Source organism: Haemorhous mexicanus, chromosome 4 (genome assembly GCF_027477595.1).
Source record: "Haemorhous mexicanus isolate bHaeMex1 chromosome 4, bHaeMex1.pri, whole genome shotgun sequence".
Taxonomy (NCBI): domain Eukaryota; kingdom Metazoa; phylum Chordata; class Aves; order Passeriformes; family Fringillidae; genus Haemorhous; species Haemorhous mexicanus.
In genome coordinates this window covers 65,569,497-65,811,908 of record NC_082344.1, presented here as the reverse complement: position 1 = coordinate 65,811,908, position 242,412 = coordinate 65,569,497, and the positions used below count along the sequence as shown (strand labels likewise).

The 242,412-nt window shown below is 39.0% G+C and overlaps 3 protein-coding genes across 7 annotated transcripts; 1 reads left to right on the top strand and 2 right to left on the bottom strand.

The window, feature by feature from the left end:
• Positions 1-410: 410 nt before the first annotated feature.
• On the bottom strand, positions 411-9,502 carry LOC132326679 (uncharacterized). Of its 2 annotated transcripts, XM_059845212.1 has the most exons (6): positions 9,342-9,502; positions 7,072-7,401; positions 5,572-5,682; positions 4,596-4,735; positions 2,419-2,479; positions 411-1,803 (listed from the first exon to the last, which is right to left on the bottom strand). In XM_059845212.1, the coding sequence occupies exons 1-6, from the start codon at positions 9,394-9,396 to the stop codon at positions 1,784-1,786; spliced, it is 717 nt and encodes a 238-aa protein (XP_059701195.1). In that variant the 5' UTR covers positions 9,397-9,502; the 3' UTR covers positions 411-1,783. The 2 variants fall into 2 exon arrangements, with proteins under 2 accessions (XP_059701195.1, XP_059701194.1); XM_059845211.1 differs by lacking the exon at positions 2,419-2,479.
• A 4,801-nt stretch (positions 9,503-14,303) lies between these two features.
• On the bottom strand, positions 14,304-41,121 carry MAN2B2 (mannosidase alpha class 2B member 2). The gene is made up of 19 exons (XM_059845210.1): positions 40,950-41,121; positions 38,612-38,758; positions 34,735-34,840; positions 32,184-32,356; positions 30,783-30,898; positions 29,638-29,815; positions 28,210-28,408; positions 25,129-25,319; positions 24,216-24,402; positions 23,236-23,369; positions 21,936-22,192; positions 20,208-20,399; positions 18,195-18,447; positions 17,979-18,089; positions 17,672-17,864; positions 16,856-17,011; positions 16,380-16,492; positions 15,407-15,524; positions 14,304-14,536 (listed from the first exon to the last, which is right to left on the bottom strand). The coding sequence occupies exons 1-19, from the start codon at positions 41,085-41,087 to the stop codon at positions 14,442-14,444; spliced, it is 3,057 nt and encodes a 1,018-aa protein (XP_059701193.1). The 5' UTR covers positions 41,088-41,121; the 3' UTR covers positions 14,304-14,441.
• Positions 41,122-102,349: 61,228 nt separating this feature from the next.
• On the top strand, positions 102,350-238,818 carry PPP2R2C (protein phosphatase 2 regulatory subunit Bgamma). 4 transcript variants are annotated; one of them, XM_059845206.1, is made up of 9 exons: positions 102,350-102,883; positions 184,022-184,119; positions 184,712-184,877; positions 189,105-189,217; positions 191,445-191,622; positions 208,855-209,019; positions 221,079-221,248; positions 225,862-225,953; positions 235,985-238,818. In XM_059845206.1, exons 1-9 carry the CDS (start codon positions 102,814-102,816, stop codon positions 236,274-236,276), a joined length of 1,344 nt encoding a protein of 447 aa, XP_059701189.1. In that variant the 5' UTR covers positions 102,350-102,813; the 3' UTR covers positions 236,277-238,818. The 4 variants fall into 4 exon arrangements, with proteins under 4 accessions (XP_059701189.1, XP_059701190.1, XP_059701191.1 ...); XM_059845207.1 differs by lacking the exon at positions 102,350-102,883 and adding an exon at positions 142,617-142,758; XM_059845208.1 differs by lacking the exon at positions 102,350-102,883 and adding an exon at positions 152,183-152,330.
• Positions 238,819-242,412: the final 3,594 nt, after the last annotated feature.

The window sequence follows — 242,412 nt, the reverse complement described above, 5'->3', positions numbered from 1 at the left end:
GTGATTAAACAGAGAAGTAAGCAGCAGTATGTAGAAAGACCAAAATTTACTGCACACACTTACAGCTCTGGTGCATAACTGAGAGCTTCCTTGAACAGGGACTTGGGCTGAAGGTCACCATTTTACAGATCATGACTTTCTTTTGTGGCAAACAAAGTTACAGGGTTTGGAGGAATCCAGGGCAGCCCCATCTCCGATCCTTAAAGGAATATGGCACATGACAGAGCTTCACCATGCAGTAAAGGAAATGGATCTGTAATAGTGAGTTTCAGGACAAATCCCACCAGGATTTTAAAATACCTGAACTTTAAGAAGAGAAAAAGAATATTATTTTGCTTTATTCAATTTACACATAAATGCCATGAGATGTAACAGTTTCTCTCCTACAAGACATAATCACAGAGCACTGATTTCAGTCTGGTTCAGACAGCAGCATATTTATTGCAGTAGGGAATTCAGGGCAGGTTACAGAGCAACCCAGGAAAGGGGATCCACAGCACAGAGTGAGACCCAGCTGAGTTACAGTGATTTGAGAGGTAGCTTTGTGAACTGCAGCCCCTGCAGCACAGACTGAGCCACACCACGAGCTGTGCTGTATGGCCACAAAGATTTCATTAACAGCATTTAGTAGGAAGCCAGTCACACATTTAGACTACATAAGCAGTTTTTAAGGGCTCTGGGAAAGCTAGATTGTGTCTATTGCACTGCCCAGGTAGGAGCTGGACAAAAATCTCGAGCAGTGAAGTTTTTTCTACCTGCACTGATGGCAAGATGTTCTAACCTCCAGCAAAGCTCTGAAAAAAACATTCACAGAAGATGACATAATCCTGGTACATAAACACATTCACATTTCAGATATCCACTCAGCCTTCAGCAGCCCTTGGACAACTGCCATTAGCTTTGCTGCCAATACTTTCCCCCTGTATTCTGACCTTGGAAGTCAGGTTCTCCTTAACTTTTTCAACTTTGGTTTTTCTTCAGTAATTTTTAAACAAGTCTTAAAGCTGGTAAAAGTGGAACAAGAATTACCACCCCTATCTCCTCCAAGCCACCCTCCTCAACCAGTTAGACAATAATTATATATATATATATATATATATATAAAAATTTAAAGTTAGTATGTCATTGTGTGTAGGAGACTTTGTTCTCTGGAAGACTTTTCCTAGTTTGTGAATGAATACTAACAATCCCTTTATATATAACAGGAATGTGATCCTTTCTGGCATACCTCTCTGTCTATAATGTGGTCAGAACTGATGACAGTTTCAGAGCTCAGACTCCAGGCATTTTTGTCTCTATCCTCTCCCATTGATACCTGGGCTTCCTGAAAAAATGCTTGTGTTGGAGAACGTTGCTCAGTCCAGAAGTTTTTTTCAAAGTATGGTAAACAGAGCATTCCTGGACACCAGAGGAAGAGCTGAAGACAGTCTTCTAAATGGCATATCCTTCAAATTCAGAGACTCCTTAGACTGTTTTAGTAGTGGCAAAACATTCAAAAACTGCTTAGAGCCAACTGTTTTTCTTCTGTATTGTCCCACTGGCAAGCTTATGACAGGAAACACATAATCCATCTTGCAGCAGCAAATTATCATATTTTTCAGTTTCACAGTTATTTAGCCATATTTTGTTTAGTTCTGAATGTCAAGGTAGATGGCAGATCCTTGTCTCATTCTAGACTTTTCACCTAGTTTGTGGGATTTGCTTATCTTCTCCATTAGATACAACAGTCGCAGTGGATTTGTCATCTTTTCCTCCTGATTCATTGCAAAAAATTTCAAGTGATTCATAAAGCAAAGACACAGCCTTAAAAGCAAAGAAAATGTCAGTCAAGACTTTTATCCATAAAGTAGATGTAAAATGAACTTTTACCCATGACACAGCACAGCCCCAGGAAACACAAAGAAACAGAGGCCACGAAGTTATAATTACAGAGGAAATGAATGTTTCAGTATTAATGTTGAAAGGCAAAGCTTTCCTATGTTCAGATTCAATTCTCTTAGCTAATTAGGCAGCAGGCACAAAATACTTTTTTAGAGTACTAAAGATGTCAAGTTTCAGGGTAGATCAGATTCTATGAAATCTGAAAAGGAAAACATTATTACCCCCTTAATCTTTTAACTCTGATATTTCCAAAAACCTTCATCATACCCTTCCCTCTGGATGGATGCTCTTTTGATGCAGTAAACTAGCCCACTGCTGTTGTATTCAGATGCTGTTCTGGACAGTGCAAAAGTCATCCTATTCCTAAACCTACACAGGGTTAAGTCCTTTAGCAAAAGATGAGAATTAATGATCTGCCTGAAATGTACACAAAGACCTATTCCCACAGACACAGAAAATCAAAATCTCAAGCTGAGATGGCATAAATGAGTAAATGAGTGGAAGTCATGAAGAAGTGTTTTTTGTCTTCACACTTACATGCTGCTATGGGGGTTTGCTGTCTGTGTTCTGATGAACCATACTCAGCACAGAGGGGCACCTGCCAGACAAAGTCAAACAGGAGGCATGGTAGGAATGGCCAACCAACCTGGAGCACAATTCTGTGCCTTTTGAACAGCCAGAACTCCCCAGTCAAGAGTGAGCATTATACATGCTACCATGAGCTGGAAGTTTGTATTAATGCTACGGAAGTGCTTAGATTTTGGCTGGAACCTGCAGAACTAGATGAAAAAAATCATCAACTGCACTGAGAACTCCCTCAAAGACCAAATTGCCCTGCAGCTGGCAGAACTGTCTGGAAAACACTCCTTGAGCATCTCAGCTGAGGAAACATGGGATGATTCTCCAGAGACAGAGACCAGTGCTACAGGAGCCAGCTTTGCCATGAGGATGTTCACTCCCAGGTTAATTTACCTTGGGTACTTGCACCTATGTGTTGTCACCTGACCTAATTGCTCGGTGTTGCTGTGACATATAATATAGGTGAGAATAAAATCCATGGCTTGATTCAATTTCTGTGTTACAGGATTGCCTTTTCAACACCAAGAATTGTAAAAAAAGCATGAGACTCTAAGTAGTCTTGCAGAGGCAGATAGAACCTTCATGTTCACTGTTCTAGAAATGATGCCCAAACTGACTCAGAAATTCACCAAATTTCCAAACTTAAAAAGAAAAGTGTAAGTTATGTTTAAAACCAGTGTGAGACTAGTTTTTCCCAAGTAAGTAAAGACTTTTCCACATTCAAGAAAAAAAAAAAATTAAGCTGATAATATTCTGCAATACAATTGAAAGGCAGATACCATAATATTTGCTCATCACTACTGGCTTAATTTGTTTGAACTATGGTGTCCATACACATGGTATGTACTGGCTTTACTAACCTACTGGGCCTCTTGAATGATTTATAACACCCAATTGTGCTTGAACATTTAAAAAGATGACACTATGAAAGCACTCTTTCTGCTTTCACTAAAACAGCAAAAAGGTCTGTTACATGAAGGAAAATACTGAACCTAGGCCATGACACATCACTGTGGCTGGTAGCTGCTAAATTATAAAGCAGCTGCAAAAGAACATAATTGCATTCACACAACCTCTGGAGTAGTCTTATCCACACAAATCCTGAGCAGTATCTGGCTACTAATGAACTTTTCACTCAGCACCCCCTAGGATGCTTGTTTTCCCATTCTCAACCTCGTTTTCCTACATCTTCATTAAATATTAACAAGCAGAAGAGTAATCCCTTCATAGCTAGTAATTAGCATAATTTATTACTATGACCAGACCATATCATGACTTGTATTCTTGTCATTTTCTACTATGATATCTCCAGTAAAAGCAAGTCTCAGCTTCAGTGGCAATCTACTTACAGAAAATGAATTTTCCCAGGTATTTTCTTTCTGTTGGAGCAATGACTATTGCTCAATAAAAGATGGATATTACTGTTTCACTACCTGCATGCTGATATTTTCTCTTGCCATGACCACACCACCTGTGTGACCAAATGAAGGCTGCAGCCAGGTTCTCTTCTGGGAGAACCTGAGAATCTGTAAGCCCAGTAACTGCAGTTAGGAGCATGGGCTTGAACATTTTTCATCTCTTTTGTGTGACTTGCCCAAGTCTCTCCAGCTGATTGCAATAAAAACTGTGCCTGCCTATGCAAGGGTTAAATTAGGGCTTATTTCCCTTGCCTAATTTATGTTTCATTGTAATTAAAAGATGAATAATTGCACGGGGAAAGGAGCCTGCCAGGAATCTGCTACCTGCTCTCAGCAAGTGTTGCCTGCTCTAATGACCCTATGAGCTGAAGCTGGTCCAAGGCCCTTGAGCTTGGTACACAACTACTCATAAAAGGACTTTCTTGCCACTTTTTTACTTCTTTTCTTTCCTTTCTCTTTATTGATCTTCTCTGCTTTTTGTTGCTCTCTTTTCCAGACAATCTTAGAGTTTTATTAACTATATTAACAGATTTCAATACTTTCTTACTACATAAATTTCCCCTTCTTATTTCTGAGTGTGGTTTTTTTTTTTGCTTTAAACCTTTTTCATGTGTAGGAAGATGCTGTCCTAGGAACAGCAGGTTCTTGTGTGCTTTCTCCCCAGTGCCTCATTCTGAAAACCCTCTCATAGCATGAGTCTTTTTATGAACCTCTTACCCATTCAGCAGAATTAGATGATGAGTTTTCCTCAGCTGCTTCTCTGGTGGATTCATTTCTCCCATGAAGCTCTTCCTCCTCGAGTCTCTGCTCCTGCTCCTGCTCTTGCCTTGCTGTCAGCACAGGAAGCTGTGCAGCACCTTATAAAACCCAAGCTCCAGTCAGTGCTTGCTTACTGTCCACGTCCAGAGTCACACCTGTACCCTGCCAGAGCTCCATAAGCTCCAAAATGGAGAGTGCAGAGCTCTTGTACAGCTAGTCTGGATGACAGGCACTGGAGTGGTATTCAAGCTGAAAACAGCCCAAACAGTTACCTAAGAGGCTGCCTTAGATTATCTCACTGATCTGAGCCCTCTGCTCACAGCTGTCCTACATTTATATTTGGCCTGCAACCTTGTCATTCACCATTATCTTCCTATGACTTCTCCCATCCTCAAAGTTCTAGATTTTTAAAAAGACCCCCAAACCCAACAATAACAAAAACCCCAAATGAGCAAACAAAACTGCCCTCCAAAACCCCTACCAACCCAAGTGAATAATTAATTAGAAAGAAATCACACCCTGAAAAAACCAGAACTATGTGCTCAAGGCTGGGTCTTTCACCTGTCACTTCCAGTTGTCACTACCAGGAGTAAGAGACTGTGATGCAGAGCTAAGTTCTGGCTCCTCAGTTTTTCAGTCAGAAATCAGCAAGAAATTATCAGAACTGATATCCTTGAATACCCTAGACAGGTCAAGACCTTCAGTGTAAGTGATGACTGCCCTTAAAAGGTAAATGATGAAAGCAAGTGGCTGCAAGAACACTCACCTGAGCTACAAGCTGTGCCTCTGATCCCTCCAGTCAGCTCGAGGTGCCTCAGCAGACCAGGACCAGGGGAGCAAAGTCACACACTGAAATACCTCTTCAGTGCACCTCTCCAGCCATCTCAAACCAAACCCACAACTTATATGTGCTAATGGAAATATTGTAACTCACCAGATAGGGTGGAGTGCTTTTTCTTTTTGTAGCAAAGACACAAGCTTCCCACTGCCGCTAAAAATGGAAGGATGGCCCATGCTTCCAAATATCTCCTTTCCAGAGAGTGAGCTGTTGCAATTACAAATTTTAAATATTGTGATGTACTGGTCAAAGAGAAAATAAAAGATCAACATCACAGCAAAAGAAAAAGCAGGTAAAATTAAAAATTATTTCAAGAGTAAATCAGGTGTAAGGTCACTTTCCCATCCGTAAGGGATGTATGCCTGATGAACAATAATATCAGTACCTCCCACAGTTCCTGCAGATTCACATTCCCCCTCCCCACAGTATTTAACACAAGTCTTTTCTGCTTGTACTTGACCAAGCAGGAGATCTGGTTCCCTAACTCATTTTAGGACATTAAAACACTGTTAAAGAATTAAGATTATGTAGATTAACTTCCCACCATTTTGAACACTACTTCATTGATTCTCTAGCACTGATATTTTCTAAATCTTTGATAATTTTTGTGTTTCTCTTTGAACCAGCTGACCCATGGTATAAAATACTGTACAAAACTGGAGTGTACTGCAGGATTGGAAAGGCTTCCTGTGACTTGAGCAGTCAGCAAGTGAGTGATGTTTGGTAATGCTAAAGGTCTCATCATAGCTAGTCCCCTTGTCTTTCTCTGCATTTGAGAGATATAAAGAGAGTTGAAGATCAGCATCTTCCAGAACTGGTGCATAATGTCTTCAGCTAGCTGTATAACAGAAGTGAGGTAAACTGTCTTCTGGGTGTCTGGCATTATATTAATAATATAAGGACAAAAATTTCACTCCTATTGCTGAAAATTTTAGTTGTGTGTGAATACTGATTGCATTCATGCTTTTCAATGCTTAACTCAGAATTGGGACCTTAAACTGCTCCCCTGTAAAAGTTAACATATGGCTTTGGTAAACAGGGAGACACATCACATATAAAACAATTAGTCACAAGAATTTTATGGACACAAATCCATATAGGGCCTATACTGCTCCATCATCCATATTGTTTTATTTCTCACTTTTCATTAAGGGCTTGTAATAAAAAATTAAAATGGTTAGTAAAGGTTACAGATTACTGAGCAGAGTAACCATGTGATCACTGCAGCCCCTGTAACCACACACAGCAGATTCACTCAGGGTCTCACACCTATCCTCTTCCTCTGAGGGGGAACTCTGGCTGGGTCTTGTGTGAAACACACAGCTCATGGACAGCATTTTTGTAAACCTCAGGTAATAATTCCTATTAGCAAATCCTTACGGAGGGAAACAAATACTGCACAGGAGATATAAAGGCAGAGAGTTTAAGTCAATTGTCATTAAAAGTTGTTCAGGCACTCTTTGTGTTTATCTCTTTCACCCAGAGATCCAAAGTGTTGAGGAAAGAAGGTGGGAGGGGCAGGAAATGCACAGCATAGCTCAAATGGAAGAATCTCTCTGATGAAAGATGTGGCACACACATGCCTTGCCAGCCTACCTTTCTCTTCAACAATCACTGTTGTCCCATTTCCACGCAGCTTCTTAAAGAAAGGTATTTCAATAATTATCTCACAGTAGTAAAATCCAGTGTCATTTACATTAGCAGATTTGATGACAAGCACATCCTTGTTTTCACAGGTGATGTTGGGTGAATAGAGAACTTTTGATGATATACTTTTAGTGATATTCACTTTATTAACAAAATACCAGCATGCTCTATATCTCTTAACAGCTTTTTCCCAAATGCAGGTGATTTCAGTGGAGTCTCCAGCTGATAGATTAATATTTGTTGGTGTTTGGATGACTCTTAAATTATTGAGGTCTGTAGCTATGGAGAAATACACACAGATTTAAAAGGTAAAATAGCAAAGAGATGTCATTAAAGCTGTATTTACAAGAAATACCTTAAATATTAAAAAAGTGTTTAAATATTAAAATAAACATTTAAAATAACAATTAATACTGTAAAATCATTATGACATTAATTTCAAGCTTACTACTCACTTCTCCCTTGAATGACAGCAATTGTTTTCTGGCTAAAGTAAATTTTTAACCTGATTTTTAACCTGATAAAGTCCTTCAGCATTGTTTGTGTGCAATAAATGAATATTTTCTGCATGCTTGCTTATAAACATATTTTTATTTTCAAGAAAAAGCTTTATAAAAAGAGATTAAGTCTGAAGCATATTAAACACTCTCTGCCAGATAAAGAAGAAACAAAAGGAGTAATTCAGAATGATTCATTAGTCAATAGTGAAAAACTCATCAAGGTTAAAGAAAAAGACATTGCAATTTTTGTCCCTACATAGGAGATCTTGTTCAGCACTGCTTCTAATGAATGACAAGTGTACAGCATTTTAGAGGTATTTTTTTTCATTTGGTTTCAACTTCTTCTTAAGTATTTGCTGACAAGCTATTTATAACATCAAATTCACCTCCTTCATTTAATAAGATCCCTGGTCTCTGTCTGGCTTCTAAGAAAAGGCTGACTTGGACAGTATCAGTAGAAATCAGACTTTTTGTTCCTTCCTGCTTTCAATACATTTTTCTCTCACTATCAGCATGCAAAGTGAGTGATACATGAGACATTGTGCAATATATGTACAAAATATTTTCTTCTAAAGTGAAGGCACTGTGTGGGTATCAGATAACTCTTCTTACATTCTGATGGCATCGATGCTCATTACAAAAGTGCTAATACTATAAAATCTATTCCCATGACTGCTGAGACAATTATTTTCATATGCTGTATGAAGAATTATAATTCCTTTTTCCTATCCTTTACAACATTAAAGTGAAGAACTAATAATAAGAGTAAATGGCATGATTTTCTTCTAAATTTTATCCAATTTATCACTCAGGCACATTTCATAGCAAGACATAACTAATTAGAAAATTTTTTTCCTATCTCTAAAATGGCATCTGATCAGTTTTAACAAAAAGATACAAATAATTTTTTCTACTTTTTCAATAGAGAAAGTCACACATTCATCACAAGTAAAGGAGTCAGGCACCACCATCTTTACAATGTAATACTTAAAAACTTGTAGAGAACAATATGGAAAGTATAGGGGTAATACAAGCAGCAGAAAAAAAGGGAAATAATTGATGTAGTGTGTAAATGACAACCTAGAAGCCGTTCAAGTTAAAGAAGTAATCACTGATTTCAGTTTTACTGTTCATTCAGTTTGTTGTTTAAAACACAGTTGTGCTATTGACAGTGCTATATTTCCATCTTTGATGTTTTTCTGAAAAATATCACAGAAAAAAATTATTTTGCTAATTTTTTACCTCCTATGGAATCCCTTCAGAATTATCCACTGTGATTTGTATTGAACAAGAATTATAAATCCTTATCTGCTTTGTATTTCAGTACCTACATGATCTAGAAAAATCCTCCTCCAAATTTGAAAATTCTACATTCAGGATTTGTCATAACAAATATTCAAGTTAGATATCCTAAAAAGATGGTGCATACACTAACCTAACATCATTTTGGGTCTTAAAGTGTTCAGTTTGTTCCTCTATGCTTCCCCTGCAACAATTTCTTTGTGAAAATGCTTTTTGATTTCTCATGCTTTTTAATCTTGCTTTCAGCATTATGAAAAAACTGTTAATATTTTCCTTCTCTCACATGTGTATTTGAGGCGGATATACCATAAATTTTATTTTAAATCCAGCTCAAGGATTACAGGCTACTAACTAAAAACAAAACAACTACAATAAAAGAAAAAAAAAACCAAACCAAAACAAAAAACCAACACTTACCCAAGCAGCCAAAACACACTGTCAACAGAAGTTTCATTGAAATTATGATCATCATGCAGAATTATTAGCATTTGCATCAGGCTGCCTTGGTTGAAGATCAGCAGAACACCAAATGAAAGCATGTCAAATACGCAGCTTAACTTCCTCTCCCCTCATGTGGTGACGTTGTTACAACCTAAATGCAACCCAATTTTTCCCTACACTCTGTGAAGCTGCTGTTTCACAACTCAGCCACCCTATTCAAAATTAAATAATTTCTTCTTTAACATTTAAACTGTTTTGTAACTGGTTGCTGTTCAATCTAGATTAGTCTCTCTTCTGGTATGACATAAAGACCTGGGTTTCCATGTGTGGTTTCATGACAGCATTTGCCATTGTCCTAAAATCCTTCATTTCAAAGCACTTTACAAAGGTGAGGTTTCTTCAGCTGCTGTGCATGGGTTTGTCAGCAGCCTCTTCCAGCAGACCAGATGATCTCACCCAGAGCCAGAGACAATGATTGCTCATGGGCTGCACTGAAGTCAAGCATTCCTCCTATCTTTCTTTACCATACATTTCATCGCCTCCTTGCTGAAATGTTGCCTGAATTCTTCCCTCCTGTGAGAAGTACTTTTGTACTTTTGCCTTAACAGCAGCAGAGCTCTCCTGGCAGGAGCAGCAGAGGAAGGCTGAGCTCCATGATCCCCCTGGAAGTGGCCCCAGCATCCTGCAGCACCAGGGGACCTTGAGCTGTGCATGCGATGCATCAACCATCACCTCTGTGGGTGCAGCTGCATCAATGCAATACCGGTGCCATGTACATTAACTAAAGCTCATTTCAGGAAGATTATAAGCATGGGTAAAAGAAAACTATCTACACTTACCTCATCAAGGTAAGGGTAAAACTTATTTGCCATCAACTATTAAAAAATTTTCTGCAAATGCAGGTAACTGAATGCTGCCAGCACTGATTTTTGGCTCCAACACAGAAACAATTACATGGCCTGGCCAGAGACATTTCCTGGAAGACAAAACACTGCATTTGTTTCTTAACTTATCTATCTTATTCAATGTTTCAAATGCAATTACCAGGCCAGAAAAAAACTGTCCTGCAAACATGTTCAGTTGGATAATGTCAAAATTGCAACGACAGGGAAAAAAACCAAAAAGATAAAAAAGTAAATCAAATAGAACGTGCTGAGAATATAAATCAGTTACATTAAAAACTTGATTAAGAATCTGTCAGTCACTAATTTCCTAGAACTAATGTGAGGTTTTAGTAGCACTGGGCAGGTGCCCGGAAACAACAAAACAACATTTTGTAATGATGACACAGTCACATTTAGAGCCTGAGGCACTGTTCCTTTCCAGTTATCAGTAACAAAAGCACAGTGCACCAGCTCAGCTACTTCTCTGTATCTTCCTTACAGATATAATTCCAGTGATCTTTAGATTGCCATGCAAAATTAAGAGGAAGAAGATAGCAAAGATAAATATCACAAAGTGCTACAGACTAGCCCCATTTCTGATGGTATCCAGCTGACCTGTTTATCATCTTTTAGAACTACTGAGGACATAAATACCTTTAAATTCAAATGAATAAAGGGATTTATTAAAGCAAATAATTTATATTTAAGGATATTATTTCATGCTTTGGTCGTACTGATCAAAGACATAGATTGCACAAAAAATTTCCATACACAAAGATGCATGTGTAAATCCAAAGGAAAAAGTATTTTATTTTGTATTTACATAACTGCATTTGTGAATTTAGTGCTGAGTTGTGCAGCTGGCAGCTCCAACATGCAGAATAATTTATCTAAAAACTAGGTGAAGCTTTTTCCATAGTGCTGATAGCAGCTTGTATTTACTCTAAGAGATACTTTGGTTCTAGTCCAAAGCATCCACTGTCAGAGATGAAATGAACTAGCACACAAAAAAAGAGTTGGCTGAAAGGTTTATTTTTAGCCCTGGTAACTGCTCTGTACCATTTTACAACAGAACCTCACAAACTCTCATGACAGCACTACTGAGTGGGTGGAAAAATATGGTGTCAACATTTCTTAAGGGACCTTTGCTGCCAGGAAAAGTGTATCACACAAAATAACTGTGTGGGTCAGGAAAGCATCTATAACAGAAAGAAAAGAAATAATAATGGGATCTTTCTGCAACTCAATCATATTTAACCTTGGAAACTGCCTTGATGAATTTGGATTCTCTAAATGTGTAAACTCACCTGTGTGCTGGAGATGACTGAAGAGCAGCTGCTCAGTGCAGAGTCAGTCTCCCCCAAACACTTTCCACAAATCTCTCTTCCCAAAACTTTTCTCTGTCACTTTCAAGGAGCACCACTTGAGACATACTGAAAATTACCTGAAACTTTTAAACAAAGAGGATCTAAACCCTCTTCCTTCTCCTTACCTATACGTCAGACTTTTTTGAGAGCTTGCCATGCAAGTATTAATGAGACAGCAGCTTTTTTGAGGGGTAACTGTCAGCTGGGAAAATTTATTAATACATAGCAAGAGTGAGGAGAATGTGTGTGGAACTGAAACTAACACCAAGGCTTCCCATAGCCCAAACATGCTGCACACGCGTGGCTTTGTCCTCTGGTGAGAACATTACATCAACCCTCTTTCTTTTGCAAGTCCTGTCTAATCTATGGTTTGAAATAGTATTTGAGTGGCTTGATTTCCATCAATTTCTTATGTAGCAATGCAGTACTCCTCCTCACTAGATTCATATATGTGAGGGAAGAAAAAGGATCATTAGTAAAAAGGCCACTCTACTGAGATTTGAATGCCTGCAGGCTTCCATTTGCTTAGGCTGAGACTTCTCAGGAAAAAGAATGTACAAAATATGGAATGACAATCTTCTAGCAGGAACGCCATGCTTTTTACAGACCACAGTCTGGGATGCCTCTGGTGCAATACAGGATTTGACTCTGGCAAATTATTCCCAGATGGCCAATTGCATTGAAATAACTCCAGATAAAATACTCCTTTTTATGTTGTTTTTCTTCCTTTAAATCAGAAAGCTTCCACTAATCAAAACAGAAATTCCCTCAAAGAGATGAATCAGCTGGTAATGAGGTATTCCTGCTTCTGTGATCCTGTGTAAGGTTTTTGTAGGCCAGGCCTAGTTCAATCTGCCACCTGGGAAAGCAGCACCCAGAGGCAGCAGCTGTAGGATCCTTTGCTGCTTGGCCAGGACTGACCATGCAATTGCTCATTAAAGGAACGCCAATTTTTTAAAATTTATCAACACAACTTGCTGTTACCATCACTTGTATTAGCAAACACCATTTCAGTCATATCTCTGTGTAATCATATCTCTGTGTAACCCATGGATTATATTCCACAGCAAAACCAAGCAGGGAATGAAGGAAGGTGTAGAATCAGTGAAAATGACCTAGCTGAACACATTTCATTTCCCAAATACATACACAAAACACAATGAAAGCCAGTACTGCCATCATGCTTTACTGCATCACAGTAACTGTTTTTATGTGCTTCCCCTCCTGACGTTGCAGGAAAATGGCTTCCACTGCAGTAGGATGGGTTTGATTGGCACATCACTAAATATTTACAGCCATGGATGAAAAATTACCATCAGAAAATACAAAACAACCTTTCTTCATCCAGTAACTGAACGTGACTGTTTCTGAAGTGATGTCAATGAGATACAAAACAGGCTGTCTGCACAGAAAAGTTGACCACCAGTGCAGGTCTTCAGCAAAACTATCTCCCAATAGTATTCTGGAAGGGCCTTTTTCACTCCTTTTACTTTGCTCTTGAACAGTGTCTCCATGAGGAGAAAATTATTGCTGAACAGCCAAAGTAAATTAGAACAATTACTACAGTAAAATGCCATTTTCACGTGATTCTAGATCTGGGACTGTTAAGTGGCTGAAAATGCACCAATTCTCTTTTCAACCTCTTTATTTCCTCTTTCAGTTTATGTTTCACTCATCAGAAATACAGCTTTGTACAGTGTTGCACCAAGCATAATTCATCAGTACTGCAGTGAAGTGACTGTCTTGATTCTCATCTCAGCTGTGGGCCTTTTTCTGGTGGATAAGCAAAATAAGTAAAGATGCCGAATGGCATGAGAACAGAGTAAGATTCTTCACATCTACAGCTAAGAACCAAAATATAAAAAATGCAGATTACCAGCTCTTGCAAAGTTAGTCACTATCCAAGTTTCCTTCTGCTGCTCAATCAGATCTGCTTTGAATTTGCCCTCATTGCCAGTTTAAGCTCTTCACTCTGAAGTTAATTTTGACTTGCTGCTATTGGAACATTTCCTGCTACCACTGTGCCCATTCTCTGAGCCTGAGAAGTAAGAAAGTTGACAACATCACAAAAACAGTGCTCCTCCTTCAGGTTACAAGATGAGTCAGTTACTGGCCACGGGACAGGACACACCTTCTGCTGTCAAACTGGCTTCAGTTTACCCTGACCACAAGGCAAACATCCAGGACCAGGATTCTGTCAGGCAAAGTTCATCAGTTCTGAACCTTAAAGAGACACAATTTGAATGAACTTGGGGCTAAGGAATACAAATAATACATTCCATTTCAGTTTACAGCAAAGCAGAAACCTTCCAGTTTTTGCCCAGAAGGCAAAGCAGCTGAAACACAGCAGGCATTTCTCCTTGCATGTAGGAACAGACCAGCCCTTGACCAATGACTATTCTGTGATTTGGAACTCATCTTCTCTAACAATAAAAACCTTAAGAGAAGACTCTTGGCAGCACTATTAATTAGAAAGGCAATTCAAGACTGTAGGATTAATATGATTTTGTTAGTGCTCCACAGTGAAGCAACATAGAAGCAACCACTTCAAAACCATCAATAGCAAGCAAAATGATGTTCAATAGGCTCACTCTGTAACACAGGTCTTTTTTGCATTGAACAAGTTTCAGAAAAGAAATGTTGTAAATAATTAACCAACAAAAACACCCACAGCTGAGGCCAACAACTCAATTTAATTAAAAGTTTATTCCAAAATTATTTTTTCTTTCATTAACAGCAATAGGATGTCCTTCAAGATTATCACTTTTATCTTGAAACAAAACTTCAAAGATATTACACGTTCACCTGAAATACATCATCAAACATTATTGAACCTGAAAGTATACAAAGAAGGTCCTTATTTCCATTGGGTGAACAGTTACTATAAAGTCTTCTGAGGTCTCTGTGCTGTTGAAGAACCCTGTAAAACACAAAAGCATTGGTAATTTATTAAAGCAGCTTTACTCGAATGGCCATGTTTTAACTCATCCCTCCGCTAAAAGCTAGTGTTGGAGCAGATTCTCCTCCCTAAAACTCAAACTAGTACAGAGCCTAAGATGTACCCATTCATAATATTAAAATATACAACAATTTATCTTCTTTTCACACACTGACTCACACAGAAAATGTGAAATGACTCTTCCAGTCATGCACCTTTTCTTCATCATGAATAAAGAGCAAGCAAGCTCAGAGCTGCAGGTCAAATAGAGCTCTAAACTCTCATCCAGCCCATTCCAAAACCTCTGCAAGCTTTTTACAAGGCACAACATGTAAGCAATAACAAGTAATAACATTGTCCAAGCAACTAGCTGGAATGAGAAATAAAATGAGGTCACCCACAGCATTGGATCTGAGTGTCAGCCCTAACTTGAATCATATCCATAGAGTCCTTTAAGCTGATTACAGCAGAGATTTTTAACTGCAGCTGTGTGTTTTCTGCAGCACATGCTTCAACTCAGATAAACACAATTCATCAGCATCTGACAAAATCAATCTGTGTCACAAGTGTGAATTCATAAAGTAGCCATTTCTATCTGGGCAAAGAAAACTCCAGAAAGATTCCAAGCTCTTTAACACTTCTAGGCAAAACAAGCTATCAGATAAATACAACAGTCTGGTACTTGCAGGGAGTCTTAGCTAAATGTTCCTACCTGCAGGCTGTGACAGATACCAGGTCTGTCAAACAAAACAATAATGCATTTCTAATCTTGCCATTTTTAAAACTATTTTTAACTAGACTAATCATCAAGCTTCAACAGTCAATGGACACCAACCACCTTATTCCACCTACTTTTGCCTGGATTCTGAGCAGTCTTCCATTTCCACCGCTCCAAAGTGTTGACATCCCAGGTGCCTGTGAGGGATCGCTCCTCCACTGCCATCACTGATCCCAGCCCCTTCAGCAAAGACTGAGTAAAGAGAACACCAGCAATCAAAGGAGGGCTCACAGACAAGAGTATCATCTCACCAGCCTAGTACACAGTAAGACCAGAGAGAATTTTCAACTCTAGCACTGAACTGTTAATTGGAGCAGAGACACTTTGAAAATCTGCAAGGTCATGCAGCACAAGGGCAAATACAGATTCACCAGGCTTCACACTAAGAAGCTGAGGTGCTGAAAGCTTCCTCTGCATTGCAGTACAGAATCTATTAAAAGGGCTGAAACTCACACTCCCCTTTTTACTGAAACAGAGAATCCTACACATTGTTCCCCATGTTTCTGTCGTGACAATCAAAATAATAAACCCCTGCCATGGAGTACAAGGTATATATCTCCATAGGAAAGATCAAATAACCATGAAACTGAAAAAAGTGAGTACATGATGGAAGTGACAAAGTTTGAACGACTCACAGAAATAAATTGTAGAGAAAAAAAAGTTTTCCTTAAACCCTGTCCAAGATTCAATAATTATAGCTACAATTTTCAATAACTAGAGAAACACCAAAACAGAATCCTATCTCTGCACTGGTTAAGGTACTGCAGGAAGTCTTACACTACCAACATCTCAGCAGAACCAGCCCTACCCATATTTAGCAGGTCTTCATGCTGTGCCTGTGGTAACTCCATCTGAAGTGATGGCTTCTGTGTTGCAAAGCCAAGTAAGAAAAAAAAGGCTCACTTCCCTCTGAGGTAAAATTCTACTAATACATTTATATCCATCTTTTGTGTACTTTATAGTACACAGAATGTGGCACTCCGGAACCATTTCTCTCTGGAATAAAAACACCTCACATGGTATTCAGTCTTGAAGGGTTAGATTTACCTTTAGATCTACCACCACAGGCTGAGACAGCACAGGATCCTCTCCAACTTCATACAAGTGTCTAATTCTTAGCAGGACACGACTGAAATCTGCATCACCTTGCTTCTGATCACCTACAAAAGAAACCAAATTGCATATATTTTCTTACTTTAAATTTAAACCCAAGCTTTAAACTTTTTTTTTAAACTTTAAACTCCCATCATTCGAACTTATTTCCTATTTTTTTAAAGTTAGCAAGAGGACCAGTACCAGGAAATGCCCAGCTCCCACTTTGACAGGAATGTCACTAACAGGCATGACAAACTAATGCAGAAGTATTTTACTACTTGAACAGAGAAATAACACAGCACAATTAACTGCCTTGATTGAGGAATTTAATGCTTTGAATAAACAAAAATACTAGAAACAGAAGAGAGAAAAAAAGAAAACCAGCATATTTAAGGGTAAGATCCAGCCACCTTTTGGAAGGCACCTACCCATGTGGATGCTGCGGACCTGCTCTGCATGGTTAGAGCTGTACCTCCAGCCTGGAATGCTCAGAGTCTGGAGATGAAGATTAGGTGGCACAGTTACAGGCAAATCATGGACTGAATTCTGCTGAAGTTGTCTGGGCAGCTTTGGTTTATCTCCTCCTTGATGCAAAATAAACCAAAACAAACATTAAACATCCATCACACACACAAGCCTGGCTAGGGTACTGTGGAAGGATAAAGGGCTTTTTGCTTATTCTGCCAAGGCAGAGGCAAAGTAGATGATATGCCTTCTTCTCCAAGGCCTTCCAAGATACTAAGCAGAAAGCAGCATGATTTTAACTGCTAGAAAAGTGTATCAGAGCTTTCCATAAAACAAATTTCACTTCAGTTTGAAATTGCTATTTCAATACCAGGCTTCAGTTTTAGTTGATAAGGCAAACAAATATTTTTAAAAGAGTAACTCAAAAATGGTCATTAAGGACTCAGCATCCAGGAAGCTGATATATGGTGCACTGCCTACTTTCCACTAATTCCCTGTGTGAACATTTTTTTCTCATTAGATGCTTTAAAATTTATTCTCCTCTCAAAGTAGAGATAATTATATAACAAGTGAAACATTACATATACTTGGACAACATCCATGTTTGAAATTAATGCAAAGTAATCAGCAGGCTCTAAATCTGTCTCCTAACTCACTATATGCTAACTTTGCCTCGCAGGAGGCTTGCAGTCTGCATTTAAAAACTCAACAGCATAAATCAAAGCAATATAAACAAACCCTTGAGATGCTAAAGGTAGCGTAGGGGACTGAATGATTACCTGATAATGCTCCAAACATCACTACTGGCCTATGCTCTAATGCCAGTCCACTTGTCCGATACAAAGTGTTGGTGAGAGCCTTGCTTCCTAAAAGAAGCCAAATTACAGGGCGAACCACTGAAGAGTCATTCAAAGTGAGATTGTTACTCAGGTCCCACTGAAGGTTGTTCCACAGTCTCCTGTGTAGCATCACCTGTATTGGGAAGGTAAATGGCACAACAGGAATCAGCCATTAGGCTTTACTTACATTATCAGCAGCCATGAAATTATGCCCACCTAGAAAAAGAAATAAAAATTCATACTTTACCTCAACTTGTCCATTCCCTTGACTTGACACACCATGAGCTCTTTCTGCAAGCAGCATCAGCCTTGTGGTATCATCTTCTATGTAGGCACTCTGGACCATAGGGAAATAGTTCTGTAACCACACAGCAAACCATGCAGAGATAATATTAACACAGGAAACAGTAACAGAGAGCAAAGAAATGACACAGCTGGCTTTGCATTACACATTTGTGCCTACCCGAGCCACTGTGTTATTCACATAGGCCTTGAATGGTCTTTTCTGCATCTGATACCCATTGTTGTCAGTGTAGAGAAGTTGTCTGGTGTTCAAACTTGTGCTTGTTCTCAGGATTGCTTCACGATTTAATTCCAGAGGCCCAACACTGTATTCTTGCTCTATCCTATGGCAAAGCAGCTTCCCATCGTAGCCTTCTGGTACTGAATACAGCCTGGTGTACACTGCATAAACATAGTCCTCAGAGGTAATGTTGCTAAAAAAATGAGAGGAAGGATGCAGAGTTTATAAGGTGAAGCGCTTGACTGGCTGTGACTAAACTTGCAAGGCACTCATGTCATCCTACACAAACAACTTTCTTGCCCATTTACTATTTATTTCATGTGAAATTATTTTTAATTTCAATTCTATTTTTAAATATACAGATATTCAACCAGAGTAAGTGATATCCTGTAAGTTTCCTTCACATTACAAGTGTAAGGAGGATTCCTCATTTGATTGCAAAGGCTGTTTTTCTCAAAATTAACAACAAATTTTAAAATTATTATGACTCCCTAAGCAACATATTTACATTGTACAGAATACATGCATTTTTTCAATCTGGGTGACATCAGCTTTGATGCAAGAATTCCATACTACTTTCCAAAGGTCCTTAACTACAATCCTTGAGCAATGCCATGTAAAGCAAATGACTTCAACCAAACGACCAGATTTAAAAGGGGCTGAAGGGTTTATAGACTGATATAATTTTACCACAGAGAACAGTTAGTTCATCAGGGGTCAGAGTGACCTTATAAAGGATTATTTTATCCTTTCTCCAATTTGCTTTCAAGATAGATATTCACAATTATGAAAATGTATCATTATTTCCAATTTCCATCCATGTAAGATATTAGCTGCAATATTCACTGAGTTGTACAGAACCAGTTTCGCAACAGAAGTTGCAGTAAAAAATGTACCACAAAGGACCACCCTACACAATCTTCACATACCTCCCTCCCTCCTGCAGCAGTATGTGCTTCAGAAGTGGGCCCATGTGAACCTCATGTGAAGTTCAACAAGTGAACAAACCCACATGAAGTTCAACAAGACCAAGTGCAAGGCTCTGCACCTGTGTCAGGGCAATCCCAGCACAAACACAGGCTGGGCAGAGAAAGGCTGGAGAGCAGCCCTGAAGAGAAGGAATTGGGGGTGTTGGCTATTAAGAAACTCAACATGAGCTGGCAAATGAGTGCTCACAGCCCAGAAACCCAAACTACTCCTGGGCTGCCTTCAAAGCAGCACAGCCAGCAGGTCAAGGGGGGCATTCTGTCCCTCTGCTTCCCCTTCATGTGACCCCACCCAGAGAATTGCATCCAGCTCTGGGGCCCTCAATGTGGGAAATACAAGGATCTGATGGAATGAGTCTGGAGGAGGGCTACAAAGATGATCAGCAGGCTGGAGCATCTCTCCTATGAAGACAGTTTAACATTGTTCAGCCTGGAGGAGAGAAGGCTCTGGAGAGACCTGAGGGCAGCTTCCCAATACCTGAAGGGGACCTACAGGGGAGCTGGAGAGGCACTTCTGACAAGGGCATCTAGTGATAGGACAAGGTGAAATGGCTTTAAACTTAAAAAGAGTAGGTTTAGATAAGATGTTGGAAAGAAATTCCTTGCTCTGATGTAGTGAGACACTGTCACAGAGAAACTGTGGATGCTCTCTCCCTGGAGGTGCTGCAGGGTCTGGCTCTGGCTCTCAAGGTTCAATGGGGCTTTGAGCAACCTGGTCCAGTGGAAGGTGTCCACTGGACAGAGGGTTTGGAACTGGATCTTTACAGTCCTTCTAACACCAACAATTCTGTGATTCTGTGATTTACAGGAGGTGCTTCCTCAGCAGCACATTCAGCAGATGTATGATAGTTCTTTTGTCTAAGCCCTGAACAGTACAAATACACAGAGCTCACTCTTTAGGAGTAACTGTACAGAAGTAACCTCATACACATCCAAACATTCCAGTGAAGCTGCAATGGTGCTGTACCTGTAGAAATACTGCCTTATCTCTGTCATCAAGCTCCCAGACATCACTTCCAACCCCACTGCTTTTGATACTGGAACAGCTGAAGTATTTGGAGCAAATAAGTAATTATCTGAAATGGGTCCTTTCTTCGTGTCTCCATTTACGTGGTACTCGAGGAACTCCTGGGTGAACTGGACAGTCTGGTTAGTCTCCCTGAGAATCCACAGAAAAGTGAAAATGATATAACTTACAAACACATTTTGTACATGATAAATGCAAAGCTGAACAGCAACAGGAACGAGGCAGGAAACGTAAGGACAAAAAAACTTTCTTCACAGTAGATTGATTTTGAGAGACTGAAGAAATGAGGACAGCAAAGAACTAAAGTGCTTCCCATTAAGATATATGTCAGTTTGTAAGCAAATGGAGTTTCTGTGTAATTTTCTGGTTTTGTAGAAGAGAAACATCTTAAGATTAAACACCATCTATATTATCTCACTGTTTTGATGCCAGAGTTGCTCCAGGATTAAAACTACCCCTTTCACAAGAATGAGGAACACTGCACTGCTCCAATGAATAATTAGGTTCATTGAACTTTGTAGCTAGGTAAAATCAGCATGATGCAAGTTTCCATGTCTACCACTGGCAACAATAAAATCAACAGGATAGTAACATTTACAATCACTCACTACCTACTGTATCTCCTCCTCTCTCCACTAAAGCTTACAGTTTTCATGACTTATTATCACAATTTTTAGAAAGTCATATGAAGGCAATTTAGGATGCTGCTCTCAGCTACCTGCTCTGCGTTTGGCAACTTGCTGTGAAAACAAGAAAAAATAATTTCATCTAGCATATAAATTTATACTGCTAAACATTTTATCTCATGTTAATACAGCAACCCCCAATTTGTATTAACTGAGGAGAATATCCAGGTGTTTTCTACTACTTCTCTTATGAGGCACTTTAAGTGCAGGGGCAGGATCTAGAACTTCTAACTGTTGCAGTTGAATTTAAAGGGCTTCCCAATTGAAGATCCCAATTTTTTCAACCTTTCCTCCCATTCTGACCTGTGAGGCCTCATTCTTTCCCATTATCCCAGTGCAAACTTTCTGAAACTCAAGCATTTTGAGCTTTTCTGAACTGCCTTTAGAAAAGCTCAAAATGATTGAGTGAGTATCTCATTTCCCCTACATGCTGAATTCCAGCTCTTGCTGCCTGCCGGAACTGGATGGAGAAAACTGGAATATGAATTTATTTTTTTCTTCTTCCACACTATATTTCTCATAGAATCTGAAGACATGTCATAGACATGAATATCAGACACAGAATCTCAAAGACATCTGGAGTTACGAACTGAAGGCACTCTGAGAAAATATCCCAGGGCTCTTAATTAAGGTCCAGCTACACTTCTAATACTATACTGCACATTCATTACCCTATTTTGTTCTAAAGTATACTGAAACTCTGCTGATATACTAGTTACTACTGTTATATGTCATCTCAGACCAACTGCAAAGTTAAACAGGGCAACATCACAGAACTAGTATGGAATCATGCCTGTGCTAGTGTTGGAGTGTCCTGTAAAAAGAGGGCATGTGAAGCAGGGGTGAAAAAGAATTTTAAAGACTGTAAAGAACATTTTGTTGAGTCTTGGAATTAAGACACACAACACAAATCCTTGGACTTATTTTTATGAATTGCTTTAAAAAAATCTGAAATGCTATTGAAAGAAGCAGGCAATCTCACCTGTCTGTAATGCTGTGCATCAGGTTTGTGTTTTGGTTGAACACGATCTGGTAGCAGCTGTTAACCACAGGAAACAACTGCTGGCTTTGCTGCCCTGCACGAGTCAGGTCTCTCCGCTGGTACTTGACTGAGCTGCCAATAAAGGCAGACTGTTCACCACCCAAGGGTTTAATACTGTATTTTCTGTAGCTCAGGCCACTTATTGCAACTAGAATATACAGATCATAGGTAGACTGGGATTCCACGGAGCTTTGAACCTGTATATTAGCATACACAAAAATGCTTTGTTACAGAAAATTAATTAGCAAGGCAATTACCTTCGTGTGCTGTAAGCCCTAAATTATAAAAATTAGCTTCTACTTTAATAAGTTTTTAAACATGCCACTCTTATAATTCTAAATTATAATGTAGATCCATGCTGCTTTTAATTGGGAGCCTGGTGAACTCGGATGAAGCTGAGCCTTTCTAGTGAAGCATGACCACGTGCCAACCAAAGAGACTGATGGTTTCCAGATAAAGGCAGTGTGGTCTTATGCCATCACATGTACAGGAGGAAGGGACAGCTGCTGTGCCTCACTACCTGACTGCAATGTGCCTTCATGCATGGTCACAGTGGTAAGCCACAGGTCACAGAAACTGTGCAACTGGCAGAATCTGCTGAGCTATCTGGCATCTCAGGGACAGAGGGGAGCATCTGGAATTGTGTCAGGCCTCTTCAGGCCTTGTGCAGGAAGCATTCCTGGAGATTTATCAAGCCACTGATGGTGATGCACTCTGCACAGCAGATGCTCCTGAGACAGGCTAGTGGTAGCTCTCACTTGAGGCCACTTTCTTCCCTCCCCTGGAACAGCTGGCTGTGTCTTGGAGATTGGCTGTGACAGAATGAGCCATCAAATGGCAGCTGACTGACACCAGTTTCTAAGACCTACATTTCTTAATTCTCTTCCTCTCCCTCCCCAAGGCAATCTGTCAATTGTACAAACAGGGCTGTCAATTGTAAGGCAGTGCTTCAACATAAAAGAATTTATTTGAAACAGTATTTTTTCACAGAAATAAAAATAAGGTAAGAAGCACCACACCAGGTCACACACAGCAGACATGCAAAGGACAAAGCAAACACACCACAAGAGCAGCAAGTCCTTTTGGAGAGTACATCAAGTCTCTCTGTTGAGACAACAGACAAGCAAAAACAACCCTTGAAGGACAAGTAGGAAAATCCAACTTCAACAGGAAGTAGAATCCAGTTAATGAAAACTGACAAGTGAGAAAAAAGTAAGAGAAAGAAACAAAGTTGAAGTACCTGCGCTGGCACAGAACGTCCCAGCTCATCATACACACTCATTGCCTCACTGCTGACAGAAACTGTGACAAAGGTAGTGATGTTCCATGCCAGTGGGTTATAGACAACCACATACAGGTCAACATCTGCAGCACCTTTGTGCAAACAAACAAAACTTGCAGTTACTATATTATGTATTTTTAAAATGTGGTATTAAAATGTATTTAAGAAATCTGCCTAGGTACAATTATCTTACAAAATTTTAACATAAAACCCCACAGTAAAACTTCATGATTGGAAAAAGGAAAACCTTTTACAGTCCTTCATTAAAACCTCTTCTGCTTTATTCTTCTATTCTCTGCCCAATCAAAAAAGACCACGTATTCAGAAAATGACACCTGAGTTGAATGTAAATGCATTTAGTGAAGATAAGCTGCTTACAACTCATTGTCATGCAGTATTAAGTTTATCAGAGTTATACAGAAGATCAAACGAGAAGCCTCATTTAAAACAGCCCTGTAAAAATCCAAATGGGTCTGTTGCACAGCCCACGGCACTGCTTACATCTGACAGTTTAAAAAGTTTCCAAAGTCAAGATAAAAGGGAGTGTGAAGTCTTTAGAACAGACTTCTTAAAAATCCTTTAACATTTTTTTACACAAGCTGGCAGTACATTATAGCAAGAACATTTCTGGACTCTGACTGTGCTCCTTAACTTACAATGCTCTGTTGCAGAGTACAGTCAATTTAGTGAGTACTCTGATCAGCACCTCTTCCTTGTATTACACTGAAGTCTGAAACTGAGAGCCAAGTCTAATATATGCACTGAGGTAGAGTTCTGTCTAACATCAGCTGAGAAATCCTGGGTCTTAGAAGGCAAACATGATTTTCTAGCCATGATTCACAGAACTCAGATGTACATAATATGCTGATTGTTTTGGAGGAAAACATGATAGCTTTCATAAGATAGCTTGAAAATTGGAAAAGCTGTGCAAAAAGTACCTGGTTTTCCTGAGTCTTTAGTGTAAACAGAAGAATAGACCTCTCCACTCTTCTTTGCATTGTTGATATCAAAGATTATGGAAGCCATTAGCTTCTTTACGTTGAGCATTCCATACATCAGGTTATTCATGTACATGTCCTTCACCTTGGGAGACTCTGTGCCTGTTATACCATCGTGGTGCTGGACCTTGCATTTAAAGTAATTTGAAAGGTGCAACAGGATGACAATTTCAGGTTTGCATTTGTGTTAACATGATAGTCAACTAAACTTCTTACACACAACTTAAAACAATAAGAGATGACAGCTATATTCAGAGGGAAAAACCAAACAAGTTCCCAAAACCAAGAATGCAGCAAATAAACTGTAACAAGACAGGTTTTTCATTTCATACTTAGATCTGGTCATTACTGTACCAGACAAAATAATTATTGACAGCAAAACCACTGAGGACTGCAAATGGTTAATGACACAAGGCTAATCACTTAGCTACTGAACTTTGAAAAAACAAATTTGTCCTTCCTGTTCTAAATTGCAGAAGTAGAGATCATCAACAGTTTTCAATTAGTTCCATTTTTCTTTGGTTTTCATTTCCTTTTAAGAACAATTTTGTAAATAACAAAACTAACATTAAGAAAAGGAATTTCATATGCAAAGTTTGAAACCACATACTCTTTCACTGGTTGAAGAAAACATTTGCCAGTAACCATGGTGCATGATTAAGGGGCTGAAGTTATGTTTCAGGACAGTTTTTTGAAAAATTGCTTGATTTTTACTTAATACTTGCAAAAGGGGGGAAGTTATTTCCAAAAATATAAAAGCAACTTTGGGACACTCTAGGTGAAATGATTATGCAAACTTTTCTTTTGGAAAATAAACATTTTCATTTAAAGTAGAAAATAAATCAATCTTTACCTCTGAAACTGCCCATCTAAGACTCTGAAGTTGCTCTAAGGCTTTATACTTGCAAATAGAACCTTCTGGGTGTTTCTGGACATACTGAGTGAAAAAGGATTCTCCAGCATAAAGCAGGGAACTTGCTCTCCTTGCAATTCCTTTTAACGTGCTCCGAGAAGTATAAAACCCAGTCCATGCTTGGAATGGCTCTGTTTAGAGTGGAACAGACCCAATACACATCAAAACCACTTCATTTATCCTACTACTGTTCAGCTTCTTACACAGCAGCCATCAGGTAGAAAGGTCATAAAGCCTACAAAGAAACTCAGCCAGGAACATGCATTTTGAAAATCTATCATCTCTCCTACAGGCCTAGTAACATGCAAGTTTGGTAGAAAGCCAGGAGCAACCAAGTTAACCTGTGTTTATGGAAATTTCTTCCTTGTGGATCTGCACAAAAATTTTCAAAGTTTCACTGAAGCATGTGTTATTATTAGTTGTTGATAAAATTTAATCTTTGGTAATTGCTTGACACACACACTCTAAATTTCAACCTTTCAGTCAAAGGGATTTAGCTTAAATTATGTTTCTTCAAACTGGAGTAGAAATACTGAGCAACCTGGTCTAGTGGAAGGTGACCCTTCAGAGGGTTTGGAACTGTGCTGTGGATGTGATGACTCCAAACTACTGCAGCACGTCAAACTACATTAAAAGATGCCCTCAAGTGGTTACTGGAAAGTATTTCAACATTCTGTTTGTGTTAAAGTTTCAGTAGCCCACAGACTGAAATAGGAAAACAAGTATTTGTTTTTAAAACCTTCAAAACTCTCCTTAGGGGTGGGAGTGTGGTTTTTTGGAGGCAATTTCTTTTAAAATACACTAGTGATATATAGGTTTTCCAAAAATAAGTGTTTTCCAAAGAGCATACATGCAAATGTAATAATCTGCTATCAGCCCAAGATCAAAGGCAAATTAGATTGCCTACTAGAAAATAGGATCTTTTGCTCAAAAAACTTATTTTTGGACTGAAAGGTGCCAGAAGATTCAACAAAATTACTTAAATTTTAGCTTTAAACATTACAAGCAGAAGAAGCACGCATACGTATCAGCACAGTACAATGAATGCAGAGCAGAAGGAAATACTTATCTGGGACATAAAACTTGAGTTTCCATATATCATAAGTAACACTAAGCCCAATATGTGACTCACAAAAAAAGGGCATAGCAAGAATAAGAGAGGATTAATCATCAAGAAGCAAAACAGCATGTGGGAGAAAGTGCACTCAAATCTATACTGCAATTGCCAGGCACAGAAAGTCATTTGGGGAAAAAACTACATCTCTGTGTGGGCACCCAGCTGGAACACTGAAGGTGCTGCCATTATGCAAGCTAATAGCAATTGAATCCTGCAGGTAAATTATGCCAAAAGATAAAGGAAAGAGCCCAGATGTGAAAGGATATTAGCAGTAAGAACTGGCAATGCTTTTATCAGTAAGTTGTTAGGTATGATCCCTAGAGGGAGGTGAGAGAGTCAGGGATCAGTCCATGCCATGATTCACAGGAAGCAATGGTTATTTTTATTCATTGAAAAGTTAACAGACACATTGCAGAACAGTCTGAAATATACGTACACAGCCAAAAATGTGATGATTGTAGCAATGGTAGCTACAATTATACAGGAAGGTGTTTTAATGAAATCAAGGGGATTTTAATAATAAACCAGGCAATAAAATAAATTGATGACTTTAGAAATTGAGAAATTGGCTGTGTCTTCTCTCTGCATACTTTGATAGGAGGTCTAAAAGGGTAAATTTATTGGGGAAAAGAATAAAAGGGATGTTGGGTATAGCATGATTTTTTTTTGTATTCTTCTAGTACTTTACAGCTCTGCTTGAAAAGCTAAGTTAGAGCAGCATGTAAGCAACAAGGAGCAGCAAAGAAATTTTGTAACACTGTATTACAAAATTTCAGAAATACTGACCGCATTTTTATTTGTTTAGACTTCAGTTGTAAGAGAATTCTTTCCCACCCCAGAATTTCAAACTGTTTTCTTTAATGAAAAAGGCAAGACTTTCTCCTACAGGAGACTTTAGGGGTTCATCTACATTCGTATTTTGTTTGGATCAGGTCATCCTTACCTAGTATGATTTGCTTTATAGAAAATATTGGATTTGGAGCTCACAAACTGGATTCCTGATGGATGCAACAAGCATTAATGGGCATTCAAGTCTACATGACTCTAGTAGAAACAGGCAATTCCCCAGGCAGGGAATAATGTGCTCTGACTCCATGATTAAGAAGGCTGAACAATTGCTTTATTAAGCTATACTATATTACACTAATACAATACTAAATCACATACTAAAAAGATATAAAGAATATTAAAGAATACTATACTAGAAGAGATACTTAAGAAAAACCTGTGACTGTCTGAGACAGCCAGGACACAGCTTTGACCCAACTGGCCAAGGAATCAAAACAACCTTCACTGGTGTCCAATAACCAAATCACTTTGGGTAAACAATCTCCATAACACATTCCACATGTGCCAAACAAAAGGAGCAGTGAATAGAGATAAGAATTGTTTTCTCTTCTTCTCTGAACTTCTCACTACCTTTCCCAGGAAAAATCTTTGGAGAACTTGTGCCTGCTGCTCTCTGTGAAGAGAGCTGAGGCCACATATGACTAGATTATAAATTTCCTGCAATTACTTAGAGTGTGGACACCAAATTCTTAACACTGACTGTTTCACTGTGGGAACCTCTGTCCCACTGTAGTAACACAGAACTACCCCAAGAGCTTTCAGATTGCCTTGGTCCCTTGGTTACCTGTAACTTCCCCAGACATTTCACAGATCACATCACATTTCCCACCTCTGGTCTAAGCTAAGCATAATCCAGTTCTTTTAAACAGTAAAAATGGGACATTGTTCTGTTTGGCCACATACTCATCTTTTTCACACAACTAAGTTGGGATCAACTAGTCTGTTGATAGAGTGAACAAATCTTATCAGAAGGCATTTTTCTTCTTTATTGCTCATTTTCCCGTATTAAAATTTTACATTTGAGGCAGACATTAGGCAGCTGTGAACTTCATTACCTGTTGAATATGGAAGAAAGTCCTGAGAGTCCCGAGTTTCCCATGTAAGATTCCTGCTATAGACTGCTTGGAAGTAATCACTGACAGTGGCATACTGGACAGTCACTCCAAACTCAGCAGAATGCTTGTTAATATAATCCACCAACAGGTCCATGTTAGAGTACTGAACAGAGGCATTAAAGAACTGTTTGTCACAGCCCTGAAATTCCAAACACAGAACAGCCAAATCACTTTGGGTCACATAATTAAGGAGGGTAATTTTTAACACTAGTCTGTGTTCCAGGGGTATTTATTTTGATTTTGATTGCCCATAAAACTGATATTAGTTACAAAACTATCAAGACTGGGCAGGGTTACATGCACAGATTGTCTGTAATAATGAAAAAATCATGAAAAAGCATAGAGTTTTAGAACCATATATTATTTCTACATCTTTACATAGCATTATCACAAGCACAGAAACCCATAAGTTTTCTTACATTACTGCAAAACTGTGGGTTTGGATCTAGATGTTAGGGGTTTATTTGTACTGTTAAAAACTTCTGATTCCAGCACAATTTTCACTACAGCACAACTACAGAGTGTTATATTCTACTTCTTACTCTCTACAAAAATAATAAATTAAATATAAGCAACAGTGTCATAAACACAAGAGAAAAACAAATCAGTGACTCATCAGTCAGAAAAAGTTTTTCTTTGTAACAACAGATATTGTGGTGAAATAGTCCATAAAGAACACACATAATCCTTTAATATTGTCATTATGAGACATGCAGCATCCATCAAAATCAGAAACCAGACGGTACATTCAGTTTAGGCAAAGTTATTCTTTCCTAAGGACTTGAAAACAGCAAGAGCACATCAGTGCTATATGTACGTGTAGGATGTGATTAACACAGCATATTGGTGAAGAAAGCGTTTGGATGACCAAGCTGGGATATGCTTGCTTAAGGCTCTAGCTAAAATACAAAGAATCTAAAAGAAAATGATTAGATATCTGTTAGGAAAGACCATGTCTACCCAAGTGTCACACACTTTCCTCTAATGCTACAGTTTTGTTAACACAGAGTTATGTTGGGCTAAGTAGCTAAAAAAGGAAGATCATTTAAATAGACAAAGCAAGGGGTAAAAAAGGGAAGCAATACTGTAAGATATAGTTATGCAAGAGGTTATTTTTACAGTTTTGTCACTTTTTTTCTATCTTGAGTAGGGTGGAAGACTTGATAGACAACTAACAGGCAGGCTATAAAGGAAATTTTATATATCATTACTAGTCAGTCATTTAGACCACAATTATTAGAAAAACACTTCATGTCACATGGTTTGTTACCAGCATTTCTACAGTACCTGCTGCTGCAGCAAGAACCATCCACTTAGACTCTGGTGTGTACCTGTTTCTTCTAAAGCAAACACTGACCAGGCACTTACCCATGGCCACAAGACTTCCCCTGTCCGGAACCAGGCTGCTCTCTCCTTGATGTTTGCCACCATGGTTTGTGCATACAGGTGGAGGTTAGCATCTGTAACAGGGAGGCTCATGTCTGGATAAACACCATCTTTTGGTGGATCTGGGAAAGTTGCAAATCCATTCCAAAAAAATCCTGACCTAAGTAGAAGCAGAAAGCAGTAAGTTGTAAACAGGATTTACTCAACTGCGAAAAACACATCAAAAGGTGCTGGTATAAAATGGGAATAAGAGGCAAAAAAATTCAGTTTATATTCATTGCTACTATTTAGGTTTAAGTATTTATTTGGGAGTGGAGGTAGGGGGAAGAGTCTCCTGTTTTCTTTCAACACTGTGCAACTTATGAAGTCCCTGCTGTTTGCTGGCAGAGAACAAAGAAACCAAAGGACAAACCAGCAAGCTTTGTAACAATGAGGATGTTCCCCCAAGTAGACTTGATTCTCAAAGAGTATTTTACTGGATAAGCCAGTAAGCAAAACAAATTTTTCAAAACTTCTCAAACTTCTTCCCCAGAATAATGGCAATTTTTTGTTGCTCTTGTTTGTACAGGGATGATAGAGACAATCTCAGCTCAAGATAATGCTGAAAATCTCCCATACAAAATCAATTAGCTTCCTGGAGCTTTCAAATCTTTACTTCCAGGCAGAGGAAAAAAAACAACTCAGTCCTGCTTTGGACATTTTCTATTTACAGTAATTAATTTGTTTCACATTTTTATTCTATTTTTTTAAATAAGAACTGACATTGTAAGTAAGTCACTGTATTATAAGTAGATGAAAGCCATACCTATGTTTCAAGCCTCCTGGTGTAAGAAAACAAATCTGTCAATATTTAGAAGTATTTTTAATGCCTGTCAGTACCAAGTGTCACTTTTGAGAATTCAACTGTTAGATAGTGAGCAATCTTCATTTATTATGGTGGAAAGCTGGGAATGCTTAATGATCCTTACTCAGATCTACAGAGTCTGACAAAGGCTCTGTCTGTGTCAGGAGAGGAGAAAGCAGTAGGATACTTTTGAAAGAAAACAGTCAAAGAAAATGCTTAAACCCCAATAACACAAACTCTCCAAAGTGAACAACATTTCTGCATATTTGGGAAATCTTTGGACCTGTTTGAAAAAGGTAATTGTGATGGAGTACAGTAGCTGTACTGATCCATAACATGGGTGAAGATCTCCTGTCTTGCAGATAAGGAAGGAGAGCCCTGCCATACAAACTGAAGCTTCTGGAAAACAAACAAAAAAAAAAAAAGACAAGAAACCATTACCCTTGATGACATTCACCAAAATACATCATTAACAACTTAAAACTTCAGAGTTCCCATCTTCTCTTCCACCCCTTCTAATACTTTTAAGTGCTTTTTCTGAAGATCCAATGCCAATGGAATCCCAGGCAAGGTCACATACTATATACAGGAGGCCACATCAGTGCCCCTTTCCATTAGAATTGATGCAGAATGAGAGCAGGCAGCACAGTGCCAGCACACTAAAATCCAGAGATAAGCCTGGCTTATCACAGCCATTATACCTCAGCTGTTTCAATGGAAGCTGAACCTCTATAAGCTAGAAAAGATGCAGATGTAGTCTCACTGCACTGTAGTCAGTGGGAATCAATGTTTAACTGATGTTAATGTTTAAATTCTACTCAACTAGAATTTTGCTGTTTTGGAAGCCTTCATACTCTTAAAGGCCAGAAAAAAAAAATAGCTGGGCAAAGATTATCAAAAGGTCATAAAAGATTTTAACAGAAAGAAAGAACTGCAAACCATTGCAAACACAAGGTGGTAGGTCCAGGCTTCACTAAATTCAACATGAATTCTGTTTTCTTCAGAAACACATGAGTTTTACCCAAGATTCATAAAATCTGCCTAGTGCCCAGAACACAGTGGTGAAAGCCCCTTGAGTAGTTCCATATTTCCTCATAATGTAGTTGAGTAAAACTGATGACAGATCCGGGTCCAACACAGTGATATGAAAAGCATTTATTGTGTATGGGACACTGTGCAAGAGAAGGCAGAACAAGAAAGAAAAGCTGAATTCAGCAAAATCATGACTAGCTGCCATTTTAACTGACCTAGTATCATTAATTTTACAGGCACAAATAAATGTCCCAAGCCTGACAACACAGTGCCCAAAGGTTACAAAAAAAACTGCTCACATAAAACCCAACAGATACAAGATTCTCTCAGGGAAAGCTGGAACTCCCAGATGTCTCTACTTGAAACACTCCTAATTCAGTGTCCTTTTAGACTTGCCTATTTGCCTACATTTTGTGTCTTCTTCAGGCTAGACTACATTTTATCACTGACCAGAAGTCATGAAGACATTAACTGACCGTGTAACACAGATTTAATATGTTTCACCATCCCCACATGCATTCAGCATGTCCCATTTAAACAAGAAATACCTACATTTTCTTGCCCAGACGACAGAGATTCTTATCTTAATGTCATAGTTTAGATTAGTGTAAGCAGAGGCCAGCAATGGTTTCATTCCTAAGGGTATTTTTACCTTGTTTTTCTGCATGTCAGCCTTCAGATCGTAGTCAATACGAGAAATAAGATGAGCATTGAAACCAGCCAGAGCAAAAAGAGTTGGTGTTGTAGCTGAAGCTCCAAAAGGATCAACATGCCAAGAAAACTGAGGCCTGAAGCCAAAAGTTTCATACAAAAACCCATGACCTTCTGCAAAGCAAAATTTGTTTAGGTTAGGAACACTTCTAAAAGTTAATTTCCTAAGTTTAATAGGGATATTGTGATACAGGTAAACACTTAAAGGATAGCTTCTTGTTGCTGTTTCCCAAAGCATTCAAAGTTTTGGGAATTTAATCATTCACACCAAAAAGTTTCATACTGAAAATGCTATTGTTATGCTAAGTATAAATTATTAACATTATAAAAGATTACAACAAAAAGGAATTATGATTAGAGACAGGTCTTGGAAAAAGTACATAGCTAGAGATTAGGTTAAGGCTACTAGCCAGGTTGGAGTCTGCATGAAAACAACAACCTGGGGCATAGTTTAAGTTTGCTTAAAAACCATAAAACCCATTCTCAGAAAATTTTAGTCTCGTAATAACGACAAAGGGACAGAAAAGCAAACCATCCCCTAAAAAACAGCATGAATGTGATTATCAGTCATGTGAAAAGAAAAAAGCCAAAGGTTAATAGTGAACTTGATACTTGATGTTATTTACCACTACTGTTACTAACGTAGCTACCAATGTTACTAATACAGAGATGAGTTTTGAAGAAAGAAAGCCCCGAACTAGGAAAGCCCAGACAACAGCATGAACCCACAAAAATCATTTGAATCAAAGCAAAACTACCAGGAAAGCAGTAGATTTTATTTGGAACTCAGGTATATTGCACTTGGATATTCATCATTAAAAAAAAAAAAAAAAAAAAAAGAAAAAAAGAAAAAGAAATTGCAGATCATTATTTATGGTTACAGAATTATGCTCAGAACTATCAGAAAGTACAATCATATCTTTCCTGGAATAAATCTCTCTCAAATTTTTATATCACATTTGAATAAGTGAGGCTGCAAGGCCTCTTTTCCCTTCATCTTTCCCATGGTTAATGTCTTTCCTAGCTAAAATATTTTCAATCTGTTTCAGTATTCTGATAGAGACACATTTGAAACAGGATTTTCTAGGCTCCTCCAAAACACTGGAATTCTGGATAGACAAGAGAAGACATGAAATCTAGACCACAAATGACTGCACTGGCTTTGTCTTCTCAACTTGAACTCCACATAATCAATTTTCTTTGTAAGTACTCAAACTAAACAGAGGGATCAGGACAAACAAAAGAGAATTTTAAAATACATTAATACTTCTGTTCCTGGTTAATAAATTACCAGAATTGAAATTTCTTTTTTTAAAATAAAGATTATGTTTACACAGAATGAAATGTTAAATTAGAAAGAATGTCTTTTTTAGCTAACTACAATGTACAGAAAAGCTGTGTTTGTATTTAACAAAAGGACTCTTCAATCATTTTAGTATTTTATTTGAGAAGTCCTAGGTTCAGTGCTCTAAGCCCATAAGGCAACTTTTAAACACAGGAGTCAGATGAGACAAAAAAAGTTCGTATCTCTCCTTCTCCTCCTCTTGGCCAAAGCGTACCGAGGTACAGAAGCAGCTGCTTATCCTGAGCTCCTGATAAACACAGACAAGCAAGGAACAAGGCCAGTGGTGCTGTGCAGTCAGATGCAGAAAATAACAGAAGTGTTTTCTGTCCCTTTGCTCTCCCATGTAGAAATACCATAGCCCTGGCACAGTTTCCATCAGCCATGGCAGCTGGTGCTAACACGGCCCCTCCCTGCTACACCCTCCTGGCATAAGGCAGACATCTCTAGCACAGAGGTGGCATCAGTTATCCTGTTTCTCTTTGCACTGACCAATGCAAACAAACCCATGAACTACAAGACTCTTTCAACCCTCAGCTGGACAGGTGTAACATACAAATGTTAAATGCAAAAGTTAGAAGATTAAAATGGCAAATAGTGCATCTCTTGGAAATATGCACGTCTTTCTAACTGAAAATTATGATGAAGAAACCGTCCCAAATGGGGGTTTCTTCATCAAGGAAGTCTTTCAACTAATTTTAGTTGACCTCAGTCATATTCCCCATGCCCCATTCTGCAGAAAATCTTGCCTAAAAAATACAACTTCCCTGCACTCTGAATTGCTACCAGGTATTTTCTTGAGGAGTGTTTCATACCCTCAATTTCACCATAACTATCTTCTCAGGAACTTTGCTCTCAAACACACACACAGACAAAAGGCCTCTGCTCCAAACAAGTTTCTACCTGACAAACCAGCTTTTGGTAACCTTTGTGCCTGCTGCAAAACCGTCATGTCAAAACTAATGGGTTTTTGTTTAAGCAACAATCTTTATATGAATAACACTTTGGCTAGTAAAAAATAAGAAATGCTTTAATTAGTTCTTAAGAAGTCAGAAATTAATAGCAGTTTTGGAGTGGAAAAAATGAAAACCAAACAAAGCCTCCAAGGTCATTACAATGAAAAATAAAAGTTAAATGCAAAAATGCATACCCGTCAACTGTAAAATCTGATCATCAATTAGTGTCACAGCTTCATCATGCATCACTTGCCCTCCAATGACAAATTCCAGTCGTCCCTCCTGAAGCAACTGATGGACCTGTGATATTGAAATTAAGACACAGAACACAAGCATCATTTCAGTTTTATCCAAAAAGGCTGCAAATTCATTTGCTAGCACATTACCTAGACACAACATTTGTCAAGAAGGCATCTAGGAGAAAAAGTGAGATAAAAGTGAGATACAGGGCTGTCTGCACTGAGGCTATCTAAAGGAGAGTAACAGAGAAAAAAAGGATTTCAATGTGCTGCATCGTGCACTGATTAATCCAGGTAACAGGAACAAAGGATGCCAGGTAGACATTGACCTTTTGGTGTTTTTCAGTAGTGCTGTTACTGTGCCTTTTTATACTGCCTGAACACCAGACACTGCACTGGCAGCAGCAGCCTGTAATCCTGCCTCAAGGCAGCCAGAGCTGGAGGATTAAAACAGAAGACACTAACGCTTCTCCCAAAATCTTCCTTCTGCTGCATCCAGCTTGGCTTAGGGAATGCACTTGGTGGCTGGATGAGGGAGCAAGATGCAATTCCTTGCAAGCAGCAGTGGAGCCCCAGGCAAGCAGTAATACTCAAGGTTTTCACTGGAAACTAGATCTCTGGGATCCAGGAGAGAGAGAGCCAGTGCCATCACACCATGGCCACAAACATCTCACTCCCCATGCATCTATCTTGCCTTTGGGGCACAGACAGGTTGCTCAACTTGTGACTGACAGAATGCCTTATTAAGAAATAGTTATCCCACAGGTTTGCCTGCCTGAATAACCCACTGACAACCTCAATTTACAACCTGCTCAACTTTTGGTGGTGGCTTTTTTTTTTTTGGGGGGGGGGGTTGGGTTGTTTTTTTCTTGGTGGGAGAGGGGGGAGTTTAATTTTAGCTCCTAGAAACAACAGATATGCTGAAAAGATATGCCTTCAGCAAATGCTGGATGAAGAGGGGGGTGATATTTGGAGGGAGGAAGGAATAGTCTATGTCCCTTTCTAAAAGCGTTAGAGGAGTCTTCTGGCTTTACTTTAGTTACTTTAGAAATTCAGAGATATCTCAAACTTCCAATAAGTAAAGTTTATGCAAATACGTATTTTAATCCTCAACATTTTTTATTTTAATCTGTCATGTAGGATGCCATTTTTAGAGCTATTATGTTTATTTTCCCAGGAACCTTCAGTGTCTACTCAGATAGGATGCCAGATTGTCAATTTTGATTATAATCATTTCTCTCCTTCACAATGTTGTGAAAACGCTTCAGGGCTCAGCATTCCTAAATTAGTTCCAGCTGACTGTGGTGACTGATTAGCATGCTGGGAGACCAGATAACTGATATCTGGTGTCAGCACAGAACTGGCCCTGACCTACATGAAAAGAATCTGTAATTAATATTCCCCATTTGGATGGATGTTCAAAATATACCTCTAATCCAAACTTGGGGTCACAGAAATGCTTTTTTAATGTAAGTTTTGTGGAACCACTGAGAGGAAACACAAGAAAAATAATTCAAGTAATTTAAGTAACATCCAAACTTCCATCTCCCAAAAATAGAAAAGAGAAGAGTATCTGTAAAGACAAGCATTTTTTCTGATCAGAAGTGGGCAAAGGAAGGAGGAATGGAGGAAGCAGATGCAGCAGTACTCTAAGCAGCAGGATGCTATGCTGTTAGAACATATCTGTGATCCTTGGGACCACACTACCATCAACTCACACCTACAAATCAGACAATGGCTACACATCTTTTTTTCCCCTAGTTAAAGCACCCAGACACCAACCCACAGTAAGGAGGTAGGAATGGTTAACACAAGAAAATTCAGTGTAAATAACATGGGCTAAGAACTGCAAGGTTCCCATCTAGCTGAATACTGCTGCAGTACACTTCACTCTACCATATTCTCTTGTCTGAATTGAAAAACCAGTTTCTGTACCCAGATGTGGAAGAGGTTTTACAACAACTCCTGAGAACCAGAGAGAAGTTTGATAAGAGGATCCATGTTTACCCCTGAAAGAATTTTCTACCAAGGTCATTGACCTTCTAGAAACCAAGAAAGAAAGAAGGATAAATAAGAGAAAACTGCAACTGTTCCAATAAGCACCTTATTTGTCTTTTGTGACCAATGAGTAAAGTGTAAACTTAAGAGTTTTGTAAGAATGTATAAAAAGCATGCATGCTGTAATAAAAACAGGTTTGAAGCCTTCTGAAAATGGAGCGTGTTGCTTTGTACTGTGACCATCTCAACTACGACACCCAGGCTATACCTTTTACTAGTCTTTAATGCTATAGTTCCAATACAAAGCTTCAAAACAACACTAGAATTAAATCCTAGACACTTCAAAACAAACTAGAATTACATCTTGTATTCCAAGTAAACCACTAAAAAAAAAAAAGGAAAATTAAAACCAGAGTGCCTATACCACAGAAAATCATTAATGCTAGAGTTCAAGTGGAAAAAGCAGGGCAGTAACCAGAGTGACCTAATTTCAGGGACCAATATTTGCAACTTACTAATGTTAAAAACAGATTTATCTGCAAATTAGAGTTTCAAAGTTAGACACACAGGTTTAAGAGCAATTTAGTTTTAAAATTTTTTATTTTGAGAGGTGAAACTATAAAGTAACTAGAAAACTGACTACACAATGAGTAAAAGCAACAATTACAAATAATTAGGCAAAGAAACTAAAGCCTGAATCATAGGTACTAAATTTTGCACTACCAAGGTCAAACGGTCATTACTCCTCTGGATTCCACCTAACAGCAGGAATAGATTTTAGAAACATGGGCCTTGCCTTTACATTTGGCTTATAGCAGCAGAACATACTTGAAATAAGATCAACTCACCTTTGAAAGTTGGAGGACTTTCTCGTCCTTCTACAAAGCAGTTCCTATGCTGTTTTCTTCCTCACTTACAGCACAGCTTTCTAATTAAACAAATCTACAAGATAATTGTCCTACAACAGGCGAATAAAGGGAGAGTTTACAAACACTGTAAACTGCCTAAACTCAACAAAATCTCTCCTGCAAAGATCAGCTGTGTACAGGCTGTTATTTGAATACAGAACATAACAGAAGTTTCAGAATAGTGAAGAACTATGTGAAGAAAACAAGACAAGAGGTGTGGTTTTTTGCACAATGCTTCAAACATCCAGAACTTCAAACAAACTGAGATGTAAAGAACTGTTGTTAGGATCCTGGTAACAAAACAGACCATGGAGTTCTAAGTGCCCATGGGAAGTTGCACCTGAACACCCTTTGGTTTTAGGATGCAAAATAAACAACTAGCTGCTAGCCTATCAGTTTTGGATTCAGCATGTTTGTTTCATGTCAGAGGAAAGAAGTGACAAATAAAACTCCACAATGACGTTACTAGAAAAAAAATCACTGCCATTAAATGTACAGTCACTGCTTTGCTGTACTATCTGTGCTTACAACTGGCAGGTTTTTGAGCAGTACTTAACTGGAAAGAACAAAAAGTTCCTTCTTGTGAGCAGTGATAGGTGTCAGATGTTTTAATGGATATTGGTGCGGCCTGTTCCAGGTTCACCCACATCTCAAAGAAGCATGGCCCCACATAAGTAAGTTGCCATTAAACAAGAACTGTAAAGTGTAAAAAATCTTCAGTGCAAAGGTTACTACCTCCTACTGCTCTAATCTATAGCTGGGCTTTAACCTCTTGCAACTGCCTTTAAAGTCCTTCAAGTACTGGATTCAGAGGCAGCTTACATCAGACCTGCGTAAAAAGCAAATGGCGAAGTACTTTGCCCCATTTATCCCCTGAAAAGAGTGAATTCTTTGTTAGCAGGAAGCAAGGCTCCAGTGCAATTTACCTGCTGCTTCTGTGTATCTGTGGCTACCATATCCCACCAGAGTCGAAAGAACTCCTGCTCCACTGCAATGAATTTGCGCTGTTTTCCTCTCATCAGCTCTTCTATAACGGTAGTGTAGACATTTGCTGCGTAAGCATGCATACTTTCCTGAAGGAAAAAAAAAAGTAAATAAGCTCTGTTTTACCTAGATTAAAAGGGCTGTTTTAAACACTCATTGGCCTTGAAAAGAGGGGTACCAAAAACCTCACATTTGTTGCACGCTTCCTTAGTAGCCTCAGAAAGATCAAGCGCTGTTTCTGTCTACACATGGCCTCTGGCCCTTCTGCTTCAGAAAACATCCTCCTGACTGGGGACCCGACTAGACCAAGGTGTGGCTTCTCCCAAGACCAGCACCAATATCAGCTTTCTTTTAGACACACTAGGAATGGCTTACTCTGTTCTTACGTGTTCACCTTAAATCACTGATGCCATGACTGATAATATTTTGCACCACCATAAAGACCCCTCTCCCACACTTCATTCTCCCATTTCAGCTCTTGTTTTGATGGTCTGAATTACCAGAATTGCTTCTTCAGAGTGAGTGTGACTCTATGCTGTGCACTACCAGCACAATGCAGTGATGCATCTACTGTAAATTATACTATTATGAAAAATAACTCTATTTTGCTTGATGTTTTAGGATAGTGTAAAACCACACCGGTAAAAGAATCTTAGAATGAGTTCAACTGTTGACACAGAAAGTGTGAGATTTTGTACATCTACCCTTGTAGATGCATAAAAACACCTCTTGTTCCTAAAAACACCCCTATTCCAGAATGAGGCCTATGGACCTTTATTGCAATGCAAATATGATAGCTGTACCCATCAAATAACCTACCACAGTGTTATATCCTATGATATGGTATCAAATTAACAACACCTTGTTCATTTTGAAGTTTTGCACACAAAGAGATACTTTTTGTGCACTTACCTCGACCAGAACAACTTTTGTTGACCAGATCGTCTTCCACCTTTTACTTAATTTTAAAGGGATAAAGAATGTCTAAAGAAAGCCAAGGATTTCCTGAGATGTCTTTCCTTGTAACAAAGTTATCTGCATGTTATTGGACAGTTAACACTTACCTACTTAAACTACTGGTACCTAAGAACACGCAGCACAAAATGTACATCCTAAAGGGGTTGACACATAGATCTCTCCCCAGTGAAAAACTAATGCACATGATATGTAAAACATGAAAGCAGAGTTTCAATTTAGGTAAATTTCCTACATGAAAATTACCATTTGAAACAAGGAGATGAGGTAATCCAAATCAGAAATTAACTTATCCTAGCCCCTTGCTTTCTACAACAGAAACACACCTTTGTAAAAATGCTCATGCCACTAGAAAAAGGAAAACATTTGAGTGTAGGAGGAATGGCTTAAAATACTGTTTGGTTTATCTAAAGAATTTCTTCCTCAATTACTGTCCCATTGGTTCATAAGGGTTTTTTGAAATCAAGATTATTAGATACTTAAAACACTGCAAAATTTTAACGAAGGATTTGAAGTTTTAGTTTTGTGCTCTCTTATGCAATTTCTGAGTATGAGTTTGAAGTATTAAAGGAGAAATTCATTAATCTTTCCTAAAAAGGGAAAACAAAATACATGCACAGCAGAGATGGTGGGTGAGCCACTAGCTCTTTTTTATTAGTTAGGCCTAATGCCATTTCACTCTAGTGAGTGAAGTACCGACAGCATCTTTCACACATAAATGAAAATAATTCATAGTAACGAAGGAGAATTCAGTATTAGGATTTCGACTCAGAAAGATAAAAGGTATGAGGCCCCACCTGATTTATTTTGCTCTGAAAAACTAGCAAAAATTAGTTCAGAGGCGCTAGGCTCCAAGCCCACCCCAGCCATCGAGGACATGGGATCCTGCTCTCCTCTCTGAAGAAATGACAGAAGGTTTTCCTGGGGTTTTGGCTTTGTAACAAGATAAACTTAAAGACCATGAAAATCTGCCTTCAAAAGAAAAAAAACCCAAAAAAGCCCATCAAGAGCATCCTGCTGAAGACAGGCACACACAAACCCACAGCCCAAGGGCACGGCTCCTAGGCTAACCATGCATCCAAAGGAGGATCCCGAAACACCAGGGGACAGCGGACGCACCAGGCCGGACTCGGGGCAGGAGCTGCACCGGCCAAGGATCTGCTCGTTCCTCCGCAGGTGGCGCGCCCCGGGAGCCGGCAGAGCCGGCGGCGCGCCCGGCCCCGTTAGGCGGCTCCGGGCAGCCCTGCCTGCGGCTCAGCCCCGGCCGCAGCGAACCCACCCCACCCGTGCGGCACCCCCGCCGACCTGCACCGTGTACACCCAGCCGACGTCCATGTGGCTGTGGGCGACCACGAAGGCCCGCAGCTCGCCGGCGGCCCGCGGGAGGAGGGCGAGGAGCGGGAGCAGCGGCAGGAGCAGGAGCAGGATGCGCGGGGCAGCCATGGCTGCTGCTGCTGCGGCGCTCCCGCCGCACTTCCGCGTCCCGCGGCACCGCCTCCCCGAGCAGAATGGAATAAATAAATAAATAAAACGAGGGGCAGGAGTCTCCTCTCGAGCGGGAGAGGCCCGAGGGGTGACTCCGCCTCAGCCCCGAGCGGCGCTGCGGGGGCCGGAGATCGCCGTAGCCGGGGGCGAGGGGCGGAAAGCGCAGCCCCCTGAGCGGCTCTGGCCGGGAATTCCGGAGCTGGATTTTGGGTAACACTGGGCTGCTCAGGGAGAGGCTGAGTTCTGCACCTTGGACACCTAAAACCTCGGTTTTAGGAAATTCCTTTGAATTAAGCGCGAGTACTTTATTTGACGGTATACTAGTTCATTATGGATTATTGTCTGCACATCTGAAGTTTTGAAATTGAAGGATTAAATTTTATGTGGTTGACCTTCTGATCCCATTGAAATTGGTTTTGTCACTTGTTTTATCGCTGCTAGGAACAGGTGGACTCTGTGCTGGAAAGGTAAACACTTCTGTTTAAACTGCATAAAGTCCTAATGAAAAAGAAAGAAAATTCAACCCCAAGCTAAAAAATATTGTCATATAATATAGTCCAGTCTTCTCAGAAGTTTTTTGTAACCAGTTGCGCCACTTTCTGCCTATTTCTATCTCTGTGATATAGAAAGCCAAAACAGAAAAACTTTCTTTTAAAACTTTGATTCTTTAAAAAACATACACTCTAGCATAGGTCAGCGACTTTCCTTAAGTTTCAGTTTGACTAAATCATATGCTTTTAACAAAATACAATTCTGAAATGACGCAAAATGTATCAAAGTCCTCGCTCATTTCCAACAGTGCAAAAGTAAAGAATATCACATGAAGGAGGGTAACTGCTTGCACCTTCAAGTTTGGTATGGATTTAGCATTACTACATCCCAAACCCTTAAAGCAGTCATCCCTCTGTGATTGAAGGAAACAATCACAAGTAGCCTAGTACTGTCCATCTGCAGATTGTCATAAAAGTAAAAGTTTTATTCATTCTGGACTAGCTGGCTCCTGGGTGTAAATTAAACCCCCACAGTATTCAAGACACCTATAAAAAAGGATCACACAATTTGTATTGATCTCCTCATTTAGAAAGAAAGAAACATGTACTGCTTTACATACCAAACTCAGTGATTTTTTAACATAAAAAGTTTGTAAATTACTGAAGTCTGGAATGAAAAATAAATCAGTAAATAAATGTAAATTAATAAAAATAAATGTAAATCAGTAGTAATGAGTTGAACACAATAAAATAGCCACATTTCATGAAACTTAAATCTAATATGAATAGATTCTCCCAGAACAGGGCCTTTGTTTGCTAATTAATATGGTTTAGAGTTTTATGCAAAAAGAAGGGGCTAACACTGGAATGCTAAGATTAGTTTTATTTTTGATAATACATTGTCATGAAGAGCAATCAAGGTCTATAGGTAATTTTTAGGGAAAGATAGTGCACTATAAGCAGCCGGATGAAGCTTTACTTTAATACAGCTCTATAATACATTTTTCCCCCTCAAATCATCAGCATAAACCTCTTCAGTTTCAAGAATGCTAGTGCACATCCAGCAAGCACATGGCTTGGGGATATATATACACACACTGTCTAAACAAACTGGTGCTTTTACTTCAGAAGGCATTATTATTTTTGTAATTTAGGTGAAGTTCCCAGGAAAGCTTAAGTGTTTTGCTTTGTTTCTAAAAGTAACTGGGAATATTTGCTGAATGTTACTCCCATTTTAAACCTATTTCCTTCAGAAAATGTAATTGCCCTCCTTATTCTTTCACAAGGCCACAGTGCGCCACTGTCTTGGACGCAGTGGAGAAGAATGTAAATATTTAAACAGAATACTTTTATTAGGAAAAAGTGCATCAAACTGCCCACAGTTTACACACCTGAAGGTATCAGGAGGGTCTCTGCTTGCTGCAAGAAAGGGTATAGAATTTGCAGGGAGCCCCTGACGAGGGGGAGAGAAAACGATGAGGAGGACTCTGTCTTATCAGAAGGCTAATTAATTACTTTATTATACTATATTATTCTATACTATATTACATTACATCTAAACTGACTCTGTCAGGCATTCAACTCTGCACACAACACTCTGAATCTCGTGATTGTCACCCAACAGTCCCGACACACAGACACACATGGCCCTGACAGGCCAAGGAAACAAAACATCATCACTTTGGGCAAACAATCTCCATATTGCATTCTACCTTTGCACAAACACGGGCACAGCAAATGATAAGAATATTCTTGGGAAGAATTGTGCCTTGCTTTTCTCTGTGAAGAGAAATGTGGGGTTACAGAGGGGTGAAAGAAGGTATGTCAGATGGAATCTATGCCAAAAACATTTCTTTCCTGCCACTTACATACTGTTTCACAAACAGCAAAAAGGTAGATGGAGGAGCCAGTGTAATCGTGCCATGACAGCTGCCTATGTTGATGCTTTATCCTCTTGTTGGCTCCTAATCTCATAGTATGGCTTGATTATAGTCTTCCTCTCTTCTTTCTTAAGCTTTTCTCATTTGCCTATATGAAGTGTGGCTGCTCTTTTTGACACAAACTGTGCCTGCCATACGTGGGCCTCTGACACTGTTACCTTGATAAGACAAAAGCCGTAGGCAGGATGCTGCCAACTACAAGCTAAGCAGTCACAATTGTCTTAAATTAGGTATCAAGAAAGTCACCTGGTGAACAGAACAATTAATGTACCTTTACATTTCCCTCCTGACATGTTTTTGGGGTGGAAGGCTCTAAGAATAAAGGCATTTATTAACATATATTTGCTCTAGCTAACTGTTTCATTGTTTTATAAATTGCCATTTTCCACTGAAGGCAAAGGTCACTGCACAGAGCCCTTTAGACCTACTTGGTAACAGGTTTGCTTTCTTACTAACCTCTCAGGGATGCTGTAAAGACAGCCTGCGTATCCACAGGGGCTTGTGGACCAGATAAAAACCACTCTCCAGCCTTGCAGTACATACATAACCTGACAGTTTATGTGGCATTTGTAAGCTTAATCAGTAAGATAGCCCAAATGGCGACGAGAACTGAGATGAATATTTTGGGACGAACGCAGCCGTGGTGGCACAAGGGCCACTGGCAGTGGGTGCCTGCTGTGCGGTGTCACCCCCGCAGGGATGCGCGTCCAGGCTTCGGGGGCAGCCGGGATGCGCACCCATGCTCGCCGGGCTGCCCGGACTGCAGACGTGGGTGGCACCTGACGGGGAGAGCACACGGAAACGGGACGGGCAGCAGGGAGGGCTCTCCTGGCCGGGGCAAGGCCAGGCTGGGGCACCGCATCTCGCCAAAGCCGCCGTGGCCGGGCTCGCCTGGAACCGCGCTGCCGCCCGGCGCTGCCGGGGCTCCCTCTCACCTGCCGGGCCGCGGCGGGGCCGGCGCTGCCGGGGCTCCCTCGCACCTGCCGGGCCGCGGCGGGGCCGGCGCTGCCGGGGCTCCCTCGCACCTGCCGGGCCGCGGCGGGGCTGGCGCTGCGGGGCGCGGCGGGTCCTGGCGAGGCGGCGCCGCCTCCGCCGGGAGCTCCGGGCGGAGCCTTCCCTCCTTCCCGTCCTCCCTCCCCCGGCTCCCCGAGCACCCCGAGGCAGCGGCGGCTGCCTGCGCCCGCTCCGCTGGGAGAAGGAGGAGGCGCCCCGAGCCACGGGCGCTGGGAGCAAAGCAAAGAACAGTTCAGAGCAGTGGGCGCATTCCGGAGGGCAACACCCATGTCCCACAAACAGGGTATCTGGAACCGCTCTCCTTCCCCCGGCACTCGTTGTCCCCTCTCATCCCTCCGTTCCCTTCTCAGCCCCTCCATTTCTCCTCCCCGCTCTCTGCTTCTCCCGCTCGCCGCCACTTTCCCTTGTCCCTTCCTCAGCGCCGTGCCCCCGCTGGCCCCGTGCCCGACTGACTGTGCCTTTCCTCCTGCCCAGCCGGCGGCCCCCCGGGCGAGAGCGCGGCTGACTGGTGCCTCTACCAGCTCAATGGAGCGGCCGAGTTCGAGGTCTCTGAAGGTGAGTAAGGGGTGCTGAGGCCCGCTGTCCCGGCCGGCAGCGTGTGGAGAAACGGGGCTCGCTGGACGGAGAGAGACCGTGGCAGCCGCCCCAGCGTGTGCCCAAGGGCAGGTGTGCGGGTGGGCTGGCAAAGGGATATCTGCCGGTGGTTTGCATGTTCCAGGCCTTGTGAAAGTGTCTTGGCTGGTTTTGTTTTGGCTTTTTGGGGTGGGAAAAGTTTGTTTTGCGTGTAGCAGTTTAGGTGGCATGAGTCCTTTTGACCTTGGTGTCAGTGGGTGTTGGTGCAAGGTGGGCTGGAAAGTTTTCTGGCCTTTTTTCACTCCTTAACATTGAAGAAAGAAGTCACCTGGAAAGTTTTATTTATTAATGTTCTGTGATCAGAAGAACAGTCTTCGGGTGTCAGGGCAGGAAAGTCTCTCATACCAACCATACTAAACAGTGTTTTGAACATGCAGAGGATCTAAACTTGGGAGTGAACCTGTGTTCTCCAGGATGCCAGATGTGTAGTGTGCTGTGCCCATGAGCATCTTCCAGGATCTGTTGTCTATGAGTTAAGTGGAACTAAGACCTCATCTCGATATTTTTGGTCTGCTGGGGTTATGGATTTCTAAGAAGAGTGTATTTACTCTTTGTAAACGTTTAAAATGCATCAGAAGTTGAGCTAGACTGAAAATATTTGCAATACTGGGGAAGGTGGCACACTGTAGTAGATTGGCTTCAGATTCAACATTAAGGCAAACTTGACAACAGGGGAGCACTGGAATATAGGAATTAGGTAGATAATGAAATCCTACTCATTTGAAATATTTAATGTTTGTTTCACAAACATTAATTGAAGAGATAAAGCTACAGATCTTACCTTGGGGCAGGGAGAAGGATTAGCTGTTTGGTGTTTCTTCAGCTATTATCCGTGATCCTTTGAGATTTGAAGTTTTGTATTGTGTGTTTTCCTGTTTGGAGAAATTATTTAAACCCCAGTCTAGTAATAATAAGCTATAGCTTGACCAAAGTTTTGGACTTAAGTTCTTCTTTCCATTTATTCCATGGTGGTTTATATTTCAAGGTGTACTTAAGAGTGTGTGTAATTATACACAATTGCATACTAAAGCATTTATCAAAAGATGTTGTGATTTTTTTTTGCCTACATGATTTTTTTTTGGTGAAACTGCATACCAAACCAGATGTGATGACGATAGATGGGGGTGGAAATTATATCCGTGTGAGGGAGTGTAATGAGTGAGTGACAGGATTTCTTAGGCATCACAGAATGCTGAAAATGAGCTTTAGGTTGGCATTTACTTTCATTTAAAGATTTGAATGAGTAGAACATGCTTCTTAACCTCATTTGTCTGGGTAAATACCAGTGTTTCAGCACTGCTTTGAGATGATAATGTTTTTTCTCAACAGGTGTTTTATTTCTTTGATTTATTGGGTCATCTCTTTTCACAGGGCATATTTTTTAAATTACTTTGCTAACCCTGACTTCAGTTCTCTAATGCTGCCAATTTTTGGGTTCCCAATTTTATTCCCCAGCTTAAATAGGAATCTTACATGTTTCCTCTTTATTCAACATGGAAATATGTGAAATTCTGAGAACAGGAAAAAAGCTGAAGCAATGTAATTTGATCAGAAAAACTGTAGAATCAAAGTCATCTGCAGGTAGTAAACCCTGTTTATGTTAATATATTATATATAACTATGACATGTATTTTCCAGAGTACATGCTGGCTATTAATGCCACTTATATCTGGGAACACCTAGAGCAATATAATCAGCACACTTTGCAAAGCTCAAAGAAAAGTCTATGGTGGCAGGTGACTTGACCTCTTTTGCTTGACAGTGGTTTTTGATAAAGTCCAGACCTTTTCCTTTGCTGAAGTATGCCTCTAAAATAAATTACACAGAGCTAGACAGAATCTTTAGTTTAAAATTGATTGTTCCTATGACTTCCATCACAGATTTTCTTTTCTCTCTTTATCCCAGTTGTTTTTACTCTTCAGAAAGGCCAGAACTTGTAATTGCAGCTGCATTGTTTAGCTGCATGTCCACCTAGCTGATGGACAGAAGGACAATGCTCTAGGAAGTTTATCTATATTCAATATCATAGTGTGATTTATATATCTAGATAGATATCTAAACATTTGCATATTAATGTTATAAGTTCAGCTGGTCTTCTGGGCATCTCTTCCTGCTTTTGCTATTGAATGCTTGCATTGACCTTGTAGTACTCTCTCAGACTTCAGAGTTGTGTTCTGCAACATTTCTGTCTTAAGCCTAGGGAAAAAAAAATTCCAAAAATAGATGTGTTAGATGAAAAACATTCATTTACATAAAAGAAAAGAAAAATTACATATTTCAAATGCAAGGAAAATAGACCATAGTAAGTGAAATATCACAATCAAAGCCAAGATAATCATGTTTGATTTAGTCTTGCTGCCTTGAAACAAAATCCTGTTTCAAATATTGCTACTTCTATAATTAACGTCTAAGTGCAAAATATATTTTATTCATGCTAAACATCTCAAAGCACTTTGCTCACAGTAAGTGCAGCCTCACAAAAGCTGTATGAAGAACAATATTAGTGTATCCATTTACAGGCTTCAAGAATGAAATATGGAAGTTTAGGATGTTATTTTTTTTTAGAAGCTGAATGTTAACTATTAAGCAGATAACAACATGGGACTTCTGAAAAGTCAAAACTTTTGTTCTGTACCCAATGATCTACTGGACTGTTAACAGGATTGCTTAGTCTAGAGCCTTTGCTTTAAGTTCCAAATCACAATAACTTCTTGCAAACTGTGTAAGTTAAAGCATGTTTGAAATATTTTAGGCTGTGAATTCTAAGCAGGCATTTTGTTATTCTAGATATGAATGATAATGTGTTTAATGAAAAGATTCAGTCAAAAATAATATTTTTAGTTTTCACTCTTAAAGTTACCTCATTAAAGACTTGAGATTGGTTTACAGTGTAAATTTTCTTTTCATCTATTTCATAACTTTGTGCTCCTGAGAGGTTGAAAGCTCTTTTAGCATGTGTTAGCCTTGTGAATTTCAATGTGAACCTTCCTGTTACTTACCTTATGCTGCTGTAACGTTCTCTTTCCTTTATGAGTAATTTGCAGTGAGATTTATTGATAAGATGGGTAATAAGAGTGTTTTGTTGTGAAAGTACAATTGAACAGTGTGCCATTTTAAGAAACTAGAAGACTTTTGAACTGATTAATATGAGTTTAATCACTGTTAGGTTTCTCTCCAATATCTTTTTGTTTACTGTAGTTTTCAATCAAAACCAGTAAGTCTGGATTTGGTTCAATACTGTCTTTTCCATTAATTCACCAATAGAAATAGAAAGCAATGTGATTGCACAAGCTTACAACTGAAGTAATGTGCTTGTGAGTCATGTGTTCATCAGCAAGGTCTAATTAAATAGGAAGTCTCATCTGTAGATGCTTTCATGTCCCAGTCCTTTTGTGGCAGATCCAAATAAGTTATTTTCCTTAGTCTTTTACAAAAAGGCATGGTAGCAGTCCTTTTCCTAGTACTTCACAGATTGCCAAGATTTCTTTCAAAGCATCTTCACCATGAATGGATGTTATATTTCCATCTTAGTTGGATGGTGTGCTTTACAGAACTGGGCTTCCAACTGTCCAGTTTGGAGATCACAGAATCACAGAATGTGCCAAGCTGGAAGGAAGGGACCCACAAGGATCACTGAGTCCAACTCCTGCCCCTGCACAGCAGCATCCTCAAGAATCACAGTGTGTGCTTGAGAGCATTGTCCAAACAATTCCTGAACTCCGTCAGGCTTGGAGCACTGCCCTGGAGAGCCTGTTCAAGTGCCCAGTCACCATCTGGATGAAGAACCTTTTCCTAATATCCAACTTAAACCTCCCCTGATACGACTTCAGGCCATTCCCTGAGGTCCTGTCAGTGTTACCAGAGAGAAGAGATCAGTGTCTCCCCCTCCTCTTCCCCTCATGAGGAAGCTGTAACTGCAGTGAGGTCTCCCCTCAGTCTCCTCTTTCCCAGGCTGACCAGACCAAGTGACCTCAGCCACTCCTCACAGAGCTTCCCCTGAAGGCTCTTCACCATCTTCACTGCCCTCCTTTGGGAGAGTTCTAATAGCTTTATATCTTTCTTACATTGCAGTGCCCCAAACTGCCCTCAGGACTCGAGGTGAGACCTCCCCAGTGCAGAGCAGAGTGGGACAGTCCCCTCCCTTTCCTGGCTGACAATGCTGTGCCTGATGTCCCCAGGACAGGGCTGGCCCTCCTGGCTGCCAGGGCACTGCTGATATCCAGCTTTCTGTTGGCCAGGACCCCCAGGTCCCTTTCCATGGTGCTGCTCTACAACATCTCCTTCCCCGGTGTGTCTGTGCATTCAGGGTTGCCCCGTCCCAGGTGCAGAATCTGGCACTTCCCCATGTTCCCTTCGTATGGTTGGTGATTGCCCAGCCCTCTCATTTGCTGAGCTCCATCTGCAGGGCCTCCCTGCCTCTGAGGGAGTCAGCAGCTCTTCCCAGTTTTGTATCATCTGCAAACTTGCTCAGTATTGCTTCAGTCCTGCATCCACATCATTTAAGAAGATGTTGAGGAGCACAGGGACAAGGATGAAGCCCTGTGGAGCCCCCCTAGTGACAGGTCCCTGGTCTGATGTCCCCCCATCATGCTCCATCCATGATCCAGTCGCTCAGCCATCCCATGATGTGTTTGTTGATCCAGCTGTGTACTGGGCATTTTGTCTAGAAGGATCCTGTGAGAGAAAGTATTGAAAGCTTTACTGAAATCCAAAAAGAAGACATCAGCTGGCTTCCCTTGATCAAGCAAGGGAACAGATCAACTTTATCATAAAAGGAAGTCAGGTTTGCTAAGCTGGACTTTCCTCTCATGAAACCCTGCTGGCTGTGACTGATGACTGTGAGATGTAGTGAGCTGAACTGTGATTTTTCTTTGTTTTTATTCAAAGGAAATCAAAATGCTTGGAAGAGATTGATACTCCCCTTACCTCGCCTCAGTGCACATTTACAGAATCACAGTATCAATTAGGTTGGGAAAGACCTCTGAAATTGAGTCCAACCTATGACCAAACACTCCTGTGTCACCTGGGACATGGCACGAAGTGCCACATCCAGTCTTAAACAGCTTAGGATGCTGCCAGTGTGCATAGAGGGCTGTGTGTACCCTGATAGCCCCTCTGGTGCCATATATGTGGATGATACAGTTATTCCAGTCCTACCTCACACACTCCTGTTTATACATTCAGCAGTCCCTGTATTTCATCCCTCCTTTATTTTGCACTGACTTATATTGATATTTGGTTGGTTAACTATCACTGGTGTTGGAGAGCTGTTGCACCACAGGGAAAGGGCTTCTGTTTGAAGTGGTATCATCATAATTTATTCCCATTATAACATTGAATGTGGTTCTGTAAGACCAGACCTGGTAAATGACTCATTACAAGAAAATGTGGGTATTTGATTATACTTCTAGTTGTTGCTGCACAATCTGACACTGAGTTTCAGTATGAAAAATTCAACATGATAGGCAAATAGGAAGGGTTAGGATATGTTGAAAATGTATTTATGATAGCTTTACTCCTAGTGATACTTTTCTACAGTAGTCCATTTGTGATATTTTTATATGTGGTTAATACCTGGCATGGGTTTTGTAAAAATAATGAATTCATATATTTCTGTAGACAATTATAAAAAAGACTGACAATAAAATACTGGAAAGTACATGTATTTGTTTTTAAAAGGAAAAGGTGAGTGACTTACTGACATTTTTTATTTGTTGTTTCCTATTTTGGTGTTTTTATTAAGAGCTGGTTTGAATTTATGGAATAAATTAATTTTTTAAAGTACATTAAGATGATTTAATTACAATGATTCATAAAATCCGTGCCCACATAGTGCTTCCATTGGAACTTAATATGAGTGTTAGAGTGTGTTTTCTCCTAAGAGTCATTAAATGTCATTTTACCATAAAACAAATACTTGTTAATTATTTTATTTTGCAAATATCTGACTGAAGACATTAGTTCCTTTTCAGTAACCTGAAAAGTGGTATTGCTGTTTGGATTAAGCTTGAAAAACCAGCTAGGCTGTTTTTAACCAGGTTTTTAGATTTTCCTTTCTCAAGGACTTTACACACTACTCTAACATTCTGTACTTCTTTAATTCTCTGGATCTTAAATACCATAAGTTGAAGCCTTCATCCTCTCAGTTTCCAGAATGTGGTCTTCAGCCAGTTTCCTTTTTGCTTTCTAGTCATAGAGTGGCAGACTCATTTAGGTTAAAAATGACCTGTAAGATGATTTGAGTCCAGCCTTTGACCAAACATAACCTTGTTAGCTAAACCATAGCACTAAATTCCACATCCAGTCCTTTCTTGAATACTGGCAGTGATGGTGATGCCACCACTTCTCTGGGCAACCCATACCAATGCTTAACCACTCCTTCAGTGAAGCAATTCTTCTTATGTCCAGTCTGGACCTGATGTTGTTGAGTTAGGGATGGAAGGAAAGACTCTAGTCTTCAGATGGATCAGAAGGCTAACTTTAATGAAAGTAGCAGGTCTTTTATAATGTGACTCGCTAAGGTGATACTTGATTGGTCTCAAAGTGGAAATATTTCACACTGTTGGTGACTGTGAATAGTACACTGTGAAGAACTATAACTATAAGCAATGGTTACAGAAAGAGAGATAATAACTGTTTGAATTTTTTCTTCTAAGATTCCCAGGCTCAGCCTGGGAGAAATTATCTCTGTTCTTTCTTCAACTGAACAGCCAATCTCCACATGGACCTCCCCTGGTGTGTCTTGAGGCCATTTCCTCTTGTTCTGTCCCTTGTTACCTAGGGGAAGAGACTGACCCCACCTGGCTATAACCTCCTTTCAGGTAGTTTTTTCCTGTTCTCCAGACTAAACACACTCAGCTCACTCAGCCACTCCTCCTAAGATTTACTCTCCAGATGCTTCAGCAGCTCTGTTTCCCTTCTCTGGACTCCCTTCAGCACCTCAGTGTCTTCTTGCAGTGGGGGGCCCAGAGCAGGAGACAGAGCTGGAGGTGTGACCTCACCAGTGCAGGGGAGCAATCTGAGTACAGGGGGTCAGTCACTGCTCTGGTCCTGTTGGCTGGAGGTTTTGTTGATCATCTTCCTGATTTCACCAAGAATCAAGAGCTTTTTATCCTTTAATGGTCGCTGTACCCAAGATGGCCTCTGACCACCACATCTCTCACCAAACCTTCTCTGCTTATAAGCAGCAGGTCTAGTGGGGCACTGCTTTCCAGTCTGCCCCTTAGCATACTCACTTGGATTTTCTGGGTTCTCTTGGTTTTACTTTTCCTTTGTTCTCCGTAACTCTCCCCTCCACAAAGGGAATTGTGTGTGGTTTCAGTCTGCTGACTGTTGTGCAGTGTGACAATGATGTCTCTCCTTTGTGTCATTGGAAGTCTGCCATTTGCAGCAGGTGCCTGCATAGCAAATCTGAGCTTTTTTCCCTCTCTCTCACTCTTTCCAGGTCCATAAGGCTTTCCATTTTATATGATCTCTTCAGTTCCATCCAAGTTACTCCTGGCAATTTTAGTTTTATCCATGCTTGAGTGACAAAAATTTCCTTGGTATTTCAGTTTGCCATATACTTTATGAGGCACACAGTGTGCCTCATATATCTCATGAAAGATGAAATCACACTGTTGTGGGCCTGATGATGCAATTATTAGCAGGTCAAAAATCATGGTCCAGATTTAACAGGGGCATCTTTTATGCACCCTCTTCCTCATCAAACACTCAATAATTTAATTCAGGTAATGATTTTGTTATCAATAATTACACTGATGAAGTAAACAGGGATTTCATTTGGGCTGTAAATTTTCCATTTAGAGTAATTTTTTATATTTAAGTCAAACATTGCCATTCAGCTTGAATAGCAATGAACAATTTAGAGAGTATAGAATTGCCTGTGGTTCCAGCTGAGAGACATAAAAATCACCAGGTCTTCACAAAGCCTTCTCTTCAATTATAGGTCAAGTCAGAAATCCAGGGTACCTTTATGAAGATGAATTTTATATAGGGGCAGAATGTGCCAATTTTCTGATTTTTCCAATTCCAGTTTAGAAATGTTTGCAGAAATTGCCCAAGTTGTCTTGCAGACTGTCTGAAGAGCTGATGCATAGGTAAGTTTTTTCTACTGTACAAGGATTTTTTTATGTATGAACCTGTTGGAGCTGAAAGAAATTCCAAGATCATATTCTTCTTTTTCAACACAGAAGCTGAACTTCTGCAAATATGGATTCAGAAGTCATACTGCAGGCCACAGAGTTTGAGCTGTAATATTCTCATTGATCAGTTCTTTTCTGTAAAATGAATTTTTTAGTAAAATTCCAAGAGATTGAAAGCAGAAGTCAAAATAGTTTTTTTCCTTGCATGTTTTCATTGTCCGATGAGAAAATTCCAAAAGTATTTCAAGCTTTTCAGGTATTTTCAACTACCTTTTCCTCACAGTATGCTACTTGAATATAAATTAATTCAAAATAATGGGCAATAGCCCAGAAGTCTTTGTGTGATTGCCTAATGGTACATAACAAAACCCAGCAGCAGTGAAAAGATGTTATTTACTAGTCAGATTCTAGATGTTGCCATCTCAGCTGAATTGTCAGGGTTTGGTGATCCAGAAGAGGGAGCTGCCACATAAATTTCTAGCAGTTTTGAACTTAGCAAAGTCTCTTTTAACCCCTCACCATGGAATTTTCTTTTTCTTTTTTAATTTTGAGACTGACTCCAGGGGTTTCATGTGATGCTTTTTTGGTCACTCAGTTCGTAGTTTGCAGATTTCTAAAGACAGCGTTAGAGACTTACTGCTTTAATTTCCTTCAGTTTTCAGTATCAGTTCAGTGTATGTTTTTAAACATTCTGCTTGAACACCATGCTAAAATCTTTGGTTGACATGATGAATACAGTCCCTTTTACTTAATCTGCAAAGTCTTTTTAAACATAGATGTTTCTGACTAGCCCACCATGGATATTTAAGAGATGTTTTCTGTATCATGCAGGAAGGACTTTGTGGTGGCTGGCCTTCCTCGTGTGAGACAGAGGTGGCTTCTGAGTCATTGTAGTATTTTTTTCTGTGTAAGGAGTGGCTCTTCTGTCACAGTAAGAGCATACAGCTGGTATTTTGAAAATAGCAATATATATGTCAAATAGCAAAACCAATGTGCACACTTCAGTGTGCTTCTAATGTGCTTTCTCTTTCTTTTTTTCTTTAGCACTGCGGAGCACTTTTAGTGATTCCACCTATAAATTGTGGGCTATAAAACTGAAGAACAATGAGGTACTGGGAGAAGGCATTAAAACATGTACTTGTACTTATGGACAGGAAGGAGACCAGACTTCCTGAGCATCCTGACCATCTTTTCAAGTGCATGATTTAACCAAGGTTCTGATATTGGTGGGTGGAACCCTGGATTGTTACTTGCTGTAAGGATAGATCTTATCAAAGCTTTTGTATCTTCAGATTCATTGTTAGTCATTTAGTGTTAAAAACTGCTGCAGTGATGTGACTTTGTTTCATGAGGTAACTGGAGTATTGAGAAACAGGTGAGACTATTTTTTCAACTGCCTAATATATTCCTTAGGTCTTTTTTCATGAAAAGCTTTAGAGGATACTCAGGAAGCTTGTATTTATTTCTCCTGAAAAAGTGTTGATGATATGTTTGTGGGTCATCACGTTTTATATTTTGTGCAAATTTTGAGGTGCTGGAACATGTTCAGAGAAGGGAAATTAAGCTGATGAAGGGTGTGGAGCACAAGGCTTGTGGAGGGTTGCTGAGGGAACAGGGGGGTTGTTTAGCCTGGGGAAGAGGAGGCTCTTTATAACTGCCTGAGAGGAGATTGCAGAGGGGTGGGGATTGGTCTCTTCTGCCAGGTAACAAGTAATAGAACAAGCAAAATGGCCTCAGGTTGCACCAGAGGAGGTTTAGATTGGATTTTATGAAAATTTTTTTCTACTGAAAGGGTGTGCAGGCATTGGAACAGGCTGCCAGGGAAGTGGTGGAGTCACCATTGCTGAAGATATCTAGATGTGCCACTTCAGGATGTGCTTTAGTGGAGAACTTGGCAGTGTGGTGTTAGTAGTGGGAATGGATGATTGTTGAGGTGTCTTCCAACCTAAGTGATCCTGTGATGCCTTTCTGGAGATGAGTATAGGACAGTAAAAGACCTTGTGGTTCCAGTGAAGAGTGAGAGTGGAGCATTTCATTTGTTATCCACCTTGAATATTCCTGCATGTGGTTGACTTCATATTTCCAATAGTAAATCTATAACTATGAATGCTTTCATAGAAATTACCACTGGTTTCCATTCATACCTCTATGTGCTATCATCATGTGGCCTTCATATTACAAATGCCAGCTGCTCTGTTAGACAATTTAGACATTACATTGTGAAGTGCACAATATCAGAATGTGCCAACATGAAAAACTCTGTGGCTTATTTTTAGTTATTTTAAAAATTTTTTTGAAATTTCTGTATTTTTTACATGCTCACAGTTGTACATACATACACTTTTTTCTTATATCTATGCAAGGTTAATATAAAAATCAAAAGAAAATTCTATAATATCAGTGTAGATGTGTTTGACTTTTCCTCCAGGAGGCTTTAGAATAGTACATAAATAAATAGTGGGTTTTTATATACATAATATTTTGCATATGGCTATTACAGTTGAAATATATAATATTTAAAAATATTTGTATGTTCAAAAAACCGATGGCCTTTTTGTAAGTTGCTAAGTCTTCCATCAAATACAGTTTCTTTTCAGAATGCACACATTCCTCAGATGTTCTGGTTATGTTTATTTGTAAGCACAGTTTATAGTGGCTCATGTCACAGTGAATAGAGTTGACAGTTGGGCTGATTGCAGGAATATGCAAAATGTTAACCTCATAAATCTTTCTCCACTTATTATATTGTGTAATTTTTGCAAAATATGCAGAAGTATGGTGCAAGAGACAGTTCCATTATTTTAGCTGGGACCATTTTGGTATTGCAGTTAATGCTGATGTATTTAATTCAAAGACAATTATGTCTAGACACTAACAGGGGCTGTTGATTTGACATTCTATTCATAGAGAGGGCATGTGTCATTCAAAAGTGAGTTCTAAAACTCTTCAGCATGGCTGCATTGTTAGTGATGGGCCTTTCCACTTCACATATAACTACTATAACTAATTACTATATTTAGTGATCTTGAGATCCTGAAATGAAAATAACCCACAGTTTCTTTGGGAGATACAAATTATATTAATATTCCTTCTCTTTATACCCAGAATAAACTTCTGTGTTATGACTAGACTCAAAGATGCAAAGTAGAAGTGTTATCCTTGCAAGACTTGATGGTTTCTTGTTAAATCTGACTTACTGAGTAATCTTTGTGATCTGAAATTTTTAATACAGACTAGTTTTTGCCAATATATGGTTTTGTTTGTCAGGAAACTCTTATTTTTTAAGTTTCTCTGGTAAGTTCTTGTGTTAACATTGTAAACTCTGCTTTGAAATTGATTGTTTATTGTGGAAATACCCTGTGCTTCAGATTTCATTTATTCACAAGAAGCACTACATTGGTGTCCTTTGTAATGGTATACAAAGTAGATGTAATAAATTTAAAGCAAGAAAAATTCTTATTTTTCATGCACTACATTTTAAAATTGTGGGTTTTTTTTCCCTTGAGGTTTTTCATGCAGTTTTTTTTCCCCCTTAATCTTGACAGGCAGTTACTTTCAGTGTGTGGTGATTCCTGTGTTCTAAACCAGGGCATCACAGCCATATTTCAGTTTGATTGCTTTTTCTGGATTGATTTTTTTTCTCCCCAAGAATACTTGCCCTAGTGGAATGTCCACCTTTCCTAAGTGAAAGCTAGAGAGACCTTGAGAGTCTGCTGAGTACATTGGGAGTGTAGCTGTGCATTGGTGTTTCTTCAGGAAAGGGACACCATGCCTCAGAATCTGTGATTTTATGTTGCTTTTTGATTTCTGTCTCTCCTTATGCTCCTCCACATTAATCAAAAATCTTCCTTAAAGCATGATACTTGTATTGACTTATGGAAGTAGTAACTGTGCATTGAAATTTATTTCAATTTAAGAATATTGCAATGTTAACTTGGTACTTCTGATTTCTGGTCTGATGATTTCAGAGGCATAATTGTTCAATGATAATTCCAAAAATTCACAGAGCTTTGTTGAAGGACTTGACTTCTCTTTTCTTGATGATGTCAAATCATAGAATGTATCCCTGGGGAAATGGTAAATAGAATATTTTGTGTCAGGAAAACAGACCTCAAAGTTTAAGCTTCTTGATTCTACTATGAGACAAATCACCTCTGCTAGAGAGCATCTCTAGAAGCAGTAAGATCTGTCTCTCTGTTTCCCCCCCTATGCTGAGGTGAGTCTCTAGAGCAGCTTGTGACCTTTATTACACATCAAGTGTTAGCCTTGTGTAGTTGTTGCTTGCAAGTTCAGAAAGTACCCAGGGCAATGCCTGTGCTGGCTGGGGCTGGGCAATGCTGACCTGGGCAATAGTGACCCCCCTTGCACTTGCTGAGATCACTTACAAAGCTCCAAAGCACCTGACAACTGTCTCTCTCTCTTTCTCTCTTTCTCTTGCTCTCTCTCTCTATATATATATCCTCTCATCAAATGGTTGAAAGAAAGTGTGTATTCAAACCCCATGGTTAAAAAGCTGAACAATTGAAGGAGGATTGCAAACCCCAAACTTTCAGTGACATCATCCCATATCACTGTTTCTATAGGTACCCTGCCACGTTTGACTGCCAGGTCTTATGTGTCTCTGTTTTACTTTTTGTGTATGCAGTGAGTGATTGGAGCTCTGTGCTTCTCCAGACACAGAGCTGTGTTATTTCTTTGGTAAGAATACTGAAGTATTTAACCATTCACTTAGATTCCTTTTCCACCAGCAAATGCTTACCCATGTAAATGTAACATTTCAGTTCAGATGAGAGCACAAGTCAAGAAATTCAAAGATATAGTTCCCACAGCAACCATAATTCAACCTCGTTACTGTGAAAGCACAAAAGCTCACACCAAATACCATGCAGAATACTGCATGTATGCAAGTTTATGAAACACAGTTGCTAGGAGAGCCATAAATTTTAATTTCTAGAGGTATTTACGTTCCCATTTTATATCTCTTAGAATTAAAATCTGTATTTTTTGAAACAGTGCAGAAATGATGAAATGGAATAGAGGCCATTTGGATTAGTGTATCTTTTTCCTTTCTTGTAATGTAGAATTGATTATATTACTATCTCTTTCTTTCTGTTGACATTTATTTTTAAGGGGGTAATATTGAATGTGAAACATAATCTGGTCTATTTCCTTTTCTAACTCTATTTTTTCTCTTTGTTTACCCCTATTACTAAACCTGCAGCTAATGGGGTCTACTTGTTTGCCTACCAAGGATAAATAAATCAGATATTTATCTGCATGTAGCCATGCATCTTGCTAGTCAACTTCATTTGTCACTTAAGGCTCCATTATAAAATATCCCAAAGCATATGGAATATATTTATTTTCAATATCTTATAGGGTACTTTTGGTTTCTTTGTTTGCCAGCTAAGTCTGCTGATTTGGTCATCTTAGACATGTTTAGTTATTATCACGGTTAGTGAAGAGGTGGAAGTGTCCTTGTTCTGAATTTATACTTTTTATCTAGAAAATGTAAATATTTCAATTGTAGTACTTAATGAGCACAGCAAATGTTTGTAAATAATATCTACAGGATTTCCAGAAGCTGGTTGGCTGAAATATCTATATGGACTTTCTTAACCTTTCAGATATGGCCAGTGGAGAGAGAAACCATGATGTCTGAATATTGATATATTAAGTCCCATTCCCATGGGTGATTATTATATCTGTAAGCTGGATTGAGTATTCATGATTATTTAAAAAAAAATTCCCTTTGACTGTGGCATATGCTAATACCTTATAATTTATTTGGAATAAAATCACTGTATCTCACCAGTCATTTAAAATAAAAGAAAAAAAGGGAAATGAGACAAGATAAAGAAGGTTCATAGTAAGAGTTTCTCTTCAGTAAACTACAAAAAAATTAATTTAGACTTCATCTAGTTTCTACCAGACTGATTTTTCTCAGCCCTCCGTCACATCTTAGCCTGCTATATGAGCCTTTTTATGGACAGTCTGGGCAGAGCTGAAAGACTGATAGGATGTGAAAATGTTCTCCTTGGGAAATCTTTGGATCCTGCCCTTCCCAGATTGTTAGGCAATCTGCTCTAGGAAACCTGTTGTGACAGTGCCTGTTATCTCTGTTCAGCAGAGTCCTATAGGGACCATGCCTGCCTACCTCAAAGCCAGGGTTAGGGGAATTCACTCTGCAGCCCAGTGCCTTCCCAGAGCTTTATTGTTCTGTTTCATTCTGTTCAAAAGCTAGTTAGGAGCTGCACATTGTACTGTCTAAAATAGTTTGTGTATATGAAATGCAGATTTTCTTGGGTAAGAATTTATAACCTGAAATTTGAACTCCATCTGAAAATGAAAACATTCACAGTAGCTCAACAATTTCTTACTAGGTAAACACATGAAGATTAATTAAATTCTGGCTGCCATCTGATCAGGAGTTGGTCTAGTCTTTCCACAGTGACTTCACTGTGTCTGAACTCTATAAAATGAGGAAGGGGACTGGAAATTGTGAACCATGGCAATTCTTCAAGGAACAGGTAGTGTCCTGGTGTTTGAGTGGAGTCCTGGATAAAACTTGATTCATAAGGCTCTATGTCCTGCTGAAACAAGAAGATGAATACTCTGGATATAGGTTTTGGGTAAGAACTGTGTTGTGATCATAAGCTTCCATCAACATCTTTACAACATTTCTTTTTCCAATGTGTATAGCTAATATTTTGGGGCTGAATAGTTACAAGGATGGTTTTGTTTTCTTCCTTCTGTCCTCTTACATGTTGTAGTTGTGGTTTTAGTATTTGAAGTGAATAAATAATGGCAATCTTCAGTGGAAACTAAGAGCTGCAGAGGGATGATTCGAGATAACTGAAAAACAGCAAAATGTTCCACTTGAAATTGATCTATTTGTAGTAAATAGAAATACATAAATAGACACAGGGTCTATAAAACACCAGGTTTACATTTGTGTTCATTACAAGCTGATCAATAACTGTTGCTGGATGACCTGATGGAGTTATTTTTTACAATTAATTACTGTGCATACAGGCCCAGGAAGAGAAGTGTACAGTCAATACTGCCAGGGATTGCTGGCAATCACGATGAGCTCGGTTTTTTTTGAGGTGATGGGGGTCCTGTGGGACAAAAATGCCTATAAGGGAAACTGCTTTCTGTGTGGTGGCAAAAGTGCCTGGTTTTGGGAACACGGTCATAGTTTCAACACTTGCTGCCATCAGAGGAGAAAGCTGGTGTAACTCTACTGATGCATGTGTTCTTCCTCCTGCATATCACTTCCTCTGTGTGCACGTGTCCCCAGAGACACGGATTTCCTAATGGAACACAGGGCTTTGATGGAAGTGCATGGCCATGTCACCTCACAGTTCTCAAAGGAGAATAAAATTTCCTTGGTGGGATTAAAACCATCTGCTTGCATCATGGGCTGATAGGTATGAGACAGGATTTGATGTAAAGTATGTTAGTCACTCTTAGTAGATGGAGGGTTGGTATGTAGAATATACTGTCCCATATGTTAAAGATTTTTGTCCTTTCTCTTCATTTGAAAATATGTATCCTTGTCAATAACAATGAGCTGGAAAGAGAGAGGTAATTTTTAAAATTTTTCAGTTTAATTTTTAAAGAGTTTTCAGTATTTTCCATTTATCTGTAAACATTTCTTTTGACATCCTGTCAAAATTACCACAAAGATGTTTGAATTATATTTTATACCTCTGATAGAAGTTGACCGTTCTCTGTTATTGAAGGTAATACAGCTCCTTTTGCAGGATTATATTTCCAGTTTCCAACTTTGACAAACTCCTAACCATTGAGCCTAACAATTTTTTCCCCCATTGATTGGCTTCAGGCTGATTTTTCACAGAAAAATCTAGTTAAAACTGCCAACTTAGCTTTGACCCTAAGCGTCACAAGAAAATTCCTGGTCTCCTTTTGCCCATTAGAAAAAGAAAGGATTCCATCAACCTCTCCTTGAAAAAGCTCTAGTACTTGTGTGCTTTGAAGGAGGAACTTCAAATCGACAAGGTGAATATAATCAATTTGACTATATTGAAGAGTGTCTGACTGTCCCTGTAAATACCCCCTCTTCTTTGACCAATTTATAAACCTCTGAAAAATGATTGTTTAAATAATCTCATGGAAGTGTTGGTAGAAATGAGTAGATACAATTCCCCCCCTCCCCCTTTTCTGTCAGCTCAGCATACAGGGAATGTACCCTGATGCAGAGCTGAATTGACCTTTGTGTAACTGCACTTCTGGTCTGATTGAAATCAGAGATGTTTTTTGGTGTTGATGCCTTACAATTTTCTGTTCTCTTCTTTGAATTGCATTCTCTCTGTCTGCTGGAAAGGGGCTGAGTAGAGGAAGAATCACTGTTTGATTTGACATAGAGCAGGTACTGACCATCAAGAGTACCTTGGAAGAGGATGCTGGGGTTGAAGGAACTGGCACAGGGACTGGCACTGTGGAGCTCAGGTGTAAAGGAAATCAGAACTCTGAGTGTGCGGAGGACGCTGGTAGTACTTGCTAATCACAGTTACATGCTGAAGCTGCCTGAACAGAGACTGGGTATGAGGTGAAAACATGGGAAAAGGCATTATGAGGAGGGGAGGAGAGACGTGAAGATGGGCCTAGACAGTAACACAGCTTACTTGAGAACTGCTCCACTTCTGGTGCTAGAAGGCTGCCTGGCATCATTGCTGGCATTGGGAGTGAAGCTATACTCCACCAAGGGCGTTCTGGTGTGTACTTTTGGACCAGCTCTTCATTAAAAGCACAGGCTGGTAAGTTTCTATAGCAAATACTGACCTACTTGGTTCAAGAAACAGGGAATTTCCCTGTTTCTTGAACCTTATGATTGCAAAGTTACAGGAAATCTGTGAAGGTCTTAAGTTTCCTGTCATGTAATGGAATATGTTTCCTTTTTTTAAGAACTTGGAAATTTTTTTGCCTTTGAAAACCTTCTCAGAAACACTACAGAATTGCCATATCAAGTGTGCAATTGCCTGTGGAGCCTAATTTAAATGCCTGACATGTATGCATTGTAGTATAATAATTATATTATGATGCTGGTTTAATTTTCACCCGGTTGAGCAGATGAATCAGAGTAGTGAAATGCAGAATACTGTTCTATGAGCCGTGTCTGATCTATTGCAAAAATTGGAAGACATGTTGTTAGCATTCTGGAGAGCTGGAATCTCTTTCCCTGTGTGAGGTTTCTGTGCAAGGTAAAAAAGCAGTGCACTTTGTCATGGGCTGTCCCTAGTTGTGTGGTTTCAGTTTTTAGGTATCTAGGTTGGGATGCTGAATTGCTGGGTAGGCATTCTTGCACTTGGTCAGTGGAAATCCTGTACAGAAAGCTATAAACTATAGAAAATATAAAGATTTGGTCCACAGAGTGACTAGTATGAAGAAAACAAGACAACTACAGGTATGACATTAAGTGAGTTATATCCTTTTACAGTGTTGAATAAAGTAAGGTTAAAATTTTGATGATCCCAGCATGTAGCAGTCATCAAGTTGCATACTGCAATTTTTAATTTCTGGTTATTTGCATTTGCACTGCTGGCAAATAACTTTTAAAGGATTGTGTGTATGAGGGAGAAGGAGAAACTTCACATAACTACAGAAATAAAAAATAATTTTGGATTAAAATGCCTTGCTTACAGAAATATTTAGCAGGAAAAGAGTACATTAAGGAAATAAGTTGAAGTAATTACAGTATCTTCTCATAGTCTCTTGCTAATTAAAAAATACAATGTTTTAGCATCTTAACTTTTTTTCTCATTCCCTTTAGCTGCTTCAAGGGTATGTACAAATGCAGAAAAACAACTGTGTGTGAACACAGAAAATGAAAATGAAAGGGACTGGAGGTTTTGGATAAATACTTACAAGTTGCTAGACAAAAGCAAAATAAAGGGATATAATTTTCACAGATTTCACATGTAATTATGTTATGTCATAATTTTATAGGGTATTAGCCTTAAAGCAGTAGTTGTGAAAAATAAAGTCAAATTCAGAAACCATATTTCATTAGTAAACAATATTTGATAATAATAATATCTATAAAACAATAATTATACATAGTATTTAAAATTTAAAAAAACCAAAATTTGTGAAAGTTTAGCTGCAGTGACAGTCTTGTGGCATTGGAGTTCTAACTAGCTGCAAAATGAAAATCATGTGAGCAAGGAATCTGTGGATTTGGTGAGAAATAAAACTTACTACTGGGTTCAGGATGTTGTCATACTTCCTTTGTATTCTTACCATTAAGTATCATTTTGCAGTAATGATGCTTAATACATCCAGGAATGCAAGTGAAGGATCTGAAAACTAAGATGCAACATATCAGGTTGACTAATAGATTACGAAGTGGTATAAACAATTTTAACTAAACTTAAATTTGTGTTGCTTTCCTATTGTGGTTTTTCAGTCGGTTAATTTGCAGAATCAGAAAATCTCAAGTGTCTCTACCATTGTTACAAAGTCACAAGGTTTTACTGTAATTGTCTGCAGGTGATAATAATTAATATTTTAAAATGCAGTTACTTTGCTCTTTTTAAGAGGAGAAAATCATTAAAAAATGAATTCTATCCTAATGGGACTCAATTTAGAACCTACTGAATGCTACAGTAAAACTTTCATTGACTTCAGGAGGAGCAGAAATATGACTTTTCATATCAATTTTTGCTGATGAAGTGATAGCAGTTTTTCTACAGGGATCAGTTGTAAAGTATTGCTTGAAACCATGAAGTTGTAGCTGCTGGCTTTGTTCCCCTCTTGCAGGTGGGATTTGGGGATATAGAACATAGATACTTCTCCTTTCTGAAAATCCTGAAATGTCTGCTAAATCACAGCTTTTCAAATCCTCCCAGAGGAGATTTGCTCAGGATTTTTTTTTAATATATCCAGTAGATGACAAGTAATAAAAGCAGAAGGGTTATTTGTTGTATTTTTATGGCTGAGTCTGTCATGTCACATTTGCAGAGCTGTCAGTGGCCGGTCAGCTCCGCCTGCAGTCCCAGAGGTCAGCGGTGGAAGGAAGCGCTCTTCGTGCTGCAAGGGTGGGGAGGGGGCTGAGGTTGTGTTATGGTGATTTACGTTATTCAAACGGGAATTCTGATTGCTGCAGCTCAGATGACTTGTAACGTGCCAGGCATATCATGTATTTAATTATGGGATGTGCTGATGGGGAAGGGGCTGGGGTGGCTGGAGTGTGACACGGCGCGAGCGGCTCCGAGTGCGGGACAAACTGCCGTGTTGTGCTGGCCCCCTGGGCCCTTTGCCACCCCATTCTGGTGCAGTTCCTCGCCTTGTGTGAGATTGTTTTTCTCAGATCAGGTCCAGTAATTTGGCTTTTAGCAGAGTAACAATATGTCATGTATAGAAGGAAAACCTAACTGGTAGGTGGCCAGTATGGGGTAAGATTCAAGTTGTGCCCTTGAAATACTGGGAAAATACAGCAACAGATGTGCAGGATTTAAACTGGTTATTATTCCAGTTCTGTAGATACAAACAGATAATTAAAATGTCATTTTTACAAGGTATTAATCAGAAAAAGTTTGATCTTCTACAAATACCTTTTGATACAGCATTTGTTTTTTTCACATATGCTGTTGGATTTTTGAATTCTTGAAAGCATTTCTCTTCTGAATTATGTAACTATTTTTCTAGAATCTTACCTTTTTTTCTATTTCTCCATCTTCTTCATTCTTTATTTAAGATGGTTAGAGCTGTGCCTGTAGCCACTTCTTTTTTCTATGTTGTCATATATAGTGTGTTATATTTTCTTAAATGCCTCATTCTGCTCAACAATCAACATGGTTTCCTTTCTTTATTCCAAGAGCCATGGAAGTACATTTTCAGTGGTAGAAGTCTGACAGAGGTGGAAACTGTTGACCCAAGGCTTCAATTATTACACATTTTAACTTACCATAAAAATATTTAAACTTTCCTTGAAGACAGGACTTCTTGGCAGGAAGATAGGGTGATTAAAAACATATATAAAAAATGCAGGTTGCACCCACAGAAATTCATCCAGCTGTGTGAAGTGCTATCAGTCTTTGGATCTAGTCAGAGGCAGGGTTTTGTTCTTGTCAGTCAATGACAGCTGTGGCCAGGTGAGATGGGCTCTGTGCACATGGGTCTGCAGAGATGTGCAGCAGCTGGGCTAACTCACCACCCAGTCACCTCCAGCTCTTCAGTGTGATTCAAGTTCCTGATGGAATCATGTGCAGCAAAATCTAGACTAAATGTAACTTTAATGTGCACTATTCTGACATTATTTAAAATTTCCCTTTGAGCATGATACCATGTAAATATTCTAGTGTATATAGACATATACAAATAAAGTGTGTGAATATATTAGATTTTATGCCAAAACTCAAGGCTTAAGTCTATCCAACATTTCTGAGTACACTGGATTTCAAGGGCAATTATCTGCATTCACTGTCATGGTGTTCTAAATATCAGGAGAACCTTTAGTAGCTTCAAACCAGTAACTGATTTTAAAAAGAAATAACACAGCCCTTATTTTACAGCTTTTTTATGTGTACTGTACACCTCTGCAACTGTACAGTGTTTTGTTTGTTTAAAGAAGTGGCATTTGTCTTCAGCTTTTCTTGGTTTTACACAGAATAAAAGAAAGCGTTCCCCTTTTATGCTGGTAAGAAGAAGAAGGTGAACTCTTTATTCTTTAGGGAAAACTCTAGCTATGTCTAGCTTGAGGAGTCTTTTAGGTCTGCTTATTTGTTGTGCTCGCCGTGCCTTGCCTTGGCACTGAAATGTCTGACAGAATATCAGAGATCAGGCAGATGAAGATGTTGACAAAAACCCCAGCCCTTTGTGGATGTGTACATTTTTCCCATGTGAAAAACAAAGCAGTTCCTCTCTCAGGGCTAACAGTCTTTATAGCAATATTGTAACACTGTCTGTAGGCATTACCCAAGTCTTACACTAATTTGTGACATGCTTTTTTGTTGCTTTTTATAATTCCTTTTATACAGCATAATAATCTTCTGAATATATATTTAATTGTACAGTCTTTTACTTTTTTCTCCTAGTTCTGTCTCTTGTAGCAGGACTAGACATGCAGTACTTTACTGCATTGATTGCAGTTTTTCCATGGGGATACTCATGGGGAAAATGTAGAAAAATGCTATAGCTATAGATCAAATGTAGAGTATGAGAGGAATTGAAACGTATTTTACAGTTTTGATTTTGTGTAATTTAGATTTCATATATATAACTTAGGAAATCACTTGTTAGTCTACCTAGGGGAGATACATGTAAAATCACAGCTGGAAACATTGTACTGAGAGTAATTACAAATTTTCACTACTTGAAAATTAATGTTTTTTGTAAGACAAGCTGAAAAAACAACACAAAATGATAGTAACTCACTGTTGCAGGGAGATATTCAGTAACTTCCAGGAAAATCAAAAAACCTACATGCTGTTGCCATTCTGTGCTAGAGAAAACACTTATTTAGGAAATACCAGTTTCTCTGATACTTCTGCATGAAGTCTTGCTGACATTTTTAGGGTATGTGCAGTGGCTGGGTGACCATTGATAAATTAGAGACTATAGCCGGATTTTTTGGTGGAAGCTGGTGTGCAATTGTTCTATTTGATCTTTATTATTAAGTCAATACTAAGATAGTTTAAAAATAGTTAATATTAGCAATATTTATTGATTTTGTTTTGTTTATGAAAGGTGTTGGCAGATGTTGTCACTTGTTGCTTTGATGTCACAGCATCAAGCACTCAGAGAGACATGGATGATCAAAAAAAGGAGGTGATTTCAGCAATTTAGTCTGGCCTGCTTCGTAACATAAACTGTGGATTTCCTCACAGTGATTCCAGCATTGAATGAATAGTTTTTGACAGAACAAGCAAATACTTCTCTTTTTATGAAAACAGTTTTTAGGCACCCCAGTCTTTTATTCTTTCTACTTTCAGTAATAGGGATCTTAATTTTATGAGGGAGCCTCTGTGGGGAACAGCAGTCCTCCTGTAAGTTTTAAATTTTATAACTAAGGACCTTGAGGAGTAAACTGTGGTTGGCTTTATTAATAATTTGATGGGTAAAAATTTAAAGGATTTGGCTAATTTACTTTCAGTACCCAAATGTAAAGACGTAATTTTTGGTGTATTAAGATGCTTTTATCCTTTGTTTTTATTCCATGCACATCTGTTCAGTACAAGTGCACATCCTGGATGGCTGAGCCTGATTTAACACATGTTGTTAAATTTTACTTGAATTATCAATTTTCATTCATAAAAGGAGAAATTGTGTTTCATAAATCAAGAATACCACAGAATTTAAAATTCTTAAAAATTTCTTCTGAAAAAAGGAAGGAGTTCCTAAACATTTTTTCTGCTGTAATGCCAGCTGGTACAGTGTGGAAATAGTGATGGACAGTCCCCATATGCCACACTCTGTTTCTATTTATGGCACACCACATCCTTGTGGACGCAGCCTGGCTGCATTATGATTGCCTGCTCTTCTTCATCCCATTGCTCTTTTCTAATGTGCTTGAAAAGTTAAAAATGTAACCCATACAACTGTGTTGTGGTCATGAAGTTCATTTGAAATATTGTTTTAGTAAAACCTCATAAAAATGGTTTTTAGTTCCATAGGGGTTGAGTTGAAATTTGGGACACATGTACAACATAGGTTCATGCTGAAGACTTTGGGAAAATTATTTTTGAATCATGTGATTTTTGAATATGTTTGAGGCCAATTTGTAAAATAACCTTGGCTGTAGATCATACATATTTATTTGGAAAATCTGTCAGATATCAGTCAATAGAGCATGGAACTACAAATTATCATTTTCCCAAAAAAACCCAAACAACCCTGGTGGCTCGGCCAGGTATCTCTGATTATCAGCTGAAACCATCATGTCTTTGCTAGGAAGGTCATAAAAGTCCTTTTCTCAGAGGCTGTTGCCCATAGCCTGAGTGCTTCCACAAATGAGTGCTGATTTACTTATTTCTTTTCCTTACCAAATGATCATTAAATCAATGAGATATTTAATTACTGTGCACTGAAGCCCTTTGCCCTTGCCTTAAAATAACTTACTGAGGTATGGGGGGAATTTTATTGCATGGAAAATGCCTTTACCAGTCTCATTTCTATTACAGAAGCTTTTCACTTCAGGTTCCAATTCCATGCATAATAGTATAAAAATTTTAGAAATACCACATGAATGAAACATCTGCCAGGTTTTATCAAAATTTGGTCTAGCTGATATTAAAGCCACAGTGGGCCAGTAGGGTATTTAGAGAGAACTGTGCTGTTTTCCTCCTTCAATGCATTAGGTATTAATCATCAGATTCCTAAATGGGTTTTTTTGATTAACTGTTTAAAGGATGTGTGCTTAGAGAAGACCAGGCTTCCTGTTGTGTTTCTGTAACTGTTTGCTAGTTTGTATTTAGAGCTTACAGTTCTGTATTTGAATTTTAGAATCTGAGAATCAAGTTTTCTTAAAGTAGTGTTGGCTGTATTTTTCCTGGCCTAATGTATCAGTGCTGTGATAACTGAATCATGTGCTTAAATTAGCTGTTCTAAAACAAGGGAAAAAAAGCCATGTACAATCTGACAGGGCTTTTATTGCTATTCCTCAAGCGTGATAAAAGGAGAAATTATACTAACTTGTTTTTTATAGCTCAGTCTAGCTACTTTATGTTTCTACTCAGAAAGCAATGAATAAATCATAAGTATTACATATGTGTTAATCTAACCAGATCCTCAAGGAAGAACGAGTAGAGCAGGTGTTATTTTTACAGCTGTATCTCATAATTTGAATTCTTTCCATTTAGCTAAGTATCCAAATGCTGTCTTTTTAAATATAGTGCAGAATTGAGACTTGTGATAAGTGTATTGATACAATACATCAAACCTCTGGTTTAGCTATTAAACTAGTTTAAAATTAACTTGTACCATGATCCTTTTGGAGAAAGCATGTCTTAAAATGTTCTGCAATGCCTAGTTAAATTGTCAAGTTGAAGCTGTGAGTTATTCTCTCAGAACAAGTATAAATGTTAAGATCTGGTTTATGTAGAGATCTCCTATGTAAGGGTGTGGCTTCCCTCAATTCTCAAGACCTTTGTTCACTGAGTTGAATCTTCAGTTATTTAAGAATTGACCTCATAGATATTAAGGGAAGTCTCAGTTATTCTCCACTAATTCATGGACAAATTTAGATATATAGAGGACTTGTTGTTTTGCATTAGGAAATGTTTGTGTTGGTCATTTCTTTCACATAAAAAGCAAAGATTTTGGTGTTTTGGCTAGCTTTTTTTGTTTCAGGATTTAGATGGTGAGCTATTTATGAAGGAAAATGAAATCTGTGTTTGCCACATATGGTAAGTAAATTTATTGGTTTATTCAGATGATTTATGTTTAAAATATTGTTACTAATTTTTTGGTTGATATTTCATTTATCACAAGTGAAAGTTGTTCTAAATTCCACATGAAAAAACACTTTCTAGCTGTGTCTGTCCTCTTACAGATACTGCTGGTTTTTTATTAGTACATTCAAGGTTTAAAGGAACTATCAGTAATTCTTCATGGTGGAGATAAAATGCTCCTGTGTATTTGAACAAGAAATAATGGGTTTTGAAGCAATTATGGCAAACTAAAAATTATTTAATTAATTCAAGAGAAGGAAACAATCCATTATCACAGTGATGAAGTGGCCTAACAGAGAGACACTAGAGAGATTTCTGTTTCAGTTTGGTAGCTGGTGGCATTATGGTTATAATTCTATTAATAGTCAAAAAAAGGCTGGTAGCTGTAAATAAAATCTGATTTGGTAGCAAATATTTTACTGAAGTACAAATACTCTTTTTAGTGTGTTGATTTGGTATTCCTCTGTTCAATTGTATATGTCATTTAAATATAATCAGTAATTCTTCATTCTGCAGGAACACTGTGTAATCAAAAGGAAATACTGTCCTGATTGCTTTTGAAAGATGAGCATTTAGAACTGGGAAGGAGGAAAAAGGCCCTAACATTTCCTGTGGCTTCTAATATTAAACAAGTAGCACGAGAATTTGTTGATGAGTGATGCCCTATGTAAGAAAGGGAGGAGATGAAGCTGATTTCAGAGGGTTGGCACTGCACTCTGAATATCTTTAGAAGATGCTGGGCCCATGAGTTGGTAGCCCCAGGAAGAACTGCAGTGCTGACCAGGTTCTGTCTGTGACTCTTGCAGTGTAACACCATAAAACCAGCTTTGTTGGGGGCAAGTGCTCTGCTCTTTCTGTTCCAGTGGGCTGGGGGAAGCTGGCACTGTCAGCTGTGCTGTCAGTGAGGGGAATGATCCCACTGTGATCTTCCCTGTGCCTTTCTGTGTCAGACTGTGCACACAACAAAGTCCCCTCATATCCTGGCCTTCTCTGAGTGTTTGTTAAGGACAGACGTTCACATTGCTGGAAGTCCTGGATATTTTAAAATTCATTGTGGAAAAATCATGTTAATCTTGCATGGCTTTGTGTAGTTCTGCTTCAGTTCATGAGAGTGGTGACATTTTCTGTGCCCCTCAGTGACCCTGGAGCTCTTGTGTGCTTCTTGGATGTTCACTTTGATTGAGCCACTGTACTGAGAGCCTTGTGGCTTTTAAGCACCAGAACATGTGAAGGATAATTCAGTGGATGAGAAAAACAAAGCTTGTGGAAAATACACTGTTAGTTGTTTGTCCCTGTGTCTGAGTTGGTCCCTGATTAGATCTCTGGGGTTATGAAGCCTTCTTCCACAAAGAGGCTCTGAACTGAGCTACCATCTAAGAAGGGTTTTGTATCAGTTCTGGCCTCTGTCATGTGAATCAGTCCTTGCAGCTTTTACTCAGGTGCTCTGAAGGTGTGTGGCTGTACTGGGGAGCTGGATTAGAGACAGAGAACAAGACTCCTCTATTGTCATTTTGCCTCTGATTTATATCTGTGCTTTGGTCATAACTATATTTTGCTGCAGCCATTCTTAAAAACTGTATCTTCAGTGATTTTTGCACTTTTATAATTTCATGGGGAATTAGAGTGTAATGAGATGTAATTTTTTTTAAGCCCTTGAAAGACCTATCTCTTTTTGACCCCAAAGTTTAAAAAAGTAAAAAAAAAAAAAAAAAAAAAAAATCCCCCATTAACAATGGTATCCCTTTGAGTACTAAATCATGAGATGCTACTGTTCTCTTGGTGTGATTGTAGGATGTGATTTTCATTATTCCACAACATCAGTTTACAGAGTTTGCTGTACCACTGTGTTCAGTGTTACATGGTAAAGTCCAGAGGAGCTGGGACCTTAATGGTCTGCCTGATAAATGCTGAGATTCACACAGGTTCACTAGCACGAGGTTTTGTAACCAAGACTTGGTTTGTGGGTCATGGAGGGTTGATTTCTTCTTCTTTTTACTCTGAGGGGAAAAAGGTCAATTTTTAGCCAGTTTGAATGTAAGTTTCTGTAGGACTGTTTCTCACAGCTGCCTCAGAGTTCATATAATGTTCACAGAAGCAGAAACCTCACTTTTATTTGGATACTGAGTAATTTTGGCTAGTGAAAACATCTGTGTTTATCTGATTTATTCACAGATATAGTTATGTATTTCTGCTTTTATGTATTTATTTAGTCCAATGTGAGATTCTGAATATATATACTTATTTAAGAAGCTGAAAATATAGCAATGGCTATTACAGTGTTAAAACTTTATCCAGCTTAGTAACTTAAAGAAATACAAAGTAATGGAAACTATCAAATAGAACTCTAAATGCAAGTGGAAATATATGTTCCATCTCCAAACTAGTTTCTTCTTCATAAAATGTTATTCTGAACTATAGCAGATACGTATTTTGCCTTGAAAGTAAATAAAAAATATTAAAGAATCATTTAGGTAAGAAAAGAGCCTTAAGAACACAGAGTCCAAATATTAACACTGCCAAGTCCACCACTAAACCATGTCCCAAGCACTACATCTACTCATCTTTTAAATACCTCCAGGGATGGTGACTCTACCAGCCTACTCCAGCCCTTTACAACCCTTTTTGGTGAAGAAATTCTTCCCAATATACTCCTGTATTACTTCTTTTCTTGCTCCTGTGTTCCCCAATTTATAAAAGAGGTGCAGGAATTTTTGCATGATTTTGACTGTTTAATTGAGAGTTTATAATTTCTCTATATAGATTTAAATGATTATCAGGAGAATAACAGATCAATTCCATGCTCAATAGACAAGGCTTATGATTTCATTAATATTTATAGGTTAATACCGTGCTCACTAAGAAATGCCTTCATAATTGGACTGTAGGAAGATTAAGATTTAAGCATGAAAGGTTAATTTTAGAAAGTAACTGTCAAGCTAAAGGAACAGTGTTGTCAGCTGTGGTGCTCACCATTCTGTTCAGGATTGTGTGGCACAAGTGTTGCAGGACTATTTTGGAGGAAGGGATGAGGCCTTTTCCAGGGTTCAGTTTAGGTGAGAACAGAGACAAGTGAGTATATTGTACATAAGTTCTTATACATGATATCTTGGAAACCATGAGGAGTTAAAAAGATAATTTTAGGTAATCTTCTCATGTTTTCTGTAGCATGAGAATGCTTTATGATTTCTCACTTAAAAAGAGAAAAAGAGGAAAAATTATTATTATTATTGCCTCTAAACACAATAAAAGTACCTTTTGTTCTTAAAACATTTTTACTTGTTTTTCCTTACATAAAGAATACTAACAGTCACAGACAGCTGCCTAAGTGCTAAAACCACATTTCTTCTGAAACACTGCTTACCCAGGGGAGAGAGTCAGAGAGCAAACATCACCTGACATGACAAAGGATCTAGAAACACAATATAGAGATGTGTTTCAAATGCTTTGGTGGGGAGAGTAGAAGATGACCTCTAGGGATTAAGGGAACAGTGCTTTCCACCTTGTTTCCCCAGTTCTCTCTAGCTTGCTTGCTTGTCCTTCACAGCACTGACGTAGGGCAGTAGGAGTACAACAGGATAAAATTATCAGCACTTATGAGCTGTTAAAATCTAGTGGAAACATGTCTCTTCAGTTTTGTCTTGATTGATGAGATAGTCTGTGTTTCTCTGGTTGTAATTTGCAGAGAATAACAAACTCAAAACTGTTTCAGAATGACCTGTTCACACTGAATAGGCAGCTGTAATTGGAACAAGTTAATTACATTTCAAATTCCCCAAGAATATTTCTTTAAAGAATATATGTAGCTTCAAGTATGGAGAGCCATTATAAGACAAACAGGGAATGCACAGTGATTGCAAGATAAATCCTTTAGTATACCTAAGTTCTGCAGTGTTTTTGGTTATTAGACTTTATGGTTTAGTCCCAGGAATGGTAGTTTGAAGGGATGTTCGCATTACATGGTCCAGACTCCCACATCTAGTGTGCTGCTGTGTGCACAGCAGTTCTTAAGCTGTTCTTAAGCTTTTTATGTAAAGATGTGGACTAAAAAAGACATTGAGTCTTTCTCTCATTGTCTGTCACTGTGTTCTCTCCCTCCTCTGTCACCCACACGTTTTCTGAAGTTTCTTTTACAGCTGTCACACTCGTGGCTTCCCTACATTCCTGAAATGTCCCTTCCTTGACCTGTCTTCAGGTGAGCTCTGGTCTCCCTTGTTTTCTGCCCAGGTTTCTGAACAGTGCTTTTGTACTCTTTCTTATTTGCCTGTCCTTTTCATCTTCCTCTTTCTTTTTAAATTGTAGCTTTTTGAATTTTTACCCAGCTGTTCCTTGAATAAACCTCAATCTGCAATTCTAAAATCCCTCCTCTCCCTCCTGCTTAACTTCCCAGCCTTTTTCCATGTCCTCAAGCCAGTCATCTTGAGGTCATTGCAGCCCAGGCTGCTGGACAAGGATCACCAGCCAGTTCATCCCTGTTTGAGAGTGGCAGCTTACACAGCATTGCTGCTACTGAGCTCCTTCAGAGTTTGGGTTGGGGAATTGTCACCAATGCAGGGCCACAGCCTGCACTGCCAGTGTGGTGCTGTGCTGTCCTCTCAGCACATGTCCACGTGGTTCCAACCCCTCCCCTTACTTGGTCAGGACGTCTGTAGGACATCCTTACCCACAGCAGTGAAAGATGTTTCTCTCTTGCTCATGGCCTTGGTCTCTATTTCCAAGGGAAAAAAAACCCAAACAAACAACCCCAAAGCAGCGGATTTAGTGAGCCTGTGTGCAAATATGTTCTCTCTGGTCCAGGTTAGGTGTGTTCTGCCTCTCCCCAACAGTGTCCCTGTTCTCAGACAAGATGTGTGGTGATTTAGGAAACCAAGTCCTTGCTGGTGACACCCCCTCTGAACACTGCAGATGACTCATGAATGTATTTGCTGCTACTTGTGTCCCTTCTTGGTAAGGATTTGTTAGATGTAAAACATGGGGACATGAAAAAAATGGGGACATCTCAGGTTTGGCTGCATAGGGCAGGACTGCAACCTGCAGGGAGAGCTGAGTCCTGCAGGAGAAGAGACCCATTTTAGTCTGTTTTGGCTTTGTTTTCCTTTTCCATCGTTGTGCTGTTTTGAGCGGACTGCTCTGTACTGCTTGCAGTATCTAAACTCGATTGTTTGCAGAGCACTGAGTTGTGAGTAGAATATTCCTTCAATCTGGTCTGCATGGCAGAGATCAGTTTCTCTGTATACATCTCATCTTCTCTCTGATTTCCTTCTTGGAGTTTGGCCTGTGCTTATGGTCAGTTTTGCTGTTATGATTATCACCTGGCTGTGCTTTCCAGGAATTTCCTAGTTTTCTCACAGGTCTGCTGGCAGGCTGGAGCTGCCAGGCTGTAGCATAGAGTCTGCATGTTTCCCTGTCAGAACTGGAAAAACTGACTTCCATTTAAGAGCTTTGCTCAGCAATAGTGACTGAGCTTGACTGGACTATCATTCTCATGAGTTTAGAGGATAAATTTATGGAGAATTTACAAAGCTGCTTTTGTGTGGTGCCTAGCACACAAGGCTCTGGTCTGTCACATGAATCTCTAGGCACTGATAAGGTACCAGTGCTAAAAGTCACAGTTATACAGGTTAAATTTCTGGTGTTTCAGCTTTTCTTCACTCATTGGAATTCTCAATGGTGGCCTAGAGGCCTCTTGAAGCCTTTCAGAACCTCCCCTGGGTAAGACTGTGGAGGGTTTAGAATTCAAGGATGGCTTTTGGTTGAGATCTAAAGATGTTTCCCTGATTATGAATTGAAAGTTCAGCCTGCTTCTTTAAATATTTTATAACAACACACAACCCTGTAAACTTATTTGATTTTTTGGCAATATGTAAATTCAGCCTGCACTCTTACAAAGATTAAAAAACCTGCATAAATAGGATGATGTTCAAATTATCCTTATCTGCCTGAAACCTTTTCCCTCACAGATGGGAAAAGATCATAAATTCTTTTGTTGAAGTTGCTTGCATGATTTTTTATTGTCTGTATGAAAGGCTTTTTGGAACTACTTGCAAGGCAATAAATTAAATGGTAATATTTACAGACCTAGCAGCCAACAGTATCATAGCCTTGAGGATGAACATAGCAAAATTATATTTTAAGTAAATGCATTTTTATTTATTTCTATGAAAATAAAAGTGGTTTATACAATTTATGGATGAAAGAAGTTGGCATAGAACTTTAAAAGTGTGAGATGATATTTTAGCAGATATATTTGGTTTCAAGAAATAGCCTGACTGAATAAGACAAGGTTGGCCACAGCTCCTTAAAATGATCAAAAAACCCCCCCAATAAAATATTTAAATCAGTGTGGATGAGCAATAATTTTAGTTTTGTAAAATAAAAAAACTAAATGTGATGATAGGGCATAAAATATGAAAAATGAGGGACTCTATCAAGTAGCTTCAGTGGGACTGGGTGCCTAAGCTGACACAGAGATGAGTCTGAACATAGCTTATCTATGACAGTGTTAATGGCAAAACAATAACAAAAGTATTTTGGAATTGGAAAGTAAAGGATGGATGGTTTGTTTCTTCGAGTAACTGGGGATAGAAAAGCAATTTCTTAGCAAGATTAAGTGTAAGAGCCATGCAGGGGCCCTGGAAGCTGAAGGGACACATTAACCTGCCACCCTGCCCAGTTTAGATTACTTGGCCAGGAATTGTGTGGTGTGTTCAGGAGGTCAGGCCCAGTCACCTGGGGCTTGGAATCTCAAAATCTCTGAAACTCAGGGTCTGTATCTTTCTTCCATGGATCTTTACAGAATCAGAAAAATAACAGCCATGGTTAGCCACGTTTTCCAGGCTCTTGTGCCCTTTCAGGAAGCTTCCCCTTTCAGGAAGCACTTTCCAGATATTAGATACATTTAGCCCAGCTAGCTTTCAGAGTCCTTTTGCCCAAGATTTTTAAAGTTGTAATTAGATTTCTTTTTCTTTTTTTTTTTCTTTCTTTCTATTTTTTTCTTTTTCTGAGGGCTTAGGTTTGAGTCCCTGGAAAAAAATCAAAACAAAATATGAGTGTTGCTGTGAATGAGCTGCAATGCCTGGCTGAAAACACTGAATTCAGAGCTCAGGCAAATGCTGACTAGCTTCTGTATTGCTTATTAGAAAGCTTGATGTTTTCAGAAGCTTAAAACCACAAAACTAAGATGGGTAAGCCAGTATTACATAGAAAGCTCTAATTAAAAGGAAATATTGGTTGTTTATAGATTTTTTTTTTACTTCATAAGGGGTCATGCAAGGTGTGTTTTCTGGGGGCATAATAGACCACTCTGTCTTTCAGCAGTAAAGTTTTTGCCAATTACCCTATCTGTAACCTTCCTTTTATTATGGAAAATTAATTAGAAGGTTCTGGAGGAAATGGGGACTAACTGGGGTCTTTATTTTTTATGGCCTATTTAGCTTTGAAAGCACAAATTAAAGTATTTTTCTAATATTTATAATGAAATCTGCCCTCTCATTCTCCGGATTTGGTGATTACAAAACAAAAGGCCAGACTGCAGGGCTTCAGCCTGTATAATGAAGCAAACAGCAGCTATGTCTCAACTGAAAAGGAGCATGAAGAATTTAACCAAGGCAACTTGAGACCTAATGAGTCACAAAAAGTCTTTCTAAAATAAAAATGTTGGTGTGCAACATCTTTGAAAGCTGGGAGCAATATAAAATGGTGAGAGCTAATATTACAGGATCTGGCTTCACCTCTAGTGTTGAGTGGAGATATAATCAGAACAACAAAATAATCTAATGTAATTCAGGTTAATCTTGCAAGGAATACAGCTTTTAAATATTCTGAAGTTATTTTAAGTGACTGAAATTGCATCAATTTTCATCCTTTTAGTTCAGATGTAGTCAGCTCTCTTCAAAGAAGTTTAAAAAAGCCTTAGCAACACCGTTTCAGTCTTACTCCCCTGTGCAGGTAGGAAGTCAGTCTGTCTGTTTTCATCTGACATGGCACCTCCCTCACAGCCGGAGTCCTTGCTGTGGGGTGGGGTAGCACAGATTGATAACCACAGACCAGATGGAGCATAGGATGCCTGGGCAGTTATTTTATGAGACAATCAGAAATTATGACTTTATAATCTTCCCTCTTGCTGTTTTGGAGAGAAGCCATGCTCACTGCTGTTGCTGCAGGCATTAGCACAGTAACTGGTGCTGTCAGCTGTGAGGAGTGGTGCTGGGGTAGGTACTGAGATTGCTAAAGACAAGCCTGAACCTGGAGAGCTGAGCTTACTGATTGGAAATAAATGTTGATTATTCAGCCTGTGCATGGACATACAAATTTCTCGAAAGGTGCTTGGAGGCTGAGGAGAATGGAACCCTACTCTAAATACATTCAGCAACACTGGCAGACAAACTGAAACAGGAGAGGAGGCCTGTGTGTTTCATGTGCTTTTGTTCTTTGCAGAGGTCATGGACAGGGAGCATTAAAGGAAATGAGGGGTTTTCTGCAGAAACATTTTTTTGTTATTGTTACTCATTTTTAAATGAACTTACTCTGCTTCAGTTTCAGCCTTTGGGAGTCAAATGAAGAAGTGAATAATTTTTTTCCAATGGTGACATTTTACACTTGTAGAACCAAGCTGCAGTGTTTGCCCTGGATCAAATTTATATTATTTCTTTTCTTTATCTGTGTGAGCTTTTATTTTAAAGGATTTTTTAGTAAGTTGCATCTGTGGAATTGTAATTCATGTCCTTTACATCTCCATCATCTTTTTTTTCCCCTGAGTCTGTCTTTCTTCAGCCATTTCTCTCCTTCCTCTTGCAGCTCCCCACAGCTCTTCCTGCTGAAAAGATCAGTACCAAAATGGTTAAAGTCAATAGTAAATGTCTGCACAGTGCATGGTACAGAGCAGAGATTTTGGAAAGTATTTGTTAATGAACTTCAGTTTTAATAAATGGTTAAAATAAAAAAGTCCCTGAAAGTTGTATCTGTATATAAACAACAATAGTGGGGTAAGTTTTGCAGATACCATAAAAAAATAAAAAAAGTAAGGCAAAGGTGGTAGTCTGCTGTCCTGCGTAACAAAACAGAGCTTTGTGATTTTGTTTCCCCTCTGTAATGGCAGAAGAGATTTTCATCTCCAGTTACAGAGTTGAATATCTCCCTGCCTTGTTCACTGCTAATTTTACCACTACTTTTCTGTGCTGGATAGGAGTTCACCTTAGATAACAGACTCCAGATAAAGCTTTTTGAAGGAGTTTGCCATTCTACTTACCTCAACCTATGGGTTATAGTGGGGGAAATAATTCTGGAAAATGACTTATCTGAGAATGGGTTACATTTAACAGGCTGCCCAGAGCAGCTGTGAGTGAAAACAGTACAGGTTCCCTTAGGAGATACGACTAGATGTATGGCTATGTCTCTGGAGGCTTGTACAGCTTAATAACTAGTCACTCTGCTTCCCCTTTCAGTCTCTGGCTTTTCTGCTGTGGATGGGTTGAGAGATACCCACTCTTCAGATGGCTTGTGTGTGATGTACAAGCTGGATCAGTCAGCAGCTGGTCTGACCTTGTGAATTTTCCAGATTGCATAACAGTTGTCATCTCTCAAATACTGTTGGTGCTCAACAGTCAGATCTAGTTCTGGATGTGAGCACCTCCATATTTCTTTATAATTCTTGTGCTACTTTTGTTTTAATTTTTCATTTCTATTCCTTCCTCCTTTTTTTAAAGCTTTACAATTAATTCAAAATAAAGTGTGCTGCAAGTAAGTTTCAAAGTAGAGATTCTCCTTTATCAAGTTTTTCTGTTTTAAAGTTTTACAGGCCTATATTTTCAGACTTTAGTTTGATGGTTGTTTTCTGAAACTATGCAGGATTTGGTTTCAAATGGCACAGCAGGTAATTTCTCTGTTGGAAGAAGAGGTCTCATGTTGGCCTTTTCTGTGTGCTAAAACACAAGAATTGAAAACATATTTATATTTCTCCATTGTGTTAGGAGAAAGTTGCTTAATAACATGGTATACCTTCAAAGATTAATAACCAGCAAATTTTCTGTATTGTTTTGATACATTGCATTGATCAAAATCCAAGATTAGCATCCAGTGTGGCATTCTTCCAGGATACTGAGCCTATTCATTTGAATTCTTGGGTCCATCTTTTAAAATCTTTTTTATATGTCTCTTATAATGACTTTTGAATATGACTGTTTTTGGTAAATGCTAATGCTAATGTTATTTATGCTTCAGAAAATGTAAGTTTAAATATCAATCTGAGCAAGCCTTTGGGCAGTGCCATGGCAAAATGAGAAAAATAATAATAATCAAATAAGCAAAAAGACCAACCAGAGATTAGGGATGAGTTTAAAAGCAGTGAGGATTTTTTGTTTTTTAATTAAAAGCAAATTCTACATGGATTTGCCTGGAATGTAAAGTTCCTTTAATATCTAGAGACTACTTATTCACTGATTTACTGATAACTGATTCAGTCTTATTTAAAACAGGATATTTTTGACTAACAGTAAGTAGTAGTGTTGATTCCATTCTTTATTACAGTTTTGTTGTCACTGGGGAACCAAACCTGCTTTCTATTAGGTACAGCATTTTCCTTAATGGGCCTGTACTCACAAGATCCTTGCAACTACTGAAAACTTAGTTTTCTTGCCATCTATGTATAAGGAAAGGTATTAAATTCTTGGTTTTAACTTATTGCCCATTTTATGTACAATAAAATGGGTTCTGAGTTTGAGAGGGTCTTAGGGCAGGAGTTCAAAGCCAAACAATGCAGAATTTTACAGTGCCCTCTACTAAAACATAATGGGGGGTTTTCCTCATACAATTAATTCATTAACCTAGTATAGACAATGAAGGTCTTATGTTTATTTTTAACTAAGCTATTACCAACGTGTGTTTATGCTTTGACCTTCTGTGAAAGGAAGGAAGGTGTTGGAAGGGGTATGATCTTGCCTCCTAGGTCATGCTGAGCTAGGAATGCAGATGGAGCTGTGGTAAAGAGTCATTACTAGTAAATAAAGGGACCAGGATTTTTGCTTCTGCTCTAAAGCCTAGAAATTTAAAAATTTGCATCTTAATGGCTAAATTTTTTTCCTCTCCAGAGCAAAGTTGCATGATACATCTGAACTACCCGCTGGTATGGTCCTTGGCCTGTGCTGTCCTCAATCCATTCCCAGACACTCCAGGAGAGCACTAGCTGACAAGACAAAAGCTGTTCAGGGAGGTGTTGTAACAGCTTAATGGGACATCAGCTGCATGCCAGCACCCAGCCCCGTGCTCTGTCTCTAGCTTAGCAGTGTAGACAAAGCCACAGTGTCTCCATGGTGCCAGCTTGGCTTGACCCCACACTTTGCTCACTTGATGTGATAATTCAGCTCCTGCACTTCCTTTTGAAGTAGTTCCCTTCAAGAGAAAGCCCAGGCACAAGAGGTGGAGTGTATTCAGGATCTGCTCTGGGCAGTGTAGATGTGAACTGTGCCAGCCTTGGCTGTGCTTGAGCTCTGCCCCAGCAGTGCTTGCCTCTTTGTCTGCCTTAACCTGGCCTACTTCTATGCATGTGCCTCTGGCAGCATGATCTGATTCTGGGGTTGTGCAGCACAGCTTTCTCATAATTTTAAGCACTTTGAACTGAAAAAACCCCAAACCAAACCCAGCAGAACAGTCATTGCATCTTGAGGCACCATATATAGCCCAGAAGAGTTACAAGCCAGATGCTGTGCAATGTGGATTTGAAATGATCTGATTTGTGCTTGTTCACAATGAATGGGAACCAGTCAGCTTTAACTGGAGTAGGACACTAGACTGTCTCCATTTCTGGTCCACAGGCAGGCTAGAAGGATGCTGCTACTCATAGCATGGCTCTGTATGAGGCAAACTGTTCTTGTTAGTAGCCAGCCGCTGTTCCAATGCTGCCATTTCTTACCAAAAGTTGCAACATGCTAATGTTTAGATTTAAAAGCCCCTAACTGATCTTGTATTTAAAAAGCACTGTGTTACATTCTGATATACTCCAATTAGAAAGCATTTCATTTCAAAAAATACAACCCCAGATTTTCTATTTTCTGAATAAAATAAATGGAAGTTGGGCTATAATTGCTCATGCAGGAGTGTCCCTACACACTATTAAAAATGCCCTGACACACAGCACTTTGTGGAACATTCCTGCCACGGGGACATCCACAGTTTTCTTATGCTCAAGAACAATTGGATACATTCATCGAAGAAAGATCTGGGAGAGACTGGCAGAAATCCAAAAGCTGTATTCTGAGGTAGTCCCTGACCTACAAATTGCTGGAGCCCAGGAAAGGCTTTTCTATGCTGTCCCTGTTCTTTATATTCCTCCTGAGACTGCTGTTCCTGTCAGGATACTGAAATAGAGGGATCTTTGAGCATGTGCTGCTGATTTGATCCTCTTATTTTCAGTTCTCAATAATACTTGCTTTTGCAACTGTTGAATATTCACTCTTCTTCATGCTCAAATATACTCATTTTTGTAAACGGAACAACAGCTGTTTAAAAAAGAAACTGCTGTAAATGAAAAGTAGTTTCTGAATCTGCATCTTGTTGACATTGTCTTTTACAGAGCTGGAAACTTTGTCATACCAAGCAGTATTATGTAAGAGAATGATGGTGCATAAATGTTGCTGCTAAGCATACAAATATTGTACCCTTGTCCCTTAGGGCTGCTCTTCTGAAAGACACAAACAAAAGATGACTGTGGAATGAGAATGTAACCTACACAGTGCATATTAATAACTGGCACATATGGGTTGTGTTCAAGTGGTGGTATTGGTGTTTTCTTCTTTTTGCATGTTTTTTATATAAAACTATAAGGTAAGGAGGTTTTATAATGTTAATTTATATGTTTGATATATTGACTCTTTAAAATAGAGGGTTTGTGTCCAGAGCTGAGTAAGTGAGGAAGGAGGTGGGAGGGGAAATGGGCCAGCACAATAAGCCAGAGGAATTTCCATTAGGAACAGAAAGGACATCCCATGGCTTTCATCACCCCTGTGCTAACTTTCCACATGATACCAGTTGTAGCACCAGGAATTCTGACTGCTAACTGCAATTGTTGATTTTTGATTTTTTTTTTCCGACCATCAGTTGTGACCACAAGAAAACAGAGAATTGTGGCAAAACTTTGCTCTTTGACTTGTGCTGCATCATAAATAGGATGAAAAACATTTTGAACCTTGTATTGAGCATGTTGTAGCTTCAGAAGGAGGTTTCATTTGAGTTACACTTGTGGATTTAAATATAAACTGCTTTGTCAGCCCCCTTACCTTTCTGTTACTGAAATTTTATGAACAGAAGTTACTGATTTTCTGAAATTATTGAAATTATTTTATGCTTAAAATTCCAAGGCTTGCTGGCATACCACCTTATGCTTTGGTAATACTATGGTGATGTGAATTACTGGTTTTGTATTTTTGAAACTTTGCTGAACACCTTTTCCTTTCTTTGTATAGTGGTTATTTGCTTAATGCACAATTGTTTTTGCTAAACTCATCATTTCATACTGCCTATTGATTTTGAAGTGATGCTTCTGCTCTTTTCCCCCCAGTTTTTTGACCTAATTGAATCTCCTGAGTATTGCTATGGTAATAACTTCCATTTTCTTTATCTGCTGTGTGTATTAATTTTAGTCTGTACTGATTTTAGCTATAACGAACAGAACTAGAACAGAAGCACTGACCTATTTGTATTGTGTTAGATAATAGACATTTTCAGTAGAAAGCAAGGTGCATCTTCAAAATGGGTCATGTCCTGTAGTCCCGAGTAAAGTTTATGTAAAGTTCAGTGTATTTGTAAAAATAAGAAACAAAGGTCTTACCTCATGATATGAAAGGTGCATTTCTCACTATAATTGCACTGTCAATTTAAAAATTACATAAAAGTATTTTTAGTCATGACAGTTAAATGAGGGTCTGTTCTTTCTGCTCTCTCCCTATGACAGCATTTCCAAGTAATAGTGCTACAGCTGTTATTTAATTGAAGTGACATGAAAGCCATCTCCCAAATCTGTGCATGTAGTAAATACTCAGATTTTCTACAGTATGTCCAGTTATGTAATGTGCAATTTTATAGACCTAGCTTAAATGCTGCTTTAGGATAACTCTCCATAGAGTATTTAATATTGATGGTGCTGTTCTAAGGAATTCTCCATAATCTCCATAATCTTCCAAAAGATTTGAAACAAGTGTTTTACAGATACAATAGTGTGTTCTAAATATACTAAGTTAATGAAAGATGCTGTATAAATAGTATTAGTAAGGTCAGTGTCCTGTCTGTCCTTGCAAAATTAATTTATGTTTTATCTTTATTTAATAATAAATTCTGCATATTTGCCCTTAAAAATATCTTCATGCAAAGTGTGTTGCTGAGATTAATAACTGCAGAGGCTGCTCCCAGGGCTATGAGTCCTTAGACTTACCTAGAGGGAATGACTTTCTTAAACTATGGTGTTTGCTTTAAGAAGGGAAAATAACTTTTTGTTCTTCTGTTTATCTGTTAAAATTTTATAGCTGTGTAACCATGTCATGGTTTGCTCTGGCTTCTTTTTCATTCTTGAAGTTCCTGGGGGAAGCTCTAAATCCCTGTTCAAATTTGTTATTGAGTTAGTTATAAAATCTAAATTTATCTTCATCTTTGCAATGAACACTAGAATACCTAAGTTCTCTTACTAAGAAAGAGGTTTCCATTGTTCATTCTAAATTGTCTCTGGAAACTACTAGATACATTCAATTGTTTCTTCTGCAACTTTTAACAAGCCTTAAACTCTATTTTAATTTTTAATTTTGTCATTATGATACACACATATTTAAATTTTCATAAATTTATATTAATTATATTATCTATATTCTTCAATATAGATATTTCTCTAATCACTAGTATCTGGAAATGCATTGGGAAGCTGGGAAGACTTAATTTGAGAGAATCCGTTCATATGGTAAAGCTCAGCTGTTTTTTTAGATAGCTTAATGTCTCCATGGCAAATATATAAAGATACATGAGACCATTTATTGCATGTCTTTGTTGCCTATTTTTAGTATTATTTTTTAAGACTTGTATCTGTAAGTCTCTGTAGAAATACAGTGCAGCTCTACTACAATTTATTTTCTGTCTTCTCTCATAAGTTGCAATTCAGTGCCTGAAGGAATCAAAGAATCACAGGATTCACTAAGTTTGAAAATACACTTGAGATCATCAAGTCCACCCTGTGACCTAACTCCACCTTGTCACGTAGGCTATGGCACTAAGTGCCACATCCAGTCCTTTCTTCAACAAAAAAGATCTTGGAAAAAGTTCTTTCATTTATCTGCCAGGTATTCTCCTTTAGCTTGTGTAGCATGGTCGAATTGTGCACAGTTTGTCTTTCAGGGTTTACTGCAGTTTTTGTTTGCTGTTTTTTACAGGGAGTAAAATTGCAAATTTGACACTTTATGATGTATAAGAATTTTCAAAATGACACTGTCAAAATAAGAAGTTATGCAACTTTTGTGGTTTGATTCTGTCTTTTGTTCTCTTTGACTGGGCACGGGCTCAGTAAAACACTTGAATTTTAGAAATGTGGGGTGAGTGCCAAGTGTGCCAAATTGGATGCTCATTTGTACAAGAACAAAGCAAGAAGGGCCCCAGTCTTGCACAATCCATGCAAAAGTTCCTATAAAATCAGCCTGCTTCCAGAGGGAGTCCTTTGTGAAATCTGTGAAGGTCCTTGGGAAATTAGTAAGGGATCAGTCCATGGTGTGGGGCCTTGATTTGTTTGTGATCATGCTGCTTTGTTGTGATCAAGAAAGGATAAAAGCCTGGATAAAAAATCTGGTGTAAAAAGTAGGACAAAGCACTCATCAGCTTTGTATAATTACAGTTGCTTTCTTATAGTGCAGTTTAAAAATACATTTGTATTTAGAATATTTAATTCTTACCAAAAATTAAAATAAAATTTTTAAAAATTCTTTTTTTACAAACCAAATAATTAGGGCTATTTCCCATACACAAGAGTCTTTAGAACAATCTCAGTTCTCCTTCTAATTAGCTGTATGTTCGATTACAGTTTGAATGTTTACATTTAAATGTAGTTCATAATTACATTTGTAACTTTTAAACTGTTTGATCTGAAGACATTTATGAAGAGTCTGCAGAACTTGACAGAAGCAACACAGAGATCAGTGGCAGCACTTTGGGTGAAGAAATGACCAAATCAATCAACTTATCCTAGGGACCCTTGGCTTTTGAGGAAGTTGTCTTAGAGCTGTTGCTTCCATGTGTTTCACACCAGTGAAGGGTTTCATGCTGTTTTTCCTTATCAGTTGTGAAGTGGTTAAATAGTGTGCCCTGAATGAAAACCTAATTTGCACATTATTTTCAGTTGAGCAGTATTTCCCCTTTCTGTTCTGTAGATGGGCTCTTGAAAGCTGTTTCCTTAGATAAGGCTCCCACCTCAACAAAAGAAAATCCTACAAAGAAGAAAATTGATTGGCCTGTCCCTGGTGCTCTCTTTGGCAGGTGTCAGTGAGAAGCTGCTGGATAGGGAAAGGAGTAGAGAAAATACAAGATCTTATGAGAAATAAGGTAATATGAGAAAACGATAAATAGCTTACAGAGATGTAGCTATTTCAGAATGTTTTAATATGTAGCAATATAAAACTTTGAACACCTACATGCCAGGCAACAGAAAAGTGTGCCAAAAGGCACTGGCTATTCTGTGTACCAGTCGTTACCTGCAAAATCCACTGCATGAAGATTAGGGGTTGCAGGTGCAGCTTTGGATCCTCATGCATAGCTTTCAGTGAGGTAAAAAAAAAACCCCTGGAAATAATTGTAAATGCACTTTGCCATTAAAAGGCAGATTGATTGCATTAATATTCTATATTATAACAAAGCGGGGCAGTTGGCTGCTAATTTTGAATAAAGACATAGCATGTTTTTAACCTTTTAGTCTTCAGGTTTGAGTGTTTATTTTAGGGATTAAGCTGGAAGTGGCTTGGAAGCAAGCCAAGTGTCAGTGGTGTTACTCTTATAGACTATCACAGCATCCAGTCCAAAGAACAGATCTGTCTTCTTGCACTTCTAAAACAAATCCAAGCGGTTTCTGAGGTTTTGTCAGTCTGCCTTGTCCATTGCAGTATTCCTTTTTTTTCTTCATCAAGCAACCAGTTTCTCATGTGAAACTCTTGACTTACAGATGGTCATATGAAACTGGTTAGCTTTAGTTTTGGTATTTTTGTGATTTTTCTCACATTAGCAGCAAATGCTTTATGTCTTGTAAGTTGTATTTGTGAGAAGACACTATTCCCTTATCCTGGGAACAATAATAGTGTTATTTCCTTATCTTGGGAATAACACTATTCCCTTATCCTGGGAATAATAATACCTTTCACATCCTGAGGTGTGAGGCCGGTGAAAGGTACAATTTAGTATGAGAGAAAAAAAATCTTGTGATTCTTGTAATGGAATGCACTAATCCATAATATATAAGTATTGTTGGAGAATGAAAATACAGAATCAAAGCCAGAGCAAAATTCAGTACTGATGTTTCTTAATTCCGAGAAATGGTAGTATTCTAAAACAGTAATATTTATAGAGGGGGTACTAGATGACCTTTAAAGATTGTTTTCAACCCAACCTTAAATAATACTCATTGAGTTTGGGGTTTTTTTGAAATATAATTTTAATTAGCAGCTATCAAATTTGCCATTTGATATTGTAAAATTGGTCTCTCTTATTTTGGTACAGAATAAGTAATTAATGAATCATCTGTTCTTACAGCTAGCCAATTTATATTTTATGTTGCCAGCTGGTTTATGATATGTCAGAGAGACAGAGAAAGGTATCATGGGTGTACTGTATGAAAAATACAGGGTTTTATCTACTGTTACATAGACACAAACTAATCAGAAAGTGAAATTATGACCTTACATTACTGAAGATATTATGGAAACTGCATGTTCTGAAAATTATGAAAAACAGATATCTTGTAAGCAGAAAAGACAAAAGCATTTCCACAAATGAGTGCAGATTTCTGTAACTGGAAGTGGAGTATTAAGTTACTCACCAGTGATATTTTTACTGGCCCCCTTAACTGGATTGTCAATGTCATATGTTGGAGGTACTTGTATTACTGGGTGTTCTCTTTAATTTTATCATTTTTACTGTGTCAGCTTTTATTATCATTAACAACTAGGCTCACAGGCTCAATTGTGTCCCAGCAGGATTTCAGATTATTCCTCAAATTACAGCAATTTGTCATAATGTCAATGTTTTTTAACCTCTAACCCCAGGTTACCTACAGAGGCTGCAGAGCCTGGATTTCACATGCCACAGATTCAATTTATATTGTGTGTAAACAATTACAGGGCCTCACAAACAAACAAAAGGCAGCCAAAGTCAAAACTAAAGGTCAGGGTCTAGCTTGTCATGAATCCATTCTAATTGCATTTTTTTCCAAACAGAATATAGGCAGTGCAATAGCATCAGCTCTTGGCCATAAAATGTAGAGGTGAGTTAGGCTCTTGTTAATGGCAGAACCTGTATGGGGTGGCAGAAACAGAGTTCTGAAGAATGGCTGTGGCAACAAGTATTTCTTATTATATGTGACTGTAAAAGTTTTCTGGGGTTTTGATGTATTGTAAATGAGAAACAAGCAAAATGATCTTGAAGCTGAAAGAATGTTCTAGTTCAGGAATACCCGAAGCTAGGGAAGGTTTCGGGAAGGTTTCGGGAAGGGAAGGTTTCGGGAAGGGAAGGTTTCGGGAAGGTTTCGGGAAGGTTTCGGGAAGGTTTCGGGAAGGTTTCGGGAAGGGAAGGGAAGGGAAGGTTTCGGGAAGGTTTCGGGAAGGGAAGGGAAGGGAAGGGAAGGGAAGGGAAGGGAAGGGAAGGGAAGGGAAGGGAAGGGAAGGGAAGGGAAGGGAAGGGAAGGGAAGGGAAGGGAAGGGAAGGGAAGGGAAGGGAAGGGAAGGGAAGGGAAGGGAAGGGAAGGGAGTGACTGTTCATTCTCTGGTAGCTCATGTGAGTCCTCAATGCTGGGAATGTGGCAGTGGGTGGTCTGAAAGCCCTGAGCCAGCCCTGCTGCCTGTGCTGGCCAGGGCTGTCTTACAGGACCTAGCAGTGCTGATGTTTGCCCACACCAACAAGCTGTAGGACAACTCAGCTGCTCAGTGGAGGTTGGGGCAAATTTACTGTGTTCACAAAATATGTGTGAGAGATGTTGGAGTGGCAGAGGGATAACTGGACGGTTAAATGCATTATAGATTTGCAATTTTTAAAATCTCTTTTTTTTCCTTTGTTATTATTTCAACTATTGTTGAAATATGTTGACCTGCTTGTTTCTTTCTTGAGCTTTGCCTGTAATAATGTGATATGATAGAATAGACAGTTTACTGTGTTTCCTCTGAAATGATGCTGTGTGAAATTACTGGTCTATTCATGTGTTTTCTGGTGAACTTTAAAAGCTCCCATCATTGGCACAAATAAAAGACAAATCTTCCTGGTTTATTATAGATTAATTGAACGATTAGGAAGCCACTCTTAATTACTGTCCCAAGGAGTTATAGAAATTACACTTCTAAGAGTGCTACTGAGGAAATCTTTAGATTAAATTTTTTAAAATAGAGCTATGCAAATTGCACACTGCCAGATGTTTCTGCCACATCATATTTGAAGGACTTTTTTGATCATATAGCCACATGTTAAAATTTGTAAAAGTGCTTAACTGATATGAGGATGAGATTTATGGTGACATACTAAACAGTGCTTAGCTGTATGTTTAAATATACTTGAATACATGTAGTGAAGCTCATAGGGTGCCACTTCTTAGAAATGGCTAAATTTACCATGCTGCTCCCATTTCTCCACTGCATTTCTGCAATGAAGAAATCACCCTGAAAGCTCAAGCCAGGCTGAGAGTATTTCTTGCATGCATATATTTAGCCTAATAGAAAATGCAACTGTCTTTCCTTTTTGTTATGTTTTTGACACCGTGTTAATGTGGGTTAGCTTTGGTGGAGGGGTTGTGCAGCAGTATTATCTGGCAAGGAAGAATCATTTTACAGGGAGATGGGATTTTTTAACAGCTTATACAGGTCAACAGTGTTTATGGGCAAAGCAAAATGACAACTAAAATTCAGTGGCATTTAGCTATGGGATAATCAGAACAAGTCAGGATCATAAGCAGTGTCAGCAATCAGGTTGTGAGGTAAGAAGGGCAGTGGGGGTGTTGATGGAGGAATTCTGTAACTAAAGAGATTACATAAATGACAGTGGGTATGAGAAACAGCCTATAATCATTAGCATATGGAATTTCATCTCCTCTGGAGATCCTCAAAAGCTGTCTGGATGCAATCCCAAGTAATATGCTCTTGGGGACCCTACTTGAGTAGAGGTTGGACCAGGTGACCTCCAGTGCTCCCTTCTACCCTTAACCATTCTGTGACTCTGTAATTTTGTGATTATGGTAGACACCTTTACTTTTAGGTCTTTATGCCCTCCCAACCCATAAGGTACACCAAGCCACTCTCTTACAGCCTGCACTCATGGCATGAGGGATCAAAGGATATCCCTCCTGGTGTATCAAGTTTTTTTCTCTGAAAAACGATGATGTCTCTACAAAAGGTCAGTTTTCTGCTGCTGGAGTCTGCAGTGTTTATCCTCTTCTGCTGTGCCCACCATGTTCACTTTTGAATTTGCCTTTATTCCTGCCAAGCTGCCATAACCACAGCTCACTTCCCTGCTTTCCCAGACTACTCGCTTGTTTTACTGCTTCTGTCCTGTCCTCAGATTGCTGGTCACTGTGCCCTTAGGTATTGTGTCTCACAGATAGCTTTCTTCATGCCTCCCCAGGTAGTTGCTCCATGAAGCCTAGAGACATCATTCTCTTCTCTTTGATTTATCATTGTCTCAAGCATACTGTTATTTCATTACGTTTCCCGTGGTTTGGTCTTTGCCTTGCGCTGGCTCAGCAGTTCATTAGTGGAAATTAGTTCATTCTCTTACAGACTACAGATGTGCTAAGGCCTAACATTTATGCTTGCTCAGCAGCTCTGTTAATCCCTGTCTAGCTGTAAGTAAGGTTAAATATAATTTTGCAGAGTTCAGCACAAGTTGTACTATTAAGTGGCCACCCCTTCCCTTCCTTTTTGTTTAAGTGGTTAGTGAGGCACTGGGTCTTGGTTTTCCTTAGCAGACATTCCTTCTCCAGCTGCAGGTTCTTGGCCTCTGTTTGGTGAGGGCTCCTGTTTCCCCTTTTGCCAAGCTGAATTTTCTCTTACACACCTTTGCATGCAGTTGTGGTTCCAGATCCCATTCAGCTGACTGTTTTTCCATTACATAAAGTAATTGCCAGTGTAAAAACTTGAAACTGACCTCAGGTTTGGCTAAAAATTTCATATTTCTTGGCCACAGTGAGCATCTCCATCACAAAGACATATTAATTTTGCTTGGGATAATTTCTGGTTCCATAAATAATACATTTTTATTAAAACCTGGGGCAACTTAAGCAGGAAATATGGTGAATGTCCATACCCAGATTTTTTTTTTTCCCTTGAACTAAGGGAAATGACACTGTATTTCCCACATTACTTAGCAGCACACAATTATATAATAAGGTAGGACTGTCTCCCATTTTTTTCAGGGAATCATACTCAGTGTCACCTCCTAGTAGGGCTATATTCCTACTCAGGGTCTAGATCTTATATCAGCAAGCATGTTTCCTTTGTGACCTTTTTTGAGATTTCTAAACTCTGGAAAGAAAGTTTGAGCATTTGTGTTTAGTGTTCCTGGGTGCTGGTTCTAGGGAGCTGCCCTGAGTGGGAGGTTTCCACACTGGGTAGGCAAAGCACTTTACTCCACATTTCCAAACTCTCCTGGAGGCCAAGCACCACTGTTGTTTTCATCGCAGCACTTAATTTGTAGGTGCTTAGTCCTTCATTAGGTTGCAAAATCAATTAATAGCTTTCCACTTGTACTCTCCCTTGTAAGTTTTCCTATAATTTAATTTGCACTTGACTATGTTTAGAGCCAAAATAGAAATTATTTCATTTGATGTTTGTGCTTCCATTCCTTTCAGCTGGTTCCTACAGGAGTCTTCTCAGTCACTGTCAGATCACCAATGTCAGATCACCTCTGTGATTTGTTCTGTTTTTCTGAATTTTGGTTGCTGCTGTTGGTATGAAGGTGGCCAGAAGTGGAACAGAACTTTTAGGTGCATTTGCTGTTTAATGCAAAGCACTGTGAGATTTCATACTCCTCAAAATTCTGGGTTTAACGTGTCTTGCAAACTTTTAATGTCATCCAGTACCAGCTTTCTTTCTACATTTCTGCATACAAATTACTTTTTTTTTCCCCTCACACCATTGAATGCTTATGTGTTTTCTTCCTATGGGTTGGTGTTTTTTCCCATTTTAAATAGCTGGAATTTATTTTTAGCTTTTGTTTTGCCAACTAAGAATTATTTCTGAATTCTCAGCTCTCTTACAGCAGGTGCAGCATTTGTTATTGTACATCTGATGCTACAGTAGTTTAAATATTTGGATGATCTGGAGGAAAGGCTAACAGCAAAATCATTGTTTATATTGACACAACTAGTTTTTTCCTTCCCTCTTGAGGCTGTTTTAGCAATATTGCAGTAAACATTATGTACAAGAGAAGAAATCTAGCACTGTGTCCTTTTCTGGAGCAGCTTTTTGTTTTGCTGTTTTGTTTGCCTCTGTGGCCCAGGATGGACAGGATCTGCAGGTGCTTCAGATGGCTGGATTTGCATGTCACCTTAGTTATTGGAGAACACAGAAATATGCAACTATTCTTTGTGGTGTAAGGTAATGCTGGAGAAAAAGCTGCTTGCATTACCTATCTGAATTAATTAATTACACTGCTGAAAGAAGGAGTCAAGTTGAATGCCCTGTCAAATGCCATGCAATTATTCTGCAGTCCTATGAATAACATAGTCTTTTGGGCTAAGTCCCTTCAAACTGACATCTTTGTATGACTGTGTATAGAATTCAAAACCAGTAATAAATGATCCTGTGTGTTGATTTCATTTCATAGACTTGACATGGGCAGGAATTGTTCCTGAATTATTATTACCTGAAATATTTTGAGGTCTGAATTAGCAAAATGTTATGAAGAGTGCCTGTGGTTTGCATTTTAACCTAAGTGTGAATATAATCTGATAGTTTGATTTTTTTTTTTATTTTTTTTAATTTTTTTTTTTTTTAGTCTGGAAAATCATAGAACCATAGAATTTACAGATCTTAGTCCCAAGCTCTACTGCCATGTGCAGGGACACCTCCCACCAGACCAGGCTGCTCAAAGCCTTATCCAGCCTGGCCTTGAGCACTGCCAGGGATGGGCCAGTGGCAGTCTCCCTGGGAAACCTGTTCCAATGCTTAACCACCCTCACAGTAAAAAATTTCTTTGTAATGTCTGACCTAAATGTCTCCTCTTTCAATTTGTTCCCTTTTCAATTGCACCAAATTGCACCTGCAATTACTCCTTATCCTTTCACTATAGGTCCTAACAAATTTTTTAGAGGTGTTGCAAATTCTCAGTCAGCTTCTGACATTTTATGATAGGCCATATTATTTAAAAGAATTTCCTATTTCCTCACTTGATTTTGTGTGGAAAATTTTCTTATTTGTATTTGTTTTGATCTCTTTCCCCTGGATTTTTTTTTTTTCTGTTGAAGTTGTTCAAGCTCCATCACTCAAGATTTCTGTATCTCATTGGCTTAATCTTTTAAGAATGCTGAGTTTTGGAAGCTGTCTTAGAAAGTGTTTTCCTTGGTTTGACTGTGTAGTAAGTAACCTGACCACCCAGATGCCACGCCAGGGTACTGCTGAAATGTGTGTTTTGGTCCATTGCTATTCAGGAAGGAGGAATGTGACCCTAGCATGGGTTTGAAACTGTTCTCACTTGCTTTTCTCCCTCTCTTCCCAGTTTCTTTTTTGGATAAATATTCACACAAATATGTCTACACAGTGTAAAGAAGTTCTGACACTGTGTCTGTATCCCTGCTATAAATTCCTTTATCAAACCCCTTTCTGATCTGTGTTTTAAGCAACATTTCTTTGGCTTGTCCAGTGTCTTCAAGTGACAACTTTATAATTATTCTTCACCATGTATATATGTTCTTATGTATATAGGTTCTTATGTAATTTCTCTCCAGGCTTTTCAGTCTCAGCAGGTTTTGTGTCCCACTCCAGAGCCTGACATCTACAGAAGTTATTTGGGATGTGGGTCATTTTAGGGGATGAAGTTAGTTTTGTAATTGCAGCCTTGCCTGGCTGTGCAGTGACAGGTCTTGTCTGGAGAGCCTTTCTGGCAGTGTGCTGGGTGACTTGCAGGGGAGGCAGCACACAGCTCTGGCCTGAAGCTCCACTGTTGTGACAGCCCCATCAGCAGCCTCTGGCTCTGTGTGCTCTGATGCCTGTGATCTGTTCATCATGAACAGCCACTGAAACATTTCCTTCATGATTTCCGGCCCTTTCCAGAAGAACTTTTTAAACCATCCTTCTTAGGATCTACTTCTGCTTTACAAATTCATTATTTTTTGGTAGTGTGGGTTGATTTTCTTCTTTTTGTAAGCAAGAAAGGGTGTAATATAAAAATTGTAGTTTGAATAAACTATATACAGCATGATTTTAAAGGCTTACATGTAGAGATATACATCTAAAGAGTTTTTCTCCCCTGCACAGCAGGAGAACATGGTACTGAGCTTTCCTGAAGTTGTAGAGCAATTTGGAGAGAGGATGCTGTCATAGGGTGTGCCTTTAGAGAAAAAGTGACCCAGACACAGCAGACAGCAGCAACAAAGTATATCCTGTCTCATACATTAGGTATGAGGCAATGTGCAAGTGATGCTGTATTTGAGTTAATTAATACCTGCAAAAAGTATTTCTAAAACTAAACTACATTAGCAAAATTAGTAGTAGGCTTTCTCCAGCAATGCAATGGTACCAAACCTAACATACTATTTCTTGTTTGGAATATATTTATATTTGTATTAGCATTTCAGTTTGAGAAACTTGGGACCAGAGTAACCTCTGCAGAAAGTTAAAGGATAATTTGGAACCATTTGTTGCAACACTTGTCCCCAAGCCTACTTTCTTCCTCAGGCTCTGTATTCCTTTGTCCACCAGGGTCCCTGGCTTACTTGGCACAGTGACAGGCTCTGTCACGGAGAGGTTTTCTATGTGAATCTCACCTTGAGCCATTCTCCTATATTTGTTTGTTTTTTTCTTTTACTGTGGTGTTGTTTGCAGTGGAGTAAATAATCTGCCTTGCGTTTTAGAGGACACAGAAGCTTGTTTTAGAAACAGATGAGCTTCTTTAGCTAGGAGCAGTGTCTCATAAGTATCAGCATTGCCCAAGGGTCCTGCATCAGTCTCCATGTGATGACTGCAGTAGAGAAGACAGTGTTTATGCTCTTGCAATTTTTGGTTTAAATAGGCAAGGCAGTGGAAGAGGGAAAAAGAATAATTTAGATAAATGATGTGGCTAAAGCCTCATAGATGGCATTAGTGCTTGGTCTTTTATTCTTCATCCTGTGCTTTTCCCTTAGACCACTCTTCCCATTCCTGCTGCAGTTGTTGAATTCTTAACCTTCAAATTAGTAAATTCTGGGAAAACTTCCAGTGTCTCCTTTTGGCATCTTGTCTGTTCTTTCTGCTTTTTCTCCCCCTATGGTTTTGCAGCTTTGCCTTCCATCTCTTGCTAAACCTAGATCCCACTGAAATCTGTGACAGTATTCTGAAATTTGCCAAACTAAAACTTGCCCCTAGAGTGTGCAGAACTCACTCGTGGAATCTGCTCATGCCCTTGTTCCTTGAGCTCACTAGCTGATAGTTTGCAGGACTTGTTTTAGGTGGGATTTTAAACCACAAAAGGACCAGGCAAAGGTGCAGTTGCTGTTTGTAGCACAGCTCCAGCTCTTTGGCTGCAGACTTGCTCGATAGGGAACTGTTCATGTTTCCAACTTCTTCCTTTCTGCATAGTGAGCACCTGTGTGCAGTGCCCAGACTGGATTAGCACATCATTATGGAGCACAGAGAGGGCTTGGTGTGCAGCTGCTGTGGTGGGATGGGGAAACCTCCACTGCAGCCAGAATGATGCAGTGGCCCCAGAGAGGAGCAGAGGGGCACCCTGGGGGCACAGGAGTGTCATAGCTCAGGGCATCTGCTTTGCTTCAGGGAGCCTTCTTGCAAGATCCTTATGTCCAGATATCCTGGCTGCATTCTCTCAGTTAGTAAAAATCATTAAATCAGGGCCAGAGCTCTTCATATTGTTGAGTTTCACCACTGTCATCAGCACATCACAAAAAATAAGAGCAAAACTGCTGGCTCCTCTGTGAAAAGCTGTGAGGGTGATGTGTGTTCAGCTCATCCCATGCTCTGGCTTCCTGCAAACCTTAAAGTGGCTCTGACTCAGCCCAGGATCCTTATGCAACGTTCACCCAGAGAGGGTGAAAGACATTGACAGAAATTGGCTTCTGTAATTTAAGTTACTCAATGAAAACTTTTAATTGTTTGCTTTCCAGAATCTCCAGCTGCTGGGAGGCATTAGTTTTACCCTGTGTCTGGAGTATGAAACTAAAAATAAATTACTTCTTCTGGGCAGGTGTTATTTTTAGATTTAACACAGCAAAAGGTAGTGTGTTGAAGAAATTTTCCCTTTTTGAATAATGACATATTTTTCCAATTGTGATAGCAGCCATTAGTTTTTTTTCAAAGTTGTTTGACTGCATCATAATTTTAAATAAATACTAAATATAAATAAATACTAAATACTGTAGAAAATATAAATTAAATGCTGTAAATGTAAAGATTCTAAATGATTACTTATGAGGTGTTAAAAGAAACAAAATAAATTTTTACTTGAGAGCTGTGATTGATATAATTTTTCTTCTATTGCTTTTTATGTTAGCTTTTGGCAGTATCTATTTGCTTTTGTTTCGTTGTCAGAAATAATCAAAAAAGGAACTGCATGGTAGCAAATATAATATATATTGTATTGGCTATTAAACAAATACAAAAAGGACTTCAGAAGGAAAACTACACAAACTCAAGGGAGTGAATTTGCTGTCTTATACCTGCCTGAGTACAGCTGGGGAAGGCTAAGGCAATAGATTTTTATCACATTTTAATTCCTTGTTGCTTTGTCCTTTTAAATGAAAGTATTTTGAACAGAAGTATGACTGTAGTATATAATCTTATTTTTGTGGACATTATGAATAAACAAATGAACAGCAAAACTAATTTGCTAATGGCCTAACTGGAGAAGTCAGTAGCAGGGCATTTTACATCTTTGTACATATGTAAAAGGGAGACAATATCTGTCTTAGAAACATATTTTGTTGGTAAGCAAATTCAGATTCAAGGGTTGGCTAAATATTTTGTTGTATTTTTTCTGTGGCTGACTAATTGTATGTGTTACCTTATTTTATTTGAAGAAACTTTGCACTGTTTTGCACAGTTTGCTGATACTAGGATATGGTTAGAAGCAAATGCTGTCAAAACTCGTAAAACCCTCCTCTGATGTCACAAACATTAAAATAAAGTAATATTTTAAGATAGTTTGCTTTTGGTGAAATTTGTGCAACATCTAAGGGTTTTTTTTTACCATCACAGTCTTTAAATCTCTTGTGCTTTACAAATAATTACAGTTCTGTGCCAACTGAAAATTCAGTTTCATTTCTTTTAAAGCCACTGTTAGATGAAGAAAATATTTAAGTATTCCACTACTATTTTTTTCAATTGCAGTTCAAGCTTAATTATTCTAATTCAGATAGAGTGATGAATTTGGGGAAAAATGGAGTAATTCAGGGGTAAAATGGAGACTTGGAGTACCTGATGATGTTCTGTTTCAGATATTAAGAGTTTTAATTATTAAAGGTCATGCTCTTAGTGTCTGACAAAGCTAAACAGAGGCTCTTTAAGAAAAAGTGTTTAAGAGAAGAACATAAATGTTCTGCAGGAGCAAAACAGGATGGCCATATTGAACAGGTGTTTATAAACAGGAATACACAGTAACCTTCAAGACAAACTGCCTTCTAATGCCTCATTCCTCCCTCTCTTCTGCTGCAGAGCTTCTTCTGGAAATGCGATGAGCAAACATGATCAACAGTCACTCAGCCAAAGATTTGTTCTCATCTTCTTCCCTTCCTTCCTGTTAGACTACACTGTTTCCAATCCTTACATTCTCAGCTCCATTTGTGTCATAAATAGATTTTGATTCCTTCATTGGGGTACTGGCTGCCTCTGGCTTCCATTTCTGGCTTTTTTTTGTTTTTTTATTTCTTTTTTTTTGTTTGTTTGTTTGTTTTGGGTTTTATTTGGTTGGCTGGTTGACTATTTTTTTGGTTTGTTTTTTCCTTCTGCCTTCCCCTTTCTCCGATTCTTCTGCCCAAACCTCTGACAAAGGGAAATGTAGGTTTATTCCTCTCTTTAAATATTTTCTTTCCCTCTCCTATGAGATTTTTCTCCTCCTGGCACAGATCCATTTTTGTTTGTTTTGCTCCTTAACTCTTCTTTCACTGACACCCTCAGTCTATATTGGCATCTGTGTCATGCCTGCTCTTGCCTTTTACTTTCCTCCTTGACCTGCTGGCCAGTTCTCCTCCTTTTATGTCTAAACTTGTTTTATTCTTGTTCTGCAGTTATTTTTCAACCTCTTGAATCCAGTTTATTGCTTCTCTGCACTGTCTTTAATGACCTTCTTTTGAAGAAAGCTCTAAACCAGGACTCCATCCTCATTACTGACTCACTGTTTACCTAAATGTCACTGATGATCTGCATGTAGCTCTTCTATTTTATAGTTTACTTATAAATTCTTTAAGATAGGACACTCTGTTATTTCTCTGTACTGTATTTAGCTCAATTAGATGGTTGTTTTATGAGTAGCATTGTGAACTATTATGAAATTCCAAATAACTGATATACTTTTGATTAAAGCTTCCTTCCTCACCAGCTTCTCCCTGGGTATTTGACCTGATCAAATTATGTAGGTCATAGGTGGGATTGATAAGAAGTATCATTTTAAAATGGCACAGCTAGTTATCTGCAAATGTTGGCTCACAAATTTGCATTGTGCTACAAATTTGGAGCAGAGTTTTGCTAATCTTTCTCATGTGAACTGACCTACTTAAGTCAGTGGAGTGCTAATATTTGCCACACAGTAAGGATTTGGCTCATAATCTTAGGGAAGGCATTTGCATGCACACTGGGAATATTGTCTAGGGTTTTTGTTAAAGGCTTCCTCCTCATTTCATTCCTCCTTATGAAATTGTTTTTAACTTAAAAATAAGAAGAACAAGGTAAGTATGATTTGACCCAGATGTGATGCCTAAGGAAGTTGTCCATGAACCTCTCTAATGGTGCGTGGAGAAAATTATCTCTGCATGGAAGTTACAATTTTGGCTTCACAAAAAAATGTCCACTTTGCTCCTAGGAAAAATGAAAACACCTCTAACTGCTTAAATTGCACCTAAAAAATAACCAGTGTAGGCTCTAAATAACAGACCATAGAAATTGTAACATTTGAACTGGTTGAGGACAAATAAAGGACAGTTATTAGTGAGTTTACATGGAAGAGCAGGAACAATAGGAAAGCCAGAATTTTCTCAACCACCTTGGTCACATAAATGTAGAGGTACTTACAAAGAAAATTGTTCCAGTATTTTTTTTTTTACAGACTGTCAGTGTGACTTTTTTGAGATTGTACTCATCATTTGAATAATGTATTATCTATTTATTTTCAATAATAAATTTTCCATATGATTATTTTTCTCAGAAAGGACAGAACATGTGTTCATTTTCTGTGTATTTGAAGACAGAAGTTGTTCCTATGCATTTTTACTCAAATGTCCTGCTTGATTTTTGGGATCAAATGCCCTGCAGGGTGACATTTCTTTCAGTTTTAGGAGTCATTACAGTAATAGGAGGAAGCCTCTCAGTGTTACCTTCACAAGGGAATCCTCACTCTGTAATACATCAGGGACGAAAGGAAGGCTAAGGAGAACCTCCACTCCATATTGGGGGAAACAATAGTGACAAGGAATGAGGAAATAGATGCAGTACTTAATGCCTTCTTTGCCTCAGTCTTTAATAGCAAGGCCAGTTGTTCTTGGGTACCCATCCCCTGAGCTGAAAGACAAGGATGGGGAGCAGAATGAAGCCCCATAGTCCAAGGGGAAATAATCAGTGACCTGCTACACCACTGAGACACACACAGATCTACGGGGCTGGATGGGATCCAGCTGAGGGGACTGAGGGAGCTGGTCAGAGTGCTCACTGAGGCACCTCCCATCACTTACCAGCAGCCCTGGGCAGCAGGGAGGAGTGGGTTGTGAAGCCCATCTATCAAATGGGTTGGAAGGAGGGTCCAGGGAACTAGAGGCCTGTCAGCCTGACCTCAGCGCCAAGGAAGGTCATGGAGCAGATTGTCCTGAGCAACATCAAGCAGCAGGTACAAGACAATCAGGGGATCACATCCAGCCAGCCCAGGTTCATGAAAGGCAGGTCCTGCTTGACCCAGCTCATCTCATTCTGTGGTGAAGTGACCTTCTTAGTGAGTGATGGAAAGGCTGTGGATGTTGCTTACATGAACTTTGACACAGTTTGCCACAACATTCTCCTGGAGAAACTGGCAGCTCTTTGGCAGCTCATCTCCAAGGATGGGCGTGTTTGCTGGGTAAAAACTGGCTGGATGGCTGAGCCCAGGGAGTGGTGGTAAAGGAGTTGTAGCTAGCTGGCAGCTGGTCTCCACTGGAGGTTTTGATTTGCTGGAGGGCAGGAGGGCTTTCCAAAGGGATCTGGACAGACTTTTGTAAGGCCAGGCAGTTTGCAGAGATGCTGAATGGAGGTGCCTTCTTGACCCAGACTGGTGTAACTATTAAACAGTTTGGAGTAAACTGGCTGTTTGTTGTACTCTTTGCCAAGGACTTTGGCAGAGTTGGGATTTTGTGTGCAGTGCGTTTGCTCATAGACCCTTTGTCTTTGGAAAAACAAATCCAAGGTGAGAACATAATGTGTCAGGGAAGGGCAAAATAAACCAGCTCCATCACATAGATTAGAACCATTTTGTCCAAGCTAAGTATCAGCCTTTGCAAGGCTTCCTTCCTGTTCTGAAGAGGACAGGGCAGATATTGGAGAGCTGTGGGTACTGCCACAGTAGTGACTGATGCTCTCAATGCAGAAATAACATTTCTGTACAGTAAAATGTGTTCTGTACAGGTGCAAGTACAGAATTAACTTACTTTCCCACCTGTTCAAGTGTGAGGGTTTTACAATGTTTTTTGGCTGGAGATGGTTCGGTTTTATTTTGCTTTATTACTGAGAAAAAGAAGAAAGACATTCTGTTGCTATCCTTCTTTCCCTCCCAGCCTTGCTTAATCCTGAAATTAGATGTTTATTCCTGAGCAGGTTTTTATGTAGTCCTCTACTTTTTTCAAGTCACATGCCAGTTTGTAGGAATAGCAGGGTACTCGATTTTTCCTTCAAGAACTGTATGATCTAGTTCATTAGAAAGAAAGAAAAACAAACAAACAAAAAAGATAAAAATGGATCCAGTGTTACACAAAATACTGTAGTAATGCTGACAACTGAATTGTCCTTTCCATATTCAATTTCAGGGCCTAAAGCCCAACATTCTCTCGCCTCTATTGGTTTTGTGGTTGTGGACTCCCTTATCATGCTGTAGTGATGGTTTTGGTATACAGCCATTTGTTTTCTGTTCAAATATTTAAACTTCAGTGGTGCTTACCTTTTCTGAATACATATTTTCTGCAGCAAACAGTTTGTGGTTTCTTGAATAGATACCAAAAGCTAAAGGAAACTGCTTGTCTGGTCAGTTGAAAGAATATTGCTGTAATATAAACCATTAAGCATTTGGAATAAAGAAAAAGCTTTATCTTATAATGCAAGTGAGTAATTTTCATCTACTTATTTTCATCTTTCTGTGTATATGTATTTCAACACTGCTTTTCCAAGATGATGGGATAATGAACAGAAAGAGTAGCAGGTTTAAGAAAACTAATGACCTGCAAACATTCCCTTTGTCCAGCTTTTCTTTCCTGTACAGGGAAGCCAGAGAGGGGGTTCTTAAATACTTTGTAATTTTACATTTATCTACAAAACTGAGGGTAAAAAAAGATGAAAAACAGTTATTTGATCTTGTGTTCTCTAAACGGTTGCCTTGCCTCTGACGAATCCTTTTGCACGGGCAGATATTTGGCAGTTTCAGTAATATTTATAGAGGCTGACATTGAACGACTGTTGCTTTTGCTGCGGATGACAGCACGACTAGCACAAAATCGCGGCCGCATGTCCGTGTGCGGTACGTGTCGATGCGAACGCCTTTAATCAGCTTGAAGTTTCTTCTCCCTCATCCCCTCCCTCAGCTCTTCTCCTTGCCCATCTCCCCGGCGGAGGAGCTGAAATAATTACCTGCAGTGTCATTTTTCACTTTGCTCCATGTAGATGCGGTGCGGTTGGGCCGCGGGCGGGGAGGGGCCAGCGCTGATGCAGCGCGGGCGTGTGACAGCGGCGCGGCCCGACCCGCTCGGCTCCGCTCGGCTGCGGGCGGCTCGGCTCCGCTCGGCTCGACTCCGCTCCGCTCGACTCGGCTCGGCTCGGCTCCGCTCGGCTGCGGGCGGCTCCCGCTGCTGCAGCCCGGCCGCGCCGCTGCGGGGCCACTGGTGCTCGGAGTACCTGCGACACGACTGGGCTATTCTTTAACTGTGCGAGAAGTATTCCCTTCACGCAAGCTCCCTACTGGCTTTCTGCATCCGTAATTTCTCGGAGCCGTTTTTCCCTCCGGCGTTCTCCCGCTACTTCTTTTTCCCTTTTCCCTCCTCTTTTTTCTTCTTCTATTTTTTATTTTTCTTTTCCCGCTCGTTATTCGCCCCCCTCCCAATCTGTGCTGCCTCAATAGCCCTCATTATGCTGTGCTCAGTGGCCCGGTGTGTTCCCCGCCTCTGCTAGGCAGTGGCAGCATGGATGGTGCTCTTGTGACGACCTCTGCTGATGCTATCAGTCCACTGCGGATAGGCATGCTGAGTAATCCTGCTGTAAATGGGCGAGGACACGGACACACGGAAAATTAACCACAGCTTTCTGCGAGACCACAACTATGTGACTGAAGGTAACATAAATACTGTCCTTTTTCTCTTCTTGCATTGCATATTCTGTGCTAGGAATGCACTGTCATGTTTGGAGATGTAGGCTGTTCCTTTTTTTCCTTTTTTAAACAGGGGGGGATTTCAGGGCGTTTTTTCTGTGGGATGTAGCAAGAGAATCTGTCTGAATTTGCTGAATCCCGAAGACGTTCTGTCATGCTGCAGCAGTACATGAAAGTACACGGGCTGGAGAAGGTCTTGCATTGTGCTGAGTTTCTGCTAGTGAGGTGTGCAGCACCTGGCATTGAATGCTCAGTAGCTGCAGTGTAGAAGATTGGAAGCACTTGATTACTGAAAAAAAAAAAAAAAAAAAAAAAATGGTTTGAGAACACCAAAGTAAGAGAAATAATCTGTAAAGTTAACTGTTTGCTGGTGTAATGAAGGTTATGCATCTCATTTTGGTAATTATATCCTGAGCATTACAGACATTGCTCAGTTGATTGTTCCCTAGAGAACTGTATACATTTGGAAGGGATATGTAAGCATCATCTTTTGAAATGCTGCTGCTTGCTTTCTGTTCCTTGTGCAAGGTACATGAGAAAAGGCACCTTCATTTTAAATCATTCAGTGACTTGAAGGTTATTACATAAAAAGGAATTTTCCTGCAGGTGACATACATTAAATGCTGAGAGAATTTACCTTGAGAACGTGAAATGGTTGGGTCAGGTACTGGTCTGTATTTCCTTGCCAGAAAGTTGGTTTAAGAGTAGGCCATTTTAGGATTGATTGAACAGGAGAAATGTGTTTGTAGGTGCTTGACTTTGCAAATATATCTGTATGTGCAGTTTTAACATCACTTTTCAGCAGCAGAAACAGTAACTCAGTGTAGGCTTATATAATATGAACATGCTTAACATCAGGGTCAACCAATACTCCTTGAGACACAGTCTCCAGATTCTGTCGTCATTTGATCAATGCTCAGTCACTTAATACTCCCATCTGCATCCTGAAACGTGATCAGCTGATGCTCTCTTGATTATTGATGATTTGAATTGTTTTAGATTGGAGAAAACAGTAGGATGATTTTTGTCATACCACGACCACAAGGCAGATTTTTCAGGAGAAAAATTAAAAATGTTGTGTATTGTAACTGTTACCAGTGACTGGTGTAATTGCTTGCTAATCTTGCCTCTAGGACATTCTTTGCACTCTGGTTCATGTTTTGGTGCATTTTCAAATTTGTTTTGAAGTTTAGGTTAGTTTTTTTTTTTTTTCAGAATGATGCTTTATGTTTTGAGATGTGGTCACCTGTTTGAAGGAACTTTGTAAATTCGTGCCTTGGATTCTGCAAAATGCCCGCTATAATTACTGCAGTGTACTTGATGCATGGTGAATTTCAGATGTGCAGCAGTGATAAAAAATAGAATTTTCAAGTCTCTCTGTTTTGTGATCTGAGGAAAATAATAATGGTGGATTTTTCAAATCCATATTCTCCTTTTATATGTCATGAGTGTTCTAAAAATTAGATGGATATTTTTAGTAGTTTTGTGACACTGCTGGGGCAAGTGTTAGATTTTTCTAATGTTTTGTCTTCACTTGATACTTGGATCATAAGGACTGGATGTTCTGTCATTGCACATGGAGGGGCTTGTCTGAAATGGATAAAAATACAATTTGAATATCAATGCTGATCTGTTTTATATTTTTCCTGTGATCAGAAGTCATCATGAAATATGTTGGCATCTGTTCTTGAAATCTTCAGTAGCAAAATATTAGTTTTTCATCTCGGACTAGTGTAATTCTTGTCGGGAATGCAGAGTTTGTCAGGTGTAATAGAATTCTTCACAGCTGTTATATCTGACATTGCCACACCTTTTAAAGGATCTTGGAAGTCATGAGGGAATGGATTTATCTGTGAAATTTTTCCAAGGAGACCTTCAGCTCAAAGAGGAGCATCACGAATTTTAATTTCCCATTGATACACTTAGTTAAAATGCATAATGAATACATAAGTTAAACTGGTGCTTTAGATGTGCTTTGTTTGTTCTTCTGTGGGATTTTGTATTTTTTTTTTTATTTAAAGATTTGGCTCCCTGAAATTTAAGAACTTTAAGACTTCTCAACTGTAAAGGCCTGCAGTCCTTTCACAGGCCCTGTATTTGGTCCTGTGACATGTTAAGTGCAGTATGTGGCAGCAGTAGAAAGGCAGTAATGTGTTACCTTGCTATACTTCTTTGGGGTCCAATCCAAGTTTTTTTTTTGGCTTTTGTAATCCACCATTTGAAATGAAGAAGTGCTTTTTTGTGGTGTCCAGTGTGTTAGAGAAGTTACCAATTCCTTGTTGTTCATGAATAACCAAAATTTTATCTCATTTTCAGAGTTTTAAAGTCTTGGTAAGTGGTGTCCTCTGTCCTTGCTATTCCATGCAGCAGACTAAATTAATTTACAAAAGGAGGTATTTCTAACCCTTATATGTATTTTCTTCCTCTAACTATTCCCTGAGGAAAGTAAAGCCAGCAATAATCATGAAGATGTGGGTTAACTGTGGCATTGCTTTACTTCTTTTGCTGGTTTACTTTTTCAGTGATTTAAAAAAGCCCAGACAGTCAGATGACATATGAATTCAGGGTATAGGAAAGCTGTGAGCCAAATCTGATTTGCTCTGCTCTCGTTTGTGGACTAAAGGTGTTCCTAAGAAAACAGCTTGCTTGAGCAAAGTCAAATTTCATCTCTTTGATAGGTCATTATTTTCTAACACTGGGATTATCTGTAACAAATGTGCCTTTACCTTGGCTGTGGAAAATTGAATTAGTTTTTAAATCTCAACAATTTTTTGATTTGTTGTTACACTCTAACTGTTGTACTATAATTGGCATTATAGACACATATATGACAACAGTGACCACCTGGCCCTGTTTCTCCTGTTGCATATGCACAACTACATTGTGGCATTAAAGCAAGCAGAACATGAATAATTTTGTCATTTAAAGTTTTTTAAATTATGTTACAGTCACACAATGGAAAAAGGTGATTTAATTCCAGCTGCAATATGCAGCAAATTTTTCAATTATCACTTTCAAAAGTAGCTTTTGAAGCAAACTGCCTTAATTGGAGTTGTTCGTGTGAGGAAAATAGAAAAGATCTGGTATGGCTTGTAAAGAAAGAGAGAAAAAGTATCTGAGGCTTAGAAAATGTGAGCTGTGAGGAAAGATTGAACTTCTTGCAAAGGTGGTGAAATACTGGGATATATTGCCTAGGGAGCTTGAGTAATTTTTATTGCTGAAGTTTTTAAAAGCGGGTGACATAGATGTCTGTAAGAAATGACATGGGGATAGCTGAGCCTCCCGTGGGGCAGAGGAATGGACTAGATGACCTCTGAGATCTGTTCAGGCTTGTGATTCATTGCAGAGCTGTGTTTTATCTTAATTGCCTTTTGCACCACAGCTGTGGGAACCGGTTGCCCAGGAGGTGTTGGGTCAGTAAAATGTGTTATTTCCACAGCAACTGCAGGAGCACAGAGGGGAGAGGAGAGGCATGGGAAGAGAAGATGGGTTGGATAGGAGAAACATGATCCTTCATTACTGTACAGACAGTCTGTGGGGGAGAGGGCAAGAAAATTGTGACTGGGGGAAGGGGGATAGAAGGGGCTTCTGTGCCTTAGCAGGCAGAGGATGTCCTTCAGTCCTAGAGTTCCCTTGGTGTTACCTGTGCTTAAGATTAATGGTGAAACTGACAGGACTGCTCAGGGCCTTGGGATCAGCCACAGAGGATCTGATTCTGAGCAGTGAATTTCTGGTGTGGTTGCTGTATTCCTGGTAGGGGCAGAAAGTTGCAGGAATCAATGGTGCCACTCTTATTCAACTGCCAGGTTAATTCCATTACTCTGGATTTTACAGATTTAACAGTTAGCAGAAATAATGTGCAAAATTCACTATTTCTGCCAAACTGCGTTAAAGGATGTGTTTCACCTCCATGATCCCTAATTTATTTGGAGAAATTCTTCTCTGGTGGGTGAAGGCATATTGCAGGTTGCATGCAGACAAGTCTAGCCTATGAATTGATCCCTGCCTTTTTATGGAGTATCTCTGTTTTGGGGAGGAATAAAAAGATGTTTATACATCCAGTTTCTGGAGAGACACAGGTTCCTCCCCTGGTCTTGGCCTGCAAATGCAAGTGGAGCCAGTGGAGTTGCACTGATGCAATGGGGCAGAAGGTGACCTGCACTATCTGGACTTTTATATGGCCAAATTGTGCCATTTGGTTCCATATGGCTTAACTTCTGTGAAAAAGTCAATCATGTTAATGGTGTATTAATGTGCTAAAATATGATGTTTGAAGAATTATAAAAATTAGCAGTACAGTAGAGAACATATTGAATCATAACCATGTGAAATGCTTATTATAGAAGGGAAAAGGAACCCTTTTTTTTCTTAATGATTGTAAAGAAAAGTCCTCTGCAGATAATAAAAACATTATTTTGGGGCCTTTTTTTTCTTTTTTGCCTTGATGAAAGAAGTTAGTATCTCTCTTCTTCAGTAATCAAAATTAGAGGAAATTATCAATTTTCATCTGCCAAAAAGAAATTTATTTATGATCTTTTCTTTCTTAAACATCTCCAATATAATTAGAATTAGACCTTAATACCTGAGGTATTAATTGGATGAATATAGCAAACAAGTAACCCTCTGCTGGCTCAGGCTAACCATTGGTCAGTCTGGTTCACTGATTTCTCCGTATCAAGAAAAGCTCAAGAGGTAACTCTTCCTCTCAACGTCCAGCAATTCAGGATTTATGTTGTGAATATTGATGATTTTAATCTTTTTACAGAACTAATTTTGAAACAGTTCTAGAATGGAAGTTATTGCTCATTCTTAGTGTAGTGACTTGTGTTACTTATTTTTTTTCTTGAGTTGAGAGCGAACGGGGTAAACCTTGTCAAAGCATAACTTTGCCCCTTGTTAAACAGGATGTAGTTATGTCTTTCTGTGCATGGATTTGGTTCTTTTATTCACAGTGATATTCAGATGAATGTTGGGAGTAGCCTTGAAGATTTGGATTAATAAGGTTTATTCCATCCAAGTGATGTTGCTGACTTTGTAATCTTTATTCATGCAGCTTAGTTGGGTGCAGCCACAGAGGCAGAGCTGGAGCATTGCTGCCACTCTGGCTTGCACTGCAGTTCTATCCCTTTGCTCACTCACCCAAACCTGCAGCTGGATGTGGGGTTCAGCATCCAGGAAAACCAGACACTGGTACTGCTTGAAGCTTGGATCTGCACAGCACAGATATTTAAGGCAATGTCTGTATGGGGGACGTGGGCCAGCAGTTCTCTCCAACAGCCAGAAAAGGCAGGATAGATTTAGCCAGAGGGAATTACACTGTCAGCTTGCCACGATGCAGCACCAGCTACACATTCAAAGTTCTCCATTCATGCTACATTTATTAGGCTCATGATATTGTTGTCTCTGATTTGCTTGCCAAATGTACTTGCTGAAGAAATCATAAATCAGGATTGGGGTGAGGATGTTGATCCTAGGCTGGGACTTTGGAATTTCTCAGTTTGCCGTTCCCAGTTTTCCCAAAGAGCAGGAGTGTGCTCGTGTTGACTTGCTACTGCCTCCTCAGAAGAAGACCTGCCTCTTCAAGGAGTTTTAAGGACTGGTTTTTACATCATCCTAAGGGCACTTCAACCCACTCTGAGCTCAGGAGATGTTTCAAAGGCCTGCAGTTAACTTGGTTTGGATCTTCATTTAATGTCACGTTCTCCACACAGCACTTATTCACCAGTGTCACATGTGCCCTTAAAGCTTTACCAAGTGTGATTAGGCTGGGCTGCAATCTTCCTGTTTGCCAAGGAATAAATCTCTGATGCTGGATCAGTGGTTTTGGTGCATTGCCCTGAGGGACTGATGGCAACCTTGGCTCTCTTTGCATGCATATGTAATCAGCAGATGATCTTGCACTCACCATCTAAATAATAAATGTATTTGGTTGCTGTATAGTGCTAGAGGTCCTGGAGAAGTGATTAAGATGTATTAACAGGAGAAAAGGACCATGTAGAATATTAGCTAAATCTGAGCTCCTTCCGTGACAGTGACAACAAGGAGCTGAAAAAAACCATACTTGCAGCAATCTGGAGTTTTTCCAGGTGCCAGCAAACTAGAAATATTATAAATAGAAATGTTTATAATATTTTTAACTATATAGCTGTTATGTGTAGTAGAGTGAGCTACATATAAGCCTTAAAACCAGAAGTTCGGGACATGAGCTCTGCAATGTGTGTGTAAGATAAACATGGGCATAGAAATATGATCCATGCAAGCTCGCTGTGTCTGCTAGATTTTTTCTAATTGAAACTGACAGTTTAAATGTATTGGATGATGTAAAAGCAAATAATGTTGTGCAGGTGGAGTCGGTGTCATTGTTCACCATGGGAGGAGTTTATTTAGTGTATGTATCGTGAAAACTGTACTTAGCAGTAAATTTTTTATATGTTTTCCATGTAAACATGTAAAAAGCCCAGGCATTTTAGCAATACATCATATACTTAAATGGTGAATTTAGAGAATGGTAGATGTTGCTCTTGCATCAGTTTAAAATGTGAAACACTATACAATAACACTGAATATTTTATAATGAAGAAGAACTATCTTTTATTACAGCCATAAAAAGGTAATCCATCCTTACTGTTTATGTTGTGTTACTACATCAGTACTAGTTGTATCCTTGGAACTTTCCATCCATAGTTTATTTAATCACCATTGCAAGGCTTTGTCCCAGGGACTGTCTGCTAAGAGAACACAAATTTTTTGCTCAAAGTGTAATCTCAGTGTAATTTCAGGCTAATTTCCCTATGGCAAGGGAAAGGTAATAATCTCAAAAAATTAGATTAAGTTAATATGGGCACTTTTGGGATTTTTTAAACAAGTAAGGGTTTAAAATGAACTTCTAGCCATGTTGAGGCACATTCCTGATCAAGTGTTTCCATGGTTCTCAGGTTAATGCTGAGTTTGCCCTTAGTTGTAAATGTTATATTTAATATAACAAATATTTAATTTGTTCCTGGTGAAAGTTCCCCAATTCTTTACCAAGAACAAAAGCCCCACTGAGCAAAGCAGCCTTCTATATGGTAAGAGAGTTCCTATTCTCAGGAGTGTTACCTTGCTGAAAAGCTCTTGTTCCTGCTTTTATTATTGCTTCAATGCAAATAAAAGCAGACTGCATTTTGCCAGTGAAAGACAAATAATAAAAATGTACATTAAGAGATTTGATTACTAATAAAACCTCTGAACAATATGCCATGCAGTTCAGTGACTTTTGTGAATTATTAATATGACAGGGTTTGGGATCTGTATTGTTAAATATAGCAGCATTTGTCTCTTTCATATTCATTGATCCATCTGTTACAAAAAAGAGAAGAAAAGGATGTAAACATCTGCATTATAATGACATTTATGCGTTTTACTTAGAGTACAGAAAAAAGTATAAGGCTGAGAGTTGGTTTATTATTCTCTAGTTCAATGCAAGTCTGATTAGAACTTAGTTACTGTCACCATACTTCTTCCTGTTTGCAGTGCTTTTGTTGTTCCTGTGACTCAGGTGTTGCAAATAATCATTGACTGTACAAAATAACATCATTTGTGTAAATTTTGAGGCTAATGCTGCCTGTGGTAGTGCTGTTTGCATTAAAGGTAACCATAACCTGCTCTATCAGTTTCTGGGCCAGTTTCTTGTAGAAATAAAGATCATCCGAGTTGAAGTAAAAGTAAATGATTGTTTATTTCATTATCTCAGATTTTAATGACTCCATATTATTTCTCCTTATTCTAAGATGTTAAATGAACATTTCAAATAGAAGCAAAAGATAGTTTTCAAGCAACAAGCTGGTCACCAATTAGCAATAATTTATTTATAGACTTTCATCCAGTCATGTTGTACTGTCTGAGAGGTTTCAATTTATGATAGAACCTGGCACAAAGTCTTTAATAAGTGTATAGCTGTAAATCAGAATCTGTCTGTTATTATTTAATAAATAATTTCTGATATAATGTCTTTATTTCTACATTGTGCTGTGATAAAAAGAAAATTTCAACTAATAAATTCAATAATAATAATAATAAATTAGAAAAATTCTACAAATAGGCACAGTGGACTGGTGAGTGTAGGTCTGAATTAACTGCCAAGGTAGCACATGAGACTCTTCATCATGCTGCATGTTAATTTGACACCCTGCTTGATTTGATATCTTTTATTGCTGCATGCAGATCTGTGATATGGGAATAACCAGTACAAGATGAAGTCAGATGTGTATTCTGTAGTCTTCTTTTGAATGGAAGATTTAGGTCAAGTATATTCTCTTTAATCAGCAGTGAAGATCAAAGTGGAATTCATATATGCAGCCTCTTTGAAATAGGTAGATGTGAATTATTACCCCTTACAGAATTTCCTGGAATGCCTTACTAAGAGCGAAGTAAAGTCATAGGGATGATGGTTATTCTCAGTGCTCAGGTATAATTATATGTAAGAATATAATTTTGTGCATCTTGTAACACAAGTGTATGCTACACTCGCAGAAGGTTTGTGGATCACTGCTACTGCATGTTTCTGGTGTGCCTGTATTCCTCCCAGCTGCTATGCTTGAAATGTGAATCTGGAAGTCTTGGAATGGCTATGGAGAAGTTCCAGCATTGGGAGGCAGTAGGAGCTGGTATGTAGGGCACTGTCCTTCAAGTCCCATATGTCTCACAGACTGTTTTGGTCTATGTGGGACAGTGCTGGACAGGGGAGTGACACTTGTCTCTGAGTGGGGCAAAACTTTCCTCCCACCATGGGGTGAGAGCAGTGTCCTTGAACTTCTGATTTTTGTCTGTGGTGGTGATGAGCTGCAGCTTTCTGAAAAACTGTTTCCTTGAATGTTGGTTTCATTTTCCATCATTAAGTGTGGTCTTACTTGGTAGAGTAGACATTTCTGTGCTCCACATGCATTTCAGAAAAATGAGGGAAACAGAGTACAGGCCTTTTGTGTTACTGTGTAAACATTGCAAAAGGTGCTAGTTTTAAAACAAATAAGTTGCATCTGTTAGCAATTATGATATTGCAAATTAGTCAATGATATTAAAATTTCAAGATTTACTAGCTGCAAGAATTCACACTACATCCAAATAAAGGATTTTAGTTGCCTTAACTTTGAACTGCGGTACAGAAATTACTGCTGAATGTGATTTGTACAGAGTACAAACAACCAGCTCTTTGTTGTGTTAACAATTTTTTGTTTAAAATTGTTTTATTGAAAGTATCTTTTACTTTTTCCAACCTTCAAATTAATTTCAAGGAATTTAAAATTGAAGATTTGGTTTGAAATCGACATGGATGCCATTTTTATCAGCAAATTGCCCATTCTCCAGAGGAATCTGTAGCCTGGGACAACCATCTTTTCTTCCCTGCTGCTGCTGGAGTCACTCCCTTTGCATGGGAAATATCAGAGCAGAGGGAAAGAAGCTCTGGTTCTGTCTCTTTCATATTCATTGATCCATCTGTTGCAAAAAAAGAGAAGAAAAGGATGTAAACATCTGTATTATAATGACATTTATAATGAGAGCTCTGGCTCTGAAGCCAATCTAGGCTTCTTCAGAAAATGCCAGCAAACTTGGCCTGGTTGACATTTGTCCCTTGCTGGTGGAGAGGGAGCCACCACAGCTGCCTGCTCCTGAGAGCACAGGGACCATGGACAGTGCTGTCTTGTCCTGGTGCAAATTTGCCCCCAGAGTCCCATTGCTGCTCCCTGTGACCTGCTCAGTGGGCACCAGTTTGGTCAGTGTGGTGAAGACTTCCAGAGGAGTGAAGTTTACTGCTGTGCTCCTTCTAAACCACCTTGTTATAAGGCTTTTGCAGTATTTATGCACAGTAGAAGGAAGGGAGGAAATACAAACTGTAAGTATATTGGAAAAATGTCTGACAGCTATCCTGGATGTACCTGGGAAATGGTAGTAGTGTAGTAATGTAAAATTTGAAAGCAGAAAGCTTTGATGCTTCTGCTCTATAAATAATTACTAACAAAGGTGATTGCCAGTGTGGAGAGTTGTTTGCAGAGGGATTAATTTCTGATTGTTAAGTGTAAGTATATTTAGACAGAAAATTATTTTTTTTCCTGAAAGCCAGGGAGTTGTTGTAAATGGGAAGAATTAGCAGTCTGGATTCCACAGAGCAAACATCAGCCTGGTTATTACAGATGAGACTTGGTGAATGTAGTTTATGTTGAGGTTAGCACAGGAAGCTATTCCTATATTTTACGTTTTAATGACTTAACTCAGTCATTTCCTTTTTAGCAGTTGAATTTGCGCCGTTTTCTTGAAAACTACTCAGTTTGGAAATCTTCTTTTCTGAAATGTTGCAAATGTTTCAAAGCCTTTAATGTCCCTCTTGCTAAGTCACCTTTGATCCACAAATTTTCATTGAGAAATTTGTGCATATGGGCACAGAAATAATCCAACACAATAGTAGAATCCAAATAATTGAAATTGAGGAAAGGAATAAAAGAGCTTACCAGAATCTCCTGTACTTTGCCTTTAGTGGTTTTGCACTGCAGTCCAGATATTGACTCCATAATCTGAGATTTTACTGTGTAAGTGAAACCCTGCAGGATTTTGCAAGGCCAGATATATTGGGGAAATGGTGCCAATACCTGCAAGTTTAAAATAAGTACAAGTAGCTAGATGAGACTTGACTACACATGACAGAAAGAGATACCTAAACATTTTAACTAGGGCATGCCATTATAGGTGGAACCTGCCACTAGGAGAGCTGCTGCACAGTCCAAGCAAACCTGAGGACAATTTTTTCATAAAAAACCAGTAACTTCACTAGTTTACATATCCTGGATAAGGAGCTTGTTAAAGTTTTGTGTTTTAGCTTGTAAGTGGTGGTTTTTGTGAGTTTATCTAAAGAGTAGGTTTTTTCTGTTCCTTGTTTTGTGCCCTGCTGAGAAACCTTTTGATGGAGCACAGAAAGATTTTCCTTTTTTCAAAACCTGCTTTTATTGATGGAAGCATGAGCAGAGTTTATTGAAAGAGTTCAACAGTAGCACATTGGGCTAAAGCAGAGATGGGGTGAAACACCTGTTCATCCTAATAGTTCTTAAAAGCAGTAGTCCAACAGATCCCTCTAAGATTTCTGCAAATAAAAGCCCCCAGATCTCATCTCTTCAGCTGTGGGGCTAGTCAGATAATTTCCATGGATTTCCATTTCTGTTTTCAAACTAGCTGCTTTAAAAACTGTCCACTTTTTATGTCGTGTTTCTGTAAAATAACTGATTACTCAAGCCTATATTGGATATTTACAACAATTAGTATTAATATTTACAATTAATAATTTACAACAACATAAGGTATGAGCTATAGTTTATCTGTATTTAAGATCTTTTAGCTCACAAATAGCTGTCAGACTGGCTATCAGGTAATCTTTTTTGCCCAGTCTGATTCTCAGGTCTAGTAACAGACCACGCTTGAAGAACTGAGAGAAGGCTACATTGATCAGTTCCTACAGGTCAGAATTTGGGCTGAATCTAAAATACATCTGTTCCCCTTGACAGCTGACATGTGGTCAAGACTGGAAATTATGTAAGAGAGCATGAATATTTTTGGACTAAATATCTCACAGGAATAATTAACATTTTCCCCTGGTTCACACAGCCTTCTACCCAGGCAACAGATGGGTAACCTTAACTCGTAGACTTAATGGTCTGTCTTGAAGTTCTTTTTCATGTGCTTCTGGTATGTGTCTTCATACTTCTAAAGTACCTTTGATTTCCTTTGGCCACTTTCCAGAACATCTTTAAATTCTTATTGTGAAATTTCCATGCCAGCTTTAATTCCTGCCAGAAGACAACTGTTGCATCTCTGTTCAAGCAGGACCCTAAAGCTTTAAATTCTCAGAATTTCTCACTCTGGAAGTAATACTCCCTGCTCAGACTTCAGAGACAGCAAGAATATGTAGATCCAAGCACTGCTGGGGAGAGAAATAAGGAGACACAATTACTTCCTTGACTACAATTATTCCATTTCCATTTGCTGCTTGACTTGGTTGTAGTGTAATTTGCTTTTATCTGCAGCACTTGCTACTGATTGAGTTCCAGGAATCGTTATTTAAAATAAAAGGGGAGTCCAGCCAAAACCACAACTCATTTGGTACTCTCTGCTGAGTTCTTTCTGCTCTTTGTGTGGATATCCATTGAATCTTGTGAGGGCAAGACCTGGAAGTGTCACTTAGTACTATTCTTTTACTGTCATTAAAGGACACAGATGTGACTCAGAATCATCTTGGATCTGATTAATTGATCTGTAGATGACCCTCAGGTGCAGGGGAAGGTTTTTTTAAAATTGTGAAGCATTCCTTCTTCTGCACCTTTTTTCTGAAAAGGAGTTTTTGGGGGGAAGTCTGGCAGCCTTCTTGGATAAGATCCCAGTTAAAAATATTAATATTAACAGACCTGGTTGAAGGACAGGGTCAGGATTTTATCATGTTATGATAAGGGAAAAGCTAATGGCATTTTTTCTTTGTTTTTACTCACCCCTGAAGGCAAGGGTGGCTGAGATTCTTGTTAACACATCTCTTGCAGCAGATTAGAATGAAATGACACTGAATGACTGGTTTTTTATCTATATTATAGATATATTAGTGTAGGGATTATTTTAGAATAATGGGCTCACCTTGGGAAGGAGGTGTGTAGCCATTTTGGTTATTATCTATCTGTAGTAATATCACAGTATAAAAGTAAAAAGATACCACTTCAGAAAATGCAGAAGGGAAAAAAAGAATGAGAAGAAAAGGATAGTGGAGATGAAATATTTGATAGTGGAGAGGAAAGACATCCCCACCCATCTAGCAAGGAGACTGTTGTTATTTGGTGCCTGTTAGTTGAAGTGATGATCTCCATTTTGATCAGCTGGGAGTGGGGGAAGCCCCCAAAACACAAAGTTCAGTGGGTTAATGAATGTTTTATTTATGTCACACATCTCTCCCTTACTGGAGGGGTTAGTTATACACTGTCTGATGTAACACTGGGAATCACAGGCAGTCCTCTGGTGGAAAGCCCCAAAAATTAGGCAGGGGGCACTCTGGTGGTCTTTGATAGTTTATGACACCTTCAAAGGCACGACAGATGCCCTGGTCCTTCCCAGGGAGAAGTTGTACAGCTGAGCCTGTTATCTAAGGGTGATAAAAAGCATTATCTGATGTCTGCTTCTTACCTGCCTTCTCCCTCACGTGGTTCAAACCCCAGCTTGTGGCCTCTGCTGGTGGGTGCTCACCCCCTCTGCCCTTGGGCTGTGACTTTGCAAACCCAACCTTGGCAAAGCACCTGCAGCTAGTGCCAATGGTTGATTGAGTCACTAACCATTAACATTTCAGTCACTCATGCCATCCTGCTACAGGAATGGTAGTGACTAAATAACAGAAATTTTTATTTTAATTTCATTTAATTTTTTTTTTTCTCTGGGAAGTGTTAAAAAGCTGAAATGCACTACCTAGGTTTGTTGGGACACTAATGTTACTGTGCATGTTTCTATTGAACAGCAGCAATGTCATCTTTAATATCCTGACAGGTTTTCAACAGCCTTTGTGTAATTGTAATTTAGTATCTAGTGAAGTCTATTGAAATCCTGCCACTGGCTGGAGCAGGATTGGATCCAGGTGCATGGCTTTGCATGGCTGTACTCTATGTACATATTGTAACTCCAGAAAAATATATGTATATCCAAACCACATATTTTGTTTGTGTTTTGAGTCATGATTTTAATCTTATAGAGTCATAGATTGGTTTGGGTTGGTAGACACCTTAAAGACAGCTTCCACTAGACCAGGTTGCTCAAAGCCCCATCCAGCCTGGCCTTGAACACTTTAAAGGAAGATACACAGCTTCTCTGGGCAACCTGTTCCATTGTCACCTCCACATTTATTCTGCATCTATGACATCTATTAATCTGTCTTAATCTCTGCACCTGTTTGTGCTAACTACTTTGTACAGTAACCTTAGTTACTTTTGTCTTAAGTACTACTTAGTATATGTGGGGATGTAGTTTATAACCCCTAGTAGTGGAAGAGGTTTTTTTGAAGAGTTTTATCTCAGTGCTCACCAAAAACCTTGAGTTGTGCTAAATTTTCAGAGATTCAGCACCATTGCTGGCTTTGTTTTTAGGACAGCAGTAGGTGAAGATGAAAATGTGGCTGAACTCCATCTACCATATTCAGAATTATTAGAATTTACAAAGCTTACATTTTCCTACTATGGTCAGGAAATGTAAGTACATTCTGCAGTTTAGCACAAAAATTTTTGGGAGCTAAAATTATGTGGATTTGTTACTTTTCTTAGGATTTACTGCAATTCTGTTCATCAGTAAACCATATGCTGTCCTTTAACCAAAAGAACAGATTTTCTGTAGCTACTGTAGCTATTTAGTTATCATTTTGTTCATTTGCATAATGAGTTAGGAAATCTACTTGGAAATTCTCATGCATATGATTTATTAAATTTAAGGTTAAAATCAGGGTTAAAATTATCCAGTTGCATACTGTGACCTTAATACTGTCTTTGCAAGTTTCCTTAGGATCTTAATGTTTAATTCAGATTTATACTAACTTGAGTACAAGCCATTTATTTTCTTTGACCCTTTTGTCTGCTATATGATTTACTCATGCTGCATATTGTTTTCTTTTAAATACTGTTAAATCTTTGCTTGAAGCAAAACTTCTCTCCAGATTTTCTCTTTGAGGTAATTTGCTCCAGGCTACTTTTTAACTTTCTGAAATGTAAAGTAGTTGCAATTCAGGTTTTAATTGTATGTCTTTTTCTCCTTTTCAAGAATATGCTGCCTGGACACATCACTTTGTTATTTAAAGGGCTGATAAATGTGTCTAAGTTGTATTAATTTATGTGGCAATAGAATTCAAATTAATGCTAACCAGAAGATCTTTAAATGCATGAGTAGTTGAAAGGTATAATTAAATCTCTCTGAAAAGAAATTACAGGATATTTCATGAATGTCAGTACCATAGTTTTAGACCTTAAATAATTTTTCTTTGCTAGAGATAATTTTTAGAGTTGTGTCTACTAGAACCTTAAAAATGTGTGTCTTAAGAAAACAGTAATTTTTTTCCCTTCATTTGTCCATTTGGGTTGTGCTAATTTGTTAGGTTCATATTATCCTCCTAAATTATGCTTTTACAGATTCTAGAAAGTTCAGAGTGTCATTATGAGAGGGAGGGGTTATTAAGCTATGTGTAGGACATTTAGGTAAGCACTTAAGCTGTTGAGGAGACTTTCTGTAGCTGGTGATTCCTGTTAAGAGCATCCTAGAGTTCCTTGGTTGAGGACAAACCTGAAAGATTAACCCACTATGAAGGAACAGACTGTGGCTGAGGAATTTGCACAGCTGAATTTTTTGGAAGAAAAGCTGTGTGCCGCATGCAGAATTACTCGCTTCAATTAGTCAGTCTTAGAAAAATCATTAACTTCATCATAACTTGGTTCAGTCACTTGTGGAAGAGTGTTGAACTCTTGCTCGCTGCTCAACATGTAGCCCCATTAGGGGTGAGTGGAGCATGATTTCCCTTTCTTCTGGCCACTTTCTTCCTAGTGTTGGGCCAGCATGGGTGGCTGATGTCAAGCCACTGTTGGCTCTTTGACCTAGCATCCAGGATGACCTCAGGTCCTTTCCAGACAGTTGCTTTTCAGCCAGATGTCTGGAGCTCTTCTGCTCCAAGTGCAAATTTTTGCACTTGCTGAACCTCCTGAAGTCTACGTAGTTGGGTTTGTTTGTTTGTTTGTTTGTTTGTTTGTTTGGGTTTTTTGGTGGTTTTTGCCATTTTTTGCTTTCTCTTAGTTTGTAACTTGGAAGTGAAGCATTGACTTTGTAATGTTAGTTATCCCTGTGGATGTTTTAGATGTCTTGTAGTCCACAGTCCATAGTGAATATACTCCAAGCTTGGCTGGCACCAGAGTGAATTTTCTGTATGTTTTTTCATGAATCAGTGTAGGGTTTTGGCTACCACCAGCTGCCAAGATTGTTTGAAGTATACCAAATAGCCTTAGGCATTTCTACTTCAAGAAAGACTTGTTGATTATTTTCTTAGTGAGAAAGATGGCATTTTAATCTGATAACTCAAATAGCAATGGTGGAAATTATATTTAGTACGCAGTGGACCTGAAAGAAATCAATATTATTTTTAGCTTGCATTAAAAAACAAATCATAGGTTCTTAGCAAAACCATACCATGTACTATATTGAAACTGCCATTTTCCTTTCTCTGTGGAGACTATTGATTAAAGTTCAAGTACCAGCAGTATCATTTCTGGATGTAGGGATTTAAGTATGGGCTCTGTAACAGTGATGACTGAAATGACTCAGCTGTAGGTTTTATTTTATTTCCCCAGCTGTTGGTTGGTTAGAGAGACCCAGGTGGGACTACAGTCCTCTCACACCTGCAGGGAATGGGGAAGGTTATGTTCAAGCACAGCCTGAATGTTGTCACTTGGGAATCCACTGCTGTAGCCATAGAGGCATGGATTCATTCATGTAAAGCCCAACAAAATGTACTGCTCACCATTTCTTTGTCTAAGTCATGGAGACTGAAATTCATTTCTCAAAGGGAAGATGAACTGTAGAAAAACCAATGATTTCTATAGGACTCACAGGAAAATTTCTGGTGGAGGTGATAAGTCAGTCTGGGAGTTGTATTAGTTCTTATATGCACGATAGATTCTACATAAGATTTAAACACAGAGGGAGAAGAGATGTTCTAGCTTGGATTTGGTGCAGGATGCATATTCATCCTAAAAATAGCTTTCTGTCATGGAGGAATGTTCTGTTTGAATTGGACTAATCTCTGGAATGTATCTTCCTTGAGACAAAGTTGTTCTCTTTTTTTATTCCACGAATTACTCTCCCATCTGGGGGTCGGCTGTCTGTCTCTGCCCCCAGACACGCTCAGGATGGTTCTTGCACGCTGGGCTTCAAAGGATGAGACTGGACGCCAGGTTTTTTCGGTCTTCAGTTTGTTTATTATCTCTTATCTCAAAAGTCCTTTTCCCTGCCTGAAGGATCTGACCAACACGGCAGCCAAAGGCACTCTGCCCACCCCTAAGGCGGCCGCATCTTTTATAACAAAAACTACGTATATCATATTTACATTTTTTCCCCAATACCTATCATCTTCGTCACTAAGTACACCCTCATCCCAGACCAATCCACAAGTGCCAACACCACCCCAGAAGATGGAAGACAGGAAGAAGAAGGAAAAGCCTGGTGGCACACCCTGATTCCTCCATCTTGTCTCTACCACCCCCCTGTACCGAAACCCCAAAATTTGTAATTCACCCTATAATAATATCTTCCCTTCACCATTTACACCTGAGTGGTTCTCGCATGTTCCATTTCCTCATACATCGGTGGCACATCTCTAGATGGATCAAAATCAAGCCACCAAGTGCTTTTGGCAACATTCCAGGGCTCCCGAGCCCCCCAAGGGTTCTCTCGGTAGCTCTGGACATCAGGAGTGATGTGCTGAGCTCCCACACTCCCAGACAGTGAAAGTGATCCTACCTGTTAGAAATATCCCATATGGTTAAAGTGCTCTTGAAGTGCTTGGTGTACACAGGTCAGTGTAGACTGTAGGAAGCTGGAGAACAGTAATTTGTGGGGAGAAAATCAGGATGATGAAAGGAAAGGCTCTTTGAAGCATTTAAGCATAAGGTGTTTGTTTGTGAACACTTAAGGCTTGTTTTTGAAATAAATGTATGGTGCCCTCAAAGTGTGAAAACCCTGGCATGGATATCTTTGTAGATTACTAAAGTAAAGAAAGGAAAATCCACACTGTGACCAATTCAGCTCTTGCTTTCAATTGTAGAGGTTCCCCTCCCCACAATTTTAGCATTTACCAGTTTGCATTTCAGGGAGAGTAGATGTATTAGAAGTTCTAGTCCTTTCAATTATTATTAGAAGATATTGGCAAATATTTCAAAGTATTTTAATTCTTTTCTCTGGATATCTGATCAGTACTATCAATGCATTGTTACTCTAATATCTAGGTTTTTTATGTCTCATGACCTTTTGGGGACTCTGAGAGGGCTTTAGGCAACTCATAAAACCTAAGGTTGTCAGCTTCTTCTCATTTTGCTTCTTTCTGATACTCATTGGTTTTGTCACACAAAGAAGAGGAGCAGATTTACTAAAATTCCTATTAATGATGAAAATAATGACTCTCGTAGAAGGTGAACAGAACATCAATCTGTAGCGCCCAGAACAGAATTAATCAATCATATTTATTTGAGCCAACCTGCTGTATATTATTTTATATTTAAATATACTGGATTTATTAAATATGGTATTATATATGTGACCAGTTGCCATTATTTGTCTTGGAGATGTCTTTCAAACATTTTGGCAAAGTCTGTTTATAGTCATAGCTCATAGACAGCTATAATTACACTCCAATTAGCAGATATTGAGAGAGACAAACTGTTTCATTGCTTTGAATGGGTTAGTATGTTGGAAACTGGGAACTTGAGAGAAAAACAGGATGCAGTTGCAAATTAAAAAAAAAAAGAAGAAGAAAACAGGCTGTCTGGAATTTTTTTAAGTGTTTGATGCATGAGTTTGTTTTGCCCAAATAAGAAGTGAACAATTCTATTTACCCCTACATTTACTCTTCAGTTGACGTAATAGATACAGTATATGTGTGTGAGGGTTTTTGGGGTTAGTTTTTTTTTTTCCTTAGCAGAGTTGTTCTGCCATATTATAATAATGTTTTTCTTGTCTTGCTTTCCATGCTGCAGTTCTGAATTATGTATAAACCTCACATGTATAGGCTTTGTCTTGTCTTTCAATTCACTTGCAAGATTAACGTTGCTGTTGACCAAAGTTAAGCAAATGCAAGGAAGGCTGATATTTTTCCAATTAATTATTGGAAATTGTTCCTGCATGTGAATATCAGTATTCAGTGCACACTCATACCAGAAAAAAGTGGTTGGTCATTAGCTTCCAGTCCTTGGTGTCTAAACTTGACATTTCCTCAAAAAAAAAAACCAAAAACCAACATCAGGGCACTCCTGATGATACAGGGATCACTTTTGGAACAAACACACTTGTTTTAGTAGGGCTTTAGAGAGTTGGCTTGGAAATTGAAAAACATTGCATTCATCACCACGCTCAAAAGAATGATTTATTCATGTGTTTCAGATAGAGTTATTTTTGTCTCTCTCTCTCTCTCTTATGGACTGCACTTTGGGATATACAAATCATTTGAATGTGTCATACTAAAAACTGGTGGCTGAAAGCTGTTGTCCCAGCTGGAAACCATGAGAACTGTGGAAAGTTTCATTTTCTCCTTTAAAAAAGAAAAAGGTCTTTGTTAGGATTGATTCTTGTGGTAAGCCTATGTAGATTAATGTGGAAGTAAAATAAAGTGTCTCTACGGAATGGGTTGGACAGGAGAAGCAAAATAACTGTTCCTCTATTAGGTAATTCATATAGTAATGGTTTCTGTAAAGGAAATACATAAGGAGCAGAAAACTGCCATTTTGAAAAGGAGGTAGAGCTACTCAATGGTTATTTGTTTGTGTCAGAGTTGAAAGATTATTTTAAATATGATTTCCTTAACTATTTTATTTAGGCTGTCTCGTTGTGTTGGCTCTCAATGACCATATCTCAGCTTGCTACATAGGTAACTGGCAAGAGCATCATCAGCTCATGAACCAAAGAATCCAGCTTGCTGCAAACGGAGCTCCACGCAAGATGTGAAAGTAATCCAAATACTCCTGTGGGAACTGGGAGTTCTTCACCACACCCCAAAATGTACTTGCTCAAATCAGACGTTTTCAAATTCATTTCTTTTTCCGTCACTTGTAATGTGGAAGGTGCTGTCTGACAGCCCTGGAAATTAAGTCCTCTATTTCTCCACAGGACAGGTATAGCAAGGGCAGCAGCAATGCAAGCTTCCCCACACTGTCCTGCCAATGTTCCTCAGCCCAGTTCTGAAGAAGTCACTTCTGGAGGTGAGTGGGTGGAAGAGTCTCTGTGTGTGCAGAGGCTGCTGCAGGGCAGTGGTTCCTGCAGGATGGGCTGTTGGATGGAGGCTGGCCCCTTGTCTCGAGTGAGCCACCAGTCTGTAACAGAAAACCAGTTTATGTGTCATAAAGCGGCGTGGGCTGGATTCGTTGAGGTTGCATTATTCTGCTTGACTGTTATCACATTTTGATGTTTCTTTGTGGCTGGATGGCACCTGTACATTTCTTTCTTTTTGCACTGTTTTGTTGCTAAAGGCTTTGTCAGTGCTTTATGTACGTGTCTTGGAAGTGGCATGTGAATAACTGAATGCAGCCTGGTTGTAAATGTGGCACAGAAAAGCAGTTACTGGTGGCAGCCACGTGTGCAAGAGGAGCTGTAGGGCACTAGACCAAGAGGCATGCTTTGAAATGCACCAGAAATTGATAAGAAAGTGTATGTTGGTTTCCAGTATCTAATGAATGATTAGGTTTCTGTTGCAAAGCCATATCTTAACCATTTTGCTTTACATAATTACTATGTAATTTAGATATTAACATCAATTAAGCTGGTAAACTAATGTTCTTTTTTAGATTATTTTACAATTAATGAAATCTGCCTATCTAAAGCCAGACATGCAACATTCTACAGTATATGAAAATAAAGAGTATGTATTGCAGTTACAATAGATAGTAGTCATCCAAACCACAAATATATGATAAATTTTGTGAGTGGAATTTATGCCTGATGCAGGTTTTCAGAACAACAATAATAAGTACTTACCACTTGGGCAAATTAATTACCCTATACATTCCTGGAGTTAAGCACTACATACTTCAAATAAAGTGAGAAGTATTCTGTTTTCAGCCAAATTTACATCTCTTCAACACAGAAATAAATCTGAGAAAATGGGAAACAAAGGCTTAGCAAGGCTGTTAGGTCATGGTGAATTACGTTTCTAGTTTCAAATGCTGTGTGAAGGATTTGCAATGCCTTGATTGTAATTTGTAGTTGAGGCCCTTAAGTCTGTTTAACTCTGTTTCTGTGGCTATTTGTAAACAGGAGTGATAACAAGAGACTGTAGTACAATTCCATAATTGTATAAATTTAGTATTGTTCCTGTCTGTTTCCATGAGATCATAGAGTAAGAAGAGTTAATTTTCCTAGTCAAAGTAGACTTCCTGAAGGGATTTCTTAATTTTTTAACTTTAAAGGATATGACTCAGAATAGTAATTCATTCCATATACAGCTAAAACAGTTCCTGACTTTAATTTTTTTTTTTATTTTGTCAGGTAGCAGGGGCTATGGACTTCTCTTCATAATTAAAATTAATGGCAAAGTCCTATTGAGAAGTCATTTGAGATTAATCCATAAAGTGGAAAACAGTTTGAGGATCCTTGTCATGAGAATACATGGCATTAGGACATTAAATAAGTCACCTTATTTAATGTTTGTATGATGACAATAAATCATGGGGATTTGATTTTTTTTCAGCTCTTTTGAATGCAGTGCAGAGTGCTAATCTCTTACTGATGTTGACAAAGCTGTAGAGACGTCCAGAGTTGGCCTCCCTCACACCTGAAGCCCAGAATTTCAGCTCAAACCTCCCTCTCTGCCATGTAAACCTTTGGAGATAATTATATACCTTGTCACAGTTAAACCCTTTTTATAATAGACATCATTTTAAGTTCAAGTACAAAAATACATTTTTAGGGCAAACACAAGAATGGTCATAGAGACTGTTTTCTTCACACAGTATTTATTCAGACCACATAGTCATCTGTCTCTGCACCTGCTTTCTGTGAATACTAATTAATACAGAGTCAGATTTTTTTTTTTTTTTCTGCATATTTACATTAAGTAGTGGTGATCTAAAGTAGCACATGTGTAAACCAGCATCGGGCCCAGAGCATCCAGAGCTCCCTCATCCTGGAGTCCTAACTTACACAAATCTGTTGTTTCTGCTGGGACTGCTTACATGGGAAGAGGCTTTGCATTATGTTCATACTTACAGATCCCTATTTTAAAAGCTTCAACAATAACTTTATCAATTTGTCTTTACCTCCAGTTATAACCGTAGTGATTGTACAGCCTCTCAGAGCTTCTGCCCAGGGACTGGGAGTGGAGGAAGGTTAAACCGGTCTTTCAAGAATGTATATAAATATTTTCCGGAAGATACAGTAAATTGGTTTGAGGCTTAAGGCTCAATTTACAAACTCTTTTTTTTCACCAACCACTGGATAACAGAGTGTAAGGGACATAGTCAGAATTTTGAATAAAGTGTCAGAAACAGAGGCTGCAAAACAAGGAATAAGAAACACTTTAGGTTCACATTGAATAACGTGTGGTCTTTGAGTATTTGGGAAACCCCCATGCTAAAATGTTGTTCCTTTTTTGACTTCCTATCTGTGAATATAATACAGATCTGTGTTTATAATAGATCCAGCAAGGATTTTACTTATTCCCAGTCTTCTGGAGATGCTTCTTGAAAAGTGTTTCCCTAGCAGGTTTGTGTCGCTGACGTGCCGGGGTCAGGGCAGGAACAGACGAGAGGCCGGATCGTAGCAAAGGCGAAGAAGCGCTTTATTCAAACGAACCGCGCGGTTTTTATAGAGAGGTATGATAGGTTCTATTCCATTGGCTGACTAACAGAAACATCTTTCTCACGCTCTGTCCTTGAGAAGAACGGAAAAACAAGGTGGAAAAACAGCACCTGCAAGTTGTTTGTAGTCAGCAAGTTATCACATCTTTCCAACTCCGTAAAATCTCTCACAAGCTGCTGTGAGAAACTATTGCCGTTTCTTTCTCCCTGTCCCATGGCATCCACAGGTTTGGAGTTAGGGTAAGATACACTGCTCTGTTTGTGATGATCTGGAAGGAGCTGTGTAATCTTAGATTGTTCAAAAGGAAGTGTTTATTTGAGGTACCTAGAAATTACTGAGATGCAGCAGGAGGAAATGCCTTCTAATCAAAGTTTTATGCCACTGGCATGTGTAAGTAAAAGGGAGACTAAAGTACCAAAGCTATCAGAAATGAAATCTCATTGCTCAACTATCAGGCTGTGCAACTGGTTTCACAGACTTATCACATAGTTATCACAGGCTTCTATCAGGTTATTGTTCAGAATTATTGGGGCTGTAGGAAGGAATTTGTCACTTGTCTCTCTGGGTTTCATGAAAGACTGTTTTTACTGTCCATTAGTCTTTAGGTTCACAGTTTTAGTCCAGCAGTTTGTGGCAAGATACCATTAGCAATGAGCAGCTGCATAACAGAGGATGTGAAAAATGCTTGGTTTTAAATTTGTTTCGTATTCTGCAGCAATGCTACGGCATCTGTAAAGCTTTAAGTGTTGCCGCACATGGAACTCAATGCAGAACCATTGTTGTGAGCCCTTACAGGGCAGGGAATACATTTTTCTGTGTACACATAAGGCCAACCCTCCCTACGTCTTTGGATATTCTGGCGATGCAGGTAGTAAGTATTTACAGCAGACTCAGTGCAAGGGAAATACAAACAAATAGTCCCCCATGTCCCAGAATGACAATACCACCCATTTAATTATTTTCTTTTGAGTGCCTGGAAAATTTAGGCCAACTGAAATTGCTTTTGAGAGTGTTACCTTTAATCTTGTAGCAGAGTATTTGAAGTCAGATGTTGAAAAAAGTTTACCAAAAAAAAAAAAAAAAAATGCCACTTACACAGGATGAGACATGCAGACAAAAACTGAGAAGGGGATACAGAATGTAAATCCTCTTTCAGGAGCCTTATGAGAATGCCATCTGCTTATCATAATGACAACACAGGTAACCATCATTCTCTGCATTCCATAAAGTCCTGACTAACAAATGAGCTGAGTTTTCACAAATTCAAGCTACAAGATCGACTACAAAATCTCATGGTTTTTGTTTTTGTCATTCTTCAATTTCTAGGAAGCCTGATCAGACCTAACAGCTCAAGAGCATTGAGGCTGATGAAATCTAAATTTTCCATTAGTTTTTTTACTTTAGTATGCAGCAAATGAAAAATTAGCAGAGTAAATACTGAGACTCTTGAATTGTGAGATTTTCTGGGGCAAAAAGAAGGTTTGTTTGCACTTAAATACTGTTTGCAGTTGCTTTCTTAGGCTCATCTACTGTACATTTGAAGTTAATTGTGAATTTCTCCTGCACTTAAATGGCTGTTGTGCCAGGAGGCTATGGATTTTTGTATATTTTCTTTTGCTTGATCAAATACTCTAGGCTCTTACAGGGAGATGAAGCAAATTAGGAAATATGTTCTTTTATAAAAAATACTTAGGAACGTGCTTCAGGAAAAAGAACTTAATTTGTTTAAAAGTACAGATGCATCTTAAAAGGCGCTTAAATTTTAATCAATCCCTTAATTTTTATTAATCTGTAATGAAAAAACCCCCAGTGATTAAAATCCCAGGAAATTGATTTGAATTTACAGACTGAGTTGTTAGATGGAATTTAGAGGTTTTGCTGTAACAATCTATCAGATCCTATCTGTGTGCTAAGTGCTGAATGACCTTGTGCTATTTATATTGCTCAAAAGAAAAAGAGCTTAATTTGATAATTAAGTAGGAGAGAATGAAAAAATATATTCTGGCAGTGTGTGACCAGGTTGGGAGAGCAATGTTCTGTTTGTTCTTTATGTCGGAAGAAGTGGAGATAACTTTAGAATTACATTTATTCTGGATAGCAATTGCTTTTTTCAAATTTTTTTTGAATTCGGAGGGTTTTTTGTTTTTGTTGGATTTTTTTTTTGCTAGTGTTTAGACCAACATTGTTGGGTTTTGAGAAAGGAGTCTCTGTGCTATTTTACTTAATTTTGTAAAAGTGCTGGAGTGAAGGCTGCCTGTTTATGTCAGGTAGAGCAGGATGGGACATTGTTCTTTAAACTCCAGAACTATGAAGAAACATTCACAAGAATTGATGTGTAATTGAAAAGGAAACTTTAATTGTAAATAGGCTTTTGGCATTAGGATTTTGGGTAGGTATTATTTTTGTTTATTTTAATTGAAGTTTGTCTGCCACGTTCTGAATGGTTGGGAAGGTTTTGAAGGTCTCTTTGGAAGTGATTGATTCAGTATTGTCTTCTGCCCCCCTCCTGCCTGGTGGTTGATGTGTTGTGCTGTCCCCAGTGGTGCAGAGGATTCATGGAGACCTTTGGGAGCCCTGGAGGGTGGGTGCTGCTAGGTTAATGCTGATGCTGCTGCTTCCTTCCCTCCCCTGCTTTCTTTTGCATCTCCCTCCCCCTAAAATATCCTCTTGGCTAAATGCTTGTGCAGAAGAAAACGGATATTATGGCCTTTGTACTCTGCCTTTCCTGGTTTTACAGCTGACAGTGCAGTGACTGATGAGTGCACTGTGAGTTTGCTGCTTCTACCATTGAACCTGTTAGTATGTGTACAGGGATTTCTTGTGTGGAGTAATCTGATTTGCTGGGGACAGTGCAAGTGTGAGTTTTCTTGTAACTTGTACTGGAATCTGACACAAGTTCTGAGCAGATCTCATGCTGATTTTGAGCTGAGCACTTCACAAAGTAAAGGAAGCTGGGAAGAAAATTGAGTTGAGCCTTGCCTTAAGCAATAACATTTTTTAATCTGTTGTGCTGCTAGTTTCCCACTGATAGAGATCATTATTTTCTAGTACCTTCCTAATGATGGTATTTTTCTTCCTAATATTTATACTCTTTGCTGATGCTATTAGCTTGGTTACATAGAGTCTGGGTGCTGAAACTGCTTAGAGATGAGGCTGTGTCATAGAGATCTATTCCACACATTGATCCTGCCCTTGACTTCCCTTCACAGGAACAGGATATGAATGAAGAAAATGCTACTGTGTTAAATGTTAAGTACAGAAAATCTCCTCTCTGTTCGCAGTATCAGTATTGTAGTATCAATGTGCAAAAGAAACAGCTGAACTGAGGCTTCAGGCACTTGGCTGTAGAACTGCATGGAAATGGGAGTGGGGGAGTGTCTGATACCAACAAATCAGGAAAAGCCATCATAAAACCAACCTAAAGCCTCTTCCATCCTGGAGAGATTTATAAATGGTGTCAGCAAGGACATCTTCTTCTCACCTGACTGGGGCTTACAGGTTAGCTTAGAATGTTCTTTGCAGAAGAGGAACTTGTTTTACATTGTCTGCAGACAGTGTGTCACCAGTGCCCGTGTCCTTCATCTGACAGCCAAATATGCCTTTTTCTTTCTTTCTTTCCATGAGCCAAGTAAACATAAAACCTAAAATGAAGGTTTGATGATAGGGAAGAACCTCTGTTGTTGCTCACTCTTTAAAAGATCTGGTACTGTGCTAGAGGGCACAGAGCACTGTGGTATGAAATCAAAACATTTTGCCGCAGTCAGTATTGCTCATTTCAAGTGGAGGTTTCCATAAGCCCATGTCTAAGACCAAGCATAATCTAAATGTTAGATGCCACTTAAAAGTATGTGATGAATAGTGGGATAGAGACAGAGACGCATGGTGGGAAGGAAGAGAAGGCTTTAACAGGAAAACTGTAGGGTGTGCTCATTTATGATCACCATACTCTTTGTCCTGTACCACAGAGGGAGAAAATCCTAATCATGCCAGGAGCTGAACAGCTTTTGCCTTTCTATACAAGCTGATGCCTTCAAGGGTGCATTTACAGAAAAATAGAACTGGGAGCATGGAATGAGTGCACATAACAGAGCAGGCTAAGCCAATTAATCTCTAACTTTGCAATATGTATATATGCACATATATGTTAAGGGTGTATATCTATGTATTTGTAGTATATGATTTTTTTTTTCTCAAATCAGAATAAGGTTTTGCATTTAATTTTAAATGCTTTCTCTTTCATCTGCTTCTTTAAATCTGATTGAGGGAAACAGAATCTTCTCTTATTGGAACATAAGCAGCTCTGATATGCACTTCTATTTTGAATGGTTTGGGATTGTTATGTGTTTTTATAGTAATAAGTTAAATAAATAGACCTGTATCAGCAATTTTGAGGATGTGAGCTTAGTGTGCAAACATCTGTTGTATATATTTGATGTGTCCCCCTGCCTTTCCAGTAAACCTTTTGAGATGTGTCTTTTCAGTATAGTTATCCTGCAGTGCTTGATAATGTTCACCATGGTTCTGTGATGACAAGCATAATATTTTGAAGGTATTTCTAAAAGATAAATTTATAAAAGATAAATTCTTTTATCTGTTCAGTTTTTATCATCTCTTTCCACGTAGCTTCTCTGTGTCTCTTCTGGTGAAGTGCTTCTATTTTGAGGACTCCACAGAAGGAAAAAAAAGGGTATACTGACATGTTAAATATTGCTTGTGGTGGCTTCTACTGTTTGAAGTTTTTGAGGGTAGGGAAGGACTTGGCAGTACCTGAGTGTGCACATGAATGATTTCCTCCCCCTGCCCACCCCCACTGTTCTTGCTGGCAGATGGTCCTTGAAGGACTTTTGCCAGCAAGTGCAAGTCAGACTAGCCCCTAGGAGTGACTGATACCAGGCAGCCTTTCCCTCTTGCTGAGCTCAGCAGAACAAGCCTGCCAGTGAACCTGATCTATCATTTTCAAAGTTATTTCATATTTTTTGTCTAAGAAATCACAGTAGCGACAGAACAGAGTGTATAGCTCCCCGTGAGAGTTGTCAGACATAACCAAATACAAAACTAAATGATTGATATAAAGTAAATGCTTGGGAGAGTGAGTTTCCAGTCTAAATGCTGCAATAACAGAAGTACCTTTTAAACTATAAGCTTTACGTAATTTTTTTGTTCAAAATGTTTCCTTTGAAAAAAAGCACAATTAAGACAGTTTTGCAGGTTGGGACAATCTTCAGGATGCCAGTAACTGTTGCTCTGTAGCATCACTCTCACTGCCATAACAGTTTTTTACAGAACTGTTGTGGTTTCATCCCCTCTGGCAACCAAGCCCTAGGCAGCTGCTTGCTCACTCCCCCACCAGCAGGATCAGAGAAAGAATTCAAAGAGTAAAAGCTGGAAAACTCATGGGTTGAGATAAAGACAGTTTAATAGGGAAGACAAGAGCCACATACACAAGCAAAGCAAGGAATTAATTCACCACTTCCCATGGGCAGGCAGGTTCAGCCATCTCCAGGAAAGCAGGGCCCATCCTGTGTAACAGTGACTTGGGAAGGCAAACACCATCACTCCAAATGTCCTCCCCTTCCTCTTTTTCCCCCCACTTTATGGACTGAGCATGGTCTGTGATATCCCTTTGGTCAGTTTGGGTCACCTGTCCTGGCTGTGCTCCTCTCACCTTCCCATACAACCCCACATCCTGGCCAGTCTGGCCATATACCAAAAGCAGAAAAGGCCCTGGCTCCTTGTAAATGCTGTTCAGCAATAACAAAAACATTTCTATGTTATCAATCCTCTGTTCAGCACAAATCCAAAATATGGCCCCATAATAGCAACTGTGAAGAAAATTACCCCAGCCAAAATCAGCACATTAACCCAGATTTAACCAGCAAATATGTATTTAATAATTAATGGCTTCTTTTTGTGTAAAATAATGGAACTTCATTTTGTGCATGAGAATTCCTCTTTTGTATTAATTCTTTTTAAATTCATATTTCTCATTCCTTTTTAGTTGTTCCAAATCTCCCCTGAACACTTGTTCTCCTCCTGACCTCTAACACTGTGGATTAAAAAAAAAAAAGAACTCCAGATGGTTCACTTTATAGAATGAGGGCACCTTTATTTGTGAGGCATTTACATCAGTTAAAAAATCCAGCAAAGAAAATAAACTGCCTTAATCACTGGTCCTTAAAAATTATGTCTGCAGTTTCAGACAGCCATGATTGTGATGTGACCTTGGATGAGTATCTCCCAGAGCTCCCACAGGCTGTCAGAGCCAACTGGGCTACCCAAGCCTGAAGAGCCTCAAACATCCCTCTGCCTCACACTGCTTTGTATCCCATACCTGCTGGTCTCTGCTGTACTTGCTGCAGTAGCAGGCGGTTTTCTGCAGCTTTGCAGAAGTGGGGTTTGCTATCTGTTCATCAGTGAGTGGTTACAGACACAGCAGGTCTGTCCCCTGTGTGCCCCTCATGGACCAAAGCAGGTATCTTTTAGTAACCTTGTGATGGGCATCCTTCAAACTGCAGAATTCCAGTCTGAATTCTGGGACTTTCTCTGTCTATGACCAGACTTGGAAGAAATGCTGGAGATAAAGAAGAGATTTTTTTACAGAATTGCTGGTGAAAATACTGCTCTTAGTCACATTTGATGTGGTTATGGTTATAATTGCAATGTATCAGAACTGATGATAGGGGACTAAAGTTTTTTCTTTGAAAAAGGTTCTTCTTCCTTCTTTGTACCAACCGTGAAAAACCCTAACCTCAAGAAAAACAATTTCCATGGACTTTGATAATGCAGAGATTTAATCAAATGTGTTGTTCAACTCTGCCCTAAATTGGTATCAGATGCATATCTTGCTTGTTATTTAAACTGTGATAGCATGGAGTCACTAGGCACAGCTGGTTCCATAAACACAGAGGGAGGTGGATTCTGCCCAGAGGAATGTAGTGTTAAGTATGAGACAAGAAAGAGACAGTGTGAGGATATGTTAAAACAGGGGGAACATGAGGTCATGATGACTGGTCAGCACAAGAAGCAGCTATAATATGAACCTGGCTGATAAGTGTCTTTATTTTATGGTAATCCATTTGTTGCAGTGCCCTGAGGAATGTGGTTTGTTTTAGCTGAGCTCCCCAGTGGAATGTGGATTGAGCTGATCATCCAGTTTCTTCATATTGAAAATATTCTTACGTTGCTCTTCGTCATTATTTTCTGCAAATAATGATGCAATAATAATAATAATTACCTCTCTAATAATTGAGCAACTGTACTCATACTCAGATGTGTGACAGTGTCCTTGAATACCCTTGCACTCCAGTGATTACTCCAGAAAACGTAAGCCAGAGAGCTTTGCTGGTTACCAGTGAGCTATGAAAACATTTCCACAAAACATATAGAAATGCACCTGAGGCTTCCTCAGAAATCTACAACATAAATATGCAGAAAGAGAAAATTCATGGCAGTCATCTTCTTTGGAGAAACTTAGAGGGCTTCACATGGGTGACAGAGTCTGTTTTAGTGTGAGAGGATTTGGCAGGAATGTTTTTATGTTTATTTAAGAGGTATGTACAGTAAAATCGGTCACTGTGTTGTGTAGTTTGAATGTAATGCAGTAAATCTATAAACCCTGTCATGGGGACCTGACATGCCTTAAGTGCTCTTTCTGTCCACAAATGGCCCTTTAGTGAGGTAAAGGACTGGTGATGCGGGGGTCAGGACAGAGTAAAGTGCTCTCCAAAGTGGCTTTTCTGCAAAGATGTTATTATCTTGTCTACTACCATATTCCAGGCAGACTCAGTCTCTCCCCCTCTGAAGGAATTCTAAGCCATAACTGATTCATAATCTATCCTCAGAGATTTTTTATGACTCTCTCAGTTATTCCTAGCTAAACTGTGTTTGAATTGAGTTCAGCTGGTCTCAGCAACAGATGTCAGGTATCACTAAATAATGAGGGGTCATGTAGGAGAAAGCCAAAAATGTTCACTCTTTCTGTAACCTTGACCAAATTAATCTTTTACTCGCTGCATGTTTTTCAAAAGAGTTTTGTATTTTTACTGTTAGTGAAGTACTGGGAGCATGGAATGGGTACACATATACATAACATATGAATATTGTGGAATTGAGTAAAATTGTATAGGGAATGTGTATTTTTCCAGTTTACTATTAATTCATTTTCACCCATTATTAAATTTAAAAATAAGAGAATTGCAAGTAGTGTCATTAATCAATATGTGTCCTGAACTGCAGAGCAAGTAATTTTTATAAGAGGGCAAGCCCCTGTGTTTATAATAAATCAAGTTCATTATCTTCTGAGCGTCCTGATTAAAGTAATTAGTCATTTATGCTGATACAAAGCCACCAGTGAATTCTTTGCTTTGTTTGACAAATATTAAATCTTAACTTGTTTTGTAAGGGTCGTTGGTTATAAACAGCTCCACATTGTGATGTAAATTTGTTGCTTTGTTAGTGGGGAAGGATTTTCTGCCAACGCAAATTAATACACCAAGCAGCTCTCCTGCAGTTGGAAGAACCTGCCTTTAAGACTGTAGCCTGCAGAGTAATTTCAAGTGCCCAGTAGGACACAGCAGGTGGGGCTGGGCAGGGCGTTGGGGTACCTGGTGCTGAGGGTCCCAGGTCCATCAGGGGCTGCAGGCTGTGCAGCTGGTGGCTGCCCACTTGTGGGTGGGCATCCCCCCTTGTGCTGACAGCTGCCCATTCCCACAAACCACTGGGGAAAGCTCTGCTTGGTGTCATTCTCAAAATATTTGGGAAGCTGAGAACTGCATGTGCTTTTATATCTGCAGAATATGGCTGTTACCTGAGGGGCTTCAGTTCAGAATGCCAGTGTCACTCCAGCTGGGTATTAAAAAGGTCATTGCCAAGCCAAAATTAGTGCTTTTGAGAGAAGATTGTACTTCTTCCTGCTCTTCTTTAGCAGTTGGTAAGAATAGTCTCTTCTGAGGTAGGGTCAGTTACAGCTTCATTTTCAGTATGAAAACAATTGAGGTACTCCTGAAAGTTTCTCTGTTTCCAGGAATCAGTTCTGACCAATATGTACTTGGCATCATATCTGTGTAACTTGCCCTTACATGGGAATAAATCCATACATGGAGAACAGAAGTTCAGAAGTCTCTGGAGTTGTTTTGTGGATTTTAATTAGGTGTGCCTATGCTCACAGGTACAATGAAGCAGGATGAGCCTGATAATTTCAGTGTAAATCTAGCTTTTCTTCTGAATGTCAAGTGTCACAGAACCTGCAAAAATGTAACATTAGAAAGCACCAAGGACCTGTACTGCAACTCTTGCTTAAAGAAAACAAGTCTTTTTTCTGCTTTGGTTTCTTTGTGTGATTCCAATTCAAGGCCAACTTTAAACCTCCAAATTCTTTCTTTTCATATTAGATTACATCCTTTAGGGTTAAAATAAGGGAAACCTTTCCAGCAGTTACTTTGGTCACCTGCTGTGCAAACTAATAATGCCATGCTAATCTCAAAAGGACTGTCAGTCACAGTCACATTTGAATTTCAGTGTTTTAGGAAGGAGACAATCAAGGGAGGGAAATTAGCTGAACAAGTGCTGTGTTGTACTACTTGATTTTAAAATCGACAGTCAATCAAATACATCAAGAATGGAAGGTGTGTTTTTAAGGAGGTACAGATTTGTTTACAGGATTTTTTGGTGAATTTTAATGATGCAATATTAATAAGGAGACAGTACTAGAGGTTCTTTTTTCTTTCGGCATATACTCCAGTGAGAAGTAAGTAATTTCATGTGGGGTGAGGATTTGAGAGGTTCAGCTTGTAAAAGAGGGTAATTGTGACTAAGTGCAGGTTAACACATGAGCTCTGGCATTTATTTTCCTGTTGTTAGTGATGAAACGCTGCAGTGTTCACAAGGAAGCTTAAATGTGCTTTAGAGAAAGAATTTTCATATACTAGGACAAAGAAAATAGTTCTTTTCAGAGATTTCTAATAATTCTGGCATTTTCCACACTAAAAAAAAGATGGGTTACAAGAAGTTGTCTAAAAGGATGAACACTGTAATTTGAAAGGAAAATAGGTTCTAGTGACTGTTCACCACCTGGATATTAATGTAGGCAATTACCAGGTCTTGCCTTTCAAACATTATTATGTTAGAGCTAGGAAAAAAGCCTATATTGTATTTTATATGACCTTTCTAATACTATATATACACATATAGATTTGTGTTATTTGTCTCTAATTCACCAAATGTTTCTTATGTGTGGCTCAAGGCATTTATTTATTGCAAGGCTTCAAGCTGTGGTAAGCAAGGTCATAGATTAAGAATTGATTTCCACAGTTGCTCTAGCATGCAAACTAAATTTCTCTTGGTTGGTTATAAAAACTACAGCTGGGTATAAATTCAGCTTTTCAACACTGTCTTGAAAATTAATGTTAAAACAAATGAGAAAATACTCTATATGTATTGCATGTTTCATTTAGACCTTCAGCTAAAACTTAAGGAAAACAAATTGTTTTTGTGCTGCAAACTGCAAAATACAACTATGCCAATAATAAAGACAGTGGGGTTTTTATTTCACTTTTTTTTTCCTTGTTATGACTTTATTTTTTTAATTCAGATTTCCTGCACAGTTTCTGTCAAATCGTTTTGATCAATATCTTGATTAATCCATTTTTTTACTATATGCTCCTAGAGCCATTGCTAGTTGCAATAGGAATGTGGGTTTCAAAATTAAATGTAGTTTCTCTTCTTTGGAAACAGTCCTAGAAGAAATAGAAAAATCCTGCTGTTTTATCAGCATTGTCTCAAATGTGAAACATGATTTTTTAAACTGAAGGCTGTATTTAGACTGAACTGAAAATTCACCTTATCAAGGAGATGTGTTCTGGGGGTGTTTTTATGGTTTTCTTTGTAGGTTGTTGTGTTAAGGTGTGCTTTGTGTTGGTAACAGTAGTAGAGCTTAAATGTATGCAGAAATCAATTTGTGTAAATGTCAAATTCACTCTTTCATGAATCTTGGCAGCAATACACAGATTCCTACTGACTACATAGTAAATCTCAAGTTGGAAAAATTGTCTTCTTAGGCACATCTTTAAGGAAAATATTTCTAATATGATATCCTGCCCTCTGTTTTTGAATTAGTATGCCTAGAACAGAAACAATAATACGCAGTTTGTTTCCAGACAACTGTCAACATCATCAGGTGGCTTTAAAAGATACTAGCTTGGCCTCTGCTGTTTCTGCACGTGCCATAGCTGCTGTTTCTGCTGTTAGCAGAGGAACCAAATTGCAAGATTATTTTTCTAAGATTACAGAGGATGTTGTGTTAGCTTGATGGGAATTGTTTTGCAGTGCACAGCCCTCACTTTACCTTATGGCATTGGCCCACCAGGGAGTGGTGTGGCAAAGGTTTTGTGGAACTCTGTTCTGGTGAAACAACGGCTGAATTGCCAATGCTTTTGCACATTGGTGCATGAAGTAACTTTCTCACAGTGGTCACAATATGCTTGTAAAGAAAAGCAGGTGGAAAGTGAAGTACTGTGTGATAGGAGCAGTAAAACAGGTTGGTGAGTAAAATAGGTAAGGATTTGAAATATAAACTTTATTAAGGAAAACATGTGTGGAAATGAAGTACCTCAGTAATCACTTCTCTTGCCAATTCAGAGGGATATTTTTGAGGAATGAGGTTGTGAAATTAATCTGCTCTTTTATGATCTTTATCCCATCCCTGAACTGTATTTTGCAGGATTAGAATAGTCAGATCTCCTTTCATGGCTGTTTCCAGCAAACTGCTTAGCACTTGACCATATTTTGCAAAATTTTGAGTGGCAGCTTATTTTTATGTATTGGAAAGAGAGGATTTTGTCAGTTTTTTAAATGTCCACGTCTGTAACAAACTTCCTTTTGACTTCATTGAGATTTCCATATGGAGATACCTCAAAAAACGCAGCTTTGTGGTGAAATACAGTGAATCAATTCAACTCAGACTTTCTCAGAATAATAAAGTCACACTGAAAGCCTTGTTAGGAAGGAATTATGATTATCAAGTCTGGTAGTCAGGGAGGCTTGTTGGTAGTGTATTACTGCAGAACAACTCAAGCATGGTCATGCCTGACTGAATACAAGATTTATGCCCATTTCTAAATTGTAGATCTCTTTTTTTTGTTTTTTTAAAGAACACTGAAATATGTATGAAGAATTTTGGACTGATTCATTAACTTTGAATAAATTCCTACAACAAATGAGTGAAATGAAGGGAAAGGAAAAATAACTAGCTTAGCAGGACTCCTTGTGTGAGGTTGGCTGCCTGCAGAGACACAGGACTTATAAAGATAGGTCACTGATAATTCATTGTAAATCCGTTTGATGGTAAAATTTGAGAAATATAACCTTTTCAGAAGCAGATATGGCACCATCCTCTGAGATTTATGGGCAGGAGTTGACTGTGTGCACCTGAGGAAAGTCTGTCTGGCAGCAGCCTAGGAGTTTGGCTTATGTAGGAATCTATTGTGAAAAAAATCCGTTTGAAAAAGCGCACCCACAGCATGTATTTGAGACTACTGGGGTCTTTGAGTCAGCAGAGAATGTGCTACTGCAGTGAGTTAGGCACCCAAAGATGATCAGAGGGCTGGAGCACCTCTCCTGTGAGGAGAGGCTGAGAAAATTGAGATTGGAAAAAGGAAGGCTCTGGTGTGACCTTTGTGTCCTTCCAGTACTTGAAGGGGGCTGCAAGGGACCTGGAGAGGGCCTTCTAGCAAGGCTTTATATTGACAGGACAAAGGGAATGGCCTTAAAATGAAAGAGGGAAGATTTAGGTTGAATATTACAAATAAATTATTCTCTCTGGGTGTGGTGAGACACTAAAACAGTGCCCCTAGAAGTTGTGGTTGCCTTGTCCCTTGGAAGCATTCAAATACAGAGATAGGGTTTGGACTAGATGATCTTCAAGGTCCCTTGCAATCCATACCATTCAGAGATTCTGTGACTTGAATCTTCCCTTCCCATTTTAATTCTGGCATGTTTGTTATCTCAGCACTTGATTTGAAATGTAGAAAACTATTGTCTTTCTGACTTTAATTGGAGAATTAAACTTGTCAAGTTTCCTGAAGATTTAATGTGCAAATATAAATATTCTTATCATACTCTCATTTTTGCAACACAATTTGTGCTTCTTCATATGTTGTTATCAAAATGTACATACACTCCAGTGGTAGTATTATGTTACATTAGTGGGGATTAATGCTGCAAAATCCAATATCTGCAGCCGGAGGCTGAACCACATCATTTCAGAAAGATCAAGGGACTGCAGTCATTTACATTTCATTGGGCTTTCTTGGATGCATATGCAATTTCTCTGCACCCCACTGTACAGCACTTGCAGCCAGGCTCTGGTCTGAAGGAGGTGACTAATGACAGTAATTATCTATTGCTCTTTCTTCTGTACATCTGCTTGGCAACATAACTTCTTGGCTTGGGTTAAAACAGCGTTGAAGCTTTTTTAACTCTTCTGAGGGAAAAAATATGTGTCATGCAAGGAGTTATGCATTCCCCACTTCATCTTTCTGCCACCTGCTGCTTTACTCTGACATGGGTGGTTCTGTGAACCACACTGAGGTAGAAGTTGTGAACAACTGGTCTTGCTGAGACTCTTCCTGAGCCTCCTTCTATGTCGAGTTCCCTCAACACCAGAAATATCTTCCCTAAGACTTAAGTAGACATGTTCATTGGTTTTTTTCCCCCCTGTCACGATAGCATTTTCATCATGGACCAGATGACAGCACCAAGCAATGGTTTTATTTTGTTTTGATGGCCAAAAATGGGACATACTGTATGATCTTAGTAGGAGAAGGTTTTGAATGAGCAAGATGATCAAACAATGAAACTATGTGACCAGAGGAGCCCTGTAATGTAGGTTTCAAATGCTATGTACTTAAAAAGTAGCAAACTTGTTGCTGCATGGTTCGAAAACAACTTTACTCATACCTCATTCTTCTGTGCTTCTCTGCTGGGGAATTTTTCCTTTGTGGAAGGGCTGACTGAAAACATTTCAGGTTTTTCTCTCTGTTATATAAGGGGTAAACGGCCAAGCATGAAGCAGTTCTTTACTAAGAATTCCACCTCTGTGGTTACTCCATTGCTGTGATTACATTTCAACAGCTCTACATTCCAGTTCTGTTACATCCTTTTGCTTTCAGATTTTAATTAAAAGTTTTCATAGCCAGAGAACAGAGCAATGGGGGTTTGGTATTGACTAACAGTGCCTTCCCCCACCACCCAAAGGTTCAGCAATGAGTGAAAGGCTATTAAAAGCAATATTGCTGCAGATGCCAAGTGGGAAGAGACAGCAAGCATGTAATAAAGAACAATTAATTTGTTTCACAATGAAATGTATATAAAATAATAAATTATTTAAAAACATGTTTTCTTCTGTTTATGTTATTTTAATCTTGGATTTCCATAAAAATATTAAAAGTAATTTTGTCTTAGTGGAGCCTTGTTGCCAGTTACGGTCTTAGTAATCTTGCACTGAAATGTTTTTTTTTTTTTCCAGTGGTGATACTTAGTTTTAGTTATCAGTCCTTATGCCTTGACTGTCTTGGAATTTAGTCTTTTCTACATGTACAGGTTTTAATAAAGGCATGTAGACTTCATTTAGCTAATTATTATAAGGCAAAAATGGATAAAACACTTGATGGATTTTTCATAAGGACACACATTTTTGTTTACAGACAAGTGAACACATTAGGTTGTGCAACAGCTGTATCTAAGTAGATGTAGAAGTAGGCATTGATGCTGGGCATGGATTATTTTTTCTCTACATATGCAGGCATAAAATATAATGTTTAGTTTCTAGACAATGCACAATGTCCTGTGGTCAGTTAGTTTAAACAAACATGTTTCTGTATTACTGTGCAGGAGGACTGTGGCATTCATCATAAAAGCCCAGATCTGAGCATAATAAGATGACCTTTCTAAAAGCAAACTTGCAAGAAAAGTTCTTATGTTTGAAGGGCTGTGGTTGACTTTTTAAAATGCTGGTTAATTGTTCATCTGACCTATTTGTCTAGGAAAAGTAGTACTAAACCCTGTGACATTGACAGTAGAACTTTGATCACGGGAATCCAATATTCATTGCTTGAGGGCATTTGCTTTTATAAACAGGAACTGTGATTGTTAATGTTCTTCTGAGTATCCTAAATCAGCATTTGGAGCATACATATTTCAGGTGTAAATACACAGCCAGAGCTTGATACTATTACTGTTGTATTCCATTCATTTATTTGGTAAGTATTTTAATATTTTTAAAATAAGGGGTATGGATTTTTTTTTTCCCAAATTTCTGCAACGGATATTTCATCACTGGAAATCAGCATGATGGTGGATCCTTTCTGAGTCTCTGCTCTTTGGCAAACTGCAGTAGCCCACCTTCTGAAGGACACACAGGTGGGTTTAGAAGAACGCCTTGAACTGCCTATTCAAGTTTAAGAAGAGTCATCAGCAATGTTGGAAGGCTGTGCTAAATTTTCCCTCCGTTGGAATTCTGCTCAGTGTTTCACAGTGCCATGCATGCTCTGTTACATGGCCTACACCTAAACTGGCTCAAGCAATGGAAAATCAACAAAAACGTGCAGATGCTGAGAGAGATGCTTGAAGAAGCCGAAGAAACAGAGTTCTTCTGGTGTGAGACTTCTAGGTATGCTCTTCTTTTTATCAACAAAATGACATAGTGCTTGAACTATTGATTTTCTTTAACCTGATGTCTGAATACAGACTTGTTTATAGTATTTCTTGTTTTCTTGTGATAGGAAGTTGAAGAAGGGAACTCATGTTCCATGCAGGGCAGTTGATGTTAATCAATTTTGTTTTTCCTTTTTCCACACCTTCAATAAGACACAGTTGCATGGGACAGTTTGAATGCTTTCCTAGTGACATGGAAAAGCAAGAGAAGGCCACAGACTTGCAAATAGAAATTAGTTGTTATTTGCTCATTCAAAACTGGCAAGGAAACAGCTAATACATTGCTCCATGTCTGGCTGAGAGTTAGTGATACCTGAACAGTTTTATGTATTATATTAGTCATATACTTGATCATTGTTCTCTCATGTGTTTTCTGTTCTTAGCCTGAGTTCATTTGTGGCAGAGAGCTCTTTTTGGATGCATTTTGGTTCCTGTTTTCCTTTGTTTTAAAAATAATCATACTGCAAATCTGACACTTAGACGAGCATTGGAGCTCATTCTTGCTTTGCTGTCTCAATCATGAGCATCTGACACATGACAGTTCTCCACTTGCTGCAAAACTAATCTAGTAACTCCATGCTGTTCTGATTGCTTTTTGTCTGTTTTTGCCTCTCAAAGGCACTAATGTGAGGGTGTTTCCTGACTCCTTAGTATTTATTTTAATTTATTGTGAGTTATTTCTCTTATATTCAGAAAGAGAAGGTGCTGGTAAAAACTAGCTACACAGGACAGTAAGAGCAAAACAATCAGCTGTTTAGGTTCAATTTAAGGGAAAGGGTTTTTGCTCCCTCATTGTCCTTCTCTTAAATAAAACATGAGGTGGGTTTAGTCTTTTGTCTACACCCATCTTTACACTTTCCTTCATTATACTCATCTGCAAATCAAATCCATTGCTAAACTGAGATGCTCTCTCTCTACCTATACTTAAAATAACCCTAGGAGTTGTAAGAAGGGGAACCCACATGAGCTGTGTGTTTTCAGTCTGTGTAGTTGTTTGCAACCTGCATGTAATTTGGTTTTACTGTATTCACAGTGTGCCAGAGAAGAGCTAATCATGTGGATATTTAGTATATTTCTGCTAGTCCTGTCAGGCCATATGGATGAGCATGAATCTGGGCTGAAGCTTTCCACCTTAACAGAGTCCTGCAATTTGGACTGATGTAACCTCTTTCTGTTGGGTGGAGAGTTTGATCTGTGAAGCACCATAGAATTTACAAGGGAAAAGGAGCTCAGACACCCCCTGAAGAGACTGTGTTGATATAAGGAGCTGCAATGTTGGCTGTAGAACTAGCTGACACACAGTCTTGAAAAGCTGAATTTTTAAGGGAGAAATTAAATGAAATTAAATTAATCTGTTGTATAGCAGAGGTGGCTCAATGGCTTTGTTTTTGTTTTTATTTGAAAGATATCACTTGCTGGCTGCAGAGTGGGTGGATTCATCTTCCTTCTGGAGCCTGAGCAAATCACTTGAGGAAGATCTTGCTTTCTGCTGCATCCCAAAGACAATATGGAAGGGGAGAGCATCTGTGAGGTTGATTCTGGAGATGGACTGGGAGGTAGGGATGCCTGTCACTTATTTTTGTGTTCAACCCAGATGGCTGGTTACAGGAATCCCTTATGGACCTTGGAATTTACAAAAAGCAAATGTGATAAAGGTGTCTACACTTCATTGATTGTATTTTGTCACTTTACAAGCAGTGAATAAAAGTTTTTCAAAACAGCTGTGTCTTAGAGGAAGTGGTACATCTAGACAGTCCATGTTGCGAGTGTAATTTAGTCTGAGATGTCCCAGAGATAATACAAACCCTAAATACCTTCAATAAAAGTAAAACCTTTTTTCCCTTTCTTTGTTTCTCCTTTTTTTTTTGTGTCTCCTGCACTAACTGTATTGCACACACTGTTTTATTTGGATTTTTTAACTGGACTACAGGAAACTGAATTGCATGATACTGAGTCTGTCTTCTATACTAGTGACCCATGTGTACATGTAGACTTTTCACTGACCTAAAATAAAGAGCCTTTGTTCTTATTTAGGTACAAGTTCTACAGGTGTCCTTTTGCAAATTAGCTCACTTAATTACTAATTTTCATAGTAGGGTGGAAAACTTCTCTGAGAGAGTAATACTGCATATTTCTGCAGGGGAAATATATTTGTGTATAATGCAGGGGATCTTTGACAAGGTGTTTGGATAGACTTGTCTGTTTTAAATCCCTGGTTAAACATAGCTTCTTCTGAGACTAACCAAGCAAACATCTTTAGTTTGCAGAAAACCTTGAACTGCCTAGGTCAACTCGCTGTTGAACTCAGAAATCTAAATATTACAGGAAAGAATGAGGCTCGACATTAAAAGGTTGTAATAACATAAGACTCAGCATGCTGCTCATCTGTTTAACTGTTTAGATGTTTCTCCGTAACTGAATTGTAGTCATGGAGATTATTTTTTTGTATGAGTGTACTGTGCTTGTGCTAAGATGCCTTCTTTTGTGTTTAATAGTTCTGTAATTTTTTTCCTGGGCCCTTGATGTATCAGCAGTACTGTTTAGTAGGAGGAACAGTTTCCACAGTGTTACCACTGAGTTTCCTTCACACAAATGACTTGCTTCCAGACACCCATCAGTTGGGCTGACATGCAGAAATGTATTCCTAAACAGTTTGCTATTTTTGTTACTAAAGAAACTGATGGTTCAAGTTAGTTTTAATATTTCTGATAATACTAATAAATAATTATTTTGTCATGATAATAATTTTGTCATAATAAATTGTAATGAGAACAGTGGAAGTATTTAGGCTCAAATGATGCCTTTCTGCTAGGCAAATGAAGGGTAACAGAATCTTGGCATTGTCTTCAACATTCTGAGCCATTTGTGTTGCCCTCTCCCAAGTTTTGGAAACAGCTGTGGCCATTGTTCTGCTGGTTTCTTTTGACCATTGAGTACTTCAGTCACTGGACCTCTGCTGCATCTTTGTCATGGGTTTCATGCCAATTTGAGCAGGTAGGAGTTGTTTCAGAGCTGAGGTCACTGACAGTTTTGTATTCCAGTCCTCCTTGAATTTGACCTTTTTTGTTATAATAAGTGACTGCCCTGGATCCACATTTTTTTAACTTATTTAGGCAAGAGTGAGTATGCAGAATGAATAACCATTTTTCTGGATTGTCCTCTGCATTCTGGATTCTGACTTAAGATTGTAACTCTAGAGAGAAAATTTACAGTTTTTCAGGGAACAGAATAGATTGTCATTGACCTAAGTTGAATAGAAAACTGGCATGAGAGCCAAATCTGATCTTGCAGGTGCTAAGGCCATACTTCCAGGAACATGACAGTATTTCTAGTGTACATTTGTGTAGTTATTTCTTGGAAAAAGTGTGCTTGCATGAGTAATAGTAACCACAGAGTACCATTTTGTATGTTTTCAGAAAGCAGGTGATGTGAATTCCTGGGTAACACCTCAAGTGAAAAAAAATTCCTTGCTTCATTGCTTCTAAATAAAACAAAGGTAAATCAAAACAAGCTAACCATAAAGTCCTGTTCAGAAAGTATGAAAAATGGGTAAGAGTGATCACTGTGGTAATCAGCCCATCAGACATTCTTATCTGATGAGCAAGGGAAGCATTGGAAACCCGCATGTGTTAAAATCAAGGGCAACTAAAACTTTGACTGTAGCTTTGCTAAGTTTCTTGGGCTGTCTTTGTCCTGTTTTTATTTATTTATACTTTTAACATCTTCTGTGTGTGGAGCCAAAATAGCAAATTTTTTCACTGTTTTGTGGAATGTGAAGTAAATAAAAGTGTGACTTTCAAATAAAGGAAGTATCTTTTGGAAGATAAAGGGCATGCATACTTTCTGAGAGGGTGTTTAACAAAGCCTGTATTCATCCTATGTATATATTATAAATGCAGACATATTTGATTTTCCACTTTGACATACTGAGATATGTACAGGTTAAGCACAGATGTATGGTTACAATTAGCTGATTTCATGTCTGAATTATGATGCATCAGAGATCTGAGAAAAACCAGAAACCTGCCCATTTTCAACATGTACAGAACATGTCAAACAATTTACCAGTATGATGGAATCACCTCCCTAAACCAAAGTATATTTTGTTAATTCGAGGTCTGTGGTCTCTGATATAGAAGTTTCTTGGGAACATAAAGCTCTTGTAAGACTGCATGAGTTTGGGGCTCAAAAGGCCTTAAACATTTCTGGCCAATGTCAGATACAGAAAACATATTAACAGGTATAATAACCCACAGTTCATTATTTCCTTCATAGAAAGTAGAACCACTATTTTCAGGAACCCAAAGTAAGGCTCTTCCCCTAGTTTTAGTGGCAAAAAAGTACATGGATTTTCATAGGTGTAGGTGGTTTGTAATGCTCCATAATGCCAGTAAAAGCTCAGAAATGATGCTTGTACAGTAAATAAATAAATTTGATACTGTGGAGTTATGGACTTAACTCTGACTTAGTTCAAAAATTAGCCCTAGTATTAAAAGCAGCACTGTTGGTATCTTTTCTTCACTTAATAATACTTCATAGGAGGTTTTGAGTACCTCTTAAATGATGCACAAAGAGGAGCAGAGCTGACATTTCCTCTGGCCTGTAAAGCCAAACTCAGGGGGCATCCTTACAATGCAGGCAAATAGAGTCTTCTGAGTAAAGCCACCCTAAACGTGGTTGAAGAAGAGACAGGGCTGTGATTCTTCACTGTGCAATGCAGTAAATACCTATTACAGCTGACCTAGAACAGATGGGTACCTCTACTTCAAAGTAAAGACTTCATAGCTTAATTTGCTGAGGAGAAATTTCTTCTTTTCCCCAAATGCAAGGGCTCTGTAGTGGAGTGGCCTTGGCTGCCTGCCAGGTGCCCAAGCTGCTCTCTCATGCCCCTTCTGCAGCAGCACAAGAAGAGGAAGTAAGATGAAAGGATAAGGAGAGGACATCCCTCACCAATTACTGTCACAGGCAAAGCATATTTGACTAGAGAAAGATCAATTTCTTGCTAATTAAAAATATAGAAAGTTAGTGATAAAAATAATCAAACCTAAAACCTTCTTGCCCTCAATCCCTCTCTTTTCCCAGATTCCGCTTCCCTCTTTCCTTCCAAACTTGCCTGCCACTTTCTGCCCTTCTGAACAGAGTAGGAGGAATGGGGACTGAGTTACTCTCAGTCTGTAACATTTCATCTCTGCTGCTCCTTCTCCTTATGCTCTTCCCATGCCTCACTGGGAGGTCCCACTCAAGGAATCCAGTCCTCATGAGCTTTTCCAACACAGGTCCTTCTCCACTGCTTCAGTATGAGCCTTTCCATGGGGTACAGTCTGTCAGGAATGTGCTGCTCCTACAGGCTACAGTCCTGGCCTGAAAATCTGCTTCAGTGTGGGCTCCCTGCATGGCCCATGTGTCCTGTCATGTCCCTGCTCCAGCCTGGGCCCTCCATGGGCTGCAGTTTCCTTTAGAGCATCTCCTCATGCTCTGGTTTGGTGTTCTCCATGTGCTTGCAGGGTGGATATTTGCTCCACTGTGGACTTCCATCAACTGCAGGAGCACAACCTGCATTGTCACAGTCTTCTCTAGTGACTGCAATGGAACTTTTGCTCTGGAATTTCTTGCCCCTTCTTTCTTCAATGACCTTGGCATCTGCAGGGCTGGTTCTCTCATGTTTTCTCATTTCTCTCTCACAGCTGCCAAAAAGGCTTTTTTACCCTTTCCTAAATATGTTATCACAGAGGTGCACCAGTGTCACTTGTGGGCTCACCTTGGGACAGCAGTGAGTCTGTCCAACACAGGGCAGCTTCTGGTCTCTTCCCACAGAGCCCACCCCCTGCTAAAACCTTGGCCTGAACACATAGTCTTGCAGTAATTCCAGAGCAATATGCTTCTTCAAATGTATTCCTCATGGATTTGATGCAGTTCTTAGAGGGCATTGACATTGAGTGACTACTTTGAAAAAAGTGATCACTAAATCTGGCATTATAAAATTATCTGTGTTTAGAGGTGTTTCTTTAGAAACTTTCAATCCTTTTAGTTGTGGAGTGGTATGACCATTAATTAAAATTGAAGATCAAGCTCTTTTATTGTTCTGCTTCTATTACTTGATTTTTCAACATTTAATCCTATTTTGCAAAGATTCTGCCACATATTGATGTATATGTGGAATCAATACCATGGCACATGTTTTAATTTGCTGTTTGAATTTAATTTATTTAATTTTATTTAATGTGTTTGAATTAATGTATTTCATAAGAACCTGAAGATTTGCTGCTGCACAAAAGGTATTACAGGGAGGAGACTGGGGAGGGGTCAAGTAATTTCTGTGTTTCTATTGTGTTGTTGATATTATGCCAGACCTGATTTTGGCCTGGTGTTTTCACTTGTAGCTCTTGTTCAAGTAAAAAATCCTTCCTGCATGTTAGCAAGGCTGCAAGCCAGTTGCTATGGTGTTCAGCATTCCTTTTTTATTTTCACCAATAGGCTGGCTTTTGTAACGATTCAGCCCAGAATAAGAAATGGGTCACAGAGGCTAGAGCTGTATCAAAAGAGCAGGTATTTCTGGCTTGAAGAATCTGAAGAGGTTGGGAGAACAGCTGAATTTGAGTTTCAAGAAAATATCCCAATCTATGTTTATGCTATATATTGGGATGTGTAACTAAATGCTTGCAATGGTAATAAAAGGCATTCGTTCTTTTCCAGGATGATGGCAAAACTGAATGACTGAACTAATTTCTCTATGTTGTTTTATCACCCAAAGGTATCAGTAATTCATAGCTAAAAAATATTAATTTTTAAAATTCTTTATCCATGTTTGGCTGCTTTTCATTGTGTTTCTAAGTGGTAGTATGTTTCTGACAGGGTATTGTTTGCTCATAGAGAATTACCAGACTGCTGCTTGTCTGCTCAGTTTTAGTGCTGCTGTTTGGCTAATCAGAAAATTCTGGACAACTGCTAGATAATCTATAAGGATCTTAACGTTCTAATGATGCTGACATGTAGCTGGCAGTGCTACAAGGATAAAAAGACAAGCTAGAGAGGGAGATATTGTGGTAGTTGAACTGTTGAAAAATTGAAGGTAGACTTTTGCTGGTCTTCTGAAGGGTTTAAGCTTCTTGGTTTGAAGGTAGTTCTCCTACCCATCCGGCTGCTATTGTATCAGTAGGTCAAATAAAAGACAGAGCTTGTTTTATACAAAGCAACTTACTGCTGAGCTCATGCCTATATCCAAAATGAAACTTTCAGATTTCAGTTTAGAAATTAGATTTGTAAAAGATGGTGCTACATACTAAAAGACCATCAAGGTGTAGTATGATGAATATGCGGAAACATGTATTTGAACACGGAAATAACTAGACAGAGAAGGGATTTCATCTTGGAATGCTTTTTTCCCTTTGTGCTCTGTACAAAAGAGGGGCACAGTCCTTTCCCTGTGGATAGCAGGATATTCTGAAGAAGCCTTTGCCTTTTCCTCCCAGAAATGTCATGAGAGCTTTTGTTTGCTCTCCCAGAGCCTTATGTGCTACCCCTTCATTTCTGTACACAGGTAATAATGTCCCACTGTGGAGTGAAATGCAGGCAGTGAATAATGATATCTGTGCTCTTGCTGTGAACAAAGCCACCTCCTAGTTATCAGGGGTTTGACTAAGAAAAATAACTAAGTGATGAAATGGAGTCTTGGAGAGGCTTTAAATGATGCTGGTAGAGACCATGAGCTTGTAGACATCTGTAATGGCTTCATTTCAGTATTTGAATTCCTCACTGTGGCTGGACACCCAGGTAAACCTCGTTGTGCAGCCACCAGAATAGTAAAGCAGACTGGTAAAGCCATAATGATGTTCAGGAAATACAAGTTTCTAAGCATGTGGGACATGACTTTGCAAGAGATCAAGATGAAGATTTGCATCAGCTCAACAAACAATGAAAAATCCAGCTCCCAAGATAGTACCAAAAAACCCCCAAGCAGAACCAAAACAAACTGAAAACCAGCAGAGCTTAAACCAGTCGTGTCACAGCAAACTAAAAGGAAGAGTAAAACTCTTCTTTGCTTATAGTATGGAGTAAGTATTAATTTATTGCACTGGGATTCCTCTATCCTAATAACTAGAACATGGATGTTCCCCATTGACTGTGTAGCTAAACAGGCTAAAGTCTTTAAAAGTCTGTTATTAATTTATATTCATATATTATTCTTTGTTATATGTTATAATATATAACATATATAAAATAATAACAAAAAATATATATTTATAGTTATATATTTATGTTATTTTAATATGTCATTCTTATGTCAAATCTATGCTTTAAAAAAAATTTTCATGGGACAATCTCCTAATTTGTTTGAGTGAAGCAAAAGCCCTAGAAAAGTGTGGGTGGATCAGCAAATATATTTTGACTTTTTGCGTTTGGATGGTCAAATTTAACACGTGTGGTGTTTCACATTTGTTTGTTGCCATTGGATGCATGAGTACATAAAACCATACATCCAGGAGATGGTTTTTAAGCGTGCCCACTTTTTACAAATGTGATTTTAGTGACAGAGTTCACTGATATTTTATCTTCTGATAATTACAGTTGAGATTTTTATTGTTATATGAGCTTTTCATTGTTTATTAGCATTTTTTAGCTTACTTTAGAGAACTATATTCTAAGTTGCATGATATATACAAATGACCAGCAGTCATTATGGCATTATAGTATTAGAGTATGGCAGATACTTTTGCATTCTAATGAACATGGGACATTTGATCTTGATTTTTTGGTTATAAATAAATTTGTAGATGCAGGAGGGAGAGCAAAAAAGAAGAATTTGTTTTTCTTGGACATAGCCTTTTGGTGGCACCCATTTAAAATGGATGGAGGGCACTTATGGAAAGTAAGACTAGTTTGTAACCATGCTGGGTATCAACACACCATGGAAGTGATCCTGAAGGTGATTATAAAACCAAAATTTCATAAGCACCCTGCCAATATTTAAGTGACAATTATTGTTCCTGGTCTGTATTTTCCCTTGGTATCTGGGATATAGTGACTTTATTAAGGGAAGGTGGTTTGAAATGTAAATGTGGAAAACGTCAACAAATGGCTTCCAGAGAAATAATAGAAATATGACTTATCACAGTTTTTTACAAATGTTTGCAGTAAATAAATACTTAGATTAGTTCTTCCAGTGGTGGCATAGATGATCTAGAAATAACTGAATTTGGTTTCGATTCAAGAAAAATTGATTATGTAATTTAAAAAGTATTGAGCATCTAAAATTCTTAAGCCAGAAAGCAGACAAGAATACTCAAGCTCTTGAAAGCAATTTCTGCCGTGTCCCTTGCATTTTAATTACTTTTTCAAGAACATTTATGCAAGATATTAATTTTGCTTGGGTTTTGGGTCATCCCTAAAGTACATGTGTATTCCTATATGGCTTCACTCAGAAATTGCCCATGGCTAATAATTCCTCATGTCTACTTGCCAGCCAGCTTGCAAGGCAAGTCATAAGGAGTGGGATTTCATTTAGTAGAACTCTGCCTTTTTTAAAGGAAGTGCGATGTGAGAGATGGGAAGTGTCCCTAAATTTGGTTATATAGAGAATACTCTATGCTTGTTCAAAGCCATGGCTTGCTCCATGTTGCTTCCTAACAATTCACATGTCAGGCACAGGCTGATAGTTCTGCACTGCTCAAACTGAATCTGCAAGTGGTGGTGTAAGTATTGCACCTCCACTGAATTTGGAAATTATGTATTAGAGATGTGATGTCTACATACCCAGAGAACTTGCCTCATTTCCACCAAAGGAATACTGTGGCTTGATTCAGATTCACTGTTTATTAAAAGTACTGCTTTTAAAAGTGCAAATATAGTTGAAAGAAAACTCTCTCAAGACAGCTTGGTGCATACAAATACTCACCTGAGTAACTAACTTGAATGGATTGTTGCTGTCTGAACTAGAGTCACATAATGACAAATGCCTTAATAAAAAGAACTCCTTTGATACAGCACTTCATCTTTCTGAATTTCAAAGCTCTGCAAATTTGAATATACACATGTGTAAATAACCACAGAAATCTACCTGGAATGTATAATAAATATTCTTTTTTTCCTAGTCAGTGCTTGCATGTATTTCCTTTCTGATGTAACTCCTAGAAAAGAAAGGCTTTTGGAAAATGAAAGATGTGAATTAAAATGGAGAAGATATTTCTTCATGGGTCCATAAGCCTTTTTTCTTTGATGTCATACAGGCCTGGGATGAGTCGCTATTTCACACTGTTTCCTTTTGAATACCAATATTAGTAAAAAATCCAGTTCCCTAATTTCCTCTCCTTATATTCAGATGATGGAAACACAGTTTATTTCTATGAAATAGAGCATTTTATTTATATGCTTGTGTGATTTTATTTTTTCCTTACCACTTTTTCTTTCTCAATAGGAAGATCCTGCCTTTAAAAGGGAAAGAGCACCTGTTCTCTAGATCCTGTAGAGTGGTTTTGTGGGCTCCATTTTAAATTTTATTGACTGAAGCAGCTAATGCTTCTTGAAACTGCTTCAACAGTTATTCTGTTGAACTGTTGATGGAGGGTAAATTGATTGCTCTGGGTTTAATCCTTTCAACAGCTATACAATGGGTTTCACATTGAGGGATTTTCAAGGTATTAATTATTTCAGTGACTTATGTCAGGGCTGGTAATTCTAAAGTTAGTTTCTTCTTCTTTGGGATTATGAGTTTGAGAGAGGAAACTCTCTTGACTCTCAGCTAATTGCACTGATGTAGGTGAATGTAGGAGCTAGAAAGATCTGGGCCACGGTTTGTAGTTCACTTTTGTAAGTCTGGGAACGTCCACTGAGGAAGTATTTTTCTATAACTGAAAGTGATTGGGAGAACAAGGTGCTTGCTTGCTTACAGGGTCAGCAGTTTTGTTCCTGCTTGAAAAATTGTCCTTAGATGAGGAAAGTTTTCACCATTTTTGTCTTGAATTTCTTTGTTTTTTAGGGAAAGCTATAAGGAAGCTTGTGCGCAAGGCGACTCTGGTGGCATCTAGAATCCTCAGATTTCCTTGACTGAATCCATCTGGGTTTAGCCCTAAATATAGTAGACAAGCTGCACTGCTTGCACTGATAAATTATATCTTCCAAATGATAGACCAAGGTACAGTCATGTATACTAACCGTTTTTGATGTCATTTGACTCTTGATTCTGTTGCTTTTTTGGGTAGTTGTGACACTACAATTTGTCCCCACTCTTGTGGACTATCTTTTCACCAGTGCTCTTAAAAAAAAGTAATTAAAAGAGACTTCTGGCCTGGCTCTGGCATTTGATGTTGACAGCTCCTTATGAGTCTGCAGCTTGGTGGGAAACTTAGCCTCTGCTGAGGTTCACAAACTTGCCTTCAGTGGCAAAATAATGGGATTGTTGCCAACACAACTTTATTTGGTTTTACTACCCAAGGAAAAGTGCAAACATAAATCAAAACTTCCTTTTTGACACATAGTGTCATTTTAGTCTGTATGCTCAACAATTGTAAAATGAAAACAGACTATGTTCTAACAAAGCATAGATTTTGAGTATGCAAAGGAAGAAATAGATCACTAAGTACTATTCTAAATGATAGTTAATAATTAGGTTTCTAGATCTGCTCTGGTATATCAGCTAGCTGTTGGAATGAACAAGAAATCTCAGTGCCAACTGGCTGCTTTCTGAGGTCAGAATTTCTCTTTGCTTTTTTGTTTTAGGTGGGAAAATACTCTGTCTCCTCACTGGGTGTTTCCTGCGCTACAGTGATGTAACTTTCATAATATAGAATGTTTAAAAATGTTTTTGGAGTGGTACTGTTAGTTCACATGTTAAGACTTTGATATCCAATAGAGTATATCTCTCTATTTGGATTTTCCATAACATCTAAAAATTAAGACTGATTGGGGGGGGGAGGTGGTTTAAATGTCTTACCTGAGCATGACATTGGTTGAGTATTAATCCAGTTGCACAGACTATTACAATTTCGATTTTTATGTAGTTTAGGTATTGAGTTGGGAGAGTTCAAAGCTGTCTCTTCTTTTGCCCAAAGACGGGGGGGATGCCTTCTGTGTGTACATTCCTGGTTCTTTAATGCTCCTTGTTGGGCTGCACCTTTAAATGCTGAGCTTTATCCTTATTTTGGTGTTGTGCCCAGAGAACAAATCTTCCAGTGGCTTCTTCCTAGTGCACTAAGGACTTGAGAGAGAATCTGGGTTCTCCAGATCACCTGATCAGACTGGCTGGTGCCTTTGCCCCCTGTGAATGTCCATGTCTTATCCGTAGCAACCCCAGCCTGAACCATCAGCTGACCACAGTAAAAGGTCACACTCAGTTTGTGAGTTGCATACAGCCTGGAATTTGCTGTATAATGTCTGTGTTCTGTTGTCTGGCAAAATAACATTAGATTTAAAGAATGGGTGTCTCTGGTGTTCAACCCTGCAAAATTGGTCTACAGATCATTGTTGTTTTGACTGTAATTGTTTTGAAAGACACGTACTTGCTGGGAGGTTAATGAAAGGTTTCAATAGTTGTGCTGTTTAATTTGTACCATACAGGAAATAATTGGAGAATATGCTTGTCTTTTCAACTGACAGCAACAGGTCACCCTTTGGCACACAGATAATTGATAAATGTTCTGTGTGTATCATTAGTGGACAGGAAGATGACTAGGCCATTTTTTTGCTGGATTGTGATGCACTCTATGATGACATACAGATGGCTGTAGTGTTCTGTGTAAAATGCTTCCTTATCTTGTCCACTGCCAGGTTTTTGTGATAAGTCTTTACATCTGTTTTATATCTATCTATTCAACATCTGGGTGGGTCAAAACATTTGAATCATAGAATCACAGAATGGTTTGGGTTGGAAGGGACCCTAAAGATCATCTAGTTCAAACCTTCCTGTCACGGGCAGGGACACCTTCCATTAAAAGGTGAGCGAGGTAAATTAATTTTCTTAGTTCTAGGAAATTCTGACGGTATTTTACAGTGGGTTTATAAAATATTGTGCTTCTATCTTTATTTGCAATCCTTAGGAAATTTCTGACTGTCAAGAAAATAATTTCAGAACAGAAAAGGCCTTAAGAAAGGTTCCTTCTTAAGAGAAAAAGTGGGTACTACATTGGAAATATCTGGGAGCTGGCAAGAGACTGAAAGCTAACTATGTGCTTTGTCATGAGGCTCTGGAGTTTGAATGTCTGGTGTGGACATGCTGGATATGGACAGGCTGTTCTCCAGCCCCTGATAAATGAGAGAAGAGAGGATGGCTGAGGTTCTCCTTCACCCCATATTGCACCAAGACTAGAGCATGAAGAATTTCTGTTAGCATAGATAGTACTGCAACAGTATGGAAATGCTGAAGATGGTGTTAAAATCCAGCTAATAAGTGAAAGTTTTAATAGTCACTAATTGCAGGATTTAGAAATACCTGAGACCCAGCAACATTGCTAATTTTAAATGAAAAACATGTTTAATGAAGTTGAGCAGCGAAAAGTTGGAAATTTGCTCATGTTTTTTGTCATCTGCTTTTGCATTTGGCTGTATAAGCACAAACTGATTTTACGTTAGTTTAGTTGTCACTAAATGAATTAATTATAGAAAGGTATGTTGAAAAGTATCAGTGGCAAGTTTCTTCTGATTGTTTTTCAGAGGTTTCCCTTTATGTGAAAGGTCTTCATATATAACTAAGTTTTTAAAATGAAATTCAAGATGCTCCAACTGGATAATAGCTGGAGTTAAAATGGGATGATATACACACCATGTTATTGGCTCCAGCTCTTCATTGTCAATAAATATAGTGGCAAGCAAGTAGGAGAGGATGCAGATTTAGGGTGTTCATTGGAAGAAATTTCTAGGTTGGTTTGGGAGAGGATTGGCTGTACTGATGTAATAAGCATACACTGAGACACACCTTAAAGGAGAGAAGTTTTTTGTTGCTGTTATTCTGCTTAGCTCTATAAAAGCAGTGAATATAACACGGTGTTTCATGGTGTTTGCTTTTGCAGTGGTTCATTTTCTCTCCCTGCATGCCTGTCTGGAAGTAGAACAAGTATGGAGAGCAGCTCAGGGGCTGGCTCTTTAGCAGCAGCTCACTGATGGGTGGCACCATCACAGTACCAGCACAGAGCCATCCCTGAGCCCTTCTCCCTGTGCCGCTGTTCAGTGCTGCTGGAGCTCCCTGACAGGGTGCAGGAGTCCAGGAGTGCATCCATCTCCTGAGGTACTGGCACATCAGCACCCTGCATTGCTGCATCACAGGAGACAGCGTGATCAGAGACCACGCTCCTTTGCAGGGCTGTAAATAAATAAATTATAAATTATAGGTTATAAATGCACTTCAGGAGGAGATCACAGCTTAGCCCTCTCTTCTTGCTCTTCCAAAAATGCATTTTCACTTTCCTGTGTTACAGAGAAGGTGCTGACTCAGTGTTGCACTGTACATTTAAAGATTCCAAAAGCCCAGTGTGCCGTCACATGTCTTTCATCTGCAGTGCCATAGGTTTTGCCATTCAAATGTACAGATTTGATAACTAATGAATTTACATCTCTGGCAGTTTACAAGCTTTGCACTCCTCCTTTGTTTTAAAAGTGAAATGCTTGGAATTTCCTGGGGAAAGTAGATGTTTCTGACCTTTGAAGAAAACACGGAAAAGCTTATATCCAGTATAGTGTTATTTGTATTAAATTATATTCCTATATTTGCTTTTAATATTTTTTTTTCTGTTAGGGTTGTATTTCTTCACCTAGTGATGTAATGAAGCCATTAGAAAGTTTACATTGGGACAGCAATTAATAAAAATTAGTTTAAATATTAGCACATAAAAAAGTTATCTGCCACTTACTTGATGGGAGAAGTGACAAAGAATTAATATGATGACTATAATGCACTTTTGCTCTTCAAAGTTTTAAATACTGTATGAGCAAAATTTTAAAAGTGAAAATTGGTTTCAATAGCTGATGTACCCTCAATATATTTAGAATTCAAAGCAACTGAGCTGATTTCTGCCTTCACTAGTTGTGTAGAGTCTTTGCACGTTTTGTGTTGCAGGTAGTCTGGACATGCTCTGGCTCAGACTAAAATATGAAAAAATGAGCAGATGATGTATTTTGCAGTTATTTTTAATCCCACTTTGCAAATTTTTTTTATCAGATATTTGTCAGTATTATTTACCTTGTTTGCTTCAATAATCATAGGTAATATATTGTTGCTTGATAGCAATGAGGACATATTTATTTTCTGAATATTACAGAGATTCAGACTAAACCATATGATTAATAAACATATAATAAAGTAAACATAGTGAAACGAACAAACAACAGAAGTGAAAACAGAACAGAAAAAAAAAACCCAAAGCCCTCTCTCAATCTAAAATTGAAAAAAACCTCAGGTCAGCTTCTCTCCATTTCCTAAATAAAATCAATGCACACAGATGAAGTAGTGTGTCCTTTCTATAAAAGGTCTGATTCTGGAAATGGATGTTTAAGGGTCACTGAGCTCTACTTTCTAATGCTATCAGAATATTCTGCTGAAAGGAAGAAAAACCCAAACCTTAAAAGGATTGTTGAAGGAGATCTGCATTCTTTCTGTTAAATTTAATTAGAGATTTAGGATATGTTTGTTCAAGTTCTACCCACTGACCTTCATGACTGATAAATTTGCAAACAAGCATTCTGTGTACAAGTTAACTCCTTTTGTCTCTGTTAAGCCTGCTGAACAGAAAGGCAGTTATGTTTAAATCCTTAGGATGTCTATGCATATATTCTTCAGTGTTGTTTGCCAGCATTTTCACTGATACTACAACATCAGTAAAAGGCTGTGTAAGCTCACAATATCTTGTTACAGTCTATGTTTACTGTGTGTTACAAACAATTTTCATGCTGCTTCTGCTGTGGTAAAATTGGGATGCTGTCATCCTACTCAGAAAAAACTAGGTGCCCTAGGGGCACTGAATTACAGATTGGTGTTCATTCACATTGTTCTGTATATCAACTAATTCTAATTTAAGCATAAAACCTGCTAACAAAACCTTGCTTTTTAATTAAGAAGCAACAGAAGGCCCAGGTTAAATAGTGGGTCATTGCTAAGTCTGAGCCATAGGATAGTCTGTGGTATTTGTGGGGGTTTTTTTTGACTTTTTCAATTCCTTTTTGTTTCCAAGGGTCCTTGCTCTTCTCTTAGAGTTACCAGAGTCCCATGGCAATAGCAGCTCCTGTGGAGCACCAGCTGGGGCTCCTCGCAGCCTCCCCTGCTGGCTTTTTTCTGATACCTTCTTGGCACCAGAACTGGCTGAAACCACACTGTTCATGGGACACTCTCCTTGAGTCAAGCTGTTCTAACACCTGGTGTCAGTATGTGGAAGAAAAGCAAAAGAAAACAAAAACTGAGGATGTGGAGAAGCAAGAAGGCAGTCATTACACTGAGCACTGTGTCAGCTTGCTGCTTTGCTGCTGCTGCACTTGCAGCAGAACAGAAGCTCAGTATGCTTATTGATGTCTCTCAAGGACTACAAATCCTTATCTTCTGTGTCTTTTGTTTAATTCTTAATCATTTGTAATAGAATATTCAGCAATCTGGTCCATGGAACAATACTTAGCTGATCTGTTTTCTCTACAGCAGAAAACTAACCCAAACCAAAACCTCATCATATGCAGATATTACAGTCACATAGCTCACTGAATTCTTCAGCAGATTTTTCCACTTGTTTCCTACTGATATGACCAGTATTATATTGGATTTTAATCCAGCTTGTGGAAAGCCATTTGGAAAACAAATATGTTGTCTAGGAAAATGAGCATCATTTTATGAAAACTTTTATCAGAATTTTTATTAAAACCTAATAGGTATGGACCTCCTATTAAAATAACTATATGGCAGGGAAAGAAAAGACTGTGTGGAGATGTAATTTGATTAAAATGTTTTGGTAAAGAATCCTTGATTATTTTAAAGAAAGCCACAGTGGGGTCTTTTCTCTGCACTGATAAGAAACTGAGAAGTTTTCATATTGCATTGAAATGTGTGATGTGAAATGAATTAGTTATTAGCTGTATCTCCTTGGGGCATGTGCACTATAAATAGCTTTTCCAAGTCTGTGGCTTTATTCTGCTCTGCACTGTATTCTGAAATTCAAGACCAGAGAGACCAGAGTAAAATGCCTCCATTCAGCTGCAGTCTGAAGCAGTGCACATAATACAGTTCTGGATTTTGCAGATCAAGGTTTATTTATTTTTGTGGTACACAAGAAATAGAGGACTCCTTTCATTCACTAACCCCTCATTTTTCAGAGTCCCAGGCAGACCAAAACACCTGTTGTTTCTATTGCATCTGATTGTTGCCAACCACAGCAAGGGGGAATCTAGGTTTAATTATTGGGTAAGATCTATAATAGTATTGGTTAGGGTGCAAATTGGCTTTCTACTTAGGTCTGTGAAAAGCCCTTCCTGGGAAGCCAGATATCAGCTGTATTGGCTTTAAGTTTTACCATGGTAGCAAGTACAAGTTATCTGGGGCCATAAATTAGTTCACAGCTTTGGACTTTGAAAAGCAGTCTGATTATAAACCCAGAAGCCTGGGTTTATAATAGAAGCTCTTCTTTGTGCTACATGAATTCTGGCATGTTGTGCATCTAGAGTTTTCTTTTGTAAGAAGTAAGGCCACTGTCCTTGCTTAAAACCTACCCTGCTTTTACATCAACAAACCCAATGGTCTGCCCAGGACAGCTCCTTGCAGTTACCAGAACTGAGGGTGTTAAAATTGCCATGAGCTTATTTCTCTACCTTTTCATTCAAAATTCACAGAAATCCAGGATTATACCTGATGTGTTACTCTTTCCTATTCCAGATGGGAAAGGGATCACTGTAAGGAAACTCCATGTTGATGTTTATAAAAGCCATAGCTACTTTTTCAATGCTGGAAATAACAATTCGAACAAAAACGCTTTTCACCATGTTTTGAGTATTTCCTTGAATTTTTTAGGTCTTCCAGGACTATTCATACTTGTGTTAGTGTAGACTACAGCAGTGATGGTTCTGTGGCAGCCTCTGCCATGGCAGCCAGGCTGCTCATACTGCCCTTGGAGTTGTGAACAGCTGGTGAAGGGTCTGGGTGTGTACAGCAGCAGCAGCCTTGCCTTCTCATTTGGGTAGCAGTGACTTTCACATGAGGTTCTGTGAGAGTTTGTGAGTCAGTTGTGCAAGGAGACATCCCCAAAAGACTCAGCTGCTGACCTGTGGCTTCCAGTATTGCTGGAATAATAATAATCAATAATGTATCATTTTTTAGTCCTCTTTGGTACGTACACAGTTAATGGGTCAGTGCTAGCTGTTTAAATCTTGAAAATATGGGAATGCCTGTACCATATGACACATAGAGGTTTCTAAAAACATGTGATGCAGCTTCTGATTTGAACCACAGGGTCACAGAGTGCTTCAGTATGCAAACCATGAGTTCCTTGGCTTAAAATCACCCAGTTCTGATTTAATTCCGGTTGATGTGGACTCGGACTCTGAGTGAATCTGTGGAGCATCCTGAGCTATAGATTTGTTCAGATTCTTTGTGAATTCCTGAACCTATCCTGAGCTGTCTGGGGAGATGACTTGTGAGTGTCCACCTTGTTTGCTAATGCTATAGAAGAGGGGAGAAAATAGCAGGGAGTCAAGTGAATACTCTGCCTGTGATGAGGCACCTTGGAAACTGAGAGCCTTTAGTTTCAGGCTTAAACCATGGGAGTTTGAAAGCACTGGCTCTAATTTAGCCTTCTACCAGGTGAGAGGCAAAGCTCACCTGGGACTTTGAGCATCCCTGCTGTCAGCTGAGACCCCAGCCTGGTAGTGATGCACAACCTGCCAACAGGATCTGTGCTACCACCCCAGCAGCTCTAATATCCTGTATCAAATGCTCCCCCAACCATTCCACACCAATTGCAGTCATTTGTCATGCTCTGTGTCCCTGGTCTCTCTAGAGTGTGGCACTTTGTGGCATTACAATATTTTTCCATCTTGGTACCTTGAAGTTCATATTACTACCATGCACCCAGGGCCCAAGAACTGAGCCAGGGAGAAAATAACAAAAGGTGAAGGATGGCCTTTGAGTAAGTAGCTGCAGTGTAGGGAGGTAAGCAAATGTGCTGAGCTACTCCTCTTGTTACATTATTGAGCAACATACTTGCTTATTTGGTTATTCAATAAAATGGTACAAGGCAACGCATGATACTGTTCTACAGTAGCTGCAAATTTTCTACTAAAGTGAAAAGTAGTAAATACAGGTTTAAAATATATTAAATATTTTCATGTATTATGGTGTATTTTAGCTTTCTTGAGTGATCTCACAGGCTGCCTTGGAGGGATATATCATAAATACAATTATTATCCTTAATGCCAAAATGACATTGACATTGGTTGATATTCAGCTCCAGTGAAGGAAAGGACAGACCTGATACCTTCTGTTTAAGTTGTCAAGGTTGGCTGAATTCTCAGTTAATTTAAAACCCTGCTTTATGGCCTCTATTACACAGGTTTCTGCTCCCTCCTTGAAATCTCTCTTCTGGAGTGACGAATGTAACCATAAATGTTGCATTTTGTTGAGGTTTTTCCTGCTTTATTCTATGTGGTTTTGGTTTTGTTCTTTTTAAAAGGAGAATTTGTGTTGCTTCATAGGCTTTTAGGGAGGTCTTTGTACTTTTTGCTTGTAATGTAGGTCTCCAGAGCTGGATATAAAAACAGAAGATTCAGTTTTAAAATGCAAGGAGAGTCCTCATTTTCTGTGCCTGGCAAACTTTCTCTTTTATCCCTCAGCCAACTTCTATCCAGTCCACTGGTTCTCCTCCTCTGTGTCATGCTTGCTAACTTTCACAGATTAATTTTTTATGAGAGGTACTATTAAAATGACTTTGGAGAATCACATAAATTATCTCTGCAGCTTTCACTTGCTCTTTGTTGTTCTGTAGAATTTACAAATATTTCTCCAATGCAGCCTGTATTTTCTAAATCAACTCTTGAGTGTTTTTCTGATTTGTGCATTAAGTAATTTCAACTTGATTTTTTAATGAAGTAAAATATTAAGTATCTTATGCAAACTTTGATCCTGGGGGAAGGGAAGCAGAGAAAGTGTGTCGGTTTTGCTTTGTTTACACAGCAACCAAGTTTTTATGAAGGAAACTCAGCTGAGCCCTGCCTGCCAGGGGCAGCCCTGGTAGCTCCTGTGTCATTAAGGTGCCTCTCTGAGGTGCAGTTCTTTCTCTTTGTTCCTTCAAAATACAGGGCAGTAGAAAATGCTGCCCTTTGTTAGAAGAGAAAATGAGGGCTTGCTGCTTTCCTTCCTCAGGTTTGTTCCTGCCAGGAGAACAGACAGAGCTTCCCTTTGCATTTGTACAGATCTGTCCCTGAGTGCTCAAATTTATATTTGATATATATAAATATATATTTTATATAATATATATAATATATATAATATATATAATATATATAAATATATATTTTATATATAAAAATATATTTGATATATATAAATGCAGGAATTTATACAGGAGGAATATTTTTATCTGGCAAACATGAAGATGAAGGCTAATGGGAGGTCTGGAGGGCTGCTGTAAGCAGCCTGCTCTGCCCTAAACTTGTAAAAGATTAACTGCTGCAGTCTGTGAGAAGACTTTTTTATTTGGGACAAAAATGATGAGTGTTCTTTCTATTTTTAAGGGTCAGTGAAAATGATGTCATTTTATATATTTATATATTTGTATTGGGAAAGGCCATGCCTACAAACCTAAGATATGAGTTAACCATCTAATTGGTTCTGCAAAACAGAACACATTTTCATATCTAGAGGTCTTCTAAAAAGTTGGGTCTCCTAGACTATTTTCATGTTTATTTTTCTTCTAGTAAAATATTAGTTGCTATTTATTGTTGTGAATGAATCAATGAGTTTTTATTTTCTAAGAACCTTAAAATTTCCTTGCTGCTCACTTTTGAGCTGCCAAACTGAACACAAACCAAACCTCTGTTACTTTTCTAATGTAGCTCAAAAGCACCGTAGTTGATTTAAGGGGTTTCCAACATTTATGATTGGTAGGTAGTGCATGTATAGGTATGAAGGTTAATTAAATCAAGAGGTGAAGTTTGTAGAACAGGGAACGCTTCATTAGGCCCTGTGTGAAGTAACATGTACAATCTGTTCACAATACCCCAAGTGCCATTCACTGAGACAGTGTAATTACAGCTTACACCCAGTTTCATTAGTTTGTGTTTCTTCTACTGTGGTTGGCATGTATGTTGTCTTCACTGAAACCCTGGGATAGAGGAGGGACTGCTCGCTGGTGGGCATCTGAGCATGCTGACATTCAGCAAATCATTTTTCCTTTGGGTTCTAAAATGTCCTATCCCAGATGCAATTAGGCTTGTAATTCATCAACTGGCACTTTTTTTATTTCTCAGATTCCGGATCTAGCTAAAGACTTGTGCAATGGTTCTTCTTGTATGGTTTTTTTTTTTTTGCTTTGTTCTTGTTGTTGTTGTTGTTTTTTGTTTTTAACAGGGGGAAACAATAATTCTCTTTCCCTGCTGCTAGTAGTTTGTTTTTTGTCTGGGTACTTTTTTAATTAGAGTTCATTCATTTTTATTGTAGAGCAGGATATAGTGACAACCTAAAGATGCAGTCTTTAATACACACCTCTCTTTATGTGCACACTGTTTAGGCAAGTATAATATCTAGGTGGCTGTGAAGATATGGGGGCTGCAGTGAAAGTTTAACCATATAGATTCCCAAGAGTTTCTTTTAATAACAATTTATTCTACCGAGCACTGTGAATGCACTTAAATAGACTGAAGTGTTATCACAAGTTCAGGCAAATTATGCATTTAGTTGATTCCCAGAGAAGAGAATTAAAGCTAAAGTTATGATCTCTGAAAGTCAAAGGCTGGATGCATACATAAAAATCTTGGAAATATGTGAACATAACTTAATATTACCCTTGAGATAAATCCCACAGTCCTATTCAGGTGAGAGAAATTGGGGAAGCACTTGGAGGCACAGGTCTGGAGACAGAAAAGCAATATTAATGAGGGTAATAAAGAGACTATCAAGGAGGGATGAATGACGAGCTTTATTGCAAATCTTATCTGTACATAATTTCTTTATATTAAAAAAAACCTGCCTAAATGTTCTTCTGCAAATTTGCTAGACTAATGTGAGAAGAGAATGCAGCATGGATATAGCAGAAGTAATAGTAAACCCAACCTTCCCTTCTCCTCTTGTTGTCCTACTAATATGTTTAAATATGTTTTAAAAATTTATGTTTAGAACTACTATATTAAGACAATACATGTTACATCCATGCCATGTGGTGTCCCAGCTCTGCCAAGCCATGGCAGCTGCCAGGGTGGTTGTGATCTGTCATCAGTTCTCTGACTGCAGTCTGAAAACACTGAAAAGCTTGGGGCCTGTTCCAGAACTGTTTTACCCTTTGTTAGCTATTATAATTTTTTGGTATCTAGTAGAGTAAATATTAAAATATTTCATAGAAATTGCCTGCCTAAATTTTCTCGTGCCAGGAATTGGTGTTCTGTTTTGAGATGACATCCTGAGTCAGTATATGGGTTCTCTAGGTTTTTGATAGATTGTGTGCATCTCCTGCATCAATAAGATCTAAAATTGTATCATACATTTCATGTAAGGCCATTCCACAAGAAAAGTTAGCACTAAAACATGTTTGAAATTGTACATGGACTTAATTAGATTTTAGCAGGATATGAATTACTGCACAGACCTGGGCTGATGTACTTAGAAACCAGTGTCTGCCAAAACCACCCTAAATCATCTGACTGTGTTTCAGGAATAGCATATTTTGGGACAGAACTTCAACCTTTGTGCAGAAAATGAAGAATTATAGGAAAACAGATGAGGGAAAAAATGAACTAAAATGTCATCCATTTGCACCATGTAAGTCCTAAATGGGTCTCAGGGCTGCTGCAAAGCACGAGCTGTGGCAGGAGCACTGTGAGGGGAACAAAGGAGTGTGCCAGCTCTGGCTTTAGGCATGGGGTTTTGTGAACTTAGGCATTTGGAGACTGTTGACAACTTCAGCTTTAGGATGATGCATAGGAGCTTGTAAAATATATGTACTTTTTAGTATTTTGCCTTCCAAAGGAAGGACTGCATTGATTTCAGGCTTTGATTTCGACAAGTAGAACATGCATCATGACTAAGAGCACTTAGGTGTGTGCTCTCAAAATAAAAGGCCTAATTTTATTTATTCATTTCAGTGCCACAGGAGTGTATGCTGCCTTATAGGTGATTAAAATGAACATGCCATCTGAATTTTGTAACTTACACAGTGCACAGCAAGGGGTAACAAAAAAAGGCAGATAAATACTGGAAGCATCAGGGTTACAGTGGCAAGAGCTCATGAAAATGCTTTCATATACCAATAAAAGCTTTCACTTATGCCTCACATACGTTTCCTCACTGCATGTTGCCTCTGTGTCTTGCTGGTTTTTTGATTTTTGGTTTTGTTAACGTATTCAACTCATAGATTTTGGTCTTGATACTGATTCTCTTGAAGTCCCTGGAAGGAACTCCTAGATTTAAACAGTGCTGGATCAAGCTCCATAAGCAAAGATTGTAGGGATGTGTTAATGAAGAAGCTTGCACTTCAGACTTCTTTTAAAAGGAAGTGTTTTGTGAGAATGGATAATGAGGTATCTGTATTTTTTGTTGTGCATGTAGTAGGTGCAGTGTTATGTACAAAAATAATAGATTCTTCCTCATAAACACATGAAGTGGAAAGATTTGCTGTTCTTCCCCTGTTACTATCCTGTACTAAGTGGATATTTACTTTTTCTGTTTACAGAAAAATGTTTACTTTTCCACAGTATTGATGTGATTGTTATAAAGATACGGAATTTTTGGGGGATCGTCGTTCTTTTTTTTTTTTAATTTTTCTTGATATAACTTTCTCTTTTATATGTCTGTCAGTTAGTAAAATTTTGTGATAAGTTATTTTCACTTATTGTCATTACTTTCATAAATTTTTTTTGTGGGTAAGCGCATGAGTGTATATATATCACTTGAATCCTATTGATCTCCTTGTTTCAGTGATACTTTGCAGCAGTTTCCTAAATCCTTTGTGAAAAACACTGTTATTATTAGCCTTTTGTATGGTTTTTTTTTTTTTAATCTAGTGAGGTTTTCCTTACCCTTGCAGCGTAAGAAAGTTTCCAGTTATTATATTTCAAATTGTTGTTTTACCATATCTATAATGTCTCCAGTTTTATGCCTCTTGCTTGTGTCTCACCCATCTACACTTATCCTTCTTCTGTTTCTGCCATATTTTTTAGTAATGTTATAATTTCTTCTGAGTTTACAATAATGTTTCTGCACTCTAAAGAGATCCCATCATCTTGATGTGAACTTTTCTTAAAAGCTGTGTGCTAACCTTGCCAGAAGACATTCTCAAATGCTTAGGGCAAACAAGATTCATGTACATTACCAGCTGTAAAATGTGCACAGAGGAGCCGTCTTTGACATCAGTGTCTGAGTAGCAAATGGCAGAGTCTGCCTTGTAATGTGGACTGGTGTTTTAATTTGTACATGGAGCAGAGACATGGAAGTGGAAGTGGACCTGTTTGTCTTTCTACAGAAATGCCATTATTTTCTGCTAAGAGTATTTGAGGGAGATCTTTCTTTACCATTCAGACATGTAAATACACAGAGATGCAACTCAGGAAGCTGCAGAAATATCTGACTCTTTTTTTTGGCCCCATGCAGAAATCCTTCAAAAATATATCACTGCTGATTTAGTTAGTGGTATATACCTAAGAAGCACCAAACAATACAAAAACATTCAGTGCATCAAGTAGAAACAGATATGTTATAGAATATAATGAAATTTATTCACCTGTTAATGTGAGTGCTGCATATGTTTGATGGGTATAACTATTTATTAAACAGCTTGCCCATGTGTTGCCAAATAGTGGATTAAAATCTAGTAAGTCTGTTTAAGTATCTCCTTGCTCATGAATATGACATTTCATCTATTTACACCTTTCCAACTGACTTAAAATGTCAAAAAGATGTATTTTTGTAATATAAGTGCCTCAATTCTTTTTGACATTATTTTCTGTAGCTCGTTTCATATGCATATCTTTCTTTTATGTTATCATCATGATGGTATTAATTTAGATGTGCAAATTAGCTCTTCATGATGTTGTCATGTCAGCATCTGGATTCAAGATGTGCTGTTTCATAAGCATTGCATCTTACTGCGTTTCATCAGAGTCCCCCTCTTCTAATCTAATTATTCATAAGGAACCTTGGGGATTGTGCTAATGGGCATCTGAAGCTATAAAGAGTAATGAAAGTGGTTGTGTTACTGCTATGCAATTAAGTGTATATGGAATACCATTCATATCATTAAATTCAGATTTTTTTACCACTCTTTTTCTCCTTTATAATACATCAATTATTTCTCTGAAGTTAAAATAATACCAGTGGAGTTTAAGAGCTTTTTATGAGAATTGTAGCATTTATAGTGGCAAAAGTTGATTTTTGGCTTCTATAATGAAAAGTTTCAGCAAATAAGGAGATGGTTTTATGAATTTTTTATGTTTTTTTCATGTTTTATGTGAAAAGGTGGAGGGTGTTTGTGACTGAGGCAGAATTTGAACTGCTGGGAAAGCAAGGTGCATGTCTGGGGGTGTGTGCATGCTGTGTGTTTCCCATTTAATATTCTGTCCATTGGTTTGATAGGATACAATACACATTATGCTGCTGCTGCTGGTAATGTGCATCAGCAGTCATTGCAATTTGTAAGTTCAGCCTGACCTTTGGTCCGGGTTCAGTTTTCTGTCCCTGTTCATTTGGATTAAGTGTTTTGATGAATGAAGATAAAGTATTTAGATCAACTAGTCAATATGTTTTCTGCTGATAATTCCATATTAATAAGTGCTGATGGTTAGTATCTTTAAGGTCTACTGACAATCTGATTGAAATCAATGGCAGTTTTGCCTCATTTAGTTCAATGGGAGCAAGAATGAGTCTTTAACCAGCAGAAAATTATAAACACCAGTCTCTGTTCATGTGTCATTCACTATGAACAAGAGTTTTTATGGTACTGTCAGGCTGAAAAAAAATCCTTTCTTTTTTGATAACAAAAAGCTGAAGTAATCCCTAGGTAGCCTGTTAAAGGTGTTCTAGCTTTGTTATTCCCAAACAATAGGGAATGTGGCCTCTTGCTGCTTCTACTTAAGGAAGTAGTTGCTGCTGCTCAAAATAGCTTGAGACTGCTGTGCAGCTGAAATTCTGCTGCAGACATCCTGCATTAACCTAGTTATCTTGAATTTTCTCGTGAAATTCAGAATTCATTTTAATTCTGCAGAGGCCATGGTATTAAATAGCTTGTGCAGTTCCTTTTTCCAGAACACCAAGAACAGCCATGATGTTCCATGTCAATGAAGAGGCCCAGGCATCCTGACAGCATCCTCCATCTTCTAATCCTTGGTTATACACAGCTGATTGGCATCTCATCCTGTTCTGAACTGCCTTAACCATAAAAATCCCACCAGCATTTTAAAATTGCTCATCTGCCAAGTAACCTACTACAAAACTGGGAGGTAGCTTCATAAAACAACTCTTCCAGGGTATCCTTTCAGTTTCTCCCCAGGTACCCACCCGGAGAAATGAGCTGTGAAGTTTGAATGAGAGTTTAATAGGTCCAGGTCCTGTCTGACCAAATGACACTGTGGCTGAGGGGGACTGACAGCTTCTCTCTAATCATTGCTGTAAAAGCAAAAGGAAAAAAGAAAGAGAGTTAAGGAGCACAGAAAGCCTGATCTCTTGGCTAGATTTTCAGGTTGCTTAGGGCTTTAAAGGTCAAATGCAAGGCCTTAGGTTAGTACCTCCTTAATTATGAGAAGACAACCTTTAGAGCACAGGGAGGGCATGCTTTTGGCATTACTCAGCAAGTGTCTGCACTCTCCATTAGTTCATGCTTTCATACATTCTTGAAGTATGGCTGTGTATTTGTGGGTCATTAATCTGCCCTTACAATGACAAATAAGTTTTGCCTCCAAGAGAATAGTTATATTCATCTTAACTTCCTGTACAAAATACTCATGGTGTTTGGTCATCAGTGATCTGCAAAGTCAGGTTAAGGCTGCCAGATTTTTCTACCATGATTAAAAACTCTGATAAAATATCTGATGAATTTTCTGGCCATTTTCTGCAGTTGGTCATTGCTCTTGAATGAAATTCAGCATTACTTTCACATGCCTTCTAAGCATGTTCTCTGAGATAAATGACATGTCTGAAAATCAGTAAATGAGAAAAGAAACCCTCAGTCCATTCAAACAACCTTTTTGTTTGTGAGTTTTTTTCCTTTTTATTTTACTCAGTAAATTTTTTTTATATTTTTGTCTGGTAATTTATGTTTTTCCACATTATTTTGGCTTCCTTTGATTATAGGCTAAAATCCTTAATTCTCAACTCTAATGTATTAAATAGGGACCAGTTGAAATAGCATTTTCACTGGGTATTGGTTGCTTTCTACTCTCCCTATTGCTTTTGCATATTTGTGTCTTCCTGTCTAGTATGTACATATCTTTAATCATCCAAGTAATCTTGGTTAATGGACTGTATTTCTGGATGTTTACCTCTCTCTTTGAATCTGGCATGGGGTTAGTCATTGCTTTGTTAGGCTTGACTTCAAATAATACTTTGTTCTAGCACTTTATATAGAGATTATTATCCTAATGATGCTTAAGTTTAATTTTGTGCAAATCAGATGGGGGGTGTGCTGCTGCCTGTTTTTCACTGTCAAATCAGATCCTGTCTCTCCTTTTAAACCAGATTTCCACATACAAGTTCAAATCCCTCAGATAAAGAATATGCTCATTTACAAAGATTGTAATTGATTTTCGGCCCTGTTTTTAATACTTTGCACTGTAAATGACATCCCAGTGGACAATAATCATCATACAGATGTTTGAAAGCTCCTTCCTGCAGAGTATGCAAATTGAAGTCTATGAAGTGTCATCGGGCTGCACATTGTTTCTCATTAGTACAAGGCAGTTTCTCTTAGCTTTGTATAGTTTTGCTGGCCTCTTTCCTTCATTATTTTACCAGCTGGCAAGTAATCTTGTCAGTTACTAAGAAAAAAAATCCAGAGTTGAAGATTTTTCCTGTGTGCTTCATAGTGTCCTGCTTTCCTTTACCAGCAAAATACAGATTTTTGTGTGGTTTGATTCTGACTTTCTGAAGCTATCAGTAAGCTTTTAGCTCCAACAGGCCAGCTACTACTCTGACATCTTTTGAAAGACTCTTTATCTCACATCATCAGGAGAAACATTAGTATGGCAATAAATTTCTTTTCTCATAATAGGGCATTTATGATAATGATTGTCATTTGTCTAGTTTCTGAAAATGGAATATTTTAGTGACTGCTTGATGGTTGGATGTTTATTGCAGACAGTTTCTCAGGGTATACAATCAGCAGTGCCATGGAAGTGGCAGATAAAAGGGTCTCTTTTATTGAAAGGAGCTCCAAATTATGTGCAAAATTACTGGGAAAAGAAGCTTTGCTGCCTGTTTCAGCTTCCCTGTGTGAGTGTACTTGGGTAGAGGTCAGGTTCTGCAGTTCTTTTAGGGAGTGTTGGATTGTGCTTTTAAAACTCTGCTAAGTACTTCCCTCTTGTATGTTAATTTAGCTTAAAGTAGTGTCCCTGTATTTCCTCATGTCTTTCTAAAAGGGTTTTTGCCTCAAGTAATCTTTATTACTTGAAGTTTATAGGACCTAAGAAGAGAGACAGATTTATAGAATTTTCAGGCCTTGGCTGCTTTCTTCAGGCCTCTATTCTAAGCATGGAGGAATGAAACAATAGCTAGTTCTCTTCATAAGACTCTGAGGCAGGACCCATGCTTTTTGGTTTTGTTTAAGGTAAAATATATAATTTTCCTTCACATGCAGTGAACACCTTTTCTGAATATTCGGGAAGCACATTCAAAATTTGGCATGAAGCATTATTTAAACATTTTCTGTTGATTTCAATTGAAGTTCACTCATAATACAAGTCCACACTTTGACTGAAGATTGAGGAGGTTCAAGAACATGCTCATGAACAGCTAACATACCATAATTTGTTGTGTATTCTGAGGCATCAGACTAAGATTTAGGAGGTTGACTTGACCCCTCTCTGAACAAGAGCATCCTGAGGAAATAATTTTCTTTCTTCCAATAATTTTTTCTTTCTTCCAGTCTTTGTTTTTTATCTGAGAATGATAATGTGATACATCTCTTTCTTCATGTCTAGGTTCTTTTTAGAGTTTGGGGGGAAAACCTACATGACAGCTGTGATCTGGAGAAGACTGCAGTGAAATAATTAAAATAGAAAACACTACTTAAGCTGGAAGGGATCTGCAATGACCATGTAGTCCAACTGCCTGGCTGATTCAGGCTGACCAAAAGTTAGACAATGTTGTCAAGGACATTGCCTCTTAAACACTGACCTGCTTGGGGCATCTACCACCTCTCTGGGAAGCCTGTTCTGATATTTGCCCACCCTCTCAGTCAAGAAATTTTCCCTGTTGTCTAGTCTGAGCCCGCCCAGTTGCAGCTTTGATCCATTTCCACATGGCCTGTTACAGGATACCAGGGCGAGGAGATCAGCACTTCTCTCAGGAAGCTGCAGACAGCAACGAGGTCACCTCTCAGCCTCCTTTTCTCCAAACTAGACAAGCCCTGAGTCCTCAGCCACTCCTCACAGGACACTCCTTCCAGCCCTTTCACCAGCTTTGTTACCCTCCTCTGGATGCATTCAGAAACCTGAACATCCTTCTTGACTTGTGGGGCCCAGCACAGCACACAGCACTCCAGGTGAGGCCATCCCAGTACTGAGCACAGCAGGACAGTGACCTGTTTCACCCAGCAGGACAGTGACCTGTTTCACCCAGCAGGACAGTGACCAGTTTTACCCAGCAGGACAGTGACCTGTTTTACCCAGCAGGACAGTGACCTGTTTCACCCAGCAGGACAGTGACCTGTTTTGCCCAGCAGGACAGTGACCTGTTTCACCCAGCAGGACAGTGACCTGTTTTGCCCAGCTGGCTGTGCTGTGTTTGATGCACCCAGGGTGGGGTTTGCCCTCGGGGCTGCCAGGGCCACTGCTGGCTCACACTGAGATGCTGTTGGCCAGCAGCACCCCCAGACCCCTCCTGCAGGGCAGCTCTGCAGCTGCTCCTCTCCCCATTTATTACTGTGCCTGGTGTACTCTGTCCTTCGTACAGAATCTGACATTTTGACTTTAGAAATTCCATCCCATTCCTCATAGAACAATGCTCCAATCTATCTAGATCCCTCTGCAAGGCTGATTACAGAAATCCTTCTTATTGTTTGTGGTGGAAATTGTGCTTAATCCTCACCATCTACTCTATATGGTACCACTTTACAGTGGACTTCCCAGTTAGTGCAGAGCATGTGTAGAGGCAAACCTATTTCTCCAAAGAATTAGTTGCTAATTATGCAAGTGCATAGAAGGCTATCAAACTAAAAAGACCAGGTATTTGATCTGAGGTGGTATTCCCAGAAAGTACAGTGATATACTGAAGTAAAAAGAGGAGGTTTTGTTACTTATAAATATTGCATCAGTAAGGGATAGCAATGTAAAATAAAGACATTGTCGTGGACAGCCAGCTTCCATGGTTAGGGAATGGTGCCAGGGTCTGCATCTGTCCTCTTCACTGCAGTGTGAGGCCTGATGGCAGCTGTGAGCTGGTGCAGGCATGGGTAAGATAATGTCTCTCTCCACTCAACTAGGCTTTGGCAAATTTACCAGCATCTACTCCATGGTTGTGACTTGGGCAATAATACTTTTCCCTTATCACGGTCCTTTGAACAACTAACCAGCGTGTTTCTCCTCTGTTTTGCCTTGGAGAAACCTGTCAACACCTTTTCTCTTCATTCTGTATTTAATGGATGTGTCAACATTGCCTAATGGAGGATGCTGAAAAGGTATGTTTTGTTGTTAGCTCTGCACACAGCAGTGAGTCCTGTCAGCAGTGATGTCTGGGGCACAGCTCGTGCTGCTGTAACACTGGCTCTGTTGCCAGTTCAGTCAGATCAAGCTCAGATATTCCTCTGCAGTGTTCCTCTGCAGTGCATAAATACTCCCTCATGCAAACAATTCAGAAGCATCTCGACTACATATCCATAATTTATAATTATAGCGGGACTAAAATAGACTTTAGGCTTCAGTTGGCCTCATGTCTCAGAGCTGCTGTGTTGCAGCAAAGGCTGCTCTGCCTTGAGAGCACAGCAATAATTACTGTGGGCTGCATTTTAACAGCCAATGATGATTGTGAGGCACAGCTTCAAGGGTATTAAGGGAGTTTGGAAGCCTTGTGCTTCTGTCAAGGGCTTAGGTGTCTAAATGTTATCTGTGTGGGCTGCAAATTGGCATTCTCAAGCAATATGGCTTCAGGAGGCATGGCCTTGGGGAAGGTGCCTGCAGATTTGTGAGCCACCACCATTTGCTTTGAAGCCCCCCTCCTTGATTTGGGGAGCCTCCTAAGGAAATTCCTCTTGGTCTGTTTTTGTACAGGAGACAGAAACCTGATTAGTGATGTTTATTCTTCCAGATGAGTTTGGTTTTGACTTTTTAATTTTAGTGATAGGACAAAAAAAAATTACCTTTTGCATTTAACCTTTTGATGAAGAAGGACTGATTTTGCGTAGTGTTAAAACATGGGTTTGAAGCTTTGAAGTCTCTGTTCCATAGCTGTAAACACAATGGGAATGGTCTGATTTCCCAGTAAATGCAATATTGCATTATTAGACTGGAAAGAGCTTTTAGGGCTGTTTTACATAATGACTGGGTTCCCTGCATGCTGCTACATTCAGAAATAAAATGAAAAAAACCCAGAAACTGCCTGACCAGCAAATGGTTCCTGGTTTAGACATTGTCCATAGTATTTGTAATATTTGCTGCTCTAGTTCTGTTATGTAATGGATGTCCATTGGGAGTATCCCAAAACAGGGATGTTTATTTCCTGAGGCTGTTAACAGTGTTTGAAGTTTCTTTATCAGACACAGACTGGGGAAAGGTGCATTGATTTTTAGTGTCTTCTGCTCTTTAAGTATTTTTTTAAAGTGAGTAATTATAGAAATACAATGCATCTAAACTTGAGGGCAAATTTAACATTGGGTTTTCACACTGCAGCTGTCTGGAATTCAATGATTCAGGGCCAAGAGTTCATCTATTTCCTGACATAATAGGGTGATTTAGCATGCTTTTAATTTTAAGCATGTGAGCAAGCCCATCTTTCCTCACATTTATTCAGTTGGATACATACATGTATGTGTATTTAAAGATAGATAGATAGATAGATAGATAGATAGATAGATAGATAGATAGATAGATAGATAAAAAGTAAAGACTTTGGCCTTTTATGAACTGAATCTTATGAAACAAGGCTTTAGAGCAATGCAAAGTTATGTTTTTTTAGTATCATTTTCACATACATAAACTTTAAAACAGTAAAGCTGATTCAATTATCTTGTTCATTTTAGACAAGCTTGGGAGCAGACTTTGGTCTTCCATCAGTAACAGCAACCCATATTAACACCCAAAAATCTGATTTTTGTCTTCTTGGGATCATCATGTAAACTTGCTGAAGACATCTTGATGCAAACAGGAGCTACTTGCACGATCTTTGAACTTGGCTTTAGTTTACACACTTAAACCAGCCACACAACCTGAATAATTCTGAGAGGTGACAAACACTGATTTCAAGGGATGCTTAGAATGAAGCTAATATATTGTGATATGCATGATCTTCATCAAAGAAGTATTAGGCATTCCCAGAAGTCCCAGAGTTATATGATCTTGTGACAAACCCAGAGGCAAATCCAGAGTTGTCAGCTGAATTGCCTTTGGAGCCTGCCAAGCAAACAGATGCTAATGTTAGATGAGTATCTACATGGCTTGGCATGGAGCTCCCATGACAGGCAGCAAGCCCTGTGTGTGACCTTAGCTTGCTGGTCCACTGCTGGGAATCACAGAGGAGATGTCTAGTGATGTGTGAGCTAGAGCTGTCTGCTGCTCATGGTATTTGAATATGGTTTATTTGGATGCTGTAGTCAGAGTCTCTGAGGAGATTTAAACACTGCCATCCACTCTCTTGGGTTACAACTGAGAAAGCAAGCACAGTTTGTTTCCTTGTGCTAGTTCTGCAGCTCCAGAGCCCCCTGTATGCTGGGAAACCCCAACCTCTGCCAGTTGCAGTAGGAAACCCTAATATAATCTGGCATGGCAGAGTGTGAATGTCACTGTGTGTGTGCCACACTGATTCCTACAAGCTGCACTCACTCAGTAAGTACATCTGCCTGGGCACATTGGGTGTTTGGGAGCCGTGGGACCAGCTGGCACAGAGGGGCCCATGGGGGTGACATTCTGCAGCTTTCAAACCATGGTGGCCACGTGTGTGCTGCTGTTGAGAGGTGGCCCTGCCTTGTAGCCTCTGAACCATGCCAGAGTGGTGTTTGGGGGAGAGCAATTTATTGCAGCCAAAAGCCTCTCAAGGTCCTCTCTTTATCAGTTTAGCAGTGTGAATCATAGCACTGCAAAACCCAGGAACATCCTGGAGCTCTTCATTTGCTAGCACAGATCGGGCTGTTGTGTCTCTGCCTGCCTTGTCTCTGTGCTTAAAGACTCTGGCTCTAGTCCAGCTCCAGCCCTTCATGATTTTTAGGATTATATGCCCCTTGCTTCACCCAGAAGCCTGCTCACTGGGCTTTTTTCTCCCTGGGTGCATGCTGTTGTGAGGCTTTGTTTGTTGGGACTCCATCAGTATATTCATTTAGCAACAAGCATACTCATTTGAGCTGAATATAGGAACATTTAAGTCTCTAGACAAGTGATTAAGGGCTTTATTAAATAGAAATGTTTTGCTAAGCCACAGCATGGATTATCTGTCCCTTAGTATGTGTATAATCAAAACTGGTTCTCTGATCTTGGATAAAAACTCTGGAGGATCTGTTTCATTTTTTTTCTTTTGTGTAAAATGGGAATGCTGACATTTCTTTGCTGACTTCCTTGGGTTGCTGTGGAGTTTAATGCCCAGAAAGTGCTTTGAACATGAGAACTGCTGTGACAGAATTACTGAGAGCTTTGCTTCTGGAATTTAATTGCTTAGTTAAAGGGGGGTGAAAGAAAAGTTAGAACCAGCTGGCAGTGAAATTCTATTGAAGTTTTAATGTAATATATGGATTTAACATTCATATAGAATCTGGGTATTGAGAATCGTATTTTAAATTTTGGATCATTTCTCATTAGTCTTTGAGAAATTTGAAATTAATTATTCTCCTTTAAAATTCTAAATATGGGTGGGATTTTTTCTCTTTGTTTTAGAATAGGCTTTTAACAAAACTTGATATTTTCTTGTTGTAGATCATTGCAATTATTATGCACGAGCATAATCACTTCCGACAATAAAAGCAGAATTAGTGAATATTAATAATTTGTGTGCTTTCCAATTTTGGCTTCTATTTGCTCTGAGATGAAGGGCGAGGTTCAAGGTCTTTCTGTGCTCTCCATAAAGCCTGGTTGCCTAGCATTTTTAACACTTGGCAGCACCATTTCTAATCTGTCTGGAGCTGGCAGCCAGGCTGTGCAGCTCCTCGGTGGGAAGTAACATGGAGCTGAGCAGCAGCTCCCAGCTCAGGCAGGCTTCCTTCTGTGGCTACCAGTTTAAACCTCTCTCTGGAAATTGTAAATGCACGATGTGATGCCCATGGCAATTTTTTCTCTTTTGTCCTTCAGTGTGGGTTGGTAAGAGGAGTGGACTGGCACATTTTCTAAATATGTGCATGTTTATCAAGCAGTGTTTCCAGCCTGTTACTGAGTCCTTTGCTTAGATGAGGGTGTCTCATCTGTCAGCAAAGAAAGAAAGATCTGGCTTCAATTTTGTTTTTCCCTTTTTTTTTTTACCTCTCCCCCCTGCCCCTCCCCAAAATCTCAGAAGAGTAAATGACTAGCATGTGTTACACAATGTAAGCTGTGAAGAAGATTTGAGGGAATGTGAAATTTAGAAGCTTTCTGTGCATATCTTCATGCTAAAATAGATACTGATCTGCCGTGTTTTCTTAGTTTTAAGTGTTGCTTGTAAGAATAGATACAAGCAGAGTTACCAAATGGCTTCGATTTACTGAGAGCAAAAGGCTTTGTAGCCTTTTTATTTTGGTCTTGTTCAGGCTGTACAGGATGGAGGGATTGCTGTTCCCCTCTTTGGCATTCCCAGGGGCTGGAGCAGCCCCTGCATTGCCTGTTGGTGCTCAGGGAGGGCTGCAGGCTCACAGCAGCTGGGGTTCTGCAGGGGTGCAGTGCCTGCCACTGCTGGGGGCCCTAAACAGGCATTAAGAGGAATCCTGGGAAGCTTTTTATCAGTCTACTGCATGTTTCAGATTAAGAAGGCACAAAGCAGTGCACCTGGTGACTTCAGCAAGGATAATATTAATAATGTTAAAGGATAATATTAATAATGTTAATTAGCCATTCTGCCTTTGCAGCCTTGCTGGTCTAAGCAGGTCACCTTGAAGGTGAAGACACTGAAGAGCATGAAAGCTGTAGCCAAATTTTTGAGAAATGTGTCCTAATTTTCAGCTACGCTACATCTGACAAATGTTCCTTGACATTATTTACTACTTAAGTGGTGGGAAACTTTGCCTTTACCTCAGTGGGAAGAAGGTCAAGTCTCTTGGGCCTCTTTTCCTGGAGACCTTGTACTCTGCAGGCAGGAGATGGGTGCCAGAACCTCTCAAGCTTTGAGCTTTTGAATGGGGAATATGTGGGAGGGTCAGTTTATGAAACACTGAATCTCAGTGACTTGTGTTCAGTATAAAGTGTTAGCCTAGAACACTGTACCCAGATAATCTATTTTACATATTTGTCCTGTAAGCAGTTCTTTTCTACATTGACTGTGCTCTAATAGTTGATTTTTCTAATTTGAGAAATACAGCTAGAAATTAGCATGTGATTAAAAAGCTGTTGAAAAAATTTTCTAGGCTCTTGAAATAAACACATACAAAAATAGTGGAGGAAAAACCCAACTCCATTAAATCTCCAGGCTAGAAAGAATAAATCACAGTGGTCCTAAGTACTCATAGAGGGCTAAAGACTTTGGGTTTGGTTTCTTTAGATTCTGTTTCAAGTGAATTTTCTCTTTGAGAGAGCATTGAACATATACTCAGATGTTCTGCATGGGAAGGTGTTTTCCTTGGTCCCTGAGGATAGGTATTCATGGACTTGTGAAACTCAGCAGTCTCATACTGGTCTCATGGTCAACCAAGCCTGATGCAGGCCAACAGGGTGTGTATGTGTAGCATTTCTAAAATCCAAAAGTTGGATACTAAAGATGAAGAAAAGGGGAAGATTAGCACAATGCTTTCCAGGATTTGAAGTAAGAAAAATTTGTTGCTTCCATTCTTTGGGGTTTTTTAACTTTTATTTACCATCATACCTAGCTGAAGTGCTCCTGTTTCAAGGAGCCTTTCAAGACCTGGTCAGCATTCAACTGTGTGGGTTTGGATTTCATGTCAGGAAGAGGTTGTACTCAGGAAAAAAGGTGATATTTAGCCTGATAAACCTTGTTCTTGCATGACAAGATTAAATAGAGCTGTTTGGTTTTTGCCTTTGATATATGTCCTGTGTTAGCAAAGAAGCTAGGCAAGGTGGCAGCTAACAAAACCACCTGAAGTGTAGTGGACACCCATCTCTGGATTTCATTTGAATTGATCATCTTGTTTCAGTGATCCCTCAAGGTTTTCCACTGTTAGCAGCATCTGTGTTCAAAGTTTGCCTTGGCCAAACCCAGCTTCCTGTTGTGTTTTGCCTTGTCCCCACATCTGACATGGTGCAAACATTTGCCATTTTCCAGCACAAACTTGTCAGACTTTAAAGCCATAATATATGAGGAAAAAAGCAAAATTAAAGATTTGCCAGGATGACAAATAATCCTAGGGGTGAAGGGGCAGATAGATCCTTCTTTTCAAACTACTTCTTCTCTGTTGTAGCATTTCCTTGTTCTCTTTCATGCTTCCTTAAGCTCTCACATGTCCATGTAGTTTCTCAAGAGTGCTCTTTTGCATCCTTCGTTATAGTTGATTTTACTTTTTTAATATTTGCATGCTTTTTTAACATTTGCATGCTCTCTCCTTCTCTTGCCATCTCATGAATCCTTGTGCTCTCCTTTTTCTTATTTTCCTCACATGGCCACCCAGTTTGTGCACATTACCTCGTTGTTTTGGTGCCTTGGAGAGGTGATCAGACAGTTTGTGTGTAGGTCAAGGAACCTGTGTCTGGGTGATGTGGTTTAGGGGTTACAATGGTAGTGCTGGGTTGATGGTTAGACTTGATGAAGGTCTCTTCCAGCCCTGATGCTTGTGGTTCTATGATCTGTGTCTTGTCTGCCCAAGAGTGGAGTTGGATTTCTGGTGTGTTGGTTATGGGTGTTAAGTGTCTGACCCAGCCAAGGTGGATGGTGGGATGTGGGAGAGTTTGCATTGTGCTTGCTTGAAATTTGATGATGCTTTTAAGGTCCTACAATCCCTGGATCCAAGATAGTGAATAATGCTACTGTGGCCCAAAGTGAATGCACGTTACAGAGACTGCTACTTCAAGGAGGAAATTTTTCAGTTGTCAAGGATTTCTCTGCCAGCTATTTCATAAAAGAAGGCCTTCTTACATTTGAGGTTTTGCATACTTTAGCTGTTTGAGGAAACTTTTGAAACTTCAGCTTTTAAAAAGGTAGCAGGCTTTTTCTTTTCATTTATTTTTTTTCTTTCCCTACTTTTTTTTTCTTAGTCTAGACTAAATTCTGACAGCACAGCTCTTTGTCTTGGCTGTCCCTTCATTCGAGATACTGCAATACTGCTCCTCTTTTATTTGCCATTTGTCCTTTTGTTTTATGTTTCTCTTTGTTGCAAGCTTCTTTGTTGTTTCTTCCAGATTATTCTCCTCAGGGACTTCTGTATCAGTATGACTGAACATTGCTTGCAGCCATGCCAGATTGTGCTGTGATCTTATTGGATTTCACAAACCAAGGTTAGGCCAGGTCAGAACTTGGTTGAAATAACGTAGACTACAAGATTGCCTGCTAGCCACTGGGAGCACACACAACAAAAACCTGGCCCAGATGTTGATTCAGTCAGCTCAGGCTGGCCATGCTGACTGTTCCAGGTGTGACTCTAATGCCAAGTTCTGACCTGCTCTGACTGGTAGGATTTCACAGCTTTTTTAATTAGAGAAGAGTACTGTTGTTAATTCCAGTGTTCTGGCCCATTCCAAATCCTTTAATTCTCTACTTGGATTACACTGGAATTCAGTTGAAGATTATATTCTCTGATCTTCTCTTCCCTGTACTGTTGCATGATGATTGCCCTCAGAACTTGCTGTGCTGTTCAAAAAGCTGCATTTGTGTGCTGGATGAAATAATTACAAAATTTTTTTTGCTTTGCTGATCTCCTGAAGACAAAAAGACAAAAAAAAAAAAAAAAAAAGAAAACCCACGGTCTTCAGATTAAAGGTTCCAGAAAGGTAGAAATTTTTAGTAAAAATAACAAATTAAAATTACAGTCGAACTTTTCTTAGGGTTGCTTGAAGTTCCTGACCCAAAGACTGTATGAGGATGATGAGGATGTGTAAATATGTTCAGAGTTAGCTTCACTGAGTGCATATTAGGTGGAAAATCCCATGCTGTTACACTTGAGTGCCCCAAAATGGTAGGAAGATTGAATATATAGGTAAGGCTTTTCTAATTTATTGTAGAGGTATTTGGACCTGTTGGTGTTCTGTATGGTTTTTAATAGCTTATGCCTTTAAATAAAGCTGTGAAAGGCTAGAAGGTGAACACAGAAAAGTATGAAATGGTGTGAAATAAAGGCCAAAATTAACCTGAGATACATGTACCACCCTTGTTTCATCCCTGCACTCAGCCTGAGGGAGGGCTGCTGGAGGGTTCATTTGCCTGCATCCGTGCTGGAACAATATTCATGAACTTGTGGAAAGAACAGTATAACCAGCTAGATTTACCTTGATGTGCCCAGGTGTACAGTGATGGACTCGGATCTATCACAAAACCTGAATTTATCTAGCTAGGCAGCAGCCATTAACAGCACAGTCATTAAGAACACTTAGGGAGTGTAAATTGTGAATCTGCAGAGGAATTAGTGAGCTATGAAAGGGCAGGGGTGGCTAGGAGTCAGTAAATGAAATTCTTCACAGGATGGATCAGGAAAAGCTTCTTGTCAGTTTAAGCTGTAAAGTAGTGTGATATCTTTCTGTGTAATGTGGTATCTTTCTGTGAATATTACAAATAAGTTTTGGGATTCAAGTCTGTAATGTATTTTGCATACTGGGACAATTTGCTGTGGCTGGATGTGGACCAGATAACCAGGTGTTTATGCCCCTGGAGTATTTTCATCTTTTGAAAGTTTTGGGTCTGCTTTTCTCAGTCAGCACCTGTATATTGAGGGAAAATATTGAATATCTTGACTTTTAAATCCAAGTTTATATACATTTCTGCATAGACAAAATGGAAATTTTAAAATTGGAGTAGGAAGATTAATGTTCTATGAAAGATGGAATTTACAGTTTGATTGTAAGTGTTTGGCATTGAGGTTACCCATAATTATTCTTAATAGGTAAATTATCTCTGTCTCTGATAATCCTAATTATCAGTGCAAAGCTTGGCACTGCCAGCAGAGATATGGAAGGTGTAGTGTAGGAGAAGGCTGGAAGGAGTCTTTCATCTCTGCCATCCCTTGCCAAGGGCTTACTGTACATGCAAATTCATCAGCTTTTCTATTGTGGTGCATTTACATACCCTGGAGAGGCTGAAATCTGGGAATTAATTGCTCTGTGTGCTCAGGGGGCCACTTTGCAGTGGGAGAATCTGCAGGATTGGGACAGTAGTGGCTGATGCTGCTACAGCATTAATAAATACTTGGGGGAATGTCCTGCAGAAGAGTAAGAAGAGCTTTGTTGATTGATTCTGTCCTTACCTCCTCTGTTTTAGGAAGAGTCAGCCTGGCAAACCCTTTGTAAGAAAACAGCATGACTGATGTTCACCTGCTGAACAGATGTGCTGGATGTGTTTGGGGGGTGCTGGGGTGGTGGTGTCTGTGCAGGGGACAGATAGCTGTTGTTTTCAGCTGTTATTTACAGGATCAATAAAACTGATTTTCCAATTCAAGGATATTTTTTACCAACAAGCTACATAGCCTATAAGGTCATAATATTTCATCTGCTCTTTTTCAGAATGAGTTAATTTAAAAATGATAGGTAGTTTCCAGCTCAGGATTAGTTTTTCTAGTAGAAAGGAGAGGCGTATCTGGAAGGTGCACCTTGGGAGGGAGTGAGAATTTTGCCTCAGAACAAAATTGTTGCACACTGCCCACAGTCCTTTTCTTTGAACAATAATAATTTTCCTGTGCATGATATTTTAATGACAAATGCAATATAATAAGAAAATGCAGAGCTGTTTTATTACAATCCTGGTTCAGTTATTATGTGCAAATACTGCTGTGGACTTTACTGGGCAGTGACAGATGCCCTCTGTAAAGTGCAGTATGTTTTATGACCACTGCCACTGTGGAGAAGAATATTTTGTGATGTTGTGGAATTATCCCAGGCCAATAGCAAGTTTATTCACACATGTATGTCCAAATGCCATTCCTTCCTCTTGCAGTTACTTTATCTTATTCTTTTGTGACCCGTTGAGAAAATCTCCTGTACATGACTCATACATACACACATATTTTAAAACTACATTTCTCCCTCTGCATTTGCCCTTCTTGCCCATTGCAGAGATAAGGCACAGTTTAAAAGGAGTCTCAGTGTGAGGCTTCTGCAGTTGTGCCTGTGTGCCTGGGGTGAGATACAGCTTTGAATGAGTAAAATCATGCAGCTGTCATTTTATGAGCAGGTGACCATACCTACGATCAGTATGAATTCTGCAGGGTAAGGAGAAAATAGCCAAGAAGTGTTCTTCCATTGAAAGCAGTCTGAATGAACTTTACATGCCAGAAAAGTTGATTAGATTTTTAGATTTTAGGAAAAAAACCTTTTTATTATTGACATCAAACTCACCCCAAACTCAAACCCCAGAGCATCATGAAACATGATCAGAGTCTCTGTTCTTTTCCTACACTTTGGTAAGTCTTGGGCTTTTGTAGTTATTATCTATGAAATATGAAGTCTGTGGAAGTCCACATAAAAATAAAATGCCATTACCTTTGAGAAGCTTTGGGTTCAGACCAAAAATACTCTTAAGTCTTCATGTGCCATTTTTCTCAAAGTCTTCACATTCATTTATGGTCCCCTTTCCTCCTTTATATGTTGGAGTAGTAGAGGAAAAAAAATGGAGAAATGTTGGTTTGATTTAGAAGAATTTGATGGTGAAGATTTGTTTAAAAAATGAAAACATATTTTTCTTTACTGTGATTGGAGCAAAGTTTTCCTTTTTTAGATGGTAAATAGTTTATAATGTTTGAGTAAGAATCTGGCTTTTGGGTGGCTGTGTTGCTGATGAGAGCTATTGGCAACAGACACTTTCTAACACCAAACTGCTAGTTTATTAAAAGAAAAATGGGAACAGATGTTTTCAATTCATAAAATCTATCAAGTAAATGGTACATCCACTTGTTATTTCAATTCCTTTGAATTTCTGTGAACTCATTTGGGGCTAGGTTCTCAAAAGAGCTTAGCTCCCTGTCACTTCATTGTTCTCCCTCTAAACTGATGGGTGATGAATGTGTTTGGGAGCTGCAGCTTTTTATGCCTAAAGGGGAGCTCCTAACTATTGACACTTCTAAAATCTGGCCCATGTTTCTGATGAGTGAATACTGATCATTATGGAGGATTCATACAGGCAGTCTCTGAGTAATACCCTGCATTTGCCTGTGATTGTATATATGATGGTTTCTTAATTTACACTTGCACTCGGCATTTTAATTCAAATTATGCTAATAGTGTAGGATTAACTGTGGATTATGATTCTAGCATGTACTGTCATTCAAACAGAAGAACCAGTTCTTTAGCTCCTACAGCCTCTTTCTCCCTCTCATCCTGATGTGTAGTAATTTGTGCTCAAGACTGGCCTCAGGTTTTGATGAGGTTTCTTGTTTAAGCTGATGAAATTGCTTAGGGAAGGCAGTTGTAGAAAATCAGGAAAAGAGAGAATGAGATTATTTTTGTCTTCTGATGACACATTTTTATGTGCTGAAATGATTTTTTGAAAACAGTGATTGGAATGGGCTCCTGCCAGCCCTGCACAGTGAACAGTTCTGGTTTTGCCTTCATTCCTCAGTGGTAGGACAGCCTGCACGTACTTTGCTTTTGCACTTTTGACTCCAATACATATTTGAGAAAACTATTGCTGGGGGGTTATGTTAAAATCACCAGAAAGCTCATAGAATAAATAATACATGAAAGAGAACTGATGTTATATTGGTCCTCGCTAGAGCATGTAGCAGGAGGCCAATTTTGTTCTTTGCCAGTACTGAAAAAAAGCTTTATAGCCACCCAAGATGGCTCTTCTTGAAGCATAACCTCTCCAGAGAGCTTCTCCTCCCCCAGACTGCAGATGTGCTGGAAACACCAATTTGCCTCTTTAATGTTTGCACTTGTTTCATTAGATTGTGATGGCATGCAGCCTGTTTGCATTAGTGAGTTCATCTGTATTCCTTCGAATCCCTCATTTGTTGCATTTCTTGTGGACTTTGTGACATTTCTTAGTGACTTTGTGTTGTAGCAGCAGTCTAAAATCTGCCTTTTTTCTCTTTCTTCCTCCAGCTGATATTATTTCTACAGTTGAGTTCAACCACACTGGGGAACTGCTGGCTACTGGTGACAAGGGGGGCCGAGTTGTTATATTCCAAAGGGAACCTGAGGTATGTGGGTTACCAATGTCCTCCTCAATAGCCTGATAAAACCTGGCTTAATTTTTAACACTTTGTTTAATTGAATTTACTTGTTTATAATCTCAAGATTCAGTAAAACAGTGTCACCTGTTCAGAGAAGTGAAATAGGTTAAGGATTTTTAACTCTTAAGTTTGCTGTCCCAAACAAAAATGCTTCCAAGCTCCAAAATTCTGATCTAAGAAAAAAGAAAGTTATTTTTGTTTTACTTCTGCCTTGTTTAATAGCTTTTTTGTGATGATGGGACCCTATTCTATTTAGAACAATAGCTTCACTTACCTTTATATTCCACTTGTAAATTCCATTAATCTGGAGTATCTTGTGTTGAAGTCTTTCCTGAATAGCTGACATTTCTTCAAAAATTCTAATATTAAGTATTTCAATACTTAGAAGAAGAAATTTCATTCTTGCTGAAACAAATCTGTCAATATCATGTTTTAAATGAGAAATTAAATTAAATTTCCAGTATTTCCAATATTTATAAGGTTGTTTATACACCTTTCCTAAATGATGAAGCTATATTGCTGTCATAAACAACGTTTCTGTTGTTCTTATTCTCCATAGAGTAAAAATGAGCCTTACAATCAGGGGGAGTACAATGTTTACAGCACTTTCCAGAGCCATGAACCTGAATTTGATTATTTGAAGAGTTTGGAGATAGAAGAAAAAATAAACAAGATCAAGTGGTTACCACAGCAAAATGCAGCTCACTCACTTCTATCAACAAATGGTGAGATTGATGGGAGTATGCAGCACACAGCAGTATTTGCAGTATTTGCTCTGTGTGTTTTAGTGCTGTCATATATATTTGCTCATTTTAATCTACTGTTTTAGTAATCTCCTCTTTCAGAGTTTACCAAGACTGTAATACTGCCTCTGATATCTGTTGTTTGTGTATTTTATTCATAGAATCATGAGGTTTTTCCAATTGATTATTCATAGACATTTAAAGAGCTGTCCATTTTTCTATTAATATGCAGTGCTATCCTGAAATAGATCATGTGACAAAGGCATCACCAGCTTGTGTTTCATGGGAAATTTAGAATTTTTTCTGCTGTATTTGTCATAATTTTTATTATTTGTAGGTGCGTAGATGAAGGTTGGTGAGAGGGATTAATTTATTTTTCTTTTCATTCATTATCATCAGAATAGTTTATTTCAGTTTCAAAAATCTTAGGAAGACAAAAGGAATAATACTAGGGTGCTGATACTGACTCATATTTCTGACATGTCTAAAGCCTATTGATGAAAGAAAGCAGTATTATTACCAGGAGGGGATGTTCAGATATGAAATAAGGGAAAAAACCTGAATGTAACCTAACATGAATAGGTGTCATTTAGGAAGCATTTAGACACCCACAACTTTATTAGTGCAGATGATGCATGACACAAAGTACCACAAAAATGATTTTAAATTTTAGATCTGATGGTAATATTTTTTTGTTCTAGAAGTTTGAGTGTAATTCAGAGTTGCTGAAAAGAAATAGGGAAATCTCACCTTTGGGAACTGACACAATATAAAGTGATTGCTTTGCATTAAAATATATAGCATTAAATAATGTTTACATTAATTCAAAGTAGATGATAATTTTTTAGTATTTTTTTAGTTTGTTTTACCTAAAGTTGCATTTGACTTTTTGGGGTCACTGTTACTCATTTGAAATGAAACATACCTGTTATAGAGAGGTGATTTGTGCTAATTTAATGGTTAGTCATCTTATGAAGTTTATTTCTACTCTTCTCCCTTGGTTAAAATATCCCTCACCCCTTCAGATAACTAAGAAGGGCTTCTTCTGAGCTTGTGATACAAAAGCAAATTGTTGAAAGCAAACTTCTCCCTTTTAATTTTAAAGTTTTTTGTAGAAGCAGAGAGGAATACAGCCGGATCCTCAGATTTTCAGCTTTTGCAGTTACAGATAACAGATTACTACATGAGTTTTCTGGTTTGTACTGTCTGTGAGAGGGGAGAAAGGAAGAAATAATCAGTCCTAGTGCTGCTGTGGTTACTCCAGTTTCCACCAACAGTGAGCAAGCCTAGGACCTGGAAAAATACTTTGGCCTCTGCTTGTCCCCCTTAGTTTTGGAGCATCTCAGCAGACCCCTTCGTGGTGAGGAGAACAGAAATGGTTGCACTGCCACAAGCTTTGGATTTTGGCTTTGAATTGCAAAACATTTGCATGTGCCAAGGAGGATTCCTAGCTTCCTGGCACAGCAGGGCTGAAGTCTCAAGATTCACCTCCTGGCATATTCTTAAAGATGGTTTTAGCTTCAGGGTACAGACAGCCCACATTGAATTATTCACTGTCTCACAGATTAGCTGGGAGAGGCCTTTGACAATATGTATCAATTCCATGCCTATAAAAAGGGATAATAATATGTTTCCTAACTTGAAAGCCCTACCTGTCACACATGCTCATATTGGACAGATTGTAGAAATATCTTAAATACTGGTTTTTGTTTACTAAATTCCAAGCCTGCTATTTTCATGCAATTTTTGATATTTTGCTCTCTGACAATTGAGGATCTAATGCATGGATTTTGCAGAAACATGAGAAATGTGAAGCAGCATCCTTTCCATGTGCTCAGGTGGACAGTGCCCACGGAATGTGCTGGAAGGAGCATCCTGCTGTTCAGGAGCATGAGGGGAGAGTCAGTCTAGCTCTAACCCTCAGCAAATGAGACTTGGCAGGTCTGCACCTGCCCAAATCTGTTTCTTTCATTCTGAGGAGGACTTTTGTCTGATGCTGTTTCTGCACAGGTCACCTCTCTCAGAGTCAATCTTGGTTCCTTTCCAGTTCATGTTATCAGCTAAGCTTTGACTGTGGCATCTTAATGGAGACAGAAGGAAATCACCAGGGCTTTCAAATCCCACTGTGGATTTACAGTGCTTGCAGTTAGCAAAATTGTAGTTTTCACTGTAAAATGAACTGATTTTGTAGTACAATAATAACAGCTTATTATGATTCATTGGTATCTTCTGTACCAGAACATATTTGGGCCACTTTCAGTGTGAGCTGCATGAGATAGATCAGAATTTATACAGATTATTTCATCTGTGGATTTCAGGCTGCTTACCAGACATTAATTAATTTTAACTTGACAAGACCCTTGAGACTGTATGCTTAACCTCACAGAGATGTTTCTGTTTTTTTCTATATTTTGCAAAACATAAGTATACTTAAAACTTCTAAGGAGTATTTAAATTCCAGAGGTAGATAAAGGAGAAGAAACCCAATACATTATAACCTTACCTGCTAATAAAACAGTTTTCACTCAGGAAAGAGGTAGATTTATTAATTGCAATCAAATCTAACAATGGAAAATTGGCTTTGTTTTTTCTTATAATTGGTTTTACAATTGCTGTATTTATAAGTTTTTTCTTATAATTTGTTTTACAATTGCTGTATTTATAAGTTTTTTACTAGATCAACAGGAATGCACTATTTACAAGCAATAAAATATCCAAGGGCATGGCCTGACCTATGTATATTTTAATAATTAATTACATGATATACAATACAAATGAAATTTATTGAATATTTAAAAGGAGCTTTTTAGTTGCAGTTTGAACTAACCTCTTGTTCTGTAGATTGAATGTAATTGTATTGTGATTTATTTTTTGCTTGCATATTAGCATATCAATATCATTAAGAGATACATAATAGCAAAAAATGAGTAATGGAGAAATTGATTTTGAAACAAAAAAAGTTCAAAGTTAAAAGTTGCTACAGAAATGTAAATCAATTCATGTTTTTCTTATATCCTGTCTTTAAAGTGGTTTGTTCAAGCATTTGAAAGTAGTATTTGGATCAACCACACTGGGGAAATTATTATGCTCTGCTGTGTACTTGGGGAGAGAAAGGTAAAGGAAGAAAGATGAAATCAGAATGAAATCAGAAACAATGCAGGAACTGAGGTTAATAAATCTGTGCTGGCAGCTGAAGGGCAGAAGCTTTGGAAAGACTTTGGCTGCTGCACAAGCAGATGAGTGAAACAACCATTAGAATCTCAGGGACAGATATTTTGCAGAAGAGTTGGCATTGGTTTTTGAGTCTGAGAAGCCTTGGGGTTGGCAGGTTAGGAGCACAACCACAGTGGGAGTGGACAATCAGCATTATGAAATCTGGCACTTCAACTTGTACAAAAAAACCCCAAAGACAAATGCAATTTGAAATGTTTAAAAAATGTTTGTTGATTTCAGAGGCTCTTTGCTAACTGAGAGACATCATTACTCTCTTACCATGTGCTTCACCCATCATGAGAAAGGAAGAGTCTATTATTCCATTAAGAATAGTACATTTCTCTCCTTACTTCTCTCTCTTGCCATCACAACACATTTCTCTTAGTTTGGTTGGGTTTTTTTTATTTTTCCTCTGTTATTTCTCAGCTGCTCTCCATTAGTGGGGAGAAATGCCTCATTTTTTACACAGCCTTTCATTTACAGGAGCTCCTGAAGTTACACCAATGCACCACTGCCCATTCCCACAGTGGGCCAGGAAGGGGTCGTTGGTCTGGCTGTGTGCTCCATGCTGTTCTTGTGCTGTTTATAAGTAACCTAGCAAACTGGCATTAATGCCAAAGTGGTTTTAATATAGAGATTATTTCCTTGCCAAGTCACATTGATAGACTGAGCTTCAGCAGTGAGCATTGAGTAGTTTGGGTTTGTTCCACCTGCAATCTGCCAGGCTGGATTCATGAGCAGCATGTGTTCTACATGCTCCACAGTCTGTCAGCTGCCAGGAGCCCCTGACTCAAGTGAAGACCTGGGATGTGCTTTAGGAGTACTTTGTCTGTGGGCAGCATTTTCTGGATGTGCAGAATGAAGTGACCCAGACTATTTCAGTGCAGGACTTGTCTAAACCAAGGTGTAAAATCTTCTTTAAGGAATATATTGTGAAAGGTGAGTAACTGCACTCAGAATTCCTATGCTGACAGTTCCTTGTCTTTTCTTTTAAAGATAAAACAATCAAATTGTGGAAAATTACTGAAAGAGATAAGAGACCGGAGGGGTACAACTTAAAAGATGAAGAAGGAAAGCTTAAAGATCTTTCTACAGTAACATCACTGCAGGTAAGCTTCTGTCCATGTCCAAAATTCAGCTGTTTCTGTATGAAAAAGGTAGTGCTAAGTCAGTAAAATATTTAAATATGTACCTAATGCTAAGTATTTATATGATAATTCTAACTAAAGCTTTAGCTGACTGCTAACTGTATTGAATCTGCCACATATTTACAAGTGACAAATGCTTTAAGAGATACTGACCAAAATAAGTATTTTTAAGAGTTCATGTTGGTTTTATTTTTCCTGATAAAATTCCCTTACTGTGACTTAATGTGCTTTCATAAAAGGTTCTTTAACCTCTTGTGCTGGATTCATTTTACTTGTAATTAATTCTGAACTGGGTTCTTGCAAAATTCAGAGCAACTGGGTTAAAGACAGCACACCAAATTTCAGTTTAATCATTTTTTTAGTTTTATAAAAGAATCATTTTAAGAGTGGTATTTGCAGTAGTCTGTGCTCTGGTAAACCTGAGATTCTGCATTGCTGAAAAGGTGCAATCGTGGAACTCATATAAGCATGTGTGATCATAGAATTATTCAGTTTGGAAAAGACTGTTGAGATCAAGTCCAACCATGAACCCAGCCATACTCAATAAACCATGTCCCCAGGTGCCACTTTTACACATCTTTTAAATACCTCCAGGTATGCTGACCCAACCACTTCCCTGGGCAGCCCCTTCCAGTGCTTGACAAAAATTTCAGTGAATAAATCTTTCCTAATATCATTATAATATAAAAACCAATATAATTCAATTATACTATAATACCTTCCCAGTACAACTTAAAGCCATTTCACTTGTTTCTTGGAGAGAAGACCCATCATCCACATGTTAACGTAGATTTTAGCTCTCAGACTTTTTTGGCTGAATTCACTCCAGGTGTTTTGGCAAAGGAAGTGGCTAAAGGTTAGAGCTGGAAGGCTGTGTTGCATAAACACTAGTATGTCTTTATTATTGAAAATTAAACAACCCAACAAGTCTTTTGGGAAAAAAAAAAAGCTTCCAAAATGTAAATATAACTACATTAATGGAATATTTATCTATTCTCTACGATTAGGCAAACAAAACTATTCCAGATTGCTTACAGTCTTAGAATTCTCTGAGAACTCAGCATCCTTTTGAGGGGAAGAGGAGGGGTAGGGCCTGATCTCTTCTCTGTGGTGACCAGTGACAGGACCCCAGGGAATTGCCTGAAGTTGTGTCAGGAGAGGTTTAGGTTGGATATTAGAAAAAGGTTGTTCACCCAGAGGGTGGTTGGGCACTGGAACAGGCTCCCCAGGAGAGTGATCACAGCACCAAGCCTGGCAGAGCCTGCTCTCAGGCACATGGTGTGGTTCTTGGGGATGGTACTGTTCAGGGAGTTGAACTCTGTGATTCTTGTGGGTCTCTTCCAACTTGACATATTCTGTGATTCTGGAATTCAAAGGCTGAGTTTTGTTCTGTTCCTTTAGTAGAAAGTGAAACTCAAGTGTTTCAAACTCAAACTCTGTGTTCCTCTTTTAGACTGCCTTGTGGGTTGATGTATGATTGTTTCTGATGCATGTTCAACAACATGGAATAGTCCCAGTCATGGACCACAGCTTTACAATGTTTAATGATTTATTGATAGGGAATAAATTGAGTGACTACTTACTGAGGCATGACTTTGAAGTGACACAGAGGGGAGTAATGAGGGCACATTGACAAGTGATGATCTGTGATATTGGCTTTTCAGGGGTACATGTGTATGTACAGTATGTCATGTTGCCTTTGTTTTGCAAGCCTTTATTTATTGTTTCTCTGAGATTACAGCCTTTTCACTGCATGGGTTTTTGGAAAGAGAAACATCAAGTAGCAAAATAAATAGAGTTAAGTGATTCACAACTAGGGGCAAGCCCTTTAGCAAAAGCAAAATATGAGTGCTTCACTGCTTGCCAGAGGCTCCTGCAGCTGTGGGACAGCAGCTCGTGCAGTGGGGCTGACCTGTTCTGTGGCAGCTGACTGTCCCTCCCTTCCCACAGTGCAGGCTTTCCATCGCTCTGCCTGCCTCTCTGATCTCTCCCTTCTTCCTTGGCAAGGAAGGCCTTGCCCAGCAGTTAATCCATGGGGAAGTTCAGCTTCTGTACACTGTCAAAAAATCTTATAATATTGTAGTCTTTGAATGCTTTCTCTCTATTGGAATTCTCATCATCCTAGCAAAAAAATAGTATTTCAAGTCTTACTCACTGTCTGGTTTGTATTTTGTGGTTTTTTTGGCAGGTGCCTGTATTGAAACCCATGGATTTGATGGTAGAAGTCACTCCCAGGAGAATCTTTGCTAATGGTCACACCTATCATGTCAACTCAATATCCGTCAACAGTGACTGTGAGACGTACATGTCAGCGGATGATCTCAGGATTAACCTCTGGCATTTAGCTATCACAGACAGGAGCTTCAGTATCCTTCATTCTGATTCCTTGCTCAGTGCTCATGTTATTAGTGGCCTTAAGAGGACTATTTTAAAATATTTTTCTGCAGGTTTTAAAATATACCTTTGCTTACCAGAATCCCTGCAGTATTTGTAAGAGAAAATGCTGAGATATTGTAAGAGACAGCTAAGAGATTGAAAAAATCTGGGAATTTTATGTAAAAAATAATGGTGTTGGTCAAAGACATTTAAATAAGAAACAAATGCCAGGTGAATGGTAGCTATCTACCTGACTAGAATACTCTGTACTGTCATATCCTGAATCATTTCATGCTGAGATACTGCTCCTTGTTTTGCTGCAAGGTCAGTCCTTATCCTGTCCCTGCCTGCCATTCTCCATCATCCTGCTTCCCACAGCCCTAATGTCCAAGATGCACAGTTTGGGGGTGAGGTTCAGCTGCTTTGTGTGAGTTGTGTCTGTGATTAATGCAGGCATTGATGTTTCAAGTGCTGGTGTTATCCTGAAAGCTCCACTGGGGAGTCATTCTGGCCATCTGTGAGGCTGCCCCTTGCACTACAACAGGGTGTCTTGGAGGGGGAGCAAAAAGAGAATTTAGCCAAGAAAAGTTATTCTCTGTGTTTTTCAGAACATAAATAGACTGGTAAGAAGAGAAGTAGGTTATGGGGCCAGGTCAGAAGTTGTATTCCTTTGGCAATTTCTTTTTGAGTGTATCAAAAGGAGCTAGAAGAATGTGTCTCTGTGGGTTTATAGGAGGGACTATTAGATGTCAAAGTAAAGTTGTCCTGTTGGGGTAGATCTCCTCAGAGAAGGCACCAATGTAATGGGGTGTTCTCCCTGTCTCTGGTGATTGTATTTCTTCCTTTGTAGGCCGGGTTATCTTTGAAATTTAACCCATACTTTGCTAATGTCACAGGAAACAATGATCTTAAATCAAACAGCATTTAATGTCCTTAAAGAATTACCTTTGCAGGGTCAAGTGACAGGTGCCCTTACCCTGGGGATTGTATATCTGAATATCTCCTCAGTTTGTTTCAAACTCGTAATGTTTTTCTGTCCTTTACCTGTGTAGATTAAGCAAGCTTAATAGGTTCTCTCTTGGTGAGGTTTTGAGTTTTAGGATAGGAAATTTTTCCTGTGTCTGAGACAGGAGCTTTGGGATACTTGGATTTCTGTCTTGGATTGGGATACAGATCTTGCTGCTTCTTTTGCACTTGAATGAAAATCTGTGAGGACTGTGATGAGGGAGTTCAAGCAGTGACAGGAGATAACACAGGGTAATGGCATAATCATTTCTAGGGGCAAAATGTTCCTGCTGAGGTGCCCATGGTGGCAGCAGGTTGGCTTTTGTGGCTGAATGCCTGTGTGTGTTCAGGAGAGTGGGCTGAGTTAAAGAGGCTGCACCCACTGCTGTTTCAGACAATGTAAGCTGTACCTGTCTGTACTCAGTTGTCAAAATCAGGTCATCAGGCCGATTACTTTTACCTAATTCTTTGATCAACAGAAATTTTGACATGGGTATTCCAAGAGAAGGTGAGATACAGAATATTGCTCATATTGGGGAATTAACTGTGAGGCCATGATAACTGAAAAAAGGGGATGAGTAAGTTAAACTTGCATCAGTCTCCTGACGGGGATCTTTCTGTCCATACAGAGCCCTGTACATCTTGTAAAATTGCAGGGATGTGTTTTTCCCTGGATAACATTGGCCCCTGAAACTGAATTTCTGTCCTACAGAAAAACAACTTATATAAAAATCTCCTGGAAGTGGATGAGCTTCGGGTAAAATCAGTGGGTGTGCCAGTTACAATTAAGACTAGACATATTAAGGTGGAAAAATTCTGCCAAACAGTCTAAATTATAAATGAATGTTGCTGGGCTTGGTGCCTTCTGTAATTCATTTACAGGGATAGGCAGGAGGAGGCTGAGGCTGTTTTAAAAATGCTTGTTTCACATCTTTTTACTGAATGCAAATGGGAAATGAAGCATCTTGCTGTTTTACATTCAAGGCTTGATTCCTTGAAATGCATGTTTAAAACAATAAATAGAAAACATTTTAGTTTGAAGTGGATTTTGTTAATAAGGGATCTGGCAGGGATGAGTATTTGTCTTTCAATTTTCCCTCAGAGGCAGCCCTGCTACATATAATGGCCTACAATCTGTTTACCCAAGAGGCTGGTTGTGACAATGACACAAACATCAAATACAGGGGTAGAGTTTCTGGACATTCAAATCATGTCTGAACATCTTTACAAGCTGCATGAGAAATACTGGAGAAAGACTGAATCAGCAGCAGTGTGTTTAGGTATTTTACAAGTAAAATACTTTGCCCTGTGGAATTTTTGAGAACAGTTTGGATATAACCATCATTTTAGCAGTTTTACAAATCACTGATTTTTCATTTCTTTGAAAATACAGAATAATGGAGATCTTAAAGTAATTCTCTTTCTGTAGTCTTTGAGAAAATATTTTAAATCAGCTTTGCAGAATTTGACCAGAATATTTACCTTAGGTAAAACCTTAGACAGATAAAATACAACTAGTGCTTTTCTGGTTTGCTTTTGTATTAGTGTAAGCACGAACTGGGGTGAAAAGCAGACAAGTGAGTTTATGCTATGCCTATGTAAATTTAATGAGGAGTATGCAAGAGTTCTGTACATTGCTTCCCACTTGCAAATGGATCTGCTCAGTATTGTTTGGGCAGGAGGAGGCAAGGGAGAGGAGGAGGTGAGAGAAAAGGAAGGGGGAAGGTTTGCCTGGTAGATAATTGCACATACTAGGATTTTCTTCAGTAAAAGGTTTCATGTGTTTGGTTGTGTTATGGAGAGTGAATCAGTGACCTTAATTATGGGTGATATTCTGCACTGGAAAAGAAGTAAGGTGAGGGTTGCTGTATTTGTTAATGTTTGGTCTGAAATGGTTTAGCAGTGTTGCCCATAGCTTAAGTCTTTAGATAGTCATCTTGGGTGAAATGAATGAGAAAGAAGGACTGCCAGGAGCATACTGATAAGGCTTACTTGCCATTAGCAGCAATCTTTGGGTTATCTAGCTGCACTAAATATTCTTTATGAGAATGTATTTGGATTGCTCACAGAACTATGCAGCTCATAGCACTTGAACTCCCTTCATTTCCTGGTAGCACACTATTTCACTCTGGAGGCTGTCATGGCATTGCTATGGAAACAACATTGCTGTTTCCAGCATGTGCTCATCTTGAGACTCATCTTGACTAAAATACTCATTTCTCAGTCAGATCAATATAGTCTAGGGTTATCCTGTTTTAATAAAAAATTCCTTCTTCTGTGTCCCAAAAGGGTTCAGCTAATTAGCAAATCACCATAGGGCCTTCTTGCAGTCTAATGTATTCTGGTATTTGAGGCATATCTTGGATAGTCAGTTTGTTAGGCACCATATCTTGGGAAAAGGAATTTACTTAAGAAGTAACAACAGGAAAAAAATAGAAAAACCCAAAATAGCATTGATGGAGACCAAGTTTGTGGCAGCCCAGTGTGCATCTGAATGTAGTGCATGTATAGGGCAAATACAGAGCTCTGGGAGCAGCCTAGGCTGAGGGAAATAGCCAGCCTTACAAAATCCTGGTACCTGCCTCAGTGCTAAGCATGTGAAAGCTAAGCTGAAAGCAGATCTTGTTATTTGTGGAGGAAGTTTATACCCCTGAGTGAGATAGGGCTGTTTGTGTAAAAATGCCTGAGCCAGGATGACTGTGCACGAGCTGTGAGCACCAGGATGGATTTCTGTGCTCTCAGAAGTGTGTTTGCACTGTGTGAGAACCTGCTGCCACCCCCACCCTCTGCACTGTTTCCTACAGAACACCCCTTCTGTTTGGGAGATGGCAGACCTTACTTCTCTGTTGAGAGCTCTGCCTAAGCCATGTTAGCACTTCCTGGTCTGTCAAGAAGAGTGTGTCAATCTCTATCAGGTATTTAAAGGTGAATGCTATTCCATGGAGTCAAATTCCAGCTGAGTTGCTACTAGCAACGTTTGAGTTGCTTTTCCTCAAATTTGTGTTCTTCTTTTGTTCTTTACTTACTAAAGTCTCTCCCTCTCCCACATGCACTGTGTCTCTCTCTCTGGTAAAGGAGAATGAAGATGCCTGCAAAGCTAAAATCAGGTCTGTAAGTTAGAGGATTGCAGAGGTGCCAGGTACACTGCTCCCATGGTTTGGAGAGCTCTCTGATTCTAGCTCTTGAGAAAGGACTGCTTTGCCTTTCTCATTGAAACACTCCTATGTGAACAACTGAGGGGAAAAAAAGCTTTTCCAATGAGCTGATTAGGTTCTGGGCTGATGGGATTCCCTTGCTAGACTCCACTTTTTCAGAACAGAATACTGTCTAGGAAAAGAGTCTTCTACTAAGAGTTGGCAGTGGCAAACCCAAAGATTTTCCTATCTGACTTGTAGTCCTTAAGCCTTGTAGACTCTTGTCTTTCCCAAGAATTGTCCATTTATGTAATCCTTATCTGAAGCAATGGAAAAGTTTTTTATGAGAAAAATTACTATAGGAGAGATCAATTGATTGTTACCCATTTAGCAACAATTCACAATCTATTTCAGGTTGTTTTAAAGTGATCTGATTCTCAAAGCTCTGCAAAATGGCAGGTTCCATTGACTTTGCCTTTTAATTTTTGGGTTTGAGATCTCCTCAGCTTATTAAAAATAAATTATTTTGAAATTATTAAAAATACATTATTTTGAAATTGGTACAGATACCAAATCACCTGGTAATTTGAGAAACACTTACACTAGTGTAGTTCAGTAATAACTTTTGCTAAGATTTAATAATAGATTAGCAGCAGCTGCTGTGGTTCTTATATAGGTTTTATTCCCAATGGCTGTTATTTATGTGTCAGCAAAGGTATGTATGAGGGGCAGCAGGTCATAGATCATATACTGAGGCTTAGGATGGGGACAAACTCCAACATAAAGCTCCATAAAGTGCTGCTGATGGGACCACAAAAAAGTGCTTTATAGATATGTGTTAAGGGTACTTAAAGGAATTCTTGAAATAATGAAAAATAGCCCCTTAGTTTTGGAAAAGATTCTTTTAATTAAGGAAGCAGAAAGCATAAGCAATTCAGATCATCTCCAGAACTGGACCCAGAACTCCCGGTGGAGTCTCACCAGAGTGGAGTAGAGGGGCAGAATCCCCTCCCTAGGCCTGCTGCCCACACTGCTTTGGGTGCAGTCCAGTTCACAGTTGGTTTCTGGGCTGTGAGTGCACCCAGCCCCTCATCCAGCAGCATCCCCAAGTCCTTCTCACAGGGCTGCTCTTGATCCCTTCATCCCCCAGCCTGTCTTGATACCAGGGCCTGCCCTGACCCAGGTGCAGCACCTTGTGCTTGGTACTGTTAAACCTCATGAGATTCTCTTGGCCCCACTACTTGAGCTTGTCCAGGTCCCTCTAGATAAGTCCTTGGTGTGTGTTTTTATCTGTGTGTTAGGAAAAATGCAGTAGGGATTCATTAGGAAATGCAGTAGGGATTCTTTTATTAAAACCACACAAGAAATGTTTTTAGTGCCAGTCTAGGGTTGAAATTACTAAATAGGTAATGGTGGTAGGTAAATAGTATGTGTAACTGTAAGTTGTCATCTTCTCTGAACTGCATAGAATCCCAACAGTAAATGGAGCCTTTCATGAACTCTCAAAAGACTAATTTGTAAGAAAAATTCTGTGTGTCCCCAGTGCAAAGTACCAAGAGAGATCTGCATTTCTAGGATCACTTAAATGACTTTGCCTAGTAGGCACTAACGTAGATACAGCTTCTAAAAAAGGCACTGAATTGTCTTCTGCTTCTGTTGAGGTAAAACTACATCCAGTTCAGATACAATTATTATTTCTGATGTGGTCATCATTATTTAGGATATCTTAATTGAGTGCAGCTTTTAAGCTTTTCAGAGTAAAAAAGTTGTGTGTTTGTATGTAAGCTCGTGCAAATTGCAGTCTTTTCTATCACTGGCTGTGTAATTCAAATACTAGATAATAATTACAGCAATAAGGCTGTGTGAATGGGCACTATAATCTGCACCTTGCAGATTATTTGTTTTCAAGAAGTCCAGAGAAGTCTCAGCATCTTTTAGGAGATGTCTTAAGGATCTCTAAGTTCAGATTTAGGGAGCTCTTAAAACCACGGCTAAATCTTCAGAAGCGGTCTTTCAACACTTAGTTTGGCTTTGCTTCTTGCCAGAGGACAAGCCTTTGTGATCCCTGTCAGAAACAATTGCTTTTAACTATTCTGATTACCTTAAATTGACTCCTATCTGAGGAATTTGACTGTCAGCCAGTCAGAGAGAATTGGATGACAGAGCATGACTGATAGCCAAAGGAGCAGTATCAGAGCTAGTTAAGCAGTATCTTAGCATTGAATCCCTGAGTGAGATCCTCCTGGCCATGCAGCTGAAATGTGCATTGCAGTGAAAGCAAACAGTGCATGGCCTGAGTGTATGATACCAATGCCATCAGGGCAGGGCATAGCTTTATGGAAATATTCCCCATCGAGCCATCCTCCAAAATAAATAAATTGGAAGAGCTAAATCTGGCTGTGAAAAACCAATTACAACTGAAGCCTTTGCATTCTTGGCAATGACCAGTCTCTTCCTTTTTCAACAGTTGCTTTGAAGGAAGTTAATTTAAGGTGATTTGAGCATAGCTATAGCCTTGGGATAGTTACTGCACTGTAGATTTATTGTTTAATAGAAATATTAATTTGTTAATCAGAATCACTCTTGTCCATACACAACTTGAGGTATGGGATTACATTATTTTAATGAATTTCTTTATCTAGCCCTCTGTCTTCTCTAACACAGTTGTCCCCAAATAGACTCCCATACCTGTGATTTCATTTCTGCAGAGGTAAGAAAAAACATAGCCTGAGGCATTAGAATAGTCTTGCTTTTTGAAAATGCATAGTGGATGGCAAAAGGAAAAAGAAAATTGACTGGAGTTGTAGCAAATGATAGAGAATGGTGTGAAATTCTGAGCCCATAAAAACCACTTCAGTATTCCTTAATAGTGCATTAAAGAACACAACTGAGATTTCACTGAATTCATGTGTTTGTAGAGCAATCTAGGCAATGTGACTCTAGGAGATACTTAAAATTTTACAATAGGTGCAAAGATGTCTTTTCACAGATCTCCACAGAGCCAACTGCTTTCCAGTGTAATAGGGACAGTAGCAAACAAGTTACTGTTTTGTATCAGGAATGCTCTTTAACATATCATTATCTCAACCTTTCTCAAGTTTATTGGTATGGAAGAGAGGAAGAACATATAATAGAGCTGAAATGAATGTCAGCATCAACTACCAGATTTCCTTTTTCACCAATTAATTTCAGGTGTTATCCAGAATCTGAGATCCTTAGCAGAATGGGATTTGGGAACTATGTCAAAGAATATTAAATTACAGATAAAGGGTCACATCATGGAACTGATTCTCATCTAAGCAGCACTCCTATTTTAGTGTGATGTGACTGCAATCAATGAAGTTATTCTTGTAGAAATGGGTAACAGGATTCAGTCCAAGATTTATTGTCGTAACTAATTTTATTTCTTCAGCTGATGAGTTTTAATCAGTGTGTTGTCATTGTAGAAGCTTTTAAATTGCATGCTTCTGTTTCCCTCTGGATTAATTTCTCATTGAAGCTTTTTGAAAATGAGCCATTCTCTGTTGTCACAGGTGCAGTCGGTGTATCCAACTTGAAAAATGTGTATTATGAATTTATTGAAAGTTAGACAAAAAACCCCATTTACCCAGTTCTAGGTACAATTATATGAAAAGATAATGTATAAATAATTTAATCAGCTCTGCCAGAGGGGAGAATTCTCTTAAATGAGTCTAATTATTCTAATTCCCATGCGAATTTGGACTTGAAATTAACCTTACAAAGCACAGTCTTTCTTGGAGTATTAACATAAAAAAGAAGAAACTATAACTTGTTTTGCTCATTAGCTAAAAAAAAATCTTTAGCTTGAAGAGTACTCATACAAAGACAGATGTCACAGAGATACTCATGTGGTCATCTCAGGTATTGTGTCAAGCTTGAAGTCTGTACCTGTGTGTTCTGTGTGAGCTGTCAGAACCTGAGACCCTGGAAGCTTTTCTCACTCTTAAAAGAGCTGGGACACTCTCATTAATGCACACATTACATCATTTTGTGCTTTAATAATACACATTGGTAAGGAGTGCACTGAAATTGCAGTGGTTTCCATCTTTGGAATAGAAATGCTCTGTAAATAAAGGCCATATTAACTTTCACAAAATTATACCACCAGTCATAAGAATAAGTTGATTTTGATTGTTGTTCTACTGGATGCTGATGGGCATTTTTGAAAGTCCTTTCAATTGAATTGAGCAACCAGATATTAAGTCCTGCCACAAGATTTTATTCAGGTATCTTATGTAACACAGTATAGGTGATTTGAATGGAAATTTTATTTGTGTTTTTAAAGTAGTTATTTTTTCAGAAGTATCTGGCTATTTTTTGAAGATAATTTTATTTCACTACTTCCATAACAAGCATGCAGGGAAGGGGAGAGATTTATGCTCTGAAAGACACTTCTAGCTAGCTAAAGTTTGCAAAAATGTATCATTTGTGACTCAAATTGAAAAATCAGTAAAAATATGGATTTTTTCCAGCCTAGTGTGTTACAAATACTACTGTATTAGGGTTTTCTGAGATGGGTATGAAAGAATAAGTTGCATTTTGCAAAAGAAAAGTTACCACCAAAAAGCTGTAAAGAGTCTATACCCTCCAGCTGGAATTTCTGTGTCTGCTTTTATTTAAGAGACAGATCTTCCTCATCTGCATGGGATTTTAGTAATTACCAAGAAGAAATTTCTTGATAGGAATTATGTGTTAGCATATAGGTTATTCACTAAAAAAAAAAAAAAAAGAAAAAAAAAAAGGAGAAGAAAAGAAAGACATTTCATCTCTTATTTCCAAGTTATGTGGGAGAAAATCCCTGGCTATTTTTAAGATGGAGTTTGGAGAATTTTCTATGTCTTATTTCTCTGTACTACCAGGAACTCTATTCAGCAAACTAAGTAGATCCCTCTCAGTTTTCTGTTAAGCATCTAATGTATTTCAGGAAAGGTTTGTGAACAATGAGATTGTATTGCTTTTGTTTATAAATTATCCTTGCCTTATTAATGTGGAATCACTCTTCTCTTGGAGCCTTTGCAGGTTTGTAGTACACGATGCCCCTTAGCCACACCACGCAGAACAACACTGCCTAAGAGGAGCTCAGCTCAGGGACTTAACAGTGCTCTTCTATTAATAATTTATTTGTACCTGGGGCTCTTCTGGTATTTGTGTTCCAAGTGTCACATTAAGCCTGCCACAGTAGTTTCAGACAAATCATAATCAATTAATATGCAAATATATGAACAAAATATGACTGTAATCTTTCAGTGACTGACTGCAGGTGTGTATTTATGAAGGCAGGTCTTCCTCTGTTGATTCATCCACTTAACTTTTCTTTCAGCTGTGTGTACGCAGATAATGATGTCTTTGCTCTTGAAAATTCCAATCTGCATATGGTTTTGCTAAAGCAGGCATGTGACTGTGTTTACAGTTGAAAATGTGTGTGCTCTTTTCCAAAAAACAAGCCAAAAATTCCATTCCGAAATAAATTAAAGTTTTCCATGAGCTACTTCTAAGTTCATTATTCTCTGAGTAAATCACTGGTTGCAATGTGTAGGAACAGGCCTGTCTATGACAAAGTTTGGGTGTAACCTGCACCATTTAAAATGGTCTCTTTCCTAGCAGTGCTACTCTACAATTCTCTGTTTTCAACACTTGGTCAAATGTTGCAGCTACTCCGTAGGCAGTTTCTCTTTTATAGTAAGTTGTTTTTCTGCAACTTGCATACTTCAAAGTCTGGTGTTTACTGAATTTATGGCAGTAAAAGCAATTTCCTAAAATTTTACTAAGTACATATAGAAGGTGTTGATTCTTTTTTCAAGTAATATTTGTGTAATGGAGATTCAGGCCTTTCTTGCTGCTGTCTCTTTTTATGCTACCAAGATAATAGGAGTGCAAAGTAATTCTGATGTTGCAAAAGTCAGAATGAGGTCTCCCAAATTCAGAATGAGTCTTTAGACCAGTATGCATTCTGGGAGAAAGTTGCAAAAGACAAATGTAATAATGAGAGTAATAATAACCTCTCAAAACCATTTAATCAAGAAGAGAACTGAATACTGCCATGACTGGACAGTTGCAGGTAGGGAGGAGAGAGGCCACTAGATCAGAATCCAGTCTTAACCTTTGCCAAGCCTTTGCCACTTCCTGCCTCAGTTTAATTTTCTGTAAAACATTAGCACTAATACTGACTCTACTTTGCTTTAAACCTAATGAATGGAAAACGTTTCTAATACTACTTTGAATTAGATACCTCCAGTTCCAAATGAAACTTGAGACAGAAATTCCAGAAGTTTCAGCTTTGGCTCAGAAGTTGGATATTTAGGTTACATTCTTGAACAACTGTTGGTCCATCACCCTGAGGCTCTCTGGTTTCTATCAGCTGCCAGATAAATCAGTAACATCTTGGTTCCTAAACACATAGAAAGGGTCTGAGTGTTCACCTTTGTGATCCTCATGTGTTGTAAGTGTTATGGTGTCAGGAGGCAGAAATAGAGAACAAAGCCAGGCATGGCTCTGGCTGGAGCATTGCATACTAGACTGGGAGGGGACATGGGCCATCCTGTACTGACAGTGGTGTGCTGAGGATAAATGTGAGGCCGTTGCCCAAGAAGCATCATTCCAGTGAGCAGATCCCTTATTACCCACCCTGTATAAAAGTGCACTGCCAATTATACAGGAGGATGTACTGAATATATCATCCTGTCTCTGGATGAGCTAGATGTCAACCTCTTGTTTAGCTAACACGGCCAAATTCTCTTTTGTGCTAGTTCTAGCTGAATAGATGGAAAGGTTATTGCTACTGCAGCCTTTTAGCTATGACCATGACTTTCCTTCTTCTACTAACAGCTCTTTCTCATCTAGCTTAGCCTGTAATCCTTGACTGAAGAAACCTCAGAAGTCCACAGAACTGTGTTAATATTATTTAATGTCTTCTTTGTATGCTCTTTGTATGTGTTCTTTGAACTGTGAGCAGTCCCTTTACTTTGTGTTTGCACAGCACCTGACATAATTGGCTATGGTTTGGCCTTGCACATAGAGCTAACAAGCCCCACAGTGGTTTTTACTCTTTCTGTATCTCATACTCCTGATATGAGGAAAGCTACAGAAGCCTTTGTACTATTGTAATGGCACTATCAGAAAGTCTTTGATAAAGACATGTTATTTCAAATCAAAATCAAGTAATTTAGATTGGTATTTTCAGCAAATCACCACCAGTGTTAGACTGTTGCCAAAGTTCCCAACTCCAGTATGAGGTCTGAAGAATCACTGTTATAAATACCATGGAGTTAAAAATAGAATTGGGCAGACATTGTACAACTTAGTATGGATTGATATCTTACATTAACATGTATTAGGTTCAAGGCAGCTGGGAGGAGCACACACTTATGCAGTTGATGCTTTTGTGGTCAGAACAGTCAAATGATACAGAAAATGTAATTGCAACTCTCTGGGCTTCTAATAAAACCCATCTAGTACATGCTTTTAGTGGAGCACTGGGCAAATGCTGTGCAATGGCAAACAGTGGCACTGTGGCTATTAGGAGTACATGGAATATAAATACTCTCTTTCCCTAAGGTAAAACACTGGAATTTGAATAAAGGTCACATCTATTAACCTATTGACAGTTCATTTCAGGACCCCTTGACTCCTGGACAAAAGGCCTGAAATACAGAGCTGGAGAAGCTGGACCTTATCCAATGCTGTCCATACTGCCAAGTATGCCTATTGTAGAATTGTCATTCAACAGGGAAAACATATAGTGTATCTATAAGAAATGGGGAAAAAAAGAGTGATTTGATGGTTATTTTAAAAGTTAGGGCTTGCTTCTTTTGTTGATAATAAGATTGATGTAGTCACATCATGATGTTGTCAAGCACACTGAGGCCTAATGTAGCCAGCCTGGAAGAAAACTGGAGCCATTTGGAATTCGTTTTCTCAACTGGCACATGGTGCAGGAATGCTATAACCATCATGTAGGAAGTGTAAAACTGGTAGAGCTTGATTTGTAGGCATCACAGCTCCCTCCTTGTAATGAAAATAGTGTGCACTAAATGACTAGCAGGGGAAACCACTCAGAGAAATGCTTATATTAAAAGTGTAGAGCCTCAGCAGGACCACAGTAATCAATTACTCTAAACTCAAGCCCTGGCAGCTTCCATGAATTGCTATTGATTTCAACTGCTAGTCAGTGAATCTTTCTTAGGCTAGGCAGAAATGTAGGTGTGAGATGCAGACAAAATTAGTAACCTGAACAAACCTCTGTGGAAAACACAGGCAACTGCCAGGTTTGGTAAGATATGCTGTGCTGAAGGTTATTTTTTGAAAGTGCTTAAATTTGCAAAAAACCTAAGTCCCACGCAGGGATAAAAATGAAGTGTCATATCAGCATATATTGAAATAAGAAAGATGAGAGTTTTGTTTTTCTTGTGAAGTTATTATGGAAAATTTTGTCTGGCTTTCTAAAGAAAGCCTCTCCTCCTTCATTGCAGTTGAATAAAGGGGGGAGGGGGGCAAGTAATTTTTTTTCCTCAAGCCTTATTCTGACCATAGAAACTATTTCTTTCTTGCAGTTAACCCACAAGTCATTTAAAAATTACTCCAAAATAGTGATAGAAGATTCAATCCTTTGTATGCCATAGTTTGTGAGCAACAAATTTGTTCTCTACAAAATTCAGTTTCTTGTAGAATTCCTTGATGGTTTCAAGAAGAAGAAGCAGCTATTTCTTTATGCATTCTGTTCACTTCAAAGGGAATTTAATCTGTTTTGAGGAGGCTGCTATGTTTCCATTATCATACAGGGAAACTTATTCTGGGACCTTTTTTGCTCAGCAGGAACTCTGTGTATTTTCCACATTCTCATTATACATGTTTTGGCATGAGCATAAAGCAGGCATGCTCATTTATATTCTAGCTGATCAAGAGGAGAAGTCTGATTAATATGAATTTTGGATCAAGGTGAGGGTCAACTTTGTAACCTGCAATAAAAGAAACTTTCTGGAGTGACTTCTCCCAGAGGGGAATATTTCTGTTAGATCATGGCCCAGAGGCAATGGAACAAATTTCCTTCCTCCTGTTATCCTCATTTTGCTATCAGCTGCACAGCAGCAGCACACAATACTGGATTAGAACTAAACATTCCATATAACTGACTCGTGTACTCAGATCACATTCCTCACACTGCCTGTCATTGCAGGTTGCTAATCATGCCTTTCCTTATGCTCTTTCCTTTCTCCTCTCTTAGAATTTTTCTTCTCTCCCCCGTCCCTCAGATCTTTCCCTAAAGCCTCCTTGCAGCCAGCCCCTGCCCTGCCCTGCTCACTCTCCTTTGTTATACTTCTGTTCTTGAATATTTTGGGGAAGGCAACTCAGCCAAAGTTCAGGCTACATTGCCTTAGAGTAGCTTTGTTGCCTTTCCCAAAATTGCCTTTCCTGGTCTTGTAGTTCTGCTAACCCAGCTGTGAGAACATCATCTCTCACCATTGTAGTTGCCGAGTGTACTCGACCTTTTGTTTCCATTTATTTATTTTATTTCCATTTGTTTTCATTTCCATTTATACCACCTTTTATTTCTATTTTGCTGTGGAGAGCATCTGTGAAGTCTGCTGGCATCTTCGTAGCTTTATCCTGTTCCATGGTGCCAAGCAGTGGAGAGCAGGTCTGGTATGAAAGATAGCAAATAGTTAAGGGGGAAGGACCTGTTCTCTCTTTTGCAAGCAAGAAGATATTTTCCATTCCTTGTTTGAATGTTAATGAATTAAAATTCTGCCAATGCATTCTAGCCCATCACTGGTGAGGTGCAAGTTCAACCTTCCCTTAGTGCAGGTGTCTACCAGGGATCAAAATGCCTTGTTCTTGTCGAGCATGTGTGGGAGTCAAAGCAATGTGAACTTCTTTTTCATTTTCTTAGGGGAAACATCTACCCTGTTAAGGCACAGAAGCTGACTTTTAGGACAACAGAATTCTATCTAAGCACTCTGGCAATGGTGAACTGAACTCTCTGTTCTTTCTGTCTTAGATGCCTTTGGTCCTAGGTGTTTTTTGCCCACTCTGTAAATGAAGCAGATCACATGTGGTACAGCAAGAGTCAGGTGTGACTGGTATTTCAGAGGTGAGTGCAGTGGGGGAGAAGGACAGAGCCCCACTCGAGAGCCCTCCACAAGATCTGATTGCAGGGGAAGGCAGCAGTGTAGGAGACAACTACAGGTTTGTGCTATTACCATAGTTTTCTCTTTAGCAGTGGAATTTTTATTTCATCTGTTTCTGCCAGATTCCCTCTGTTTCGTGCTTTTCAAGTTCACCAAAGGCCCTGTTTCTGAAGTACACTGTCTGGTCCAGGTTTTTTTTAAATTTTATTCTTTTTTCTTGCTATGCAATGCTGTGCTTAAAAGGAAGACAAGACACAAAGGGAAAATAGAAATGAGAAATGTCTCATGGGAGATGCTTGCCCTTACCATTTCATGCTAGTTTAAATACAGTTCCCACACATCACATGTCAAGCTGTACTTGATTGTTTTCAAATAGATGGCAAAAATCTTGAGAGGAGGAAAATGTTCTTTTGTGTAACATATTCTTCTTTTGATATATTGGGTTCTGTAGCTGTCAAAACAAAGGCTGTTTTTCCATCTATTATTACAAATGCATTTGGGGTAAATCTTATCTGCAACTCTTTGGTCCCTTGGTTGTTTACTTCAATACATTGTTACTGTTTTAATTTTTTTAAATCTAGTGAAATGATGAATTTTCATTTTTGCTCGGGTCCTCAGTAGGCAAATGAGATTCTTTCTCAGTGGAGATTTAGATAATTTATTGAAATGCAGTATGTTTCAAGTATTTTCTGCTTTTCTTGCAGGAGGATGGAATATTTAATTTCATTATTTGGCATAGGTTTATTCCTTTTACACAATGAATGGAAATTCATCAATAGTGTCTTCAGCATCTAGAAAAATTATACTTACCATGACTGTTTATATATTCCATTTATATTTTATATCTTTCTCATCACTCAGCAATTATTCATCTCTCTGTTGAGAGGTAAAATTCTTCTATTGAGTAACCATAATTTCTGTGAACTCCACGAAGCAGTTCCATCCCTGAAAGCAACTGCTTTTACTTAAAGGTGTTTCTTGAGACAAATTCACCAAATCCACAGAACTGAAAAAAGGTTATTTTTTTCTGTTGATTTTCAGGATTATTTAGTGATGCTTTATGAAAGAGCTAAATCAATGTTTCTACATCTTAACATTCATTACATTATTATTAATCATGATGGATTCTTGGAGATGGATGCAAATGTGATAGTACAAGTAAGTAGGAATGCAGTTAAAATGCAACATTAATTCATTCCCAGTTGTTATTAAATGTCACAAGATATTAATAGTTTTGCTGATATTTTTCTTTCTAAACCACATGGGGAAAAAATAAGAAAAAGACCAAAACCACAACAGTGTGATATATGCGCAGTCATCAAGATAATTATCTCTGAATCTTTTGTACTATTTCACTGTAGTGAAATTCCAGACCTTTATTTTTGGGAAAGATCGAAGCATGGTGTGTTAAGGTTGTGATGGACTGTATCCCATTCCCACAGAAATCAATCAAAGGTCTTTGATTGGTCTTCCATTTGGGAAGTGGTCACAGTGGGAACAGAAAGATACTTAGTACCATGATATATGATTTCTCTCACCATCAATAAAACAGATTTTCTCATTTATCTTATCCTCTGAGATGTTTAAATTTTGAATGTCAGCTGATTCAAATTTTATGTTCAGGGAATCCAGGCACTGAGATGATTTGTGTTTAGGGCACTGCAGTGGGAGTCAGTAGATCTGGGTTTGTTCTGTCATGCATTTCCCAAGTGATCATATGCAAATCCTTTATTGCTTCTTGCACAAACTCATCAGTAAAGCAGGGTAATGTTACTCTTCTTGTTCGAAGGATTTGTTAACATTTGGGTGGCTTATCTGCAGCAGATTGCTGAGGGCCATGTGAAAATGCACAATCTTATTTAAATGTACTGCTTTAAATATATATATATATCCATCTTTCATTTTATGCTTGTGTATCTATTGCTTTCTTCCAGCCCCCTCATGAGACTGTTACTTTCATTCTTTTCTCTGTAAGCAATCTTTCTCAGACTGGTCTTTTCCTCCAAACATGGGCTCAGTGTGGGTCCTGGGTTTTCAGGCAGGTAATGTGTATGAGTAGAGATGTAAGTGTTGGAGAGGCACTGCGTGAGTTGCACCTCATGTGGTGTTAAAATCTAAAATCTTTGGTGATCTAGCTAACAAGTTTGTGCTAGGGAAGCTAGATATCTGATGTATTTTTGTTCCAGATGATGTTCACTTAAATGATTCAGGTGTACGATTCTCAGTCACAGAAATTCATCCTGATTTTGATAGTGGACATCATTTACATAAAAAACACAAGAATGCCATTTCAGATACTACTTTGTAAACATTCAAATAGCAAACCTAATACTGTGTGTAATTTTTTTAAAGGAAATTGTATTAGAATATATTCACCCAGAATTATTTGCATAAATACTTCTGTGTTTGCCACACATGCCTTTGCAAAAAAAAAAAAAAATAAAAGCACCTTTTTTGGGGGGTTTGGGTCTTTTACCTTAATCTGCATGTATTTTTTAGCTCAAGTTGCATAATCATAAAAGCCAGTGATCCTGATGGAGTGAGCGGATCTGAGCTGTGCCTTGTTCCCTCTCAGTCACCATTATCTGGGACAGAGCAGTAGCTTCAATACCAAGTACAGGAGATACAGCTACCTGTTCCCTGTTGGCTCCAGTAAAGAATTGAAGTGACAATTCTATGTCCCTGCAACACTGTTTCTTTGATGTCTTTGCACAGCATGGGTAAATGGTGACCTGCTAATGGCATCTGCAGTAAAACCATGAAGACTGAGTTTTACTGAATTTTGGTATTAAGTGGGCCAGGTATGGAGATTGAAAACTGTACTACTACCAAAAAATTGAGTATATCTCTAAAGCATTAAGTGTGTGTGCATCTGCATGCTTCCTTCGAGTAAGAGTCATGGTTTATCTGCATTTTTCTTGATGAAACTTCCACTCAGACATTGTAGATATAAAGCCAGCCAATATGGAGGACCTGACAGAAGTGATAACAGCCTCTGAGTTCCATCCCCACCACTGCAACCTCTTTGTCTACAGCAGCAGCAAAGGATCCCTGAGACTCTGCGACATGAGGGCGTCGGCCCTCTGTGACAAACATTCCAAGCGTAAGTCCTTGCTCCATCGAGCCCCAGATGTCATTAAAGCCTTACTGTTCACACACAGCATGTAGATGGGTGCATATCCCAGTGTATCAGTTTCTCACTTGCAGGCAAAAGAAAACAGCAAAAAATAAGATTTTTTTTCACCTGTGCAAGAATAAGCTATGAACTTGGTAACTGTTGTGTCTGTGACTGGTTGCCCTTACAGTTCTTATTGCAGGGATCAGTGAAAAACCCATAACTCTCATGAAATAAAGAGGATTTCTAGCAAATCAAAGAGGATGAGGGAGTGTTTAAGTAGATGAGCATACCGGTTTGAATACACAACTACTGTTCTCAATGCTAGAGCAAGTAAATTTTGATTGTCAGAATGCCTTCAAATTTTGAATCCATTTTCTGAATTAGGAAATCTCAGCATCCTTCCTAAAAATGTAGTCCCACATTCCCTAGATGTACTTTTTCAACCTTATGTCTGAACAAACTCAGAGGAAACGCAGTAAGTAATCGGGACGGGGTGAGGGAAGGAGGAAGGAGGGGAAGAGAAAAAAAATTGTGTTGGTATAGAAGTTGTCATCCATCCTACATGATTTTATGTAGCCTGTGAAATTTTTAGATAAACCACCAAGTCATGATAGTTCATATCTGAAATGTACATAGGAAAAAGGAAGTAAAATTTTAAAGTATGTGACTGTCTTTGTTCTCAAAGTAAAAGTTGAAGAAATGTGCTTGTTTATATTGTCTTACTACCAGCTCTTTGTGGTCTAGAGAAGACAGACTGTGGTTCTTCCCACCAGTAATCTGGCAAGCCTGGGCACTTTGCCTTGTGCAAACCACCTGTTTGTTCCTGAGCTCCTGAGACTGACAAAGCCCAGACAAAAGAATCATGTGGGTGGTTACTGAGAGGCTGAGAACCTCATGAGTGAACTGTGGTGGCTCGGCTTTAGTCACCTTCAGGATGAGGACTCTTCCAGGACACCTCCATCTCACAGAATTAGGTCATCAGTGTCTTTTGCCATGCTGAAACATTGGAAGGAAATTCAAGGGAAATTCTTTTAGTACCAGAGCACATAAGAGGTTTTATGCCATTCAGTGCCTACTTGAACCTGTTTGAGATAGGCTGATCTTAGTAGGGGCAAGAGGGGAGGAAAAAGTATGCAAAGATTTAAATGAGACAGAAGTGGTGCACAGATTTCATATGCTGGTTTAAAACTGAAGTGAATTTAGTAAAAGGCCTATGACTGGGCCTTTTGAGTGCAAGGAGAATTGCACATGCTCAGAACCTCTCAGGATGTGGTGTCCAATTATAAAAATAACCTTCAAGGACGATTTCCCTAGCAGAGAAGTGCTTTACCTTTGTTAGCTGTGTCTCCTTGTTCTTGTAGGGGGAATTCAATACCATGAAGTGAAATGTAAGCATGACACAGTCTGACACAATGCTGCGAGTTATCCTGTCCCACTTAATTGTTTTGTTCTGTAATACTTCCATTTCTTCCTGCTAATAAGGCCTCCATGCCCCTGTAACTCAATGCCAAATGCCAATCAGAACTTATTACAGCCACAATACAGCAATGCTGGATGAAAGAAGACATTTTATGCTGGAAGGGAGTGCAAGGTCTAATGGTCATTGATTAAACCCCATTTTCCAGATCCATGAGTTAGAAAATAGCCATTTAATGTAGCATTGCTGCACTGAAGTCAAGTCAAGCTCATTGAGAATCTGGGTGTGTACAGAGCAAAACTGATACAGCAATGGTAGAACTTCCAAAGTGTTAAAAGGAGGAGGCCTGTGTACTGCTGATTGGAGTGGTGTCAGCATAGCTCTCAGAAACAAGCAAAGTGAATTATATACAGCCCATAGCAGCCTAAAAGGATATATCAAAAATAGCCTGCAAAATCAAGTTATTTGCATGATTGTCTCTCTGGTGCCTTGACTGTGAATCTGATTCCTCTTTGCAGTTGCTAAATTTACAACTGGTGCATATGCAGGATCAGTACCCTGCTCTCCTAGCTTGCCTTGTCTTTCAGTCTTTCCCCATAACTTTCAGTCTTTCTCCCCTTTTCAAGCAAACCACCACAACTGGAGTCTCAGTAAACCCTCACGGTGTGCCATTCATCCCTGCTTTCTCAGCACAGACTAGTAGTGCAGTGCTCGTTTCAGATGCTGTATCACTGTGAGCTGTATTTCAGATGCTGTTCCAAGATTGTAATGGGTGTACCTATTCTTAGGGATAAAAGACACAATGTAACACTTAACAAAACCACCTGGATAATGAGCATATGTTGTGAACTTTTTCATTTACTCCTTTTCCCCTTATTTATTCAAATCTCCGTAGCTCTCACAAAGTCCATTGCAGCCCTTGGGGGAAGAGCCCTTCCATTTGTACAGGTTTAGAGAGTGCCATGAATAATTACTGTGCCATACTGTAAGAATAAATTACATATTAATGTCTGTAGTATAAGTCAACCATCACAGGATGTTAATAACTTATAATGTCTTGATGATTTCTGGTTTTCTAAGCTTAGTGGCAGAATCTCCCTTTTCAGCATTAGTGACAGCAGCACTACAAGGTTTCCCTTATAAATCCTCATGGCTTTGACATGGATGAGACTACTTCCATATGTACTCATCCTTGATTCCTATGCTGAGATTTAATAGCAAGCTGCCAATTTTTTGTGATGAGTTGTAATGGGGAGATATCTGTCCCTTAGAAAAATTATCTCAGACCACCAAATCTATTTATAAGGCAGTGAAAAAAATATCAGGTCAGTAGCTGAATTTTAAATGGTCACTGAGATTCTGATAAGGTGTGGTAAAATGTGTTGTGTCTCTAATAGAGTACCTGAAACTGCTTCTTCTAACAGCTCTGTAACAGATTGTGCAGTGCTGAGTGAGGATCACAAAAAAATATTTTGTAGTTATTGCAGATGTGTATCAGGGAAGGACCACTCTGTAACCCCAGAGCAGCTACATACATAATTCTGTTCCTTGTTATTATCAGACTTTTCAAGTAGTGGGAGAAGGTGCCATCAAAAAATGTTCTGTAGAGGAGGTGCCAAAGAGATGAGCATCCCTGCTTGTTTTGAGTATTAGAGGAGTGGGACTGAGGAAGGTGTTCTTGCAGTCCACAGTGTTACAGGTAAAGATTAAAATTATGAAAGTCAGACTCAAGTAGCAGCAAATAGGGAATTAATTTAAATAATATGGAACCTTTCACCTAAATAGTGTACTTGCCAAAGCACCCAAAGAGTGCCTTTGAGATGTCATCAGGCAACATGCATGGCAGTGCAGTGTAGAAAAAAGGCAGTATATGGAAATCTGTGTCAACAGCAAAAGTACTGTTAGAGCTGTCAGCTGGAAACATTGAAGAAATAAAAGAATTAAACCCCACCTCAAATTCCAGAAATTTTTATGCAAAGGGTTTAGGTGTGAAGGAAGACAAGCACAGGGATACTGTTGCATTAAGATCATCAGCATGACTAAAAATATACTTACAGCAGCAGTTATTTGTTCAATTAACAAATAGTTGCTAATTTGGTTTTTAATTTTTTATTGCTAATATTATGTTCAGAGATGCTTGTAAATGTGCCTGGAGTTAATATCATTCTTCCAAACAGCTGGTAGGCTAGATGGATACATATGGCTGTATCAACAAATCATGCAATAAAGCAGTCAGCTAAAGAAAACTGAGCATGTGAAGTCAGAAAAAAAATAAAGTGCTTTTTCAGTAGTTCATCAGAATTATTAAAACTATCATTAAATGGTAAATATAAACTGTATAGTTATGTCATATGGAAATTTAGCCACTCAAGAGTATAACTCCTATTGATATTTCATGTAATAGCCTTAACATCTTAAAGTCAATGAATACTTCAGTAGTAATTTATTTAAATTCTGTATGTTGCTTTAAGGGTTTTTTACTATTCATTTCTTATTATGTATTTGTAGACTAAAACCCTGTTTCTAATTATCCATTACCCATGTGCAAATTTTACAGCAAAATACTTCAAGGAAAGAGGAGCTGCAGTTTCAAGTTTATTGCTCTGTGTGTTACAGTGATCTTAAAACCAGAAATTCTGGGATTGTATAGCATTAGCCTCTGCCACCATGAGTTGGTGCTTTCTGTCCTCCAGACAGACTTCTCAAGCTCTGTCCCCTGGGTCTGTAGCAGGACCCATTCAGAGCCCTCCTCCCTTTGGGCACGGGAGGGTTTGTAGGTGGCAGGCAATGCCAACCCGTCTTCCCTGAGCAGAGCAAAGCCTCTCAGCTGGTGCATCCCAACCCCTGGGCTGGACAAGCAGGATGTTAAAAGTGTCAAATGGTCTCCAGAGCAGTGCAGAGCGAAGTCCAGGTTTGGTTTCTGACTCAGAGATGCCACCCAAAGATGAAGAGGGTGTTTTTTCCATTCAGTCCTTTTCCACATTTTTATTTGAAATCCAGGCCTGAAGGAAGTGCCAGCCTTTCCCCAAGGATCAATGCCACTGACCTGTCAGTCAAGATGTAATTCAGTTGGGTTATCTGCTGGGCTTTTTTGAGATTCCCTTTGATTTTAAAGAATTCAGAATCATGGAAGCAGCCAACACACAAATCAAAGATAATCTACTTAAACATGTTGAATTTTAAAATTTAATTAGTTATATTTACCAGTTGTTTAAAGCAGGTTGGAATTTCAGAGACAAGACACCTTTCAGACCTCTGACTGAGTATGGATTATCTCTCATTTGTGACAGAGAACAACCAGATGCACAAAAAAGCCTGTGACAGACTATCCCTGCTGGATTTGCTAATTAATATTGACCTTTCCAAATGAATGATGCTTATTGTCTGGCTGAAAAAGAGACAACTTGTTTTTCTTCTGTGTGAGCTTTACATCTAAAATACGCTTTTTATTTCTGCATCTGGTCTCATGTCAGGTCTCATGTCATCTGAGAGAGAGACAGTCATTACTCTCCCTTTGTGCATAGAGAGGGCCCTGTCAAAATGATGTCCACTTCAGGCAAAATCTGCAAGTTTTCATGTGACAGGAGTGAAACTTATCTGAGCTTCTGAAATGATTTGACCCCATGCTTGATGAAGGCTCGTTCTCCTTATCCTAATTCTGGATTTATTTTTAAGCATGTGCTACAAAGGCAGATATGCATTGCTGATTTTATATCCCCAATGAAAAAATGTGCCCATATCCTGATAATATTGTAATTATGACTGTCACTAAAGGTCTGTTACTACAATTTCATGCATGCTAAACTAGACCCTGAAATGGATCCTTCCTTGTACAGGAATCCCACTGAAATTTAGTAACAGATTGCCTTTAGCATGGGCTCCAAAGCTTCCATTCTGCTCAGTTTGGATGAATGTATAAAGACATTTAAATAAAGACATTTAAAACATGGCTAATGAAAATTCAAAAATGTTTCTACAGAAATGCAATTATGTCTATATATTGTTTCTTCCAGTTGTGCAAGAGATCTTAAAATTAAATCTGAGGAAGAAAAAACCTAATTTATATACTTCTAGCTATCAAATACTAGGAGGAAAGAGAAAAGCCTGAAGCAATGGTAAATGATTTATGATTGAAGAGGTGTTTCATTAACCCCATCTCCCCCAACCATACAGAGATAAAGCAAATAATTGCTGGAAGATTGATTTAATTATTCAGTCTATTAAAATTCCTGTCTTGTTTGCTTAATTTTTTTAATAGCAGCAAATGCTGCTTTTTAATGTCTCATGAAACCAGCTTTCAAGATCTTATTTCACTGGAGGGAAAAAAAAAGCCCCACTTATCATTAATCTTATATATCAAGATCAGAAGGACTTACACATCAGTTTGGCTGTAGAGCAGCAGTAGTTTTATGTCCCATTAACTCCTTGGGATTGCTCACAACACGTGGCATTAAGCATGCACATAAGTCTTTGTGAGACCCAGCTTTAAAGAGGCTTGATCTTCTAGATTGGCTTTGTGTGTTTTCAATTCCTGTTTGCTCTTTAGCACCATTTCTCTTTATTAACAAACTCACTGGCAAAGTTATATTAATCTGAACAACTCTGTAGTGAAGCTCCCACCCACTGATCTTTGGCTATTGATCTGGCTTTGCCTTTCAGCACTAATGCACCCTCCCTTGTGGCTTGTGACAAGCTGCAGCAACTCAGTGCAGATGGTAAAACAGATTCTTAAATATTGATTTGAGGCTCCACTTTTAAAAGCCATGCACTCTCGAGGTATTGATGAGAAGCCTGGTTTTAATACTGGGTCATTGGATAAAGGAATGCTGTATGGGAGGTGAAATTTCAGACTCGTGGTGTGGCAGTAGGGTCAGAAATTTGCTTTGAGTAAAAGGAGGAAAATGAGATGTGTAAGTGACCAGGGCACAAAGAGGTGCCCTCTGAATTATATAAAAGTGAGTAAAAACTTGAAATATAAAATGGTACTTCTTTTTAGTTTAAAGCAGGATAAACAGCTACAGGCTATGGTAATGTAAAATGCTAAACAAATGTGTCTCAAAAAATAATTGTGTTTTAGATTGCTTATGAAAGCAGATTTAAAAACTCCCTCTCATGTATGACTGTATTAATCAGTGTAGACCAAGAAGGCAAGGTTGTCACATTAGCAGAATATTCTATTATTGAAAAGAGAATTTCCAAGAGAGATGAATGTATGAGTGGATTGGCTTTACACAAAACAATAAAACATTCAGAGATAGTGAAAGGTAGAGTAAATAATACTGGTAAATCAAATTATTATTATGAATAATGAAGCTAAAAGGTATAAAGAGACCATGAATTTCAATGGGAGCTTGCAGTTGGGCTTGATTCGCATAGAATGAGCTCAGGTACTCTTTTGCATTAAATTCTAAAATAGATTTTAAACAGTTCATAAAAAGGACCATACCTGGGCAGACCAGAGGTCCTTCTAGCCCAGTTCTGGCTCTGATATTGGCAGTAGCAACATCAACAGAAAATGTAAGAACAGACCAAGTATAATCTTTGTCCTCTGCAATTTGCAGCTGGAAACTTGAGGTTCAGGGACCTTAGTGGAAGTGAACTTAATACATTCAGCAATACTGAAATGGATGTTTGGGGTTTTTCCTTTCCTTGAAGTTGTGCAGTTACTCTTGAACCTGTGTGTATTTTTTACCATTTACAATATCTTTCAGGAAAGTCTTTAGTAGCTTAATTAGGAATAGTATGAAAGACCATCTTCTCTCTGCTTACCCTGTCCTGGTTTCATGTGGTGACCCCGACTTGTGGATTGGAAGAGACAGTGTACAAAGTGAACTGTCAGTCCCTTTTCATCCTTTCCATGCCACTCCTAATTACCACCCCCTCAGTCTTTCCTAGGTTGGGAGACCCCAGTCTATTTATCCTTTCCTTGCATGGAAGTCATTTGGTACTTCTGGTCATTTTTATTGCCCATTTTTATGTCTTGAGATCTCTGCCATATTAGAGATAAGCCCAGAACTATGCTTAGCTCAAAATGTGGCATTTGTTGAATTAAACAGCACCAAAAAAACCCAAAAAACTTTCTGTGTTGAACATTAGTAACAAGAGTCATATACTTAAAAAAAGAAAGACTGTTAGTATTTTCATAGAAGGTCAAATGAAATTTAGGGCAGATTTTTTATGCTAAATGATGAAATATGTGGTAGAGCAAATCACAGCTGACCTGGGAATAGTGCTAATTTGACATTTAAAATAGTAAAGTGTAGTTAAATAATTCATCATTTTGGTTAAATTTTTTTATTTATCATCTATTAGGAAAGCATATTGGTTCTTGCTTCTTTTCTTCCTGTGGCTAGTCATGACCAGTGAAATCCCATACTTTTCAAAGTACTGTTTTCCAATATATTCTAATCAGGGATTGCAGCCATTTTCTTTTGGGATCTGGAATTAAATAGGGATTTAGTTCAAATGATAAAGTATTTGGCCTGGGACTGAGCCCATTTTGTGTGTTTATGAAATTAAAGCCCAGTGAGGGATTACTTGATCCACCACTGGTATTTCTAGGTCCAGTTGAAATTCACCTGTTGTTTGTGTAACAGTATAACCCAGAGGTTTATCTGTAATAAGTTCTTAATTTAGTCTAGCTGCAGAATGTTTACTTGCTTATATAATAAAAATGAAAAAAAATTGTTTTTCCTGTCATGTTCCACCAAGTAACAAGTGCTAAAAATCAGAAACTTCCAGAACAGGATACAAACTACAAACAGTATCCTCTTAAAAAAAAATAAAAGCTTTATTAAGTTATTGTTTGTTTGTCAGCAGAAAGAAAGCAGTGGGTTTTTTCTGCTAGAGAGAATGAGCCTTTAAAGCTGTTTATAATTTTATCCTATGACAGAATTTCTTACAAAATCTGTGGAGCAGATTTCTGTTCATTTTCAAGTTTTCCTTCTTGTGATGATTTCAGGAGGAATACAGAATTTTTTATACTATATCAGATTGTGACACTGCACCCACCATATAAGACAATTTTAGCATTATTTTTAATATTTCTTAAAGTTCACATATGCCAGAATTTACACCCTGCAATGATTAAAGCTCTGCCCAGCTGCTTGTTTAGAGCTGAACTTGAAAACTACTTTGGGTTAGATTTTGTTTTTCTTTATTGGATTTTTCTTTATTGGATGTGTCTTTCCCAATAAATAGCAGATTCAGGTGTGTGAAATCAGGCCCATATTATTGGGAAGTTGAGGTGGCAGCACCTGTGACCCCAGAGTGCAGATGAGAGCCACAAGGAGCTAGTGCACCACACTTCTTCTGGCTACTGCCTGAGGCTCCTGCTTTTTTTTTTTTTTTTTTTTTTTTTTTTCCTGACCAGTGTCTGGGAGGGATGCTGGGAAATGGACCTTTCCAGCAACTCTTGCTGTTCCTGGCCATTTTATTCATTTAACTTTAGATATCTCCATATTAGAGATGCCTTTCCTATCCACTGGAAAAGGAAAGTCTCCATTCTGCATTAGATCAGATAAATTCACAAGGAAACGAGAATATTTTTTCTGAGGGATAAGAGTTTGTTTTTCAGCAGATGGTATTTCCTTTTAAGAAAGCAGAAGCATATTTTTATGCTACAGATTTTCTTCAGGATTCAGGAAAACAGCACTCTGGCAAGTATCCTTCAATGAACCCATCCTTCTCTGCAAAATCTGGACTTCTATAAGAAGCTACTGTGGTTTTTAACTTGTGAGCTGTGCAGAATGGAATGGAGCATTTTCATTTCCCTAAGCAGACTTCCCAGTTTATCCATGTGACTGCTGGTGGCATAAGGGGCAGGAACAGTGTCTTCCTGGCAGGTTCCTCTTGAAACACTGGCTGTACTCAGAGATATTCTCTGCTTTCCTCTGTGATCCCATGATATTTCTCCATGCCAGAATCCTGTCACATTTAAGTCTGAGCAAATGTCACGTGAGAACTCAGCACATCACATCATTTGTGATTCCTGTGTTCATTAGGTAGCTAGAGAGATAACTTTGTGTCTTTCATGTTATTAGCACTCTGACCATTACCAAGAACAAGGGAATTGAAAGTTAAATGCCCTTTTTTTATGGCAGGTGTTTGTTATTACTAAATTAATGATGAAATTCATTAAAGAATATGGTAGAATCTATAACCAAATGTCAGTAAAGTTCAGATCCAACAAGATCTAGATACAGAGAAGTAAGCTAGTTTGAAATCTCGTGTTTCAGGTGCTGATTGCTCCTGGGTACAAGAGCAGCCTCCAAAAGATAAGTCTTAACAGTAATAAACAGAAAATACATTTTGGAAACCATGGGCTAGACCCATGGCTTTTTCCTATCAGCTTGGAGGGGTCAGGGCTGAATTTGAATTGCTTGCCTGAACTGAGGTCTGAGTCACAAGGCTATCACATCACTGCTGTTCTGTCTCCAATTACTCCCCTTGTATTAGGCAAACTGAAGCAATATTGTGCTTTTTTTGCAGTGTGTGCATAACCTTATGTTGATGCTAAACCAGAAATAGCCAAGCCCCAAGAACACTCTCTCACCTTCATTTCCTGAGATTCATTTCCTAATGCCTTGCTCTGGTTGCTCAGGCAGATGCTGGTAGTTGCTAAGCTTTCTCTTCTTGTCACTGGGAGCTGCTCCTCAATTTCCTGTAACAATTTTCCTGTGTTGGTTATGCTGACTAGAGGAACTCTCTCCAAAGAATTGATGCTGCTAAAATTTCTGCTGCTGTCTTTCTTTCTGTAGTGATATGAGACTTTCATGCCTCTGTTAGTTCCACAGTTAATTAATCTAAGTCTTTCTAATACTTAATACAGTAAGCATAGAAAAGCAATAAATGGGGCAGATAAAGAATGAAATGGTTTAATCTCATTAATTAACAAAATGCAGAACATTCAGGTACAAATATCACTCCTCTTCTAATCACTGGGAGTTGGATGAGCCACATAGAGCCGAGAAAATATATCTAAGCTATAAATGAAGGTGTAGTTCAGTTAGAGTGGGTTTTGGTTTTTTCTTTCCTGGTTTTAATAGCAGCTTCACATCATAATTAGGAGGATGAAATTCCTGCCAGCCAAGTTTGTAGTTTGGACAGATTAAAGGGAAGAGGTATGAGAAATGATAATTGCTTTGTGCTCATCAGACTTCTCTTGAAAATCTGACAGGATAATTACAAAATACCTGCTTTGCAGAATGTCTAGGCAAAATTTTAAAGAGCTATTTAAAGTTGTTCATTTGCAGTCTATCTGAAAAGTTTTTTACTCTTTTTGAAGTAGTTCGTTGCCATTCAGATGTGTGGTGCATGTTTAAATATAGACCTCATTCTCATGTGCCTGCCTGGCTGCATTCCACTGCCCACCCCCAAAGAAAATTGCCCATAATTTTTTGCATTACCCCACATACTTCACCCACGTACTCACCCTTAACTTTCAGCAGAACATTATTTCACCTAATGGAAACTAACCTTGTTGCTTCCAACAGTCTGAATCATAGTCGTGGATAAAATAATTGGGAGAGAAATGTTCCAGTGGACTGTACAAAAAACTTCATTTTGAATGACAGTAAAAAGTTTTTCTGCTTTCAGCATGCTTTCATGTTTGATCATGGCTTTTCTTCACCTGCTTTTGAAACTTAAAAATGAAGTTCACTAAATGGCCAATTTTCAAAGAATATCCTAGGCATAGGTCCCAAAACCCTATGATCTTTTGAGACTTAAAAGACCCTGAAAGCCCAATTTTTTACTGAAGCTCACCATAGAGGTCAGTTGGATCATGGGGCCACAGGTACCTGCAGAAAGACAATTGCTCTGGGCACCCCTGAGGTAGGGGTAGAGTCATCCACTGTCATTACTATGTACAGCTGAACAGGGCTGACCAATCTCACAGCTACAAGAGCTGGATTTGCACATATGAACATCCTGTAAACAGTATTTCATGACCTGCTGCCTTGTCAGATCACACTGAACTGCTGACCATCACACTCAGGGAGTTCAGTGCTCTCCAGAACTGTCAACAATTGCACACCAGCTATGTTGTTCATGCATCCACGTGGTAAAATCCTGTCTATTTTATGCTCACCTCTCAAGAGGAGGTAATTGAAATTTGCAGTTGATTTTTAAAATTCTCGTCCTTAGTCATGGATGCCTTCAGATATGACCAGTGCAGCCAGGGCAGCTGGTTCTGGCAAGCAGGGCAGGCTTTGAGCAGCCACCTCTCCCAGGGATGCCAGGACTGTTGTCACACCTCTCATGTGACAGGGACACTTGGATTTTGGTTATGTTGGGAAATGAGATGTGCAGACCCCAGAAAGGATGAAGGCACAAAATGCCTTGCTATAGGTATCTGTAATCAGCTGTGTATTTGCATAATTTCCCAAAGTCATGCTTTGAGTCCATAGCTATAACATTAATTATTGTAATGTTTAAAGCTTACAGTTTGTATTTTTATATAAAGTTTAAAGAATAAATTAAGTTCTGGATATACAATTAATTCTATATCATCTTCCTTGGTAGATTGAATTACATGTTTCACAAGAAATTCACACTTCAGATTTTATAACAGAGCATTTTTTATACAATTCTGATTTCTGTCTCTTGCTTCTTTTTCTTTGAACAGTTTATGAAGAACCAGAAGACCCCAGTAACAGATCATTTTTTTCAGAAATTATCTCTTCAGTGTCAGATGTCAAATTCAGTCACAGTGGTAGATACATGCTTACAAGAGATTATCTCACTGTCAAGGTTTGGGATCTGAACATGGAAACAAAGCCTGTAGAAACATACCAGGTAGGAATCTCCTACTCTTAAAATGCAACATTATAAAAGGATCTCAGTGTTCAAAAAGTGGATGTTTCTGTAAACTTCTGATAACCTTATCTGAGAAGCAGCAAGCTAAGAGAATTAATCAAGGTGGTTAAAACCCTCACAGTGGCTTCCTTATAGCAGGAAAAGGGCAATTGCAGCATTAGTAAGGAAGTGCAAAGCCTGGGGAGTCAAGGTACCACTCCCTGTGGATTGGGCTCTTGAAAGAAACATTCTAACAAGAGAAATCATCTCTTCACTTTGGCATCTGCTTTCAAATGATGTATTTCACTACTAGCATTTAAAAGGAACCGAGGAAGAGATTTTCTGTGTTGCTTAGCACTCTGCTCCTGGTGGGACTGCTGAAAGTTTACACCTTTGTCATTTCAGAACTACTTTTTACAACTTGATCTGTGTTTTTCCCTTGTGCCTAGCTCTAGAAGTGCTCCCTGTTAAACCCTGGCATCACCACTGATACAGCAGCTCACAAATGCCAGACAGACACATCTGGTTGCCTGAATTCATTGAGATATTATCCAGACAAAATGCCAGTGGCTCCAGCCAGAGCTAAGTTTGTACTCTGACATCTGTTATGTTGGCAATAGAGGGCTGAGCTTTCATTTTTTGACTCTGGCTTGAAGAAGGAAAATATGTCTTTGACACAGAAACTGCTTGTTATAAAAATGCAGTAAGAAAAAAACCTGTTAAGTTACCTAAAAAAGTGTATGCAAAGTAGGAAAAATGCCATCCATCCAGCTTGTGCTGCTTACTGAGAGACAATCCTGTGACAGTGCTGAATAAGTCCCTTGTTTTCTGTGTCTAAATAATAGCAGGTGGGATACAGTAGCTCACAGTAATTATAATTAAGACTGGTTTTTAAAAATCATGATGGGAATTTGGTAGCATTTCTTGTCAAAACAAACAAAATTTTCCAGTATTTTTTAGCTAGCATTTAGTAGACAGAGTGGGCCCCAGCATTTTTCAATGCATCCATTACATTTTGGTGGATGGTGTTCACTGCTCAATGTGTTAATATTGCAAAGTCTGAGCCTGTTTACCTTCAAGTCTACAGAACTGGGTTTTCTCTTAAAATGGCAGTGCTTTCAATGCTGAATGTGTTAGAAATGTTGATATGCTGTGAAAGTGGAGTGGGAGGGTAAGGGTGAGACTATGTTTTATATAATAGAATAGAACCTCAGTTTTGGGGAGCTTAGGTAATATATTACTTTATACCTATGCTAATTTAGTAGGCAGCCTTGTCCCTGGGGAGGAATAGCTGGTCAAGCCAACCTGTTTGTCTTGATTTTGACACCTGCTTTTATTTCCTCATGTAGGCAGCTGTGAAACAAGCTGGTCACTTTTAAATCAGTCTGGCACCCAACAGGAGGGCCAATTAAAAAGTTATATTTCTTCATACTGAGATGGAGAAAAATGAGTACTGATAATTGCAGTCAGAACTTCCTGGAATAAAAACCAAGACCCACAACAACAAAACCCCTGATATAATATTAAAAAAAATATAGCAAAATATAACAGTTTTCTTAAATGTTTGGATTGCCTTTCACTTTCAAATATTTATTCTTGTATACAAGAATATACAGATGTGTTGCTGGGCATTGCAGTAGGCTAAAGGAGAATCTGGAACTAGGGACCTTGGGAAGCCAATATCAGAGGATTCCATAGGATTCATGTGATCCAAATGCTTTGAGAACCTTTCACATTTTTAAGCTGAATAGAGTAGAGAATTCTGTCCTAAAAAAAAGTGGTTTAAATTAGTCTCTTAAATAATTTGTCTTAGGGCTATCTCTCTCTTTCAAATCTAAATCTCATATATAAACTTGGCAATTTCTCAAAAGGTTATTTGGGGTAGATCACTGTAAGGCAACAAATAAACCTAACATTTTCAGTTATGTATCCACATAATTATGATGACAATACATCATAAAAAGATTAAAAGGTGTTCATTAAAAGATTGATTTTCTCATTTCATCCACTGCATGGTAGGATATTGCCTAGCTGCAATAGTGAGGGTCACAACAGGAGATTTCACACAGAGTTGTAATAAAGAGCAGAGTCCATAACTGTACTGCTTCATTATTAACTTCCAGTTTTAATATTAAAAACATGACATGCAAAAATGAATTTCTCATACAGGTTCTTTTTCATATCAGTGCTGTGGCTCAAACAATGCTATTGCATAGAGCAGCTGCTACAGCCCTGCTGAACACATTACCTGCTGCCAGTGTTTCAACATGATTTTCTCCTGTTTGTTTCACACAAAAGGAAAAAGGACAGGGTATGGTCACTGGACAGCACTAAAAGAGCAGTGCAGTGGAATGGCCAGAGCTTGAGTGTTGCAAGGCAGCCCTGCCTAACAGGTTACTCTTGTGATGCAGCCAGGTGAATTACCCCAGCAGAAGCCTTAGGAGCAGCAAGGTGAGCACATTCAGAGCTGGAAATACCTTGATCCTCCTTAGCCAGGGTCTGTAGCATAGGGATTTGGATTAATGTGTCACCTACCAGTGACATTCCTGGTTGAGTGTATTCAGTCCCAATTAAACAGGTCCCTGTGTAGCTGTGTTGCTGTGTTAGTCCAGAGCACAGAATTGCTAGATAATTCCATGAGGGTCGGATATTGCAGTGAAGAAAAGGTCCTTGATAATTAGTGAGGAATGAGTTTGGTTTGCTTTCAAGTACTATTGATAAGTGGTAAGAACAAGGTGTAACAGACAAGGCAAATCTGATCTTACCCTCAGCTGGTAGAAGCAGATGAATATGCAAATAATGAAAATTGAGCATTCCTTACGATTAGTTTTTCACAGTCTCTCTGAGGATCTAAATGTGCTCAAACGTGGAACTCAGAAGGTCCACATAAAGAACAAGGTGGTTGTCCAAGGCAGTCTTGACAAGGTAAGGCATCTGAGAGAGGAATTGCAAAATCCTTTTTGACAAAGCTGATAGAAAGGCACAGCTAGCTCCAAGCTGTGGACTTGGACACACTTTGCAAAGGGAGTGTGCATGACAGTGGTCATGACAGATGGCTGCTGGAAGTGGTAACAAGAGAAAGACCTAGAAATGACAGTCAGGGAGGCAAATGTGATATACTTCCTTCTGCCTTACCCAACCTTTCTATTTCTTCCAAGTATTGGGAGCTGACAAACATGACAAAGGAAAGAATTCCAGTTCTGTAACAAATTACACTGCTAACATAAAAAGGTTTTATGTAAAGAGAAAGGGAAAGGATTTAATTACAGAGAGTGTAGGAGACTGCATCAATAGTAAAAGTGTTCTGACCTATTGCTCACTGTGATGGTAAACGCATTTAATTGTGGAATGTTCTATCTGCCATTTGCCAATTAATTCCTGTATAAGACATTCTCTGTTAATGAACAGTTCAGTGTTCATTTATTATGAAAATTGATCATAACTAAAATTTATAATGCTTAATAATCTTACATTACAAATATTCTTTGGATACTGTACAATTTGACTATCAAAAATGGGTCAGTTTATAGAAAATCTAAGTGAAAGTTCATTGTTCCTCACCTGGTCTTGATAGAAGTTATTTTACTAGAAGAAATGTTTATGCCCTCGGGCCAGAAGAGGATGCTGAGCATCCATGAGCAGGAACAATTTCACTGGACTTGCAAGAACCTGTAACCTCAAAATGGCAGAGCTAGATTACCCCATGGCCATTGGATTGGTGTGTTTCTCTAGGAGGTCACATCTTTGTTCTACAGTTTCTATAACAGCTAGAAGAAAATGTCAGGAGTGGAAGTGGATTAGTAAATTTATCTAGGCAGGGATTTTGTATCTTATTATTTCCTTATGAAATAAACCAAATAATCCAGAAGAAAAATGCATCAAATTAAGCAAAAGACTGAAACAGTTTGCATGAGATCGCTTTATGATAATCCTTGTTCAGTAGAGATGTGTGGCCTAGAGAAGAGAGATCTTCTGCTGGCTACTCTCACTTTTATAGTTAGTAAGTGAGAAGTTGCAATGTTGTGTTGAAGTCTCAGCCAAATAGGAGAAACCCTTGGGCTAAATTAGTGTTAGTCTTATTTGCAGCCTGTGCAACTACAGCCTTGTACTGTATTTGACTTCTAAAATACCTTACAAAAATAAATGTAATACCATAAAGGTTCTTTTAATAGAGCCAAGTTCTTTCTGCCATAAGTGAGAATCCACTTCTCTTGGAATATGGCATTTTTGTTACTATCTAAATTAGATTTCTTGCACATTAATTAGCCCATCTAGGGTATCAGCTGTTGAAATGTCTTTGAGAATTAGGCTAGCACTGAGAAAATCACCCAAGCAGGAAACAAATATGTTGAAGAGGGGTGGTCTGCAGCCTGCTGAGGGAAGCCTGTTTTGTGCCTTCCTGCAACAGTAATTCTGTAGCACCTGGTGAACTGGGCTGTGGAAAAGTACAGTTAGATTCTTGGAGCTTAAACACAGTATCTTCTGCAGAGCTACCAATCTATGCAGCATATTTTGAAAGTGAACATGGGAGATAATGCAAAAAGTGAAGGGCTGGTTGTGGAGTTTTATATTTTCTATGATTTCAAGAATAACAGTTATTTTCTTTAAAACAGGTCCATGATTACCTTAGAAGCAAGTTATGTTCCCTCTATGAAAACGACTGCATCTTTGACAAGTTTGAATGTGCATGGAATGGATCAGACAGGTAATCAATCCATCCTTCTGTCCATCACTGTCCTCATTTGGCAAAACACCTCCCATATGATGGGGAGCAAACCAAAAGTAGTTATAGGTGATTGTTTTCCACATCAATGTGCAGAATCGCATGCCAATGTTTGGGAAGGTAGAAGATTTGGATGTTTGTGCAGTTGTGTCTCTGCCTTAAAAATGATGTGTGCCTTAATGCTCTTGGCTTGTGCCTTAGGGGAAAAACCCTTCAAATTATGTCCATCTTCACCCAAATCATAAATAGGCTGCAAAAGCTAAAAAGAATGATGCCCACTCACAAAATCCCACCAACACACTAAGGAAACTTACATGATCCTGTATTTGCACATGAGCTACCTCAGAAATTCAGTTCACTCACTGGAAATGGGTGTGAGGAAGGACCATCACAGGCACCCACTGATTCTCTAAGTGAAAAGTTCATTGTCCCTCATCTGGTCTTGATAGAAGTTATTTTACTAGAAGAAATGTTTATATCCTCAGGCCAGAAGAGGATGCTGGGCATCCATGAGCAGGAACAATTTCACTGGACTTGCAAGAACCTGTAGCCTCAGAATGGCAGAGCTAAATGACCCCTGGGTGATTTAGCTGCCCAATGACACACTGATACCTCCCTCCATCAGAGCAGTCCCTTTCCCTATGCACTGATGGAGTTCTTTTTATCTCGGACATTGTATCTTGTTGAACATTTTAATGAGAAACACTAGAGCAAGTCAGAGAGTTCAAGCAAGGATGGAGTGGGCTAATGCCCTAATGCTGGAAAATGGTGGCAGTGCTTTGTGGAGTAGGAATATGGTACAGGAATAGCTGAGCAGCCAAGAGGACTGGGTTAATAAAAATGGATAAAATCCAAGAGTATAGTGCAAGGTGAGGATTTTAGTTAAAAAAAGAGCACAAAGCTCCATCTTAGCAGCTGGAAATAACTCCCAGGGACATTCATATGCTAGGTGACTTTGGAAGGGATTAGCACTCTGCAAAATGCATGTGATAGAGAGCACAGGAGCCAAGACTGAGTGACACACAGTGACTCCTGGTTCAGCAGAGTTAGGAGCCAAGAGGCAGAAGTTTGGCACTGAGCCTAGAACTGCTCCTTCAGCTCAGCCTCTCATTTTGGAAAACAGTCTGTCTCATTGTATTGAAGCAGGCCTACCCACCCTGGAGTGGGCAAGGACTGTGAAACAGGCAGTCTGAGACATCTGTGAAAGACAAATATGATCCTTGCTTGAATGGGCAAAACTGGGCTATCCAGCAGAGAAAGGAGTAGTGGTGACATTATGTTGGGCTCTTATTCAAAGACCTTTGAACTGCATTTACACATTTCCTGTCCCTCATCTCCAAGGTGGATGAACTAGTCGAGCAGATGGACAGCTGCTCTAAAGAAGAGAGGCCAGGACTTTGGTTTTCATCAGCTTAGCAAAAGAGATGCCAAGATTTTACTTGCTTGTAGTAAGTATATCAAGGAGATAAACATAGGAAGAGAATCTAGCTAGGATAAATGTGAGTGATAATGGCACAACAGCAATCAGGCTTTGAGAGTCAACAGGTAGTTATAACCTGGAAATTAGAGGTAGTTCCAACCTCTCCAAACAGTGGCAAGCTCTCTTCCCATCCTGAGTGATGGAGATACAAGAAATCCAGCTGTTCTGATGGTGGTGCTCAGGGAATTTGTGGAAGCAGTTATATGTAACATTGTTTAAAATTTCAAGTCTGAACTTGGAAGTGCAGAACAAAGTCTCTTCTAGTACTGTGTTCCACAAATGCAGATCAAGTATCATGCAGTACACTGGGTAAGGGCACCTTCTCTTTGGACTATTTTCCTTTGCACAGTTCCTCTACCTGCCCAATGGAAAGATTCTGTCTTTGCTAAAAAATGAAACTTTACCCTTGTATCATTCGTTATGAAAATGAAATACATATACTTTCCATTTTCTCCAATGCCTGCATGCTGGAGTGGTTTGGTTTTTGACAAAAATTAACTCACCATTGAGTATCCCCTGTGATACCATCTGCTGGCCGTTTCAAATAGATGGACCACACTGAGCAAAATACTTCCCAGACTGCTGTCATTGCAACTTGGGTCAAAGATTGGGAATGACTCACAGAAAGTTTAGTGGAAGATCCAGGTTTTGGGGCTTTTCTCTGAAACTCCCAAACCAATGCATGAATGGTTGTTTTAGCTGAGGGTTTTCTCAGTGTGGTCGTGCCTTGAGTTTGGCCCTACTAGAAATACAAAATTTAATGCATTTATTGGAAGACAGACAGTGCTGATTCCTGCCTAAGTCTGGCACAGAACAACAGTGCATTCAAATCATGTAGATATTGGGAAACTTAGAAAAAGATCTAGGACTTTTCAGGTATTTACAAACCATTTTGCTTATCCTTGATGAGAATTCCTAGTGCATTTTACAGGATGGGCAGCCACTTACTCCCAGGCCTTGAGTCTCTCTCTGGCCAGATGAAGTGCTGCTGTCCTCATTAGTGTGGTAAGACCACTCTCTGAATAGCTGCCTGGTAGTAATGGAATTCTTGTTCAATATCAGGGTTTAAAGTGAGTGTAATATTTTCATTCCTACTTGACAGATCAGAAAGATCAATGCAGGGAGTAATTATTAAGTGGGAACATTAGATTGTGAGGGCTTCATTTATTGTACTGCCCAGACACTGAGGCATTATTAGTCATGCACAATTACCAAACCCGTCACTAAGCCCAATGTGCTGCTCTTGATTGTAAGAAACTCTCGAGTAGAGGAGCTGGAAACATTTGACAAAAGAAAAGGGCTCTCTTTAATTTAGTTATTTCTTTTTAGGAGTCAAATGTATCAGAATTGATGCTCATATTTTGATTCACTCCTCTGAGCTCCTTGCTTTATGAATATGACAAGTATTGCTATATGTTACCAGAATATTTTTTTATTGGAGGATCATAATTTAAATAATACTTAGGTACTGGTACCTCTTAAAAACCAGTTCATTTGAACAGTAAGGTCACTTAATTTGCGTCTCATATTTATATGCAGTTTTTTAAAAAGGTCTGTTACTAAAGGTAAAAGTTCCATATTGACAATTACACTCCAAAGAGGTGCTGCAGTACTTATATTAATAATCCATTGACATAACAGTAATAACTGCAGTTCTAAATGTATTAGTTTTATCTTTTGCTGACTTCAAAGCTATAACGACAATTTATAGTGACAGGATTGTTCAGTTAAAAATGAAAGTGTGTTTATTATTTAGGTGAAAATACTTTGTATTAAGTTTTGTCATTACTAAGAAGTTAATGTAGGCTGTGATAGAACCTGATGGTGAGGCTGTTCACAAAAATAATCAACATACGTGAGCTCTGATTAGAACGTGATTGATGCTCAGTTACTCCAATGAGCAGGAACTAATACAATCAGACAGAGCTGATCTCATCTGCTGAAGGGCACATTAATCACTGTGTACTTTGGCAACAGTGGTCAGGGGAGGGAGCCAAGCAGGGGTCTCACACTAATTCATCCAGATGAACATGTATTATCTGTAGTTGAGTATATTACACAAAAATCATGCTATCTTTATTGTGTATACATCATTACATGACTGTGTAGAATATGTGAGCTGTACTTATACAGCAATTTAATTTAGCTCTTCCATTCATATCCAAAGTCAAGCCTTTTAATAACAACCTGGAGGACACTGTTTTCTTCCCACTGTCAACAGCTTTCAGTTTTACCTTAAAAAATAAGCACTTTTGTAGCTTTTTGTGAGGTAAAGAAGCTGGGAAAAAACCCAAACAAAACCTAATTCTACATGATAGCAAGTGAACACCTTAGTTAGCTACTTTTTTTTTTTTCTTTAAAGATTTCAAATGAATGGGTGTATAGGACCCCTGCCAGGGAGACTTCTAACTACCATCATGAAAAGTGATATGCTGCAAGCAGATGAGTGAAGTCACATACAACTGTTCAGTCAGTACTTTCCTACTGAACTGTCATTCATCCCCCTGAATATCCATCAGCCTTCACTCTAATCAGGAGGAATTGGCAGATCCCATTGGATGAGATGTTAAGAGTCTCTTCCTCTCTGGCAGCACACTCCCTGCTGGAGAGCTAGAAGACATCATTTTATTCTCAAAGCTTGGCATGTCAAATATTAGCTTGGAAGTACTTGGGGATCCCTTGTTCTTATTCCAGTCTTATGCCAGCCAGCTGTACCAGGGTGCCGCAACTCTGAATCCAAGTCAAGTGTCTCAAGTTTTTCTAGCAGCCTCCTCCCCAGATTTAAATAAACTCCTTCTTTGTGATGGGGAGGCAGTGACTTTACACAGCACAGCATGCAGGAAAATTTCCCAGTATTTCAGGAGTTCCTCATTACTTGCAACAATGCTTCTTCCTTTCCCTTTGCTATAATAAATCTCCCTTTTTATTCCTTATTTTTATTAAATGTTGTTTTAGAGTTTTTCTGGAATCAACCCTTTCTTTCATTGGGTCAACTTGTCATGAAACCAGATCTGGTGGACCTTACATGTTAATCCTAAGAGGCTGCACATGTTCTCTTCTGCACTGGTACACATGGCAGTGAAATACTGAAAATTTAGGGGCTCAAAATATAATTGGGACACAGTTTCAGGTCAAGGAAAAGGTTCCTTTTCATGCTGGGTGACTGAGGGACATGTTTGCTGGTATTTGCAAGTGTGGGACAGGCTCTGGTGGAAGCTGCTCTCTGAGTCTCCTCCCCTCACATCTGCAAAGTCCAAGCTCTGCCTCTTGCCCCAGGGAATGATGTTCTGCTGCCACACCTGCACTGAGGGGTTGGGCTGGTTTAGTTTTTCTGTCACCCTTAAGCAGGATGTGTGCAGGTCCTTGAAGCCCTGCTCTTAGTCCTGCCACACCATCCCATGGCTTCCATGGTCTCATGAGCAACCGTGAAATAGGGGAGCTATGAAACAAGCTGAATTTCTCCAGACAGTAGAAGTCTGCAGGTCAATAAAAAACTCTCTGCATCTGGGAAGACTAATTTGGGCCAGAGTTAGTCCAAAAATTTTCAAAGAGCTAAATAAACCCACAGAAAAACCCATAAACAAAAAACCCTAAACAAGAAAAACAACACAAAGTAATGTGGAGCAAGTAATAGTTTGGTTCTTAAGCAAGCCTTAATTCCAGATGATACCCCTAATCTTCAGGGCAATCCCTGGCATCCAGGAGTGGAGCTGAATGGAGATATTTTGATGAAGGCTGTTGAGTGCAAGGATGGATGCAACATGGATAACATTTAAGAGGTTGGCTTGAAGTATGGAAATAAAAAATCTGAGAAATACAGATATGCCAATTCTTAGTGACTGACATATTTGATGAAATCTCACTGCCTAAAAAATATTATGGAATATCTAATTGCAGGTTAGTAAAATGATGAAAATCCTATTCAAATGCCATTGAAGCTGGTGAAGTAGAGAATGTGTTGACCACCCAAGAGAAGCAGAACTTTTTAGTGGTGAAAATCCCATACTGAATTATTTCATTTAACAAAGTCACTAACAAAACCAAAATATTGAGACTCAGATGCTTAAAAGGATTAAAATAATTAAAGATGCTGAAGCCATCAGTAGTTGAGAGGCTGCTTCTGTAGACCCTAAAACTCTGGCCCTAAATTAAACACCAGTGGTACAATGTTGGTGTCATATTCAATAAAATCATTATCCATACATAAACATCTGTTCCTTTTGAGCATTACTGTTACAATGCAAACAGGAAGAACTTTTTTTCTCTAAAATTCTTTATTTCAGACAATTTTACAGATTGAAAATTTACTTTTAGAAAAAGCAACCCTACTTGAATTATTGCTGGCTACCAGATCAGCGTGGCACAGAGTGAAGAAGCCTGAACTGAATGGGAGGTGTACAGTTAATGTTCTGCTAATTTGGGAACTACCTCTGCTGCCCAAATGAGTTTTGGTTCGTGGGGATTTGCTGTTTCCCCATGCTTCAGCCCAAAGAAGGCAGGGATGCAAGCCCTGCCAAACACCTGGAGAGCCAAGCAAGTTGTCTTTTAAGACTGGATTGTAGGGGGTGTGCAGAAGGGGTGAGCAATGAGACTTACAGAAGTAAATCAAAGACTTGAAAGGTGTGGGAAGCGGAAGAGAGAAGCAGATAAGGCAGGTTTTTATTTTAAAGCTGTAGAGCAGGATACTTGGAAATTAAAAGTCAATAAAAGTAAGGATTGCTCTTGCACTGGAGTTTTCTCTTTCACGTTTTACCTTCTGTAAAAATGCATCTGTTATTCTTGGTAAAAAAAAAAGGAGGGGTAAGACTGAGCCCCAGTGACCCCACCTGAGGACTGAAGTTTGGCAGTGAGATGCCTCAGATCACATCACTGATAAGCAAGTATGGCCAGTGTCAGTGCAGACAGGAGGAATCAGTAGCATTTTGTGTTGTCACTCCAAACACACATACCTGAAGAATTGTCAGGGCCTTGCTTGGAGCAGATCAAGCAGAGGGAGCAGAGAATACTCCAGGTGCTCTGCAGAGCAGCCCTGTGCTGAGAGGAAAACATTCCCTGCCTGGGGCAGCACAGGAGGCTTAACGTGGGGCTGTGCAAATGCATTCATGGCCCTGCAGGTATGGGGTGTTGTCTCCTTCCAGAGCACTGGCTGGGCTGCAGAGGGTGAAATGTAGGTAGTGGTAGTCATGCTGCAGCCATTGGGGTCTTTCCCTGCTTTTTTGTTAGTTTGGTTTGGGGGGGTTGTTTGGGAGGAGGTGAGGTGTGGTGTTGTTTTATTTGGGTTATTTTTGTAATCATGCTGCCTGTAGCTGTGGTGTTTTGAGCTGGTGCAGTCAGGCTGCAGCTCAGCTCCAGCTATCAGTGCACTGCTCCTTAGGGTGCTCTGGAGTGTGTTCTGATTCCAAAATACCTCTGAATGGCAGAGATGATGGTACCTCTGGCCAGCTTGTAAACCTGCCTTCTAAGGAAAACTAAAGGTGGTTAGACAGAGCTTTTCTGGGCTGCTGCCTTACACACCTATGAAGTAGTGTGGGCTGTTTTGAATGAGGGGCTTTGACTTCTTCAACCAGCCTCTCCTGCAAGGGTTTTGTGCAAGCCCTTGTCATAACACTGCTGTGCAGAGCAGTGTCTGGAAATACAGAACAGACTCTTCCTACATTGAGCTACAATTTATATTCCATTATTTAAAAAAAACCAAAAAACTGCTCATCACATAGACTCCATTATTGTACATTATATTTTCCTGAACAGGAGAAAAATTGCAGGCTTACATCTAGTTTTCGCTCTCTTTCATTACTTTAAGCAGCAGGTAAGGTTATAATCCATCTGTGTTTGTGACCTTGAACAAGAATGGACACTTTCTCATTTACATAATGCTGTTTTTTACTGAGCCATTAAACTGCAGAAAAATAGGGCCAGCATGAAAACTAGTCATCTACATATGTTAAAAAATAACTGCTGTAAATCCAACTGAAGAAAGCAGACTTTTAAAAATATGCAAGAGTTCAAGAAATTAAAAAGCAAATGGACTGTAAAGGCAGTTTTACTGCAAGCAAAACCTTCTAAAATAAGACCCTTAACAAACACCTCTCTCTGCATTTGGTGCACTGGTACTCTGCCAGCATGAAAGCTGCTTCTCTGTCAGTTCCCACTGCCATCAGGAGGGATGCTCCTCTTTCCCCTGGGAGCCACAGCTCTGCAGCCTGGGGCACAGGGGTGCCCCAGCCTTATGAAACCGTTTCAAATTTTTGCCTGGGGGAAAATATACAGATGGACTGCGTCACAAATTGTGTATGTTAGTGCTGAGATATGAAATAACCTCGACGTTTTCATGTTGCGAATAACCATTACAGCAGGAGCTGTAATGACAAGACATGGTGATTTGGAAGGAATGAAACGTTTGATTTACTGCTGTTGATTCAATTTCTGAAATGGGCACTAATCTTGATCAATAGGCTTTCTGCAGCTTCTGGGATACATTTTATCAAGCTGTCACACTGAGTCCTGTTTTTAAGCTTGTGAGATTGTTAGTTTGTGCCTTGCTGGGCAGGACTGCACCCAGCCTTTGGTGGGTGAGAAGGAAAGGGAAACATCTCTGCAAGCAACCAGGGGCAGGTGCTGCTGCTGGAAAGCAGCAAGGAGCTCCCTGCCAGCGCTGGACGGGGCTGCGTGTGGACAAGTGCCCCTGTGCATCCCCCAGCAGTGAGCTCCCTGCAGCCCTGCAGAGAGCAGCCCCTCTCCGTGGGATGAAGGCTGTAGGTGAGCTCTAGCCTAGGGCAGTGTGTGCTGGGTCTCTGTGCTGCACTGTCTGGTTTGCAGCAGTTCCCTTTGGCGCTCCAGGAGCCGCACAGAGCTCGGTGTGGGATCAGCTGCCATCAGGCTGCAGTCTGCCATCATCAGACCTGGAAGGATCTGCCATCAGCAGGGTGGAGCTGGGTGATCCCAGTGTACAAACCCAGCCCACCCACTCCAGTTACCCTGCAGCAGCTCTGGAGCCTGCTCTGCTCCCATCCCCAGCTGTAGTCACAGCATGAGGGAGGGGCACAGCTCACATTTGTGCTTTTCCAGTGTATCATTCATTTGTATTACAGTGGCTCCTAATGGCCCCAGATGAGATCAGGGCAGCTCTGGCTGGAGGCTGTGCACACACTGTAAGGCACTCCTGAATCCAGGAGCATCTAATCCTATCAGCTAGAGAGGGTCTGTATGGTGGAGAGTCTGGCTTGTGCCTGTGAGTTCTCCAGTGTTCTCCCATATGCTCCATGTTTCCCTGGCCAGTCTGCTGCTCAACACAGATCCCCCCCAACAGCAAAGTGTGAAAGCAGCTGTCATTTGAGATGGGGGTTTGTTTATTAATGCCATGCACGTCAAATATGTTCTTTTGGGCTCTATTAGAAAGGCAAATAGTTACTGATTGCCTGAGTCTTAAAACTGTTCAGCTTTTTCCGTGGAGACCTGACCATTTGGGGGGGATACCCTCTTACAGAATGGAAATTCAGAACAAACCCACCCTGTTTGGGGCTGAGATAGGAGAGTAGAGAACAGCCCTGGTTTCACATATGGAAAAAGTTCACAGGGGATGAGCTTTCAAACAAGGTTCTGAAACCCAGGATTATGCTAATCCAATAACCTGAGGGCCATGGATGAAATCCTGAATTCATTAAAGTTAGTGACAAAATATCCTCCCCTAGGGACTAGGGGAGCGTAGTAACTGGCAATCTATTATTTCAAACTGCAAGCTGACTAATGAGGTAATTTTTATACAGATCAAGGTATGTTTTTTGTCCCTTTCTCCCAGACCCAGAAATATATCCTGTCTTGATGTTTCGTTCAAACTTCATATAAGAGATGCCAGAATCCTGACACAAGTGTGTTTATTTCTAAGAAGAATTGTAGATATAAATTTTAATGATGTCTGGACTTGCAAGATCTGTGGCTTCAGCAAGGAAGAGTTTCATCTAGAAAGAATTTACATGTGTAAATTCAATGTGATTTTTCAGAACCTTTCAAAAACCCTTCTTCAAAATACTCTTTAAAATATATAATTATGTACTAAACCTTACTGTTGTATCAAAAGATTTGAAATATGTGGGAAATTTTAAGACTCTTTCTGGCATCTTGGTTAAACTCAGCTGTCATTAAAGGTAAAGTTCCAGAGAAAGGGAAAAAGCCTGAAATGTATGATCCTTAAGCACACATAAAAAGCTGGAGGGTAATTAAAAATAACTTATTGAAACATGTTGCTTTTATTATCTTCTGATGTGATTCTCATGATGTCAGGGAGCAGACATTACTTGGTGAACTGTAATTTTCATTGAATAATATGGGAGGGGAAGGCATTGTTAGAAGAAAACTCTTCATTCTGGGGAGCACTGGGAAAACCCCTTTTTTTTCCCCTTACTCTTTCCCATCTGAAACCAGAAGACAGCTGACCCTAAGGTCAAACTTGTCTCTCCTGATCCAGTCATGTTGGTAGGCTTTGCACAGGCTGCTGTTGAAGTGCCTTTGTTGTGTGTCTCTCTCTGTCTCTCTGCAGTGTGATAATGACAGGTGCATATAACAACTTCTTCCGAATGTTTGACCGCAACACCAAGCGGGACGTTACCTTGGAGGCTTCCCGGGAGAGCAGCAAACCACGAGCCATCCTCAAGCCCCGGAGGGTCTGCGTTGGAGGCAAGAGGAGGAAAGATGACATCAGTGTTGACAGTTTGGACTTTACTAAGAAGATCTTGCACACAGCATGGCACCCAACCGAGAACATCATTGCTATAGCAGCGACAAACAATCTGTACATATTTCAGGATAAAGTGAACTCAGAAATGCACTAGATTTATCAATATCCCTCTATATTTACAAACCAGCCTCTTGAGAGTTGTAGAAGGATGTGATCTTCACAAAAGTTGTGGCTTCTGTGGTGGGATTTGTAGGTTGCATCCTTTCATCCCTCAGCCTGTATCATTATTGGTGGCAAGCCAATTATTTTCCATCACTGCAACTGTATGAGTAAAAGGCACGAGTGCAAATCCAGTACTGTGGTCTGTATCGGTTCCTTTACACAAACAGGGATATTTATTCAGTTTAGGAGTGTTCCTGAGGAGGGCTGAGGCTCCTCAGCCCCTGTCCATCCTTTCAAGGGTCTCAGTGGTTTGCAGGACTGTGGTGTTCTGGTGCCCTCCCTGCTTTTGCAGTGCACAGCATTTACCACATTGTTAGAGCTTTTTGCCTCAGTCTCTTGATTGGTTTTTTTTTTTCCCAGTGCTGTTTTCCTGTCTTTCAATTTGGCTGAGCCTGTTTGAAGGAATGAATAACCACATCCCTTTAGAGCATGTGGCACATTGGAGGGACCTCATGAGAGCTAGAGCTGGAAGCAGAATCCCTGCTGGTGAAAAGCTGCCCCATCTCACCCATTCCATTCCTTTCCTTACAATACCCTCTTATTTATTTATTTATTTATTTATCACGTTACTTTGTGCTTCACCTTCCCAAGTGACTAAGTGATAGACTGGTATAGTTACTCAGCCAGCTTATTTTAAGGAGTTTATTCTCCATGGTTCTCTTTGCTCTATTTAGAACAATAAATAGTATCTTCATTGTGCGAGGACTATTACAAAACTTGGCATTGCAACTCTGGAGGGACTGGCTGGTCAGACACAGCCTGGCAATTCACACACAAACCTGTGCTACCATTTGGGGTTGGAGTTCTGGAAACCTTGGCTAGAAGTGCTCTCCTTGAAGGCAGCAACCAACTTGAGTGGGAACAAAGTTACATCCCTGCTAGATGCTTGATAAAGTCCCTTGTTTGTTGTTTGCAGGATGGTTGTGTTAATCCTGGCCTCTGGGGAATACAGGCAATGCCTGGTGTCTGTAACTGTGAAGAGAATGGTCCTGCGAGAGGCGGCGCCGCTCTGTGAATTTTAACGCTTTTCAATGAGGCCACTTCTAGGACACAAAGTTAGTCCTGGACAAACACAAAAATTTGAAAAATCCAAACCTAACAAAACCTTTCTCCACAGAAATGCTGTTAGATCTATCTCTATTCTGTAATGATGAGTGACATAAATGGAAAAGGAAAGTACACACAAAGTAGGGCATGCAGGAATGGTATGGGAATGGTGCAGTGGGCAGGAAGTCCTCTTAATCCAGGGAAAGAAAGTTCTGCTGCACCCTTAGTAGCTCTGGCAGAAAATTCAATATCCCAAAGGATTCCTACTCTAACCATGAATAAAAGAGCACAACTCACATGACCTGTTAATCTGCCCATATTAAAACTCCTCAGAAAAAAACCTCTTTAAGCCATTAAGCACCGATTTCTTGGTAAGTGGAGAATGTACTGATGAAGGGATCTGCATGCTTTTGTATTTTGGTTTGGGGGAAGGGTGGGTGAAAATCTGCTTACAAGAAATAAAAAAACAAAGTCTAGAGCTTTTATATGACATCACAACACCACACCTGAAATCTGTCTGTTGAAGTTTTCTAGATCAATGCTGTATATTTTGTGTGTAGAAGCACAAACATGTGCACCAGTTTCCAGCCACACAAAACACATGCGGTATGAAATGTGTAGGGTGATTTTAAAGGGAACAAAGAATGTTTGTTTATAAAATACTGTGTGCTGTAGCAGGCATGGACAGTATATGTACATATTTATTCTAACGAAATTTAACAAAATTGCTTTTTCCTTTTCTTTTTCCTTGTAAAAAGGTTTAAGAGTGTGGTAAATTGTATAGAGAACTTGTTAATGCCAAACTACTGCTTCAAGGGTGTCACACAATTTCTTTGACTTTTGGACCCCTCCATTAATCTTTGCAGCTCAAAAACAAAAAAATTGCTATCAGTTCATATTGGCATTTACAGCTAGAGATACTGTAAAACATATATTTAGCCTTTAACATTCTCAAGTAATATTCTGTAGATAACTTATTATTAAGCAGATCTTAAAGCAAACTTTTTTTTTTAATTTGAAGTACCTTACTCTGTTACAGCTTTGGGTACCAAAAAGAACATGCTAAAATTAAATAAACAAATATATCTTTGGAGCTTTATAAAACTAATTAAATACCCAACCAAAATATCATTAAGTAATTCTAGAAGAAATAAATAGAAATCTTTCAAAGACCAGTATTCCGTTCCTGTCTTTGACATCACTGTTACAGATCGGTTTCCTGGTTTCTTGAATGTATGGAGAGTTAACATCGTCATTGTGAACGTTTCCAACTTTCTTTTTCTTTTTAGTTTGAGCTTTCAGTGGTGTAGAGTAAGTGATGGTAAAGTTGGTAAATCTGATTGTTTTGAAAGCTGTTGTTCATGGCTGCATTTTTTGTGTTGCACAAATTAGCTAACTGTTGTTGAATAAAAATATAAATATGTTAATACCAGCTTTTTCAATAAAACTACAACCAAAAAAGGCATAAATAGATGACTTCAAGGCACAGCTTATTTTTAAGCTAGGCAAGAAAGAGTTGGTTTAGATCCTTCTACAGAGGAGGAAGAGTCACAGGGGTCAGGACACAGAGGGCAAGCTGCTGTGGGAACTTCAAGTGTTGTGGCAGGTGGAGGAGGGAATACATGCCATGAGTGGGATTAGGGTTGTATGGTGAGGAGTGTGGGCAGCTGTAGCAGAGCTGGAGACGTGCTTAGGTTCAGTCTTGGGACCAGTTTTTTCTTTTGCTCATAGCCCACCCAACCTGGACTTTAGGAGTCTTGAGTCTCCATCGCCTACAGATGGAATCAGAGGTGTGCAGTGTGAATTGACACACAAAGTCACAGGTAAAAAATGGCATTGATTTTGTCACCAAGACTGCGGGAGAAGCAAAAGCCCTCCAACAACATTTTTAGTGTTAGGGAATCAAGGTATTACTTTATTTCTGGCCAGGATGTTGTTCTGGCCAGGGTGTGCAATTGAAATAATTTCATTCACACATAGCCCAGGCGTGCAGAGCAAATCATTCCATGACACTTGAATTTTACCAGATTTTTCATAACTTTATACAGGCAAGACCCATAGAGATTCATTGGTTTGATGTTCATTGGCTCCAAGTTATGTAGTTCTTACGGTTTGGTTTCCTATTGGATCTGGATTTCTTCACCTCTGATGTTAATTAGGTCCTCACTCTTCAATTTCCTCGTCGGTCTTTTCTGGACCAGGTGTCTCCAGCCATGCCAGAGGCAGCATCTGAGGAAGATGTCTGTTGATGTTCTGCGGGTGGTCATTATCTTTTTTGGTATATTTTGGGCTACTCACAGTCTCTTGAGATGTTAACCTCATCAGGCCTTCACCTGGTGAAGCAATGCCCTGGAAAGAAACTCCAATTCCCTTTCCCTGGGGCAAAGGTGAACACAGGTTGGACTTGATGATATTAAATGTCTTTTACAACCTAGTTCATTCTGTGATTCTGTGAAAACTGGCTAAAGTTATTAAAAAAAAAAAATTAAACTTGGTATATTTTCCAACAGTATCATCACTGGCTGGGTTTGAGACCTTCCAACCATGGAAGTGCATCAGGGATGTTGCCAGGCCAGCCTCTCAAACGAGACTGGCCCAGGTGACAAACCAGAGTGCTACCAGCAGAGCAGCACCCTGCTTTCTCCCACCACTAGATCTCTACCTCAGGGGAAATAAAATATAATAATAAAAACCAAAAAATGCTAGCAAAATGCTGGCTTGGCCCATACACTTAAGGTAGGAAACCATTCTCTTTCCAGTTCAAGCTGATGCCTGACTCTCCATGGTTATCCTGACTCTTGCCCCAGTTGTAGGGCAGCTCTCTGGGATCTCACTCCAAGGCAGCTGATCTCACTTGTACCCGGGGTGAGAAGCCTCCCTCCATCCCTACACACAAGTTAGACACTGAGAGGCTGAGGCCTTTTTCTGGATGCAGACCAGAATAAATCTGCCTCAGCTGTTACATGAGGCAGAATCTGGCTTTGCACAGCTCTCCCAGAGCTCACATGATAATTTTTTTCACCCCTTTTTGGGAAGACACAGTCAATCCCACTCATTTAGGTGGACAAATATGACTAGGCACTGAAGAGAGAAATCTCAGCTGAAAATCAACACATCAAGCAATACACTATTTACCTTTCCAGTTTCCCTTTTCATCCCCAAATACCCAGTAGGAGCAGGAGCCAGATGGCTCACTAGCATGCTTTTGAAATTTTCACACACATACTTAGCAGCTACATAAGGCAATTTAACCCTTTGTGGCTTGGGGGAGATACTGGCATGAGCCACCTGCTTCTGCTGTTTGCAGCCAGGAAATTGTCCTGCTTTAAGTCTGTTGGAGCCTTTGGTTGTCCCTGATGAGAGGGCAAGTAGGAGGATTGTTTGCCTTTATATCCAATTTTCAGTAACATTATTATCAATTTGCTCCCGCTCCCAATAGGAATTATTTTCCATTTGCAGTCTTGTCAGCAAATTGCATTGAGTCTAACATTAGAGCATAAAGGCACTTGCCTTGTTCATGTGGCAGAACCAGGGTTAGTGGAATGGGCCTAATTTTATAGGGATGGGTTATGTTTCTTAGGCTTTGTGAAACCATTAAATGGTTTCTGGAAATTCTGTACAGGCCAGCTCTGAAAAGGTTTGCTCTCAGAGTGCACCACGGAAAAGCATTTCTTAGCAGTGAAATTTTATTTTTCTTCTCTCTCAAGCTGGATGAGGATCAAACTTTTACTCATGTGAAAGTGAACACAACTCTTCAGGCAGTTGTAAATCCTAAATCTGGCCTATGATACAAAGTAATTTATGTGGAGCACTTGACTGTGTAAACTCCTCAGTTCCCTTAGCTCTGAAAGCTGCCATGAGTATGGATCAGCCAGGCAGGGTAGAGCTAATTACTTGTCTTTCCATTGAGGAAAGTCTTGCCAAGTGAGGCAGTCAATGAGTAGGACAAGATCCTTAAACCAACAATTCCATTAAGCAGCTATTTGAAGTAGCATGACAATGCTGTACATTGTTTTTACAACATGGCTGCTCAAACAAATAAACCCTACAGCAGTGACTCGAACAAAGTATGCAGGCTGGTTTCCTGGACAGCCAGTCCTTGTTTTAAAACTAACACTAGTTTTTTTAAAACTAGTACTAATCATACTACTAACATGCATGTCCCATGCAATAGCCTGATCCAAGCAGATCAATTTTAAATACAGGATCAAATTCTTCAGCTGGCAATAGGTATGTGAATGTGGCACTATGCGTGTCCTTCAAGGGAAATCACTGTACATTATTTAAAAAAAAAAAAGTTACTGAAATTGGGATTTGGGTGTCAGGTTAAGAGGAAATAGGTTGATATTCCTCCATTCTATATCTGTAATCTGAATGCTGCCCAAGCAAGACACCAGAGTGATACCCCACTGTCAATAACTTCTGCTAACATCCCAGCTCTGGCAGGTTCTTGGTTTCATTTCCCTTTGTTGAGGCTTGAACACCTCCAGCAGCTCTGCATGGTTTTCTGGACCACACTCTTCCTTGCTTTAGTAGGAAGGTGCAGAAAGAAGCAGAGGTTTCCCACAGATAGGAAAGATCCCATCATTGTCATCTATTTGGAATACAGAAGGTGATGCTCACAGAAAATTTATGCCCATTTTGGACTGCCTTGTGGAAGAGGTGGGGAGGAAAACATTGCTGGTTCAATTATCATCCTCTGACATCTCTGCTAACACCTTTCCAGGATGAACAGCTGCACTCTCTGTTTCTCACAGCTATTGATCTGCAAACCCAGAGAGATGTTGCTGCATCATTTGAGCTCTGTCAACATGCTCAAAATATTCTCTGCAACCCTCTCAGGTAAAGACTTACTTTAGCATGAAATGAGAGATAAGCTGCACTATTTCATACCACCTTCCTCCACATATTTTTTTAAGGCTTCCTTTTAAAATATTTGGCTATTTTGAGCTGCTATTACAATATTGCTAGTGAATTTTGAGGAGTCAAGTGCTACTTTTAAATCTGTATCTCCTAATCAC

Excerpts from the sequence above, each read along its gene's own strand:
- MAN2B2 (XM_059845210.1), bottom strand. The coding sequence starts at position 41,087 with ATGGCTGCCCCGCGCATCCTGCTCCTGCTCCTGCCGCTGCTCCCGCTC. Across the intron at positions 38,759-40,949 it reads GCTGGGTGTACACGGTGCAG|GAAAGTATGCATGCTTACGC; the intron begins GTCGGCGGGGGT and ends TTTTTCCTTCAG. Across the intron at positions 15,525-16,379 it reads CTGTGGTGGTAGATCTAAAG|TCTTTGCTGAAGGGGCTGGG; the intron begins GTAAATCTAACC and ends CTCTTTACTCAG.
- LOC132326679 (XM_059845211.1), bottom strand. The coding sequence starts at position 9,396 with ATGATGATCATAATTTCAATGAAACTTCTGTTGACAGTGTGTTTTGGC. Across the intron at positions 5,683-7,071 it reads AGTGATTGTTGAAGAGAAAG|CTCACTCTCTGGAAAGGAGA; the intron begins GTAGGCTGGCAA and ends TAATTGCAACAG. Across the intron at positions 1,804-4,595 it reads CATCTAATTCTGCTGAATGG|GCTGTGTCTTTGCTTTATGA; the intron begins GTAAGAGGTTCA and ends TTTGCTTTTAAG.
- PPP2R2C (XM_059845206.1), top strand. The coding sequence starts at position 102,814 with ATGGGCGAGGACACGGACACACGGAAAATTAACCACAGCTTTCTGCGA. Across the intron at positions 102,884-184,021 it reads CCACAACTATGTGACTGAAG|CTGATATTATTTCTACAGTT; the intron begins GTAACATAAATA and ends TTCTTCCTCCAG. Across the intron at positions 184,120-184,711 it reads TATTCCAAAGGGAACCTGAG|AGTAAAAATGAGCCTTACAA; the intron begins GTATGTGGGTTA and ends TATTCTCCATAG.